Source organism: Diadema antillarum, unplaced genomic scaffold (genome assembly GCF_040938485.1).
Source record: "Diadema antillarum isolate AM-2024a unplaced genomic scaffold, OU_Dant_1.0 scf00000068, whole genome shotgun sequence".
Lineage (NCBI taxonomy): Eukaryota > Metazoa > Echinodermata > Echinoidea > Diadematoida > Diadematidae > Diadema > Diadema antillarum.
Genome location: NW_027270957.1, coordinates 67,833 through 356,190, shown reverse-complemented (window position 1 = coordinate 356,190; position 288,358 = coordinate 67,833). Strand labels below are relative to the sequence as shown.

Sequence of the window (288,358 nt, the reverse complement as noted above, 5' to 3'; positions counted from 1 at the left end):
CTAAATTCTGTCTGCACCCATACCTGGACACGCGCAACTGTCAGGTTTTTGTCGTTGTTTTCTTGTCATTGCTATTGGTAACATAGTCGATATGATATCAGAATTATTGATAAACTCAGGTAAATCTTGGAGTGTTGACAGATAATGAAAACACTAATGAGGGGATGGTAGCAATCTTGGATGCGATTGTAACAAGGAAACTTTAGGTGAGGCTAGTCGCATGGCTCTAGTACAATCAAAATGGCTAATATTATAAGTTAAATCCATCCTGATACCTGCTATTAGGGTGACCTCATTTCACATGATGTGATCACATGATGTGAAATCTGTTAATGTGGGTGTTTTCGTCTTCCTTGTCGTGATTTTAGTTCTCATTTTATGCAAATCAATATCGACCTGAAGAGACCCCGTTCGACAACTTTCACAGTCCGTCTGACAAGTGCAACGAGTAAAGATCTTCAATCTGCTTTTGCCTCTTCTGTTACAGACTCCATCCATTCACAACACAGTTTTCGTAACCACCGCATATCTTTACACTAAAGAGGGGTTACACAATGAGCAAGTATAGTATTATACCGGAGGCAGCAAGTGGGAGATAAATACCGATAATCAGTGGAGGAGATCTGCTAACATGCGAGAGTCAAATGAATGCCAAATCAGACAGACAGGACAGCCAAACAGCGGCACTGGTTACTGGCAAGTGGGAATGGATGGCCATGACTGACAAAAAATTACCTTCACAACACATGGGGATTTAAGAATTCAATAATATGCCATTTGGCCTCTGTAGTGGTCTAGCCATGTTCCACGGCTGATGTAGTGCTGCCTGGGGATCAGAATTATGAGACATTGCTTTATAAATATCTGAATGATATTGTGACCCTTTCCCGTGATTTTGACACTAACCTACCAAGCCTGGGCAGAGTACTGACAGGGGGGGGGGGGGGGGGGGGGGATCTCGACTGAAGATGAAACCCTCCAAGCTGAAGCACCACCTTTTTCATCAGGAGGTAAAATACCTACATGTAGGTCATGTCACATACAAGGTCACATACAAAGTTTGAAAAAAAAAAACCTTATCAATATCGAACGCTGAATAGTGGTGCCGAATTTTGTTGTGGCGTCGCTCAATAGAGTGGTATTCTCTTCTTCCTGCAAATCCCTTGCGACTTTAATTTGAGAAAGTTTTCTCCCTTCATAAAACATTTCCGTTGCGGTAGTTCTCTTAGGAAGGTTAGCGTTCTCAACGTCTACTTTTGCATTCTCTTTCTCCCTTCCTTCAGCACTTTGATTCTACGCTCAAAGTTTGATCTTTCTCACTCAACTTTCTCTCTTTCTGCCTGGTGCATTTCCCTTTCAACTGCAAGTTTTGTTTTTCCATACTTTCTAGCGTCACCCTAGCATCTCGTAATTCCGCTCTGCATTGTTCTAACGCCTCCCCGCGCACGTGCACGCAGCCATCGTGCGATGTTGCTGCGTTACTAGCCTGGATTGCTTGCCTACATTCCTCAAGCTTTTGTTTGAGTGCACCCGTTTCATTTTCCCTCGCTCTCTTCGACTTCAAATACATATTCGCATTCCTCGCCACAATACCAATGTATGCAGAGGACACATAAACGAGCATTATACATACATAAAGCCTAGATCTACTTTTAATTGCAGGCTTCAAAAGCAGCTTCTTTGTTATGTTCATCATAACCCCATTCTAAGTTGGGGAGAGGCCCTTAAAAAGCCCCTGGCATACAATGCCTGAGGATTTTTACGATCTTTGTGCTCATTTAACCTCATACTCACTATGAATCATGTAAGTTGGTACTGGTGGAAGTTATGCGTAGAGTTTCTGGTAGGGACTTGAATAACTTTTGACACAGAAGTCTGATGGTCATTCTTTATCACTCTCCCTTTGGGCCAGTGGTTTCCTTCTTCTCCTGCACTATCCCAGCGACTGAAATTGACCAAAAGAACATCTGGACCTCTGTCTGGAACAAACTTGGCCCCCACTATGCTTGTACTGGGAAGACATGAGCCTACATTCCTCAAGCTTTTGTTTGAGTACACCTATTTTGTTTTCCCTCACTCTCTTTGAATTCAAATACATATTCGCATTCCTCGCCAACAGAAATCTTAGGGCGAGGGGGGGGGGGGATCTCGACTGAAGATGAAACCCTCCAAGCTGAAGCATCACCTTTTTCATCAGGAGGAAAATACCTACATGTAGGTCATGTCATCTCTGTCATTAAGGGTATCTCCATGGATCCAGAGAAATGAAGCGCTCTGCAAGACTGGCCCCCCAACCTCGAAATGCTATAAAAGAAGTCTGCATGTTGCAAGGCTTCTAACACTGGCTTTTACAGGAGATTTATGAAAGACATCGCAAAGATAGCAAAGCCTTTCTTTGCTCTGACTGGTCAGCCAAAGAAGGGGAAGAATCAGACATCTGCACCACCCAAACAGTTCATCAAGACTTATGAATAGCAAGCAGTGCTTGGCACCCTTTGAGGTGTCACTGTCCTCCCAGTGCTAGCATAGTGGGGCTAAGTTTGTTCCAGACAGCAGTCCAGATGTTCTTTTGGTCAATTTCAGTCGCTGGGATAGTGCAGGAGAAGAAGGAAACCACTGGCCCAAAGGGAGAGTGATAAAGAATGACCATCAGACTTCTGTGTCAAAAGTTATTCAAGTCCCTACCAGAAACTCTACGCATAACTTCCACCAGTACCAACTTACATGATTCATAGTGAGTATGAGGTTAAATGAGCACAAAGATCGTAAAAATCCTCAGGCATTGTATGCCAGGGGCTTTTTAAGGGCCTTTCCCCAACTTAGAATGGGGTTATGATGAACATAACAAAGAAGCTGCTTTTGAAGCCTGCAATTAAAAGTAGATCTAGGCTTTATGTATGTATAATGCTCGTTTATGTGTCCTCTGCATACATTGGTATTGTGGCGAGGAATGCGAATATGTATTTGAAGTCGAAGAGAGCGAGGGAAAACGAAATAGGTGCACTCGAACAAAAGCTTGAGGAATGTAGGCAAGCAATCCAGGCTAGTAATGCAGCAACATCGCACGATGGCAGCGTGCACGTGCCTGAGGAGGTGTTAGAACAATTAATGCATAGCAGAATTACGAGATGCTAGGGTGACGTTAGAAAGTATGGAAAAAAAACTTGCAGTTGACAGGGAAATACACCTGGCAGAAAGAAAGTTGAGCAAGAAACTTTGAGCGTAGAATCAAAGTGCTGAAGGAAGGGAGAAAGAGAATGCAAACCTAGACGTTGGGAACATTAACCTTCCTAAGAGAACTACCGCAACGGAAATGTTTCATGAAGGGAGAAAACTTTCTCAAATTCATGTCGCAAGGGCTTTGCAGAAAGAAGAGAATACCACTCTATCGAGCGACGCCACAACAAAATTCGGCACCACTATTCAGCGTTCGATATTTATAAGGTTTTTTTTTTTACTTTCTATGTGATACTTTAACGAGACTTAGAGAAAAGACTACGTAGGAGTTCATTTATACTGCTCTAGATCGTGTACATAGAACCTACATGTATAAACCGATTCGGGATCATTGAGGGCAGCAGACAATTTGCGGTTAAAGGGTGCAGCCATTAGCTCTAGTGGTATGATATAGCAACTGATGGACACGGCGACGTTCCCCTTGACTGATCCTAGCCTGGCAGAGGATTGTATTCAGTCGTTCGTCAGGTATGCAGAGGAGCTTGACCCCCTGGACTCACAGACGAGTCAGGAAGATCTGGCCCCTGATGCAAAGGATCCAGTCAACACTGGGGACCCCGCTGCAGAGTAGGAAGACAATTTGCGGTTAAAGGGGGCAGCCATTAGCTCTAGCCAGTGTCCCTGCCCTTCCCCCCCCCCCCTCATGCATATGATATAGATTGATTCGGGTTCGTTGAGGGCAGCAGACAATCTACAAGCACTCCCTGGCACCGTCAGCGGGTTGGTATGCAATGCAAACTATTGATCCATGCATGGACATTTAGATTATCAATGGTGGAACAACATTACAATACAACTGAGTAGTATGGGGTGTCGTTGGGGCAGCCCAAATTGCGCAATTGATTGCACCATCAGTTGAATTATGTAACAGTCTATATTAGGCAAATGATGACATCATTTCTTGCGTAACAGATGACCTCATCGATTGCACCATAGGGTGACATCATGGCCGCGTTTATATCATGAGTCATCAATTGCAACACATGGCGCAAGATAATATAAATGATAGATATCCGCACATGTCGCAACATGTTGTGACATAGTATGAGATCATAATGATAAATTACGAGGTTGTTTTGGGGGGATGAGATAATCGATTGCAACACGTAAGGTCGGATGAAATGACGCTGCATCACCACATGGCGCAACATAGCGTGACGGTCGTGGCCATACATAGTGACAACATGAGGTCCTATTATTCGGCGTGATATGGTAGCTCGCAGCAGTGATGATATGATGAGGATATCGCAGCATGCCTATAGCCGATGCATTGAAGAGAGTGAGCAATAATGTAAGTGAGAGTGAGGGAGAGAGATGTCAAAAGTCATTAACAAGGTCGGCTGGGTCTGCTTCGGTCTCGGTGCCAGGGGAGAGGGAGAGAGAGGGAGAGAGGATTGGTAAGGAGGTCAGCTGTGCCTGCTGTGGTGGCGGAGAGAGAGGGGGAGAGAACTGGGACAGTCGCGTGCCGTCTGTGTCAAGAGGTCAATCGCTGCAGCGGACGCGTGTATTAGGATGACTAAGTGGTTAAGAGCACGAACACACCTGCATTTATACAATACCTGCCTAAGAATTACTTACAGCATAATGAAAACATTAAAGAAATCACCATCGACCCTTACACATAATTATAGCCTGCTAAGAGAGTATAAATATCTTTGGCGATTCTTTCTTGAAAGTGTGGTGGCTCTTAAAAGAGCCTTTTTCTTTTTGCACGTTCAACTCTACGAATTGAACGTGATTGAGACGGGGGTGCTCATGGTGAGCGTCACCCCTTCAGCCATCGTTAATTCCGCCACTCCACGGTGGACCGTGACGAGGAATGGCCGTCTTTCTTCCTCGGGTGGCGGGTGGCGGTGGTGGTGTCGGCATCTCCCGTCCCGGCGCCAGGGGAGGAGGCGATCCTCATGTAGGGTGTTCCTCCTTTATGGCCACGTTCATTTTGTAGGGGATGGAATTATGTATGTACCTGCCAGTGACCCTCTATTTATAACCCTTCTCGAACATGGAAATAAGTCCAGACGAGAAAAAGAGCGGTAAAGGCAGTTGTAGTGGCTCGATTAGCCGCTCATTACTTTGTATTGTTTCCCCTGTTGATGTATCGTTAGTTTTTCCCCCAAGCCTCAGATAGTGAAAATGGAAAATTCCATGTTAGCTTGCCGACCTTGTTAATTGCTGACCTCTCATTCCGGTTTAGACCAGTTCACGGTCAGGTCTAGATTGCGTAGATTCATTTGGTAGATCCAATCACAGTTATGGTTTATGCGTATAGTTTCTTAGTATCTATTTGCATATTTCACTTTTAACCAATGGCGACCCAAGGTTCGCACCTCAACACGCGCATGTTTGGAACATGTTCTCGACCACACGCAACACGCTTATTCAAATCACTCGCACCTCGATCCTGCTTGAGTCAAGACATCATCACTACACTCCCGCTTCAACTTTCGTCGAGCACATCAAGCTCTCACACTTCTTACCTTCACTGCGGTTGAGCCATGTCTTCGTGCATTCTGCACTTGCCAGCAGCCAGCTAGCTGAGGTTTTTTCTACCGGCAGAAGTAAACTCTGCATTACTGCTTATCAGAGTTCCGGTCCTGAGACACTGAAGTTTTTAGCTCTGCTGTTTATCATCAGGGACATCCTTCCCTTCGTCTCCGTTCGGCGAGTTTCATTTCACGAACGTCGAGATATTTGTTTGCTTTATTCAACGTTAACGTTAACGTGAACGTTAACCTTCCTGAGAGAACTACTGCAACAGAAATGTTTTATGAAGGGAGAAAACTTTCTCAAATTCATGTCGCAAGGGCTTTGCAGAAAGAAGAGAATACCACTCTATCGAGCGACGCCACAACAAAATTTGGCACCACTATTCAGCGTTCGATATTTATAAGGGTTTTTTTTAAACTTTGTATGTGATACTTTAACAAGACTTAGAGAAAAGACTACCTACAAGTGTAGGAGTTCATTTATACTGCTCTAGATCGTGTACATAGAACCTACATGTATAAACCGATTCGGGATCATTGAGGGCAGCAGACAATTTGTGGTTAAAGGGTGCAGCCATTAGCTCTAGTGGTATGACACAGACCGATTCGGGTTCATTGAGGGTAGTCGCCAATGCGAATATGTATTTGAAGTCAAAGAGAGCGAGGGAAAACGAAACAGGTTCACTCAAACAAAAGCTTGAGGAATGCAGGCAAGCAATCCAAGCTAGTAATGCAGCAACATCGCACGATGGCAGCGTGCACGTGCGCAAGGAGGCGTTAGAACGATGCAGAGTGGAATTACGAGATGCTAGGGTGACGCTAAAAAGTTTGGAAAAAAAGCTTGCACTTCAAAGGGAAATGCACCTGGCAGAAAGAGAGAAAGTTGAGCGAGAAAGATCAAACTTTGAGCATAGAATCAAAGTGCTGAAGGAAGGGAGAAAGAGAATGCAAACCTAGACGTCGAGAACGTTAACCTTCCTAAGAGAACTACCGCAATAGAAATGTTTTATGAAGGGAGAAAACTTTCTCAAATTCACGTCGCAAGGGCTTTGCAGGAAGAAGAGAATACCACTCTATCGAGCGACGCCACAACAAAATTCGGCACCACTATTCAGCGTTCGATATTTATAAAGGTTTTTTTTTTTAACTTTGTATGTGATACTTTAACAAGACTTAGAGAAAAGACTACCTACGAGTTCATTCATACTGCTCTAGATCGTGTACGTAGAACCTAAATGTATAAACCGATTTGGGATCATTGAGGGCAGTAGGCAATTTGCGGTTACAGGGCGCAGCCATTAGCTCTAGCCACAGTGTCCCTGCCCTTCTCCCCCCCCCCCCCCATGCAAATGATATAGACCGATTCAGGTTCGTTGAGGGCAGCAGACAATCTACAAGCACTCCCTGGCACCGTCAGCTGGTTGGTATGCAATGTAAACCATTGATCCATGCATGGACATTTAGATTATCAATGGTGGAACAACATTGCAATACAACTGAGTAGTATGGGGTGTCGTTATGGCAGCCCAAATTGCGCAATTGATTGCACCATCAGGTGTATTACGTAACAGTCTATATTAGGCAAATGATGACATCATTTCTTGCGTAACAGATGACCTCATCGATTGCATCATAGGGTGACATCATGGCCGCGTTTATATCATGAGTCATCAATTGCAACACATGGCGCAAGATAATATAAATGATAGATATTCGCACATGTCGCAACATGTCGTGACATAGTACGAGAGCATAATGATAAATTACGTAGGTGTTTTGGGGGGATGAGATAATCGATTGCAACGTGGATGGAATGACGCTGCATCACCACATGGCGCAACATAGCGTGACGGTCGTGGCCATACATATAGTGACAACATGAGGCCCTATTATTCGGCGTGATATGGTAGCTCGCAGCAGTGCCGTTTGATGATATGATGAGGATATCGCAGCATGCCTATAGCCGGTGCATTGAAGAGAGTGAGCAATAATGTAAGTGAGAGTGAGGGAGAGAGAGGTCAAAAGTCATTAACAAGGTCGGCTGGGTCTGCTTCGGTCTCGGTGCGAGGGGAGAGGGAGAGAGGATTGGTAAGGAGGTCAGCTGTGCCTGCTGTGGTGGCGGAGAGAGAGGGGGAGAGAACTGGGACAGTCGCGTGCCGTCTGTGTCAAGAGGTCAATCGCTGCAGCGGACGCGTGTATTAGGATGACTAAGTGGTTAAGAGCACGAACACACTGCATTTATACAATACCTGCCTAAGAATTACTTACAGCATAATGAAAACATTAAAGAAATCACCATCGACCCTTACACGTAATTATAGCCTGCTAAGAGAGTATAAATATCTTTGGCGATTCTTTCTTAAAAGAGCCTTTTTCTTTTTGCACGTTCAACTCTACGAATTGAACATGATTGAGACGGGGGTGCTCATGGTGAGCGTCACCCCTTCAGCCATCATTAATTCCGCCACTCCACGGTGGACCGTGACGAGGAATGTCCGTCTTTCTTCCTCGGGTGGCGGTGGCGGTGGTGGTGTCAGCATCTCCCGTCCCGGCGCCAGGGGAGGAGGCGATCCTCATGTAGGGTGTTCCTCCTTTATGGCCATGTTCATTTTGTAGGGGATGGAATTATGTATGAACCTGCCAGTGACCCTCTATTTATAACCCTTCTCGAACATGGAAATAAGTCCGGACGAGAAAAAGAGCGTGAAAGGCAGTTGTAGTGGCTCGATTAGCCGCTCATTACTTTGTATTGTTTCCCCTGTTGATGTATCGTTAGTTTTCACTGAAATTTTCCCCCAAGCCTCAGATAGTGAAAATGGAAAATTCCATGTTAGCTTGCCGACCTTGTTAATTGCTGACCTCTCATTCCGGTTTAGACCAGTTCACGGTCAGGTCTAGATTGCGTAGATTCATTTGGTAGATCCAATCACAGTTATGGTTTATGCGTATAGTTTCTTAGTATCTATTTGCATATTTCACTTTTAACCAATGGCGACCCGAGGTTCGCACCTCAACACGCGCATATTTGGAACATGTTCTCGACCACACGCAACATGCTAATTCAAATCACTCGCACCTCGATCCTGCTTGACTCAAGACATCATCACTACGCTCCCGCTTCAACTTTCGTCGAGCACATCAAGCTCTCACACTTCTTAGCTTCACTGCGGTTGAGCCATGTCTTCGTGCATTCTGCACTTGCCAGCAGCCAGCTAGCTGAGGTTTTTTCTACCGGCAGAAGTAAACTCTGCATTACTGCTTATCAGAGTTCCGGTCCTGAGACACTGAAGTTTTTAGCTCTGCTGTTTATAATCAGGGACATCCTTCCCTTCGTCTCCGTTCGGCGAGTTTCATTTCACGAACGTCGAGATATTTGTTTGCTTTATTCAACGTTAACGTTAACGTGAACGTTAACCTTCCTAAGAGAACTACTGCAACAGAAATGTTTTATGAAGGGAGAAAACTTTCTCAAATTCAAGTCGCAAGGGCTTTGCAGGAAGAAGAGAATACCACTCTATTGAGCGACGCCACAACAAAATTCGGCACCACTATTCAGCCTTCGATATTTATAAGGTTTTTTTTTAAACTTTGTATGTGATACTTTAACAAGACTTAGAGAAAAGACTACCTACAAGTGTAGGAGTTCATTTATACTGCTCTAGATTGTGTACATGGAACCCACATGTATAAACCGATTCGGGATCATTGAGGGCAGCAGACAATTTGCAGTTAAAGGGTGCAGCCATTAGCTCTAGTGGTATGATATAGATCGATTCGGGTTAGTTGAGGGCAGTCGCCAATGCGAATATGTATTTGAAGTCGAAGAGAGCGAGGGAAAACAAAATAGGTTCACTCAAACAAAAGCTTGAGGAATGCAGGCAAGCAATCCAGGCTAGTAACGCAGCAACATCGCACGCTGGCAGCGTGCACATGCGCAAGGAGGCGTTAGAACGATGCAGAGCGGAATTACGAGACGCTAGGGTGATGCTAGAAAGTTTGGAAAAAAAGCTTGCACTTCAAAGGGAAATGCACCTGGCAGAAAGAGAGAAAGTTGAGCGAGAAAGATCAAACTTTGAGCATAGAATCAAAGTGCTGAAGGAAGGGAGAAAGAGAATGCAAACCTAGACGTTGGGAACGTTAACCTTCCTAAGAGAACTACCGCAACAGAAATGTTTTATGAAGGGAGAAAACTTTCTCAAATTCAAGTCGCAAGGGCTTTGCAGAAAGAAGAGAATACCACTCTATCGAGTGACGCCACAACAAAATTCGGCACCACTAAGCGTTCGATATTGTTGCGAAATCGATCAATTCCGCTGTATGGCTTGTATACAATAAGCTGGTATTGATTATTCACTATTGATTGTATTAAGGTGTAATCGATCGTTGTTGGTAGCAACGTTGCTATAGGCAAGGTCCAAAAGTCACTGTTTTGGTCAGTTTTATGGTTATTACATAAGATAAGGGCATTAGGGGGGTAAGATGACTGAAGATTCATAGAGAGGTAATAGATACCAGTAATTTGAGGCCAAATTTGTAGGGTTTTGATTAGACTCGCTCCCCCAAATTGGTGTTTTAGTGGTGGAAATATTGATTAACTACTAGTACGCTAACAATTATTGAGTGAAAATATAATACGGCAATTTAGGTTAGGTTTCGATGTCGAGTTGGGATGGATAAGGTAGACACGTCTAGTACGTGTTGAGTTGGATCGAGCTGTCGAAGCACGAGTTGTGTACAAACAGTTCTAGTAAAGGCGATGGTCAGGATAATGTATTCCTGATTGCTAGCTAGCCTAGATCTGTGTAACGTACATAGCGGTCGAGTTGGGACGGAGAAGGCCGGGACGTGACTGAAAGTTCGGGACTTGGATGTAACGGGACCGGGTGTGCATGGTGAACTGTGTACATGTATTACGGAGACGAGTTGGACTGTTGTTTGTGCAGAAGTATTCGCGAATTAAATACTACCTGTTGAAAGTTATACCAAGGAGTGACTGGAAGAGTAATCTTTCCTACCAAAGAATCCTAAGCGAGTGCAGGTGAGAGGACCTTGGTGGTGACTGGTGGTAAAGATATTGGTAGATGTAATTTAGTACACTGTAGATAATGAGCGAAGCTGGTATGTTGGACTGTTGATGGAGAACTGGTAGATAACTGGTAGAGATGAAATGGTAGCAATAATTAACTGGTATCTTGGGCCGTATATTACGGCCAAACGAACTTACGCCTAGCTTGGCCATCCTGATCGAAGTTCGTCATAGGGCCTCATTTTGATACCGATCAATCATCAACACACATCTACCACCAAAACAAGTTCTTCGCTACACACATTTGGTGTCAGGACCAGAGGGATTTACCCCTTTCTACGATGTGGTGTCAGGACTGAGGGATATGCTTGCGAGCGATCCGCCACAATATTTATATGGGTTTTTTTTTTAACTTTGTATGTGATACTTAACAAGACTTAGAGAAAAGACTACCTACAAGTGTAGGAGTTCATTTATAGTGCTCTAGATCGTGTACGTACAACCTACATGTATAAACCGATTCGGGATCATTGAGGGCAGCAGACAATTTGCGGTTAAAGGGTGCAGCCATTAGCTCTAGTGGTATGATATAGACCGATTCGGGTTCGTTGAGGGCAGCAGACAATCCACAAGCACTCCCTGTATCCGTCAGCTGGTTGTTATGCAATGCAAATTATTGATCCATGCATGGACATTTAGATTACCAACAGTGGAACAACATTATAATACAGCTGTACTCCGCCAGCCTTGACAAAGTTCATATATTTAGCTTTGTTATATTCTGTTATATTTAGCTCTCGTGATCACAATGAAACCAACCCCACAGCTAGGACATTTGGGAAGATGTTGTGTCGTTTTTAATTGCAGCAACAACAGCAAAAAACTTCAAATGTGGAAAGAAATGAAATGCGTCGTTCACTCGCTTCTCACTCAGGAACAGTGCCCCTGCAGGAAACAGCATTCACTGCACCAGTTTCCTAGTCAAAAGGCACATAAAGCTACACGACGAAGATGGGTAGTGAATTTGGAAATTTGGAACTTGGAAAATCATTCATGCTTGATCCTACAGAAGCCTTTTACCAGCAACCTTAGCAGCCCTAGAGGCTGCAGGGTGATGATATTCCAGTGAGATTAGTTTGCACCAAGTCATTTATACAGTACTACTCTGCACTATGCTATTTAGAGTCTGGATTTTTGAACTATAAACCTATCTAGCACACAGAAACAGCAAATTGTATGGCCTATTACTGTCCTTAGTAGTGAAGGACGAGGGCCCACTACCAAAGAAGACATACTGTTCATCCAAATATATGATACATGTAATGTATGCACAGTTGGCACTTCATACATTGTACTTTCTTGATATCAACCTACTACTGTATGAGCTGTTATTTTCGCGAAGGTTTGATTTTCGTGAATTTCACAAATCAAAGTTAGAATGCAAATTTAACAATATGCGGAATTGTCTCCATGCACTTTGTTAATAGAGCATTAACGTAAGCATCGGCATCAATTTGCAAAAATGTCTATGACCTCGTCATTTGCAAATATATCTTTACACGAAAATAACAGCGTATACAGTACAGTTCTCGTATCCGGACAAGTCGGGACCGGGGCTCATCCGGATAAGGGATTTGGCCGGATAAGGGAGACTCAATACTTTATACATGTACATATACATACACATGTACTGATGTAGCCCATTATAGTATCACATGTAGTAATGTGTATACTGCAACCTTTTCATTGTTACATTTGGGGATGTTTGGGGATGTTAAAATGTCTGAAGGTAAGCAATTTGGAAGGAAATTTGATGTAATGTATGTTAATCATGTTGGAAGTAATATGTCATTCATGAGTATTTATGTATGAGTTCTCAAGGAGTTGGGAATCCCCCTTTCCTCCCATAATTATTTTTTAAAAATCATGGCGAGATTGTGTCCGTATAACAGAGAGTTCCGGATAAAGGGAGGCCGGATAAGAGAGGTTCAACTGTATTCACTATCCTCTCAATGTGCATTCTCTACATGCATACCTTTAATGTGTACCAGACACTGAAAGCCACACAATACTAATTGTGCACTTTACACAGGACACCCAAATGAACAGCTTCTTTCCATCTTGTTTATTGTGTTCTCTATAAAAGCAAACACCACATTACATGGTGGCAGCAGTGGGATGCATGCCCCCTTCAACAAACAAGTCCCAACCATGCAAACTCTCAGGCATGATCACCAACCCGAGTCTCTTCAATTTCCTGCTGTAGAGAAGCTTTGACAGTGTAGAAGGTACCAAGTACTAAATGATCATGGCGATCCGCTTAATACAGGACAATGATGACCAGCCTAACAAGGTAGAAGAGATCCTTCAACCATTGTCTCAGCAGAGCAAGAGTGGGAATGGACTTACTGCTGTCACCAACAAAAAGAAACGATTACGCCGAGCGACCCCATCTGGAGACCAAGCTCCGCAGACGCAGAATCAAGGGAAAATGGTGCATCTTGCTACAGAGTAATGACATTCATATCAACTATCAAGGACTCTTGGCAAGTAAGAAGAAAATTAGTACATGCATAAGTAAGTTCTACAAAATTTTACTTTGAGTTCAGAAGTCATCACTACAATAGGAGAGACTTTTATTCCATGGTTATTCAGAGACCCATACACTATAGGTACCACTTTATGAACACTAATTTTGGTTACCCAGGTAGTGTCCATGATGCTAGAGTCTTCGCCAACTCCAGAGTGTACAGGCTTGGGTATAATGGTGTCCTCTGCCCATCATAACAATGGGACATTGAAGGAGTGCAAGTACCAGTCGTGATCCTACCAGACAATGCTTACCCACTTCTTCCTTGGCTGATGAAGTCCTTTTAGGACAATGACCAGCTGAGAAGTGGTCCTTTAATCATCATCTAAGCAGAGCAAGAATGGTAGTAGAGAATGCCTTTGGCAGATTGAAGGGAAGGTGACCCACCTTACTCAAAAGAAATGGCACTCTCATCAAGTACTTGGGATACTTGGTACACACATGTTGTGTGGTGAGAGAGTGTTGCATGCAAGAGGTCGATGTATAAAACTGTTACACATACACTGTATACAAGGATGAGAGCAGTCAAAGTTTCATTTCTCTGTACGGCATGGTACATACTTTGCATGTAGCAAACCAAGCAATGCTGAAGGTGATAAGAATCAGTTTTTCCACAACACTTCTACTGTGAAACTGACAGCCTTGACTGGTCTCATATATGCATGAAGACTGTTCAGCCAAAATCACCTGAAGGTCACCACCTCTTTGATGACGGCACAGGACACCAAATCTTGGAGTGGCCAAGACGAGAGACAGAATCAGGTTCCTCTTGTCGAGAAAAGCATTTGATGATTCAGATGCGCGACAAGAGATGTAATGGAAACATGATCGTTACACTGCCTCCTGTGAAATACATAACATGTTGAACAGAATCTGTGCCACCATTATCACACCAGATCCGACTTCATGACCAATAATGAAGGTCTCTACCAGGTACCCCATGAGGACTGAAGTGCCAATAAAGCAGTACAATCATAAGAAGCCAGAATGGTACAGTCCCTTGTTCAGGTCTGTTGATGCGGCCCGTTAACTATACACATTCTTCTCTGCACCGTACAGTGGAAAGCCACAAAGTGACCCAACAGAGCATTATGCTATGGGCACAGATGCTCTTGTGCAGTATCTTATTAATCAACCGATCAAAAGATGAATTTTTCTTCTCTGCCCTTTACGTTGATATCCCTTTAAATCCAAGTTAGCAGCATTTATGACCCTGGCCAAGACCCAGACAAGTATTATGGTATTTGAGTCCTGCCTGAAATGCTTGATATCATAATCCTGTGTACGCCACATTTATATACTTTTTTCTTGCTCTGTAGTTGACCAAGAAAATGTCACATTCACATTGGACCGAAGAATATATTATGCTTCTCACTGGCGTTTGTGGAGAAGAGAAAATTTTTGAGCAGGTTGCCAGAACAACAACCAGGAGAAAATGAGTGTACAACATCTCTAAGCATATGACAAGTTTGGTGTTTGAGGAGGACTGTATTTTCTTTATGATTTTTTTCTTTTTTTTTTAAATTCTTTAAATGCACGCTTATCAATATTTTTTTTTTTCATTTCAGCGTAAATGATTAGTGAGGTTATTAGTAATGAAATGGGTACATCTTGAGCAGTCATTCATAAGATGTTGCATGTATACATTCAAAATATACCTACTTATTTTTGTAATTGTACACACAAAATACAGACACCATGCAGCAAATGGGGGAAGAAGAGGGCCAACAGGGACGACGGTGCACTGGACCAGTGACGAGTCGCAGTGGACTAGGTACACACACATATAACAGCGGCTGAAGGCGAGAACAGCTAGTTCTTCCTAATCATGAAGAGGAAACTTGAAGCGCTGGAAGCACAAGCCAGACAAGTGTCAAGTGTGTGGAGATTTTGTGTGGAGATTTTCTCACTGCATCAGCATCCTCGAACATCAGCCTGATAGGATCACTAAGCTCAAACCTCATACTTTTTAAAATTTGTCTTATCCAGTTTAGACAGTTCAAAGCCTTTAATTGTATTCTATTGTGGCTGCCTCACTTTATGTGATTCGCTATTAGTGAGGAGCTTCTGTCGAGTTCGAATAAAGACAAAACACTCCAAAACAAATTCATTCTACTGTCTTGCTGTCCTACTGTTCATCTTCTGTTCGTCTAATGTACTTCGACTGATGTATGCAGTGGACTTCCTCCTAGTGGAGAAAGGTAAGGGAGGTTGTGAGAACATATTGGTCATGACAGATGTGTACATCAAGTATGCACAGGCAGTTGCGTGCAAAGACCAATGTGCGGTAACTGTAGAAAGGGCCCTAAGATACTTGTGGTTCTCCCACTATGGAATTCCAATACATATTCATTAGGACCAAGGTAGGGATTTTGAAGGGCAGTTAATCAAGGAGTTATGTAGACTGTACAAGATCGATAAGATAACTACGCCCTACCATCCTGAGGGAAACGGGCAGGTTGAGAGGTTTAAGACTGTGAGGAGCAAGCGTGGCCTCAGCTTGAAACTGATATTGTGGACTTTTCATTCTCAAGTGGATGTGGAAGTTTTACAGGGTTTCAGCGAAAAGAGCGGCTAGTCACAGCTCTCATTCAGCACCATGCACTGGACAAGCACAATCAGACTCTCTGTGCTATGATTCAGTCCCTGGAACCTAGTGAGAGGAGAAAGTGGCCTGAGATGCTGTTCCACCTAGTGTACTTTTATAATAGCACACCCTATAGAGCCACTGGATACACTCCCTTTTGTCTCATGCATGGAAGAGACCCATGTATACCTGTGGACTAGTTACTTTGCAGGGTAGCAGGTAACTGGAATCAAGACTTTGTTCAGTCGCAGGCTGATGCAATGGCAACAGCGAGTGAATTAGTAACAGAGAATCTAAAGACAGCTGCAGCTGCTAAGAGGAGACATGATGTAGGCATAAATGAGGAGAAGAATGTGGTGAGATTAGGCCAGAATGTTCTACTCAAGCAGACGGCCTTCAAGGGTAGACACAAACTAGAAGACCGATACCATCGTGACAAGTATGTTGTCATGTGGGTAAACCCAGAGGGAGATGTGTGTACAATACAGCCCGTACATGGTGGCACAACTAAAACTGTAAACCGAAAGTATGATGATCCTGGGGATGGCGGTCATGTTATAGGTAGAGAGAAGTCAAGTCAAGATTGCACTGAGACTATAGACAATGTATGGGCGTGTAGTGACGAAGAAGAAGATCAGGATGGAAACTTCATTGATTTCAGAGAGTTAACCTATGATCAAGACCGCTCAAAGCAAGAGGGTGTGAGAAATCACAGAGAAACAATAAAGGAGTACACCCTAACCCTGGCCATTGGCCAAGGCCAATCATTCGATAGACTTATGATGTATGTATAGACACATATAAGCTTCTGACAGGAACATAAAATCTGCATTCTTTTATCAGGCCTGCGACTCTAGTCACTGCACCTCCTGGTGTAGCCCAAAAACAGTAAATGGAACGCATGTTGGAGACATTAGGTTCGCATCTGCCATTATTTTCTCTGGCAACAACTTTGATAAAATAAAATTAATGTCAGTTCTTTCCACTCAAGATAACAGCCAAAAGCACCTTTTACGCCCTCCAACATAAATACATCACCCCAGCAATCGAGGAACACTGGCAACAGGTCCAGAGTGAGACGGGGAAAAAACACCAAGGAGGACCCTTTGTTGTCTGTGGTGAGCACCCTCTTGTTGTTTTTAACAGTTACAAGTGACAACACCCACAACACAACCGAATTATAGTAAATTCAATTTCACGGCATAAAAGTTTTTCAAATTATCCTGTTAAAATATAATCAGAAGTTCAGTACTCTAATCAGGTTGCTGTAAAAGTTAGTGTTGCTAATTAATATTATTATTACTAATCATAGTAATAGTATCATAATTTTTTCACAGTCATTATCATTAGTATCATTACTATCTTATTATTTCACATTCATTATCATTAGTATTATTATTATCATCTTATTATTTTTATCATCATTAGTATTATCATCATTGACACAATTTTTGATATTAGTGTGACAATATGTTTCTGAAATGAAAGTAAAAATCTGCATTATAACAAACTCGTGACGCCACACATTCCATGTCCTAGTGTAGTGAGGAAACATAGTACGCGATTTGTACAGGTGAAATCACACTTTCCTCTGTCATCATTGTCTTCAACAACTTTGACAAAATCAAGTTCATTTCAAAGTTCTTTCCAATCAAGATAATGGCAAGCACCACATTTCACACACTCCAGCGGAGGTACATTGCGCCGGCCATTGAGGACCACTGGCAGTGGGTCTAGAGCGAGAACTGAAAGAAGCACAGAGGAGGACCTGTTGTTGTCTGTGGTGAGCAATATTTCAAAGGGATATACAATTGTACCGAAATTCTACACTGATGAATTAGCCATAAAAAAATAGAATTAAATGGACAACACTGCTCCCTTGTGGCGCAACTCTCTCCTAATGGACGTAACACCTCCTGGTGTACTCAAGAAACTGTGCACAGAACCCAAATTGGAGGCATTAGGCTCGCCTCTGCCATCATTTTCTCAGGCAACAACTTTGATAAAATGAAGGTAATGTCAAAGTTCTTTCCAATCAAGATAATGGTCAAAACCACATTTCATGCCAGCGGAGGTACATTGCGCCGGCCATTGAGGACCACTGGCAGCGGGTCCAGAGTGCGAATAGAGAGAAGCACAGAGGAGGACCCATTGTTGTCTGTGGTGAGCAGAATGGAATAGCTGAATAGAATTGAATGGACAACATTGCTCTCTTGTGGCACAACTCTCTCCTAATGGACACTACACCTCCTGGTGTACCGAAGAAATGGTACGCGGGACTCACGTTGGAGACATTAGGTTGGCCTCTGCCATTATTTTCTCTGGCAACAACTTTGATGAAATCAAGTTAATGTCAAAGTTCTTTCCAATCAAGATAATGGCCAAAAGCACCTTTCATGCCCTCCAGCATAAATACATCGCCCCAGCAATCGAGGAACACTGGCAACAGGTCCAGAGTGAGACGAGGAAAAAATGCTGAGGAGGACCCTTTGTTGTCTGTGGGTAGCACCCTCTCTTTGATTTGAATAGTTTCAAGTGAAAACACCCACATCGCAACCAAATGAAAGTAAATTCAATTTTGAGACTTAAAAATCTTTAAATTATCCAGTTAAAATATAATATGAAATTCAGTATTCTATTCAGATTGCTGTAAAAGTGCACAATAGAAAAGTAAGTGTTGCTACTATTATTATTACTAGTAATAGTGATAGTAATAGTATCATGATTTTATCACATTCATTATCATTAGTATTATTATTATCATTAGTATTATTATTATCATTCATATTATTATCATCATTATTATTATTTTTATCATCATCAGTATCATTAATCAATTTTTGACATAAGTGTGACAATATGTTTCTGATATGAAAGTACAAATCTGCATTCTTTTAACAGACTCGTGACACCACACATTCCATGTCCTAGTGTAGTGACGAAACATAGTACGGGATTTGTACAGGAGAAATCATGCTTTCCTCTGTCATCATTGTCTTCAACAACTTTGACAAAATCAAGTTTATTTCAAAGTTCTTTCCAATCAAGATAATGGCAAGCACCACATTTCACACACTCCAGCGGAGGTACATTGCGCCGGCCATTGAGGACCACTGGCAGCGGGTCCAGAGCGAGACCTGAAAGAAGCACAGAGGAGGACCTGTTGTTGTCTGTGGTGAGCGATATTTCAATTGTACCGAAATTCCACGCTGACAAATTAGTCATTTAAAAAAAAAATAGAATTGAATGGACAACATTGCTCTCTTGTGGCACAACTGAGCTCTCTCCTAATGGACACTACACCTCCTGGTGTACCCAAGAAACTGTGCACGGGACTCACGTTGGAGACATTAGGTTGGCCTCTGCCATTATTTTCTCTGGCAACAACTTTGGCAAAATAAAATTAATGTAAGGTTCTTGCCAATCAAGATAACGGCCAAAAGCACCTCTCACGCCCTCCAGCGTAAAATACATCGCCCAAGCAATCACAACGCACTGGGAACGGGTCCAGAGTGACGCAATGGGAAACAATCGAGGAGGATCTTTTGTCATCTATGGTAAGCAATTGACTTGCATCCTCTTGTTGTTTACTTGCTTTCAATTTTGTTTTTAACAGTTACAACTGCCTAAACTCACATGGAACCATAAGAAAGAGAATTCAGTCTTGCAATATGAAAAGTTTCAAAATATCCCGTTAAAATTGAATGAAAAGTTAAAAAGAACTGATGTTCGTCCTGACAAGTGGACATCTTGTACATACTTACTATTCCACACAAGGGACTAAAATGTAATGATGCCATTCCTAAGAAGTGGAAGCTATCAAAGATATCTGGATGCTGCAATCAAATTGCTCTGTTGTGCCATAATTCCCTGCTACTCAAGGACGTTGATAAGTGAAGATGTTTATTCACAGCAAATTAAACACAAACACTTATAATAATCATGATAACTAATTTATTTGATGTTTCTTTAAAGAGTTATATTCATTTTCTACCTTTATAAAGTTTTTGAAGGCAGCTAGGAATCATTGAAATGTACACTCCTAGGACCGTTATACGAGTACACACTCTTTCTCTCTTCACTGATCAACTTTTACAGTTAATTATTTTCAATATTTTTCAAATAGCATTGTCGCTATTCAAGGTGATGCCCGCAATGATTCATCCATCCACTGTGCTCAATACAGCACATACACCTTTATTGAGCATGACAGCCAGGACGTCCTCCAAGTTGGTTTTCTGGATAAATGGAGCGTTCAAACGAAGAGTCCCAGCCTTTGGTGTCATAAAATATTGCACCAGACAGTATAGGTCTTTATTTCTCACTTTCTGCCGAGAAATGTCAGTGGGTGGTGGTCAGCTGCTGGATATGGCTCTTTGGACTAGATTTTCTGGTCCAGACATAATTGCCAATTTAGAAGGAGATGTCAACTATAGTATGTGGTCAAAATGCCAGATAGAAGATTAATCACCATTGCCAATGCTCAAGCCATGTGTTTGGAAAGAGAAAATGACACAAGTCTGAAATCAGAACTCTGTGTCATTACGTGGGTCTTCATCAGCTCGAGCTTGAAAAAAAGTGCGCTAATGGGGGATCAGAGAAATAAGCCCGGAGTGAGTTGAAAAGTGCAATCGCGTCTTCACAAGCTCGAGCTTCAAGCATGGTTGACAAGGTCGGGTTTTAGCCCGATGCCGCGCATGCGCACTTTAGACGAACAAGAGCGCGGTTTTATAAACTTACCCGCGCGAACACACTCCGACCAGACTTCCTACGTTCGTTCCTACGTGGGTTCGCAACGCATGCAGTGCAGTTGATTGTGGCCGTCCGGACGCCGGAGCTAGTCGGTGTGCCCTATGCACCTGATCGTGTACATGCAATTGTGAGGCTCAATCAAACGACGAGAGATCTCGATTGTAGACGTAAATGTAGGCTGGCCAGGAAGCGTACACCACGCACGAGTTTTCACCAATTCCTGCATCTATCAATCTCTTCAAGACAACTCCTTGCTTCCTGCACGAACAATGCGAATTGGAGAATGCGATGTTCCACTTTTCATGCTTGGAGATCCTGCCTATCCTCAGTTGCCAAATTTGCTGAAAACATTCAGTGACAATGGCCGCACCTCACTCCTGAGCAAATAGTCTTTAACAATCGGTTAAGTAGCTGTCGGATTGTTGCAGAGCATGCGTCTGGCCGCCTTAAAGGCCGATGGCGCATTGTGTACAAAACGTGTGAAAGTAACCTGGACAGTATGTCGAAGATTGTAACCACATGCTGCATCCTACATAATGTTGTAGAGAAACAAGATAACCCCTACCTCGACCACTGGAACATTGAAACCCCAAATCAGATTCATCGCCAACCACGTAGTAACAATCAGAGACAAGCACAAGGTACTGCAGTAAGAAATGCTATCATGCAGAAACTCGAGGAATGAATTGATGCAGGCAGCAGAAAAGATCAAACAAAAACATTTAAGTAAGGTGAAGAGGCGTGGAGACACATCAATGGTGAAAGGAACTGGAAAAGCATTAAAGGTGAAGGGGGCTGGAAAAAGAAAGTAATAGACATGTAAGTATGTCATCTAATAACTACAGAACTGTATTATTTTTTTTTTTTGGTACAGTTTGCCAACTCAAAAAGTACCTAGAAAATGTCATCAAAAGTATGCTTCAAATTGCACCATTTGACATACAAAATTCAAAAAGTGTCACGCCGTGGGAGGGGGGACACCCCCCTCCCACATCCACCCCCCGCTCGGTCGCTCCGCTCCCTCGATTGTTGCAGCAAAATATTTTCCTCTTCTTTTTTTCTACCCCACTCACATGCCTGTTGGAAGTACCAAAATATTCAAATATATTCATTTTAACAACTTTCTTAATGTTTTCCTTGATAAAATGCTAATTATCTCAAAAGTCTAAAATTTTCGACAAAAAGTACTAAAACTTGAAAAGTAATGATAAGATTTACCTCAAACTTAACAGGAAAATTTGTTTCTACACAACAAACAATCCTATGTGGGATTATTTGTATAGGTACGGTACCCCACAAGCAAAGTTATTAACACAGATTAAGTCAATATCTTGTTTTTCTTTAAAATATCATAATCATATGTAAATTTAATGTAAAATTATGCCAATGGTCTCATACGATTGTTAAATATACCATGTGGTATCAAATTCAGTTTATACTATTGAGATAGTTAGTGCAGTTTGAGAAGTAGTGTGAAGACTATGCACTACAATTTGTTATGAATATGAATGACCTTCAGAAATTTGCATGGAATTTGCATATAGTGATATAATTACAAATCTCAAGAAGATTCAGATTCCCCAATGTCTAATCTGTCTAAATATATATAGTTTGCAAGAGTTTACTTCTTCAGGTAAAGACATATTCCTAATTCTTTAATGCCATGAGAGTCACACCATTTTACCAGACTGGCCCCCTTAAAGACGTAACAACGTTATTGGCCAGAAAGAAAAGAAAAGCAAATATCCTTTCAATTCAAAACATGTTGATTTGTGGATTGCAGTAATCTAGCCCTACCATTCTAGGCCCACATAATGGCTGTAGTGCATGTATCATCTGTAACACATTTACATGGAGTTTCTACAGCCTACTATTCTCAGGCAATACTTGTTGATGTGCGAGATAACCCACTCACAGGTACTACATCTGACCAACTTTCTCCTACTAGTCACCGTTTGTTATTTTGTAAAACGAGGTTTTCTTTATCAGATGGACTGCGTTACGATATATTAAACTAATTTCACTGCTTTATTTAAATATAAAGAAAATTGTTTATTGTAATTCAAACAGCATTGCTCGATTCTCTTTGCTAATCACACTACAACAAAGTCTCAAGTTTATCATTCTAATGTAATCGCATCCACATAGGTAAACAATGTGAATCGGTGCATTCTCGCTGCACTGTCCATGCACAGCATAGCATACAGTAAGCACAGCCATATATTACTAGCATACATTCAGTGCTTTTAGCAGGAGTAACCCGAGGCACGTGAATCGAGTAGAGACTTGTGTGTCATGTTACCTCACCTATAATTCTTAACTCTTCTTTGACGACAGCATCCAGGGATTAAAGTGTTCTTTAACCATGAAAACAATGCTCCTACTCCTAGATAGCTAACTTTGGTGGTTCTAGCCCTCTCCTGATCTCACCTCCCTGGTTGAGTAGCTCACTGTCATAGTGTTTTCCTTTTTGATTTTTAAGATACTGGGATATGGCCAGCGTAGACGTTATATAATATAGTACCTAGATGGTAGAACTTGTGCTGTACACATTCAATTCTTGACTCGACCAGTAACAGCCAATCACATACTTGCCCTGCCGCTTGTCTCATGTCTGCAGACAATAAACGAACATCATCATTGCACGAAAAAAGAGGAACTAAAAAAAAAAGCACAATAAACCTCACAAGAAAACGCATTCGAATCAGCAATATAGTTGGCTCATTTGTACATTGTAGAACACGTATGCAATAGTTAAAGGACAACTTTACTTTCAGATAAATGCGAGTTGTGCGAATGTTGCAATATTAGTAGAACACATCAGTGAAAACTTACGGAAAATCGGACATTCCTTTAAAATTGTACCTTCTTCTAGGTGGGAGTTGCGTTTTGGTTTAAGTAGCAGCCCACACTATTGATCGCGACTGATCACAACCTCGTTCACTGCTAGTGAAGCAGTCAAACTCTATAAAATATCATTCCCAGTTGAAGAAAGATTTAGTAAAACAGGTCACAAGACTTGTTCCCAGGAAGGAATCGATATCCCAAGTTAGTGAAACAGGCCCCTGGGCATTTTGAGCTATTATCGCCAAGTTTGTCACAACTTTGTGGACATGGTAGCCCCATTCAATTTGGCCAACCTTATCCAGAAGGATGTGCGGTTCATCATGTAAAAGCAATTATTCAAAATACTAACATAGGTAATATCATTATAAGCCTATTTAGTAAACAATGCTTGAACAAGAGTAGAATTACTGTCTATATGATCAGAGTTAAGGGAACTGTTGATATTGCAAGACAGGGCATTTTCACAGATAAGAGAACATTGAAAAACAAAGCACATAAAGATGCTACATGTACCTGCTTATGTTTGCAGTTGTGAAAATGGATGTATACTGTACAATATAACAATGTTAACGACGTTTCACATAAAACTACATGACAATTGTTGTATACAATACCCTGCTTTGTCAATTCGCTCAATCAGGCCTCTTGTATCTTAGAAAAGACAAAATATATCTTTTTTCGTAGACATGTGGAACATGGATTTTGAATATGCTGATTTAGAATTTGAAATGGCAAACTTGTTACACTTCTACACATGAGAATTGTGCATAAAAATGAAGCATATAACATATTCACTGTAGCTGTCATGCACTAACTACTGTAGAGTGAAGCCATACTTGAGGATGCTTAGCAGCTAGCCTGTACTGGTCTTCACAAGGTGTTGACTACCCTTCACCTCACTACAACCCAAATCCATCAAGTGGGATTCTCCATGAATGCCTCACTCCTTGGCTCACAAGCCATGCATCACCCTTCCCTGGCTTTGGGATGAATCACCATGGCAACCCATCTTTCAGCCGCTATCGGTCTGCTCGGGCAGAAGATGCGGGGGGAGGAGTGGCTCTGTCTGCTTCCTCTCCAAGTTCCTCTCACCTGAAGAACCCCTTCATGCCACCCAGATTTCGGCCTCCCATCCGTCTCCCAGGCATTCCCAGCAGATCCTGGGAGGGCTGGGGAGCATATGGGTGGGGCCGTCCGGTATCCATGTCCCGCATCCCACCACCGTGGCCAGGTCGAAGGTCAGAGTCGGGGTTGGGGAAAATGGGATCATGGCGTGGCCCCGGAACAAGTGGGCCTGGCATGGGAATAAAACCTGTAAAAAAGATGATGTAATATATCAACAAAGCATGAAAAGAATTATAAAGATAATGTCTAACCATAAGAAATAATTTAAATTACTCAAAAATTACCAGTACCAGTGTATACAAAATTTGAATCCCAACACACACTCTGCAGTCTTAAAAAATTGTACATACTAGTAGATGACCACAGCACTCCTACTCTAGAAAATCAAGGCATTATCATTCTGTTCTTGCAAAACTGTTAGAATGACTACTGTAAATGTCGATATTTTCACGTGATTAATTTTTCGTGCTGAGCAGCTCAAAGACATATTCGCAGGCTGCTAAATTTGTGCTGCGCAATTGTCAACCCATTCACAATGTGCACAGAAAATTGTGAAGATATTTTCACGGGTTTTAGAATTTGCGACAGCCAGAAGTACCGCGAAAAACACAAAAACTAATGTACACCGAAAATTTATGCTTTTTCGGTAGTTTTTCATTCTGTCACAAAAAAGGCAGAATTCACGTTCTTCACGCGATAACCCCCTATTCCCAATGGGGGAAAAAAAAGATGTTGTGATACAAGCACATAGAGCAAATGATGGTTATGAATTACCAGCTTCAAAGCACTGCACAGCAAAACAGTACAACATAATTGGGCTAGGAATCCTGTCTACATACACTCACCGACGAAAAAACAAATCAACTTCTCAAAAAAATTGGCATATTCCTTTGTATTCACATACATAATTGTATTTGGGAAGTACACAATACATACCTGGAGCAGGGAAACCTGGCAGAGCTGCTCTGGAGTTGAAAGGGTCGAGGTCATAGTCACCTCCCCTGTAGCATGTTTGAAATCATAAAATATAATTGAAATAATTGAAGCTAGTTTTCTTCTTATGGCTAATTACACACAGATACGATACACTACCTGTAACACGAATTCATTGTAGTGTGACATTCCTCCTAAGCAGTACTGTCCCAAGCCTTCATTGGGGACATCCGTGCCATTCTAACATTTTATCTCTAGCCACATTCTGCGTATACTCTTCCTGTATTTTAAAGAGCAAATGAAAATGAAACTGTGACCATTGAGCCCTACCCCAATTCGTTACCTCTGTGGCTGCCCATTCAAGACAACACTGACACAATGTCATAAACTACAAAATTTGAACATCGATTTAGATGTAACAAAGAAGGTGAATATATGCAATAACTTAAATACCAGTACTTCTTTCTTTTTTACAAAGAAAAGACTGCAGACATTAATTACTTGGGAGGGAAAGAATTAATGAAAGTCTCTGTAAAATGGGAACAGCTAACTAAAACAAGTTCTGCAGAATAAGCAAATTAATAATAGCTCTGAAGATGGGTGTCAAAGGCTCTGAGATCAAAAGGCTTAAGTAGAAGACTCTATACATTAGATGAGGTAACATAGGCCTTGCAAATATGCACTTATAATCATAACTGATTTGATTACTTCAGCGCCAGATTTATTAGAACACCTTACCATGTCCTGGTCTAATACAACGTTAACACGGTATGATTCTTGTTTTGCTATAATAAACAACAGCAAGACTACAATTATATTGTCCCTACATTTTTATCTTACTCAAAAGATCTTCACACAATGTGCACAATATGCATATAAATAGTCATAGCTAACTGCTTGTAGATTACTTTTGTGCCACATCTACTATTGCCTCTTAATGTGATGATCTCATATTTGTTAGAATTGTATCTATGTCATCAATAAAGTATCCATTATAATCATAATCATCATCATCATGCTTTAAATTCAAAACCTAACTGTTCTAACTATGAAATTACCTGAATCCCGGTGGGTAAACACCTGGTACAGGGCTGGGGTAGGATGGTACAAAGGCAAAGGGCCGTCTGCCTGGTGGGTAGAAAGAGGACTGGATGCGACTTCTCAGCTGTTCCCTAAGTTTCTTCAAGCGGTACTTCTCCCTGTACGCCTGCAGAACAGGTTAATGGGGGAGGGGATAACATATTTATTACCGACATACAGCGTAGCTGCACTCTGCTCAGTTAGAGGACAATAAAATCATGAGGATGTACACGGGGACCTTCCTTTTTCTTCTACACTAAAACTCATTTCTTTTGCATCGTAACTGCATCTTCTATTGGCTTCTGGGTGTCGCAGCAATCAACAGAGATGCTGATTCTCTACACAGTCTACTTTTAGGTTCCATGACATCTGCTCCTGCGACAATTGCTCCCATGACATATCTGCGCGCTAAGCCAAACAAAAATTCTACCCACCAAACATTGCCCTCACCTCAATCCTAATCCTCACATCAAACTAAACCTAAAACAACCTGACCCTCACCCTAAGTCCTTAGAGATAAAAAGACCAGAGCAATTGTCCAGGAACAAATGTCGCGCCACCCCTTTCAGAAGCTCTTCAAATTTTGCTGATGGTGTTAAGCCCCTGTTCCACTATCACGATTTGGACCCCGATCTGTCCCGTGATCTAGCAGATCGGGAGAGAGCGGCAAAAGTGTACGGGGATCGGAAGCATCGTAGCAGCGTGTGGAGGTCGGGGTTAGAGCGGGCATTTTTTCAGATCGGGAAGAAATTTTGAACCGGTTCAAATTTTCTTCCCGATCTCCCCATTCAAAATTGACCTATTTTTAATCGTATGGCAAGCGGGGAGAGCGTAGTGACAGCGTAAACACAGCGGGGAGAGCGTAGTGACGGCGTAAACGCAGCGGGATGAGCGTAACAAGGTCTTTCTGAGCGTAGTAACATCGGCACAAGAACGGGAATTAATTTTAGCTGTAATTTTCGAAGAAGAAGAAGAGATGAAGAAAAAGAAGAGAAGAAAGCAGCGAAGCAGCTACCCAAAAGGCGAAGAAAGAGAGACTGCACGTGATGCTTAAAGAGGAGGAAGAGGACATAGCAGAATTTTGAAGAATATGAAATCATCTACAACTGGAGGAAGACGGACTATAAAAGCAAGGATATCAAGAAAAAGCCTTGGAAAAATCAGCACGTCTTTGTTTATACAATGCATTGCTGCAAAAGAATCGTGAGTTGAGGAGCCTCTTCGAGGTCCACAGTATATTTCTTCGGTTCTGCATGCTAATAAGTTGACTGACTGCAGATCAACAGTCGAATCGGGGTACATCGGGGCACATCGGGCACTTTTCAGCTCTCTGAACGGGGTAACAGCGTGATAAGATCGTATAGATCGTTCAGAGCGTAGAGACAGCGTGCATCGATCAGATAACATCGGCAACATCGCACTGACAGCGTAGCTACATCGTTCTAAAACGTACTGGCAGCGGCAGAGATCGTAATGTCTCATTCCCGATCATCGTAGTAAGAGCGTAGCAAGCACTTGGTAGTCGTAACTGCAGCTTACTTAGAGCGTTCTAACATCGTACTGTGTCCAGATCGGCTCAGGTTTTACCCGATCCTTCCCGATCTGAGAAAATTGTCAAATCGTAGCGAGAACGGCATAGTGGAATGGGGGCTTTAATAACATAACCAGTTAATTCTGGGCAATGCATATTACCAGTATCTCATTCCTAACTCCTCTCATAGCGTTTAGGGTGATTCTGCAACCTAACTACACCAGACAACAACTAGCAATCAACTCCTGCAGCTGGAGCTTAAACATCACTATGTTTTTAAAAGAAGGACTCACTGCATTGCCAGAAAGTCCAGAGACATGTGATGGTATTTTAACACATGTGTCGGTACACATTAGGAATTGGCTGTTTAACGCTCACAGTGCTTTGTTTGTTTATTGGCAAGTACACTGGAGTTCTTTCTTCACCAATTGATACAGATTGTCTGGACTGATTTCTCAATAAACAGAGATTATCTAACCCCCTATACCCTACTGTGCCAACATGGCCTTCCTCTTGGACTGAAGCACATTATCACACCTGGGGGGGGGGGGGGGGGGGGTTTCATAAAGCTGTTCTTAAAGTTACAAACAACTTCAGGACGACTGGTGATCTGTCTTTGTGCTAAATTATTGAAATTCTGATACACATAGCACACCAGAACTGATCACCAGTTGTTCTTAAGTCATTCGTAACTTTAAGAACAGCTTTATGAAACACCCCCCTGAGTGGGCTTGCTAACTTCACAACTAGGTCAAATTTAAATGGATTACTGAATGCTGATGAAAAAGCTTGGCAATTAAAGCTACATGTATTAAAGGTGCATGGTACCGGTGTTTTAGTCAAATGCGTACGCGGGCGCACGGCGCAAGTTGTTTCCTATAGAGACCTACGCTATCGACTCCTCTTTAGCGCTTACGCTTTGGCCCACTTTCCCCGAGTCCGAAGAAGTCCGATCCACTGTAGTCAGTGGTCCGATCACAGTTCGGCTCATGATTTGGCTGAGGGGGATGACAGCTTTAGCAAACTTCTTTTGTGATGTCATAATAACAAACACATATGCACGCACCCTGGCATTACTACAGACTGCGCGATGCGCAGAGAAGACAAGAAGGCAACGTTACTTAGCAACACCTACGCACTTTACTCTTGATGACGGCTCAACTTCGGTTATCTTCGTATCAATGCTAACGGTGATCGGCAGTATCATCAACAGCGCCCTCTACACTACCGGGACTATGCCCCTTTAAGTGCTTCGGCACACACAGGGTGAAGTTATACTAACATTTTTCCAATTGCTCTGCCTGTCCGTCGCTTTCCCACCAAAATCCCTGAGAACAAGTTGCCGCCATAGGGTCATGTCATTGGCCAGGGTGTGGAAATGTTTGCACACTGTCGTCATGGTCACGAGACTGGCGACATTCAGGTAACTCAGGATCTTCAGCTGAAATGATAAAATGGGAGGTCTTCAATGCAATGTTCATATAATCTGATGTACTGTTCTTTTTTCTGCACACCGTTGTAAGATATCATCTCCCATTCAAAACAAACACCAACAAAATATTCAAATAAATGTTTGATTCTTTTGAAATGATGATTCTCTGGTGAAAGTCTATCGCTCCCATTCTATAAAGACAGTCTTTCATTGTCTGAATTTAGGCTGTCAATTTGAGGATAATGCTCCACTGTTTTCATCAAATTCAGAATTTTGTGAGTGTAGTTAAACATAGACTAATTTATGCTATCTCAACTTGGAGACTCATGTGATAAAACTTTGCTGACTTTTCCTCAATAAAGTAAATTCATATGAAATATGAAGTACCAGTAGAGAAAGCTGACTGTAACATATCTTACAAACTTCTCAGTAAATACCTGCATTTCAGGTAACATGGCCATCAGTCCATTCAAAGCAGGTAGACCAAGTTCTGAAAGTGTATAAAATTGCATGCATTTTTCATAGAGAACATACACACGGAGTGATTTACATAATGAATTATGCATTTGCTTCTTCTCATAGATTTTAATAAGGCAGAAAGACACATAATGAGACAAATTCACAGCCCCAACACAAGAATATGCAAGAAAGGTCTATAAAATGTTTGCACAGAAAGCCCTCGTTCCAACGATAAAATCATGAGGGCTTACAAACTTCCAATACAAGATTTACTAGTGCAGCAACTCACAAATCACCATCTTCAATACCTTGTAGACAGTGTGCTCCTAGCAAGTTTTCTCTAAATTGTTAACACCAAAACAGTTAAAAAGAGCAAGCTGAATAAAAACAAAAAAAATCATGATGCCTATTTTTCAATACCTGGTATCTACTCACCTGTCCTCATTCCTGCTAGAAGGCGATATGTCACAGCATCCTTGAATATTCTTGAAAGGTGTGGAAGACCAGTGTAGGTTGCATCTCCTTCAGGAAGAGACCAAGATATGTGCATTATGTACAAACATTACGGAGAATAATGTCGATGGATCAGGTGTCAAGCGACAAGACCTACTAGATATACCAACGATTATGCATGAAACTCACAAGGAGTCATAAATTCATCACTAGTATGTGAGCTCATATGCTGAATAAGCAGCAGCAATCACATGATTTGATTTGATTTGATTTAATTTTATTCTCCGTATGGCATCATTTACAATTGTTTTTTAATAAATATATTCAAACATAATATATACAAATGATACTCATTATACAAATGTAGCTAGTTTCTACAATTTCAACAATGTTGATTACACATACATCTGTGACTATTCAGATTGATTATTCAGACATGATTATTTAGAGTATTAGTACAATACGAGGCATCAGCATTTCATGTCCTAAGACTTCATACATAAATTCTTTTTAAAACTATAAAAGTACATCACCTCGCCCCAATTTTTCACACTTCCTTTCACAAGCTTTTATTGTAGGATATGGGTAATATAATTGCAGGAAAAGAGGTGAATAAATAATTTGGTTGGACCTTGCAACATACAAAAAGGCAGTATAAATACAATTCTCAGCTAAAGAAAGATTAGGCAAAATGTAATAATATCATGTAAGGATACAGACCAATAAAACAATCACATCGGTATAGAAGATGTATTGTTACTCCTCTGCACTCACCATCACTGACGGAGGTCACAAAGGCTTGCGGAGTCAGCTGGATCCGCCCAAGAACATCCTTTTTTAGCACACCTGAGTTAAACGTACAAATGTAGGGGGGAATTTACAGGTAACCAAAAGCAGATATGTCTATTACATACTCGGTCTAGGGCACTAACTAGGCATGCACACTGTTCTATACCAGTACCATTATTTTTGGCAAATTTGACAACTGTCTCATACTCCAATGATAATGACTCAGAATGCTCAATCCTAAATAATTCTCAGTGAGTGAGGTTGCCATTAGGTGATATGACGACCACACTCTTATCTCATATATGAATGGTTTTTTCTCATGAGTATCTAATTGTGAACCTACAACTATTTATTCCCAGCTTTTCACGTGTGAATAATGCTTCCACTTTACCCTACTTCTTTCTCCTTCTTCTTTTTCTTTTTAATTACAGCTAGAGGTTAGTGGGGAAGAGAAAAACTGCACTAAAATCACAATTTCCTGGGGATACTCCTCCAAGCCTTTGAAGCCATATACTGTACAGTAGATGGGATTCGTGACACCACAAACTTAATACAAATTTCACTGCTAAATTTCATCTTTTAAGATAACATTTCTAAACCTTCCTTACACATAATATCAGTGATATGATTACCAGAAAGTGAGGTGACATTTATCATCATAAATCAAAATTAAGCATATCTATGAAGATGTACACGTCATGAAATGATTATGGATTTCCACTGCAGATGAAGGTATCATTAGGGAAGGATATTGACAATACCGACAGGATCTTGGTTTTCACAGTCTAATTGCCGTTTGCAAAGACCTTTGAAAATTTATCATAGAAGCACTGGTTGAGGTGGGAGGGAGTTACCTTGCACAACCAATTTGGTTCCCATGGCGATGCAAACAAGAACACATGAGAGATCCATGCATTCTGGATGCTGATAGCGCAGTGTGTATGATGACCCTTTCTTCCAATCAGCTGGAAGGGATGATGAAATGGAATAACGTTCCTCCTCCTGGCTACTCTGGTCAGCACTGGACAAGCCACTTTTATCATCAGCTGTAGCTTCCTGCAAGATCAACATGCATACCTTTAAACATGGACCTTAAGATGCCCATTTTAAAGGGGAAGTCCAGGCAATTTTCATGATTTAACATCATGTAGTAAATACAATGTAAATTGCCAGCTCCATGTTTAGATTTGTGGAATTAATTGTGGTCCCTGAGCACGGAAACCAATAGTATTAATGAACAGCCAAAGCAAATTACACTGAACAAGGTATTATAGCAGTTTCACCATGAGAATGCATGAGTGGGAGCTCAACATAAGAATGCATGAGTAGGAGGCTCACATATTTCAGAAATGTAGCAATACAATTCCATTGCAATGCCGCTTGCTTACCAACAAGGTCACCTGTGTAGAATTCATGCATGCTTTCTTCTTTAGTCTTGCTTCCTTGAACCCCACCCCCACCCCCACTCATGCATTCTTATGGTGAAGCTGCCATGTCATCATCCTTGTTCATTGTGATTTGTTATAAATTTTGAAAACATTCTTATTCCTAAAATTCCAATCACTATACAGTGCGTATCACAAAAATAAAAAAAACGCAAAAAGATTTGATTTCAAAAAAGTGACAATTGTGTTAACTTTACACCAAAGTGAGTAGCAACATCATAAAACCACATATCTCCTCTTTCCAATGATATCTAATCTATTCATACACGGTCATGGATGGTTGAGTAATCATTCTTTTTGGACAATAGGTCAAAGTGAACTTGGGACCAAGTTTAGACACTGCAAGAATCAATGCACCTTATTAGAAATTAACTTAACAAATGGAATAATGAAATAAATAATCGCAACTTACCATTGTCTTCTTTCGGATATCTATTTTTAATATTACATCCCATGCCCCTCAACATGGCCACCATTCCTTTCCACACAGAGATTAGCTCTTTTCTCCATCTCACGCACAGCCCTGCGAATCATTGGGGCTTGGTGGCATAGAGCTTCAAACTCATCAGTGATTCTTTGTCTCAGAGTTGCAATGTCAGGTGGAGGGGTAATGAACACTTTGCTCTTGAGATAACCCCAAAGAAAAAAGTCACAAAAAGTCAGATCCGGAGATCGTGGTGGCCACTCCACATCATGATACAAGGCAATCACCCAATTTCCAAATACCTCAGCAAAGTTAACACAATCTTCACAAATTCGAAATTAAATCTTGTTGCTTTTTTTTATTTTATACGCACTGTATATTCTGAAACTTTGTATCCAGGAAAACCAATTTATAGTTGTTCAAAGGTAAAAGTTTGAGAATCATGTGGGATTCTCCTTTTTGCAAACCATCTCACAAAGCACAACTGATGGTGGGCTAATCTAAAGTCTGGTATCTGATATGCAAACAATTCAACATGTATACTATTCAAACTATGATATGTTATATATATAAATCATCTTTACGCAATCATTTGGACATTCTACAAGACCAATACAGGGCACTCACAGAAACGAAGAAACCTGTTTCCAACATGAGAACATGCAGCGCTATACAGAGGGCATCAGACTTGTTTTCTGGCTGGGCCATCGCACACAGCTGCTTCAAGCGCAGTGGAATCTTTCCATCTTCCGCATCCCTGTTACAAACACAGAAAGGAAGACAAACACATACCAGCGATAAAATTCACACAAAAATACATTTTGTATCATAGCAGTGTCACAGGGATTCGTAAGATATATCCTTTTACTTCAACTCTTCTAATTAACTCTTCTAATCAATCAATTGGAAATACCCCCCCCCCCCCCCCCCCGTTATTTGACATTTACCTACGATTGGAAAACATATAAAAGTGACCGCTTGCTGATGGGTGATTTTCTGTAAATCAGTAAACATTATAGATGAGAATTTTTTGTGTGTGTGCTCATTTCTGAATGTGCTACAAAAGATATCAGTACCATGATACTACACCACTGTGCCCATCAAACAATTACTGTTAACATTGAGTTGGACAACAGTCTTTTTTTTTTTTTACTTGAGGTGAAAGAAGCAACGATCAAAATTGGGTAGAACATACATGTGCCCAAAGCAGAGCGTCATTACATTTTAATCTTGCCAAGGAGTGACAAGTGGGGGTTGAAAATGAAAATACAAAAAAAAAAAGTCTGCACTACAGACAGGTCGTCTTTAAGTAATCAGAGCGACTCTGCCATTTCAAGGAACTGACTTACACAATGGCCAACATAAATAGGGATTGTATGACTTCATTTGTAAACATGCCACAGGCATGTACAAATGCTGATTTTCACTTACTCTATTCGTCTTAGTTGTATTCATGAAGATCGCATCACTACACACAAAACATTAAGTTCTTCACCAAAACAAGAAAAGAAGCCAAGAACGGACTTATTGTGTATGATATTCAGGATTTTACCTGCAAAGCATTGGCTCAGATATTTTCTCGCCTTCTTGGACCGCTTCGTCCAGCTGGGCGAGGCGTTCTCGTAACGCTCTCTCCTCCTCATCCATTTCAACCTCTCCTTCCGCTTCCTGGGAATTTTCAGCGGAATTGCTTCCCCCTGGAGAATCTGATACGTGATGGTCATACGGGCCAGGTACCTCCCTCTCCTCTGCTTGCCGTTCATCTTCCCATGGGGCTCTGATGCTTCCATTTATGGTGGTGTCTGGCCGGAAACTTGCTGCAGCAGCGCCACCAGGCCGAGAGCTAGAGCTGGAACTGCCGCATCCATTCTGCCGGAGATGGCCAGGAGGGACATCACTCTCGGGGATGAGCACTTTGACGAGATCACCGGAGACGATGTCAAATGACGTCAGCAGTTCCCCTGGATCTCCTTTGATTGGGTCCCTACCATTCAAGCTCAGTGCAAATTGTCCAAGCTCTAACCTGAAGGGCAGAAGCAACCACATTTCATAATGTAAAGTAATGAAATAGTAAAGTACCACACTACTATGTAGTAATTACTTGCACAATTTGTACATGTATGCACCCCATTTGATTCTAAATGATTTGTGATTTCAAGACTTTATCATGCCACTGCATTAACTTGCCCAGATTCTTCATAGAAAAGAAAAAACGGAACCATGCCAGAGGTATGTTGTATGTGTGTTTACTAGACATACACTGTATGTATGGGTAACCGCACCAGCGACCCAAACATTTACAGTTGTACGTGTCGGGTTAATGTGTATGGTTTATACGTATGGTTGACAGGATAACATTTTTTATAGAGCTATATACAAGAACTGCTGTGACCAGTTGAAATTTACTAAAGAAATGAAATATCAGGATGCAAACCCTACGTGTACAATTGTATTATAAGTGTGACTGTAACACGTGTTAGATTCTACAGCTGTATTTGTATGGACACTCTTTGACGGATCCCCTCTTTGATAATTAACTCAACCTCTCTTTTCTCTTCCCATGCTGCAACTGACAGTGACACTTGATTAATAGTCTACATTTGTAGGTGCAGTAAATTACTTGTATACTCCAAGGCAGTAAGCATGTAGGCTACTGTAGGACACCTACTAACCGCAGCAGCAACCCCAACATGTAGTATGATGTATGGTAGCCCTACTACATACATATCGACCACCTTCTTTTAAACCGACCGCGTATAATTCGCGCACTAAACACTTAGTACACACTTCTCTGCGCGCAAAGCACATAAAAATGGATTGGCTTTGAATGTAGATGAGGATGGTGTGGGAAAACGCGATAATTCACTGTTGAATGGTTTTACTCAAGGACAAAATTTCGAATGAATATTTTCACCGAATCGTAATGACAGCACAATGTAATGTCTATGGAAGTTTCTTAAAGGGATTGTACAGTATTGGTGGAGATGAGAATTGGGCTTTTAACTTTTTGCGAGATACCAAGAAAACACTTATGATATAGTACAGAACATACCATTTTAAGATGAATTCAAAGTTTATTTGATTAAAATCGGGTTTGGAACGACTGAAACATCCAAAAACAAAGTAAAACAAAGCGATCGTAATAAAGTGTGGGTCCCACACTTTATTAGAATCGCTCTTTTTTTGATATCTCAGCCATTTCAAAACCAATTTTCATCAAATAAACATTGAATTCCTCATAGAATTACATGCTCTTTCATATTTTATGAGAGGTTTCTCATTATCTCACCAAAAAATGTTAGAAACCTGAAATTAGGTCTCAACCAAAACTGTACGATCCCTTTAAAGGCTTCTAAAAAGCTTCATACAACACGGTGTTCAATACAACTCGGTTTGCGTGCATTGTCAATGCAAAAACAGCGGTCGATCCTAATAACGCGATTTACTGCGGGGAGCTGAAACGAGGCCACGCAAGTTCGTCGGCGATATTTTTGCACTGAAACTTCGAATCGAAAAGGGAACAACGGCATTTGATAGAGCTGGATTTTCTCAATCACGTAGGTCAAGTTTTTTACGTGAATTTCAGTGTTAAATATTCTTATCAAGCAAATAAACATTAGGCGGTCGATGAGTAGTAGTACATGTCACTGCACCAGCGACCCCCAACACGTACGTGGTTACACATTACAGCGCCCCGGGGTTAGGACACTTTGTTAAAAGGCATTTAAAACTCTTTCAGCTCACAACGAACAATGCACACACAGCAGCTCTGTAGCGAAGTATCTCACATGTATCTTTCAGCGGTAAAATTTAGATCTAACATTACGTTAGGGCCTAGTCTATAAATATTACGGATTTCTACAGCGCAATTTGAGTGGGTATGTAAGGCCTAGCGTTAAAGGGCTTAATAAGGCCCTATGGCCCTACGCTACTTGCAACAGTACGTCATACAGTACTCAGTCTCAGTAGGCCTACTGTTAGCCCCGGAGACCGCGCCGCGAGGCGCGGTCCTGGCGGCTTCCCCGCAGTTTCGCTTATGTTAGTTCTGTGCGCTTGTGCAAGTGATTGTGAATTCTGTGAACATCGGTGAGCTGCTTATAAGACATCATTTTGTGCATCACAAGCAATGAAATGCATCAAACAGTCGCCGATGATAGTCATTTAGGTTTCATCGACCCATGTAAGTATTCCTAGTAGTTTCTGTTGAAAAATTAAGGAAATATAGCGCCGCAAAGGCACCCGTTTGTTCAACATGAAGATCTTTTATGGGAGCACGGCGCAGCCGCCACACGCACACACTGCGTGTGGCGGCTGTCGCAGTTCAGTTCGGGAAACCCACTCACAAGGGGGGCCCCTCCTTATAAGTAACCCGTCCCCCTTATAAGTAACCCCGTCCCCCTTATAAGTAACCCCCGGGGCACCCCTTATAAGGAGTCTCCACGCTTTTTTGCAATGCAACGCGAAAATGAAAGGACTGCGGCAATTCGCTTGATTATGTCCATAAAGCTTCACAAGTTTCCTAGTTACTCACGAAATTTGAGCAAAATCGGTTTGAGGCATCATATCTAAAATCATGGATTTAAATGCGATGTCAAACGACCCATGCGAATGCTGACATGCGAGCGATTACTGGCGCGAGTGTCGCCAGGCGCGGCGGCGCGGCAATGCTTGAGTGCAGACGTGGCGACTTCAGTCGCCACGTCTGCACTCAAGCATTGCCGCGCCGCCGCGCCTGGCGACACTCGCGCCAGTAATCGCTCGCATGTCAGCATTCGCATGGGTCGTTTGACATCGCATTTAAATCCATGATTTTAGATATGATGCCTCAAACCGATTTTGCTCAAATTTCGTGAGTAACTAGGAAACTTGTGAAGCTTTATGGACATAATCAAGCGAATTGCCGCAGTCCTTTCATTTTCGCGTTGCATTGCAAAAAAGCGTGGAGACTCCTTATAAGGGGTGCCCCGGGGGTTACTTATAAGGGGGACGGGGTTACTTATAAGGGGGACGGGTTACTTATAAGGAGGGGCCCCCCTTGTGAGTGGGTTTCCCGAACTGAGTTAGCCTACTGTGAGCTGTGTAAGCAAAATATGGTGTTAAATGCATAAGCTGCGAATACTTGTAATGTAGGCCTACGTCTACGTCGTTCTGTCCTAGAAAGAGGGGGATCTAGGGGACTCCAGTTCGACAACGCCACGACGCTTGCTTGGCATGGCATGGATCATATCGGGGTCAGTCGCCCCTTGGCTTTACTAGTCTACTTTGCCGAGTAAAAACGGTCCTCACCCAAAAAGCCGACACACACATGCTGATAAATCTCCTAGGGTTTGGCCAGCTAAACTTCCGTCCTGGAGATCAACTTTCTCTGTCCTTTTTCCAAGTCTAACTCGCAGTTTCATAGTGAAATGATGTTCTGTCAACGTAACACAACTGGTAGAGGATTCAGTCACGTTCATGCATGGCCAGAATCCAGATACATAGACCTATATTTGTACCTATGATCAATGACGATACGTACTGCATGCGATACTGTACTGCGATACATATGATTGGTAAACAACTAGCCCGACCAGACACTGTTACGCTATGCGAGCGAGGTACCATGTACAGCGACTGGGCTGTGTATAGTTAGTAAACAACGTGCATGCAATCAAACACAAGCTTGAAAGTTACGAAATGCCCCTGGATGATTCCGATGCTGCGATGGGTGGAAAGTAGAGCACATTCTTCCAGCCAGTGCACACTGCCAATTTGAAGAGGGCACAACAATGATAATGATTCATGATGTGCAGTGTGTATACCCACCGTTTTTGCAGGTTGTACAGTACCTGTATACGAATTATATATATATATATATGTATACAAAAACGTGATTGATTGATTGATTGATTGATTGATTGATTGATTGATTGATTGATTGATTGATTGATTGATTGATTGATTGATCTTATTGTTCAACAAGGAAATTCGTCGCATATTGGATATTACAACACATGATATAAAATACATAAAAGTGCACCCAAATACAAGTATATAGGTCAAATGATATGTTCGGAAAGCTGAAGTTATACTGTTTTATACTGAGATTACGAGATTATTGTTTGTATTTCAGAAATATTTTTGCTTCAACTTGGCATTGTATTGGTATAATAGTGATTTTTTTTATTTACATGCATTCTATGCTAAACATTTATAGATTCATGCATGATGTTGGTATGTGAGACTGTGTGCTACAAGGTACATGCCTCGTGACAGTGAACGAAGGGTATAGCAATACAAAGTAGGCAGGTGGCATCAAAAAATACAGTATTAATAGTGAAGAGTATACATCATCGTTCCTGGACACAGCAACACAGAATAAACGCTAAAGAGGCGCTACTCATGTTGTTCACCGAATATCTCGCCTGACATTGTTAAAGGAGGCCTCCGGTTAATTTTCAGATTTTAACATTTGAATTACTATAAATCAGCTACACTGAGGACAGAGTTTCAGAATATATTATAATTGGGATGAAGAGTAAGAATATTTTCAAAATTTATAACAAATTGCAATGAACAAGGGTGATGACATGGCAGAGTCACCACAAGAATGCATGAGTTGGGGCTCAAGGAAGCAGAACAAAAGAAGAAGGCATGCATATCATAGATTATAAACAGGTGAACTCGCAAGCAAGTGGTATTGTAATGGAATTACACTGCTACATTTCTGAAATATGTGAGCCTACTATGTAGTCTGGTAGGAATGGGGGGTCCCCATGCACCCCCCGAACACATTTTTTTAACTTACTTTTTTGTAACCCTTAGGGTGTCTAGTTAGTGAATTTTTTTGTTCCCAAGAAAAAATCGTGTCCCATGGGGGTCATTGGCGGCCATCTTGGCAGCCATCTTGGATTTTCAGGGAAAATCATTATTTTCCATAACTTTTGAACTACACAGCATGAAATTATAAATAAAGCATTTCTTCAGGGTAAACGTGACACGAGGAATCGATTGCAATGATTATTTACATGATAAAAGCAAGTTTGAAACAAGAAAAGCCTATAATATGCAAATTTTGGTGTCATTTTCACCGAAAAATACCCAAATATTTTAACTTTTGAATTACACAACAAACAGGGACAAATAAAACAGTGCTTCAGAGTTGATACGGCATGAGGAATAGTTTGACATAGTTATTTACATGATTAAAGCAAGTTCCATAGAAGACAAGTCCAAAAAATGCGAGGAAAACCAGTGTCGTTTACTCTAGAAATATTCCAAAGTTGTCCATATACATGTACATGACAATCTCATATCTTCTAAGAGTAACTAACCACTTTTTCTTCACAGTCTGGTAGAAATATGGGGAGGGGGTCCCATGCACCTTCTTTCTCTATCCCTTAGGGTGTCTATTTCATGATTTTTTATTTGTTTCCAAGTAAAATCGTGTCACATGGGAGTCATTGGCGGCCATCTTGGATTTGCAAGGAAAATCATTAATTTCTATAACTTTTAAACTTTCAAACATACAATGAAAAATTAAACATTTCTTCAGGGTAAATGTGACATGAGGAATCGATTGAGATGGTTATTTACACCATTAAAAAACGTCTGATACAAGGAAAGTCCAAAATATGAAAAATTCTGTATCGGTTACACCAAAAAGTACCCAAATAGTTCAACTTTTGAACTATACACAACATGCAGGGACAAATAAAACATTTCTTCAGACGAAACACAGCATGAGGAATCAATTGAGATTGTCATTTACATGATGAAAGCAAGTTTGATACAAGAAATGTCAAAAAAATGAAAAATTAAGTGCTGTTACTCTGGAAATGGCCCAAATATTTCATGCTATAAAAATGGCAAATTGCATACCTCACAAAAGTGACTAACGACTTTGTCTTTAGATCATTGCCCAAATAGGCCTTTTTTGTTTGGTATCAAAAATAGAATCTGAAGAGAAAATTAATTTCAAGCATTGTCACCCCTCACTTGGTGAAATCGAATACGAATGTAAGCACTATGGTAATTCATATGCAAATGCCCTTAAAATAAGTGGTCAAAGGAGGTGACACATGATAATAATGTTGATCACAACATGTGAAAGTGACTAATGGACAAAGATAAAACTTGAACTGAAATTTAACACTCTTTGCGCGTTCAATTTCGTTTCATTTTGTATCTAAAAAGAGTTTGAGTTGGGATATTTTTAAGGAAACAATCACTGTGCCAAAATGTTGAGCCGATTTGAAAAATGTAGATGCCAAAATGTTTCCACTTACACTCAGGTTAAAAAAAAGCAATTCATTCAAATGTATTTGTTTAAAGATTATTGTCCGAAAACAAAGTTAAAAATTTCATGTGATAGCCGGAAATCTACCCTGTGAATAGGGACTGTATATCAATGTGGATTGCTGGTACTTTAATTTAGAAATATTTACAAATGAATCGCTTTTGTGATTACATCCTGTATGCATTCAATTCAAGTTCACATTGATTGGAATGAAGTTTTCTTTCGAATTTTGTTAAAAGTTGTCTAATACAAGACACAATATCCAAGCTGTTATCAAAAGACAAAATGATATTTTAAATGGGTTAGTCAAATACCGATTAGTGTTTTCCTGAACACAGTCACGTGATGGAGGTACATTCGTTATGTTTGCCCATGGGCGAACATTCTTGTAATGTTCTCCCATGGGAAAACATGTTCACGTAACAAATGACAGAATTAAGGCCTAGGACCGCACCGCACTTATAACCTCCCTCAACAGCATTTCAAGTATGTTCCCTCCATCGCCAGTCATCATCTATTATATCTTAACATCTCTGACGTGTGTATATGCTTTTCATGAAGTATACGGAATTAACGTATATTGAAATAATGCCTCCGGCACCACTTCGTGGCGGAGGCATAAAAATAAAGTAACACAATATGACTTCACTTTTCTAAAAGTATTCTCAATTGTCATCCTGTGTAACTGTACAAACACAGAAGCGCCTATGCGATATATCAGCTTTCCATTTCACACTTCTTTAATGTCTAGTCATCATCAAAACGATCATTGTAATCAATGTCTGGCTCCTCTTCTTCATCCTCCTTCATCTCCTTAGTAATTTTCTGAAGCAAGTCAATGAGGGAAGTCGGAAAGATAGGGCCACTTGACCACACTGGCTCCATCATAACAAAGGCTATCTTCTGCCATCCTTGTCCAGGTTCAAATGGGTCATATACAGAGCATCAGAAGATTGGTTGGTCAGCTCTCTTTAAGATGGCAAGGCGATGGGTCACACATTTAATGTGTGGGATAAGGTTGTCTCTGCAAGGTGGGAGCATGAAGAAATCCACATTGGAGTTTGTCGTCATTTGTTCGCCCTCTCCCATCATCTACCTTGGATGATGCTGCTGTAAATAGACTTCTCCGGCTCTTATGGTCATACATTAGGCATGTGAATGCTCCATCATGGGCAATGTCTTCTGTCACCTCTTACTGGCTCTACAGACCATCCATCACCAAGATTTATGTGGGGGACATAAAACATTGGCACATTTTAAAGTCATGTTCTAAGATTTCAAGAGTGTTCTTTGGTATGTAATATTGAACAATTTACCACATTTCAGTAAAATATTGCTGAAATTATAATATCAGAATACTCTCACTTGAATGCTGTTTGATACATGGGGTGGCTTTGTAGATTCTTTAGGGGTCCGACTTTGCCCCTACTCTTGAAGGCACTTGTTACATCTTCCCCTGTAAACACATGTAGTCCAAGTATTGTGGTACAGTAGCCAGCTCCCTTTGATTCTGTATGCCAGTTCACCAACATTCACAATATGGCAATGCTCGACAGTCCATTTATCAAGGAAGATAGTGAGGGTGACGGAGTATAAAGCATGGTGCAAGAAGATCAAGAAACTAATGTCTGTGTCTGGTACCCAACCTTAATAGTGGAATACTCGAGGCAGAGAGCTACCCTGGTGTCCTTCTCCTGGTTACAGCAGCTCATGGATAAAGCTTATTGTCTCGTGGGATGAATAATTGAGTGAACAAAAAGAATGTAACAGGAATCACTTAAGCTTCAGAGAATGTGATTTCTGTTACATTCCTTTTGTTTACACAATGATGTGTTCTAGGAGACAATGGTGCGATATCCATGAGTGACTGTCTAACCAGTGTAAGGAGACGGACACCACCGTGACGGTCGTGCTCTACCTCAAGTGCGCTGCTAAGCTTGGGTATAAACAAGGTAGCTTTGGTGAGGAATCCAGACACACATTTTCTTGATCCCCTTGGTCCATGCTTAATCCATTCTACAATGTAGTATTTTACTTAATAAATGGACTGTCGCGTATTGCCAGGTTGTGAATGTCAATTATCTTGCATATAGAGTTAACGGGAGCTCATTACTGTACCAAAATACTTGGACTGTATGTGTTTACCGGGGAAGATGTAACAATTAAAGTGCCTTCATAGGTAGGGAAAAGTTGGACCCCTAAAGAATCTACAAAGCCACCCCACATGCCACATAGCATTTAGGTTGGGAAAAGTTGGACCCCTAAAGAATCTACAAAGCCACCCCACATGCCACATAGCATTCAGGTGAGAGTTGTTTGATATCATGATTTTTAACAAGTATACTGAAATCTGATAAGTTGCTCAGTATTGATTATCATAATAAACACTGCTGAAATCGTAGAATATGACTTTACAGTATGCCAAGTTGAGTGTTTTTTCCTCATAAATCTTGGTGGTGGGTGGTCTGTGGAGCCAGAGGTGACAGATGACATTGAAGCATTCACATGCCCAAAATGTACAGCAAGGCCAGGGAGAAGTCTTTTATAATGGCGTTCGCAGCATCATGCTGAAACAGATGACCAAACCAAGGTGGATTTCTCCTTGCTCCCACCTGGCAGAGGCAACCTTATTTCACACTTTCAATATCTGAACCACGTGTACCACCTTGCCATCTTCAAGCGATCTGACTAGCCAATCTTCTGGTGCGCTACCTCTTTGATCCTGGACAAAGGTGGCAGAAGACAGCCTTCGGTATCATGGATCCGATGTGATCAAGCGGCCCTATCCTTGCACTTCCCTCATTGACTTGCTTCACAAAGTTACTGCGTAGATGGAGGAGGATGAAGAGGAGGAGCCAGACATCGATTACAATGATCGTTTTGATGATGACTGGAAATTACAGAAGTGTAAAACCAAAAGCTAACATATCACTTACCACATCTGTGGTTTGTATGATTGCACAGGATGAGAATTCAGAATACTTTAGACAAAGTAAAGTCATATTGTGTAACTTTTTTCGATATACGTTAATTCCATACTTTATATATAAATATAAACATATATATATATATATATATATATATAGAGAGAGAGAGAGAGAGAGAGAGAGAGAGAGAGGGGGGAGTGGATTTCTGGCTGTCAAGTGAAATTCATATGTTTATTTTCAAACAGGAAGGCTTTAAACAAATACGTTTGAATGAACCATTTTAACTTAATCAGAATTAATCTTAAATACGTTTTAATGATAACATTCTGGCACCTAAATTGGTGACATCGACAGAGCATTTTGAGCATAGTGATTTCTTTTATGAAAATACCATTACTAAAACTCTTCAAATATAAAATTAAATGAAATAGAAGATGCATGGCACAAAAAGTGTTCAATTACATTTTAGGTTTGAATTTTGTCGATTAGTCACTTTCACATGTTGTGATCAAAATTTGTTTGTTCACCTCTTTTGATCTGCTTTTTTAGGGGTATCTTTTAATTTCTTTTCGAAGAATTCCGATTCCCAATAATACACTGTCAAGCATTTTTCTCGTCCTTGTTGTCCCGTGACACGTACAGAGTAAATTCGATTCTATTTGTATTACTTCCGCATCTTATCTTTCTACTTTTCCATATTTCCGTATCCTTTCCACGCATCTCGTTATTTTTTCGATATAGTTCTGTCGAGGATCGCTGGAATTGTTTTGCCTTTCTGTCCGTTGTATTGTCTTTCTATTATGTCAGCCTTGTCTCGTTCTGCCTTGTATTTTAGTCCTCCTTTATAAGTGTTGTCGTCCCAGTCTCGTTTAATGTTCATTCGCCTGTGTATGTGTGTGTGTCTGTTACTCTGTCTGTTTATTGTTCTTCGAGACTTTTTTATCTGACTTTATTCTCAAAATTTTCCCCTCTTTGCATCAGTTCATTTCTATTGACATTCTGTACCTGAGGGGCTCACATTCTACAAGCATTGCCTTTTTAGTGGGTCCCTCATTTTTCGATATTTTGTGTAATGTTATATCGTTTATATCACTTCAGTCAATTTTCATTGCAACATATTTGTTATCTCACGGTTTGACAATTATGTTTTCTCAATTTTCCTTTGTTTTGATTATATGTAACCTTATTCTCTGTTACCAAAGAAAGTGAAATGTTTATGTCCTTCTTTTCGAAAAAATGAAATAAAGTTTGAATTGAATTGAATTGAATCTGCATATGAATTGCCATCTTGCTTACATTTTTCATTTCATTTCAACAAGTGAGGCGTCAAAATGCTTGGAGTTGCATGTTGCATGCTTTTGAGCTATGGTCTAAAGACAAAGTGCTAAGTCACTTTTGTAAAGTAGTTTGTCATGTATGTATACGGATTTTGGGTACTCTACAGTGTAAATGACACTTAATTTTTGTATTTTAACCATCTCAATCGATTTCTCATGACACAGTTACCCTGAAGAAATTTTATATATATCCCTGTATGTTGTGAAGTTCAAAAGTTACAGAATTTACTGATTTTTCTCTCAAATCAAAAATGGCCGCCAATGTCTCCCCCCCCCCGATACGATTTTCACTTGGAAACAAAAAAAAAAAATCATCAAATAGACACCCTAAGGGATACAAAAAATGAGGGTGCATGAGGATCCCCCATTCCTACAAGACTATTAAGACTTTAGTGGTTAGTCAATCAATGAGGTATATAATTGTCATGTATGTATATGGACTATTTGGGCAATTTCCAGAGTAAACGACACTTTTTTTTCGCATGTTTGGATTTTTCATGTATCATACTTGTTTTAATCATGTAAATAACCAGCTAAATCGATTCCTCATGCCACATTTACCTTGGAGAAATGATTTATTTGTCCTTGTATGTTGGAAAGTTCAAAAGTCATAGAAATTAATGATTTCCCTTGCAAATCCAAGATGGCTGCCAATGACCCCCATGTGACTCGATTTTTACTTGGAAACAAAAAAAAATCAAATAGACACCCTAAGGGATACAAAAAGGAGGGTGTATGTGACCCCCCCCCCCCCCCCATCCTACCAGACTGTTAAGAAAAAGTGGTGAGTTCACTCTAAAGAGGTATGAGATTTTCATGTATATGTATATGGACTACTGGGGAATATTTCTAAAGTAATCAACACTGGTTTTCCTCGCATTTTTTGACTTTTCTTGTATGGAACTTGCTTTAATCATGTAATTAACTATCTCAAACGATTCCTCATGCCGTATTAATTCTGAAGTACTGTTTTATTTGTCCCTGTATGTTGTGTAATTTAAAAGTTAAACTATTTGGGTATTTTTCGGTGAAAATGACACCGATATTTGCATTTTTTTAGGCTTTTCTTGTTTCAAAATTGCTTTAATCATGTAAATACTCGTTGCAATCGATTCCTCGTGTCACGTTTACCCTGAAGAAATGCTTTATTTATAGTTTTATGCTGTGTAGTTCAAAAGTCATGGAAAATAATGATTTTCCCTGAAAATCCAAGATGGCTGCCAAGATGGCCGCCAATGACCCCCATGGGACACGATTTTTTCTTGGGAACAAAAAAATTCACTAACTAGACACCCTAAGGGTTACAAAAAAGTAAGTTAAAAAAATGTGTTCGTGGGGTGCATGGGGACCCCTCATTCCTACCAGACTAATGTCATCATCCTTGTTCACTGTAATTTGTTTAAGATTTTTCAAAGTATTGTTTCTCTGCTCAAGAACCACAATGAATTCCACAAATCTACACATGGAGATGTCGATTTGTATATCACATGATGTAAAATTATGAAAATTGTCTGGAATGCCCCTTTGATAAAAGTAGGCACAGAGATTTTGCGTGCGGTTTGTGTGAACTTTGCTATCGCATCAACTTTTAGAAGATTCACTTGTTTGCAACAAAATAGAGACAGGGAGTTTTGTCATAAGGGAAAGGAGTGTACTTTTTGTTCTACTTGCTGGCCCAACATGGACATAGCTACACACGCCGAGAGTCTCAGTGGATATGCATGAAAATCATTTTTTTAATAACTTGAAATGATACCGCTGACATTGTGGGTCACGTGATAGATAAGGGGAAAACCTTTGATTTTGTTGGCATCGGTGAAGGCGAAGATTTTGTCATGAGGACAGGTTGTATAACAGACCTGCATTTTCGTCTCTTAGGTTTGGTTTGCCCAGGGAGGTGAGACAAGCTTGCCTCCAAAGGCAACTGGCACCGAAAATTGTTTGCGTAATCATCGACCTTATACTACACGCATGGATGGACTAGTAACTAAGGTCTTTCTAAGAGATCCCATCAATCCCGCAGCCGTGGCGGCCACCTGATTATGTGTATATTCAGGTGCTTGGATAATGACGATTGTGACATCGTGCATCGCACTAGGCGTTTTCACATCAGCCCGATGTTTCGAAATAGCGCGCTATTTTCTGACTTGGGAAATAGGAAAATATCTCGAGCTTGCACGGATTTTTATCGGGCTGATGTGAAAACGCCTGCTGACAAAAGAACCATTTCCCTCATTGCGGCCTTATTTTGCTGTGGTGCCTTTTCAGACTCAACTGCCTTTAAATAAACACCGATGAAAGGGGGCAGCAAACCCGATAGCATGACAGTTTTCCTATCACAAAATTGAAGATCACTGAAGTGGACACTTCTGGACAAGCATGCAACATGGCCTGATTATAGGACATATCTGTTGTCTGTACGGTAATGTCCATGTTAACTCTGGAACAATGTGCGAAAAATGGTAAAAATTAGATTACAAATCACAACCAACCTGCCAAAATAATTGCTTTCTCTTGTAAAGCACGCGCATTTCGCAAATGAAATTACTTGAGCGATGATTTCCCAATGTACACTACAACTGCACGTGCATTTTTCTTGATTTAAGAGAGTAATTGGGTTCTGCGCATGTAGTTTTTAGATTTCTCAAAGCTCTGTCTTGTTTTTATCCAGGCTGGCTGTCGGCGGTAATGATAAGATCAAAGCAGGAAAGCCTGTTTAAAATGTTTTTGTGCCACTTTTGACAGAAACAGGTGCATGAATTAATATTAACGAGCGATGAACGTCCATGTGCAGTAGGTCCATGGCGTAATCATGGGTGCGTTTATAAACTCTTTTTCTCGGCAGAAACGGGTTTTCCAAACAGCTTTCAAGAAATTTTTACGAGTTGATAACGCAAAGCTGTTTTGAAAGCCCTTTCGGAAAGCCTTTTCGAAAGACGCAAATTTGTGGCTTTCCAAACGGGCTTCCTAGACAGGTTTTCAGAAACCTGTTTGTAAAAGCCTTTTGAAGTTGTTAAACGCAAAGCTGTTTTGAAACGGCTTTGTAGTATTGTACTGCAGTTACGAACAATGCACGCCTTATGACCTCTTCTCCTCGGGTCGAATTGCGCAATGCAGCTGTGCAGTGACAGGCCAGTTATCGTGTTCGCGAAGAGTTGATAAACGCGACATTGGGTGCGTTTATCGGTTACAGCTCGTTATTCCGAAGGTTCGTTATTCCGAAGGCTCTTTATTCCGAAGATTCGTTATTCCGAAGGTTCATTGTTCTGAATTTCATTTACGGATTAACCAATCTTCGGAATAACGAACCTTCGGAATAATGCCACAAATTTTCGGATTAACGAATCCTTTTTCATTTTCGGATTAACGAACCTCTAGGTATAGGGAATTTGCGTGTTTCGGATTAACGACCCTTCGGAATAACGAACCTTCGGAATAGCGAACCTTCGGAATAACGAACAGCACCCGCGTTTATCAATTCCTTTTCTCGGCATAAACAGGTTATCCAAACAGCTTTCAAGGAATTTTTACGAGTTGATAAACGCAAAGCTGTTTTGAAAGCCCTTTCGGAAAGCCTTTACGAAAGGGTGCGTTTATCAACTCTCCTTTCTCGGCAGAAACAGGTTATCCAAACAGCTTTCAAGGAATTTTTACGAGTTGATAAACGCAAAGCTGTTTTGAAAGCCCTGTCGGAAAGCCTTTTCGAAAGCCGCAAATTTGTGGCTTTCCAAACAGGTTTCGTAAACAGGTTTTCAGACACCTATTTGTAAAAGCCTTTTGAAGTTGATAAACGCGAAGCTGTTTTGAAACGGCTTTGTAGTATTGTACTGCAGTTACGAACAATGCACGCCTTATGACCTCTTCTCCTCGGGTCGAATTGCGCAATGCAGCTGTGCAGTGACAGGCCAGTTATCGTGTTCGCGAAGAGTTGATAAACGCGACATTGGGTGCGTTTATCAACTCCTTATCTCGGCAGAAACAGGATATCCAAACAGCTTTCAAGGAATTTTTACGAGTTGATAAACGCAAAGCTGTTTTGAAAGCCCTTTCGGAAAGCCTTTACGAAAGGGTGCGTTTAATATCAACTCTCCTTTCTCGGCAGAAACAGGTTATCCAAACAGCTTTCAAGGAATTTTTACGAGTTGATAAACGCAAAGCTGTTTTGAAAGCCCTGTCGGAAAGCCTTTTCGAAAGCCGCAAATTTGTGGCTCTCCAAACAGGTTTCGTAAACAGGTTTTCAGACACCAGTCCTGTTTGTAAAAGCCTTTTGAAGTTGATAAACGCAAAGCTGTTTTGAAACGGCTTTGTAGGTCGCCCTATAGGCCTACTGCGGTTATGCAACCATGCGTTTCCGGTTTCTTTAAAGACGCGCGCCCCGTAAAGTGGCTCAAGACTGAACTGTTTCAATTGTAATTATGTTGATCTTATACTGTGTGAATATTGGTTGTTGCTGTATGTACAGCGCTTTGATCAGGTCCTGTAAAAGCGCTCAATGAGAAATAGTTATTGTCCCCGCCGAACGAGTTCGAGCAGGGGACTATGAAACGGGCTCCGTACGTGTGTGTGTCCGTGTGTCCGTGTGTCCGTGTGTCCGTCCGTCCGTCCGTGTGTCCGTCCGTGTGTGCGTCCGTGTGTGATCAAAATGTTCAAAATGCTACTCCTTCGCCATTTCTAACCCGATTTTGATTCTGTTTGCTTTATATGATAGCACTACATGGGAGCTTTGAAACTTCTATACAGAATTTCAGTTGTGACCTTTGACCTTGACCTTTGACCTATATTGTACATTTTGCTTCAAAATGCTACTCCTTCGCCATTTCTAACCCGATTTTGATTCCGTTTGCTTTATATGATGGCACTAGGTGAGGGCTTCAAAACTTCTACACAGATTTTTGACCTTTGACTTCTTTGACCTTTGACCTTGATTTTTGACCTACATTGTACATTGCCTACAAAATGCTACTCCTTCGCCATTTCTTACCCGATTTTGATTCCGTTTGCTTAATGTGATGGCACTAGGTGAGGGCTTCAAAACTTCTACACAGAATTTTGACCTTTGACTTCTTTGACCTTTGACCTTGATTTTTGACCTATATTGTACTTTTTGCTACAAAATGCTACTCCTTCGCCATTTGTAACCCGATTTCAATTCCGTTTGCTTTAAGTGATGGCACTAGGTGAGGGCTTCAAAACTTCTACACAGAATTTTGACCTTTGACTTCTTTGACCTTTGACCTTGATTTTTGACCTGTATTGTACATTTTGCTACCAAATGCTACTCCTTCGCCATTTCTAACCCGATTTCGATTCCGTTTGCTTTATGTGATGGCACTAGGTGAGGGCTTCAAAACTTCTACACAGAATTTTGATCCTTTGACTTCTTTGACCTTTGACCTTGATTTTTTTACCTATATTGTACATTGGCTACAAAATGCTACTCCTTCGCCATTTCTAACCCGATTTCGATTCCGTTTGCTTTATGTGATGGCACTAGGTGAGGGCTTCAAAACTTCTACATAGAATTTTGACCTTTGACTTCTTTGACCTTTGACCTTCATCTTTTTACCTATATTGTACATTTTGCTACTAAATGCTACTTCCGGCGGGGACATATATTACGCACCGCGTAATTTCTACTTTTCCTTGTTATTATTACCATCATTAAAGTGCACACGATTACGTGTACACACGTGTAGGTCCTATACATACAGCTGTGCGTACTCTCTAAAAAAAAAAATCGAGTGAAAATATTCACTCCTAAAAGAGTGAATACAAAAACGAGTGAATTTAGAGTGAAATTGGAGTGAATTTTGAGTGAAAATGTTCATCTTCACTCGTTTTAGAGTGACCTCAGGGATCACTCCAAAATCTTCGAGTGATCCCTGAGGTCACTCCAAAATGAGTGAAAATGAACATTTTCTCTCAAAATTCACTCCAATTTCACTCTAAATTCACTCTTTTTTGTATTCACTCTTTTAAGAGTGAATATTTTCACTCGATTTTTTTTAGAGAGTAAGACAGCGTTCACATAGAAGTATTCGCTATTCGCTATTCGGGCACCGAGTACACCATCACCCGCACCGTCAACTCACCATCCCATGCAGTGAGGATTTCTTCCTCCTACATCCCAGCAAATCGTATTTAATTAACAATTTCTAAACTGCATCAGAATGTCAGTCTACATGCTTATTTTTGCTAAAGGGCAAATCCAGACTAAAATTGTCATTATTTCATAAACGAGAGACGGTATACGCTGCAAGAAAATCGAACAAACTCGATTCCAACTTTGCTATACTATTCGCAGCTATTCGGTATACTTTCGAATAGTGCCCTCTTGATATGTGAACCGGTGTGAGGAAATCCTATCGTTCGATTCAAGCTATTCGCGTGCCCTCGAAAACGAGCCCCGAATACCCGAATAGTATACATCTATGTGAACGCAGCCTAATGCACGCATATGCTAGGGACAGGGAGGTGTACCTCTCACCAAGGAGGTTTGAGAAATGGAGTAACAGCAGTCTCATATTCCCTTTGATCCCATGTCTCATGCCGCCGCTCAGAAATATCTAAAGTATGTGCTAAACTGGCGCTGCCTCACAGATAGGAAGACAATTGATTCATGTGGCATTGCATCATGACTCGTCACTCTCAGAGGAAGATGTGTCTTTATGATGGTAATTGCTTTTCGCCGTCCCTTCTTAGAAAACAAGGGGCACATGAATAGTACAGGCACGGGGATGTGCGAATAAAAATTGTTCGCGATGAGTTGATAAACGCAACTGTTTTGAAAGCCGTTTCTAAAGGACTTTAGAAAGGGCTTTCGAAAGCCGTTTAAACAGGGGAAAGTTGATAAACGCAGCCTATTTCGGAAGCCGTTTCTAGCTTTGGAAACGGCTTTCGAAAGGGCTCTGGAAACGGCTTTTGAAAGCCGTTTAAACAGAGGAAAGTTGATAAACGCAGCCCATGACATTCGATTTTTCACAAGATTCATTTGACAGGCCCCATGTCTCACACAAGCTGTTTGGTTGCGTAACATAACGAATCTCTGGTTTTCATAGCATGAAAGAAAACGAGAAATTTTGTCTCGAAGGCAGAGACTTGATGTTTTACCTCTTTGTAGTGTTCGCCGTAGCTTGTCTCACATAGCAGCAGGCGTTCAGAGTTTGGATATATTTGAATAAAATTCAACTGTTGAAAGGAGTGTAGAAAATGTCTAGTCTAAAATGTTAACCGCTCTCAGTCGGGTAGCGCGGGGAGGTCTCAGAGAAGGAGTGGTATCTCTTCGCAATTTGTGCAAATTTAGACGTAGGCTCTAAATGCGTAGTGTTTCTCCTGGCATTTATGTTCCATTGTGCTCCAAGCCGCTCTTCCATTATAGAGTTTGGATATAGAGGCCAAAGAAGAGGTTCTTGAGTTTGACATTTTAAGCTGTATGTTAGAAAAAATGTTACAATTGTATGGAACTTGATGGTAGTAGGGTATACGGAATAAATCCTTCCATCTTTTCACATCTTCTCACTAATTCACCGGGACTGAAAAAAAAAAAGATTATTACAATGTCATACAAAATAACATTTAACCATCTATAGCGCACATTTTGTGCATAATTTTATTCGCCAGGTTTAGCCCTTGAATGTCAAATCGTTCTGATTAAGTAATTGGCTGGTGCGTGTTTCTGCGTGTTTAGTTTATTCTGCACTGCACATTTCTGCTTTTAATGATTTTTGCTCGCGTGCTCTGTTCTCTGCACACTGAATAATTGCGGACGAAAACATTAAAAGGGACGACAACCTGCTGCTCGCCGGGTTTGTTGTGCTTGAGGAATGATGTATACTTCGACGGAAGTAATGTCTTTTGTCAAAGCAATACATTCACACCTGTATGTGAAAGAGGGCATAACTTCTCCGCGGCAAGGAGCATATAGGTATTAAAAAAAAAAAGGAGAGATTCTTCTTTCTCCTTCTGTAACATCTGCGTGATGGGTGGCGTGATAGGCTACTTCGAGAAACTACTGATTTCGATGGCAGGCATACCAATTGAAGACACGGGGTTTTGTCAATAGGCGTTTTCACATCAGCCCGATAAAAATCCAAGCTCGAGATATTTTTTAATTTCCCAAGTCAGAAAATAGCGCGCTATTTCGAAAACGCCTAATAAGGCATCTCATGCCCCTTTTGTATAGTTTGTAGTGGCTTTCCTCACATAACATCAGGTGGCGGGAGTTTGCATGCATTTGAAGATTTAGGTTTTGAAAAGAATCATTTGACAAGAAATGTCACCGCGCCCAGTTTGGATCAGTAGGGGTTTTCACATCAGCCCGATAAAAATCCAAGCTCGTGATGCTTTTCACGATTGCGAATTAGCGCGCTATTTCATTTCTTATTCACATCAGCCCGAAGAGAATTAGCCCGAAATTTTTTCGAGCTAATTCGACAGCTGAGCATGTGCAAACAGCATCAGTAATGACCTGTGTGCGCTTTCAAAAATTTTTCATGCTTTGTGTGCAGTTTGCCTCGATCGATCAGGTCACACGCGCTAGGCATGATGGGATGCATCGCGCTAATTTCTTTAGGCGTTTTCACATTATCAAATAGCGCGCTAGTTCGCCAATTATCCCGCTGTTTCAGAAATTTCCCGAGTTGGACTCTTTTCTCGACAAGAGCGATACAATAGGCGTTTTCACATCAGCCCGATGTTTCGAAATAGCGCGCTATTTTCTGACTTGGGAAATTATCCCGACAGGGAAATAGCGCGCTATTTGATAATGTGAACACAAATTAGCGCGCTAATTGTATCGCTCTGATCGAGAAAATTTCTCGAGTCCAACTCGGGAAGTTTCTGAAATAGCGGGATAGTTAGTCCATGGGCCAAGGCTTGAAAAATGGGTTGTTGGTACCACCTGAGGTGGCAAAACCTTTTTGGTGTCATTTTGTTTGTCGAGCATAGATATGCTTATCAAGCTATGATAGCATTTGCAAATGAGTAGCTTAGTCATAATAAATGATTTTTTAACCAATTTGGTCTCGTTTTTATATCCCTATACTTCTGAATCGAAACTAACCGCTATACAAAGAAGAGCACTGTATTCTGTATGTTCACAGGTGTTCTGTTGTAAACGCGTTGCGCTTAGTCTTTATTGAAGGCAGCGAAGGGAATATCCAAAGGGTTATGATGTCCACAGCTGTCACGCGGTGCACTTAGTCTTTATCTAGACCAATGTACCGTTATCATATCTAAAGTTCCTCATAAAGGGATTATCTATACTGTTTTTATACTACCCTCTAAACAAATACATCAGTTTTAAACAAAAATCACCCTGTTCATTTACAGTATTATTCATTATAATGTATTGTAGTGTACCGGTACATTGTTTTTGCATTATCTTTTATTGTTGTATGGAAATAAAGCGACATTGGCGTGGTGTTAGCGTTTCCACCGTAGCGTTTCCACCGGAAAATGATAGATAATTGAAAAATACGGTAAAATTCACGAGGAATTGCTTTTGTTGTTGTTGTTGCTTTTAGATAAAAGGATATATGCTGTATCATAAGCTTTGGCTATTCCCTTCGCCGTCTTGAATAAAGACTAAGCGCTGTGGACATCATAACCTTTGGATATTCCCTTCGCTGCCTTGAATAAAGACTAAGCGCACCGCATTTACAACAGAACACCTGTGAACATACAGAAGACAGTGCTCTTCTTTGTATAGCGGTTAGTTTCGATTCAGAAGTATAGGGATATAACAACGAGACCAAATTGGTTAAAAATTCATTTATTATGACTAAGCTACTCATTTGGAAATGCTATCATAGCTTGATAAGCATATCTATGATCGACAAACAAAATGACACCAAAAAGGTTTTGCCACCTCAGGTGGTACCTATATCTGGCCTGGCCCATGGACTAAGTAGCGCGCTATTTGATAATGTGAAAACGACTCGAGAAATTAGCGCGATGCATCCCATCATGCCTAGCGTCTGTGACCCGATCGTTCGAGGCAAACTGCACACAAATCATGAGGAATTTTTGAGAGGGCACACACATTACTGATGCTGTTTTCGGTTACAGCTCGTTATTCCGAAGGGTCGTTATTCCGAAGGCTCTTTATTCCTAAGATTCGTTATTCCGAAGGTTCATTGTTCCGAATTTCATTTTCGGATTAACTGATCTTCGGAATAAGGAACCTTCGGAATAACGCCACAAATTTTCGGATTAACGAACCCTTTTTCATTTTCGGATTAACGAACCTCTAGGTATAGGAAATTTGCGTGTTTCGGATTAACGAACCTTCGGAATAGCGAACCTTCGGAAGAACGAACAGCACCCGCTGTTTTCACATACTCAGCTGTCGAATCAGCTCGGAAAAAAAAAATCGGGCTAATTCTCTTCGGGCTGATGTGAATAAGAAATGAAATAGCGCGCTAATTTGCAATCGCGAAAAATATCTCGAGCTTGGATTTTTATCGGGCTGATATGAAAACACCTAATTAGCGAGCTAATTTGTGTTCACATTATCAAATAGCGCGCTATTTCGTGATCGGGTTAATTTCCCAAGTTAGAAAATAGCGCGCTATTTCGAAACATCGGGCTGATGTGAAAACGCCTATTGGGCGACTTTGAATAACTGCTGATTTTGTTAGCATCGATGAAGATGCAGTAATTTGTTAATAGCCATAAGGGCAGTCAAATGGTCAGGTTGCCCCTATTGAAAATTCGTAGGAGCCTCATACTAATCGAGGCGGCGGTAGTTTGCATGTATTTGAATACAATTCAGGTTTTGAAAAGAGCCACTGGACTAGAATTGTTAACTTCACCCAGTCTTAATGCTTTGGCTACTTTGAAAAATTGCCGATTTCGTTAGCACCAATGAAGACACGCACGGTATTTTGTCAATAGGGCAGCTAGTCGAGATCTTGCCCTTTTTGTATTGTTTATAGCATAGCTTGCCTCACATAGCATCAGTTGGCGGTAATTTGCATGCAGTTGAATAAATGTAGACTAATGAAAAGAAACACTTCCTTAGAAATGCAGATTTAGTTAGCACCGATGAAGATACAGTATTTTCGCAATAGCCATAAGGGCAGTCAAGTGGACAGGTTGCCCCTATTGTAATATTCGTAGGAGTTTCTCAGAGCAGCATGCGGCAGCAGTTTGCGTGCATTTTGAATATGATTCCACTTTTGAAATGATTTACTTTACTAGAAATGTTAACAGCACCCAGTTCGGATCCTTGGGCGACTCTGAAAAATACCTGATTTCTTTGGCACCAATGAAGATATGGTATTTTGTCAATAGGACAGGGAGTGGTCAGGTTGCCCCTATGTAATGTTCGTAGGAGCTTGCCTCACAAAGGATTAGGCGGTGGGAGTTAACATGCATTTGAATGCGATTCAGGTTTTGAAAAGAACAAAATATTTTAACCTCACCCAGATTGAATTCTTGGACTACTTTGAGTAAGTACTGTTTTCGTTACCACCAATGAAGACACGGAATTTTGTCAGTAGGGCAGGGAGTAGTCAGGTTGCCCCTTTGTAATATTCGCAGGAGCTTGCCTCACTATTAGGCGTTTTCACATCAGCCCGATAAAAATCCAAGCTCGAGATATTTTTCGCAATTGCGAACTAGCGCGCTATTTCATTTCTTATTCACATCAGCCCGAAGAGAATTAGCCCGATTTTTTTTTCGAGCTAATTCGACAGCTGAGTATGTGCAAACAGCATCAGCAATGTGTGTGTCCTCTCAAAAAATCCTCATGGTTTGTGTGCAGTTTGCCTCGATCGATCGGGTCACACACGCTAGGCATGTTATGATGGGATGCATCGCGCTAATTTCTCGAGTCGTTTTCACATTAGGCGTTTTCACATCAGCCGGATAAAAATCCAAGCTCGAGATATTTTCCAATTTCCCAAGTCAGAAAATAGCGCGCTATTTCGAAACATCGGGCTGATGTCAAAACGCCTATTATCAAATAGCGCGCTACTATCCCGCTATTTCAGAAATTTCCCGAGTTGGACTCGAGAAATTTTCTCGATCAGAGCAATACAATAAGCGCGCTAATTTGTATTCACATAAGGCGTTTTCACATCAGCCCGATGTTTCGAAATAGCGCGCTATTTTCTGACTTGGGAAGTTAAAAAATATCTCGAGCTTGGGTTTTTTTTTTTCTGGCTGCTGTGAAAACGCCTATAGTCAAATAGCGCGCTATTTCGCTATCGGGATAATTTCCCAAGTCAGAAAATAGCGCGCTATTTCGAAACATGGGGCTGATGTAAAAACGCTCACTTAGCATCAGTCGGCAGGAGTTATTATGCATTTGAATGCAATTCAGGTTTTGAAAAGAATCACTAGGCGTTTTCACATCAGCCCGATGTTTGGAAATAGCGCGCTATTTTCTGACTTGGGGGAATTGGAAAATATCTCGAGCTTGGATTTTTATCGGGCTGATGTGAAAACGCCTAGTGGACTTGAAATGTTAACCGCACCCAATTTCAATTCTTGGGCTTTTTTTGAGAAACGGCTGGTTTCGTTGGCACCAATGGAGAAACGCCAGCAAGAGTGTGCCAGACCCAGGGGGTGTACAAGTGGTGTGATATAAGAGTGTGCCAGAAAAAACAAATGTGAAAAAAAAAAATGACGAAAATTCAACGTTTTTGTCATTGAAGTCTGAAACATGATGTTATTTCCTATTGAATAAGTTCAGAATTGTGGTTCAGTTGGATATACCAGGATATGAGCCTCGGGCATAATTGCGTTTGGATGAAAAACTGGAAATTTCAAAATTGTATGTACAAATTATATGGCAAGTTCTGAGGGCATGACATGCTCACTTTGCCATTTGAATATTCACATTGACCGTTCAAGAACTGTTTCCTGAAAAATTAGCGAAACTTCAAAATGTCATAACTCCCTTATTTTTCACCCGATTTCGATCAAAATTTTGCCGTTGAACTCGTGATATTTTACTCTTTCTTATCAGACTAACTTGTATTTGGACTGGATTTTCCCCTTTAAATGATTTGATAACCGCTTGACTTTCTCAGGCTGCGTTTATCAACTTTCCCCTGTTTAAAAGGCTTTCGAAAGCCCTTTCGATAGCCCTTTCGAAAGCCCTTTCCATACCCATTTCCCGTATCCGGGCACTTACCCCCTGGGCAACTACCCTCCGGATAACTACCACCCGGATAATTACCCCCCAGGTCTATTCCCCCCTAGGACAACTACCCCCCGGACAATTACCCTCCTAGGGCAATCACCCTCCAGGGCCATTACCCCCTAGGACAACTACCACCCTGTCATCTACCCTCCTAGGGCAACTACCCCCAAGGGCAATTACCCCTATAGGACATCTACCCCCTGGATAACTACCCCCTGGGTAACTACCCCCTGGATGACTACCCCCCGGATAACTACCCCCCAGATAACTACCCCCCGGATAACTACCCCCTGGATAACTACCACCCGGAGAACTACCCCCTGGGTAACTACCCCCCGGATAACTACCCCCAGGATAACTACCACCCGGATAACTACCCCCCGGATAACTACCCCCCGGATAACTACCCCCCGGATAACTACCCCCGGATAACTACCCCTAGGATAACTACCACCCGGATTACCACCCCGAGATACCCCCCCCCCCCCCCGTAACCATACCCCGAACCCCCCCCCCCCCCCCCCGCCCCCTCCTGATACTTACCCACTGGACAACTCCCCCCCCCCCCCTCGAAAGTTACCATACACCCGTTGCAATTTTTCCATAAGTTCATACACCATATCAGAAGACTAAGCTCATGTAGGCCCTACATTAATGCACCTTTCTCTTACACTGTCATCATTTACTCTTTTTGCTTGTCATTTTCTACCATTATAACACATTAGACGATAAACATAAGAAAAGGAGAGTTGATTTCACTGTAATTCATATTCCCTTAACATTAGCGAGGGACCCTTCGATATAAAGCCATAGTTTCTGATAGGATCCAGGCACGGTTTTATTAAAGTTATCAGTCCTGACAAGCTGTCAGTTCCACACAATTACCAATCGTTGTAGGTCGATCAAAGCAGGTCCATGGTAACAAGTCAGTGACTCGAGCTTATTAATCAAGCAGAACCCATGGTTTTATCGAAATTATTAGAGACTAACAAGATGTCATAACTGGCAACTTTAGTCAAACGGTGCCCTAATCTGTCATTTGAATAAAATTACCGCTTATTTTACATACAAGTAGAATTATGCTAGTTTCCAAACTAAATGTTCTCGACACTTTATAAGGAGAAATCCAGTTCAACTGTAAGCTAGTCTGATTAGAAAGAGTAAAATATCACCAGTATAACGGTATTTCTCTTTCTTTTCTTTTCTTTTCTTTTTTTTTTTTTACAAAACACCTCTAGTTGTTAACGAAGTCTTTTGTCCTGCACCCTCTTTTTGAATAGATCTAGAGAGTTGTAGTTGACAGAATCCTTTTTACATTAGGGCTGCTCTGTTTTATCCCGGCCATTTTAAGACTACATGTATTTTCTTTTTCACAAAAACTTGAATCCTTCTTGGACTAACATGCTCTTTAATATTTCGTAAGGGTTTTTAATTATCTCACCCAAAAGATGTTAAAAATCTGAAGTTAGGTGTCGACCAAAACCAGACGATATGAAAAAATGTTGTGTTTTTTTGTTTTTTTTTCAATTCAAATAGCAAACGTTGTTCGAAAATGACAATGAGAGACGTAATTTTCTGGGGGGGGGGGGGGAGGGAGTTATTGCAAGAGGGGTGATTGTTTGGAGCCTAATTCTAATAAGGAGTAATTGTCAAGGGAGGTAATGCTCTGCGGTGATCATACCAAGGATGTGACAATCTCTTCCCGCATCCTTGATATACTAGTTGTTAATGCCCAATGATGCAGTAGGGCAATTCTGAAATGAGCGTTAACGGAATAATAGTAAAACAGTTACAAAATTGATGAAACAATGTAAAGAAAGCAAATTAAGACAGAGACGAAGTACACAAATAAAGATACAGTGTACTCCCGTTACAATTTCGTTAAATCTTTTCGCAAAACTTCTGGTCCCAAAATTATCGCCATTAAAGTCCATGGTACAAAATTCGCTTATAACGAAGACGGTTATAACAAAATTTTCGTTATCGCGAAGTCTTTTCTGAGCGCCACTGACAAAGAAAAACAAAAGAAATGTGCTCCGTTACAACGAAATGCGAATCGCATTCGAAAATGCGTAGCAGAACAAGCACTTTTATAGCGTCTCTGCATGCATGAGCGACCGCTTCACATCATTGTATGTTCACTCCATATTGATCAGGCACAGTTTCCGAGGGGAACTTGCGTTATTGTAATACAATAATCTGAATTCAGATAAGGTTTGCTTCATTATTCCGAAGCCCTTTAATACAAAACACACAGATTCTGATACAACTAAATGTCCGCAATAGTTCTGAAATGAAATATTAAGCACATTTTGGCGTTATTCCAAAGGTTCGTTAATCCGATGATAAAATATGGTTCTTATTCTTATTCTTATACGGTTCGTTAGTCCGAAAATGATAGGAATTCAAAACGTTCGTTAATCGGAACATTACAAAAAGAATCGTTAATCCATGGTGGAAAAAGGTGAGTAGACTAACAAAACTTAAGAATTGCAATCCTTATAATCGTCTAAAGATAAGAAATCTTCGAAATAACTAACCTTTCTCATTTTTTTTCATTAACAAACTTTCTTCGGAATAACGAACCTTATTTCATTTTCGGATGAAAAAGCCTTCGGAACAACGGACTTTTTGAATAGTGAACCTTTCTATTTTTTTTTTTTGATTTATAATTAACCTTCAGAATGACAAACCTCATTTCATTTTCAGATCAACGAACCTTCGGAAAATGAACAATATATTATTTCAATCTAAATTATGAACTTTCGGAATAATGATTTTTCGGAAATGCGAACCTTCAGATAAACCATCGGAATCCCGGAAATGGCGAGACTTCGGAATAAGGAGCCTTCGGAGTAACGTACTTAAGTAAGAAAAGAACCTTTAGAATAGCGAATTGTAACCAAATCCTATACACCGTCATTTTCTACACATGTGTGACACCACAAACAACTTTATGCTCTTTTTAAAATGTAATATTTAAACGAAATTAAAAAGGTACTCTCCCATTTCACATAGCTTTCCAGCGTATGATGATGATTCAACAAACAATTTTTTTTTTTGCACGGTTTCCTTCTTTTCGTTATACATTGCATATCATATTTGTTCGGTTATAACGAAATTTCGTTAAAACGAAAAAAAAAAAACTGCCGGTCCTGAGCATTTCGTCATAACGGGAGTGCACTGCACATGAACACACACGAGATAAATCCCTTGTAATGAGAGAAAGAGGAAAGGTGAGTAATGAATGACAGGAATAGACTACCTTCACGGTATACATGGACAAGGAAAAGCGAGAGGGAAGAGGAAGGTGATGGGTCAAAACCAGGGCACGTGAGACATGAGATATAAGCTCCTCAAAATAAAGAAGTGTTACATGGAGTTGTGGTAAACGATAGACGATTGTGGTTGAAAAAATATATTGCAAAAAGTGAAGTGTAACATTTCTTCAAAATGTCTTTAGTTCAATGGCAAAGGCATTCAAACTTAAAACTTCTTTTATACTACTATCAAGAGAAATCCGAAATTTCGGAACAGTAAGAGAAAATACAGATTTAGCGAAAATAGTTTTGGTTATGTAAAAAGGCATTGACATTTACTGGATTACCGGGTAGGATATGCAGGGACAGTTTCGTTTTTGATGAACATAGAGTCAAAATACAGAAGGGAGAAATTAAGCTTGTACATAAATCGTCCTAAATGCAAACGATACAAATCGTAAATCCTTAAGATGTTGTTTCCATATGATGAAGTATCAGTATATCAATGGCATCTCCGTGTTTCCTGGCAAATGATACAAAGTACTTCGTTTACTGTAGTAATAATATTCTTTTTATTAAAAGTAAGAGTTGGGGGGGGGGGGGGGGGCAATGACCCGGGAGGTAGTTATCCGGGGGGTAATTGACGTGGTGCACTGTCCTGGGGGTAATTTTCCTTCTGATAGTTATATAGGGGAGGGGGAGTTTTAGGCCTACTTATCCGGGGTAATCATCCATGGGAAGTTATAGGAGGGGGTAGTTATCGGGTGGAAGTTATCTGGGGTCTAGTTATCGGAGGAGGAGGTAGTTAACCGGGGGATAATTATCCTGGTGGTAATTATCTGGGGGGTAGTTATCCGGAGGGTAATTATCCGGGGGTAATTATCCGGGGAGTAATTATCCCGGGGTAATTATCCGGGGGTAATTATCCGGGGGTAGTTATCCGGGGGGTAGTTACCCGGGGGGTAGTTACCCAGGGGGGTAGTTACCCAGGGGGTAGTTCTCCGGGGGGTAGTTATCCACAGGGTAGTTCTCCGGGGGGTAGTTACCCAGGGGTAGTTCTCCGGGGGGTAGTTATCCAGGGGGTAGTTATCCGAGGGGGTAGTTATCCAGGGGTAGTTATCCGAGGGTAGTTATCCAGGGGGTAGTTTTCCTAGGGGGGAATTGCCCTGGGGGGGGGGGGGGTGATTGCCCTAGGAGGGTAGTTGTCCGGGGGGGCAGTTGTCCTAGGGGGGGAATTGCCCTGGGGGGGGGGGGGTGATTGCCCTAGGAGGGTAGTTGTCCGGGGGGTAGTTGTCCTAGGGGGTAATTACCCTGGAGGGTAATTGCCCTTGGAGGGTTGTTGTCCGGGGGGGTAGTTGCCCTAGGGGGGAATTTTCCTGGGGGGTAATAATCCGGGTGGTAGTTATCCGGGGGGTGGTTTTCCAGGGGGTACTGTTCCTAGACCCCCCTTTCCATAGCCCTTTCCATAGCCCTGTACTATTAATGTGCCGATTGTTTTCTAAGAAGGGACGGCGAAAAGCAATTACCATCATAAAGACATATCTTCTTTTGAGAGTGACGAGTCATGATGCAATGCCACATGAATCAATATTGTCTTCCTATCTGTGAGGCTGCTCCAGTTTAGCTTACTCTCTGAAAAAAATCGAGTGAAAATATTCACTCTTGAATTGAAGAAGTGAATTCAAACAAGAGTGAAATTAGAGTGAATATTGAGTGAAAATGCATATTTTCACTCGTTTTAGAGTGACCTCAGGGATCACTCCAAAATCTTCGAGTGATCCCTGAGGTCACTCCAAAATGAGTGAAAATGAACACTTTCACCCAAAATTCACTCCAATCTCACTCTAATTGCACTCTTTTTTAATATCCACTCCTTCAAGAGTGAATATTTTCACTCGATTTTTTTTTTAGAGAGTATACTTCAAATATTTCTGAGTGGCGGCATGAGACTTTGGCTGCGTTTATCAACTTTCCCCTGTTTAAACGGCTTTCAAAAGCCCTTTCGATAGCCCTTTCCAAAGCCCTTTAGAAACGGCTTCCAAAATAGTTTATCAACTCTCTTCGCGAACACGATAACCGGCCTGTCACTGCACAGCTGCATTGCGCATTTCGACCCGAGGAGAAGAGGTCATATAAGGCGTGCATTATTCGTAACTGCAGTACAATACTACAAAGCCGTTTTAAAACAGCTTTGCGTTATCAACTTCAAAAGGCTTTTACAAACAGGTTTCTGAAAACCTGTTTACGAAACCTGTTTGGAGAGCCACAAATTTGCGGCTTTCGAAAAGGCTTTCCGAAAGGGCTTTCAAAACAGCTTTGCGTTTATTAACTTGCAAAATTCCTTGAAAGCTGTTTGGAAAACCTGTTTCTGCCGAGAAAAGGAGAGTTGATAAACCCACCCTCTCGAAAAGTCTTTCCGAAAGGGCTTTCAAAACAGCTTTGTGTTTATCAATTCGTAAAAATTCCTTGAAAGCTGTTTGGAAAACCTGTTTCTGCCGAGAAAAGGAGTTGATAAACGCACCCTTAGTCCCTATGTATGGCCTATAGTACTCAAATTGTTTGAAGATCGAATGTATAGCCTTTCCGCATGAACAAAACAACAAGCTTTTGCATTTCTAGAATTGATTTTTATTTATCTAGTTTTCAATTCAATTCAATTCAATTCATTTATTTTTCATTCTTCTTTTTCCAACAAAACATAACGCATAATATATTTGGAATTACATCATAAACATAAACATTCGACTTTGTAAAAGATAAATGATACAAATAAACAAAAGAATGCATACTAGCAGAAAAGTACAAAGTTATGCTTCAGTTGAGAAAAAAAGAAATGAGAGGTCCACTAAAAAGCAAGCTTGTATGTTGTGAACCACTCAAAAAATGAACAAACTTATGACTTACTTATTTACAAATACTTATCACAGATATAATTTACGACAGAACGGAACAAGACAGGAGAAATACAAAAGACATGACACGACTTGACAAAAAAGACGGAAAGAATGGGGAGAGAGAAAGGAAAAGAAAAAAAAAGAGAAAGAGAATAAGAGAATGCCTACACGCTGAACTAGGGAAATGGAACAGGGGGTGATTGAGAATGTGCTTCAGAGGGCTGGTACTGCACGCAGCTGTGCAGGGATTTAATGGCTATTGCATAATAATCCATGTAATCCATTACGTATATAATAATGAAGTCAGTAATCGAAAGATTGGTGGATGGATGATGAACCCTGAGGTTGATGAGATCTAATTAATAACGAAATATATCAAAGAGGATTTAACAGAAATGATTTCAACTTGTGCTTAAAAGAATGCAAAGAAGGGGAATTTTTTATTTCACAGCTTAATGAATTCCAAAATCTAGGACCGGTGTATATAAATGTACTCTGAGCTAATAAAGTTCTCAGGAGGGGCAAATGAAACTCATTAGATTGTCTAGTCGGATAATTATGAAAAAACTGATTCCGTGGAAACATTGAATTGAAAATACTGGGAAGTGCATTTGCATTGTAATTAAACATAAACTGACCAAGCTGAAAAAAATACAAATCTTTGATTTTCAAAATCTTATATTTAGTAAACAATGGCTCTGAATGGGAACGTGGCGGGACCCCGCATATGATACGAAGTACCTTTTTTTTTGCAGTAATAGTAATTTATCTAACAAAGTTTGATGGGCACTACCCCATGCTAGGAGTCCGTAATTAAGATACGGTAAAATCAGAGAAAAATACAAGGTCAACAAAGAGGACATTGGAATATGAGACTTGAGTCTATCTATGATACCAATATGATTGTACTAATGTTAATAATGTGCGGTCTCCATGAAAGTTTATCATCCACTGCGATACCAAGGAATTTTATATGAGATACACGTTCTAACAGAGTGTCATCAAAAATGATGTGTGCAAAGCTTCTACAGAATTGCTAAAAAGCATATACTTAGTTTTCTGGAGATTAAGTGATAATTTATTAGCTCTTATCCACTGAGTAACTTTTTTTCAATTCAGAATTAACAATGCTTACGAGAGTATCTGGATTTCAGTGAGAAAAGAAAACATTGGAATCATCCGCAAAAAGTATAAATGAGAGTATATCAGATGATCTACAAAAGTCATTAATATAAATAATAAAAAGTAAAGGTCCTAATAAGCTACCCTGTGGGACGCCACATTTAATAAATTCTAGATTTGAGTCATTCTCGTTCAGAGACACATATTGTTTTCGATTTTGTAGGTAACTCCTGAACCACTCCAAGGCCTTCCCCCGTATTCCATAATGAGACAATTTATATAACAAAATGTCATGATTTATCGTATCGAAGGCCTTGGAGAAGTCCAGGAAGATACCAATAAGATGAGAATGATTATCAATAGTATGCGCGGCGTGGTCAATAAACTTCAAAAGGGCATGAATGGTACTGTGTTTCTGACGAATACCAAATTGAGAATTTGTAAAAACATTATGAAAATTAAGAAAATTAATTGTTCTTACAAACACCAATTTTTCCAAAATTTTAGATAAGGATGAAAGCAAAGAAATGGGTCTCTAATTACTTACATCAAGTTCATCTCCTTTTTTAAATAAAGGAAAAACCTTAACTATTTTCATAATTTCAGGAAAAACACCACTTAGTGTAGATTTATTGAAAATATATGAAAGTGGGTCAGCAATTGATGATATATTTCCCTTTAAAATAAAATTACTTATATCATCATAACCGGCACTTCGTTTATTATTCATTGCAGTAACAATATCTATTATTTCATATTTGGTAGTTTGGATGCACACTTCGGATTAAATGCTTGCGAAAATTTTTATTAAAAAAAAGTAAGGCGATACCTTGGTTATTTATTCAAGTTGCAGAAACATACACCACTAGATTGTTTTATAGGTGCTTGATTTAAAAAAAAAAAAAAAAAATCTTCTTTTCAAGCAGGTTTGCTCACCAGGAGGAGGGGTAGGGGTAGTTCAAGCCTCCTGATATGGATTTAGAGGTCACTATACTTACGAAGTGTATAAGCATAATGCGCGCAGTGCACATGATGAACAACACAATCATTACTGTCCCCTTCAAATTGGCAACAAGTGTACACCATATTCAGTGTCTTGCGCCAACCGCTTCTGATGGGATGTTTTCACGGATGTTTTTTGACATCTGTTCAGTGTACGTTATCTGGTCAGTAGATGGCGCATTACTCAGTCAGGAGCCAGGATCGTGGATCTCGACAACACTGATCTCTACCGAATTGGCCGTGCAGTTATTATGTAAAATGGGCTGGAAAAAATGTTTCAAATGTACACACAAAATCGCACATGAATTATAAAAGTGATACATTGTTTGTTTGTCTTCAAGAAAAATGACTGTAGGGGGAGAATCCGCTGAAAGTCACCAATTCCTCAAAATGTGTTTGAGAAATTGTATCAAAGACGGTCCTTCCTTTTATATTTGAACTAAATTTAGAAAGCATGATCGATCCCAAGTTTGGATGGATTGCAGCAACAAACTTTATCCTTACCGGCAATTATCTAATGCTTACGACACTAGAATGTTTCATTTAGTTTTATAATTTCTTTCCAAAATAAGCAGAACTCACACTTTTATTTTAACCACGGGAAGAAGACCTGTCAGTACTCAGACTATGACTACTGAACACAGGGGCGGATCCAGGAATTCAGTAAAGGGGGGGGGGGCGTGAATAATATTTCTGGTCCCACTTCCGGGTTTCATTTCATTTTTTTCTTTTTATTTCTTTTGTTTTTAACGAAAAATAAAGGGGGGGGGGGCGTGCGCCGGTTGCGCCCCCCTCTGGATCCGCCACTGGAACATGTACTCTTTACTGCATTATACACTTTGATTACCAGCATTGCAATTTGGGTTCTTGTTGTTATCATCATCATCATCATCATCATCACTTGTTTTTGTTATTATTATTGTTATTATCATTATCATTATTATTATTATTGTCATGCACATATATATGTAATCCAGTGGCATAGTGAAATAATTGTTCAATTTGCCTAAAAAGCCCAAAAGCATCAACTTTGAAACACATTTAAACTAGTCTAAACAAATCTAGATATTTAGCCCTCCTGCAGTTTGTGAAAGAAAGCCATGACAGCCATTTTTTTCAAAATGATCACCATTTAGTATTAAGGCTATAGCAATTAGTGAAAGAAATACGCATCATTAGCAACATATTGTCTAACCAAGGCTGACGAAATACTGGTTACAGTTCATTATTCCGTATAGGTTCATTATTCCAATGTTTTATTAATCCGAACATGAAATAATGTTCATTATTCTAAAGGTCTATCACTCCGAAGGATCGTAATTCCTTCGTTATTCTGACGGTTTGTTGATACAAAAAAAAATGAATAAGATTCATCATTTAAAATGTTTGTTAATCCAAAAATTGTATTCCGTATAGGTTCATTATTCCAATGTTTTATTAATCCGAACATGAAATAATGTTCATTATTCTAAAGGTCTATCACTCCGAAGGATCGTAATTCCTTCGTTATTCTGACGGTTTGTTGATACAAAAAAAAAAATGAATAAGATTCATCATTTAAAATGTTTGTTAATCCAAAAATGAAATGAGGTCTATTATTTTGCAAGATTTGTTTATGTGAAGATGATATAAGATATGTTAGTCTGAAATTAAAATAAGGTTGGTAATTCCAAACATTAAACAAAATTCTGTCAGTAACCTGCAGTGTCGTAATAAAAAAATTGGTACGATAACTTGAAAGAAGCGCACAGAGAGAGAGAGAGAGAGACACACACGCATGGACACACAGAGACATGATTTAAATATACACAAACATACACGATACACACACTTATTGGTGAACTGCAGGAATACAATCATAATCTATATGATTGCATTATTGATGAAAAAAAATTCTTCTCCTCCTCCGTATGCCCTCCCTTCCTCCACATCATCAGGATTATCTAGCATGATGGGTGAATTTTAAAAAAAAATGCATTTAAAGAATCTTATTATGGTTTTAGAAATGTGTATAAATGCTTTAAGTTACCTAAACCGCATACCAATATTAAAAAACGGAGTTTTTCATTTCCTTGAATTAAAGAAAGGAACCAACTGCCCAGGAATCTGAATGCAGTGTCCTTCACCATATTTAAAATGAATATTCTTAACGATATTTAACGAGATTGTTTTCAGTTGCAGATTTATCAAATTTATATGCTTTGTGTATATTTGTTTGTTTATGTTTACGTGAAAGTTCAAACACGAATTGATCTTGCGTAGAGTTATTCGTGTGTTCGTGGGGGGGGGGGGTTATAGGGGAATGTGATTTGAAGCCTGTAAGTCAACTGGTGATGTTGTCTTTTTTTATGTTGTTTTGTGTTTTTTCTTGATTTTATATTTATTTTTTTCTGTGTGATTTGTGTATTATGTTGTGTTCGTGTATCATGTATTGTGATGTAACTGTTTTTGTAACTGTTTTTACTATTCACGGACTTATGGAAGAACAGCCTGTGGCTGAAGCAAATGACCACGTGGAAAAGATAAATGAAATGAATTGAAAAAAAAAATGAAGGAACTATTATAAGAGGCAACTCAAAGGCAAAAAAAAAAGAAGAGAGAAATATTACACGTGCTTGTATTGATCATCCTTTTGAAAAGAATCGTGAACATTGAAAGAGCATGCAATTCTAAGGGGTATCAAAAGTTTATTTGATGAAAATCGGTTTTGAAATGGCTGAGATATCCAAAAACAAGGTTAAACAAAGAGATCCTAATAAAAGGCGTGACCTTTATGTAGCCTTTTATTATTATCACTTTTTTGGATATCTCAGCCAATTTAAAAACCAATTTTCATCAAATAAACGTTGAATCCTTCTTAGAATTACATGCTCTTTCATATTTCATAAGAGGTTTCTCATTATCTCACTTAGGAATGTTAAAAACATGATTCCCCATCTCAACCAGTTAGTACTGTACAGTCCTTTTAATTTGTTTACGGATAAACAAACCTGTGGAATAAGGACCTTATTTCATTTTTGGAACGACGAACCTTCAGAATGAGAATATGAACCTTCTGAATAACGCCACAAATGTTCAGATTAATAAATCTTCAGGTTAATAAATCTGTCGGATATATAAACCACTAGGAATAGGAATTTTGTGTGTTTCAAAATAATTAACCTTATTTATTTTCAGATAAACAAACATTCCAACTAACAAACAGCAGTATATAGTATTTGTTGTAAATCGATGATGATGGGTCACACTACACACATTAGACACACACACAGCTTCTTTGATGGATGCAGTCATGTAATTGCAGATAAATCCAGATAAATTTCAAACAGGTTGGTATAGTCTTGTCACCACCCATGGACCCTGGTTCTCACCTGAACTCTCTTCTCATTCCATTCAAACTAAGCTTTTATTATTTTCGATTGTTTTTGCGCAACATAACGCTTCACGCAACACAAGTCATGAGCTGCATTCACACGTACACAGTGTACAAAATAGCGGGATGACGATCGCGCTCCAAATCTCGAGAATTGTATCTCGATAATTGGTGTACGTGTGAATCCTCCTATATATGCCGCAAAGCTGAATACGCAACAACACAAAACAGGCGCGTCTACGTCACAATCCAATATACAACATATTCAATAATAATTGAACATTGCATCATTTTTAGAGCAAAATTTTAAAAAATCTCAAAAATGAAACAAGAAAACATAAATATCCTATTTAAAATGTTACAAGCAAAATACGCTGATATTGCCAATACTTATCGATATACATGAATGTACACAGATTCTGTATGTTTTTGACTCACAATCATTCATTTCCATTGCTTATATCATATTAGGTGTTACAAAAAACATTTTCCACTTTTGATCCTTAATAGTTCAAAAACTGTTTATCAGATAGCAGTGACAATGAGCAACAGCTGAATAGTGTACAATTTTGTTAGAGGCAATTTTAAAATGACAGCATAATTCAGTTTCATTGAATTAAACATTAATTTTTTCAGTTAGGTTTCAGATTTTGCTCTATTTTCAACCCTCTGTACAAAACTTTAACTTTGCACAGAAGTCAATTGATGTGTATGGGAGTGTGTAGTTGACACCCAGACAATGGTCCTGGACAATGGCCAGGATTTGAATGCTCTATTATTTATTCATGAGGAATTCCACTATCACAGCTAGTCTTTATTCATTCTGAAATGTGGTGTATGCAAGCACATGGAAACATGTGCTTACTTTTTTATGTGTATGTATTTCATCCTTTGCTAGGAATTCAGACTAGCAGTGCCCAAGGCAATCCATCATGAATAATTAATAAAGCATTCATGTGCCCTGGAGCAGAGCTCCCATCCGGGTTCAAGGTCATTGTAAGTACACACTCACATACACATCATTAGTTCCTGTGTAAAGTTCAGGTTTTGTACAGAGGGTTAAAATTTGACCAAAATCTTGAACCTAACTTTGAAATTAATCATGGATTTCATGAAACTCATATCAGTTTTCATATTTATTCAATTCACCTCCAACTAAATTGTACACTATTCAGCTATTACTCATATCAATGACAGTTTTATAGTTTTTGAGCTATTAAGCATCAAAAGTGGGAAATGTTTTTTGTAACACCTAGTACATCCTCGTTTGATATTTTGACCGTGAAGTTCTCGATAAATCTGGAAAAATCTTCCTGTAGTTTGTGCCCAATTTTCATTTCCAGACTAAATGACAGTTTTATAACTCTAATATATGATGTTAGGCATTTATATGATTTTGGTTTAACAGATATTTAAACATTGGCACATAACACTAAACCAAATATCACTACTAGACTACTGAATAGTAGCCATTTTGAAAAATAGAAGCTGTGGCACTCCCGGTTAGAATTCCATTGGGTTCAATATCTGAATTTACTAAGGATATACTAGTATCTGTCTACATGTGTGATAAAAAAAAAATCTGGTACTTTTAGATAAAACTGAACAATTGGTTTGAAATATTTGCTATGCCACTGGAGTAATAGTGTCGTAATAACAATGATGATGATGAATATGATAATTATTTTCACCCCTTATTCCTTGCTGCAAGAAGGCGACGTCGTTTAGGGCTTTGGAGGGTTTTAGTTTTATCATCAATGATTGATGTGTTGTTGACTTTGCCATATACATTTCTCTCCCCATATTTGGTTAGGTACCTACATTTTGTTTTGTACCTCATTGATAATGGTTTTGAGGGGAATACATATAACAAGTTCCACTTTTATGCTGCACCTCCCGGCAGTTTCAACATTTTTAACATTAAACAGTAAATAGCATACATCCATAGCCTCCTCAATTTATTGTGTTTATATCACATTTCGATGTATGTAGGATATGTATATTGCTTTTCTTCATGCTACATGTATGTTCTGTATAGGACCTACTGGTATTCTTTGTTGAAATGAAAATGAATGAATGAATGAATGAATGAATGAATGAATGAATTATAATGATTATAGCTATAGTGAGATTAATACATGTAATTGTATCCATCATCATCATCCCTATAATTTTATTGTCATTACAATCAAAATAATGATTCATAGCATTCTATTTAACTGTATGTTCAATCTTTGACCCCTGTGCAAAAAGAAAGAAAGGAAAAGAAATAGTGGGAAGAAAAAAAAAAAACATTTTGTTGTCTTGTCTTGAAAGAAACTTCTCCCTCGTTAAAGATGCCATGGGGTGATTAAATCATTCCCCACATGACTCCGTCAAACCAGTATACTTTGAATAGTACAGTCCACCGTAGCCCGACCAGACGAAACTTTTATTGCCTCAGTCCAGTCCTGATTGGCCAAAAACTTTCCGACGTACTGAAGGTAATAATCTGATTGGTTAGGGTTGGGACAACAAGTTGTTCGTCTGGCCTTATTACAGTCGTCTGATCTGTTTTCTTCCCTGCGGACGATCCGAAGGACCGAACTTGTGTAGGCGAAGTGCGTGCCTGGATCGGACTCCTGCTGCTGGCCTTGGTGAACACTGAACAGTCCAGCGCAGGCGCTAGGCACGCGCATGTACAGCTAGCTAGCTGTACAGCGTTGCCAGGTCCCAACAGAGCAAAATCACCAAAAGGTATGTGAAAAATCACCAAAAGCCATAAAAAATCACCAAATTTGGAAAAGCGTAGGTAAGGCTTAAATTCAAGACAAAATTATGTCAATAAACCTTTATCAAACACTCTGCGCGAGTCTCAGTGCAATTTACGGCGCGCCGTTGTCACACAGACTAAATGCAAAATGTTTACGATGTGTTGGGATATATGAGTGTTTGTGTGTGTTGAGTGACAAAAAAAAAGGGCACATGTTATGATTCTAAGGAAATAAGGGGAAAACTTTGGGCAAAATGCACTTTCGTTTTCAATTAGGCCTAGTGTGATTATTTTTCATTTGTCTCATAACCACCAAAAAATAACCAAAAATCACCAAATTTTGATTTGGTTACCAGGCTAAAATTTTGTCACCAAACAATTTCAAAAATCACCAAATTTCACCCTTTTTGGTTACCGAAATCACCATCTGGCATCTGGCTGTACACAGGTAAGCTAAGGTGTGCAGCACCAAGCAGGCAGCAGATGGGCTATACGGATCGAGGACAACGGTTTTGCTCCCTGGCAGTACTAAAAAAAGCCCACAACGTAAACTAGTAATCCGCAATGTAGATGGAGCAGTGGTCATGAAAGGTAAATGAAGAAACCAACCCCAGAATGTAAGAAACTGTGCAGTAATATCAGTATAATCACACTCACAGACTTGTCCCAATCCGCGCCCCGCGGGGCGCTGGAACCAGTAACAGTAAAACACGAATGTGTTGGGATCGGTGTAATGCATGTACTTTAATCGGCTGCAGAGATTTCATGCTAGCTCACGAGCTACCGGCCTTGACTTGGGTCTACCACTATTAGTCTAGCGGATATAGGGCACATATAGGGTGAATCATGCACATTATGGTAATTTATAAGCACCATATTTGGTACACATGTATATGATGCCAATACAAGTCATTTCTGATATGGAAGCCACTCTGATTCTGCCTGTGGCGGCCGTGGCGGCCATTTTTCAAAAAAATGGCCGCCATGTGATATAGCAATGCTGTGTATTTTGGAAACTATAAGTCCGATTGTCGTGATTCTTGTACCAAAGTATAGGTTTTTAGGGTCAAGGATTCCAATAAAATGATTTTTGAGAGGATAAAACCATGGCAACCTACTTATTGGCGGCCATTTTGAAAAAATATGGCCACCATGCTAGATATAACATATCCTTAAAACGTATGGACAAAGGGTCATGACTCTGATACCAACTTACATGTTTTTGGCGTCAAGGACTCCGATAAATTCAACTGTAAGTGAATATGAATCGTTTCATCCTACGTTTTGGCGGCCATTTTGATAAATATGGCTGCCATACAACGGATAATGAATATTGTATATCTTCGAACTCAATGAATATAAAATCACGATTCAAGTGTAAAAGTATAGATTTGGGGTGAAGGTTTTCAATATAATGATGTTTTAGCAAAGTGAATAGGTTCATCACATCCTTTGTTTTGGCGGCCATTTAATAAATATGGCCTCACTCCAGTTAAACATGGCTGCCGCTCTGCATTAGTATTCATATATCTTTAAAACCAATGGATGCATCTTCATGATTCTGGTACAAAAACATGTTTTTGAGGTTCAATTATTTAAATGGATACATCTTTTCGTGTATATACAACCATCACATCCTATGTTTTGGCTGCCATTTTAAAATATGGCCACCGCAATATATACTATACTGTACGTCTTTGAAACTAATTGGGGTCAATGATTTTAAACAAGCATTTGTTGATGAATAGAACTAACACATTTCGTTTTCATGTCCATTTTGATAAATACGACTGCCGCACTACATAGAGTATGCACACACACACACACACACACACACACACACACACATTATATACAGTGTGGCCTAGAGTTAACGGAAACGCGAGTTTTCACAAATATCTGCACATTTGCATTACTTTGATGCCAAAATGAATGACAGAGTTGTAGAGAATTTATCTAGAAGAAGAATGACACCAAAATCATCCGATTTGGTTGAGTAGTTTTCATTCTACAGATGTTTAAGACGGGTCGAGCGTAAATTTCTTAGCTCAATTCAACAAATTTCAGCATCGAACAAAAGCCACTTGGGAGACTTAACAAAGAATTGAGGCCGCACATCACAATGTGGAATGCTTGAATAGGATTATTGTCGAAAATTGACCTTCAATTGTTGGGTAGTCTCCGTTGCTGAGCTTTGATAAAATAAAGTAAGAAATTAATGATTAACAAAAACATGTCTAGAAAGAAAAGTATTCAACAAAATTGGACAATTTCGTTTTGGTTTTGGAAAAATATGCGTTTCCATTTTCTGAGGGGCCACCCTGTATGTATTATATATACACCCTTACTTGCCATATGTATTGTCCCATTGACAAGAATCGTTCACCTATCATTGGTAAATGAACCTCCTATGTCGTTGCGGCGTTTAGTTCTTTATTGTTCATTGATTGTTGTTGATTGACCATACCTCTATCACATTCACTATTCAAGTAGGTATTGAACATCACATAAGTACAATTGTTGCATACGTGGAATACTAAAGATAATTATGTTGAATATCAAAGGTAGAATAAAATGGTGAGAATGGAATAGAAGACTTTTCCCCAAATTTGGATGCATAGACAGGAGAGTACAATTAGTGTACTGTCATAGTTTCCAGCCACAAAGACGTGATTAGTATTGCAGTCTTATAAGACCTACTGATTTCTCAAGTTTGTTTTCAGTTCTTGTTCATTACATTTGTATTTCATAGTATGACCTTGTCAAAACTGTTACACAAAATTATAAGGAATCATATGAAGGAATCGAATTGGCTCTGACAATCCGAAGCAATTATTGTTCCTGATCATCCATTGCCAAGCGGTGATGAACGTGAATGCATATATAGATGCAGGTGCGCTTTAGAGAACGTCTTCAGTATTTCTACTGGTGCCGGTAAGTAAGATCGATTTACTGAATATTTTATTCTGCAGTTTTATCTTCCAATAATTATGAACCTAAAAATTTGTATTTCTTTGAGGTTTTCCTTAAATTCATAAATTAGCATAATTTTTCTTGTAGTTTATATTTTGATAGTAGACTCATGTGGACCTGCAAATGACAATTAGATGTAAACCTATAAAGATGTATTGTATAATACCTATTATATTTACCGGAGAGATGATAAACTACAACACCTTACAGCCTTAGGGGTTCCGTTCCGGATTTGGATAAGGTTTACTCCCTATCCTTTGATTAACCAAAAAAAAAAAATGCCCGCAAGGAAGCGGGAGACTCGTGGAGGGCGGGGACGTCTTTCTACCCGTACAGGACCAGAAGGACCTGCCCACTGCCACTATTTACTTTATCGTTTGATGTATAAGATTCAGTGTAGTTATAAGTATCAGAACAGCCTGGTCAATCATGGATTTTATAGACATGCATATAGTGTGTTTACATTTGATGTAAGTGACCCAAGAAGTTTTAGAAGTTTTCTCACACTTAGTGTCATTTTTCCAAAGAAAACAGATGTATTAATTGGTTGGAAAGTATGATTTTCATTCCATAGTCCAGGGACCAGAGAAAGCGAGAGTCTATATTTCTAAAAAATATATAATCTTGATTAATATGTACTTCAGACATGAAATTGTGAAGATCATGTTTTTCACATACACTGTACACAAAGAAATCCTATAAAGGAAGTTGAGCATATTTTCCAAAATGCTTACAAAGTTAACTATGCCCAGATGTCCCACATTAGAATACTAAAAATGAGTGAACAAGTAATTGTTGACCCCTAAAACAAATGATTTTCATTCCATAGTCAAGGGACCAGAGAAAGCGAGAGTCTATATTTCTAGAAAATGTATAATCTTGATTAATATGTACTTCAGACATGAAATTGTGAAGATCATGTTTTTGACATACACTGTACACAAAGAAATCCTATAAAGGAAGTTGAGCATATTTTCCAAAATGCTTACAAAGTTAACTACGCCCAGATGTCCCACATTAGAATACTAAAAATGAGTGAACAAGTAATTGTTGACCCCTAAAACAAACGTTTACACCAGAATCAATCCACAATGGGCATCCCGCTTTCATAACACTCGTACGCTATTTATTAAATGGCCACCAAAACAAAGGATGTGATGAACCTATTCACTTTGCTAAAACATCATTATATTGAAAACCTTCACCCAAAAGCTATACTTTTACACTTGAATCGTGATTTTATATTCATTGAGTTCGAAGATATACAATATTCATTATCCGTTGTATGGCAGCCATATTTATCAAAATGGCCGCCAAAACGTAGGATGAAACGATTCATATTCACTTACAGTTGAATTTATCAGAATCCTTGACCCAAAAACATATAAGTTGGTACCAGAGTCATGACCCTTTGTCCATACGTTTTAAGGATATGTTATATCTAGCATGGTGGCCATATTTTTTCAAAATGGCCGCCAATAAGTAGGTTGCCATGGTTTTATCCTCTCAAAAAATAATTTATTGGAATCCTTGACCCTCAAAACCTATACTGTGGTACAAAAATCACGACAATCGGACTTATAGTTTCCAAAATACACAGCATTGCTACATCACATGGCGGCCATTTTGAAAAATGGCCGCCACTGCCGCCAAAGGGAGAATCAGAGTGGCTTCCATATCAGAAATGACTTGTATTGGCATCATGTACATGTGTACCAAATATGGTGCTTTTACCATTAAGTGCATGATTTTTTCTATATCCGCTGGACTATAGATCTAGTAAATGTGTACAGGTCCATGGTACAAGTTCCAGTATAAACGTTGTAATAGGATACAAGACATGAACACGTGGAAAAGTGTGTGTATAGTACCAGTACCAGTACCAAAGTACAAAAGTTGAATGAAGAGACCTCGAATTTGGTGCAATATTCCGACTCTTTTTGTGTGTGAATCACGGGGCCGGGTGTGTGTGTATTATTTATGTGATGCTACGCAGATCTGTCTCCAGATTATCTGTTCACAGTATTGGTATGTGGTCCCCTGTGTCATACAGTCCCCACTAGATCTGCTTTGCTGGGGATGTGTAAGGGCAAACTCTCTTTCTCAAATGGCTTATGGTACTCAGATCCACACAGATAAGCAGAGATGAAGGGTTTCACACTGTACAGTAACCGCACTGGCAACCCCGTCTGAACAACGCCCCAATGTTCACTGCACAGATGAATATAGAGTCTTTATTGTGAATGGCAAGATTTTTGTTTTATTTTTATTTTTTTATCTGTGTTAGTTGAGATAGCAAACATGTACTATACAGTGTGTCTCAGAAAAAATGAAACCAAGATTTATTGTATTTTTTGTGTGTGATTATAATCATAGATTTGCTTTATGAGATGTACATGAATGGAAAGATACACTTCTCTTCTTTCATTGGGTGTACAACTCAAAGTTTATAATCCATGCATGACTGAGAACAATACTGTAAAAGTAGATATTTTCGGGCGACTAATTTTTCGCGCTTGGCCGGGCATGAAGAGTTTCGCGTGTTTTTAATTTCGCGGAATCAAGACATCACGCACAGGAACATATGGCAAGCAAAAATATTCGCGTGCTTTTATTTTCACGCTGGTTTTAATATTTATTATTTTTCCTTTCATAAGACAGCTCATGCGTAAAAAATAGTTCACATCTGCTAGAGAAATTTTGATTTGAAAATTATATGCTTTCATTTTACCCTGATAGGGGGATAATTAAAGAAGGAGCCTTTGAGATTTCCCGACATCGCACATAACAATTCAATTCAATTCAATTCAATGTAGGTTTATTGACAATAAAAAAGAACTTGCGCAGCTCAATAGCTGAAATTGTTCATTTTACAATTAAAACAGAAATACAACATTGTAATATATATATATTTGTTGAAATTGGCTATCGATATGAATATAAATATGACGGAAACACTGTACAAACTGATAAAACATTAAATTTCAACCCGGTTTCAAATCCTTGACCTTTGACCCGCAGACCCCCAAATTCCCAAAGAAATTATCAACAAACAGTACATGCATAAATATTTTTTTCACTAATTAAAAGTCTTTGTCACTCCTCCTCATGACCTTTGGGATCTGACAGGCAGAATCGTCGAAGCGGTGGACGCTCTCCGACAGGACAGAAGAATGATTTGCAGCACAGTGAGAACCATGAGGTCGAGGGTGCAGAAATGCCTCGAAAGAGACGGCGGTCATGTTGCATGAACTTGAACTCTCATTGACAAGCTTGATCAGTTTATTTTTTGTGTTATGATCATGAAATGATAAAAAGCGTAATGAAACTCAATTCATTTCAAATGATTTCATTCTTTTAAGTCCAAATATAATTCATGCTTGATCAGCGAATTGTTTGAAAAATTCTTAGTGAAATCTTCCGGTTGGCTTGATTTCATTGAATGTGTTATGATTGATTACTTGTACGAGATGTTGGTTGAAGTGAGTGCATGAAGCAGGGGCAGCGGAATGATTGAAGGGGGAGTGACACACCAAAAAAAAAAAAAAAACCAACAACAACAACAAAACCTTGCATACAAGAAAATAAACAAACAAACAAACACCAAATCACACAAAAAGCACTTTCTGCACTGCACTTGTACTTTTGAATTATTGGGAGTGCAAGTTTAGTGATAAAAAGTGGTCACATTCTGCATTTCTGCTTTTCCTCCCCTTTAAAAAAAATTCTGCCTTCCCTTTCAGTGATGAAGGAAGAACCTTGCTTGTCTGTGAAATGTAGCAAGGAAAGAAAAGACTGAAAGAAGTTTTAAATTAACAAGAATATTATCAAAATGTGTCGATCAGTGTAACATTGATTTTCCATAGTCATTAGATTCCATGCAGCCTGAGAATACTCACAATATTAGTCTTTAATTATTAGTTAAATCTCAGTTTATTCCTAATACTTAACAACAACAGGCATTCTGTCCCCATACAGCATTCTCTGTAATAACCCGCCCCCAAACAACATTCACTGTAGCACAGGCACTGCAGTTGTTTTGTGTGAATTCAATTGCGCAGAGAGCCCATTGTCTAGTGCGAAGTCGGGAAAGCTGAATGCTTGTTTTTCGACTGTCCGTGGAATCGGTAGAAGTGAAACATATTTTCATGCATCTGTTTTTCGAGCATGCGTTGTTCATATTTGAAGCATAAGGTCTCATATGAAAGAAGAAATTATGGATGTTTGGGTTATTAACTTTGTTTTTCGAAAACAATTGTAAAAGTCTGAAAGATTAACTTAAAGTTACCTTTTCTGTGTGCAAATGAAAATTTGGTAGCACCACTGTCCATTGTTATAACTCCATCATGCGTGAATTGTGAACATTGAGTTGTGCATCAAATGAAAGTGGAGAAGTGTATCTTTCCATTCATGTAAATTTCATAAAGCAAATTTATGATTTTGATACTAAAGAATTGAGAGGAAACTCGGTTTTGTTTTTTCTGGAACACACTGTAGGGGAGAGCGGGGAGAAGTGGGACATTATTTCAAGTTCGCCGATTTTCTTCTGATATCTTTTTATAAAAGAGATGATTACATTTCCTTGCGGGCTTGCATGAAGGTTCATATGGTAGGTTACATAAAGAGCTATAAACTGGGGGTGGCACTGTTCTCAATTTTCTGCAGTTAATGAAAAGAAAAAACCTTATTTTGGGGGAGAAGTTGACCCACCCGTGGGTAAAGTGGGACAACGGCAAGGGAGAAATGGGACGGTGTTGGTAAAGTGGGGTAAAGTGTGACATCCTTAAACATGTCGGAAAAGTCAAAGTTTGAAGGCGTAATGAAACATTGGTAATGAAAACAGTCAAACATGCTTTAAAATGATCTTTATTTCAACAAAACAAGTTTGAACAACATGTTTGAAAATCTGAACTGTTTTACATGTAATGCTATTATGAGGGACAAATGGGACACGTTGTCCCAACTGTCCCTCACATGGCATATACATAGATATGTACGACTGCTCAGTAACCATGCAGGCATTTGTCAAAAACAAGTTATATTAGTTGCATATCAATAAGGCTCACCACCAGCTTCAATTGTGCCCTTGAAATCATGAATACAAAGACAACAGGTTAATTAACCTGATTTAAAAAAAAAAATCATATTGGGGGAAAATTTTCAATAGCAATTTATGCACACTTAGAATTTGCCGAACTGCATGGCTTTCTTAATGTGATGTATGGTTGCTAGGGACTTATTGTAGATATTAGCCAATCGCTGATTGGTTGAACAGTTTTTGATTCAGAGGACGTGTCCCACTTGACCCGCGTCCCAACTCACCCCGCTCTCCCCTACTATTGGCTAACTACTGCATGGTAGCCTCTACTCTTGAGATGTCAAGCAAAATTACTGTTATACACAACTACCGTTATATACATAAGTCCTCGGGATTGATTTGATAACTTAAAAATAGTGATCAGTCAGATATATCAGGATTTTTGGACTGGGAGGGCATAATTGTGTTTGATAAAAAACTGAAATTTCATGATTTTGTGCATATATACTGAATGGCAAACTGTGAGGGCATGACATCATTTCACTATTTGCATACTGTTCGAGAATTGTTTCCTGAAAATTAGCACAACATCACAATATCATAACTTCCTTAATTTTCATGCATCCAATTTTGATCAAACTTTCATCATTGTGCCTGTATGAAATAGCACCTAAATAATTGTATTGCAACTGATTGACATATTGCCCTTCATCGATATAAATCCACACACTGGATATGCCATGTATTTAGCGAGTCTAATTTTTTGCGAATCTGGACTTCCTGACAATTTCGCGAGTGGTTGAATTCGTGATTGTGGAGCACAGAACTGAACAGAGAAGTGTATGCGTCTGTGTCACAATCATGTTGTAATCAGAGTTAATATATTCGGGTGGTTTTAGATCTGTGAATAGCACCCGACTCACAAAATTCGCGAAAATAAAAACCTCTCAAAATATCAGCCGTATTCAGTAATCAGTTGCAATAAAAACCACTCGAAGCAAGAATTCATTAATTAGGAAATACAAATGTATACGTGCATATCACCCATAATTGTTGCAGTTTGGTAAAATGTTGACTTGATGCAACTGTGATGCATGAGTGTTGAATCTATGGATTACCACTTGTGAGAAACCTAGGAGATTGCAGCTAACCTTTTTGTTGGTTGGTTGGTTTATTCAATTTTCATTATCAAAAGACATGTCAAGTTTCAAGTCAACATTGAGCAAAATCAGATGTGTGTACATGCTATGTCTGTAAAAGGGAATGTAAGGGATATTTCTATGTAATCTCTCTGATAAATAGTAATGCAGTGCATTATACTTGACTTAATTTGATGTAAGTGTGTGTGTAAATGCAAGTTCATACCATAGAAAATTCCTGTGAAAACAGCATTATGTGTTTATGGAGGTATAGTTTTTATCACTTGTGCTAATCATTACACAAAGAAATCATGGAGGGAAGTAGATATATACAGTGTATATTATACATACAGCTAAATATCAATGTGGTTAGATTAACAGTACAAGGTACTCCCTTTATAACAAACGTGGTTATAACGGAACACTTGTTACAAGTGAAAATTTACTTTATTGTTTAGCTGTAATGAAATTCCGATATAGCAAAAGAAAACTGCCGGTCCAGCGGACTTCATTTTAACAGGAGTCGCCAGTACATGAATTGCATAATTCACAAACTCTAGTCAAACCATCTATTCACCTCAACCAAGGAGTGCAAAGTACAATTTTAAAATGAGTCACACCAGTGGCTCACAATGGTATCAATTTAAGAGAAATCATTAAGTCTCTGTTAAAAAAACAAAACAGATATGAAGAAATAATTGATTATTAACTCCGCCATGGGAGGTTGTGTTTTCATAGGCATTTGTTTGTTTGTTTGTTTGTTTGTTTGTTTGTCCGTGTGCAAAATAACTCAAAAAGTTGTGAACGGATTTAGATGAAACTTACAGGAAAGGTTGAGAATGATACTTGAAACAAGAAAATTAAATTTTGGTCATTAGTGATCCAAGAATTTTTATGGATTATTTTCAATATTTTGGCAGGTAGGGTCAATGAACTTTGAGTTCAAGCTGTGCATTTATTGAGGTTTGCATACGCGCACTAAAGTGCATACTCTAGTTTCTGTCAGGGTGAGGCGCGCTGTGCAGCTGGAAGTTGATGACGTAACAAAAGGTTTCTATATTGGGAAATCGGGCAATTTCAGCATGCATATGTATGGGTGAAAATCACTGATCTCTATGGAAGAGCAAGATCAGTGGTGGAAATGGGCTATTTGGCGAGGTCTGCGCTCTAAGAGTGCTTCTCTAGTTTAATTTGCTATGAAATTATTCAGTTACAACATGCAATGTTGAACAAGGAAAATGTACAGGTGGATATCAATTAGGCTGAATCGATACTGCTTCCTGTACCTACCTCCTGGTAATAGAAAATGTTTGCTGTTCCTATCAGGCATTTACTAGATGAGATTAGACAGAAGAGGAGAAATGTTACAGGTATACAGTGAATTAAAAAAATAAAGAATTGTAAGAGTTTGATTACATTGTAAATAAGGCGTGAAATAAAGTTATTGAATTTTATAGTTTTACATAGTTTTAGTTACAGAGGCAACAGCGACATCAGTTGAAATGAATTTTGAAAAATTGAATTTAGCTCTTTTCATTTTGTTTGTTTTTTTGCACTAAAATATAATGTGAAAGTTTACTCCTCCCGCTATCACAATTGATACATCTCTATAATGTTTTATGTTAAGGATACAATTCTCTTTGCTTGATTTGATTAAAAGATAAGGAAATGTAGAAAAGATTTTTATGTAAGTCAAGACTGGTAAAGCAATTGCACTAACTCATTGATTTTACATATGGTTGTGATAAAAAACAAATCTCTTATGAAAATGAGAAACTTTGAAAGTCCTTCCTATATAACGTCTTTAATATTTGAATGAAACTTCTACCGTTTTTGAATAGCTGTGTAATTTTACTCCATTCATTAACCTTTACTTTGCCAGATATTTTGGACACTGTGTACAATGCCATGGGGTCTTCTCTGCCAATCTTCATTCAAACCACACAGAGGTGTAAGGTCAACTTCTAGAAGTCCTGTTTAACCTCAAGTTAGCCATAATCATCAGGCCGCAAAAGATTTGATGGTAGGTATTTATGAAACAGCCTGCTTGCAGGTGTTGTCACTCGGTTAAACATGGTTGTGGGCTGCAGCACATGTAGCCAGTCACATTGGAACAGCAATCCGAATTTAGCAGTTTCCATTACGTAATGTTGTGACAGCCAAAATTGATAATTTCCCCCAGTTGCCGACAACGGAGCTTGGGTGATGACTTCACACTTTCAGGGTGGAACAAATAGTATTCCTGACAAATGCAGACTCTTTGGAGCCTGGATCTGGCTTACAGGTAGTCTGAGCTTATTAACCCATTGAGGATGAGCTGATTTTACTGCAACATGCATTTCCCATAGACACTTGGCCGAGCATATTTGGGACTCGTCCTCAATGGGTTAAATATATACCATAGCTGAACATGCAGCCGTAGCAGTACTGCATTGTCCAAAATGACAGGCACCAACACGTTTTACAGCCATAGATAAAAAAACAAATTTGAATGCAGCAATACACTATTGATGAATTCTTGTCTCACAATGTATAGCTGCTGCACACACATGCAACACATTGTTTTGATGATTTTTAAACATGCCACATATACAGTGCACTCCCGTTATAACGAACACGGTTATAACGAAATTTCGTTATAACGAAATTTCGTTATAACGAAGTAAATCTTCTGGTCCCCAAATTATCACCATTAAAGTCTATGGTAAAAAATTCGCTTATAATGAACACGGTTATCGCGAAATTTCCGTCATAACGAAGTCTTTTCCGAGTGCCACAGACAAAGAAAAACAAAAGAAATGTGCTCCATTATAACGAAATGCGAATTGCTTTCGAAAATACGTAGCGGAACATACTGCATGGGTGAACACTTCACACCACTGTGTGTTCGCTCCAAAGTTTCTGAGGGGAACTTGCGTTTATTATTGTGATACAGTTATCCCATCACATTTCACATAGCTTTCCAGTGTATGATGAGTATTCAGCAAACAGAATATGATATATATATGTGGTTTCCTTGTTTTTGTTATGTATTGTATTTGTTCGGTTATAACGAAATTTCGTTATAACGAAAGAAAACTGCCGGTCCCGAGCATTTCGTTATAACGGGAGTGCACTGTAGCACCAGCATTCAGTGCAGCAGTATAGTCACATTTTATAGTACCTCATTTGTTGAATCCTCCATTCTGATTGGTCAATAGTGCAGTCACTAGTTTTTGCTATTCCCTGGCAGTCAGCTAGCTGTTTTTCAAGATGCACGGGAGTATATCTTTTATGTGTATCTATATTTATGCAATGTGAAATCATACTTGATATAATTTCTCTGACCACCAGCACAACTTCAATTCAGTGCCGTAATTATCTAGCACACATATCTTAAATTAAGTGGAGTGTGGTATATAAAACAAGTACTGACTGCTTCTTTTACAGGTCAAGGTGAAAACTGTTTGCCCTTAGTGATTTCTCAAAAGTGCTATGCCCCCGATACGAAGTCGAAGTCGTTGAGAAATCACCTCTGGGCAAATAATTTCGACCCTGCCCCTTGAAGCAGTCGATATTGTATTTATGAAAGGGACAGAAGTTTTGCGCTGTAGATAGGATATCAAATGTAAGCTCAATGGGAGATTTTTATCAGATGCAAAAGCAAGGGCAGTAGAGAGGCCAAATGCCACACATCTTGGCAAAGTGAAACTTAATTCAGCATCACATAGAAAATTTCATAGCCCCGAATGCGAAGGGGGATAAAATATGGGAAATACAAAGGTTAGCCCATGTAAGCAGTACTTGTCCAGTTCCACACACACAACACGATGTAAGCCTACTGATTATTGATCAGTAAGAAATAATGTCTCTGTTACTAAATACCTTTTATCACACCAGCTCAAAGTCTAGACTTTTGTGAGCTCAAAATGTTTCTCTCTTCCATGTTGAGTTTACATTTGTAAAGCCTTTGATAGAGTTTATGTCAAAAGCAGTGAAAATTTCATCAAGAGTTAAAAAGAAACAGACACATTGAATTTGTAATAATTTATACATGTATTCTTACACTGTGATTCTGGTCTTGAATGCGTAAAAAGACAGTGAGGTGACGATGTCATTTCCTTACAAGTCTTTCCTAACATTCTCTTTTATTTTCTACAGGGAATTGAAAAGAGAGAGAGAGAGAAGAAATTAAGCGCTCCAGAGAAATTCCTTAGTGACGATTCTCTTAGAAGGGGGCTGCTATACACATGATTTGTTATTGTAAAAAACAAATTCTTCAGACAAATTTATGTGTGAACCCGCATCTTTTGAATCTTTTAGCTCTCCCACTGCTCCCTCTGCTGCTGTTAATCTGTTGCTGTTATTGACATATTAACTCTATTTTGCCCATTATCAAACTTCTTTTCCTGTTTTTCTCCTCAGGATTCATGTCAAGAGATGAAAGATATGAATATCAGGGAGTCAAAGCTGATGGTAAGTGCAATGTCCATATCTTGTTCAACCATTTAGAAGTCATACTCTGAAAAAAAAAACAACTAACAAACTAACAAACAAAAGAAAAAAACACAAATGAATTTATGTGACAAGAATTTAAGGAAAGGAAGGTAGGTGTAAAAATGCAAAAAAGAGAGAAAAAGGTTCATTTATATTATATATATAGTGCATGACGCTGAATGCACTATAACAATATAAGCACCGACAAATTCTGAATTTGCCCCGAAGGCCAGTTATATTCAATGAGGCCGCAGGCCGAATTGAATATAATTGCCTGAGGGCAAATTCAGAATTTGGAGGTGCTTGGTACTTGTTATAGTGCAATAAGATGTCATGCACTATGTGATATATAAAATAGCATACATACCCAGGCAAGATAAGCCTAGATCATTTCTAACAGTTACACGTGTCTCCACAAGCAATAATACCAGTTTCTTTGAACCTGTGTAGACAAAATCCTGAAGATCCTAATTCAACTATAGGGTCTAGGGTCTACGTGGTTATATCTAACGTTTTCTAGGCCCTACGATAGGTTAGGTCTAGGGCCCTAGGGGCCCTGGCCTAACGTTTTTATACTAGATCTACGTACACTGTACTGTACGTCACTTACGAGCGACAGAGCTAGTTACACTTGATCCTAGGTTTACCATGGATCTAACAGTAAACACTAACAGTAACACGTTAGACGCCCTACTTACTGCACTGTGGGTCCAGGACCAGGACTAGAAGATGTTTTGTAGGATTAGGGATCTACTGGATTTAAACACAAGGCGGCAAGGCTCGTGCCAGGCCGCATTGCTGCACATGCGGATTCCGAGAGTGTGTTGTGAATGTCGTAGTAAAGTTCATAGCGTAGCGTGATCAAAGAGCGCTTAGCGTATACTGTACACACCACACGCTGCCCATTTCCACGGCGCACTTCCGCGTAGAATGTACGGAGAAAGCGGCACAAATCTTGGGTTGACTTGCTCAGTAATATCCGTCGGATTGATTCCTTTTTCAGAACAGTAGGAGTCCAAAATTCGTAGGGCGTATTTGATGGCATCCTTTGTGTCCTTATTGTCTAAGATACTGTTTATATAGATCAGTCTCTCTAAAAGTAGCGAACCTGTTCATTTCAGCTTCCATGTTTAAATCTACCGCTGAAAGTCTAGTCCCACACAGATAAGTTGCTGGCATAGCCAGCCTGCGAGAATTGAGAATAACGATAATATCGAGCAAAGCATATCGCGGTTGTGGCGCAATCGCATTGATAAGGTGAGGGATTCAAGTACTCGATGATTAAAATGAGGGAGCAAAAACCGATATCAAATCGATAGTGGGTTATCGTTTGCAATCGTTATATTTTGCGTGCACTATAACTTTTGTCGTGCACTGCCGGCCTGTATCATAAGTATGTATGCTATTTTATATAAAAAGATAGTGTGTGTAGTGTTTGATATAGGCCTTCTTTAATGCAAGATCTCTGTGAACATCAATGTAATGAATCATTCCTTTCAAGAATACCAGCATTCAGTCATCCATTCATATCTTGTCATTTGTGTGCATGCAGTTTGCTTACTCTTCTGTGGAACAGATGTTAGGAAATATCTTTTGGTTGTTAAATGTTGTGTAGTGCCACATTGCATTCAACATTGCATATAGATTTGACAATGCAAGGTATTGCCAAGTAACTTGCAACAGCTTTTGTGTAAGTGTTTGATTACTTAATTTCCAAATTTCCATGATCTTGTAAACTAGGAAGATGTATAAACCACATTTGTTTCTTTTCTTTATGATCAAAACATTGTCAAGAAACAGGAATAGTATGGAGTAATTAAACCAAACCATACCAAAACAAAGTGAATTAGCTAACAAACTGATGGTCACATTATAGTCAACATGTATACAATACCAGCATGAAATTTGTAGAACCAGCAATTATGTATGTATTTATTTATTTATTTGTTTGTTGATATGCTTGTGTATTAATTTGTTAGAGCATACATTGGCTTCAATTTCATTTACAATACAATAAACATATTAAGAGTCAAAAGGTAAACATCAGATCTAGTAGGGGACCAATAAAAGCCTTTCAAACTTGTGAGAAAAGGGCCTCAAACTTTGCAACTTGTCTCAAGCTTACAAAATATAAAGATAATATGTATGGATCATGAACATAAATACAGGGAGAGAGAGAGACGGGGGGGGGGGGGGGGGGGAGCAAGATGTGGAAGGAATCAGCAAATGTATGTGACTCAATTGCTATTTCAAGAAAGTGCACTTGGAACTGTTTCATAATTTCTTTGAGGACTTGGGAGTTTTTGAGTTCCCTGGATTCATTGTTGACTAGGGTATAGGACCTTGAAAGAAGATTGTCTGATTCTCCTAATTCAGTGCAGCAAAGCAGTGGGCGAATGAATACAAAAACTCTGTAGATTGCTTGGTGTTTGGGTGAGTGTTTCTTTTTAGAAGGATGTTCAAACTGTTTGAGTGAGTGTTACTTTTTAGATGACAACATCTATGGACAGAGACTCTAATGTGTCTTTTTCTTCTTTTATCTACTTTCTCTCAAATAAAATTTTGCTCTAATTTCAGTTATGGTGACATTTAGTTTTATTTTTTTTTAGATATCATGAAGATTTTTGTTATGAATCCTTTGCACTCTGCCATAAAGCTTGGTGTAACAGATCTTAAATCCATGCTTCGCAGGTACGAGTGTGTAACTCCTGATAATTTTCTTCACTGCGGATCATGATTAAAGCTGTTTGAACCCAGCCGGAAATAACCTCACCATTTTATTTAAGGGGCTAGAAAGCGAAATGAAGCTCAGTCTTTGAAACATGGGAATATAGGCCATCTTTGAGACCCGGGATTTTATCCCTTGCCTCTCTTGTGTCAGCGACAGGTGTTCAGCTCCTGATCACTTAGTCACAGGGGCAGCGGGCGGAGGCTTTGCCAGCTTGTAAGGGACAAAGTTAGAGTTTCTGGGTCATTTTAGACTCCTAGCTCTTTTGAGATTAATTTTTAAACCCATATGCACAGGTAGTCAGCACAAGTAGTTCTGACTGGAATTCTATATACCGTATGAAGATTATTGATTTCAACTATTATTGCTTTCTAACAATTACTGATAAGTCATTTTCATGCTTCATCAACATTTTTTATTATAAAGTTTGAATGCACATTGCATTGCGTGGAAGAACGATATATAGCAAAGCACTATAGGGATTTATTTCAAACTGAGAATTTCAAGATAACATTCAAATTCTATTGAAGATTCAAGCCAAACTATTTGCAAGACTTTCGATTTAAATTTGGATCAGTTGGTTTCAAGGATATTTGTTTCATATATCGTACCTGCACTCATCAAGTTATGATGGATGAAATCTTATATTCTAAGTGTTGGTGGCATCATGTTCATTAGTAGTGTGAACAAAAAATTGTCTCCTTATAAAATTTAAATCATGATTGTTATTTATATATCGTTGTCATCGGTGAAAATATTCAAATCATTATCATCACAATCATCATGATCATTAATATCATCATGACTGTTATTACGACCAATATTACATGTTATATTATGAATATATACTTAGTGGTAAAAGAGTCATTTCCTTGAGTGTGAACATGAGAATCGTATAGTACTGTGGTCTGTAGACCAGGGACAATCCAATCGATGCATGGTCAAATAAGACCAAGTGCACCATAGGATAATATTAAATGGGTTAGTCAAATACCGGTTAGTGATCGGCTAAACACAGTCATGTGATGGAGGCACATTGGTTATGTTCGCCCATGGGCAGAACATTTTTGTGATGTTCTCCCATGGGAAAACATTTTCACGTAACAAATGACAAACGATACGAAACGATTGAACGATCATATTTTTCACTAATTTGACTAACCCATATGATATAAGAGATGATGACTTTTGTTGTCGGGAACATGTACAAAACGTTCCACCCTCAGGGTTTGAAATGCTATTGAGGGAGGCTATAAGTCCCTCGGTATGTTCCTCCCCCGCCAGTAGTATTCTATATAATATATTGACCCTCTTCAGTGTATTGTGTGATTGTGCTTCAGCTAAAGGTGTATACACCCAGGGCTCAACATTAGCAGTGGCCGGGGCCACTAAAAGTTGATATCGGGCCACTAAATTTCCAAAAAGGCTTTCGTTTGGTGGCCTGATTGGGCACTTATAATTCAAAGTGGATTGTTATGTTTCCTTTCATTTTGGGCCACCAAAACTTCAGATTCAAGGATTTTTGTGGCCCAGAGAGGCTGCCAGAGAAAAAAGTCAGTGTTGAGCCCTGACACCGTGGTATATATTTTTCTCTTCGCTTCATAGAAATGTGATCACGTATGTTCTTGCAACTCTCCAAGACCAAGAGCTTTTCACGTCAGGCCAGTGTTGAATGTTTGTTTCTGGTGTCACACCAAGTATACAATTACGTATTGACTATGAATATGTGCTGTAATATAAAAAAAAAGAAGATAATATCAAAATGAACTGAAAGCTCAAACTGCATACCTTGCTAACTTAAAATCTGTAATCGTTTTCATATGCTACATCATAGGGCATATGCACCTTCTTACTTTGTGATTGTTTCCTTTTGCAGGAGTTTTCAATAGCCTCCTTCTCCTTTACTCACTTTGTTCCATCACCCCCTCCCCCTTTCCCTCAATCCACCCTTTCAGAGCCAAGCCTCTTTCCACTCTGAGCCTGCTCACTCCTTTTCTCTCTCTTTCTCACTCTCGTCAAGGAAGTGTAAACGCGCTGACAGCTCTGGAGTGTTTTACATGAGTCATCCTGCCTCTGCATCAGGAAATACGTCTCAACGCAGCGCTGCCAGCAGCACGCACTGGGACAGGCTATAACCACAGCCGGCCTGACTGTTTTTTTGCCGAAGCCCTCCTACGCTCAAAAAATCCCTGCGAGGAAGGGGGCAGAATTCCGTATTGTTTCGTTTTTGGCTTTCCCCCCATCTCTTCACTGCTCAAGCCCTGTCGAGTTCTCGTAGCTGCGGACCTGCTCCAATGCAACTAGTTTTGTGTGATTCTATGTTCTTTTCTGAGGTGCGAGGACGGTACAGACATTTGCATAGCTGTAAATGACTCTGCGCTTTTCTGTGTATGGGTTTTGAAAAGTTGTTGTTTGCTTCATTCATGTGTCAAAACAACAGATATCAGCAGCATCTTGGTATGTAGATGAAGGAAAGCTGTAATATGCAACCTGCGACGTGAACAAAACTCTGTGGACTAACCAAGGGTACTTTATCGAAGGATTAACCTTCCCACTCATCACAGTTGGACCTTGCAAGGATTGCTCCGTGGAGGAACAGAAAAAGGTGAGAGAGCAATGTTCCTGTGCTCCAAACAAATAATGAGCTATTAAGACACTGCTTAGATGATGCGTTTTAGCAGTGTGTGTTCAGTGTGCATGTGTGTGTGTACACTCTGTAAACTACAGTTTCCTGATTATGTAATCAATGAATTTTGAAGATGTTTTGAGTTGATTGATTTGATTTTGTTCAATGTGTTTGCATGACCCCCCAAAAAGAGAGAGAGAGAGAGAGAGAAAGAAGTACGGCTATATTCAGTATCTTTATAATGGCAGGTTGTGTGAAGGGATCATAAACAAATATGTTTACTTGAAGAGGAACATCAGATCTTGTTGGCAAAATACCTTGCATGGTGGATTCTGAATGAACAGCAAAGTTTGAATGAAATCAGAAATAAGATTTATGTGATACACCCCTCTTTGCAGGCCATAAGAATAATCAATGACAATTACACAGTGAATGTAAGTTGTGCTCATATCTAACCCTAAGTATTCTTGCCTGTATAGCAGAAAGATTAGTCACAAAGTCCAATAAGATGCTATCATATGTTGTGCACTTTTCATCATGAAAAAGAAACAGTCAACCATCTGGAAAAAAAAAAGCGAGCAGCATGTTCATGAACATATACATGTCGTGGTTATAATGCTCACACAGAGAGATGTTATCACTTTTGCTGAAATAACTCCTTTTTTTTAATACATGAATGCAACTTCTCTAATGATTAGTTGAGTGATCTGTTTGTATAATGATCTTGGGATTGTATATTGTCTAGAATAAGACTGTAAGAGATGTGTTTTGTCTCATGTGCAGATGACATATTTTGCTTTTTTGTTTTCATGTAATTTCTTTTTGTTGTTGGTTCAAATGCCTCGATAGTGCAAAAAGAGCTTGAACACTAGACGTAATGACAGAGGAGTTACAATGAGCAAAAGAATGGGATTTGGTTTCTATCAACACCATTATGTAGTCTAAGACATACATGAAGCAGCCATTTCCTTAGTACTCAATTAAAAATGGCACTGCTGAGTGTTTCCATGCTGAAAAATCTGAGCTAATTTACCAAAATTATCGTACTCAATTTCCCATAGTCAGTAGTGCTAGAATATATCACTCAGTAAACCCTTTATTTATAGCATGGTGATATTTCTTCATAATCACCTTGATAGAAGCAGAGTGATCCTCAGTTTTTTGTATGCTTTTTTTCTTCATGCATTTAGATATCATCAGTTAGGAAAGTGTGGCATTTTTTTTTTAATTGAGCCACCACATTGTCCAACAGTGTCTAAAGTTTAAACTTAAGTCCGTATTGTGAACACTTTTACACTTGTCCTATTTGAACCCCCTCTCTAAACTCTACACACAATTCACAGTCCAAAGCTTCAACCCTAGATTCCTGATTTCATTGTTATACACTAATCTGGGAGAGTGTCCAGTTGGTATTTGGCCAATAAGTAGCAGTTTACTGAGAATTTACAAAGGAGGAAATGAAACAGACATTCCCATCAGGGAAACCTGTAAACAAAGCTCTTATCGAGGGGTTACAAAATCATTTATTGTTTGTGTAGGTTTTACAAATCAGCTGGTAATAAAAATCTGTAATGATGATTCATACAATCAATAAATACTCCCTTGTTTAACTGGAATGAATAAACATCAATTATCAACTTTTCAACTTGCCCATTTAGTTGTGCTTTTTGTCAATTGGATGCAGCTTATTCACTTAGGAAAGATTAAAACAAAACCTTCAACTAATAGAGCACAGCTATCTTTCAAAGTTAGTAGTAAACAAAGTACTCACATTTTGAGCTGTCAATTTTACAAACCATATGGCTGGAGACCCCTCTTTTTTCATTTTTCATCAAAATATGAAATATCAATCTACTTTTGTATCCATCCATTTCAAAGAGGAAAGACTATGTCATATTTCTTAGAGCTCATCAGGCAAATTATTATTAATCTGTATCTTGTCAACCTGACTAAAATCAATCACATTACAGGACTTGTATTCACAGCAGAATGCTATACATAGACCTGTTTCAGTCTCCTGTCATGTGCAGAAATTCATGATCAAAGGGAAGGTACACAGGATGCTCTGGCTGTTGCTAAGTCGACTGATCCCATAGTAAGCCTCGGTTACCACATGGACTCTATAGTGATGGGCCATCATCAATGAGTGATATATTCCTTTTTTCCCTTCAATACTTGGCTTAACTTTCCAAAGTTGGTGAATCACAATGGATTATTTTGTATAGTGTACCCTAGTACCCTATTTCCCATTTTATCCCAGTCATAGTCACTGTCACAGCAGTCGGGGGCAGCTCCAAGCCTGAAAAATCTTGGCAGAAGTGGAGATTTGCAAATGGCCCTAAAGATAAAGTATGATAGAAAGGCAAAAGGGCATTAAAGGGAACTCTACTCTAATTTCAACCCTGAATTGACCATATATTAAAGATAAAGATTATTGATTCAAGCAAACAGAACAGTATGAAACTTTATAATGGTGATGATAATGATAAAACAGCATTTATATAGTGCCATTTCTCTGTAGAAATATTCAAAGGTATACCCAGCTTGCACAATGTGTCACACATCATTCACAATGTTTACTAAAATCTGACAAAAAGAAGAAAATTACAGAATTTTTAAGTTTAAAATGTTTTGTTTTGGATCATTGGTGTTAGTCACAATCACTCATGCACATTAAGTAAGGTGATGATTGTCATCAAATTCAATTAAATTTAATCAAAGAACATCATAAATCATTCTGTTGTCAAGAATTCAGCTACTTTGACCCTTTTCTCTCTCAAGTCATCTTTCCAAAATCATCAAAATGCAAGAATAATTAGATTTGGAGGAAACAAGTTCGGAGATCATGTCAAAAGAAATAGAATTGTGTTGTTTGTGCAAGGAAATGGGAAACTTGTGATGCCACTACAACATCAGTTAATCTAATTTGCATACACAATACGACTAACATCACTGTTTCATGAAAGCAGGCTAGGTTTAAAAATGTGTTAACAAATACAGGTTTGTGAAAGTTAAAAGTTTCAATGTTTTGAAGCATGAAGGAAATTTGAAGGCATCTAAAGATAATGGGTCAAAACAAAAGACCCTAGAAATCTGCCTCATGAGAACCAAATGTACTAAATTTCTTTACATTGTCAGGCATTGAAATCTGAACAAAAGTTACATAATATATCAAAATGTTCAAGTTTGGAACCAATATCAGGTGTTCTAGCTGTGTTTCAGGGAGATAATTTATTTTACAATTTTGTAGACTTCAGTGTCTGTAGCTTTAACAGAGTAAACTTGTGACAGAAAATATTTATAGATATCAATTTTTAGACCATAATTTGTAGTGTGTGTATGTGTGTAAGGAAATTTAGGAGAATCGCCACTGGATTTTGTGGGCCTAAGCAAGTTTGCATCCAGAAAAAAACTATAAGCACTAAAACTCTCATGAGATCTCGTCTCATGGTGATTGTAAGTATTGTGACATGTTTTTGGTGATGGCATTCATCACCCCCCCCCCCCCCCCCCCCCCCTTGGACCACCTTCCGTGTGGGATCTTTTTAATAAGTCTAATTTACAAATAGAGGACTGCTATATTACACAAGAAGGAGATTTTCTCTCTGATTCAGCAACAAAGAGTGACCCACATCTCTTCAGAGAGATGGATGTGGTTGTGAGCCTGCCGGCCCCAGTGTTAGGAAATAGATTAATCCTGTGTGCGTGCCTTCCAAGAACTCTCATCAATAAGAGAACAGAGATGGGATCAGATGAAATGGCAAAACACTAAATACAGCTGACAGCACCTTGATCTACAAGGCCTATTCATACAGATGCAATAGTCATGATTATTTGCATCCCAATTCATATCACAATGCAAAAAAAAAAAACTCACAGAAAAACAAACAAACAAACACTAATGTGTGTAGACATAAATGATCATGAATATTTGTGAGATTCAAATTGCATTCTGTGCACCACTGTAAGTGCAATGTTTCTGAAATAGTCACAATTATATGTGCTGTGAAGTGTGTGTGAAGGGTAATAATTCTCCTTGGAGACATGCCCAATGTATTTGTTTCCAGGTAACAATAGTTTTGCAAGTTGCTAATTTCATGAATATCTCTTGACTCACGAAATTCAGGAAACCAAAATCAAGGGGAAATATATGACATACAAGTATATATACAGTATTATGAAGTTGAGGTGTAAATGTAGGGTTGCAACCAGAGAAAAAATCTTTGCGTCAAGCACTGGTATGATATGTATTGCAAGTGCATTGTAATTTTAAGTCATTATATACTTTGCGTTATTCATAATTTGCTTATGAAAATGTAAAGCACATTGAAATTGTTTACAGTTTAGAAATGTGCTATATAAAAACTTGATATTATTATCATTGTTATTGTAATATGAGGGTGACAGTGTTTCAGTATGTGTCAGATGTCTATTGTATGGTTTATATTCTCTGCCATACTAACTTGTTTTTTCTTTTTTCTGGGTGCCAGTGAAAGTGAAGTTTGAAGATACTCTTTAAAGCTGGGAAAAGATTAGATGCTTCCTCTTTGAACTTTGCTACTCATTCCTTGTTCAGTGTTTTTGAGTTGCAACACACACTGTGCTGTACTTGAAAGACAAGACATCATTTTTCTTAGTAGTGAGTGGGAGGAAATGCAGTCGACTTCTTGTTTTTGTAAGAAATTAGAGACAATTCACACTGCTGTCCCAAAAGTGTTGAGGAGTAATGCAGACTACTCTTGGTGAGTTCAAGGGGATAATGTGAAACTACATAACAACCTTAAAGTGGTTGGTAATGTCTAGCCAAAAATAAATATTGAAAACTTTCGCCCTAATTCACACAGAAAATCCGAGGTAGCAGACGCTGGCGAAAGTGAGTGCGTGTGGGGCGCGTGGCTAGTCGACACGTTAATGGGGGTGGCCTGCAGCACCGTGCGTGGAGGGCCATCATGTTCACATAATTTCACTCGTAGTGTGTTGTGTGTGTAGGCGACAGAAATCGGGTTAAATCTACAGTTGAGATATATAGTCTAGGACCTTATCATTCCTGTACAACATTATTTCAGTTGATTACCTGTGTACAGCACGTGTATATAAGCACCTGATTGCAGACAGCAGGTGGCAAGCGACCGTTGCAACTACTTACATTATTACCACCTCCGAAGGAAATGCACCAGTCCGACTAGAGCCATCATCGAAAAATGAGACGGAATGTGGAATATATTTGATTGTTTTTGCTCCCAAACGTAACAGTTATGTTGTTCATAAGGCTGCTACGTATCTAGATAAAGTCTTTCATACAAAGCTCTGTATCTGGATATTGCGTTGAAAATAATATTTAGCGAGAAACAAAAGCTTGAAATCACAGGAATTCACACTGCTGACGACGGCAGACAGTGAAGGTCAACGGTTCAAATTTTCGTTGGTAGTCTCGTCACGTGATAGTTCTGCATGGATTGTACACGTTCCCTATGACAGCAATTGTTACTAGGTAGTCTAGCTTTACTGCAAATTTGCGTCAGGACTGCTCAACCAATAAACAAGATTCTTATATCATAAAAATGGGCAGAATCTCTACTTTCTGAAACCGTCCGCCCCAAGTTTGTGCGACCTTCCGTTCTTGAGATATCCCGTCTGGAAGAATTGAAAGACAGCAAAATATCAAATTTTCAAAATTATCACATTTGGAATGTTCGCCATAGACAATTCAACTCATAAGGTACTTTTCTGATCAAATTTGCGTCACTGCTACAAATGTTACAGTAATGATATATATACACATAAATAATCCCTAAAGTGTCCACTCTCAGAATCCGGGCGCCCCAAGTTTGCTTCTTAAATTATTTAAAAGTTATGGCAGATATTGTGGAAAAATGTGTCGATTTTTGACCCGTTCTACGTGTTGTAGCGTTCGTGCAGAAATGCGGCTTCGCAGATGACCGAAAGTTTTCAATATGAACCCAAACAAACAAACAAAAAGCATGAAAGAAAAGAAGAAACCTGGCCGTCTTTGTGGCTTGACATCTTTAACTCTCCTTCAAAACATAAATATGCTCTGAAATTCAAAACTACATTTTTCATATTAAAGGTATGTGGCACTGGTGTACTCTGAATGTTCTCTCACATCCTTGAATTCCTCTTAACTTCAGAGCCTGTTTTTCGTAACATTTTTGTTTGCATTGCCCATATATTTTGTTGGTTGGTTGTGGAATAAGAAATTGATATAGCATTTGTGATTGAAAAGCTTGAAGTTGTCTGAATGGCGAGACTGCCAATATCAGAAAAAATCATGTTGCACATCTTTACCAGGCTTACTTGATGACGGGTCAGACGTGTGAGGCTTTCCATTTGGGGTTAATCAGTAGCAGAGGACGAGGGTGAATATGAAACTAAACCAGACTAGCTTGATGACCAAGTGCTAGTCAAGGTTTACATGCTTTAGAATATGACCAGTGCACAAGATTGTGGGGTTTTTGTTGTTCTTAATTTTCCAGTGTGAATTGGGTATGAGGGGGATATGGACATTTCTTCAGACTGAAGCAGAGTTCCAGTCCTATTTGATGGAAGCTCCATTGTGTCTCGTCGCAGAGGCATCTTTTCCCCCAAGTGTTCCTTTTTGCTTGACAGTAGTCCACTATATGAGACATATGAACCTTATTTTGCTTGGATTTTCCTCCCCCATCTCTGCCCCCTCCCCTTCAATTCTGTACCTCCCCTTTCCCATCATCACCGAAACTTAAACTCAACCCTGCTGCTGAGAGGAGAAGCTCTAAATGACGGTTCTTGTCTATCCACAAAAAGACAAGGGGGCCCTCAGATATCAGGAAGAACCGTGTTCACACAGCTAGGCAAGTCCTCTAGGAATCGAGGGGGTCGACCAGAGCGGACCGGGGAAACTTTTTATTTCGTGTTTCCTCGTGCGTGCTCGCAGGAGGATGTCGTTTGGATTCTGGTGATGCACACTGTTTTGTCGTCTTCTATTGTTTCTTGCCAGGTCATCAGCTGTCACACTTGATATGGCTTCTACCATGACCAATAGCAGCTGTGCATGTTAAGGGGAATGTCAAATATGTTTACTGGTTTACTTTGATTTCAAGAATGAAGTCATGAAATGAACAGAACAGTGAACGTTTCGCTGAAATCAAACAAGTGAAAGATGAGTTGGGGAGTTCACTAGTTTAGACTAACTTTGCAGACAGTGCTATTGGTTGCAATCTAAAATGCAACTAGAACGCAATGATAATGTAATTTCTTCCCGACTTTACCCAATTGGTTAATCCAATTCAATGATACTCTTCTTTTAAATTCATTCATACTTCATCAACAAAAGTACCAGTAATCATTGCTGAACTATTACAATGGTAATTGCATATTTTCGGATCTAATTTTCCTTTCATGAATGTGTGAAAAAAACTCACAGACATTTAGTTGAGTATTATGAAACATGTTGAACATTAATAAAGTGTAAGATAACACAATTTTTACATTTTTTTTTGGTCTAAATCTGACGAAACTGATACTTTACTTTATCTTCATTGAGTCATCTTAATGTACTCAAGACATTGTGCAAATTTATAGATTTGGTTCATTGTGCATTGGATGATATAAATATTTGCAATTGTTTTCTGTAAAATTCTTATTATATGTTTCTGCTGGAGATGGAAATATAAATAAATGAATGAATGAATGGAGTATTAAAAAAAAAGGTCTATGGTGGTGGGGAGCCGGAATTGGTCATGCTCAGCAAAGGAGACCCACTAACTATTAGAGAACAAAGTTGTGACTTCATGATATGATTGAAAGTATACATAATCTGTATAGTTGTGCAAAACAAAATGCACAAGAATCAAGCATATGTAAACCTAGTTCAGTTTTTTGTGTGTGTGCTAAATATTGAGTAAAAGGATAGAACTAACTGATGACAGAACTACCAGTTTTGCCAACAGAAATACTTTCCTTTGAACTAAGTACCTGAGGCTTCCCACCAGTAGTGTACACAATGTTTTGAGCTGCCTAAACATATGACTGACTTTGATTTGATCCAATGATACTCCAGCAGCTTTGGCAGCAGATTGTGTCAAAATGCTTCAAATTATGCTACTTAATCTTAAGGAATTTAAGATTAAACATATCCCATTTGCTCTCCTGGATTTGTCTCATAAAGTTGTATATTGGTTCATATGTTTATGTATGTGTGTGGGTAGGGGTGTGTGTGTGTGGGGGGGGGTGGGTGTACCTATAATGAAGAGAAAATAGAAAGTGACAGTGTATCAAGTATCAAGTGCATATGATTAGGGGAAGTCACACACAGGACCCATCAAGCAGTGCAGTGAGAATCAACCTGCAAGGCAAGACTGCGGCATTCACCGCACCTGCCAAGAGTTACATCATGTGATATTTCTGGGGCAGATGTGGTTCCCTCGTTGCCGCAACTTGTGGCATCAGGGGTGGTTAGCCCCCCCCCCCCCCCCCCCCCCCTGCTGCCAGCTTTTGCAATAATCCACAAACTTTCACATGCACGTGGCTTGTAGAATAGGAAGTGTGGATCATTAAAGGGATGGTTACACTCCATATTCAAATTGACTCAGATGCAGAGAGCAAAGTCACACAAACAGAGCAGTGAAAATTTTGAAGAAATTGGAACAAAATATCAAAATGTCATGTCATGTAAACTCTTCTCATTCGCATGTGAAATAATATCAGTTGCAACCACACATAAGAAAATCTGATTTTATTGTCACATAAACCTACAACAGGTCTGCACATAAAAATGAATATGAATTTTTTAGCAGTAGTTCACCAACCCCGCCCTTAAAAGCTATCTTTGCTGCATTATCTCAATTCGATTAATATGATGCAATATGTGATATAATGATATTTATTTGTTAGTATGTCATTTCAAATGGAGGAAACCTAGTAAATGTTTGTATGAAGTTCAAATGGAAACTTCTGAAGGTAGTATATGACATCATCACCTCATCTAATTTGCATAATTAGTTAAAGCACATATTTCTGTTTCAGGAAAATATTTGCTATTATTAAATTCCATTATTTCAATTCTATGTCTATTTTAAGTGGAACAACTACATTCTGACTGTTTGATTTTACTTTTTTTCAGCTAAAATTTTCACAGCTAAAACTTTGAGTGACATTTCAATTAAAAGCTTATACTTTTAAATTGGGGAAGGAATCTAGTATCGGAGAAAGATATTGTCTTTCACAGCCTTGCTTGTAGGTAAATGCCATTTAATGTAAATACCACTGAATTAGTGCTGCCATTGCTGGAAGAAAAGACTACAACAGTTTGTGATGTCACATGCAAAAAAAAAAGAGAAAATATGAAGAGATTTCCGCTAAATTCCATTTTTTATGAAAATTCACATTCTCTCGACTGGTTACTTACATACAATATGCAACATGTTCAGGGTAATATTATTCCCCCTGCCTTCTGAAAGAGGCAAGTCAATTCCTGTTATTATGCAAACAAGTTAGAATATGTTGAATTTTCTTTGTGTTTTCTTTATATCATTCTACACATAGTATGTGACATCACAAACTATAGTAGTCTTCCCATCTAGTGATGGCGGCACTGAAACTTCAAAAATTCATAACTTTTTTACAGGTTGTCTTATTTTCCTCAAACTTCCACTTACGTGTTCTACTATTTTATATTGCTGCATTCACTCAATCCACACATGTATGAAAGTGAACTTGTACATATGTTGGATTTTACATTTTGTTTCCAGATTTCTTTTTGTTTGCTGTTGCAGATCTATTTATGCTGCAAGTAATTATTTATGTAATTCCTTTTCTTGAAGTATCTCCGATGTTGAGTCGGCAGGCAGCATTTTGTTTGAGATATTGCCCAGACAACATACTGTATACGCTATATATATCGCGGGGGTTTTATTTTTGCGAATTTCGCAAGTCGGGAGCTATTCGCGAAATTAACAACACGCGAAAATATTACCTTCCAAAATGAATCCCTTGCCTTGATGATACGAACATTTCAGTACTAGAATACCATGTCACGGCTTACCGAACAGACCATACTGGCTAAGCTTGTTTACGCACGTCCACGTCTACTTACGAATACTGTAGAGAGCCAATCCATTATCGCAAGGGGACCACTCGTCAGAAATCTAGCGCGATGGACTTAACCACTTCAAAAATGTTGAATTCTAACTTACTAGTTCGCAGAGTTTGGCAAGTCTTTTTCATGCAGTGTATAACTAGTATCATTCTTATATGCTAGTAAGTTGAAAATTCACACTTTCTTTGCCACTTCATATTTTCTCTGGTCCCCCAATCGCGAATTTAACCACTCCCGAAAATGTGTGACAGCGGCAATTCGCGAAAATTTATATACGCGAAAATTATAGCGTATACAGTATTTTAACAAGGAATGAGAGATGTCTTATAACATATTTTCATCCACTGCTGAGTATTAAATTTTTTGTGCTATTTAGAAAAACGTGTCAGTGTATTGTATAAATCATAAATGTTACAGCCAATAGAATTCTATCTGAAATGAAGATGCACAGACTTTAATTTTTTTCTTCTTCAGGTAGACTGTTTATATAGAAATGAATTTTGTATTGTGTAACGTATCAGTACGTAAATATGATTTATGCCTCTATCAGATGCGAGTTTTAATACTCTTTGTCAACATTGAAACTTTTGCACCAAGTCAACTGGCAGAAGAAAATTTCCTCTTTCACAACTAATTATAGCTAATGTGTTGAAAGTCTTAATTAAATTCTTCCGCGGAGCTTGTTTAGTGTTCCTTTTTCACACCATTGTGTAATTCAGATAATTAAAATGAAGTTAGTTGGTGTGCCCACAGTGTGTGTATATATATATGTTTGTGTCTATTTGTATAGGTCTGTGCTGTGTAGGCCTATATGTTGTATGTCGGTCATGTATTTTGTAGTATAGATTGTGCGTGCGTGTGTGTATGTATGTGTTTGCTCATATCGTGTGTATATGATTTGTGTGGGATACATTGTATATTGCAGGTCTCATTTTGAGTGTATGTCCGTATGTGTGTAGGGAAGAGATCATATGTAGGCCCTACCTACAAGTAATTGGGGAAGGGTTATTGACGGAGCGTTGTTACGAACTCCGTAGTCGTCGTCAAGACTGACAAGGGAGGAAGTTAAGTTTCCGTATCCTCTTAATGTTTAGCGGGGGATTTCCGAATAACCCCGCAAGGGAAACGAACTTCCGCACCAGTAATTCATGCCGTAGTACCCTTCAAGAGAATCAAGAACACATGCTAGCAAGTTTGCCACTATGATTCACTTTAAGGGTTGGCCTCGATCAGTCTGCAGGCTTGCCATGATTGCAGCATGCACTGAAGTCAACAAACTGCATAAAATGTTAAAAGATGTTTGTCAGATATGCTTGCTGAATTGAATCAGCAAATGTGCATTTTGAGAAAAATAGCATCCATTTTTCCATCTTTTTTTAAAATTTTTGTCTTGTTTAATAAAATGTAGAATACCTGTGGTTATAACCATTGAAGAGGTCTGCTAATTTTTTATATCATTTGGAGATCATGTTCTCTAAGGTACTCTTTGCTCAGTGTGCATGAAAGTTCACATAACCTATCAGAAGGCCTCCCATGGAACACACTCATTCACTGTCAGCAAAACTTAAAGTTGTTAGAGATTGCACAGGTTCACAGGTTTATAATCAGAGGCAAGGTTCAAGCTTTCTACGTATGTATCCTACCTCTGCATGATTATGAGATTCACTGGGTTACCAGGAACTGTTGAGATCCCATACAGTTCTATAGCACTGTTGCATTTCTGTGATGCAAAACTGACTTCTTTACTCAGTTACCTCAATGACATTGTTTGCAGATGTATTTTCTTCATGATTGTACTTGAATACAGCTGTATGTCACAGGTTTCCTGACTTTACATTCTTAGGATCAAGAGAAATACATTTATAGTTCCTCAAGACAAAGTACACATGTTTTTAAGTATTAAATGTATGGGATAATGTGCAAATATTATTTCACATAATCATGACACATGTCTGTGAAATACCTCCTCTAGTTGTCATGCTTACAACTTGCCAGAAAACATCAACAGTTAAGGCCTGGTTCTTGACTCAGATTGCTATATAGATACATTGTTCTGTACACCTGAAAGCTGCTATTAAATTGCTTGTAGATTTAGGCATTGTTCTGGGCATCTCCCTGGCTGCCTATTATTAAGCATTAGAAATACCTGCACCGTTTTAACTGACAGTAATCATGAACTATCCCAAAGAGTGCTTTTTGGATGTATCAGTGTACTGATCAGGGTGTTCACGCAGGGAAGTAAACTTTGCTATAGCATAGCCTTGGGTAGAGCCCCAGACTGGATTCGGGGGTAATGAATGTTGACTTTGTGGGTCGTAAATGTCAGGTGAAATTTCTGCTTCCAAGGTTTTACAGCTCTGTTAATTGATTTTAGAGATTGAGTGATATAGAGGGAGCAAAGCCAACCAAAAGTTCACTGTAATTCATAGTTAAAGTGCAATTCCATTCAAAATATGAGTTGGCTTAAGTCAGAGTCCTCTGGTGAATTATGTAATATCACATAAGAAGAATGTTTACCTATGAAATGCACATTTATGAATAATCAAATCACTTATTCAGAACAAAATGTATGAAAAATATGAATAGTCCTTGTATGTAAGGACAAGCATATTTCTTTTTAATCTTCGTGATGTACTCAGCTAAACTTTCAAACAATATAAATTTGTGTAACTCATAATGTATAATGCTTGAAAATATGAAGAAATATTGAATGGAAACTGATAGCTGCTATGGACTAGTGAGTTCTAAATCATAACCCTATGGATGGGACTACAGTAAAAATGTCCAGGTATGGCATTGTTGTCCCCGCCGAACGAGTTCGAGCAGGGGACTATGAAACGGGCTCCGTACGTGTGTGTGTCCGTGTGTCCGTGTGTCCGTCTGTCCGTCTGTCCGTCCGTCTGTGCGTCCGTGTGTGATCAAAATGTTCAAAATGCTACTCCTTCGCCATTTCTAACCCGATTTTGATTCTGTTTGCTTTATATGATAGCACTACATGGGAACTTTGAAACTTCTATACAGAATTTCAGTTGTGACCTTTGACCTTGACCTTTGACCTATATTGTACATTTTGCTTCAAAATGCTACTCCTTCGCCATTTCTAACCCGATTTTGATTCCGTGTGCTTTATATGATGGCACTAGGTGAGGGCTTCAAAACTTCTACACAGAATTTTGACCTTTGACTTTGACCTTTGACCTTGATTTTTGACCTATATTGTAAATTGCCTACAAAATGCTACTCCTTCGCCATTTCTAACCCGATTTTGATTCCGTTTGCTTTATGTGATGGCACTAGGTGAGGGCTTCAAAACTTCTACACAGAATTTTGACCTTTGACTTCTTTGACCTTTGACCTTGATTTTTGACCTATATTGTACATTTTGCTACAAAATGCTACTCCTTCGCCAATTCTAACCCGAGTTCGATTCCGTTTGCTTTAAGTGATGGCACTAGGTGAGGGCTTCAAAACTTCTACACAGAATTTTGACCTTTGACTTCTTTGACCTTTGACCTTGATTTTTGACCTATATTGTACATTGCCTACAAAATGCTACTCCTTCGCCAATTCTAACCCGATTTCGATTCCGTTTGCTTTAAGTGATGGCACTAGGTGAGGGCTTCAAAACTTCTACACAGAATTTTGACCTTTGACTTCTTTGACCTTTGACCTTGATTTTTGACCTATATTGTACATTGGCTACAAAATGCTACTCCTTCGCCATTTCTAACCCGATTTTGATTCCGTTTGCTTTATGTGATGGCACTAGGTGAGGGCTTCAAAACTTCTACATAGAATTTTGACCTTTGACTTCTTTGACCTTTGACCTTGATCTTTTGACCTATATTGTACATTTTGCTACTAAATGCTACTTCCGGCGGGGACATATTACGCATCGCGTAATTTCTACTTTTCCTTGTTCAATCTCGCCTAGATGTACACGTAGCCATTAGCTGTAAATTTCAGAAGTGAATGCCAGTCCAAACAATAGTAAAAAGAAGCTCATGGGATGTGGGATGCTGTAGTGGCATGTTTGGTTACAGTTCAAAGGATATTAAAGAGATCTATTATGAATTATATAATTGTCCAAGATATTTCTGATGTGGATTATCCTGTAGATCAGTGATTTCAGCACTTCCGCAAACTATGGGATGTCCCATAGATCAGCAGATGTGTGTTAAATATGCAGAATGATATCAAATGAATGAATTGGTACAAGTTTAGCCTCATATATTGGCCTTAATAAGATAAAGCTAAAGAATGTTATAAATGTTTTCATAAGTTTCTCCTAAAAAGTGGCCACAACCACAGAAACAAATTAGCTGTCTGCAAGACTGTCAACAACTCAGTATTTTAAAGCCAGAACTTTATCAGTTTTTATGAAGCATGTTTCTATAGTTGGGATCAGCCAAGTGTATACATTAAGTAATGCCTCTTTTCATGCATGCTTGACTGCATCTAGACTTCAAAGCCAGTTTTCTCAATACTCTGTGTATCTGGTTGTAAATTCTTTTACCTTCCTTTCGAACATAGATTTTTATGATAAAGCTGAACAGATCATTTATTATTGGAAATCTGAAAGTCTGGGATGCCAAGTATAGGAAATTTAAGTGACCTTTTTTAGGCTCTCAAAGTCATTGGTCGTATATCTTGCAAAGCATTGTTGTTCTCGCTCTCATTCATTTTGAAGAGGACATGACAGTTATTAAAGTAAGGAGGAATAGAACAGAGAATCCGTTCTTTGAGACCATACTTTTGACAAATATATCAGACATGTTATTTACTTTCCCCCTACAAATAATGTTAAGCTAAATTCAAATATTCATATGTGTGTTTTGTTACTCCAGCATTTATACCTTTGGCAGATGTTTCCATTTTTATGTTTTCATTTCTCATAGTCAACATGGTTACCGATGTATACTCATAAGAAGTTTATGTTCTCTAATATTCTGTACGAAATTCTGAATCAATACATTTTAAATCAAACTGTCCTGGAACTCATTTGGCAGTCACAAGACCCTCATTACCATGTGAACAAGAATGGCTGTTTTCATATTTGTATGAAGAGATCAATATAGAAAGCTGTATATCGTCGACTGAGAACAAGAAGGGCTTTTTTGCGGTTTTAGGCATATTGAGTCATTGGTACCGTGTTGTAGAGCTCAATCTCCTCTACGTCGTGTTGTCAACTTAAAATTATTTTCATTTCAGTAAAATATTACAAATTTAGATGGCAGGGACAATACTTTACCCTATATTTCGAACAATTTGTATAAATCTACCCACTTTTGATTAAACAAACTTGATATTTCATGAAAATTGATTGTTCCGTTTTTATGTAAGCTCAAATCTTTAGAATGCGATAGTGCCCTTCTGGCTCTCAGCTGACGATATACCAATGGTAAGCATATTTCTTCTACCTACACTAGATGAAACATATCATGGTTAAATAACGCTATGGTGTGATAGTAATTTTTCTTTTCCAACCTTATAAAAGCATGAAATGCATGAAAAGTTGTCGGTTGGCCAATACGAGGGGATCTCAGCTGGTACCCTTCTGGTTGATTCTCGGTTGACGATATCAGCGTATGTGACCCTGCACCTCAAAACAAACAAAAAGTCGCCAGACATGAATCTTTAGTTAAGACCATATTCTGAAAGAGCAGACTTTAAGCTTTAAAATGATGTATAACTCAAATCAAATGGACTCTCCTAACCTATCTAAATATTGGAAAGAAAGCGCAAACTCAGGAAAAGTGTGAACTGAGGAAAGAGGCTCTGAAGTACAGTGTCTATTCAAGCGCTTAATCTTTACCATACCGTGCTGGCTGTGCGATGAATGGAACAAAAAACAGGAAGTAAACCACCAGAGTAACAACAATGAAGGGATTATCAGATTAAACTGAAATTAAACATGCCTCATTAACACATTCTGTCTATAATTAATGCCAACTTTCAAAGCAGTAGCACTATCCTTTCAAAAGTTATTAGAGTTGAAAGTGAAGAGTGTGGACAAGGTTTTTCAGAAATGAAAAAGGGATTCTAAAGACACACCTAATCACACTATTCTACCAAACATGTTCGAGATAAACCGCTAAAAAAACACACTTTCCTGTCCGTTCTATGATACCAAATTTTAGCATAATGTAAAAGAAGACTCGCTCTTTCAGAAAATATGAAAAAGTCAAGTTCGGCTAGGTTGACCCATTTCACTTATTTTCAGTCCTCATGCAAAATTAGTGTGTGCGACTTTATGTTCATTTTGAGGTGCATGGTCACATATTTCTTCTACGTACACTAGATGAAACATATCATGGTTAAATAATGCTATGGTGCGATAGTGATTTCTCTTTTCCAACCTTATAAGGACATGAAATGCCCAAAACTTGTCGGTAGGGCGATATGAGAGAATCTTAGCTGATATGGTGCCTCTCGCACTGACAGAAGGAAATGGTCATACCGCTGCTTCCTCCCTCCTATCTGGAGAGTCGGTCCAAAAATATGCGCTATCTACGTCAAGACGGGACACTTGACCTTCGCATTTCTTTGAGACAGAAAATGGCTGCCATGTGTTTCGACAGCCTGACAGAGGCAATTTTGTTTTGCAGAATCACCCTCCCAGATATGTTTTACTCACTCTCACTGCATGTACTACCCCTTTGGTAGCCTTTTCACCTTGAAGGGTGTACCTTTCATCAACAGTCAATGCCAGATTTCCAAAACTTTATCTCTACATGCAGTGCCTTGTTAACATTTCCTACACTTGTATATCTCATTTTATCTTAACTAATCTGTTGGAGAAATAGCTTTAAAAGATTCTGTTCTAAGTTTTTTCCTATGGATTGTAAGTGAGCTGCCTTATGTGTCTTTGGTTCATATGATGATACTGTATACGCCATATATTTAACAAGTCCAATTTTTCGCGAATTGGGACTGCCGACCATTTCATGAACGGTTAAATTCACGATCGTGAAGCACAGTACTGAATGGAGAAATGTATGCGTGCACATCACATTCACGTCGAGATAGGAGTCAATATTTTTTGCATGTCTTTAAATTCACGAATAGCACCTGACTCGCGAAGTTCTCAAAAATAAAAACCTCACAAAATATTTGGCATATACAGTACTTTGACTTAGTACCATGATGGTTATAGTCTCATGATGAGAGTTCAAGTTTCAAATAGCTCACCTCATGTATCTGAATCTGCATTAATAGGTCAGTTAAATTCGTTTTACTCAATATCTATAAGGATATCTGTTCATAGAGGACACGGTACAAAGCTATTCAAGCTATCTGCTTGTATGAATCCCATAGTATTTCTGAATGCTTGAAATACATTTGCATGTGAAAATTGTTGATATGTCAGGCTAGCTATCTAGGTTTGCAGGGGCAAACTATCATATAGACATAGACAGAAGATTTGAGTATGTCCATGCACACGTCTCCTCACAGCTTCTACTTCTAGCATGTTGTACAGCATCAAGAGGCAGGGCACATCATTGTACACGTACATTAAGACACTTTTCCCTCGGCAAGTAAATGTGATTCTAGGACTGAAATTTGTTGGGTGCAATTCTGATGTACATATGATTAATTTCATTTTATTTCCACTGTGATGAGAACATGGATGGGGGAACAGTCAACATAAAATATAGAAACATTGCAGAAGAAAAAGGATTTCCTATACTGACAAAGCATGATGACATGTCAGTTTGTGGGGGATCAGCCTACACCAGTCTTGAGATTTACATCGAGAGGTAACAACATTTGCAAAGTACAGAAACTAGAAAGGACCCCCCAAAAAAACAAAAACAAAAAAACAACAACAAATAGAGAACAAAATATGGAGGCAAAATTAAGTCAGGTGAGGTACAATGTACCCCATATGACTACATATATTGAATGCAGCTAAAAATATATACATTACGATGTATCTCTATGTTGTACATTACATGGTATATGCATTTTTATAAAATGGGTTCAAGAATGTAGCCAATAGGAAGCGCTGAAATGAGTCACGTGGGCTTTGATTACTTTAGTACCATTGCACTGTAGTACCAGTGCGCACTCAATCAGTTGTTACAAGTGCGTCGCGCGCTACTATACGCGCTGTCAATTCTGTGAACAACTTCTAGTTCGGGCTGCCGGCCGGCCTTTCTTGTGTGCATAACATATTATGTGGCGTACGTATACAGTACTCTTATATGTACAGTACTTACATGTGCACGATTTCTGAGTGCGACGTGCTTGACTCGACTCTTGAGCGAGTGCTACACGTAGCTGACTGGTATTAACCCACAAAGGTACGTGAAAAATGCTGTTAGTTTTCGACCCATTTTATAAAACAAATGATGCACAGGATTATTTCGTGGCGTTAGTGGATGCAGCTCACTCTCGGGTATTTACAATGTAGTGCAACATGCACTCGGCTTCGCCTTGTGCATGTTTCACAATTGTAAATACCCTCGAGTGCGCTACGCCTCCACTAACGCACTCTATCCTGTGCATCATTTGTATAACACGACACAACCCAGCCACGGTATTTCCAGCTTCAATTTTCTTTGCACACATTGATAATTTACACCAATCATTTCAAAAAACGATAGTGGTGTTGAATTTTTAATCATTTAATGGAAAGAAAGTCTATTTAGTTCAGAAGTCTAAAAGATATAAAAAGGTGATAGCATAAAAGTATCTACCAATCTGCATGGATTTGTGCATTATCCTAAACTTGATTAAAGTCAGTAGATATACATGCATTTGCTTCTGAATTGGAACACTGCCGCTAGCTGTGGCTATAACCTTTTCAAAAAAGAACACTTCTAGAACAAAACAAGAAATATGAGATTCAAATGCAGCTTCAGTTATTACTGAAATATAAGTTGTACTTCAGATGCGCCGGATGAGAGGTGAACATGCACAATACAGATGGCACGTTTTGAGTGCCACATTGGGTTGTTGATGACACTTGGCAGGATCTAATCCAATTATGGTGTCATCCTGTCAACCCGTTGCAGTTTATTTGTAACTACACTTGTAGATCTGAGCCACAGATGTATATGTCCTCTTCTAACTGTTGCTGGAGTCTCTTTCGTTATTTCATATAGAGTAGAGACCTGCGGGTCAAGGTAGGATGTGGTTGGTTAATCAGGAATGAAAAGCTAGATCAGTGTGGAATATGATTTTTAATGATACATGGAGATTATATCTGTTCGTAGTTCTGTTCAAGATCATGAAGTAAAGTGCATCTCATACGTGTGGTTTAGAATACCATTGTGCATCATTACAGATTATATTTTTGTATCCTTGTACTTACATTTTTAAAGTTCCACAGATCTGTAAATAATGCTGCACAGTCATTTTCTAGTCTCCCTGATGAGATTGGCATCACTGTTCACCATTTTTCCATGTGTGTGCTGCAGACTGTAATGCAACAGGTTTGCATTCTGCTTTTTTCTAGGAGTGAAATGAAATCTCTAACATGTTTAAATTGTAACTCTTTCACCACATAGGACCTATAATCTATATAAGTAATGTTTAAGAGGGATTGAGTGTTTATTTTTGTCTTATGAATTTCAAAACAATATGGATTTACAAATTGATACTTTGTATTATATATAAGTTTTTGTTGGGTTGAAATAAAGTGTGATGAATTGAATTGAATTGAATTGAATTGAATTAAATTGAATTGAATTGAACTTTGTGAATCATGCAGTTTTATATCGATTGAAATAATCACATTTTCTACCTCTACAAAGCATGCTTTATGGGAATAAGAAATAATGTGTCATCTGCATCTAACCTGAGTCTTATGTTTCTATTCTTGGTATGTGCAATCAATCCCCCAAAAGTAATGACAATAATACTATTGATGAGGATATTGAAAGGGAAGGACAAGATGAAGTGGATATCATTGTTTATAATCATCGATTATAGATACTTTGAAGGAGTGACAGGCTAGTTGATAAGGAGGCATTTTGAAGCCACATTCTTGTCTTTTTGACAGGGTATAAGTCATAAGATAACAAAAAAGAATGTTTCACCCATGAATCTTAGCACAGGAAACTGTGAAGCTGGGTAATAAGCAATATCCCTCTTTAATATGGGTGCAGTGTGGGGCCCCTGATGTACATGGCACATCAAGATCCTCTTTTGTATGTAGCTTGGCACCAAGAGGTTGGAAATTAGTTGCATCCATGAAAAATAACCATTCCCATGGTTCCTTTACGAACAGTATCATCCCCGAGTATGAATCTCTGGCACTTATAGCCCCAGTAGATTCATTTATGACGGCACAGGAACATCGTTACCTGAGCCAATGGCTTCGGAATAAAATGGGATCAGGGACTATTTATGTCATAGGGGGCAGAATTAGTCTGAACGAAAGAGAACTCGGTTTAATAGGAATTTGTCACTTGTCAATAGGTGGTACAAATTGTGTTTGTGGGTGAGGCCAATTGTAGGCACCCAGGCTAAATGCAATTTTAAGGTACACACTCTTACTACTATGAAACGAGGAATGTTCGCGTGTATTTAATTTTGCGAATTTTGCGACAGCCAAGATTCGTGAAATTAAAATGCATGTGAAGTTCTTGTTTACACTGTATGCATTGAATGTTAGCAGCAACTTGCAAAAATTTCATGTCACGAAAAAGACCTTTGGCTCAAATTGGCAAAAATTTCGTACTGCGAAAATATTATGTTCTCCAGTATCTCGGATGCAAGAAAGATTTAATATCAAAGAAGCACTCTCAAACATTCTGAAATTTCTAACAGTTGAATTGTCGAGATTGTTAACCTTGAGTTTGATTCTGATTATTTGCTAGTATTAATGAATTATGATAATATGAACATTTATAGTGTGGCAACTCTACCTCATGGGCTGCTTTAAAGAAAAGGAGAATTATCCGCAAATGGCAGAAATGCTAGATGAAAAATGTGTCGGGTACCTCAATCATTATGATTATCAATATGTTTGCACTAGTTGGAACTCAAATGGATGTCTAGAAGTCTGTAATTGTGATGAAAATTGATAAAGATTCCTGTAGTAATCATGTCATGGGAAGAAAATTGCAAATTCATAATGGCAATGAGTAGATATTTTCACTTGCCACATATTCTTGCGATTCTGGATATTTCATCGGATGGAGATGGCTGTAGCATGATTATGTTTAAATAAAGTTTCAAATGTTGTGTGAATGATTTAAAGCTCTGTTGAAGTTGATTGATCCAGTAAATGCCAACTACAACTAATTTTATGTTTATGACTAAGTGTATTGTAAAAGAGATGACAACAACCATAACAATGTTCAGCCTATATCTTTGACTAAGGCAATAAACCTGACATACTCAGACTTTCCCATCCAGTATATGCTACTATCTTTCACTCGTTCATTCAAGACAGCAAAGTGTAACTGTACGAGTAGTATGCAGTCACCTTTAAACACTCCATTTTCCCACTTTTTCCCCCTCTTTTATTGGGGGATTGCTTCCCTGCCATTGAAGTTTTATTTTTGTGGCAGGCAGGAAACTCTCTGGAAATCAGAGGTTCCCCCCTTGCCGGGGCACTGCCTGAATTCAGCGTTCGGCCGCAGCCAGGTGATGTCCCACTTGGTTTTGACCCTCCTCGAGCAGTCTGCGTCTCCAACATTCACTGCTTTGTCAAACAAGCCACTTCCTAGAATTTCTCTGCCACAATCAATTTATCTCCGTCCTTCCAGACAGGCAGACACAGTTATGAAAAGTCTTGAGTGGTCTTGAGCAGTTTTCAAGTTGTCTTGAGCAGCCTAGAGACATACTTGCATTAAAGTGAATATATTTCTTTATATCTATCTTATCTTTCTTATATCTTATATATCTTTAGAACATTCATGATGATAAATAACACGATTGAAAAGTTTTTTTTTTCGTTGTGATTGGCCACATATACACCTTGCAAAGCATTGTACATTTCCCACTTATTCACTTTGACGAGTTATTATTTTTTTATTGTATGTTTTATTGAATCATATCACGAACATAATCAAATTATTTACAAATGATTTGCAATGATTGGAAAAACAAATGAATAAAACACACAAAAAAAAAGAAAAAAAGGTGACAAGACATTGAAAATAACGATATCGAATAAGCAATACTAAGCCACCGAGATAATAAAAATTATATTCCACGTACTAAGAATCTTGCTATAGGAGTCAAGAGCTGATCACGTGATAAAGCATAGTTTTGCCCATCACATCACCTGAGAAGAAATTTTTGTTACACTATGTTGATAGTTCCTTTTGTTTCGCTGATCTCTTTAGTCCATAGAGTCCTAATGTGAGATGAGTACATGCAAAATAAAAGTACGTTGCACTGTGGACTATCACATTAACTAGGTCAAATGATAGTCCACAGTGCAACACACTTTTATTTCGGTGCCGCAGTGCACGGAGCAAATTCGTTGTTTTGTCATCTACGCGCATATGTCTAAAGTAAACTACGCAGTATGTAGCCTAAGCCCTAAGGATACCTAAAGACAGCTAAAACGGTTTCAGATGTGGAATAAAGTGGGAATATCTAGGACCCTAGCTGTCGAATATAAAGCAAATATTAAATCAACTTTTAGTTTCTGGTAATGAAACAAAATATCACTTCCTTGGCGATCTGGATGTAGCTATCTTTTCCCAGCTGCGCTTCGGAAAGATAGCTACATCCAGGTCGCCTCAGAAGTGATAGTTTGTCCCATCACTTTCACCAACGTTGATTATTTGCTTACTACATGCATGAACTTGAACAGCTATGTTATTGCAGGAAGGGATTCTTTGAACTGACATTGTTATTATTTTTTATACCGAGGCATAGAACAGAGAATCAGTTTTTGAGACCAAACTTTTGACAAAAATTTCATACATGTTATTTACTTTTCCCCTACAAATATGTTTATGCAAATTCCAGATATTCATTTGTATATTGTTACTCCAATGTTACTACCTCTGGCAGATTTCTGTGCTAGACATGTTTTCATTGTTGAAAAAAAAAAATGTTGTCATTTCTGATAGTCAACATGGGTACCTATGTACTTATAAGAAGTTTATGTTCTCAAATATTCTGCACAAAATGTTGAATCAGTGCATTTAAAATCAAACTGTACTAGAACTGATCTGGCAACCACAAGTCCCTCCTCACCATGTGAACAAGATTTGCTTTATTTGTATGGAAAGATCAATATAGGGAGTTGTACGTTTACCACAATCAATTTATCTCCATCCTTCGAGACAGGCAAACAAAGTTATGAAAAGTCTTGAGTGGTTTTGAGCAGTTTTTGAGTAGTCCTTTAATAGCAACTGAGAGATCATTTGTAAGCCCTATGCATTGGAGTGATATACAAAACTTTAGAACATTCATCAAGATAATTTTTTTTTCTGGTGTAGAACTTGTAAAGTGAACATAAAGGGAGTTGTAATTACCCACGCCGATGAAAATCGGCAGGGGGTTATGTAAAGGGTTCCGTATGTTTGTTTGTTTGTTTGTTTGTTTGTTTGTTTTTTTGTTTTTTTTTTTGTTTGTTTGTTTGTTTGTTTGTTTGTTTGTATGTTTGTTTGTTTGTTTGTTTGTTTGTTTGTTTGTTTGTGTACAAGATAACAAGAGAACGGGAAAACGGATTTGCACGAAATGTTCAGGGAATGTTTGGATAATGACAGGAAAGAATCGATTAGATTTTGGTGATAATCGGTTGACCCTTGCAAATTCTGTGTGACCTTGAAGTTTTGACCCCATGGTATAGTGACCATTCCGAAAATTTCCCGTTTCTCACTTTGCGATTTTCCGCTACCATACGAAGACATAAACTCCCCAACGATCCGACTTCGCTGCTCAAATGTTCGTAAGAATTCCGAAATTTACGTTTAGGCCTATTTGAGGGACTATGTCCTTCTAGATTTATGAAAGTTCGTTCTCCGTCATCACAAACTGGCCCGTATTTTGATGATTTTTCAAATCAACATTGATTGTTTTTTTCGTTGGAGGAGCATTTTGCTCGGTCGCAGTCACACTGCACGATATGCGCGCTCAATGTCAATGCGTGTGCAAGGCCGCTGAAAATGCATCGCGCTCTACACTGTTGGTGCAAAATTGCACCGGGGACGTTGCGGCGCTCGTTGGTGGGCTAATACTGGTGCAGTAGACATTTGCATTCAACCCTTGCATTGAATAATTCCCGTAGACACTAATCATAGGGGTAATTGCCTAGGGGGTACGTAAATTTTGTTTTTCTTTTTTGCTTTTGTGGATACCATCAAAGATCGTACACTCATACGACCTTTGATATTTGATGATTTTTCAAATTAACATTGATTGTTTTTTTCGTTGGAGGAGCATTTTGCTCGGTCGCAGTCACACTGCACGATATGCGTGCTCAATGTCAATGCGTGTGCAAGGCCGCTGAAAATGCATCGCGCTCTACACTGTTGGTGCAAAATTGCACCGGGGACGTTGCGGCGCTCGTTGGTGGCCGAATACTGGTGCAGTAGACATTTGCATTCAACCCTTGCATTGAATAATTCCCGTAGACACTAATCATAGGGGTAATTGCCTAGGGGGTACGTAAATTTTGTTTTTCTTTTTTGCTTTTGTGGATACCATCAAAGATCGTACACTCATACGACCTTTGATATCATCACACTCTCGGCTTGCTATAATCAAAATATCCCGCAAGAAAACGGCGTATTTCTCGATTTTTAGCGCTTTTTCCGCGACCCGTCGCGTAGACAATACTCTTAAAACTGGACTTAATTCGCGCGCGCTTGGAAAAGTTCCGATTCTGCACTTTTGACGGTGGAATTTGGGATTTTCGATGGATTTTTGGAGGAGACTTAAGGACTTTCCTGTACGTGAATGAGTGTTAATACCGTATGTGTAATTATGTGATTTGCGTGTGATGTGACTGTAGAACCAAAGATCGTACACTTCAGTGTACGATCTTTGGTAGAACTCACTGGCTGGTGATAAAGCACACTGGCAATTAAGTGGCCGAATTCTGGTAGATGACCGAATGCACATTATGTTTACCCCGACTTTGTACTTAGGCGTGGGTCTGCCGCCTTTGACGGCCCCTCTCTAGTTTGTTTGTTTGTTTGTTTCCATTCATTCATTTATTTTTCCATTTCCAACAGAAATATTAAGGTAGGGATTTTTTTTTAAGTGAAAAATGAGTGCTTTTCATTGCACATCATTGTCATACTTCCTAGTCCCACTCTTCAATTTATGTGTCACAGTACTTCATATCTTGTGATGAAACTTTGCTCATTCCTGATATTTAGATTCTGTAGAATGTCTGCCTGAATGCAGCTTGTGATAGTGAAGACTAGTGGAGGAGATCTGATTTAGTACACTTTGCAAAAATATGCCTTGTGCATTAAACTGCGTAAAGATAAAGAGAGAAGTTTGGTAATTGTCAAGCTGTGGTCACCTATATGCGATGTACAGTGTATGACATGCTTTTAAGTGTTTCAAATTGTTTGATGCATGGTACCATTTCAGCAATAGATCAATCATTTTGTCTGTTTGACCATTATCATCAATCCATGAGAGTGATTATGGAATTATTGTTTCAGCATCCATCAGACTATTGGACTATCCTCATTCATTGTGACAGAGTGATTGATATGAAACAGTTTTTGAAATTACAGGAAACATGCAAAAATCTGTATGTCTGTCTGTCCATCTCTCTCTTTCTCTCTCTCTCTTTCTCTCTCCCTCTCTCTTTCATCAGTCAAGGTGTTATGTTCCATTGTTCTTCATAGCATACTGCACTTTATTGATAATCTGACAGATTTTTTTTTTATTCTGTCTTTTTTTTTATAGATAAGTCATTCTTCTTTCTCATTTCTTCCTCAGATATATGGGTAGTTTTATTTCCAGTATCTATTATGTTTAAATAGGTTATTATATACCATGGTCATGAAGAATTACCAATGTCTTGTTGTTGCTACAATAAGATATATCATGAAGCAGTCTGTAATGCACACCCAGATGGTAAATACTTCAGCCTGTTTTCTTATCTGATGCATTATTATACAAATGATGCACAGGATAGAGTGCGTTAGTGTAGGCGTAGTGCACTCGAGGGTATTTACAATTGTGAAACATGCACGAGGCGAAGCCGAGTGCATGTTGCACTACATTGTAAATACCCGAGAGTGAGCTACGCCTACACTAACGCCACGAAATAATCCTGTGCATCATTTGTTTTATAAAATGGGTCGAAAATTCGAAAACTAACATCATTTTTCAGCGTTTTTCACGTACCTTTGTGGGTCAAGACGTCCGAAGATGTTCGTCCCAAACTTTTACGCACGTCGCACTCGCGGAGGTCCCGCACATACAGTATAAGTATAATGGGGGGTTGGGTTTCCGGACACCCGCATGAAAACTTACTTATTTTACATAGAATATGCACCCTTTACCTTAAAGACTTGATATAGACTCCTCATATAGGCCTACTAGACAACATACTCTGAAAACGGCGTGAGAATTAACCTGCTAAATCGTTGGATTTGCTCTTCAAAGTGACTCCATGTACGCGTCCGGTCCCATAACGCTTGGTCTACTGTACTGTACAAAGTGTACGTATAGCTAGTACAGTATACGTACGTACGCCACATATGTTATGCACAAGGGAAGACAGGCCGGCCGGCCGGCAGCCCGAACTAGAAGTTGTTTACAGGATTGACAGCGCGTACGCGTATGCATGCAATTCATCGAAGGAGCCGCCGCGCGCACAGACGATCGGCAAATCTACCATAGGATTACAGGCAGTGCAGTTGTACTGAAGTAAAGGAAGGAGGTGTGTCTCATTTCAGCGCTTCCTATTGGCTACATTCTTGAACCCATTTTATAATGCATTATATTGCCTGTTTGTAAAACTGTTGGATAATTTCAAAGGTGCAACAGGTATTCAGGTTGACAACAAGTGTAACAGGAACACATCTAGATGATCTGATGTAAAGTTGTTCAGAATGATCGTAAGCAAGTAACTATCTTGCACTTTACTTTCACATTGCTTCCAGCATTTGCTTTTACTTTTACCAGTATATATTGACAGGGTCCATTGTCATGAAGTTGTTTCCAGGTAAAATTGCAAGTATTACAATTGCTACAGCAAAAGGGTTCAAATTTGACCAAAATCTGGAACCTAACTTTAAAATTAATCATAGATTTAATGACACTGATTTATGCTTTCATATTCAAATCACCTTCAACTAAATTGTACACTATTCAGCTATTACTCATATCACTGTCAGTGTTATCTAATATATGGTTTTTGAACTATTAAGGATCAGAAGTGGGAAATGTTTTTGTAACACCTAGTACCTCTTTAGACAATGGACATCTAATTTATACAGTTTCAAAGACAGCAAGTGTATTCCGTGTCACACTTGGGATGCAACATGAATGTCAGTTGAAGGCATAATTTACCATTTGCAGATGAAACAAACACCCAGCTTTAGTGCTTCAAAATATTTTTAGAATGTGAGTTAGGGATAGAAATAATCACTGTAAAAATTTGAATCAGTATGATTAATGTTAAGTATTGTTAAATATACCAAATGTGAACAATAGTTATAATAAAATGTTTCTCAACTAAACCGTCTGCAGTTACGGTTTTTGAGAAAAATAGTGATGTCTCCTTATGTTCTAGGCTTTATTGCAAAATTTTTACATGGTAGGGTGTTTTGTGATACATCTGACCTACACATATGCATCAACTGCGATATCTCAACATTTTTTTAATCACTGCTCCCAAAGGAACTGTACCTTTAATTTTAGTAAAACTTTTGAACTGAGGTCCCATCCTGTCTGATGCTTGCAGTCTGACAAGTAAACTACCTTTACCGATAATTGGTTCCAGCTTCCTTTTGTATCTTCTTTATTTATCTTCTGAAGTCCCTTGTATTCCTTCTGAGCTGGTTCCTTGAGAACACTAACATCTAGTATCAGTATTAGTCATGAATCAAATGTGAAACTACATCTCATATTTCATACATGCGCTGGGTCTTCCAGCAATCTATACAATAGCAATTAGTTGTAGTTGCTTTCATTAGCAGTCTGTGAAACTCCCCCCCCCCCCCTAGACTAGATAAGAGTGGAGGGAAAGATTGTCCTTATCAGTGAACGTGAGGAGCCAAGATCAAAAAGATTTGGTTATAACCATTTTATCCGTTGGCTTTAGAAGGGATAATGTTGTCATTATGTTTCGTGTAAAGATCAGTTTCAGTGTGTGTGTGTGTGTGTGTGTGCATGTGTATCTAGTGTATGCAGTTCCTTTACTAGGTTCATGTTGCCCCAGTTGCACATGATCTTGGCAAATTCCCTCAACATTTGAGCTCAGAAAACATTAAGCTTGGGGGAAGAGGTAATAATGCACATCAGATTATGTTATCATCTGATTAATTTCATGCGTGAGCCATTGTTTCATTAAGATGACCCCCTTTCAGGGTAGTGTGGACGGTTATATTACAATATGACTCTGTAAATTGATTTGCAATGGACATCCATGTACATGTGTCCATACAAATATATTTCCTTTTGAATCATGAGTAATTATTGGATACAGTATGGCTTTATGTTCCTGGTCTAAACTGAAATGTAAAAGATCAATCAATCAAATACAGCAAACCCCAGATGCTAGTATATCTAGTATTTATTGTGATGCCATGTAAATCATATTATTTATCATAGACTCTGCCAGTCAACTGATACACGGCTTGCATTTGTGAGGTTTACGACCAATCTTTAGTGGTTCATTATTTGGAGTCATTAGAAATTAGGATTCATTTTTGTTCTTGAGCTGTCTAGAAATGCTCAAACTGCAGCTTGAGTTGCTCACAACATCCATTGGATATAGGACACATTAATGTGATAATTTCTTAACATGAAAAACAACATATCTAGGCTTTAAACTATTTTCAACTTTATTTCCCCAATTAACATGTTGCTTCATATAACAAATAATACATAATGAGTATTTAGTATAAAAAGAAATTAACATATAAAACTATGGTATAAGAGCTTACAATTTGTTCACATGAAAATCTAAGCAATTCTTTTTTATAGCTATGATACGTTCTGTATTTCCAAAATGCTTCGTAAAAAACAGAAACATATTTAGAGTGGGAATGATATCTTTGACTTTACATGAAAATGTAAGGTATTTTGCATATAGATAATTCCATTCATTAAATGTCCTCTTTCAACATGTAAAGTTCCAAAACATATTTCCTCATCTATGAACTTAACATGGCAGACATTTTTAGCTTTGAGCCAAATATTTCATACCAGAAAGATGACACATGGGTACATTTCAGGAATAAATTTATAAGTGTTTGCAGATAAAATTCACAAAAATTACAAATTGAAGAATTACTTATACCCATTTTGCATAGATAATGTTGAGTAGCGATTTTTCTGTGTACGAACTTAAATTGAAAATTACGAATTCTATTCTCCATGATGATCTATAGATCAAAGAAAAATGAGACTTCCATAGCAAAGAATCTTGCAAGATCAACAGTAAGTCAGTTTTTCATTTTACTTGATGTTCTGTCTCTGAGAGCTGAACTTGAAACTTGCCACCTTCTGCCTGGAGAGTTTCAGATGCTCCACACCACTGCTTGACTACTGGTTTGACCACAGTATCAAAAGTGTCTAATTGTCTGTTAATGCTGTAGAATTTATGAGCTATCAGGAATTAAATAGCCAGAGGACACTTCAAAAGTTTAGTCAATTACTTTTGAGTATCACACTTGGCTGCCACATATCATATCATCTGAAGTCATTACTGCCTATGACGTGCTTGTCACAGCTTCTCACCACTGTCTACTTCATGACTTCCTTCCCTTGCTTGTAACTGAGAGTGATGACCTCAGCCTGATGAAATTTGTTTTTAAAAAGATCACTGGTTTCTTTTGTCTGCCCTCATCCTGATTGCTTACAGCAAGCTGCTCATTCTTTGCATCCTCTAGGACCACCCTGCTTCAAGCTTGGCCTGTGTGACCTCATTTACCCTTCCCCTTCATTCACCCAAGTGATATATACCTATAAATGAGACAATAAGAATGAAGATAAAGAAAGTGGAAAAAGATTAAGTGATAACATTACACTCAGTAAGACATCTTGTGAGGATTCAAAATGTGTTTTCTGTTTAGATATACTGTATGTCATTATAAAAAATACACTGGGACCCTCTGCAATGATAACTTAAAAATAGTGAATCAGTCCAAATACAATTTCAGGGTATGAAACTCTAACTTATTGTCCATATCTTGCGGAAAACCCCATCTCATTTTCTTCAGTGGTCAAAGAGAAATGAGAATCTTTGTAGAGCATGTCAGAAATCCCTTCCCTCCAAGTCCTGTCCATAATTGTGTTCTCACATGAATATGCAGTTCCAAGAGCATCCAAGTGCTAAACTTGGAAGAAACAGACCCATGACATGTCTTACAATGATCCACATTTCTCTGTGACCTTATGAAACTGAATGGAGTTTTTCCTGCAAAATATCGGTAAGATGTTATATTGTTTGACCCTGAAATAGCATTCAGACGGTTTCATCATATTGAAAGTTATCAATGTGGAAATCTGATTGTATTTTAGGGGGAACATACCGTATATTGTGCTGCCAACATTCACACATAAAAATCAGAGATTCCACCAGCAATCGGGAAGATACTTGCATACTGGGAGTATTACAATTATATGCAACTCGATGAACAGATCAAAATGATACCTGAATCAGAGAGGCTTTTGTATTCTATTGGTATGACTTAGGAAGAATTTTCCCACGTACTACAAATAGGTCGTAAACCTACAAATTTTGCAGATTGACATTCTTTATACCTTTGTGCAGTTCTGTCACACGATATTAGAGCCAAAATTTGTTTAATTTGTACAGGAGCTGTGAATTCCAACTGGGAAGTATAAACAAAACACAAGTACATGTACTGGTATTTGTGTCTCTTTAAACTGTAAAGCAAGAAATTGATTAAGAATACCAGGTAGATACTACATAATGATTTACTCATATAACTCAATCTTCAGATGAGTTATAAAGATCTACTGACTGGCTAACTCTCTCTCTCAAGACAATTTGCAAGCTGTAACAGCCTAATGTAAATATAAGTTTATGTTTTCTAATTGCATACTTGGCTTCCTACTTGTTTCTTTGGTAACAGATACCAAAAGCTGGGCAAAAAAAAAAAAAAATGGTTATCTCAGATATCAAACTGTCACTCGGGCAGTTGCTACTACGAACAACTAGACAAGTCCTCCTACCTATGACATGTATGAGATTAGGCTTGTCTGCAGTCTTCCAATAATATGTTTTTATGATGACAAGCTTTCACATGTTTTATGAAACATAAATTTGTCCCCAGTGACAGTTTGCCACCAGTGTCAGTGAAATGTTAGTCATAGGCAAGATATGTCACAACGGCAAATGATTTCCATATGAAATGCCCCCCTGATCATCTCCACAGGTGGATTACCCTTTGGACAGAGAAGCAAAGTCAGGCATACATGTGCATGTTCAGTTTATCATAGGTTGAGAAAGATAAGGGCTTTAAGGTGTAACTAATGCCATAGGGTATGTGAACCTTTACACCCTTATCTTACTCAACCGAATGATATCGTCGTCTCATACATCCACAAGTATTATTTGTGTATACGTATCCACATGTTTTGTGCATAACAAATTCATTGTTGAGCGATTCATTGCACACTACAGTATGTATTCATACAGTAAGGAAGCTTTTCATGAGTTCATTAGTGTGTCTGAATGGCGGGAGAATGCAGCAGTGGTGACCACAGAATTGTTCTTAGGGGGATTTTCCAGTAGCCGCATAGGACAGGTGACTGTTATCGACAGGTAGCCATTAAGACAGGTTTGACTGTACCGGTGTACTGGAGGGTGGAGTGTACAAACGACCAAATAATATATTGAATGGCTTATCAAAAAGTTAGTACATAAATCCCTAATGCAATGATTTTGCATGGTTATGTCTGTTAAGCAAGCAATTTGGGCCATTGTCACAATTTAATTTCTTTGCCCTTTTCTATTTGAAGAAATTGATTACTGAGGGTTGTTTGCAATGCTGTCATTACAAAACCATTGTATTCTTTAGTGTGTAGTACTTTCCTTGAATGATTTTAATATTCTGATAAAATTCATGAACCACTGAAAAAAGAAAATACTTCATTTTTGGATATTGAAATTCTTTAAAGCTTTATTCAAGACTCACAAGATTCTCATGATTATATGCAATGGATTTGTTGAGGAAACCTTGCTTTCTCAATATGATTTTCCAAAAGTTTGTAATTTTGACAGTGGAAGTAACATGTCCCTAAAACAATTACCCAGGAATGAGTAACAATGAAACTCTTCCCAATGTGGACAAGTTTCCCTTGACATTGACTGTTTGGATTTTTTTTTCTCTAGCAGTGACCTAAAAGGGCATATAATCAGAATCTTGTCCCCCCTTGCCCCGCGGCCCATGTCGTTTTGCGATCGCGTGAGCGTGTATTGTGTTCCGCCGGACACGCCCGTCTGCCGTTATATCAGCTCTGTTGCCAAACTGACTGGTGAGGTAATTTGTGAGAGTATCAGCCGGTAATGAAGAGAGATGAAGTGTGGGATATGATGTGTCTCATTTGTCAGTCACAGCGCAGAGGCCCGGGCGATGCGTGTTACAAGCTATAGGGCAGTTTCTACAAGAGTGGAGAGCAATCAGCCGTTATCCTGTCGACATATAATATTTATGGCTGAAGGAATATATGCTCATTTATATTCATTTTGATTTGAATTGAGACATTGGCACAAGATATGAGGCTAACCACACAGGATCTTTGTCTTTGTGTGTGTGTGTGTGTGTGTGTGTGCAATGTGTTTCCTACTCTATGGATATTTTCACCGTGTGGTCGCTTTATATTTTTTTTCTCATGAGGCAGAAAAAAGGTCTTCCCACTCCAGTTGAGAGCAATGCAACATTGATATCAGTCCCAGCTTGTGACATGAGGACTTGAAATATCTTCAAGCAAGTATAGTGTACATGTTACAATCAATGTATTGAAACTTACATGATTTGATGGAAGAGATATTAGTACAGCTTACTTATTATAATTATTATTATTATCATTATTATTGATATAATCATTATCATCATCATCGTTGTAATTATTGTTGTTGTTACAATTATTATTATCATCATTATTATTATCGTTACTGTAATTATCACCATACATATGCTATTTACTGGAATGTTAGGTAATGTTACAGTTGTTCAATACGAGAATATGAGGAGTAGTATTTGTCCAACAAAGTTGTTTATGATTCTCTGCGGAGTAAAAATAGATGCTCAAAAACTTAGTTTGATGATGAACTTTATAAACTACCACAGTGTTGTTATCATGCATGATATATTATTACTATTTGCCATTATATTATTACAGTCATTAGATATGGTAGTTGAAAAGTTGCAAAATATGGAGTAGAATTTTGCTGTAAGAAATTGGAGATGAATCACTGTTCTATTTGAAATGAATCTCAGTTTTATGTGCAAATCTATTTCTGAAAAGATTTGGCAAAGCTGTGCCAAGTACTCAATGAATGAAAATGAGAGCCCACTTAGTAAATGCTGGCAGATAATCAAATCATAATGAATCACACTGTGAAATTGGCAGCAGCTAATTTTGCATGGTAGATGTTCTTTGAACTTACCCCCTTCCCTCCCTCCGCATCCTGATGGGCAAGTTTCGCCTCGTTGCAAATATTTCCCATTGAAGATGACAGTGGCCTTGGTTGACAACATTTGTAGCATGGATTTATGCATTCCTTCCCTAGTCAGCACTGGCATTTTCCTGTAAAAGAAGAAGTAAATGAATAGAAATAGCAGGGTGTTCTCCTAATCCCATTGACCCTGTTACACATAGGTGACCTGTCCACCATGTTGAAGTTGAACTGCTGTCAAGAAAATTGCAAAATTAGGTGATCTGGCTTAGAAATAAAAAACACGCCATGTTTTGAAATTTAGAACCTTTTTTTTTTCTTCTTTTTTAATCAAAGCATGTCATTACATCATTTTGCTTGGCACAATATACTGCATACTTGGCTGCAGCTAAATTTCAAAACAAATCTGTTGATATTGTGCTCTTCTGGTGACCAGTATTTTTATCGTTTCTGTATCAGAGAGGCTTTTGGACATAAATTGAAACCAATTACATATTTAAAGTTACATTTAGTCTGCCTTTTGTTATTGTGATGTAGGAAAGGAAGGAGAAAGTAGAACTGCAAATACCAACAGGCTTGGAATTTGAAGATTTTTTGTAATGCATTATTATGATCATTCAATAAATTTGAACTGCTTGGACTTATTGACGGACAAAGGAGAGCTGATGAGATAAATGTTTAGTAAATGATGTTGTATACCTTATCTGTCTTCATATGAAGATTGAATTAAAGGTTCTACTCTGTGAAATTAGAGAAATATGTGCATGCTTGAAAGTTATGAGACACTTTTTGTTTGTTTGTTTGTTTGTTAGTTTTGTGTGGACTTGTGGATAGCCTTCCAAACAATGAGGCTATACCAGCGGTAAAATTGTTTAAGAATGGACTTGCAAGTTGCTGGTTAAGTGAACGAAGTTTCTTATTTGAACTAGCATACATTAATGAAAGTTGTCTTCTCTTTGGATGCTTACACTATTATCATGTTATTCCCCTTTGCTGGGCAGTGTTTTTGTTTGTTTGTTTGTTTGTTTGTTTGCTTGTTTCCCTGGACCAACCAGTAATGAAATTTTAAGATTGATCAACAGGCACCACAACACAACTAGTGGGTTTAAGTAAAATAACCATGTTTCTTATATATTAATTAGAGTTTGTGAAAAAGATAAGCAGAAAATGATCAGATTAATTACTAATGGAAACTCTGACTCCAGGACAACCATTTATTGTCACAGCACAATGACATCCTGAACGATATTTTTGTGTAGATTCTCTTCGAATCGTGTCATTTCTGGCTTAGTTCAGTCTGAAAGGAATCCCTCGCTGTTTGCACTTTTATATAATATTTGATGCAGGCTGTGTGGCATGAAAACTTAACAACTGTCATTCTGATGTCATGTAGGAATAGCTAGGAAAAATTGGCACGTCTTAGTCATCGAACAAACGCTCAGACGGATGTGTGATGACTTATATCATGGGGATAAAAATAATTCGCAAATGTATTGTTAAGTTTCCATGGAAACCTAAAATCACCCTGGCACACTGATGACAGTGAACCCAATTGTTTCTGACCAAATGTTGCTATAAAAGTAATTTTTATAAAATCCAGATATAAATCCCTCACAACAAAGAAATTTCTGTAGCTGGGTGACATACCAAATTTATTCCTTTGCCTTTTTCTTCTGCTGGTCAGAACTCAAAGTAAATTCAAAATCGTATAAGAATTAAACACAGATTTTTTTTTTTTCTGATGTCACATTTCCTGAGATATTTAAGCTTGAATTAGAGATGTTCTTGAACATAAAGAATTTTAGATTTAAGTTTGACACTTTCCAAATGAACATTTTCAACTGTACGCAAGTGCCATCTACACACATTAATAGAAAATACTGTAGTTACTTACTCACCACACTTTTGCAGTTCCTGGCATTCAAATAGATGACATAATTTCCATTCAAACAATAGGGTTTCACTAAGTGTTGACAAAGGAGGACCTTTCAGGGTGAAGTAAACAAAGTCACTGATTGAGATTGTTGTTTGATATTGGAGCAAAGAATTGTGAGGCTATCATAGTATCTAAAAGTATTGTTTACCTTTGGGGGCAGTGATTTAAAAAATGTGGAGTTATCACATTTGACACATATGTGTAGGTCAGTTGTATTACAAAACATCTTACCATATAAAAATTTCACAATAAAGCCTAAGATATAAGGGGATATCACTATTTTTTTCAATAAACCATAACTGCAGATGGTTTAGTCTAGAAACAATTTTATTGTTCTCATTTTGTATATTTAACAATACTTAACATTGATTATACTGATAAACATTTTTACATTGGTTGTTTCTATCCCTAGCTCACTTTTTAGAACTATTTTGAAGCACTAAAGCTGAGTTTTTGTTTCATCTGCAAATGGTTAACAATCCCTTTAAAGTAACACCTACAAAGACAAAAAGAGAAGTTGAGGAAACCTTGACTGAGAAGGATTGGGTATTATATCAGACTGGCATTGTTTAGATTTGAGCATTGTAATGTTTCAGGAAAGGTCATGTGACTCAGTTTCAGACTACAGCAAACCCCTTTATTATTATTAATGTATAATAGTTTTAAGAATGGATTTGAGCCAAAGAATGACTGATGTCACAGGAAGCCAAGCAAGTGCCTAGGCTGATGCAACTTTTCTTTTTCCACATGAGCAAAGTGTTTTGACTTCCTCAGTACATATCTAGACCATTTTGGAAGTGCAGGAGTTTTACTAAGTTGTCCAAGGATCCGGTCAGTTCTAAGGAGTGAACAATGGTTGTTTACTCATCCTTGACTGGTCCTAGGGAGTTTTCTCCATTAAGTTCATGTTGCAAAATTTTGATGATTTGAATCGTCTTTGGGTTCTTTTTTTTAATTTCACTTTGGGAAGGTTGAAAATGAGGTTGAATTTTTCGTCATTGTGCATCTTGGCAATTATATTAATGATATCAATGATATATTAATATTGATGAATATCATATATGTGTGCATGTGTGTGTGTCTGTGTGTGTGTCTGTGTGTGTGTGTGTGTGTGTTTGTGTTGTGAATTACTAGTGGACATTTAGCAGAACTGTCAATTACATAAATGAATTTCTGTACATTTTGACGGCTTATCTATGTAAGATCTTAACATACTAAGCTACGTTATTCTCTGTAACCCACCTCAGTATGCATTGCCACATATTGCACACAGTGCATTTGAAGTAAGAAATCTTCAGCATGGATCTACATTTCAATGCCAACTTGATGTTACATCTATCCATATGGACTAACCTTTGTTTGGCTTTCTGAAAATATACAAATTTCAGAGGAATATTTTGTCTTAAGCAGAAAAACAATAAAGTTCACTCACTATGAGTGAGAGCAAATGAAAACAAGGAAATGGAACACAGAAATCATTTATTATTGAGACTAATATATCATTTGAAATTTAGCGTGTGCTATGATGTAAAAGATATTTTCGGATGAGGGATTTTTCAAGCTCAGCCGGGTAAGATAAATTTTGTGTGTTTTCAATTCCGCTGATTCAAAACATAGAATAGTGCTACTTATAAAATAGCTATATGATTATAAGCATGGTAATTGGTCAAAACGTGTCACGTGGCATTCAACTTTTTTCACGCACTGCACGGGAGTGCAGATGTCACGCAAAAAAAAAAAATGATATACCACACTCGAGATATCCCGTTGAGTTTGTATCGTGTATTTGATCTAACGTGACTGAACACTTGCGATGCTACATCCCATCATATCGCAAGAATCGCACATTGTGAGGCGGCCTTTAGACTGCTGTTACTGGCGTTATCGCGTTGAAATTTGTCTATCATCCATCGTGTATAATGCCGTTTCTATTTTATTTTTTTGGGGGGGTTATTCATCAAAACTCACTATTTCATAAAAGAAATAGCGCACTTGTTCTGTTGTGCGACAATGTAAGTGCAGTGGACACTCAGTATCTTTAGATGGTGCGCACTGCCTACTCGCCTAGCGGCTCATACGCAGAGGCGGCACCTATCTAAAGAAACCTCGCGTTCACTGCACTTACATTATCGCACTCCATACCGTGCGCTATTTCTACAATAATAGCAAGCAAAAGATTTGTGTGCTTTTATTTTTGTGGTAGATTTTAATCATGGAAATGCATGAAAATTTCCACAACGAATAAAATGACCACTTTTACAGTAACAGCAATTTATGTAATCAACCAAGAAAGTGTTATGAGAATGAAAGGGCCTGTAGGGAAGAGCTTCTAGCTTTAAGACTTTGACAACTTAATTAGCTCATTGGGCAGGAGGGTGTCATATTTCTCCAGTGCCTCTGTGGCGTGCATATTGCAGTTTCATGTGGCATTACTCATTCTGAACGAAAGAGATCATGTTTACTTCACAAAGCCGTCAAAATCTAGAGGTGCAAACCCCGCAGCACGTTTTTCTTCAGCGTCCAATCAGGTACAGCTTATTTTGAAATTGATATCATGATATACGTTTCTGAATATTGAGTTAAAGCTATGGGGTAAAGCATGTGAAAGAACCAATTTGCCTACATTGTGTTCAACATGTCTGTACATAGTGCCATCAATTTGTATATTGTGTGTAAATAGTCTTATCCAAGGAGACAGCTGTGTTGAGGATGCTTTGTACCATATATAATTTCTTGATTTGTTGGATGTCTTACTCTCTGCTTGGGCTGCACTTGTATTTTTATGGCAGTTTTGCTGTATAGCTGCCATTCTTTGTTACGCAGATTTTAAGGATAAACAATCAACCAAATCTTCACCGGTGTCTTTAATGGAACAATACTGAGAAGTTTGCAGTCTGTGGATTTCCCCAAAACAGATGACCAACTGTCTACAGGGATATACTGAAGAGTTTTGTTTGCTGCATTGTGCTCTTATAACAACCCTACTCCTGGCGCCCGAGAAGAAGAAAGGGAAGAAACAAGCAACAGTATCCTCAGTGAAAAATTATATCAAAGCAGATCACAACTGTGTAGACGCAGAGTTCTGCAGAGTTCTACAACAGCTGCTAAAGCAGGCGCTTTACAACACGTCGGTCCTACTGACGCACATACTCGACAGAATGCCACATTTTTTGGTTGTATACACTGTAAGTGCTAGGTGAAGAAGATATGTCTGAGATGGAAGTTCTACATGCTGGATACAAATCAGTGGATAGTTCTGAAAGTCAGAGTTTGTGTGCATTTGTGTGTGTGTGGGAGGGGGAACAATTTAAAAAAGATATGAGCATCAGTAAAGAAAACAGAACATTTTCAAAGCTAAAAACTAATAAATATATTGCCTCTTGTGTACAGAAATGCAGTGCCCATCATCGCTGAAGTTGGAAATCACAAACTTTTCTCCTTAAAGGGATAATGTTTGTTTCTCGTTTCTGTGATTGTGATTCTTGTAATACATTTAATTCATATAGTATTTCGTATTGAGTTTTTTCATATTGTATTTCATATTGAGTGATATTTTTGTTTAAAGAATTCCTTTTCTTTTCCCCATCTCTCTCACTCCCTCCGCATCCTCAAATAAAGATGTCCGCCCAGCTTGATGAATCCGTGGTCCTGGACATCTTCCAGGATGACTACATTCCAGCTCCGACCTTTGACATCTCGATGGGTGACGATGATTTCAACTCTGCTCTTGGTTGCCTTGGACCAGAGGTAATTACAAACTCTTCATATCAGCTCAATTGTCAAAAGATATCTACTCATGTAAGTTTACATATGACTAGATCATTGCTATGTTTGTCAAACCAGTTTTGAGAACAGAGCCAAAAACTTGCCTCGGATAAAGCACAGTTATGGAATATGAGACACGGTTTGAAGTAATGTTTGGGAATATGTTCATACAATATCCCATGTTCATACAATATCCTATGCCCATCCGTGTAATGAGTCATGTGCAAGGTATTCTGCACCCTGAGAAGATTAGATGATGATATGTGACCGTGCACCTCAAAACGAACATAAAGTCGCACACACTGATTTTGCGTGAGGACTGAAAATAAGTGAAATGGGTCAACCTAGCCGAACTTGACTTTTTCATATTTTCTGAAAGAGCGGGTCTTCTTTTACATTATGCTAAAATTTGATATCATAAAACGGGCAGGAAAGTGTGTGTTTTCAGCAGTTTATCTCGAACATTTTTGGTAGAATAGCGTGATTAGGTGTGTCTTTAGAATCCCTTTTTCATTTCTGAAAAACCGTGTTCTCACTCTTCACTTTCAACTCTAATAACTTTTGAAAGGATAGTGCTACTGATTTGAAAGTTGGCATTAATTATGGACAGAATGTGTTAATGAGGCATGCCTAATTTCAGTTTAATCTGGTAATCCCTTCATTGTTGGTACTCTGGTGTTTTACTTCCTGTTTTTTGTCCCATTCATCGCACAGCCAGCACGGTTTGGTAAAGATTAAGCGCTTGAATAGACACTGTACTTCAGAGCCTCTTTTCTCAGTTCACACATTTCCTGAGTTTGTGCTTTCTTTCCAATATTTAGATAGGTTAGGAGAGTCCATTTGATTTGAGTTATACATCATTTTAAAGCTTAAAGTCTGTTCTTTCAGAATATGGTCTTAACTAAAAATTCATGTCTGGCGACTTTTTGTTTGTTTTGAGGTGCAGAGTCACATATGATATGTTGAGCTACCCACCCATCTAATCAAATACTCACTTTACACATTTAAAGGTAAAGGCATCAAAGTGTAGCATTACATTGCATTGTTCATAATGAGATTGGAATATGAATGTCCTTTTTTGTGGTAACTTACATGTATTTGAGGAGATAGTTTAGTGGAGGTGTATCAATAGATCAGTGTGAAAAATGAATATTAAATATTGTTCAATATGAATACATAGTTTCATGTGACTGCATGTGGCAGAGACTTGATTAATAATGGTGATTTGTGCCATTATGCAGATAGGATAGATTCCCCATACTCTCAGGCTTATTTTTCTCAAATTGCATTAAATACTTGGGGTTGAATATGATTTTAAGATCCCCCCTTTCCTGATGAAATTGTAACGTACCCTTTCTGGCAAATTTTAAACGGTCTTGCATTTTAGTCTGTAGGTTAGTGTTGTGAGGGAAGACAGCATTGTTAAGATTACTAACCAAATAAAAGTGAAATTTAAAATCAACCAGATATAAACCCTCTTTTACAAATGAAATGTCAAATCTTTCAAAGACATTAATGAGAGAATTTGGGTGTTCCTGATCAATTTTCAAGAACATTTTTGACTGGAGCAAGAATTGAACCCTAATTAACTTTATAGTATTTCATTTTCATATATCAGTATTTTGTTCAGTTCAATATTTTCTTCCATTCAGTGCAGTGAAATATTAAAGGCATAATTTACCATTTGCAGATGAAACAAAAACCCAGCATTAGTGCTTTGATATAGTTCTAAAATGTGAGTTAGGGATAGAAACAACCACTGTAAAAATTTGAATCGGTAAAATCAATGTTAAGTATTGTATATAATTATAAAATGTTTCTGGATTAAACCGTCTACAGTTACGGTTTATTGAGAGAAATACAGATATCTTCTTATATTTTAGGCTTTATCGCAAAAATGTTATATGATTGGATGTTTTGTGGTGCAACAGACCTACACATATGCATTAAATGTCATATCTTGAATTTTTTTAAAAATCACTGTTCCCAAAGGTAAACAGGACCTTTAAATGATGATTGTAATAAGGCTATGGCTGAGTACCTTTAAAGATGATCTCATATTTGAAACAGGACAGTAGACGAGTAATCCGTGCAACCTCGAAAGATCTAAGCTTTTGGTGTTACTTTTCAAAGTCTAACCAACTCGCTCTCGCAAGAAGAGAAACCTGAGCTAGAAAATGAAATGTGATGCTGATCTTGTTTTAATCCATGCAGTACAGTCATGCCCACAGGTCTTGAATGAAAATGACAGCATTCTCAATTCATTTGATACTGTTCAGTCTGTCAGTCCAGATTTTAGTATTATTTTTTTACTTTCAAATGTAGAAAAAAAAAATGCAGTTTTCGGTGTGCAACTTATTTACATCAACAATAAAATGTGTTCCCATCTAAATGCACATGCTTTGCAAATATATTGCCCAAACATTTATTGCACTGCTTTAAAACATTTTTTTCATAAAGTAGACCAAAACATAGTACATTTCAGACAGAGCAAACAAACTGTTATGCTTGATAACTGATAACGAAGTTATAACGAAGTTATAACGAAGTTAGAATTGCCATATCCAAATCAGCCAAGCTACAAAAATGATCTTTTGTGTTAGAATTGTGATTCATTTTTGTTCACCCTCATTTTTCATAAAGTCGAACATGTGAACATTTCAAACAAATATGAATTTTTTTTTCTCCAGCACATATCTGGATATAACATATTAAGCTTATAGTTTACATTGATTTCCATTCTTTTGCTTTCATGATCCACTATATTTTATGACTTCATAAAATTGCTAGCAGAATTTTCCAAATCTGTGTGCAATTGATACAAAGCAGAAAAAGCCTAGGTCTAGTGTTTGTTAATTACGTATTGTGCTGCAGCTACATTATTGTGGCACCAGTATACTTGTAGAAAAAAAAAGAAAAGAAAAAGAAAAGGACCAGTGTAAATTTTTTAAAAGATATGTTCATTTTTAACTGTGTACATGGTGCTTAAATGTGACAAAAACAAGTATGATAAGCTATTGAAGATTGGTGTGGGCACCATGTTATTAACTGTTAACTGCATGGCAACTAATGAAGTGCCAATATGGTGTCAATGTGTATGAAAGTGATGGTTTTTATGTTACAGTCACTATGAAGAAAATGAGTCATGATGCTGTGGTAAAGTGATTGTTTTTATCCATTTCTGTCCCACTTATGATGCAATATGCTGTTAAAGGTTTTAGTAATCTGTCTGTTTTGCTATGTTACATAACATCATAATTGATGCTTGAATGGTACTCTGTTCTGGGACACACCCCTCCCCCTCCCGTCCCTTCTACCAGGTACAGTACGAGGTTGTTCCTCACTTTGATCCTCTGTCATCGACGGAGGACGAGTTTAATGCTACCATACAGTGCCTCGGTCCCCAGGTAATCTTGACTCCGGCTATCTTGGGAATGACTTCATCATCAGTCACAAAAAAAAGAAAGAAAAGGAATGAAAAAGACAAAATGCCAAATACCATACAGCTGCTGTTGTAGGCTAGAAAATTGCGTTCATCTGTAGAATAGCCGCGCTCCATTTTTTTCAAATAGCTTTTTGCGAGATCATGCATTTTTCCCTTTTTTTTTTTCTTTTTCAATTGGCTGGTCAGAATGGATGCTTCATTGCCCCTTTTAAGACATGCTCCTGTCATGGCCCCCATACTCGCTCTGCTTGTAAACCATGAACATTGCTTTATAGAAGGTAAAGTTGGAAGTGTGATATTAAATTACATTCTCCTTTTGTCCGTTAATCTTGTGAATAATTGCTCTGCCTGCAAATTAAGATTCTTGATCTTGTCTTGAATGACAGCTTCTCAGTTATGTACCTTGTTGCTATTACATTAAGTTGTGCTAGGACATGTGTTCTTACTGTATTCTGTTGATATACTTTCAAGAGTAAGTAGAAAAATTATCATGGCAATGCGACATCACATTACTTGCTTTACAAGTTCCTAATTTCAAAGAGAATTTGCCGTAATTTACAAGCAAGTGTCATACATGGGTAGTAATCTGACTTTTCAATACTCATCGACAAAATACTAAAAATGTGATTATGCCTTCTCTTTTAAAAATATACTTGTCTTTAATTTTATTCTTTTTGTCAAAGAATGGTTCAAAAGACCTGGTCCATTTGACATAATATTACTGTGAGAAATAACCATCTTATTGTTTGTCTTATATTTATTTGTGTGACTCTGTATATGTTTACCTTCACAAAGTGACATGTTCTCTTTATGATCAGCACTTAAAATTACTATGTAGTAATCAGAGAATAATCTGAAGAAGATTTGATCATAGAAGATACACCTGCTACTGGATTTGCATTCCAAGTAATTAGACAAATACAAAGGATAGACAAAAGAAAGATACATAGTGTATTTTTATATCATTATCATTATATTATTATCATTATCTTATAAATTTATATCATGTGTGTGTGTGTGTGTGTGTGTGTGTGTGTGTGCACTGCTGCATGTGTGTATTTGTAATATGTGTTTGTGTATTTGTATGTGTGTGATAAAGGATATACACTGTACTTCATTTTGCTTGAGTATGCCTATTTTGTATGAAAGTGTCAACTGGCAGTTTCGAAGCCACTATCGCAAGAACATCCTTCCAGCCACGTGACCTCTTACCCATAATGCATCTCTACATCCTTTGGCAAAAGGAGAACCAGGAATGGGTGTGGGAGAAAATCAAGTGTTGAGAGAATTTTTCCTACAAACCTGTCAGCTGGCATCTGGCCATTAACTCTGCTATTACTAATTATGATATACCACTGTCAATAGTATGCTGATAACTTGGGGCTGTGGGGGTTAATCCTAGATCCTTAGTGTTAGAAATTGGTTCGCAGAATATTAGCAACAGTGCAGGCTCAAGTATATAGATCGGGTGCTTTATGAGCCAAGAACTATGTGTCATTTCACAGTTGGGCAACCCATTACTATAAATGTATATTTCTAATTGCACACTATTCATTGTCAGGGGCATTGTATACAATCATGAATGAGTAATACAACAACAATAGCTATTAGCAAAACAATAATGATAACTGATGGTATTAATGATAAAACTATCATTACCAACATCATCAGTATGTAATATAAGCTTCAGTAGTTGAATTATTCAATTAATTGAATGAGTTAAATTATTCACTAGTTGATAATTCAATTTGTGAAGCTGACATTACAAATGCTAGTAGCACCGGGAATAATTCAAGTTGCTATCGTTGATATTTTTGTCTTTATTCTTGCCATTGGTTGTAATCTTAAAAGTAATGATAGTAGTGCATTGTAACATTGGAGACAGTCATTGACATTGTCAGTAATGATAGACAAAATGTAATTCATTATCTTATCATGTTTCTTTGAGAACCTACAGGGAGATCTATAAATTTCTGATTCTTACAGCAGATTTTTTCCCCTTAAGAACCTACCAAACGGTAGGATCTGTAGAGTTGTGATTGTTATAGCAAGGGCGTATATGTGACGGTCATCAGAAGTTACATATCACATATTGCAGACAATTGCATCTGACTGTATCTCTCCAAAAGGTTTATAAATAGCAATTCTTTGCTCAACTGTTCATGGTGCAATTGCGCTTACCCCCAACAAGTCTGAGATTGTTGCCAATTTCTGTAATTCTGCAATTTCCGTCACTGCCTGCAGAGTTAAGCCCCTGTATCAAATTGTTACAATGCTGTCAACATCTGATATGGTGGGTTAAGTTAGGTTGGGAAGAGCTCAAAAGGCTGCAGAGAAAAGAAAAGAAAAGAAAAAGAATAGGATAAAAAAGAGAGTTTGAAACACAGATTAAGCCATTGCAGGATCAGAGTTCATGATTTACAGCACTACTCTGCCTTTGTGTGTGTGTGTGGGGGGGGGGGGGGGGGAATCAAATCCCTGTAAAGTGAATTAAATGTTTTATCTTTGCTAGAGTAAGCATGTAAGAGTTTGCAAGAATGTCTTTGCAGGCATTGTTTTACTTTATTACCTTTACCCAGTTATAGCATCTTAAATTTCATGTTGATGTGCTTATTAGCCAAAATCTCAAAGGGGTATTTAACTTAGTCTTGTGTGTAAATCTGTTGTAATTACCTCTTCAGACCTGCGTGACATTTTCAGTTTTTGTTTTTTGCAGGTTCTCATTAGCTGGTGTAAGAATATTTTTCAGAAAATTTTGATAAGGATTATTCCATTCAGAGGGGCTTCACAGTCACATCAAAAAGCCATAAAAATGACATTAAAAAAGAAGTGTTCAAGTTTGTTAAAATTGTTCATATTTAGTCCTGTAATAAGGTGAAATTTCCATGCGAAAAATGTTGACTTTTAGCACATACTGTAAAAGCTGTAATCTTTGGAAGGGTTCAATTTTTGCAAAGTTTGCAAATCACTGTTGGGCAGCATATCTAACACCACACAAAAATATTGTCATGTACAGTAAAGTGGTGTATACCATGATAGCCTCATTGTCAAAATCTCTATGAAAATGTAAGTGACATCCTCATTCGCAAAAATGCCAGTACACGAAAATAACAGCTTTTACACTTAGTAACAACAGTATGATTTTAGATGTAAGGAGTAAAGTAGAATATGTGGATGCTTATTGCTTTGCATTGAAATTGCATTGTGCAAAATGCATGAAAGTTTCTCACTGAGAATATGATACGTATAATTTGATATGAGAAACTTGACACTCCAGTCTCAAGTCAAGTAGAATAGCTTGGTTTTCATTTGGCTCTTTTCAACATCCATTAGAAACATTGTGTTCATGATAGCTGATATGTTCGATGCAACTGTAAAATACTGGACAAAACGGATACTGTTAACACGTTGCAGCAGCAAGAAGGATGTGGCATATCTCACATATTTGCTGAGATGTGCGCTACTTCTTTGAGGAGTAACGTCATGCTGATGAATGATATATCTCACACTGAGGTTGTCTCCCGACCACTGGCTTACGTGAGCTGGGGATGAAGTGTCGCAGGTTCTTGGCGCTGTAACCCACACTGGCAGACGGATAATCTGTGGGTGAAGCCATTGAGTAAAGCCAAAGATTACTTCGGGATTATAAGAATGAGAGATATTGGTTACAGCAAACTTCGTGTGGGTGGGCATTCTGTTACCAAAAAAAGGGGGGGAGAGAAACATATGGAGATTGAAAGAGAAGAAAGAGTAAGAGGTAGGTAGAGAGAGAGAAAGAGAGAGAACGAAGGCATAGCTTCTTAAGGTCAGTAAGCCACAATCAGGTTTTTGATAAAATCATGTGGCCAAAAATTTAAGCACATGAATTCCTGATTCAGGAAACATGAACTTAGACTAGGGTTCAAGCCTTGTCAGCAACAGGGGCGTACACTTGATGCCTGTCATCGTTTGGTTTTGGGTTTTTATTCTGAATATAAATCTTGTCATGTATAGTTTTCTGCTAATTTTTTCCCTTTCCAATATATATTCTGTATCTCTGTTTCACAGTACTTCATATGGCAGGTATTCCTTGTGTTACAAAAGGATTCCCCTTAATAGCCTGCTTTACCTTTAACTTTTTCTAGCTGTAATCAAATCCATTCACCACTTTATTTCAAGTCAAAAATCATTGATCTACAGACTTTTTCTGATTAGAGGTGGTAAAACTGTCATTGCAGATCCTTAACCTAATATGATCCTACCAGTATATGTTTGAGGGTTCTAAATTCTTGAGACCTACACATTCATCAGGCTTAGCTCAATTTAGCATGACAGAATGATCAAATATTGGCAGAAATTGTGAATCAAACATTAGCTTATTCACTCATAACAAATGTTTGTCCAATATCACACAATTTTCTTGTATGGTTTTGCTCTTCATTTATACATTTTATGTGAAGCCAAGATTTTTTTCTTGTGCAAATTCTTCCTTAATGCACCTGCAGAGTGTTTTCATTCATCAAAAGACAACGATTTGCTTTAAAAAGACATAACAATCCACACATATAATTTCTCTGTAGCTACAAAAACCATGTTTCTAAAGTGATTGGACCCAGTTTAGTAATAAGAATGGCCACTCCCATGAGAAATGAACCAATCTCGATGAAAGGGGGTGTGTGATTCTCACGCCCCTCTCTCTTCTATTGCATCCGATCATTGTTTAACAGCATTACTCACGTTTAGACATAGACTCTGCCAAGAATGAAATTGTCAAAATGAGAGGGGAGAATGAGAAGTACATGTACATGAGAGGCCCATTTGTAATTCTTGTAGGTCGCAAATTTTCCAACATCTCTACCTAGCAAAGTCAGTCTTAGCTGATTCAATTGTTTTAACACAATGCCAGGAAAAGAAAGAAAACACAAAAGCCACTCAGTGAATGTATTGTTTGTGGAATTATATCACATACATGGTAGAAAGTATGTGTTTGGTGTGTTTGTATATCGTGAGCATATAAAGCATACTATTTACATCAACATATATGCTGGTGCTAACACTGATGTATGGCAGTTGGATTACGTCAGGCATTTCATGTCTAAGATGTAAAGATGTTGATTAATCCTTGTTTGCCCATACACTTCGATTCAAGTTCTCACATTAACATTAGTTAGCATTTACTTCCAAAATTCTAAGTTATCTGTTACTGTTCTTGTGTGCAGAAGTCATGCCTGGACAATATATTAGCTACTGGTCATTTGACAGAAAGATAATCATAGATTTGTCATGAAATTAACACCATAGCAAATCTTGGCATTTTCTCAACATTTTCACTTTCTTGCATGACCACCGTAACAAAAATCTATAAAAAGTTACATGGATCTGAAAAATAGAATGTTTTCCCAAAGCAAGCCTACATTGCAGTCTCAGAATAATGTGGCACACAGGGGGTTTATACCGTGGTGCATAAAAAGTTAAAAAAGGGAAGGAAAGCCTATACCAGTTTCATAGGAGGGGTCCTAGCTCTCCTCTCTCTCCCTCACACACACACACACACACATACACACACACACACTCTCTCTTTCTCCTTCCCTTCTCTGTCTCAACCATCATTACTGACCTTTCTCCCTCTCCCTTCCGGCTCGCCCGACCCGGGTCCTCTTTGACCTTCAAGGCGCGTCTGGACCGCATCCTGGGGTGGGCCTAATCTCGTCTCATCATCTTTGGAGTGCAGGAGATGCTGCTGTCAGTGGTGGTGGCATGGCACTCCGTTATCAGTAGCATAGTAGTGATCGCATGCAAAGTGGTAAATAGCTTGTCCATCTGCGCATTGCGAGGGGGTGTCATCCGCTTGTCGTGACAAAGTAGGAAGCGAGCAATCGATCTAGGTCAACTGCAGTGTTTGTGGGTACACAAAATATTTTTATCGCTTCAACCCTTCATTCTCTCTGCCCCCCCCCCCCCCACCATGCCACCAGCAATTAAAGAATAATTCATATTCTACAATGGAACAGATATTGCAATCTATTTCCTTATAAAGTGCCAAATTAATATTGGAAGGAATATTGTATATCATACTTGCTAGTGCTAGGAGAGCTACTCTTATATTTTTGTTCTCAATTCACATTTATAGATGTTTGGCAGGGATCTATAGAAGATCAGTCATTCTGGCTTAGTAACCCACAACAGTGGTGATCAACTAATTTTAAGATATGTGATAATGAACAGAATGGAACTAAAAAAAAGTAATCTAAATTGTAAGAAATAATATTTATATGCACTGCTGAAAACCATGTACACCTTGTAAATGAAGTGACATGAAACAGAATGTAATAGATATGAATGTTGTAAGTTGTCAAGTGATCTGAGCATATTGTTAGGTATTGTTTTAGTTGATGATTTCATCCCAGCATTCTTTGCAACTCTTCAGTCAATCAGAGCCTGGTTAAAGGGGATGGCTAGTAACTGATCAGTGGGAATCAATGGGAATGCTGGAGGATGATTGTTCCAATCCTTGTGGGATTCATTTAAGAGTACATTATATATCTATTGTTGTGTGAAAATTATTTGCTTCAGAATGGTCTCATATTCAAGTAATGTGCAGTTTAATGCAGAGACTCCAACCCCAAGCACCTTCTGATCTAGAGATTCTTCCGCCCGAAACCCCTAGCAAACGGGAGACTCCAAGTTGATGTGTGCGAAGCGCGAAGTTCCTAGGATTCTAGATGTTCTCTGGTGCTATCTAAGGCTTATTTTTTCAACATACAATAGAAATAAGTAAGAAATCCTTTCCACCGGGAGACACAGAGCCAGGGCGGGAGAAATCAAATCTCAAACGGGAGAACGGGAGATTGTGCAAAAATGGGTTTTCGGCGGGAGATCTCCCGTCGAAAACGGGAGAGTTGGAGTCTCTGTTAATGTTTCCAGGTTAGCGTGCCTGGTCAGTGACGGGGCATTAATCTGCACATTACTTGAATATGAGACCATTCTGAAGCAAATAATTTTCACACAACAGTAGATATATAATGTACTCTTAAATGAATCCCACAAGGATTGGAACAATCATCCCTCAGCATTCCTACTGATTCCCACTGATCGGTTACTAGCCATCCCCTTTAACCGTAGCAGAATGGGTATACTCAAAACTGTCATTGACTTGTAATACAGTGAAGTTGTCAGTGGTATGCACCGAGTTCAGTGTGCTGCAAACTTGCTGGATTGTCAGGACAGATCGACTTCTCACTCAATGCATATTGCGATAGTTTAGCTAGTGAGCCCTCTGTAGTCGTTTGTACATACACTACTGTATCACATTGATTCATACAATGTGCTAGTCTGCACTGCTTATTGGTTTGTGTGACAAAGAGGACGGACTGTTATGAAATGAATTAAATTTAGAGGTGGCATCACAACTTTGCAGATATTGCAAATTCAGAATCATTGTGCTCAGAGCTTTCTTTATTTTCAATATTAAATGTTCAGTCTTAATTTCAATGTTCATACATTATCAATAAAAATTATTGTATTTGTAAATATCAATTTAAACACATCTGTAATGCTTCAGTTCAGAATGCTGTGAAAAAGCAATCTGAAGGCCAATCACACTCTTTGTGCAGTGAAGATCAAGCAAGAAACTTGCAGTAAAGGGTACACATTTGTGATGATACATATTACCTGTAGAGGGCTTAGAATGTCGAAAAACATGGCATTTCAGTTATCTTCTTTACAGTCATGACAAATTAATAAGATACCTTTTGGAACAGTTTTTCAACCTCAATTTTTTTTTTCAGATGATGTGATTAGTGTAGCATGAAAAGAAATTTAGTTGACTCTATGATAATAATAATAATAGTGAAAATAATAGTAATAATAATGATAATAGTAATTAAGAAATGACATAAGATATTAAAAAAAAAGAAACATAAAATATGATAAATGAGGAATTGAAGGTAGAGTGAGTAGTCAAATAATAAATACTGAGCAGAATTGCAGTGAAACTACAAATTGTTGTAGTTACACCAACAGGAACAATAGAGAAAAAAAATATTCTTTCTTTGGCATAAATACTTTACCATTAAATAGCACAAAACATTGCTAGGATTGACTCAGTTTGAGATATATAATCCTGCGCCAGTGGTTGCATGAGTTACATTCTCAAAGTGTGCAGCTGACAACCCTTGAATAGTGCCATCTATTGACATGAATGTGTGAATCTCTCGTGATCCTTCATACGAGAGACCCGGTTAACTGCTAGTCCAGCACTCAGATTTGGCACATATCTTTATAACAGATGGTGTTCCTGACAGCCAAGCAGGAGCTTCCCTGATTTTTGCATTGCATGGCAACAATTATGTGTGCAAACTTAATTCCACAAATCAAAATTTATGAAATACAAACAGGTGGATGGAACAGCTTGTTACTACTATCTGTGCTCCTCCACAAATGATGAAGACACTTTTAAACTAATCCATTCAAGATATACAGTGGAATTTTCCCAGGCAGTGGCCTCAAATTTGCATCAAATACATGTACACTGTATGCCACACTAACTTAAAAAAGCAACAACTTTGCAAAGAATGTTCAGGTGATAACAATGTATTTCACTAAGGAGTTTGAACGACTTTAGTACATGTCATATTGTGGAATATCTGTGATAACAATGTATTTCCCTAAGGTGTTTAAACAAATTAAATGCGTAATTATGTAATTGTGAAATATCTCTAGATTGAAGACACCCCCCCCCCCCCCAAAAAAAAAAAAAAAAATCCAGTCAGGCATTGATATCAAGTAAAGAGTAGAATGATTGTTGCAACAGAAAAAAAAAATTAATGCTACTAGATTTTGTAACAAAGAGTAATCTAATTTTGTTCAAGCTATATATCATGGTTTAAAATTGCACCACTCATGAACAGAGACACTGAAAATTAGCAATATGATAATGTAGATTTCTCCCAAGCACCCTAGGAGCAATGATTCTTGTTCACCATAATCAGTATATCAAAGCATTCACTTTTTTAAAACAGATTTTCTCTTTTAAGAAATATCATCAAACAAAATTCAGATTATTTTATTTACAGTGTAGAGAGCAAAGATTTTGTTGCCCTTGTCCCCACTCCTCTTTATGACAAATAATGAACCAAGTAATAGCAGGTTAACCCATTCCATCCTGGAACCTGGTGGCCTGCGTATTAAGTCTATAGGCATTTCAGAATTCAGTATAAAAGGGATAAAGGGTGTCACTGGAGCAAAAGAAGAGAATCACTCTGATCAATCCATTATTAAGTCCATTTCATGTCCTTAATACTCTTAACCCCCCCCCCCCCCCCCCCCCGTATCAAAATCAAGCAAAACCAGTGGCCTAACTATGAGTGCCTTTCTGCCTCCCAGTTACTCATTGGAACAGGTGTTTCTCAGTGTCCACATGATAATACCCCCTCCTCTCAGCCTCCCCCCCCCCCCCCACCCCCCACCCCAATCCTACTTGACTGGACAGAATTGGTTTAGGGACAGCTCTACACCAGAGGTAGGGAAAGTGTGAAAGTGCTCTGGAAATCCTGTCATAGAGTAATGTGAACTTCGTTGTATATATAGGGCGACTGAAGTTTTCCCGAAACAGGCAATTTTCTAAAGGTTCAGCCTTCCAGAGACTGTGTGTGCTTGATTTATTTTTGAACTATTGTTGTGAGCTAAAAGAAGGATACCCTCTGATTTAGGATGGCTGTATAATGATCACTTCTTGGATCCATTCATGGTCATTTGCGCTCGTAAAAAACAACAGCTCAAAAATAACACATTGTTACAAAAAAAAACCGATATTGGCCAGTTCTCAATAACCCAGTGCCAAATCTAAACTTCCTTTCCCATCTTTTGCAACGGAACTGCTCTCTTTGTTCTTACTGAGGTCTTCATTTGCTGATATCTTGAAGATTGCTTACTTATAGAACTATTGTCATTATTGTGCTGTGGAAACATCTCAAAACTTCAAATTTTCTTCATTAAACTGTGATTATCCCTCTTACGGAATATTCAATGAATTGCAGTTGGATGTAATAGTATTGAAGATTTGCAAAGAAAGAAGCAAATTTCAAGATATAATCAGCCATGCCGCGGTTGCCCAGGAGAAAGGTATGTATTGTTATATCATTATTAACTGGTTGTCCACAGTACTGATTGGAAACTGATTTCTTATGTTTTCTGTAATGTACAAGTAATTCATGCATGAAGACGTCAGGGCATGCAGATTGTTTGCAAAATATGCTGCAGATACTAACTTAAAGGCTGTTGTGTGACTTTAGATGAGCAGTGGCTGTAGGTGACATACCATGCTGTGTGTCTGATGCAGAGAGGTGTGTGATTAGTATGTGGTATCTGCATTATGAATGAATCAATATGCTTTCCAGTTAATTAGGCACTCCGCTTAATGGGATAAGAAATGCTCTGCCAGACTCTACCCAATTAAAACGATGAGTATTGTACAACAACTTCCTTTAATATTGATAACATTATACGATATTTTTTGTTTTTGTTTTAGAAATTCTATTTCGCTGTAGGGTGGTCTCATATCTCAATTGAGGTAGATATCAATATTGTTGAAGTATGTGTGTCAAAAAATCATAATACAGGTGACTCCTGTCATTACAAAGTCCTCCAGGGCCCCATTTCATTAAAAAAAAAATAATAATCATGATAGCAACTCTTGCTGGAATGGCAATTGCCATGGAAAAGACAAGTATTCAGCTTCCTGATTGGCTGTTGCTATGGGAAGTTGTCATTCCAGCAAGAGTTGGTATCCTAACATTTTCTATGAAATGGGGCCCAGATCAGCATTTTTCTTTTGTTTTATCAAATTTTCATTACAGGTGAACAATTCAAGTATATAAAGATATGTAGATGATAATATTGGGAACCTGAATTTTTACTCCATTGTAACAAACTTTGTTATAATGGGACCGCACTGTATGGTATAGGGCAATTTCAAATGCCAAAAAATGTTGTTGATGTTCATATCAATATACATGTACATCAACATAGATTTTTTCTTTTCTTGATTATGTTCTAGGGTGGTCTCATGTCTCAGATTTTTGTTCTTTGCTATAGTAAGCACTAATTTAGGATGTATTCCTGTTATCAAATGATAGTAAGGCTATAGCTGTGTCTGCAAAACCATATGTGCACATTTTGCATCTCCTATCTGTAGATCATTCATACTTAGTCATTGGAGGATGTCGTCATGACAACTTTCATTAGACCTCAAAGCCAATGCTAGATTTCTTTGGTTTATCACTTAAAAGAAAGATTACTTAGTTCATTGATTCTTGATTGCTGTTTGTCTTTTTGTCTTTTTTGGCTGATGCCTTAACAGGTCCAAAAACATACTTAATAGCCTTCAGTAATTTTGACTACATAGAATGTTAGTTTTTACTTTGTAACAATACTTGAGAGATGCAACGCAGAGTTGGCATGTATTACAAAACAATTGTTTTGTCAGGGACGCGCAACTGCTGGATCGCCGTAGCAACAAGAGGCTGTCAGTCCTTCATGGGACGAGGTTACATCAAATACTGGATTGGGAAGCATTCGCCAAGGTTGTTTGCATCTTATTGAGTGACATGCTATATTGTAGAGGGATTTTTTTTCTTCTTCTTTTAGGCACTGAATGAGGGGGAAATGAAGTTGACAACCTGAAGTCTACCTGTGCTATTGTTCATGCTGAATGACCAGTAGTATAATAGTTATGTTTGCACTGTCTTATGCTTGAGTGCATCCTCACTCGTATGTGCATACACAAGCACCAGATGCATTGATTGATGTCATCGATGTTCACAATTTGCTCCAGTGTATATTTCATGCACTTACATGTATGCATATCATTACAATCATTCTCATCTTACACATATTTCCTATTTTCCCCCTTTTTGATTCTTCAGTGCCCTGCAAAATGAGTGAAAATAGTATGCACATATCTTTGCAGAAGACATTGTTGTATCGCATTTGGGGGAAAAGACAGCTTTTCAATTGTCAAAGCTTACTGTTAAGAACAATGAGACCTTGCTATCTGTAGAAAAGTTTGTAATCAATAAGCACATGTGTTCATAAAATCAGGGATTTAACAACAGTGGCATTGGTTTGTTGGCACTTAGAATACCAAACTTAGTAATGTATCGCTGAGTGGAGGTCTATTCTTGTCGCAACTTGACACCTGGCCAAAATGGAATTGATCAGGCAGTCTGTTTCTTTCTTCTTGTAAGCATCTTTTGAAAGTATCCCACATATATCTTATCACAATTAAAGGGTGTGTACAGTTCTGGTCGAGGTGAAGATTTAGCTTTTAACATTTTACGAGATGTTCAGAAACCACTCCATGAGATGTCAAAGAGCATGCAGTTCTAAAGGGTACCAAAGTTTATTCGATGAAAATTGGTTTTGAAATGGCTGAGATATCCAAAAACAATGTGAAACAAAGATCCTTATAAAGTTGAGGCATGTCGCCTTTTATAATTAGCACTTTTTTGGATATCTCGGCCATTTCAAAACCAATTTTCATCAAATAAACGTTGAATCCTTCTTAGAATTACATGCGCTGTCATATTTCATAGGAGGCTTTTCATTATCTCACTTAGGAATGTTCAAAACATGAATCCCTACCTCAACCAGTACTGTACAGTCCCTTTAATTGATTCAGGAGAAAATCTTTGGGAGCAATTTGTTTTGTTGCAGTATCCATCCATGGGTGCATGCACACATTTTCATCTTTTGCACAGGAGAAAATGGAGTTTGGTGTATTTACATAGCAATCATTTAAATGTACATTTTAATTGTTGGTTGCATACTTTGTTTCCCCCTTTGCTAAGCAGCAGGATGTGATCAATTTGGAAATAGGATGAGTTCACAAGGCAGGTGGGGGAGAGGGGGTAGTCAAGGGCTGAGATGATTTTAATTCCCGGCTTTAACCCGTTGAGGACGAGTCCCAAGTATACTCGGGCAGGTGTCTATGGGAAATGCGTGTTGTATGTGTACCTATGGGTGGAAATCACTGATCCCTATGGAGGAGCCCAAAGAGCTTTTCCCCAGTGGTGGAGAGGAGAAAAATCTCTTTGGGAAGAGCAAGATCATTGGTGGAAAGTAGCTTTATTGCTTGGCGGAGGTCTGCCCTCTCAGAGTGCTTTTCTAGTTTGTCTTTTTTTTTAATGTTATCATTTGGCATTTATATGCTGTATTGTTGGTTTGGCTCATTTGTGTGTGTTAATGTGCCTTTCTTGTTTGCCAAGTGAGGAAGTTTGAACATGCTTCAAATTGGTAACTCACTTAAACTATCCTCAGCACCACCTTAAGGATGGGAAGATGAGAAGGCAACCTCCTCCATCTCACTTAGTGGGTATTTTGTTAACCTGTTGAGGACGAGTCCTGAGTATATTCAGGCAGGCTTCTATGGGAAGTGCGTGTCGTAGCAAAATCAAACCATTCCCAACAGGTTAAGGGAAAGGTCAGATCAAAATCTTCTTGTATCATGAATCTATTTCTGACAACGCAGGTTATTATCCTTCCTCTATGTACCCATTTTATTCCCATATCCACCCATCCCATAATGCATGATATGTTTGAGCAATTCTTCTTTTTTTTCTGGATGACTGACAACTGTGCACATCAACTACCCAGCAGTGCACAGCACTTTGCTGATCTATGCTTGTCTTCAACTATAAAGGCAAATGCCAATTGTTTAAAGGGGCTGTTGGATTTGCAAACACATTTGACCTAGCATAATAAATGATTATATATATACTTATATCTAGTAGTACAGGTGTATATATTAGGCTATACAAATGGAATTTTTTATGTGTACATTAATCATATAGGACAGACAAAATTATCTATCATGACGGCTACTGCTTCGAACATGTCTACAACCACCACCTGTCTATGACTGCACTTCACATTTCCCATTCAATGGTCATAGTGTACAAGTTGAACTGCATGTGAATACACTCAACCTTGCCTAAATTGAATCTATTTGGACTGAAGAAATAGCTTCAACTTAGAGAAAATTCAGCTTATGAGGGATTAAAAGCAATAGAATATGAAGAGAAGAGGACTTGAAAAGACCTTCGACTTAGGCGATTGTTTTGACTTACGCAAGGTCGACTTAAGCAAAGTTCACTGTACTTACAGTATAGAACCTTCACAATACTCTTCCTCGTTCTCATACCCCACCCGTCCCAAGATACACATGTGTTCACACATGTAAAGGTAGATAACCTCAAAGACGTATTAGCACAGGCTGCTGCTCCATCCAATTCTTGACCTGGCATGAGAGCAATAAGGGAGCATGACGACCCAGGGTATCATGTCAGTGAACGGCAAACGGTAATCCCCTACCGGGATATTAATATGACCGTGATACATGCTGTGGTCAGTGGGTGAGTAGTGACCGGAAGTTCTCTAATCAAGAGACCAAGGGAGGATAAAACATAGGACTGAGTAATTATGCCTCATGAACAGAGCAGTCTTATACTATATTACATGTCCGCAGAGATTAAATTCTGATGACCTTCTGGGCCCTACACTGTTATCAAAAAAGAAGAAGAAAAAGAAGAAATGTTTTATAAGGGTTCACATAATGTATGGACTATGTAGTATTGTAGTAGTACCCTTTTGTCTTAATACAGTGCCCATTTTGTTGACGCACAAAGCAGCTGTGATGGCTCTCAGTGGGTTTTGGGTTATACATGTACATGTATCATATTTGTGTGGTGCAAATGACTGCTAAATTGAAATGCATTGATTAATGTTATCGGTGTAAAGAGTGCTAATATGCAGTGTTTGTAACTCTAACCTGTAATAAATTATTAGTCTGCCATATTATAGGCTCAAATACATTCTGTACTGATGGAAGTGCTATGTAAAGGCTGTAACTAGCCTGAAAATACTCCCAAGGTAGGTTTATGTTTGTGTTTCTTTTTTTTGTTGATGTTGAATTGAGCAATTTTTAACAATAAATGCACATTGCAGGATTCTAAACTGCTTTGGAAACTTCCAAGTATGACATGACAAACTATTTTGAGGACAATGTGTACAACGTTGTGGTGCTATTTTCATATCTAGTCTTGATAACATTGTACTACCGGTAATTGTGATAAAAATTGAGATTTGAATTGCATTTGACCTTTTAACTATTCAGTTATCCCCCCCCCCCATATATCACTGATGTCCAGTCTTCTCAGGTAGTCTCAGGTATTACACCAGATATAACAGTTAGGTTTAATAGCTGCATTCAAACAAGCCACATGAGACCTATTAGATTGTATTTAGATAATGTCATCGAAGTTCACCAGTTTTTACAAGGCTCCCTATTCTATGATGACATGATGTTCAGGCTATCCTGGCATGCACTTCTAGCATGTGCAGCATACTGATGTGATGGGAATTTCCACACTATACATATGTACACAAGAGAGATGGTGTGATTAAAAAAAAAAATGTGCGCGAAGGTCACGAGACATTTTGACTGGACTGGACTTACCAACACAAGTCGTGATATGGCAGGTGTTAAGTTTTCTCAAAAGAAGTCTGTATAGAACTTGCCCTGCTTCAGTCTTAACCACATAGCATTCATGCTATCCGCATCCATGATTATCTGAAGAGAGTATAAGTCTCATATTACTGCTCTTTACTGTAAAACATGATATATTCATGGCGTGAAATTTTCGCCAAGTGGAGCCGATAGCCTTTTTCGGGGCATGAAATTTTTGCAAATTGCCACTGGCATTCGATGCATGTAGTGTAGACAAGAACTTTCGTGTGCATATTGATTTCACAAATTTTGGCTCGCAAAATTCACAAAATTAAGATGCACGCAAACATTTCTCATTTTTTAGTATATCAGTGCAAAATGATGAAAGGGATCGTATAGCTTTGGTTGAGACCTAATTTCAGGTTTCTAACATTTTTTGGTGAGATAATGAGAAACCTCTTATGAAATTTGAAAGAGCATGTATTCCATGAGGAATTCAATGTTTACTTGATAGAAATTGGTTTTTAAATGGCTGATATATCCAGAACAGAGCAATTTTGATAAGTATGGGACCCACACTTTATTACGATTGCTTTGTTTTACTTTGTTTTTGGATGTTTCAGTCATTCCAAACCCAAATTTCATCAAATAAACTTTGAATTCCTCTTAAAATGGTATGCTCTGTACTATTTCATAAGTGTTTTCTTGGTATTTTGCTAAAAGTTAAAAGCCCAATTCTCATCTCCACCAATACTGTACCATCCCTTTAATAAATACTAAGACAAGTCATGCTGCAGGTGTGAACAGTCCCTTTCCCCACCCCCACCCCTCCCCTGCCTTCTTCCTTCAGCCAAATTTTGAAGGCATCATGCCTCAGGAGATGAGTATATGAAGCAAGTCTGTTCTACAGATGGACTGGAGAATCCTGCAATTTTTGTTGGTGCTATTGTCCTTCTGTATACCCCTGGGGCTGTAGTTAACTTTTTGCAAAGTTGTTTCCAAGTTGTTGCACTGTGCATTCCCTCCCTGACTAAAGCAGTATGAAATGACACATAGGCTGTACAGCTGTGGTCCATGCATTTTCTTTCCTTTTTTCTGTTTTGATTTGTTTTTGTTTCAGCTTTATTTAGCCATGTGTTTTGTCTTAGCCATATTTTGCACATATGGTTGGACCTGGGATCTAAATCCAGATATTTGTTTCTTTGTTTCTACTGCCGTGACTTGAAAATAAAATTAAAAATCCTTTACCTTCACAGTGACAAATTCCTGATCTAGCCCCCACCCCCAACATATACTGGTAGTACGTAGAGCAAGGGCTGTTTACCCCCAATGTTTTGGCTAATACAAGTGGACAGATTGAGAGGAACCTTATTGGAAGCAAAGGCATGGATGACCTCATGCTTTTGAGCTATTTCTTTTCTTTTATTATCAATGCTGTGAGTGAGAGAGTTCAATTTGTTAATAAATAATTGAAGGAGATTTTCTTTTTTTAAAACATCAGAATGAAGGATTTTTTTTTTTTTTTTTTTGGGGGGGGAGTGTTTCAACTCACTGATTAGAATATGAAAATGATTGTGTACAAAGACTTTCCCAGTAGTGTGAAGCAAAACACTGGTGAATTACCAGGTAGTATACTGTAAAGGTGGATATTTCCACATGAGTAGTTTTTCACGCTCGGCCGAGTAAGATGAGTTTTGCATGTTTTCAACTGCGGGAACTCAAGACATGAACTTCTGGAACATATTGCAAGGAAAAATTTGTGTGTGCTTTTATTTTCTCATGCTACTTTGGGGTTGCACAAAATGTGTGAAAATTTCAACAACAACAAAACATTTCCACTTTTACAGTATGTTGTACAGTTGACAGGAAAGATATCTTTCAGATTTATCAACCTGTGTGTGACCAAAAAATGGGGAAAATAAGTCTTTGTTTGAACTAGAGGTAAACTTCTCCTGATGGTATAGATTTAGTGTTGTTGTTATTCTTGATGTTTTTATTGCTGTTGGGATGTATGTCATGATCTTAACCTGTTGAGGACAAGTCCCAAGTATACTCAGGCAAGCGTCTATGGGAAATATGTGTTGTAGCAAAATCAAACCCTTCTCAACGGGTTAAGAGTACCTTCTAGAAATCTATGGCCGGAAATATCTTTTAGGTGTCTATAGTGTTTGTGCATGACCGTGAGATTTTATGCCAGTATATCACTGCCAGGGATCTGTATTGTTATGGCCACATTTCAGCATCATCATCTCCCAGTATGACAAACACAACAGGGCTGGCAGCTTGCCAAGATTGGTTCCCATACCTCCCTCCTCCCCACCCCCCCCCCCCCTCTTTCCCTTCAGCTCATATCTATACATTGATCAACTGTGATGCACACATGATGGTCTGATATCACTACTTAGAAGACACTGAAAGAAGTTTCAATTACAGCGCTCTCTCGATAATCAGGAGCCGCTTTAGCAGGAACCCGGCTTAATTCAGCGCAACATGATTTAGTGTAACTTTTTATGTGCTGTTTTCACAGTTTAATCAGAACCATAGACCACTTTACCGGGACATATTTTGACTGAAACACTTTTATTGCCCATCATTAATGTCTAAAAATGATTAGTACATCCTCAGATGTAATCACAAGGATTTAATTTCCTCTAGCAGTTGCAGTTAACATTAACCCTTAACGTTTTCAGTTGGGTAGTAGGAGATACAGCCATTTTCGTTCTCTGTGTCATGGTGGGTTTATACTTGTTGCCGTGGATATTGGTTGGTTTTAACACCTGTGTATGGTTTAGTGTGATGCCCACATACTGCACTTCATGTGTGTGATTTACATGGGTTATTACCAGCCCACCGCTTAACCGAGAGCTCAGCTTAAATGGGAGAAGACCCTCCTGATTAAGCGGGGACTACCGTATCATAATCATTCAATGGCTGCAGCCTGTCACGTCCATCTGTCATCTTCGGGGAATCTATGGTGACAGCTAAAGGAGCAAAGTCTTCTGAAATGTGCGAGCCCTGGAATTCAGGTGGTAACCCACATAAGCCCTTCATAGGTGTTCACTAATTGGAGGGGAAAGAGCATGTACGTTGCAGGAAATATTGGGAACAGATGATTTCTAAGTGTTAGTGAGACGAGCATCCCCGTCCATTGTGATCCGCTCTGTATGTGACTCTCCCATACTTTGTTAATAGTTTCACAAAGTTGTTGTTGTTTTTTTTTTTCATGTGACCATAGATATATCAAATGTGATGTACTGTATTTTAAAAAATTAAGTCAAAGTGTGCAAATTATACTGCTTGGCAAAGGGTACATAATCACAGTATATATCAATACTCTTGAAATATTATGGTTCTGTTAAAAAGGCATAAATTAAAGTAATGAAGTTTATGTATTGTAATTGATTCATACTGTAGCTTTGGTAATTGTGTTGGCATAGCATATGATTTTATACCAAATGGTTTAACATTTGGACAAAATTAAAGTGTTGCATTTTGAAAGAAAATACAATGTATCTTGTGCTACTTTATGGGATGAATACTTGAAGATTCTCAGCTTGCCTCCTTCTGACTTACATTATATCGTCGTCTTTCCTCGACCCAAAATAGAATTGCCTTGTTCATGAACAGCTCTCAATTGATGGGCTCAAAAGCCTAAATAATCATTATTGGGGAGTTCCTTGAAATTAATGGCACTTAATTAAGGTGCTATTTCCAGGATGGCTGAAGAGCTGTGCTAAAATTGGAGTGTTCTGTCACTAGGTGTTATAGTTTAACAGAGTGTCCCTTTATTTAGACAGGAATCAAAGCATTATTCTTTTCTTTTCTTTTCTTTTTTCAATTGAGCATGCTACATGGAAACCAAGTAATAAAGAACTCAGAGCTCATGATATTACAATGTAGTTTGGATTCACTGTAATTGATAATCTTAGCTTAAGAGTCTGTTCACCAATTCCTTGCATTGGTCTTACATTATTTGTGGTTTTCAGTGTTGCTGCTGTTACATTATCTATCAAAACATATATATAGTCAAAATCATACACAGAATTAGGGAAGAACCAAAAATTCCTCTGTCATGTGAGTTTTGGTTACATTTGTCTTTGTTTTTTGTTTTTATTTAAGGTAACCATGGAAGCATGTGAGTAAGAATGAGATTTCCTTTTCTAGCTTTAGATACTACATAGACACTGAGATATCAGAACTTTTTTCTTCTTCTTTTTTCAGTCCAGGGGTTAATTCTGCATTACTATGTGCACTGATGATGCAATTTTATTCTTGACTGATTGGTAACTGGGAGAAGCTGGTCAGTGAAGGGTAAAAGGTTGCCTGGGTGATGCAGGAGACCCATGATCATGATCTTTCCTCTAATCCTTTTTTGATCATGCCCTTTAATGATTTTACATTTTTAGTATTTTGTTAATCATATTTCTCTTTCTGTGATCTCTTTCTTCCCCCATATTGTTTGCATTATGTGTCTTTTTGCTTCCAGTTTTCTTCTAATTTTGCTATCTTATACTGTAAAAGTGGAAATTTTCGCGGTGTTGAAATTTTCGCGCATTTCGCGCAACCAGACAGTACCGTGAAAATAAAAGCACGTGAATATTTTTGCTTGCCATATGTTCCTGTGCGTGATGTATTGATTCCGCGGAATTATAAACACGCGAAACCCTTCTTACCCGGCCAAGCGCGAAAATATCCACTTTTACAGTATACCCCTTAACCCGTTGCGGACAGGTTGGTTTTGCTACAACATGCATTTCCCATGGACACTTGCCCGTGTATACTCGGGACTTGTCCTCAATTGGTTAATTCTTTATTTGCATCATCTCCTTACTCTGTTGGTCTAGATGTCTCTTTTGTTTTCATGTAATCCATTATTTCCTTTTTTTTTCTTCATCTGCTTCAGTCTACCTATTCCACATTCTATCTGTCTTCCTCCTGGCTTTCTCTTTCTATGTCAAAATCTTTTTTAGTCTATGTATTCATTTCACCTTCTGCTTGTATTCTTCTTTTTTTCTCCCTCACACTTCCTTTCTCTCGTTCATCTATCTTTATGCCTGTCACCTTCTTCCTCTTCTCCTGTACATCTGCCTTCTTACTCTATCTGTCTGTCTGTCTGTCTATCTATCTATACCCCCCTTTCCCTTCTCTTCACTTCCCTTTCCAATCATTTGCTTGGATTTGTTTGGTCTCCGTGCTCTCCTGTATAGCCTGTTTCCATCCAGCCATCTCCCAGTGGTTAACTATAGCAGAGCGCGCTTGAGTCATATCCTACAGTCGTCCTCATGCCGCCCATGCTAGCATGCGTCACAGCGCCCTCGTCAAGTACCCACAATGCCCCTGGTCCTTCCTCCTCGGCTCCCATCAGACACATGTTGACCCTTGTACTCTTCCATCAACTTGCCATCATTCCTAGACAGTCTGACTTGCATTGTGAGCTATTCATGTTACAATGAGTTTAAGTCCAGAAGAGCATTAGTATATGCTTCAAAGTTATGGAGAAATAAAAAGACAACAATGTATACACTCTTTTACATTTGTGTGAACAGATTATGACCTGGTGCCAGTACCCTGTTATTGAAACACGTCAGCGCAGGTTGATGATTAATGCAGGTAGTATGGTCATAATAATGAGAACCACATTTTCTGATTTTGTGTGAAACATATAGAGACCAACCGCTGTAATTTTTTCATTTCCAAACAAAGCACATAACATTTGATTGGATTAAGAGGGGTTAACACTAAATAGAACATAGTACAGTTACAAGGGCGGATTCAGGAATTCTGAAAAGGGGGGGGGGGGTGGCAAAAATATTTCTGGTGCCACTTCCGGGTTTCATCGGCTGACAAGCAAAAACAAAAACAAAACAAAATGAAACAAAAACGCTTCAGCATGCAATTTTTCCCGTTCCTCATGCCACTTCCAAGATTCAGCGGCTGACAAGCAAAAAAAAAAAAAAAAGGCTTCAGTGCAATTTTCTACTGCCACTACAATTCGGCTGACAAAGACGGTTTCTTCAAAAATTAAAATGGCGCCCAGTTCCCTTTCATTTTTTATTTTCATTTCTTTTGTTTAAAAAAAAAAAATAGGGGACACGTGCCCGGGGCGGCCCCCTCTAGGTCCTTATATGAGTTACATGCTTTTGCCATCCTGTCCTTTTTTTTTTTCAATGCGACGATATACCTCAATGAAAAACACAACATAATATACATTTATATTGACCAGGAAAATGAACGGAAGCAACAATTTGGTTTTATAAGCATTTGCGCAATAGGAATAGCAGTATGCTCCCAATAACAACTTGCATGTTATTCATAAATTGATGACTTAAGATTTTCTTTCCCTCATTCCCCATAGATTAGGAACAGGATCTTTGGCATATCTTTGATTATTGAGGAGAAAAAAAAAGACAATAAAACCAATACTGTGCCTTGTATTTTAAGGAGTGCAGTTTACAATACAGGATCCACAATTAAATTCTTGACTATCTATCCCATTGTATAAGCATGTGACCCCACCGTAAGACAGTTTCAACAAGTTGCCAGTTGTTTACTCTTTACATTTAGAAACTGAAGGAAATAAACAGAAGGAAAATTAAATCCGAGTCTCTGTTAAATGTGTCACATGTAACACCTGTAAAAAGTACTCTTTATATTTTTTTTTTGTTCATTATATAACATGTGACTTAAGTGCAAAATTTGGGTCAGAAGGAATACAGCCTGAATCCTCATTGAAAATGTCTTGTAATGCTCCAAAACTTTCGTAAACCCTTAAATAGCCCATTCTTCTCAAGCATCAAAGATGCCTGCCGAAGGGTGCAAAAGAAAGACACAGATCTGTGTCATTACACACCTGCCTGACACCTGTCTTATCCTTGCTTTGCTGCTGTTCTGTATCATCTATGACTGATGAGAGGTGCAAATAGGGTCATACACCACTCTTAATCCTCTCTTAGACCCTTGATTGAATGACAAAAAAAAGTTAAAGAGTCCTTTGTTCTGCTATAACTTCCCATAACTGACTAAGAATTTTCGCTAAACTATTTCCTGTGTTATGTTGTTCTGAATGGTCATGTTTCTCCATTGCTTGTCTTTGATATTATTGCTTTAGCTATGTATATGACAGGTTGAAACTGCACATATTTACTTATTCAGACATGAAAAACCAGGAATTAGTGATTATAGTACATGTATGTGCAAATGGGAAATTTTTGTTGTGTAGATGAGATCATAATCTATGCAAGCAGTCATTAATAGCAGCATAGGGCAACCTCTTCATGGGGCTGTATTTGATTTTTGATTCCTCAAGGAATGGAAGAATCCACATTGCATTTCAGCAGGGTAGAAAGGGAGCCCTCTGTTGGCATATGAAGTGAAGGCTACCGTGTCGACGAAGATTTCCTGCACTGTATAATGTTTCAGTCGTGCATGAACAGGGATTTCCTTCTATGTATCCTGTTGATATTTCGCATAGATCCTTGGATGTTATAAAAGTTGTACGTGTGAAACATATCTATTCCATACATACTTATCATGAAGTCAAGGGAAGTTCAGATATTATAGTGAAAATCTGTGACTAAACAGCCCCCATCACCATTCAGACATACATTATTGACTATGTGACAGTTGGTTTAAGGACTTAAAGATAATAAAAAGTTTTGGTACCTCAAAAGTGTCCTTGAATTTCCTTGTCTTAGTTTGTGTTTCAGGTTAAAGTACCTTTCATATAACTAACACTGTGAGACTTACTCGCCCCAAAGTGCTCTCATGTCTTAGTAATCATGCAATTAACTGCGACCAGGAGCCCCATACGCATAGCGACCAGCAGTCCCATACGCATAGCGTAATCGGGCTTCGCATTGTAGCATTTAGGATCATGACAGATTTAGTATCGCAGGGTAAATGTCAACTTAAAATCCCATAAATTCTTCAATTTGAAGACTTACCAATTAAGTTGAAGTATTGAAAACAGGCTTCGGGCAACGTTTGGTTCTGCCTATAGTCCCTTTCTGTTCGAATTGATGACTGAATGTGACTCGATCGACAGGACCTTATGAGAGCTACATACAGTACACTGAATACTACAGCCAGTGCATGCGAACACATCACATGCACACAAATTTCAAATCCATGAACGGATAAGAAGTTTGTGTGTGCATGCGCTGGCCATGGTATCCAGTGTATGTACTAGTAGCTCTCCCAAGGTCCTCTCGACCGAGTCACATTCAGTCATCAATTCGAACAGAAAGGGGCTATTGGCAGAACCAAACGTTGTTCGAAGCCTGTTTTCAATACTTCAACTTAATTGGTAAGTCTTCACATCGAAGAAATTTTTGGATTTTAAGTTGACATTTACCCGCGATACTAATTCTGTCATGATCCTGAATGCTACAATGCGAAGCCCCATTACGCTATGCGTATGGGGCTGCTGGTCGCAGTTAGCTATGCGTACAATGGGCTGCACGCTGCTGGTCGCAGTCAGTGGTTTCGTACAATATTTATCGACGCTGTACAGCGTTGGCTCTGGTACGAAACCATTATTGCATGATTACTAAGACATGAGAGCACTTTGGGGCGAGTAATTCTCACAGACAACGTACTTTAACCTGAAACACAAACCAAGACAAGGAAATTCAGGGAAGCTTTTGAGGTACCAAAACTTTTTATTATCTTTAAACCTGTTCTTTTCTAATAAAACAGTTCCTGCGAGGAGTCTTCTGCTTCAACATCCCCTCCCCCACCCCCCAAAAAAAAATGAGAAAAAAAAAATCATTCTGGAAACACACCATGTGTAAAACTTATGACAAAACCATATACATGTAACTTGATGTTGTGGAGGTGACCCAAATTGGTTTCTTATCCTTTTTCAATTTCTTTAACTGATTTAGTGGGTTTCCTGTGTGCAGTTCAATTTTGATTACCAGGTGCTATTCCATGGGAAGATTATCATGTACCTTAAAATCTTAATGTTACATAATGTGGCAGCTTGGCAGTAGTCATCAAGACCCAACAATCAACTCAGATTTTATTTCAGATAAACTCTTTTTTCTTCATTTCATTTTAGTGGATTCCTGCATTTTTCTTTTTTCCTTTTTTTGTGTCTTGAAGAACACTAATAAATTGAAAAATTGTGCAAGCATCATGTGTGACACATTTTACTTGAAGCCTGTTGATAAAGTCATATTAGTTCAATGAAGTAACAAACTCTGTTGAAAGGTGATAAATAGTTTGGTGTATTACGTGAGCATACCTGTCTACATGGAGGACAAATACAGGTGGCTGCCACATTGAGAATATTACATTAACTGGATATCAGCCTCAACAAATAGAAAAATGTAGAGAAGTATTGGTGTATCATCTAAAGTTGAAAATGCACAAATATTTCTGTATGAATTGATAAAGACAAACTGTGCAGGACTTTTCTTTTAAATTCCTTATGAGGGCAGTGTAATTTTTAAACCCATCCATGGCCACTATTTGTAAATGCCATTAGCTTTGTACACTTGCAGCCTGCTACAGGTAATTAATGGGTTAAGATGTCATACCCAACAGCTCTTGTTTCGATTCTTGAATTGTGACATAAGCCGGGGGTGTATGCTGATTGGATTGTAACAGAGGGTGTGGTCTGCTACTGTCATCATTGTTCGGTTGACCTGTTGTCAAATCATACCTGTCATCTTTCTAACCTAAGGCATACTAGAGATACCAAATAATTCTGACATTCTTTCTGTAGACAAGAAATGCAGGAGAATCAGATATAAATGGAAAACTGGATTAATGCTTGCCCATTGCAGTTAGTGTGTGTATGTGATAAATAACCCCAATGTTTGCTTTTGTTATCGTATACACAGAATATCTAGGCAATGCAGGGGATATAAAGCACTATGAAGCACTGTACATGCACATTTTCCATTCTGCCATTAAGCTTATTATTGTGTCGCTGTCTCTAAATATACAATTCTCCTTACTGCGACATCACAAAATGGTGCAGTCTTCCTTGTGAGTGATGATGGCACGTGGATTAAACCGAAGTATTAAAGATTCATAACTGTTGAAAGCATTGTCTTATCTTTCTCAAACTTTACTGATGTGTACTACTAATTGTATTTTTGTGCATTTACCAAATTCATGTAATGTTTGAGATAACTCCCTCTTTTATGAAATTACATTTATAGTGGCTCTTCCAGTCTATGATTTGATGGGAGTGGGAAGGTACATGAATGTGTATGATAAGAAATATAAAGGGGGGTTCTGATGTTCTGATTGATATGTATCTATGTTACTTGCATTTGGTTCCTTTTATAGTTGAGTGACTAGGGATGTCAAAGGGAGTGATGAAATTAACTCTGAATGGTTTTTATGTAATTCCTATTTTTTCTGTCCTTATTCTTCACTTTACTTTCTTGCTTTGAAATGTTTTGCTTGTATCGGCTAGTTGCTTCTTACTGTTATTTCACATCAAGATAAGATCTTGTAGATAGGTCAAATTGTTGTTTGTTCTTTTTTTTACCAAAATCAACATCTGCTTAATTCAGTGTGGGAAATTTGTCGGAAAGTGATACCAGCAATAATGTTAAATGTTAACTTTACAAATTCACCAACCTACAACAACACAAATACCGAGTAGGCCATGTGTTTGTGTGCCTGTGTGTTTGTTTGTGTGTACTGGGTGGGTGGATAGCACATGGCCATATAAGGAGGTAATGATGAAATTCTGTAAAGCTACTTTTATACCATCTCTTGATCTGTTCAGATGTTATCCAGTCATTAAATTGACACCTCTGAATTTCACTGCTTATTTTATGCTGAAGGTACATTAGATAGAACTGGACAAGTTCTTTAAATCTGTTGATCTAAAACTCGTAGAGAAAGTTCCAGGGATTTGCCAATTTCAGACAGCAACAAGATATTTAATCTTCTGAAATTTGTCATCAATTAAAGTATTGGTTGTATATTTGGGTATATTAGGAGGGTTTTAAAACTTCTGCAATTAACAAAAGCAATTATTTATGAACAACAAAGGGCTCAAATTATAGATCATTTTTCACTCTTCCTAATCAAACAATAACAGTCATATACATGTAGTAATGAAAATTTGGAAAGATACACCACCATACTACAGAAATGTAGTAGTGGGATTTAATAGGTTAAAGCAGGCACATTACAGATTTATGTAGGTTTGTGCCCTTTATACGGTACTGTTAAAGTGGAAATTTTCGCGGTATTGAAATTTTCTTGCATTTCGCGCAACCCGAAACTAGTGCAAAAATAAAAGCACACAAATATTTTTGCATGCCATATGTTCCACTAGTTGAAGTCTTGATTCTGCGGAATTAAAAACACGCGAAACTCTTCTTTCGCGAAATATTAGTCGCGCGAAAATATCCACTTTTACAGTATATTGGGATGTCTGTGTCTGCATGTGTGTACATTGTTGTAGTTGTTGTTTAGTCTGTATTATTCCTTTTATATTCTTTCTATCCTTTCTCTGTCTCTATTACTGGTGAGGAATTTGTTTGAACTGTGAGAATTAGGCTAAGTTTAACTCAATTAGAGACTCCAATGATAGATGCCCATAACAGATGTTAGTGGCAGTCCGCTATTAACCAACACTGGTATTTGCTGCACTCTGTTTCTCATGTGAGTGAATCATGTGTCTTCCAAGGGGAAATCAAATAATACCAGCTCCGATGATGTAAAGGATAGAGCTTCAAATCACGTGAAAATAGAGGCAGAAAGCAAGAGCATTGTCTTGATTGCTCATCACCAGAGGATGCTCTGACCCATTAAACTTGATCTCACTCAAATTGCATGGTGTGTATAGACAGTGTGTGCTGTGTACGACATTATTGTTTGACTACAAAGCTGTCCATAAAGGTCAATAATTTTAAATGTAATTCAGTGATGAGCAATCATAATATGTAAGGGCTCTGTACAAGAAGATCACCAATGGATATTTGTTTTCTAATTCCTTGCTACTGAGTGTCTAGAAGCTTAATATTATTTGGAAACTTTGCTCTTAAATCATAAGTCGTAAGGATCAAATGTATCTTTGCTTTCAACCAAATAGAAATTGGCATTCTGGACTTCCATTAAACTTAATTCTACTACCACTGATGTACAAAGTGCCGAGGCATTCTGTGTTTTCTAATTGTTTAGGACAAAGGATATTTTCTTAAAACTTTGTTACTGTGTAAAATACATCAAAACTTACCTCTTCAAAGGTCGAGGAAGAAAACCCCAAATTGAATCCATGATCTGAGAGTCTCCAAATTTCTTTATTAAATCTGTGACGTAAAGTTTGTTTTATAAGCTAATCACAATGATTGCTTGTCACATTACATACGTAAACTCCTATCACCTTTCTTAGTGGTAGCTATATAGAGACCAGGCATTACTACAGATCATGGTATGAGTGAAAGGAGGGGGCGAGGGTCTCACAAAAGTTCAAGCGATGGGTAGAGATATGTAGCGTTGACTGGTTGACGTCACCGTCGTGTTTTTTTACGTACAGACAGCTTGATTGGACTGGGCCAAGTAACTTCTTGTTTTCTTACTGTTTTTTTTTAATAAAGATTAGCAAAATATGTTTCTATTTTCTACTCAATGCCATGGTCTGACACTGTGTGTCGTCACAACTACAAAAATAAGGCAAATTAATTTTCCCATTGCGTGACAAGTGGCTATTCATACTCGAGGCCATTTCCATGTGATGTTTTTCACTAAGGTATTGATGAATCAGATCCTCCTGTTTGTTGTGTGTGCTAGAAGTCGAATGGACAGCTATTTTTGAAAGGTTGATGGACATTCTTGAGCTGAAAAAAAAGATATTTCAAATAAGTTTCCTGTTTTAGTCATAACCAATCATTGCTGTGATGGTTTGGTCAGCTGAGCTTGACTGAGCTTACCAATGTGAGGATACTGTATATTCATGGTGTTTTCATTATGCCTCCGCCACGAAGTGGTGCCGGAGGCATTACGTTTTCGGGTTGTCCGTCCGTCCTTCCGTCCGTCCGTCCATCCGTCCGTCCGTCCTTCCGCCCGTCCGTCCGTAATGAATTTTGTGGCAAGCGTAACTAAAAAACCTTTTGAGGTATCCTAATGAAACTTGGCATGTATGTGTATTAGGGGGTGAAGTTGTGCCTATCAACTTGTGCACATGCTCAAGGTCAAAGGTCAAAAGGTCAAGGTCAAATACATAACATTTTACTATTTCCTCCATATCTATGCAATGCCTGAAGATATTTTCTTGAAACTTAGTGTATACATGTATTACCCAATTAAGATTCTCTGATGAAAGTTTGGGGTCATGAGATCAACGGTCAAAGGTCAAAAGGTCAAGTAAAAATATTAAAATTTCACTTTTTTCTCTGTACCTTCGAAATTGTTCAAGATATCTTCATGGAACATAGTATATATACATGTACTGACTGGCAGTGATTATCTGGAGAATTTAGGGTTCATGGGGTCAAAGGTCAGGGGTCAAAGGTCAAGGGCAACACTTCAAAAATATACTATTTCCCTCATATTTATGCAATGCCAGCAGGATTATTTCTTTTTACACTTGGTGTATACATGTATAACTCAATAGAGATTATCTGTTAAGTTTTTTTTCTTTTTTTTTGCCTCAAAGGTCAAAAGGTCAAAGATCAAGTGAAAGTGCTGAACTAACTGTTTCCTCCATATCTACTGTAGGAAAGGGTTCAAGTTATCTTGAAACTTACTACATATTTTTGCATGTTCTGCCTGACAGTGATTATCTTAATATGAATTTTAGGGTCAAAGGCCAGATGAAAATGGCAACAATTTACTATTCAATACTGAAATTGCACTTTTTCTCCATACCTTGAAAATTACTCAGTGCATAAACTTATGAATGGATCAAAGTCAAGTTAAAGTTCTGATATCTCCAAATACATGCTCTCCTATTCATCCAAGTAAACCTAGGTCAAGGAAGGTGAACATTCAACACATTTGTGACAAACTTGTCATTTTAATATTTTGCCAATTTTGTGAAAATGTAATCACACATTGTACACATGTACTATGTATAGACCTATTAGGAGAATCATGCATTATGGCGGAGGCATACCAGTCGCCATAGCGACATTTCTAGTTTTTGTTTGTTGTCGTTGTTGTTGTTGTTGTTGTTGTTGTTTGTGAATTGGCAAGTCAATCAACAGCAATGCAACTAAAGACTTGTAGAAATATTGTGGAGTTGTATTGTGGAATTATGCACTGCATCATGTCCCAAAGCACTGATTTTTCTTCTAAAAATGAATAGTACTTATTTGTCATTCTATCACTCCAGATCTTGATCACAAATTCAGCCACTTTCAAAATTGTCTAGCAAGTCCAACCTCATTAGATATTATACTTTTGAAATATATGCATACAGTATGGTTGCTGCAACAAGCACAACTACTGCTGCCACTCTTACAGTTAGATACAACTATTGCGAACATCACTTGTACTATTCCTTCCGTGTGTCCCTGATATCTGTACTTTTACTACTACTACTACTACTACTACAACTACTACTACTAATAATAATAATACTAATACTTCTGCTACTACTACTGCTGCTGCTACTACTACAACTACTACTACTACCTACCTACCTCGTCTGTTGAGAATGAGAAGGGCATTAAGTTGTCTTGAACACTATGGGTTTAGTGGCAACTTAACGCCCTTATCATTCTCAACCGACGCTATGCGTACCTACTACTACTGCTATTGTTGCTACTACAGGGGAAACTCGGTATAACGAACACTGCTATAACGAGATATCGGTCATAACGAGGAAATTTTCTCGGTCCCAAATTTCCTTCCACACAAGTCTATGTAAAATGCTACTCTTATAGCGAGATCGGCTATAACGAAATAACTGCTATAACGAGATAAATTTTGTGACTTCCAAACAAAGAAAAACATAGTAAATCAAACCTGCTATAGCGAGGTAAAGCAAAATGCCTTCGGTAAAGCTTTACTTCGCCTGTGCTATCATCTTCCGAGATTGTAAAGCTTGATGCGCCAAAAACTGTCTTGTACACACAGCTAGCACTGCATGTTGTACGTGTGAAGTGTGTGTGTGCACGCACACTGATACATGCAGAAAATGTAGTGGGACGGCCATATGTATACATGACATCATCACGACGTTTAGCAGGTGTGAGGCAATCTGATGCTGTGATTGGCCTTCTACTTAGGGAATTCCCCATCTTCACACACACACGCAGTCATAATGTACAGAATGTGTCACATACACACACAGCATTGTGCAGACCATATTCAAGCTTTCAACACAACACACACCCATACGATAACCACATACCAATCCACAGACGATCTTGTATTGATACAATCGCAAGCTATATAAATTTACAAATTCAAACATCTACAATTAATAAGAAACACATTCTTGATATTGGATTTCCATGGCGAAAAACATCTTCTTACTCATAAAGGTGAGTAATTCCCTCACACACAATATCAAGTTATCAGTATTGATTGAAATATGATGGGTAGTCTCACATGTGCAAATTAATGTCTTTATTTTATGCCTTCTTTTATGCCTACTGATATAACGAGATATCGGCTATAACGAGGAAAATGACTCGGTCCCAACCATCTCGTTATATCGAGTTTCCACTGTACTACTACTATACTACTGCTTATACTACTAGTAATACTAATGCTACTTCATGCTTGCCAAAACCAAACAACAACAACTACTACTATTACTACTATTACTACTACTACTACTACTACTGCTACTGCTACTACTACTGCTACTACTGCTACTACTACTGCTACTACTGCTGCTACTACTACTACTACTACTGCTACTACTTCTACAAGAGCAGTTACAACCACCTTAACCCGTAGAGGTCGAGTTCCGAGTATACTCAGGCAGGGGCCTATGGGAAATGCGTGTTGTAGAAAATCAACCCATCCTCAAAGGGTTAATCAAATGTTGCTAATAGAACTAGTCCTCTCCTTGATATTATTTCTACTATCATTTCTACTGCTGACACTGTATTTATGGCTACTATAATCATGTGCAACTAATTCTAATACTCTTGATCCTTCTTATAGGGCCTTTTCAACCATGAATGACTGTATTGGTATAACATGATATTTTTCTTTCTTTCTTTGAAAGAAGTTTTTCAAGTTATGCAAACTTTAAGCTTTCCCCCAGTAATCCGTAATCCCCCATTGACGTAGATCCCGGTTTTTTCTTCATACCGTGCATCAGGCCCAAAGTTTCCTGGATGCCTTTTCGGAATTGGGTTGACAGACTAAATGGATTGTGTCGTGAATGGAAGATTCCCGAAATAGCAGCTCCGACAGGAAAGCCACATTTGACGAGAACGATGGCTCATAGAGGCAACATGAATTACACACTAGTGCGCTTACAACCCTTGTTTCAATAAACCCCTTGGTGTTTTTTTTGTCTTCACCTGTCATCAGCATGTAATCATGCTATGCTCTCTCTGTTGGGAAAGGGGTTAATACGGTATACTCCATCCATTTTTGGACCGGGGTGGAAGGGGGGGGGGAGGGAGGGGGGTTTAAAGATGTCAAATATTTGAACCCGGATAATGATTCATGACTCTTTTAATATTGAATGTCAAAACTGCTTGGTTAGATTGTCACAGTAGCTGGAAGTATTTTGCTTGAATTTGCAGAATGTTAGTTATGGAGCAGATTCAAGAGTAAAATGCTGCCTAAAACTAGTAATGTGTAGTGGATGATCAGTTATGATGGACCATAGTAAAGTCAAACTACCAGGTGAAAGGCCAACAACTTCATATTTATAAAGTACTGATAAGGATGTGTTAAGAGGGACAATATATTAGGGAGATGTGAGTAATTTGTATCAGTTGTGTATCAGTATTGACTACTGATACTATAGGTTTTAATCTGGAAAAAACTTTTGACTAAAACCTGGTTTTAATCTTATGAATTGAATTAACATCATGCATAAGAGAGAAACTGCAATATTTCTATTGCAGTTGTGCAACACTATTCACAGGCTTGTGTTCAACCTATATATACACTGAAGAATCATGCAAGTTTAGACAGTTTCAGCAGAATCTAAAAAGTTGTCAACCTTTATGGCTGTGGTCTGTACTGGTTGGTATGGGCCAATCAAGGATGAATTGAGGACAGTCCAAATTATGCAGATGTAATTGTCTCGTTCCCTAATCAGTAAACCAAACTGCTAAGGTTATTCAAAGATAGACCATGGCAAGAATTGGTTCTTTGGGAGGCAAGCAGAGCTGAGGATTTTCAGACAATCTGACTTCAAAGTATTACTATATAATATATAGCCTATATTATGCAGTTAAGCATGACATTTTACCATCTTTCTATTTGCCAGGCTTAGAAACTTAAAAAAAAAGAAAAAAAAAAGAGAGCTCATCTAAGTGATTATATCTGATGTGTGGATTGAATTTCATTTCCCTCGTACCTACTGTCTGATTATAAGGCTGTGGTCAAGGGAAATTGCTGCTACCAATTGTTTCCTTTCATCATAGTAGAGTGTAGAGCGCCATCTATTGTCGAAGGCTCACTCTACCTTGCCAAGGTAGTGCTAGTTGCAACATGGACAGCAAGGTGTAAGGTATATGTGCTTGCACATTGTTTAATTTTACATTTTATCAATCATGTGTTTGTGTAAATGGTATTACAAGCTTCATATTGCAAGTTATAATACATTAAATGAATTGTTTCATAGATCACAAACAGGATGAAATAAAACACAGAGTATTCAAAGGGAAGGTTTACCCAGGTAATCTTTTTTTTTTTAGATTAATTATGCATGGAACTTTTTGTATATTGTCCATCTTCCTTGTCACCAAGCTGTAATGACTAACATTGGCTACCCTGCAAGGAATCATTGCAAGAAATGGTATCTGAAGCTGTTCACTTTGGAACCTTAGTCCCGAAGAGGTCCAAGGTATAAGGCCCTTACTTGAAGAAGTTTGTAATTCTTTCTAGAACCAGTGCCTGAAATAGAATTGTTTGTATGTTATTCATCCAATATCTACATCGTTTATTCATTTATCAATCCACTCTTCAAATGAGTTATTCTTATATTCATAAATGGTTGTTATTTCTGTTTCATTCATTTCCTAATATGTCAAACAACCATATCAACACTTTGAAATTACACATGACAAGGCATAAAAACAACAACCATCACTCATGATTTCCCTATTAGCCCATTCAATACTGAATTCTGAAATGCCAATAGACTTAATATGCATGCCACCAGGTTCTCTTATGGAACAGGTTAAAAGGAAGGTGAAGGGCAGTGCAGGAATCCTCAGTCAAGACACAAGAGTCATAAATGTAGGGCAAAGCTAATCCCATGCAAAGCGCCCTCAGTGTTTGCAAAAAGGCTACCTGATGGAAAATACGTCCTCGCATGCGGATCATCCATTGACTTTCCTGAGATTAAGACAAACATGAAACTAGAGTCTGGGCCCGATCCAAACTTTTATCAGGGGAGACCCGGCAAGCGGAAACTGTAAACACTGTATAAACAAATTCTCAGACGCTTGCCATCATATAATGCAGAATTCTTTGGGCAGGGTTAAAATGGCAGTAATCCCTTTAGCATTGGAAAGCTGTGCTTTGGTTTTGGGCTGGATGAAATTGAAACCTCAATTGATTGACTTGGCATGAACCACCACACATCATATTATTCCCCATCATGCTCCCAAGCCATGCGAATTTCAACCCTTACGCTCAGTTATTGAACAACTGGTCATGGAAGAGCTACGACAGAGGGAATGTCTTCAATTAGACTTTCTTCATTTTTGGGTGTTTTTTTTTTTAAATTTTGAATATGATTATCTCCTGTAGGCAATATTTGCTTGTCATATATGACATATGGTAAACGGCCTGATTTTTAATTTTAGACAGTAAGCCCCTGTAATAGTCTAGCAATTGACTTAAGTCCATCATGCCTAAACTGTCTCACTCACTTTAAAGAAAATTGACAGGCAGATATCAGGCTTTCTTTTTTTTTTAAGGATCATGGTCATAAAAAGAGCATTTCTCTGTTTTTGTTCTTGTTCTGATTGAAGATGAAAATTACAGTTTTACCAATGTCGCTCTGGATTCATTCCATTATTGATCATGTGACAGGTGTCTGAAGTAAAAGGTCACAAAAGGTCATCTCAAGCCAACTTGAGAAGAATGAGGAAGATATAACCACTACCTAGTATACACATCTTATGTCACTGGTGTCATCCAAACTCATCACCTCACTGTCATCTCATGCAGTCCGTAGTTGTCAAAAAAAAAGTTGATAGCCTTTTGTGGCAGTGACTGGCATGTTAAAATGTCAAAGTGAACTAAGAGTAATTGTATAAAAACTTCATGCACATAATTTATTGCCTGCCCAGGAGAAGGGCCCTAAGGCTAGCAGGATGTAAACTTGCTAGGGCCCTTCTGCCGGGCGAGTGATAATATCAGAACTTTGCTGAAGAGCATTATGCACATTCATGTACCCACTGCAGAGATTAAACTATGCTGTGTGATTTTATATACATGGTCGTTTCAACAGAAAGGATTGAGGAATAACACTTTTATTAGTAAATATTGCCTCAAGTGTGTGTTTTTTTTTCCATTACTGTAATTACTAGGACAGTAATGATATGTATACTGCAGTTTGTTGGAATCGTCCCATATTTGCAGTATTTTTATTATCACTTGATCGTCCTCATATGCAATTGAAATGATTTTTGTGAACATGAAGAATATAAGTTCTTCTTCAGATTTCAGATTTCATTAAACATGGCAACATAGAAAATGAAAATGGTACGTTTCATACAGTATGTCCCCAAAAAAACTACAATCAGATTTTCGCATTGATAACTATCAATATGTTCTAACTGTCTAAATGCTAGTTCAGGGTCTTAGAATAAAACATCTTAGCTTTATTTTGCAGAAAACCCCATTCAATGTGGTTAAGACGTTACAGAGAAATGGGGATTGTTGTAAAGCATGTCACGGGTCTGATTCTTCCAGATTTAGCACTTGGATGCTCTTGGAACTGCATAATGTGTGAACACAATGGACAGAACTTGGATTGAAGGGATTCCTGACATGCTCTACAAAAGTCCTCATTTCTCTTTGACCATTGAAGTAAATGGGATGGGGTTTTCTGTAAGATGTGGATAATAAGTTATAGTTTCATACCCTGAAATTGTATTTGGATTGATTTTTATGCCTCCGCAACGAAGTGGCCGGAGGCATTATGTTTACGGGTCGTCCGTCCGTCCGTCCGTCCGTCCGTCCGTCCGTACGTCCGTACGTCCGTACGTCCGTCCGTCCCGTTTTGTTTTTGTCGATATCTCAAGAACCGTGTGGTGGTTTTACATCAAACTTGGTATGAGGGTATATCCTTGGGGGATAATACTTTGTGTGGATTTTAGGGTCACAGGGTCAAAGGTCAAAGGTCACAGGTTATTTTGTGAAAAAAAAAATTGAAATTTTTCATGTTTTTCTCCATATCTCGCAAATGGTTCAAGGTATCTTCATGGAACTTAGTATATATGCTTGTACCGATGGGCAGTGATTATCTAGGGAAGTTGGGGGTCATGAGTCAAAGGTCAGGGGGTCAAAGGTCAAGGTCAAATCTTCAAAATATCACTACTTTCCTTAAAATGCAATATGCCTAAGGTGTTGTTTTTTTTAACTTGATGTATGGCATGTATTATCCAATATATATTTTTGGGGAAGTTTCTTGCCAAAAGGTCAAAGGTCAAAGGTCAAGTGAAAGTGCTAAATTGCACTTTTTCCTCCATATCTCTAAAGTAACTCAAGGTATCATCTTGAAACTTACATATTTATGCATGTTCAACCTAACAGTGATTCTCTTTGGAACTGTGAGGTCAAAGGTCAAAGGCCAGGTTTAGATAATGCTATTTTCCCATTTGATACTGAAATTATACTTTTTCTCAATACCTTGAAAATTACTCAATGCATAAACTTATAAAAGGGTCAAAAGTCAAGTAAAAATCATCAGTTCCCCAAATACCTGCACTCTGACATTTTAATCATTCATCCAATTGAACCTAGTTCTAGGAAAGTGAACATTCAGCTCATTTGTGTCAAACCTGTCATTTTAATATTTTGCCAATTGTGTGAAACTGTCATCACACATTGTCAAGACATTGTACTATAGACCTATTAGTAGAACCATGCATTATGGCGGAGGCATATCAGTAGCCATAGCGATATATCTAGTTTTTTTTTTTAAAGTTATCATTGCAAAGGTTCCCATTGTAATTTTTTTGTTTTGTTGGACATATACGGTACAACACTGGCATGACCCCTTGGTAAAGGCCGAGTACTGTGTCTCAGCTTGTCGTTATGCCAGTATCTCTGGGTAAATGTTATGTCCCCTTGCAGGAAATTGCCCTAGGGTCAGTTAGAGGAGGGACCTCAATGTTCTTTTCCCCAGCCGGGCTGGGTGGGGTATGCAGTCATGTGCAGATAACCATGACTTTGGAGTAATCTGAGATCATTTTAGTGCCGGGAAGTTAGAGAATTAGGGAAAGAAAGAGAGAGAGAGAGAGATTTTGGATGAAAGTGATGAAAGCATGTTCCATTGGTGTTGAGTCATAATTTCACATAATTTTTAACATGTCAAGGGAAGTGGTTGGTCTGTACAGAGTATATAATGCCAACTTCAAAGACAGCATAAGATATTTCAGTGCTAACAGTATGATTATAGCTCTTATCATTTATGTGGCAATTCTATCGGATGTTGAGTCATAATTTCATATAATTTTTACATGTCAAGGGAAGTGGTTGGTCCGTGCAGTAACACCATACTTCCAAGTCAGTGTGAGATATTTTGGTGCTCACTGTAAAATTGATCATGGCTCTGATCATTTTTAATGTGGCAGTGCTAACTCACATCAGCTGATGCACTATTAATAAACACCTCTCCCATGGGGAAATACCCTTCGATGTACTTCGGGAAAACATTGTCATCTGACATATTTGAGAACTTGTGTAAGCAATCCTGCGATTGGTCGAGAAGCGATCGATCATGAGTTTGCGATTTTCACCTTTTTTTTTTCAGCAGGGTCATGTGCATTTTTTTGCGGCTTTTCTGTCTGCTGCTTCAGAGTGGTGATCCCTTTTCGGTGAACCGTTAGGCTAAGAGGTAATTATGTATGTTGAACAAAAGGAAGATGATTTTTAAATGACTGAAAACTTAGATGTTTTGATGGAAGGACTTTATGCATTATCAGACAGCAGTTGTAATTAGGAGAGAAAAAGATAGATGATAGTTATTGAGTGAATGGTGGTTAACGTAATGCTAGGGTAGGAAACATAAGACATTGAAACCTCACTCTGAGAAAGGGGTCTCCCCCTCATTGCACTCTCTCGCTGTTTTGCACAGAGAGCCTGCCCTCGTCAATGCCACCTGTCAATCTGTGGACAGTCTGAAAAACCACCGTTGTGCCCAACGCACGCTGCTACTGTGACATGACACAGTGGTGGCTGTATCGCCCCTCTGTGGCGCCTTGTTACATGTGCTGTTACCCCTCACTCGATCCGTTGCAGCACGATCGAGTTACACTACTGAAGAAGCACACTTTGAATGCCTACGGAAATACGCCTTGTGCTCATCTCTTCAATCGCTGACATTTTCCATGTGTTGGCTTATTTGGTCTTTTCTCTGTGATTATTCATTAAAAACCAAGGTCATTTATCTTCAGTCCGGCGGCTTCCTGAAAGCAGGGAATTCCTGTCTTATGTCTCATCAGCCAGCATCATCGACCTAGGGAGGCACAATCGTGGAAACCTGAATAGCTCCCCCTGTATATGGTGCGTTGCTTGCAAAGTAGTATGACTACCTCTCTGAAAGGAAAAACAAAAGAAAATCTACTTCTGAGAGACATCGTTGCCTAAGGCATGACTTCAGCACGGATTCTGACTGACTCCTGCATAGTGTCGTCATTGGAGATGGATTTTTAGGGGATATTCCCTATCTTTCTACAGTAATATTGCTCAGCTAATGTTTGTTTTCGGTCAGGTAGTATAACCCCCCCCCCCAAAAAAAAAAAAAAAAACTCTGTCTGACCTTCTTGCCAATACATAGGCCTACGTGTGTGCTCAGTAGTCGACTGCCCTCATCACCACGGTAATTCGGAGTTTCACAATGCGCACGTTGTTGCCAAAGTACCCATCTCTCTGACTCATGCTAGGGAAGAAGTCATTTTTTTCCCCTTCTCTCTCTCTCTCTTTCACTTGTGGAATGAAGTCTCTGTAAACTCCCTGTTCCATGTGAGGATCAATGTTACATGAACTATTTGCCCCGTTTCCCTGGAGTTGGGTATGCGTTGGAGGGAAGTGAGATATCTAGTGTGCAGGCGCATAGTTGGCACTGCTCTCACATTCAGGTGAATAACTTCATTTTCCGCCTCGCACACTTACGCTTTGCCATTGTGAAATGTTTTCGCTGTCGCAAGTTTCTTTCGAGGGATTCCCCACAAAAAAAAAAGCCGAGTAGACAATCATGACAAGATTATAAAGCAGGGAAACACCACGTTGTGATACGAGGAAATCGTATTCATGTTTTGTGGAACAGGTATATACTGTGTTTCTGTTGGTAACAGAGGATCTGAAGGATGCACAGGTGAACACACTTCACTGATTGGTTGATGGATTAATAACGGATTACCCCAAAAAACCTTCGTATGTATATCTCACAGAATCAGGTGAACGTTGTTAGAATGATCCCGAAACTGGGACTCATGATAGGGGTAAGTACAAACTATGTTTTTGTGCTGTGAACTTTTCACTGTCTGCCAGACTGCTAATATCAATTCAAGTGACTTTTCAAGAGACTCCATAAATATAAATTTTGCCATGTGCTACAGGTGTGATATTATAAGACCTTTCATATCAGTGAGATATGAACAGCAATATATGAATGTAAAGAGTTTGAATGAGTTTGAAACCTGACCCATAACTTATTGATACCTTTTTTTTTGGGGGGGGGGGGGATTCAAAGGTACCGTCCCCTGCTTGACAGAAGGAGCCCCAGCATGAAATTTCAACCTCAAACTTGAATTTGGTGCATGACATAATTTTACAGAATTTTGAAAAGTGTTTCATGAGGGTGTAACCATCTTCTTTTGTGTGATTTTTCACAAGCAGGCCTCATGGCCCTTCTGCTGGGCAGGTGACGAACTATGTTCTTTGTTGTAGTTATGTGTAGTCATCTGTGCAACCTTTGGAAATTTGCCAGGATTTGCAAATTGTTGAAATCTACAAAGATTTATGGTCATTGGTACCATGATATGATATTAATTAATGCGATATTTGTCTTGTTATGACATTTGTGGATGTATCTGACATGATACAATTGTATTTTCTGTGATATTTTTTTAAGAGAAAAATGATTACCAAAAATAAGACATAAAGTAAAGATCATTTTGGCTCTATCTTTCGCCCAATTATTGCCATCACAAGTCACATAAAGCACTCTCTGGATGTGCATTTTTGAAAGTTTTACTTGCAACCGTGGTTTTGTTATCACTAACTTTGTATACTTACTACTAAAATTAGGGAAGCTTTCTTCCCTATTTTTAGGTAGTAGTAAGTATACGAAGTTAGTGATAACAAAACCACAGTCTAAACCCAGATCCGAACCACACCTCCATGACGTAAGTGATGCTGTCTTTTTTTTTCACTTTTTTTTCTTCTGTTAGAGCTTTACTCATCTACTAGGTGGTGAAAATGGAAGGGAGGGCGGGGAAGACTTGACAGCATTGATCAGTCAAGAAATCTTTTTCTTTCTATTTCATTGGATTTTTGTGGGATTTCTCACATGAAGATTATCAATGCCTGCCATCAAATGCTGCTTACCCCCACTGAGGATATTCTCCCCCCCCCCCCCCCACCCCTTTACCAAAGCAAGTCAAACCTGAAGAGTGATTTCAATTTTTACAAAGTTTTCAAGGGAATTGGAAGTCTAGACTTAAAATCAAACATACCGAGGGTGTAGATGATCTGCTTGAGAGGATGTTTTTGCCGAATATCATACCGGTTTCATTCATTTTTCTGTGACTGTACCAGTGATCCCCCCTAAATGACAGATATCTTCAAGGATAAAAGGGAGGAGGCAAATTCTGTCAAGAGAGAGAGAAAAAACTCAAGGCTTTATGCTGGTTAAGCCCCTGCTTGCCAGAGTATCTCATAGGTAAAGCTTAGGGTGATGCTTGGGGTCGGGAGGGTTAATCTGTGGTCAAGTAGGTGGATCCATCGTAGAGGTGGATGACTGAGTCAAGGAGATCATCCCAGTCTGCCCACTTGGAAGGATCTCGGTGATGAAAGATGTCCACAAACACTTGCGGAGGAGTTAAAGCAAGCCATCATCTCTGTAATCAAATAGTGCAAGTGTTGTGGTTTTTCATTTCTCCAGATACAACAAGTGGAGTGATTGCTAATGGGCTCATTTTGTTTGTTTGTTTTTTGTTTTTTCCTCTCTCTTCATCATCTTTTCTGTTCATCTGCTGTGTTAATTTCTTCTCTTTTTTGGGGGGATGGGTCCTGTTTTCTGTCTTTTAGTCATGACCCTTTCTTTTTAATGACTTGATTCTTCCACACTTGTATACATATGTATTTAGTTGAGCTGATTTTATTTAATCGTCTATAAAAACAAATAAATACAGCGAAAACAACAATGCATAATCGTGATCATGATGAGTATATGGTCATGACTCCACAAGAAGAAAATCTGCTATGAAGTAAATGTCATGTTATATTTCAAAACTTCTATTTACTGGGACAATTTCATAAAAGATTGAATTTGTGATCGAAAACTACAGCGATCCCTTTTCAGGAGAAAAAGCAATATCTTCATTTAACAGTTCATTATTCCGAAGGTTTGTTAATCGAGAAGTAAAATGATATTCACAATTCTGAAGGTTTGAAAGTATGCCCCTTCTTTTCATTTTCAGATTTATGAACTTTATTTCACTTTGGCCCAAATTCATAAAGGTGGTACAATCTTGTCCATGGTTTAAACCATGGACAAAGACCATAGTTTTTTATGGGGCGCCAAGTGTCGCATGGCCATATTTCGTCACGAAATCAGTCATTTCGTCAACGAAATAATCATTAATGATCACTTTGTAACAAAATGACTGATTTTGTAACAAAATAGGCCATATGAAAATACAGTTTAGTTTTTGTCTTGCATACATGTATATCAACACCAACTTGTGACAATACAATCAAAAAGCCTTTACAGTACCATCAATTAATAGTCCACTTTGGAGTTCCACATTTGTACCAACAGGCATGTGAGTTTCTAGATTTAATGAGATAAGCATCTGTAATATGAATGATTATTCATGTACTTCTGATAAATAGTGCATGCCAGCACATCTGCAATGTACCTGACAACAAGTGTTGTATTTGACAATATCAGTAGTAAGAGTGTGTTTATGCATTCAATGCAAAATAATAAAATGAATGCAATGTCCCCAAGTGTTAATTGACTAACCATTCTGGTTACCTGTCCTGGCAGGTTCACTCTAATTTGTTTGAACGTTATTGATGAATTCCATAAATTGGTACATCAGGCAAGCTTGTGCATTATGTCTTTTTGGAAATGAATAAAGTGCCTAACCAACTGAGAAAAACAAAAAGGTAATTTTTACCACTGTGCACATGAGCTAACTCCAAACTGGCTTTTTAGGTGAATTAATCACAAGGAATTGGCAATGTACACACTTCAGAATGAAAGTGTGAAATATACAGCTGTGGTGAATTCAAACATAAAGACTATGGTGATACTTTCTTGTGGCTTTGAGAAGCCTAATGCATCATTTCCGCCTAGAGTCATTACATAATCTAATTGAAGCTGGCTTCAGTGAATGTAGTTTACATTTACATTGAATGGAAACAGGTTGTCAGGTGCACCAGGTTGTGAGTACATTGTTAACATTACCTTGCAATGTCAATAGTAGGTAGTATGCTCCAATTAAGGTTCTGGAATATGTGTACTTGGTTAAGTATCGTTGTAGAACATGTTCAAAATCATAACCACAAAGTGTAAAGTCTGCATAGAAGTTGTGTTGCACATGCTTAACCCATTGAGGACAGGCTGATTTTACTACAACAAGCATTTCCAATAGATACTCGCTCGAGTATACTCGGGACTCATCCCCAGTGGATTAAAGTGAGTGATGTTCGTTATCCTGAAGGTTCATTAATCTGAAAATGAAATAGTGATTGTTATTCCAAAGCACACAAATTCCATGTATTTAGATGTTCATTAAACTGGAAAAGAAAAAAGATTTCTTTAGTCCAAACATTTGTTGTGCCGTTCCAAAGGTAATTTCATAAATGAAATACGGTTCATTATTCCAAAGGGTCAAGATTCATTATTCTGAGGGTTCATTAATCCAAAAATGAAGACATATTTGTTATTCTGAAGGTTTGTCATTCTAAAAATGAAAAAAGGGCTTGTTATTCTGAAGGTTTGTTATTTTAAAAATGAAAAAAAGGGCTTGTTATTCTGAAGGTTTGTCATTCTAAAAATGAAAGAAGGGCTCGTTATTATGAAGGTTTGTCATTCTAAGAAAGAAAAGATGGTGCTTTCTAATGAACCTTTAAAATAATGAACCTTATTTCACTTTTGGATTAATCAGTAACCTTGAGAATAAAGAACTTTTTTTTCATTTTCAAATTAACGAACCTGCATTATAAAAAACTTTATTTCATTTTTGGAAAAATGAACCTTATTTAATTTTTGGAAGAATGAACATTTAGGAGGATACACCTTTGGAATAATGAACTTTAACTGCTGGAACTGCATCCAAATCTCCATGCCATGGAAGCTTCTTATAGCATGACCTGCACAGCTTTCTTGATGATACATTTTCATGAAGGTTTCCCATCAAAATAAACTTATTTTAAAGAGCTAAAAATCAAGAACTTCCTTTGGTGAAAAATTTTGTGCAAACTTCAGCAAACCACTGACTTCAAGTATTAGATGTTTCAAGTAAAAGGCACTGTGACGCTAGGCGAACAAGTACAGTCAGTGGTTACACCACAGACGACATGTACATTACAACTTGCTGCCACTGGTTACTGTGGTATAAGCTAGAATGTAATTATTAGGTACTTAGGTACTGTCCACATGTACATCATTATTATCCCCCTTTTATTCCATTCAGTGTAAGGATATCTTGAACAAAAAAGTGAACATATACCCCAGGCATATCATTACAAAATGGAGTCAGCAGTCAGTAAACTTTTTGTCCATAGCAGGTGAACTCTGTGACAAATTTTCTATTGGCAAGTAGCCAGTGAGTATGGAACAAAAAAGGGGCTCGGAATATATGTCACAAGGCTTGATTTCACTCTTGCGCTCGCTGATATTCATCAGAAAGTCCCCCATTCTGAAGGGAAAGGTGAACTCTTCAGCAAGAAAATTTTTTAGGGGAAATCTTGAAAGTTGCAAGGCAAAGACTAACAAAGCCTGGACATTATGAAATGCACAAGTAACCCTGAAAATTTGACCTACCAGAAATAAGATTGGAAGAGCCCATTAGGTTGTTGCCAAAATTAAAGAAGACTGTTTCATGTAATTCACACTTTTTTTTTTTTAATGAATTATAAACAGCTCATGAAAAAGAGTGACTGTGTAGAAAAATCAAAGCAATCTTTACATTCTGTGACAAGGAAAATTGCTCAGTGTGTATTAGGAATTTGAATTTAGTTGCTTGTGGTTCTGAAATATTGATTGAACTTTCTTATAAATTATGCTTGCTTTACTTTATGTGCCACAGTGCAAACCCCCTGTGTGCCACATTACCCTGAGACTGCAATGCATAAGCATTTTGGGAAAGCATTCTGATTTTCAAAGCCATGTATTTTTTTAAATAGAAGCATTTATGCTGGAAATGCAGTCAGCAAAATTGTAGGAAAAATTGTAAGCTTTGATGTGATGTAAACTATATGGTGAAGCAATGACTGTTTTTTTTTCTTATAAATGGAAAGTATTTCAAAACAAAATAGGTTTCTGCATAATTGTGCATTTGAGCCAAATATGTGAAGTTGGCAAGCCGTCGACTGAGTCTGGCATTTGATTGTGGCACACAAAGAATCATATATCTACTTGTTAATTTACTTAATCTGATTAATACTCAAAACAACTTGATTAGGCAAGCATTGCCTGTTTAGGATGGAGAAAGTTGCCTCCAGAAAAATTACATGCACCAGGGAGGGTGGTGATGAGCCTGTGTGTCTATGAGAGAAAAACAAAAGCAAAAAACAAACAACAAAACACATCTTTGGAAAGAAAAAGAAAGAAAGAAATTATCTCATTTGTTGTATGAATATGGAAAATGACCTTTCCTAGGAGTTTTTCCAAACAGTTAACTTTAATACAATGAGACACACATACTCTACAGGGTCTAAAATAGTGGCTGTAATATGATTTGAAAGGAATTGAAACTTGTGACTTCACATATTTAGACAGATTTGTCAACTTGAGTAAGCTGTATAATGTCATTTTGTCTCATCCTGCTTATCCTTTGTGATACTGTTTTTCCTCATCTCGTTTTGGCATATTTTGTTTTAGCAATGACGTATATTTAGCTACAATTGATAGGCAATAAAGAGAATTTGAAAAGTCTCCTTTCAAGAATGCGTGGGTGATTTTGGTCTCTAAATTAGTTGCCAATTTGCACACCACCCCCTGCATCCAGACAAGGAAGGGGGGACACTTTGTCACAAAACTTTATTTGGGTCTTCCCCGTCCATCAGCTAGACACCCCCCTAGACCAAATTACCGTGTCAGCCTCGACTTAGGGAAGCCGTTTCCTGCTCCTTCTCTCACCCCGTATGCCAACAGGATGCTACTGTCACATAAACTCACCCCCTGACCTTAAGGAAAAATTCAGTTACTGTCTCATCGAAGAAAGTTTTTGTAGAGGGTTTGCAAAGACCTCGGCCCCTGGCTCATCCCCCACCACCCCACCACTCCTTTCTGGTGCCAAAGAGGGTCCCAAGGAATATTCGTCAGAGTTTTTAAGACTGAAACATAACAAGCATGTGTTTTGTCCTTTATGTCACACTTGTAAATTTTGAAATAATTTGCAGAATGATAATTCTGAGACAACCAGATCCTTACGTGTCTGCATGTTGATGACAAACTTTATTTCTTATGTCATTTTTATGAATCCCAGCAGTGACAGAGAAGTACAGATGAATGTGGGGTGGGTATTTTTTTTTTTTGCTTGTTCTGTTTTGTTTTTGCTGGGGGTGTTCCCAAAAGGATGCAATATCGTGACAGCTAAAACATTGCTTTGACATCTGTGGTGCGTGTTGTTTTTTCCTGTGTTTTAATGGATTCCATACTGTATGTGATGGTTATAAATGTCATTAAAGGATTTATCCAGTGACAATAAAGTGCTATTTTCTGTCTCAAGATGTAGAAATGTTTTATTTTCTTTGTTCCATGCCGAGGAAATACAAATGGAAGCATGGTGATGCTATCAACCTTGCAAATATTGCTCTTCATTTGATATGCTCTAGTTCTACTTTTGGTGGATGATATATTCCTATTGTGACATAGAAACAATACTGTAGTTTTTTTGGTTTTTGTAGTTTTTGCTATGCTCTAATTATTTTATATGTGTTTTTTGTGGTTTAAAGATGTTGCTCAGACATATCTTTAGACCTTGTAACTTTGACTTTTGAAAATTCAACCGTTAGAGTTCTGCGAATACCAAAAAAGTGTGAGAGCACCATAGCAATGAATGGTTACTAATATTATTGTTATTGATGCTAGTATTATCATTATTACTAACTACTATTGAACTACTAGCAGTAATTGTGGTAGTGTTAGTAGTAGTAGCAGTAGTTGTAGTAGTTGTAGGAGTAGTAGTAGTAGTAGTAGTGGTAGTAGTAGTAGTAGTAGTAGTAGTAGTTGTTGTTGTTGTTGTTGTTGTTGCTGTTGTTATTGTTATTGTATAAGTAGAGAGGGAGGAAAGAAGGCAAGGAAAAGAATGTGGAAGGGTTATTTAGCAGGAAGACAGGCAGGAAAGGAAGAGAGATGAAAAATTGAAAAAGAGGAGGGATGGAAAGAAATACATCAAATCAATTTTTTTCATCAATTATATCCTTTTCCTCAAACATAATGAGAATAAAGATGTCATCATCCATTTATTTCCTCAAAGGTTATAGGGTGGGGCTCATGGCAGGTGGATTTGTGTTCAAACAACAAGGAAAACATCCCCAAATACCCTGAAATTTAATCTCTCTTTTTGCTGAATGAGGCAGGAACTTGAACCAAACCGGTTTTCTCTATCCGGTCACTATGTTATTAGTACCAGTATACTGTAATGACATACAAATGCATTAGGACATTCATCATCAAGCAAAGAGTTAATGTCTGATCTCCTTTCTTTTAAGAAAGGAAATCAGATATTTTCTGTTTAAAAAAAAAATCAGAAATCAATTGTATTGAATTATAAACAGCACATAAAAGAGATGGATTATGTAGAAAAATCAAAGCAATCTTTACATTGCTTTTCTCATCACACTATATCCTCATCACAACTCTTTTTTTTTTTTAGTCCCAGGAACATAGAAATCAACTACTTGTGATCATTCGTATTCTACTTTTGCCCCCAAACTCTGGAATCATCTCCCAGCAAAATTATTTCACCCAAATACATTTTTTTTTCACCCAAATATATTTCAAAATTTCAAGAATCTCCTGAAAAACCACCTGTTTCAGAAAGTGTAGCCATTGCAGTTCTGTGATTTTATGTCACTCCCCATCTTAGTGAGTTAGTAATGCAGTATGACATAAACTTTGAGCAGGTCTCTCATCCTGGAGAAGGATACGGTTAGGGTATAATCTGTGGCAAGAGATGGAAAACAATCACGTAGCACCTTCCCAGGGCAGGGGAAACCTGTAACTGTAATCCCCCTCTGGTTTTGTCAGCTCAGCGACTCATTATTTTCCTTCCTACTGGTATGCAAAATGGGCGGGGCTCGCCTCTCGAGTTGAGATTTCATGGCAGAGTTTCCTTTGGAAATTCTGGATTCCATGTGCATGACATGGACTGCAAAAACATGTCATTATGAGAGTGCATAAGAAGCTCAAAACGATCCATCATTTTTGTTTTGAAATCACTTTAAGGGATTTATTACAAAGAAAAAAAAATGAACAAGTCATGTGACCATTGCAATTGGGATTTAGTTAAATTTCCTACTCAAAACCAATAGCTTCCAATGCTATATGAATTTGAAGACTCAATTCAAAATGATGCAAGAGACATGGGAAGAATATTGACCAACAGTTATTATACACATATTTTACAAAATTCAGACCAGCATGCAAGTAATTACAGGTCATCAAGACAATGGGTAATAGTTTGGAGTGCCATAGTAATACACACTTCAAAAAAAAAAAATACACAAGCTGCAAGTTTCAAAACATTATCAATTTTAGAGCAAATATGACATTTGTGTATAAATGTCTTTTTTTTTTTGCAGGTACAATGGGAACAATATTGCCAATCGCTTTTCTCACCTATGTGATTATGAATAAGCTTTTGATGATTTTCATTTCAGTGAAGAATGTACCCAACAGTGTTTATCATGCTACCATCTTCTTTTATAGCAAAATTAAAGATTGTGGATGTAATAAAGAGGCAGTAAATTAATGCTAGTTTCTTTGCATTCCATATCTGACTACAAAAAAGCTGCAACCATCCTCCAAGTCTTGAAACCTAGGAAGTTTTAAAGAGATGAACAGGGAAAATTGTTCATCATTGTCAGCCATGCTTGCATTTTACAGTTGTTAGGTGATCCGAGTATCCTTCGGATCACCTTCTGTATCTGTACTGATTCTTTGTTATTTCTCCGCAAAAGTTGTGCAGAGGTTAGCTCAGAAAGTGCATTGCCTCTCAATGTCAAACTTATACCATTGATGTATCATGTCCCAAAGACGGCAAATCTAATGTATCATTGTGATCAGTCGACCGTGACGTCACTATGACGTCATTATATGAAAACACATTCTCAATCATATCTCATTAATGAAATAGAATTTTTCAATGAAATTTACGTCACATATATTTCAAGTCAAGCGGATTCTACTCATGTTCTCAAAATTCATATTTTCTCTTAAAACGTGCGCGTACGCGCGCGTTGAAATATTTGTATGCTCCAATCGAGCTCAAAATTTTTTTGCACACGTTTCAGACCATTTGGAGCATTTTTTGAAAAATTGAAAAAATCGGACGGACGCGTACGCGCGCGCGCATATACGCACGCACAGCTCATATGCAATTGAAATTTCCAGTTTTTTCACACGGATCGGATGTCTGAAATGTCAAGGAATATTTATACCACGTTTCAAGTCAATCCGACTCAATATGACGTCATACGGGGCCGTCAAAGTTGAAATTCCGCGCGCGCGTCAATGGGGATACACAGTGCAACTATGCCAAAAAACTGCCAATTTTAAATCCGATTTTACTCGTCAGGATGGACGGTGACCCCCCATTTTCTTTACGTATATTGAAAGCTGATGAGTTGTACATGTCATTTCATGGGTAGGCAATGCTGACAAAATGATTAAAAGATATCAAATTTCTTAATAAATTAAAAAAAGTAAATTTTCAAAATGACGTCATCAAATTACAAGTTTACTCGAGCGTATCTCACTTATCCTCTGCCAATTTTCTCCCATATTTCAGTATGTTGTAGCTTATGAAATGTTCTTTCATTAATGTAAAAACAACATTTTGATTGGATGACGTCATCGCCTCGTAAAAATGGATTGAATGTATCCTTGTAGAATTTGACCAGTTTACGTGTTATCTCTATGGGAGAGCAGTTTTTCTGGCAGTGAAAATTGACATGACTCTCTTTTTCGAGCACTAGCTCACTTTTGCTTCGGTGAATTTTTCCCAGATTTTAGTATGTTGTAGCTGAGACTTTGGGCTATCGTAAGTGTGCCCTTCATTTTTTCATACGACGTCGGCATCACGTCGAAAAACTTGGTTGAAAATGGCACGTGGCTTCGATACAGCGTCATTTTGCTTAATACACAGGGCCTATGGAGCATGAAATAGGTCATTGCATAGCGCATCCGACTCGTAATCCTAAGGTCCCTGGTTCGAGGCTCACCCCTGCCAATATTTTTTTTTTCATTTTTTTAAACACTTTTTTTTCTTCTTTTTCTTTAGTTATTCTTAATCTCCCTTCCTAACTTTATCTTTTTCTGATTTTTTCATGCTTCTCCTTCAAATTTCTATAAAATAACATATTTTTTTCTTTATTTTTCTTTCTTTCTACTACTTTCTGTGCAATAGATGAACAACAACAATGGCTATCAATCCCATATTTTGCACATGTTTAGTTCATGTCACGTACATTATTTCATAAAATAACAACTACTTGATCAGACACCATCTTGGGTATGTAAATTAGGGTCAAAGGTCATAAATGTTTCATCCTGTATCTTGGTGAATACATGTCCTATCTTTCCCATATTTTGCACACACAAAGACCATGTAACAAGGATCATTTCACAAAATAACCACTTTTTGCTCAGACGCCATCTTGGGTGTGCAAAGTGAGGTCAAAGGTCATATGTACTTCTTTCTGTATTTTCGTTATGACGTGTTATCTCTATGGGAGGGATTTTTTTTTTGATGTGAAAATCGACATGCTTTTCTTTATCGAGCACTAGCTCTCACTTACCCTTCGGTGAATTTCTCCCAGATTTTATGTTGTACCTAAGACTTTGCATTTTGCATCTTGGTGAATACCTGTCCTATCTTTGCCATATTTTGCACACGAATATAGACGATGTCGCAAGAATCATTTCACAAAATAACCACTTTTTCCTCAGATGCCATCTTGGGAGTGTAAAGGTGGGTCAAAGGTCATATGTATTCGTTGCTGTATCTTCGTTATTCAGTGTATACAGAATTGGTACCAAAGATGGCAGATGTGACTCCCTTTTCTAAATGAGAATCCAAACCTCACACGGCCAATGTCTCTAAACACAGATGAAACTTGTATTGTCATGCCTATTACGATCAGGACTCGAATCATTGATTAAAAAAAAAATCGGATCACCTTAATTTGTCAGTGATGACAAATTACAATCTCTAGTTGTTATTTGTATTTGTCTCTTGAAATCCCTCATGTTCACCTTCATGATCACGTTCACGGAAAGGACGTGAAGTCACCAAGTTGTGGCTTTGGGGACTTTGCATAACATTTAGGAGGTGTTAGACTAATGCTGTCAACGTAGAGTTGTGTTGATATCCAGAAAATCCTTAGATATTACTGCTACCCAGTCATTCACATGTGGTGTGTGTGTTTGGGGGGGGGGGGGTTAACTCGTGTGATTTTATTGGGTTTTTGATACTTGCAAGTTATGTCCCATGCTTACAGGAACTGCTGTACGGTAAGATGTCATGGTCGTTGGTGTTAACGGGACTCTCGTAGAATTTCATAAAAAACTCAAATGGCATGACTTTTGCAGCAACCTCTTTGTCTGAACAACTGGTGTGTCAGTGCACTTTAGAAACATTTTGGGCATGAAATCAAAGGGTGATTACAATCTCTAGATTATAATTACATATGGAAAAATTAGGAAGTTTACACTTTCATAGTTTTCTTTAATTAAGGTTCAATTTTTCATGAAACTTGTAGCTTGAAAATGATGTCAAGTGGCACTAATAGTTTCAAAAGTTGCATTAAAGGCAAGGAATGATGCAAATATCATGTGGATAGGTGGATATCTTGTTCACACAATGGTGTAATGTGGGTTTGATAAGCAGGTGTGTATTAATCCCACCTTTCCCTCTTCTTTTAACTGGCTAGCAGTGTCGAATAGAAGAATAGGGTGTAGCTCCAATATACAGCCTGGTTAAGGTTTGTCCTATTATGGGGATAATCTTCGGAAAGGTGTGCCACCAATTTGAGTTTGTACCTGTACGATGGATGACCAATGTATCCCCCCAAAGAAACAAGTAACAAAGATATCAAAGATTATTTTGGAGTATGACTGTCTGTCACAGGATATGGAGTATAAAATAATATCAACATCATTTCCTTTGGATTTACTTCGGGGTAGGAATCAGCCTTTGTGGTCAGATGGCTTGACAGTGCATGTCCACTGACGCTGGCCCTTGTCCAGGGTTCTCATTCATACCATTCTTATTGAGAATTAGGGGCCAGCCAAAGAGAAATTTCCTGTCAGGGTATCATATCAGATTCACTTAAAATATCTACATGTATGTATACAGAGAGTGATGAAGGGTATGCAGAAATTGTCACTACTTGTGGGCAAAGACAGTGTTTGATGCTAGAACTGCTTTCTACTGTAAACTCAGTTGTTAGACAATGCTATGATTACAGTTAAGTTGCATTCTGTGTCAGGCTTAATCATTTTCACACCAAATGATATGCAAGTTTTTTCTAGAAATGGTATTATGATGTGAAACAAATGAAGATCTTTTCAACAAGAATGATTACAGCAAATGAGAGTTACATAAGATATGCCTGTATGCTCACGTCAAGCCCACATGTTTCAATGCCTTTCTGCATTCAGCAAAAACTGTCATGTCTGTTTTCTTGCACAAAATGTTTATAGAGGAAAATTGTACCTTTTATCAAATGAATTATCAGAAGATCAGACACTACAATTGGCATTTGTAGCTCAATACTCCCAGAAATACTTCTTACATTCTCCAAAATACATACACACACTTTACTAGGTAATGAAGGGCCATACGAGTCATTTTTGTAAGTTTCTATGAATTTTCTGTCAAACTTTTTTTCTATAAACCTGAAACTCTGAAGATAGTGTTGTTACCTGTAGATTTTATTTAACCTGTTCCGTATGGGAAGCTGGTGGCCCGTGTATTAAGTCTATGGACATGGTTAAAAAGAAAATTCAAATGTGTCCTGTTGCTCTATGACAAGCCTGAGAAGTCGACATCTTTCTGTAACTTTCTTCTATTTTGTCATCCTTGTCCTGGTGGTGATGTAACAGGTCAGGAAGTTCTTGTAATTCAAATATCAATGACCGCAGACCAAGGACTACGTAGGAACTAAGGTCGGTAGGAGAGACAGAGGGATCGGCGGGCAGTGAGGACAGATGTATCAAGCAGTTGGCATAATAAGCTAGCTTCTGAAACTTGTAACTTGCGTTTATGGGAAGAAAAAGAATGATTCTGAGATCATTATCAATGAAGTGAACTAGAGAGAGAGAGACTGGGGGGGGGGGAGAAGGCTGGGAAAGGCGAGATTGGGTTTGGACAGAGGAAGGTGACTTTTGGATCGAGAGTGAGAGTGAAACGATGACTTTGAGGGAAGGAGACGAAGCCTAAACTTTGATGAGATGACCGCACGATGTAAGATGCAATCTTGACATGAATTTATACAGACAGGAGAAAATGATAAATTGTCACAAAGTGTTTTTTCTTTACTTAGATAAAGGCTTGCTGATGAATCAACACAACAGGGAGAGAGCTGAAGTGCTGAATGTTAGTTGCAAGGAGAGTAAAGAGTTTGATAGGTCTTTAGTTTCTCACTCATTCTGTGAATCATCATCATTACTTAGTATTCTCTGCCAAATCAAAAACCCTTCATAACTCTCTACAATAGGTTATCTTATCTTATCATTTAAATGCAAAACTTTTCTCTTTTGCTTGCTATGTGTATAACTTTCAATGTAGGCAGATATGAGAGTGATGTCATTGCTAATCTACGAAGTATCAAGGACCCAAAGGAGATATCAAGCAGAACCGTTCCAAGCCAATTTTGCTTGCATGGAACAAAGATGAGCTGATAATGAGGATGACACACTTCTGGGGCAAAAGTTGATGTTTTGTTTTTTTCTTGCTCTCTCTGTTTTTGTTTTGTTTTTGTTCTTTTTGTTTCATTTTGTGTTCTTTTTTTGAAGGGGGAGATTACAAGCTCCCCTTCTGTAGGCCAGGTACAGTGAGGAAAGGGGGAGAAGGAAGATAAGAGATGGGAGCAAGGATGTGGAGGAAGAGGGGCTAATTGATGGAACAGGGTTTGGTGAAGAGAGCGCAGGCAGTGCTGAATTGTGAACCTGTCAGGTGGTTTGCTGGGACCAAAGACAGTGCAGGGGAGAGGGAGTTTTATGGAATCAGAGAAAACATGTTCCAAATCTCGTTATTCCTCAAAATATCAGCATTGATGGGACAGTAAGAAGGGACATTAAAAGGAAAAAAACAAACATATCAACATCAGCAGTAACTCTACATTAGCACTGTTTGGCTGTGGTAATTTCTCACTAGCAATGTGTAAGTATACACAGGGCGCTCCATTACAGCAAACACGATTATAATGAAATTTCACCATGACAAAGAGCAAAAATTGGTCCCAACATTATTGTCACTAAGGATGGTGGTGCAAAATTCCCTTCATTTATGAGAGAGGGTAAGATAAAGATTGGATTTTTATTGATAGATAGACAGACGTTATATGAAATGCTTGAGTAATGGTGTAGTGTTTTGTACTACTGTAGGTGTGATGTAAAGCATCAGGCATAGTTAAGTGAGTGGCTATGTGCAGATCATGTGTAAGATTATACTGTAAAAGTTGAAATTTTCGCGGTGTTTAGATTTTCGCCTATTTCGCGCAACAAGAAATCAGCACAAAAATAAAAGCCTGTGAATATTTTTGCTTGCCATATGTACCTGTATTTGATGTCTAGATTTTGCGGAATGAAAAACACGCGAAACTCATCTTACCCGGCCTAGCGCGAAAAATTTGTCACGCAAAAATATCCACTTTTAAAGTAGAATGAATCAATTTGAGCATTGCAGTGACCTTCACATGCTAGCAGAAAAGTGTTTTACAAATTCTGAATGATTGCCTGTCTTTAAACAAACTTTTGTGTATGTAGTGACGCATGTCAATGTTACAGTTTGGAGTTACCATAACACATTCACATCTAGATGAGACGACTTCAAAATACCTTCCAAAAGTATTAAAACAAAAGCATTAAAAAGCATTAAAATCTAAATCGCCTTGTATGCCAGATGAAAAGGAAATTAGGAGGCTGTGAGTTTTATGTAGTCATGAAAGCATAATTTTCTTAATCTCCATAAATGAGTTTTCAACACTTGATTTTTTGATTTGATTACAAACACACACACACACACACACACACACACACACACACACATTTCATGACTCATAGGATGCCACTGATGACGTAAATATAATGGTCAGGAAAAATGATAATAAATGACTTGATTAAAGCAAAATAGGATGTTGCTGTACACTGTAGGTGTAGAAGTATGTTTTACATGCCACATTCACAAGTAAATTCTGGCTGGCCAAATTGTTTCCAAGGACAGGAATATCATTCATGGGTTTCCTTTTCCGCCATCTGACCCGGTTTCCAGCGAACTCTTCGTGGATTCCTCTTCCTCTATGCATTGAAATGTGCAGCATACTGTAGTCCTTTGCAGAAGGTGTAATGTATCAGGGCAATTACCCCCCCCCCCCCCTGCTAAATACTGGTTAATGATAAGGTTAGAGTAAAGATTAGGGTTAGAGTTTGGGTTAGGATTAGGATAAGGGTAAGGGTCTGGGGTAATTTTCCAGGGGGTAATTGCCCTAGAACTATGATGTATATGACCAGCACTGCAGATTTTGTCCGATATGGACAATCACTCTGATAAAGAGACTTCAAGAATGTCAGAATTTGCTTTAGTGTTAGAAATTCACACATGTGAATTGTGAGTTTTTTATACTCTCATCCATTTATGTGCCCATGCAAGCACGTAGCACTAACTTGTCATGCTCTTTCATGGGCATGATTTGATCCCTCCAACCTTGGCCTACTTGTAAAACAGAGGTTAGCCAGCCCACTGGGTAGGAACAGTTTGCTTCAGTCTATAGTTAAATTCACAGGCAGTTGCCAAACTTGGAAGTTTAGGTCGAAAACTTAACTTTCAATGATTAGCTCCACTCGTGAATTCACAACGCAGATTCACACGGGCACCCAAACTTTAAGTTACGAGTGAATCCTACTTGATGACAACACCAGATGCGGAGTCTTCACTAGATGGCCTTATATGCCCGTACAAAATAGCGCAGCTGGAGGTTGACTGGGATGCGAACGAGAAGTGAGATTCACGCTAACTCACAAGCTCGTTGATTATTGTGTCCACACGGAGCGAAACTACGAATGGGGACCCCCCGTGGCTTGTTGATGGAGCGTAAACCCTAAGATGTTTGATGGTTCTAATCATCGACTAAACTTCAAGATTGCTAACTTTTGAGTGCATCCACACGGTGCTAGACTACAAGCTAATCATCAAGAGTATAGTTTTTGACCTAAACTTAAAGTGTAGGAACAGCGTGTGAACCTAACATGTGAAACAGGAAGGCATTGGTGATATCATAGGGATTAAGAGATACAATGTTAGTTAGTTTCCAGACATATCTGCAAAGAAAGCATCCAAGGACATGCTAATTAGTGAACATAGCACTGTAAGGGTTAATGAGAAATGGAGATGGCATGGAAATGAACTAGAATAGTGTACAAGATATTTGACAGATGTGATTGGAACAAGACATTTTAATTACTGCAAATCCTTCTCTTGGCATGTTTACTTGTATGATGAATGAGGAAAGAAAAAAAAAGGAAGTGAAATAAATTGAATGAACAGAAATAGATGGAAGAAAAAGGAATAGAACTACTTTATTAACTCTTTACAGATTTTAGTGATAGGAGGCTCATTATAGAAACCCAGGACTGCCTAAATGCAAACTTGATTTGGAATGATTCCAAGCCCCCATCAGTTTATTCCATATAGCAGTGGAATACTACAGAATGAAACATTTAGGACTAAACTGGGCCTTAACCCTTTCCCTATGTGATTCTTCAATCTTGATAGAGCTTGCATAGGATTCATCAAGTTTCTATTGGAAATGGGCTGGATAATTTACATAATGAAGTGTCCAGCCTTCAAGGGGCTAAGTAAGGATTTTGCACTTCTATGGCTTCTTGTAAATATACTCTCCTTATTTTGGTGAGGTATAGGAGAACATTTGAGTTTATTTCTGCCCTTTTGTCCAAGTACATAATACACAAGAGTGAGTAGGACCTGTATAATGATTAGATACCGTAAAACCGGAAACATTTGCATAATTAAACTTTAAAGAATTGGAGGCAACAGCCTTTTTTAAGGCATTGAAACTGTCGCAAATTGCCACTGGAATTCAATGTAATGTGTGGACAAAAACTTTTTTATGTGCATTTTACTTCCACGAATCTTGACTCCTCGTGAAATTTGCTAGTTCCATGCACATGAAAATTTATGGTTTTGCAGTACAGGAGAGGCTGTAAAAATCATTGTTTTTGAAATTCAGGTGCTGTGTTTCAAGCTTGAAACCACTAGTGAAGCAATCTTGATGACATTGCCATTTACAGTCCATCACAGACATTTCCTATCAACCTTCACTGAGGATTAAGCAGTCTGTTTACGAGAGCTATCCTCTTTTGGTGTGGCTCTAAGATGGGTAGGAAATTGAAAAACTAGATCACAACACCCACCATGACATCAGCATGTATAAACTTTGTCAGACATGCCTGTTACACCTGTGTGAAGATGAGTTTAGGATGTCATGTTTGGCAATAATCCTGTCTGAGAGTGAGTCTCTGGCCAGAAACATTAATGAGGTCAGTCTCTCCATTTCTCTCTCTTTTTTCCCCTTTCTCTCTTCTTCTGTATCTCCTATTATCTCTCCCACCTTTCTCTCTCTGTCAATTTCTTCTGTTTACACAATGTTTATCTCTTGTTATTTTAAATTTTTTATTTCAATTTCAGTTCATTTTTGCAACTTTTTCTTCAAGAATACAATGTACAAACTATTATACAACAATGACATAGATATCTTTTGTATAAGATTGAGTTTTACAAACAATTTCAATGAATCATTTAAGTACAGAAAAATACAGTAAATTGTTGCAGTTTTCTCTGCCATGACATGTCCCGTGCTTGATGAGATGTCAGCTCGTTCCTCATGACAACACAACAAAACAATAAAACTGTTCTCGAGAATTTACACACAAAAGAAGTTATCTCTCCCTCTTTCTCCTCTCTATATCCATCTCTTCTCTCTCTTCCCTTTCTCCCTCATCTCTCTCTGTCCATCTCTTCTCTTCATTAAAGCAATATATACTGTTTAATCTTGCTCTCCTCTTTCTATAAAATCCACTATATATTTCTTCTCCCTTCCCCATATCTTTCCCTCCTCTCTCTCTCTCGGTCTATATGTTTTCTTTACACGACAGTATCATATCTCATGTTATCTTTCCCTTCCTCTCCATCTATATATCCATCCCTTATCTTTCTCTCTTACCTTTTGACCTCATCTTTCTTTTTGTCCATCTCTTTTCTTTGTCTATCATATATTAACTCTGTCTGTCTCTGTCTTTATTTACCATGTGTCTGTTATGGTGCCTTTTTCACACACCCTCATTGTATCCGATTACGTTTAGGCATGACTCAAGCGTGACTTCACAGCTGCCTTCAATGCCTGGTGGCTCCAAAAGGATAGAGGGCTCACTTTTGTGACTACTGAGCATTATCAATCAGATATGATATAGAGTGTAGTTCTCGAGGCCACATCCTCTGATGATCAGTGTCAACGGCAAGATGACGAACCACAACTAAACATCATCCTTCAAGGGCGAAAATACTATTTTAATCAAATATGTTTGAAACTGTTCACCTCCTTCTGACTGTAAGCATATGTCATTGTCATTTTTGTTCTTATTTTTCGTTATAATTGTCATCACCATATTTAGGACTATTATCTTCTGCCACATTTAATCTTTATTTTCATTGAGTTATGATAATCACAATATCTTCAACTTCATTATCTTCTTTATCAGCACGTTTGAAAGTGGGTAAAAAATAGAATAAACTATTGAGTGAGGGCTTCTCCTATTTCTTGTGATAAGTAATGTTGTGTGCCAGGAAACGGTGTGGGAAAAGAAAAGGAACATCTGGTCAGTGGCAGGCTTTCCCACTTCTCTGCGAGTAGAAATTAACCTGTCTTGTTTAGGTCAACTTGTGTTGAGGTATATAATTAGGCATGCAGGTTACGGAAGTGAAAGAGGTCATATCCATTTCCCCCCACCCCCCCCCCCCCCCCCCACCCTTATTTTTGTTTTTTTCTTTTACACATAATTTCAGTCAGTCACTCCAGAATGGGGTTAAGCGTGACTCAAGCGTGACATCACAATCCCGAAAATTGGCCGTTCGGTCTGCAAGGTCGACCTTCCACCCCACCCCACCCCTCCTGCATTGGTGATGGCAGTCACTAGAGTGCTGTGGGATACAGAGTTGAGCAAGAGGCAGAAGCATAGATTGATGCTGTCACATTTGAGATGATATTCGGCATGACGTTACCCGGGATACTGTCATACCCTTGGGTTACGGCTTTGTTGAGCACCAGATTGTATTCTTACAATGTAAAGTTACACACTGCTGTCACGGCATCCAAAATTTAGCAATTAGCCATGATGACCCCTTTTTTGACAATTTATCCTTGTTATGATGTGTTGAACATCACAGTGATGACAATACAGTTATGTTTTTTTCTATAAATTTCATTATACTCCAGACAGTAATTTAGAAAGAGACAGTTTTAAAGGACAAGTTCACCTTCATAGACATGTGGGTTTAGTTAATGCAGCATTATTAGTAGAACACATCAGTGAGAGTTCAAAAGTTATGAATTTTTTATGTTTCTGCTCAGTCATGGCTGGATGAGAAGACTACTAAAACTTGTGATGTCACATGTGTACAGCAATATAAAGAAAGAATAAAGATAATTCAACATATTTTTACTTTTCTCGCATAACAAAAGAACACTTGACTTCTCTCTTTCAGAAGGTAGGGGGAATAATATTACCCTTAACATACGTCAGTAACAAGTCGAAGAAACGTGCACTTTACTCAAAAAGTAAAGTTTTGTGAAATTCTCTTTTTATTTTCCTTATATCGTTGTACGCATGTGACATCATACACTGTAGCACTCTTCTCATCCAACAGTGACTTCGCCGATACTTTAAAAAATTATAACTTTTGAATGGATTGTCCGATTTTCCCCAAACTTTCACTAATGTGTTTTACTAATATTGTTGCCTTCACTCAATCCACATGTATATGAAGGTGGACTTGTCCTTTAAGGTTTAGTTTGATGTAAGAATTAGGATTAGGTTTAGGGTTATGTTTGTGGATAGAATTAATGTTTGGCTTAAGTAGCTTGCAGGTATTTCATGGGAGCCCCTTCTCACACAGCAAGCGTTGCTAACTTGCACTCATTGAAACACAAATCAGTTCTAGCAGTAGGCTGTAGGAAGTGCATGTTTGACAGACGGGATATTCGGTATTTTAGTAGTCGGTTATATGGCATGTTCTGTTGAGCACATCAAGGCCAAACCGGCACATTTGTCTGGAATGGAGAATCAGTTGTGTGACTTGTTTCCACTCTTTTACAACACTTCTTGCCAGACATAGGATTTAAAAAAGAAAAGAAAATACGGTCAACCTCAGGACTCAAGATTGTGTAGCACATTTGACCTCAGAATGCCCTCAGTTCATGTCTTTTGAGTGTATGTTGTAGTCAATAAGTATGATACCTCTCCATGATAATCTATCTATTCATGCTCTGTGTACTATATAGCTATAAGACTATTTTGGGTGTCAAATGCAAGCATCAGGTCTAATACCTTCAATAAGAGCTATAAGAGATGCATATGAGAAGTAAGAATATTTTTTTAACAGATTTCAAAGTAGAGGTTAAAGAATATATGCATTGTTTGATATTTCTTATGCAAGTTGCATCTTGTATGGTGCTGATAAGGCTTGTATATTGGCTGTTTCTCTCCTATGCTCAAAAAAGTGCCCCAAAACAAAAGAGTATAGACAAACAGAAAGTGAGGTAAAGCAAGTAATAAAGTTTTACAGAGATATATAATGAAGATAAGATACCTCTTCTCTTCTTTTTTTAATGCATGCAACTTCAAGGTCTATCGGGTGTTGAAATCTCTGAGTCTAGATTAGGATATCCATCTCCATTCAGAGAGGCATAACAATACAACTATTGCAGTTAACATTTTGTATAGAAAGGGTGGCATGCAGAGAGGGGCCTGTGTGAAGTGAGGTTAGTCGCGACACGGACACTAGAGGGACTCCTCACGATATCACACTCTGCCTCACATTGAGGGTAGTGGCATCTACACCCATGAGTCACAGGTATGAATATCAAAGTATTCAGAGATAGACTGAGTGGAGAATAGATGGATAGATTGGGAGATATATAGATAGGTAGATAGATGGATAGATATATAGATTGGGAACCAAATACTGTAGATGGATAGACAGGGGACAGATGGATTTAATAGATTGGGAAAAAGATAGAAAAATAGATTGGGGATTAAATGGATAGATAGATTGGGAAATAAATAGAAAAATAGATTGGGGATTAGATGGATAGATTTGGAGGTAGATGGATGGATAGACAGATTGGGAAATAGATGGATAAATATATTAGGGATGGATGGATAGATTGGGAAGTAAATAGATTGATGGATTGATCTGGGAATAGATGGATATATGGATTGGTAGATAGATAAATAGATAGATGGGGATTAGATGGATAGATTGAGAGATAGATGAATAGATAGATTGGGAGGTATATCATATTAGGAAACAGTGATAGATGTGCAAAGTAAGAGGAATCTGATCTTGATGTACTCATTTATAAAAATCATACTTAATGATAATATTCTGCTTGCTTACACAAATTTTATGTTTTTAGTTGATATACAGTGCAGTTCCATAGTCAAGTCCCTCAGATTGCATTGTGTCCAGCCTGGAGTACCTCCTTGAAGACTAGTTTAGAGTATACTGGGACAGGTGTCTATGGGAAATGTGTGTTACAGCAAAATCAGCTTGTCCTCAACAGGTTAAAATAGTGCTGTATTTGTTTTGTTTACTTTTTGTACTTCAGCACAGGTTACATGATATATATATAGAAGTTTAACCAAATACAACTTTATCATTTTCATAGGTAACTGTCAGCCAAAAAAAGTCACCCAGCTACTTGTTTGTGAGGCTAGATCTGTCTCCCATTTTGTAAAGGCACCTACAGCAACAGGTTTGTCACAATAGCTCGAGGAAATAAAGTGTGCAAAGCCAGCGTAATTGTCTAATTAGAGGCAATCTCCAGAATCAGCATCATGATCAAGTACAGTCTAGAAAGGGGAAGTATCTAGAGCAATGAATAAGTGAAAAGGGGGCTACATCATTTAGTCCTGTACCTGTATGCTATGAAGTATGTGCAGAAAATGCCAATAACCAACTCACAGCAGATGATGAGTTTGGGGAGGAGGGGGAGCCTCAATCTTGGAAAACCACAACTGAATCTGAGTAAAGGGATTATCGACGTATCCCATTGTGAAGAAAGCAATTCAACAACGTCACCCCTAGTTGCAATGTGCACCTGTTCCTATCCCAAGGGTCGAATGGTGCAAAGTCATTCCAAAGGCGCTGTTGCTACCAGTCATCTGCGAGCATCCAAGAGTGTACACTCGATCCCCAGGAACTACTAATGGTCACACTGGCCCATGTGGTGTTGCCGCTTCAAGAGATTACCCGGTACCCTAGACAACCACCGTCCTTGCTCTAGTTTTGCCCATTAATCCTTAAACTACCAGAGATCTTGAGGTTTTTAGTCTTATTTTATTTTATTTATTTATTTTTTTTTTGGTGTGTTTTTTTTATTGGGGGGGGGTGTGAAGGAGGGTTGTGCTTTTAGGAATCAATGTCCATACCGTTCATGAATAAAAAAAAAAAGAATGCTTCTTCTCAGGTACAAAGGGAAACAACTAGTAACCACTTCCATATGACCCAACAGCTGACTGTTGGGAGAATGGCATGATCTGTGGCTGTAACAAAAGCCATTGCTTTGTATTTGATAAACCCCTTCTGTACCAGTGACTTTGGACATTGTGTATGGTGCTATGGAGTTTTCTGTGTCAATCAGCACTAAAAGCACACAAAGGGTTAATCATAAGCAAGCAGATTTTAGGCCTTTATATCCTTCCTGGATATAGTGTTTTCCCCCAACTTTAAAGGGATGGTACAGTATTGGTGGAGATGAGAATTGGCTTTTGACTTTTTGTGAGATACCAAGAAAACACTTATGAAATAGTACAGAGCATACCATTTGGAGGGGAATTCAAAATTTATGTGATGAAAATTGGGTTTGGAATGACTGAAACATCCAAAAGCAAAGTAAAACAAAGCGATTGTAAAAAAGTGTGGGTCCTACACTGTATTAAAATTGCTCTGTTTTAGATAGCTCAGCCATTTCAAAACCAGTTTTCATCAATTAAACGTTGAATTCTCTTGGAATTACATGCTCTTTCATATTACATTAGAGGTTTCTCATTATCTCGCCAAAAATGTTAGAAACCTGAAATTTGGTCTCAACCAAAACTAAACAATCCCTTTAAAGCAGTAACTTTGGATGCATGCTTGATTTGTTTCGTGTTTTCATCATACCATGTAGGATATCATCTATAGCAAGAATTTAGAGGCACCATATCTTTCTACTCTTATCTTACCTCATTTAATTCTAATCATCCAGTCATACATTTGTTGAATTTTTTTTTACCCTGACAGTCCATGCAATTTTAGCTTTTGTTTGGTATTCTTTACTAAAGATATCAGGTGGTAACATGTTTGTTACAGTCATTGCAGATTTTTGTGAAGAAAATGTGAAAGTATGAAATATGGTGGAATATCATTGAAATCTCAACCACTATCGAATCATTTTAATATGGTCTACAATTTTTACACATGTATCAAACAAAATAGGTATATGCTACAGGCAGCCACAGAACTTTTTGTAGTAAGCATTCATGTTCTGTTGCAGAATGGGACACGAGAGACTGGTACTTGCCTTTGCCTGTAGTGTTTCAAACAAGAGAGGGCAGTATAAAGCTGGGCCGAGTTGGAAGCCAGCAGACTGTGTAACAGCTCAATAACTCATTACCGTTCCACGATTTCCTTCCTATGTCCAGTTAATTCTACAGTGCCGGTAATTTCCTCTTTGTAATTTAATTGGTACTGCCAACATCTACATCCATTGTGAGCAACAATCCCTCAGGGTAATTTTCACAGGATATTTCAATCATAACCCCATTGTAGTAATACCGGTCCCGCTAAAGGAAAGATATGCCACGGTGTACTGCATCTTTCCAATTTCAGCACCATGATTAATTTCTCTAATAATGTCTCCCAGCACGTTGCTGAAATATCTATTTAATGTATACCCTTGAGATGGGCTAGACAAATGTATTACTCATTTAACTTCAAATTATATTTTTGTAGGAGCATTAAATTTCTAAGTGAACACTTTTTATGGAGATGATGATCAGACTCCTGAGCATGATATCATTATTGATATATTTCAGTCCAGTCACTTACTTCCTTAATGCAGGTAATCCATACAAAACGAAATGATTCATGTAAGAATCGACCAGGGAATCATTTTATGATGACAGCAGAGAGATGCTTTCCTTTGCCACACCTTTTTTCACTTGTCTCATAGACGCTTGCACATCCTTTCTATTGTCTAATGATACTTTAATATCTGTATCTTGTCATCTTATACCTTATGTATATTACTTCTCATATGTAGTCTATGTCCAGTTGTTTAAATGATGTTGATTACACCTGAAATGGCCAGAGTACATGAATAGTAAGGTACTTCAAGTGATTTGTATGATACAAAAGTATTGTAACTATCTGATATAATTGCAAAATATATAAAAATGAAAGAAAGAAATGAGATGACATGAGTGTTAACTCCATCAGTGATGATAACAACCCCATCAAATGAAATAACTCCACTAATCAGGTGTTTGGTGATGATACCTTCAGCTGGTGCTTTGATGAAGAAACCAGAGACCCATCTGACCTGGTGGCAAAATCTGCCATTACCTTGGTGTCCCATGCGTGCACGCATACATGTGAATGCACGATTTACATTGCGACTGGCTCATATCCGTGGCAATATAAATTATATCATACATTCAGCAGTGGCGGATCCAGAGGGGGGCGCACCAGGCGCACGCCCCCTCCCCTTATTTTTCGTTAAAAACAAAAGAAATAAAAAGAAAAAAATGAAATGAAACCCGGAAGTGGCACCAGAAATATAAATCGCGCCCCGCCCCCTTTACAGAATTTTTGGATCCGCCCCTGCATTCAGTATACACATGCGCACTTGTGACACCATAGTATTGGCAAATTTTCTACAAGGACACATCGGTCTATACTCTCTGACAAACTTTGATGTGAAAAAACAACAACAGCAAATGCGACCTCAAAAACGTGCTGAAGAAATTGATTCCCACAGATGTAAGTATGAAGAAATGATCTGTAACTCTGTCTGTCTATCTATTTCTCTCTCTTTCTCTCGAGTAGTAGGTCTACTAGGTCTCTGTAAGTAGGTCTTTTATTAGGTCGCTGTCAATATGGGCCATGTGAAATCATTTAGAAATAATGAAAGCCCAGTTTTAAATGATGATGTTAACATGCAGATCGTCTCCTGGTCTAGACGTTCAGTATTTGCTTTGGCGAGGAGAAGGAAATGGTACTAATCAGCTGATATCACATTCCCATCAATGGGGACATGCCAGCACCAATTTCCTGAGGTGATGACGTGCCGCGTTAATCACAGCTAGGAAAGATTCTGTCAGTCGCTGTAGAATCTGGACAAAATCCGCAAAATGTGAGGAGAGAAGCATGAAGAGGCAGAGTTTGGGGAGGGGAGGGGTGGGGGTCGCAGCTTGGAAGAGAGAGGAAAAAGTGGAATTCGTTTTCAGAAACTATGAATGTCATTGCATGAATGAGTCAGAGATAAATTTTTCAAGGAGTACTTTGGTAGTCCTAGAGCCTTCAAACTGTGACATTCATAAATTCCATTACCTCTGAAGCAAGATATTTTTGCGGGCATGAAATTTTCATGAATTGCCACTAGTATTCAATGCATATAGTGTAGACAAGAACTTTCGTGTTTGCACTTTAATTTTGCAAATATTGGCTCTCATGAAATTCAGGAAATAAAAATGCTCGCAAACATTTCTGGTTTTACAGTGCTTTGAAGATGTTTAATTTCAGGGGGAAATTTTACATTCATTACCATATCTTTCTTTAATTGCCTTGTCTAGCTATGGTATTTGAAAGCAAGAGTGTGTACAAGAACAATACAATTATGTCTTTAATTCTTTTGAATGCTGGTGATAATTAGATAGATTATAGTCAGAGTAAGTAATGATCAGGATTGTTGTTGATAATACATTAAAAAATCCCTTTTTTTCATTAAGCTCAAAAGTGATATCAAATTTGATCAGACAGGTTGTGATTATGTTTATTTCATTTATCAAATTTGTAAGCAAAGGTTAATAGAAGAACAGTCCAATAACTTCTTTGAATGCCTGAAAATGCTGGCAATAGTCAGTCTCTTTGTGGAGAATGATACATTTTTCATTATAAGAGTGTGTGATAGCAAATTTGATTAGATTTATGAGATTTTGTTCATTTATCAGTATGACTTCTCTAATTTAGAAAGCCAATGTCATAATTTGCCGTTTGTTCCCTCTTGAAAATTAATGAACAATCACATTGGAAGTGGGCTGTGTGTTTGTACAAATTTCATTAACAGGGTTCACATAGCCTCTATCTGAATTCCAGCATTGTACACTACAGAATGATGCACACCTAATTAGGGTTTATTAAATGATATGTGAACATTTTTTTTTTTAGTGACCACCCTTTCAAGGATGCAATGGAATTATGCCACTATACCTTCACCAAGAACTATTTTTCAAACTAGATTCCTAGAGGAAACAGATCAATTTACTATGGAATAAAAGTGATGTGGTTTGTGTGATCCAGCAATGTAATGCATCATGTTCGAGAAGAAAAGGAATCACTATTCTTTACTTCTTCTAATTGAGGGTAAGAGGGATATGGGATCGGGGGAGCCCTCCGTCTCAGAGATCCCAAAAAAACTGGTTGGAATCATTGTCACATGTTGACACTGACACCCTTCCTCTCAATGCCCTCTGACGATGACAACGAGAAAGCGCTGAGCTCTCGCCGCTTTATTCCCGACACAGTAGCCACCCCCTTGCTTTCTATTTGTCACGTTCGCCTTCTTGCTATCTATAGTGGCTATAGGCCCACGGAGCCAGCATGACTCACGCGGAGATAACAGATAACATTTAGAGAGACCCAGGGAGAAGAAATTGGCATATCATTAGAAAAGAGAAGGAGAAAAAGAAAAGAAAAAAAATCAAACTTGGAACATACCCATGGACCTTCTTTTTAAATGCTTTGTATGATGCCTTCCTGCTCGGGCTAGCAACGGATGTTGAATGATGTACAAGGCTATTTTTGAGGTAGTGAGTAGTGCGCTGTGAGCTCATGTTCGCAGTGACATGCTCTCCTGGTCCACAGATTCGTGAAATGATTCGTAAATGAAAAGGAGACAAAACTGAACAGTTCATTTGACTATGCTTTATGCTGAAGTTACTTCAGATTACAGTCACCGATTACTCTCAAAGAACAATTACCAAACTGTTGAGAACATTTTGTAAAGGTATGGCATAAGTATATGTAAGACTTTTGTATAAGACTTTTGTATAAGACTTTTGTATAAGACTTTTGTATAAGGCAATGATGTAGAGATAAATTTTGTAAATATAGTTTCATGTACAAAGTAGAAGATCAATGATATAATATGTATAATTGTTTTACTATGTTTGGGGGGAATGCACCCTACAAGCATTGCTTCTTCAGCATTCCTCCCCATCTCCTGCATTTTCTAAACTTCAGAATGTTCCTTGTGCTTTTTTTTCACCTTATCATTTGTATATCCATAAATTTAATTTATCATATTTTGTAATGTTGACATATATATGTACTTATATTTCATGTGGAAAAAATGTATTTACAAGTTCTGTTGGAGATGGAAAAAATAAATGAATGAATGAATGAATTAAATAAATCCATTCATAATGTTTAGTATTATATCATAAAATGATTATAAGATGGATGGTAAAATATTTTGTGAGAGTGGTAAAGGGATACGTATCTTTCTGTCTGTGACTTTCACAATAAAGTTCAATATTCTCTCTCCCTTGCTTTTCCCCAGTGAAAGTCTTCAAATAAATCAAGTCCCATTGTTTCAAATAATGAGTCACTCCACAAGAAAACCTTTCTGAGACAGTTCCCCCTCCCCCACATCTACCCACCAGGGGCAATGGTCTCTGTAGGGAAAGAATGAAGAAAAGCTTGGGCAAGATTAGTGGTTCGAGATACCAAATCCAAGCTGTGATGGTTGTCAAGGTAACAAGGAGTCTTTGACTTACTGGCGTAATATAGAGCAGACTCGAATGTGTGGAGCACCTTGCCAATGCAATATTGGAGTGAATGTATGAGTATCAGTATATGGAAAGAGATGACAGAGCATTATTATAAAAGACTCCTTGTTACCCCCCCCCCCCACACACACACACACACACAGTCATACACTAAACCCATGTCTTTTGTTATCAAACTATAGTCATCATGGATAGCAATCTTTGATTGGCAGAGCTGAACAAGATATTTTGTTTAAACAGCTATATTGTATTTATTTGTGAGGAATTGAATTCTGTACAGGATCTTAGACTGCAATACTTAGTCCATTTCACACCACTCTTTTCTGATGTACTGCTGTAGATGATCACTGACATTTTCTCAAAATCATTTTCTCTGTGAGATTAATTTCCAGTGATGCTCGAGGCAATTATATCCTCCAATAACATCCAAAACAAGTCTAGGAGTATATATCGATATGTTGCAGTCGACATGTTACGGGACAGTACGACAGTTGATTAAATATTACACAAGACCATGCTGTCCGAGCTTTTGTTGTTATTTTTGTTCAGTGTTAGTAAGACAGAAATTGGCATCATTCAAGAATGCTGGTGATTTTTTTTTTCTTTTCATAGAGTGTTCCAGTAAGAGATTAAAAAAGTAAGTAATTGCCTAATATATTTGATACTGATAGTCAGCTGATAGTATTGAAGAAGATGTTTAGTGTGAATGACAACAGTATTTACTGTAAGATAGATGACTTTCATATTGCAGAGAAATAGCTTGCTCCTTTATATTATAATCTGCCTTGAAAGCTTTGGTCAAAAAATTCTCTCGACAATGTAAATGAATTTCTTGAAATATTTGTAATGTAAACAAAAAAGAGCAAAAGAATTAACCAACTTTGTTGGAAAGTTTGAAATCAAATGTGAGTTTCTTTCTTGTGATGTTTTGCATTAAACAGCACAGCGTGGAGGTGATTTGACAGACGGCGTCATTTGCCCTTCCTTTTTAACCTTGATCCAGACAACCTGGGTGAAAGGGGGATGTTACGATGGGGATAGAGAAAGATCATGCCCTTTTGAATATCACTGCGGTAGGCTATAATTAGAGTTGGGGCATATTCTCACCTTTCCATGCATTGCTAGCGAAGCTAAGGTCATCCTTACAGTGTGCCCTCCCCCCGATTTGTAACCACTAAGGGGATGTTACTGCTTGTGGTAGTTGTGCTGTGCTATTTGATACGCTCTGCATGTAATAAGTAATTCTTGATCTTGAGCATAAATTATAATTTCCTGTTGTATCCGTCATGAATGTTTAAAGGGGAAATATATTAATGAATCATGATGTGAAAAATAAATACATTCCTATGATTGTGGGGATGCAAGGGTGACGGGAAATCTGTCATAAGTTTGTACACTTGCATCTAATTGAGATCATGCTACTAGAAAGTGATCACTTATGTTTTCTTCATAAGCATTGTACATTATGAAAATATCATTTGACAGTTATCTGTGAAATCTTATATTTTGCTCACACACTAGTCTCTGAATATGAACAGTATACTTGCTACTATGAACTGTGTATTAAGCCTTTCAGTCTGACTATTAATCTCCCTGTCTGTAGAAGAGCTGGTCAAATGCCAGTTATGTTATCGTAATATTCCCCTGTACCTTCAAAATGTAGCCTCAGTACACAAATGTTAGATTGATCTGATAGTGTTTTCTTCTGCCTTATGTCATGCATTCTGTCCACTTGCATTCTGGTCATATTTCTGTGACTATTTTGGTATGTCTCGCAAGCCAATGTCACACTAAACACTGCATGTGGTTTCACTATTTTGGGCAATTTATGTGACCGCAAATTTCTCGAGAAGTTACCAGCGAAACCTCCCTCAAAACTTCCTGGATATACTTGGAAAGTTTCTCATTCTCATAAAAGTTTTGTGTAGTGTGACTGCACGGCTGAAACTTTGAGAAGTTTGTCATGTGATTAGATTCATTTCATGTTGTTTGTGGACATAGTGCATTCGTTTGCACACTGTTGCATATTTGCATCTTGTATATGTAATGAGGGCATGTGTTTGTTTTTTTTTGTCCCTGTGGAGAATACGTATTAGAAGCTAAAGCCACGGGCAGTTCCGCATCACTGAAACTATACATAGTTTCGTTTCGTTGGTAGTGTGACCACATGCTCAAACTCCTAGAAGTTATCAGGAAAAGGCTACCGTATGGCATCGTTTCTGTGTATTTCTTCCTTCAGTATCTCTCACTTTTTTCTCTTTATCTCTCCCCCGCTCTCTCTCTCTCCCCGAGCTATTTCTCCAATACATACATCAACAACATACTGTTTCTGGCCATATCGTCTGCTAATAATTGTTTAATGCGATTCTAAGCCAGCTCTTCGATGAGTTCGAAAGTGATGACCAACATATGCTACCAAGGTGCTTGCCAGAGGGTCAATGTTGGCAGACCTTGTAGTTTCTTGAGCCCGCTGCACCCTATACGACTCATGACTATATGACTGACAGACTTTGGATCTGAAATAAACAAGCGTGTTTATTCTGAGGCTATTGTGATTTATTTCGGATCCAAAGTCTGTCGGTCGTATAGTCGCGAGTTGTATAGTGTGCGGCGGGCTTTATGATAAATAGGGCTGATTGTCTTCTCCGATTCCTTATTACATAATGGGCTTACACTTTGAGATTGGAGAAGACAGGCTGTCAGGTAGAAAACAAAATGATGATGACTCACATTATGTTTGTTTAGGCAATCATCCAATGAAACCTTCACAGTAAGATGGTCAGCATCTGTTGTTAGCATATGAGGTGTGAAAGACTCTATAGCAACAATAACCTTACAACGATGGAAATTTCTAATCAAATGTGGGAATTTCTTATCAAATATTAAGTTGTGTGTAGCAGTGAGTCAAGATAAGGTGATTACACGTCTTGAAGAATGTCCTGTGTGTCAAGCGTTGTTAGGTACACGCTCCTAAGCTGCTGAGAGAAAAAAAAATGAGTAAATAAACATAATGATATGTTACAAAGGTGGAAACACCTGACTGTTCTTGGCAATGGGAGTGCTTTATTCACACAAAATTTGATGCATATTTCAGTGTGAATAGCTTAAAGTTTATTTCTTTTGCTATGATTGTATTTGAGCAGAATCTTCTGAACTCCCGAGTATTAATGTTCTTTTTTCCTTAGTTTGGTCTTAAGTTATACCTGTGCTCCTTATCTTGTTCTTCACACCAGGCCTCTGTTGGGACCTGCGCTTAACAAGCTAGCTTTAAAGCACGTTCCATCATATTTCTCTAAAGCACTTTTACTTTGATCAAAACTCTCACACATTGATGGCCATGTTCCATGATAAAAATCTTTTTATTGTACATACCAGCTGCTGGACATTATATATTATCATATTTTGTTATATTTCATGCATTTTTTTCATGGAGAAATACAAAAATGAATTGAAATTTGCTTGGATTTTAACAGGCTTTTGAATGCCTTTAGCTTTTGTATAGTGGCTGAATGTGATGTAAATATTGTGGCTGAGTGAAAAGTTTTTGTAAAAGATAAGGAAATAATGTTGAAAGTTTTGCTTGTATATGGGACATTAAATGTTGGTGTTATTATATATTTTTTTTTTGTTTTGTTTTCTCTGAATGATCCTTTGATATCTTAAAGATTTTGTGCAGTGCTCTCATTGATTTTGAAAACTTCTCCCTGTTCTTTAACTTTTGCATCGAGTACATACCAAATAGATGAGAGCTAATACTAAGATTTAGCAAATTGTCTTCAGGAAAAGATATAATGAAATGAGTTTACAATGTTTCCTGCCTATTGGAGGGGAGTTTGCCTCAGAACTCTCATATTGTTCCTCCACACAGCTAGCAGCTTATGTTTTGGTTACGGGGGAAAGGGGGGAGTGGGGCCGGGTGGAGCACAATGGGAACGGGATGGATCAGAACAATCAGGGGAAGACCTGGGGCTAGAATGTAGTAACTCCGGCAGCCGTCTCCTTTCCTGCGAACATCCTCTTATTTTAATAGATATGATGAAAAGCCCTTTATCCCGGGATGTGACACATCCTTAGTATGTAGAAAGGGTTTCCTCCTAGATCCCATCCATATACATCTGCCATAGCCTTTCTTTCTCTTCTCTCTGCTCACTCTTGTGCAACTTGTATAATGATATCTGTTATTCACATATTTGTTTTCAATTTACATTTCCAAGATCTAAGTTTCTTTCTGTTTGTATTTGTCTTTGATTACATTTAATTGTAATTTTTGCTGTAACGGACTCTGCATTTGATGTTTTTGAAGAAATTGATTTTTAGTCATGTTTTACACATATTACACATGTGTGTTCTATATATTGAAGTCAGCCTTATTGAAGTTTTACCAATTTTTCTCTCCTATATTTTTTCTCACTTTCTGTCATTTTTACCTGAGTGTGTCTTATTGTTTATCTCTGTCTCTCTACAAAAAAAAAAAAATTGTATATATATATATATATGTCATATCTTTCTTATATCTCACATAATGTATACATATATATATATCCAATATATATATCACTCTCTCTTCTCTCTCTTTTCTTCCCTGAAGAGATAGTTACACCCCAGTCCCAGCCTCCTTGACACTCTGCGTGGCATTAGGGAGAGCCCCACTTCTCACTCTCTGCAGAAGAGAGTCCTCACTATATTAGAAATCACGTCTCTCCCCCTTCCCCCCTCTCTCACTCTTCTCTCCCCTTCTCTCTCACTTCCCTTTCTCTCAGACCGAGCCCGTGGAGCATTGTTCCACACATGAGTAACCAATCAGGACTGGCTTTTCTCTTTCTCTATCTTCCCTATCCCCGTCTCTCACTCACACACACACACACACACACACACTCTCTCTCTCGATCTCTGTTCCTCTGTCGCCCTCTATATCTCCCTCCCTCGCTTCGATGCGTCGGTCGGGTTTTAGGGGACTAGATGTGTGGATGGATGCCTATTACTTAGCAGTTTGTGGTCTCACCTGCCGCTGATATGGAGCAAATGTGATTTACCATGTGGGAAAGGAGGAGTTTTATGTTTGCGTACGTGGAAAGTCGTTACTGCTGTGGCAATTGGCGCATTCTCATGTGACTGTATATGCATTTTTGCAACATTTGTGGGAGCCGCATGATTGAATCCTGTTGAGGAATTTCTCAAGTGTTCGCTTGGGTGCCGATGCGGCGACATGGTCCTTAGGACGCGTTTTTCGTGGGAGAGGCGGGAAAGGACCAGTAGACGATGCAAGGTATGGAGAAAGATGAGAGGGGTTCTCAAAGGCACAGGGGTGTTTTGTGTAAAGCAAGAAGAGATTACGTTTCAGGACAGCAAGGCCATTTGGGATTCTATATCGCAATCAGTCATCATCGGATTGTTATTGAGTACAGTACGATGTCTCACAGTAGCTGGAGTACTAGGCCGTAACAAAGAAATAATCTCTGCTACCCCACTGAACTGTACTATTGTTGTAGTGCATATATGAGGTCATGAGACTAAAATGTTGTCAACTTCTACTAGCCATTCAAACCATTTGGTAATATTTTCTAATCATTGTGTGTGTGTGTGTGTGTGTGTGTGTGTGTGTGTGTGTTTGTTTGTATTATAATCGAAGAAGCTTTGAAAGGACTGCTTCAGCAAATTCTTAGTATATTTACACATGAATACAGAAATTTAACATTTATGTATGCCTTTAATGTATGTAATTGCTTTAATAACAGGATTGTATGTGCAAAATGTGCCAGGTGTGAACATTTTCTGATTGCCTTTTAGAAAACAACAAATTTACCTGCATCTTAATACAATTGCCCCGAACAATATTACAATAAGTTATGTGTGTATGTACACTTCTTAGAAATATTGGAACACTGCAATGCGTACACATCAATACCAATTCAGCAGAATGTCATTACAGATTCACTGTCACACGAGAAGGCATAATGTGTGTTTGTCTTTAACCTCTACCACTGGGTACTAGTTCCTAGTCAATCCTAAATGATGAGACATTTTATGAGAACAGCCACTATGCTGTCAAACCCTGGGAAAGAAAAACAACAGCAAAAGTTTAGCAATGTAACATGTCACATTCTACCCCATTGACGCTCTGCATTGTGGGATTGCGAGTGGAATGACAGATACATTGTGGTTTTAACCCACCATCGTCTCAATAATTGAAAGTTAAGTGATGTCACCACCTTGGCAAAACCACACCTTTCCCTCACGACCACCTACCCTGGTGTATTGCTTGTAATAATTCACAACTCAAGTCTATGTGTATTAAAGTGCATCTCAGTGCATTTGTGTGTATGTGTGTGTGTATGTGTGTACTTGAAATCTCCATGCGTTACAGTGTGGACATTTTTTTAATGAATATCATGCTTGACTTACCATTCACAAAAATTATGATCACTGCGCAAATATTTGGTGACATATTCATTCTTTTGCAAAAATGTGTTCACAAGCGAAGTACTAAATGAGCAAGGTTTATTGAAAATTGGCTCAAGACACACACACAAATCATATAGTCAGAATTTTTACTCCCACAGATCTATAGAATTGAGTCTAGCTTATGTGGGTGTGTATTTGTGTGTGATTTAATGTACTACATATGTAAACACCTGCTAGCTTTTGGACACACACAAACTGGTGATGCACTTTTGGGTGCTTAACTCATTTCTTGTGAGGTAACGCCATTGGATTTAGACACTGATCACTACAGACTGCTGATTAACATGTCCAAGATGCTGTTAAAGGCATCATTTACCATTTGCAGATGAGTAAAAAAACCCAGCTTTCGTGCTTCAAAATAGCTCTAAAATGTGAGTTAGGGACAGAAACAACCAATGTAAAAATGTTGATCTATATAATCAATGTTAAGTATTGTTAGATATACAAAATGTTAGCAATAGTTATAATAAAATTGTTTCTAGACTAAACTATCTACAGTTATGGTTTATTGAGAAAAATGGTGATATCTCCTTGAATATATTTTAAGCTTTATTGCAAAATGTTTATATGGTAGGATGTTTTGTGATACAACTGACCTACACATGTGTATCAAATGTGATATCTCGAACATTTTTCAAATCACTGCTCCTAATGGTAAACTATACGTGTAAATGTTAAACCAGAAAGTCAAAATTAAAGCAAAAATCATCATAATTTGGAATTGGTGAAATTTAGTGAAGGTAAAAGTTCAGTAGTGAGTCCATGATATCAAGTGTCATATAGAGTATGTGACCTTTGCCTTTTGAGCTTCAAAATGTTGTGAAAACTTTACTATTATTGTGGAAAAGACCTTAAATTGGTTGTGTGTGCTTTTGTGCATGTTTGTGTATGTTTGATCGGTCTATACCCCAGACAGTATACAAGAAATTCATTGGAATTCAAGCAGAAGCATCTGTTTGAATGCATGTTCATGTGATGTGTATTCTTTTGTTGTTATTTTTTTCTGTTAATCATGAATAGTCATTGGCTATTGGTGTTCACAGATTCTTAACCATTTGCAGCAATCACTTGCTTCCAGTCATTAGAACCAAGTAGGCCATGATTAAATCTTTAGACAAGGCTTGACAGTAGTGGTGGCCAATTGCGACCACTATTATTTAAGAAATTGTGGGATAGCCAGATTGAACCACGTAAAAATCTATGAGAGTATACAATGCTTTTATGTGTTTTTCTCATCCAGAAAATTGGAAATTGATATGTTTTGGTAGCCAGATTGAACCACCTAAAAATCTATGGAGTGTACAATGCTTTCATAGTATGTTTTTCTCATCCAGAAAATGGGAAACTTAATTTGCGGCTCAGTGCTTGATAAAATTCTGCAACACATTTCAGCTATGCTGTAGCTGCCGCGACAAAGGTTACCAGATCAGCACTAGTCTTCATGGCCAAACTCAGTCTGTTCCAACAGACTGAGTCAAATTCATCCAGACTATTTTTATCATCAGCCAAATTTTAGGGCCAGATTTTATCTATCTAAAAATAGAAATAGGTATACCCCTATGTTAAAGGTCCTGTTTACCTTTGGGAGCAGTGATTTTAAAAATGTTCAAGATATCACATTTGATGCATATGCAGAGGTTAGTTGTAACAGAAAACATCCTACTATATAATATTTTTGCAATAAAGCACAAAATATAGGAGATATCAGTATTTTTCTCAATAAACCGTAACTGTAGACAGTTTAGTCTGGAAACATTTTTATTATAACTATTGTTCAAATTTTGTATATTTAACAATACTTAACATCAATTTTACTGATTCAAATTTTTACATTGGTTGTTTCTATCCCTAGCTCATATTTTAAAACTATTTTAAAGCACTAATGCTGGGGTTTTGTTTCATCTGCAACTGGTAAATTATGCCTTTAGATTTAACCACTCCATGAATATATGGTGTTATTAGAAATCATGTTTTTGCCTCGATTCAATATTGAATATGTTAGACATTTTTATTGTTGAAGTACATGGTATTTGAAGCCATCCACTATACCTTCCAATGTTTGCATAATTATTATGGGTTATAATTAGTTTAATGTTTTATTAGATTATTTGATTTTTAATGTCTTTCTTTATTACTTCTAAGTCACACTTCATGGTATTTGAAGCACTTTCTCATGCTTCCCAATTTTCCATATTCTACATGGTTTATTGTATCATTTTGATTTTATCAAATGATTTTTGGATGGTTTTCTTTACTTTTTTTCAGTCCACCCGATTTTACTGTCATGGCACCCAAAAAAAAAATTAAATAAATTTGATGATTTTAGTGAACTGGCAACTAAAAGAAGAAAAAAAGTTTAGTGTGGAGAAATGCTTTAGGTCAATACTAAATGATGGCAGCAAAGGGTTACTTTGTTTATTTAGCCATGACACTGTAATTTAACTATTTTGGTATTCTTAACTGATGACTTCTTGCTTTGGATTTCAAATGACTGTGAAGTATTAAAAACAAAAATGCTCCTCAGAACTCAGAGTGCAATGTAGTAAACCTATGGAGAATTGTAAGATCTTGAGCATTAAAGGGTTAAAGGTCTGACCTTGACTGTACCAGAGTGATATCTTTAGGCATCTGTCCTTGGCAGGTGCCTGCTATACACAGAAGGTTTATTTTCGACCATCTTTGCATATTAACACAACACACCCCAAACTATATGGTGAAGTTGAGACGCAAACCTAGACTATTTCTAGAAACCCAATTACCCGTTACTCAGCTATAGGACGATCAAACTTACTTAAACAGCTGTCTGCATTGGGATCAAAAATATAAAGAGTAAAATTAGACCTTTGTTTTCCCTTTTATTCAATAAAAACAGTATGCCTGCTTTACATGATATGCATTGCATGTCATCTGAACCCTGGTGTTCAGCAACAAAGATATAAATATTTACAAGGTGGTTCTGTTTATAGAAGGGCAATTTTCAGAGTCGCGATGATGCACTAGTTCATTGTACATTACCCAAAAGTGAAACAGAATGCTGCTCTAAGAGACAGTTTATTGATATCTTAATACAATATTACGCCACTCTTTTGGTTTCTTTTCAAACAAAAATGATACTTAATGAGATGATAATTTTTGGTTAGTGCTGAAAAAGAATTTCTGATGGAAGCACAATTGATTTTTTTTTAATTGCTTCAGTTTGATGAAGACTGGAAAATGCTGAATTACAATAGTGACTACCTATTCCTCTATAGGGCATGGATCATATTTTCATCCTTTAAATTTCTTCTGGAAAAGTATTTTGAAAGTTGAAAAGTTTAAACCTTGTATGTGCCATTGTACTTAGCTTAACTTGCCAAACTTTTTCATTGGCATCCAGTAACCACCCCAAACTTGACTTAAGTGTTAAGGTACATTGTAGAAGCCCACTCAGGCATAACAATGTGCCTCAGTCTATTCAGGAAGATGATTGTGACACATGTGGGATCAGGGGATTAGGTAATCTCTATTAATTTTTGACAATCATTTTTCAGACATCTGTGCCCATTAGCAAACAAAGCACATGAAGAATTTATGAAGAATCTCCCTTCATATATGGAGGGAGATGCATTTGATTACTGCCAAAGATATATTGACTGCATTTAATTACTGCCAAAGATATATTGGCATAAATGATTCACTGTATGACATTAATATAGAGTTAATTCTTTTATTTTAATTTTCATTGTATATCAGACCACCAATTCGTTCCGGTTGTGCTGAACAAATGTGTTTTGGTTCGAGGACCTCTGGTACTGTGGTAGAAAGTTACTATGTGTATACAGCGATTTGGGAATATGATAGTCAGCTCGCTTACAGCGCTATGTTGTTGAGTGTGTCTAGATAAAAATCTCTCATTCTCTCCTACTGACACATAGCATAGGGGAAATCATTGAGCCTAGCATGTACCTATCTAGGTGAGCTGGGGCCTGCTGGGGGACAGAGCACCTGAACCCCTAGGGGTAAATTTGCTGGTTGCTCCCCTACAGGGATTACCTGTGAGACCCAATTTCCACCGATGATGGGAGATTTAGGCATAATCATGTGTCCCCATTCTGGCAAATGGGAACAATATGACGAATCAAACACATCCAGAATTCATTTAATGGGGAAATCCGTAGTAGATGTCGCATACTACAACAGACAGTCAACCTAGGTCATGTTGTGGGCTAGGTTTATAGATGTGGCATTAGTCATATTGCTTTAGGGCAATACAAGTGTAGTCTTGACAGAATGGAATTCTATGTTTTGTTTTGGTTGAATTCTATGTTTTGTTTTGGTTTTGTTGTGTGTGTATTATTTGGGCGAGGACATGTCATGTGTGCAGACATCCAGTTACATAACAATTATATTCATAATTATGTTTGGTCAGGTTTCTTGTAATAAAAGTTATGTTTTCTTTCAGTATGTTGAGAGCTCTTGATAAAACAACAACAACAACAGTAACAAACCCAGTGTAAGCTTTTTGTCTGTGTATTACTCACATCTTCATCTTATTCAAAGTTAAGCTCACAGCAGTGTAACCTAAATCTTCATATTACCCAATTCAAAAATTGAAGTAAACCAATCCATTATGATAAAGAATGGGGTAGTGGGCTTTAAGTGTGATGCACCTAACTAGGCTAATCCTTATAAATACAGCTTCTCCAGCATAGTACTGCCTCGCATGAAATCCAGCAAAATCACAAGGAATTTGTTTCACTTCCATCCAGAATGCTAAGTTGAAGGATTGAATCTCTAATGGTATCTTACCCATTAATAAACCTCCCTTTTCTCAAATGTTACAAAACATGTCTTCAATTTACTCATGTGCAGTTAAAAAAAAAAAGGATCTTTGAATATTGAAAAAATAATAATTTCATACTTTTGTCAAAGAATATATTTTATGAGTACTGAGAGCCTCCAACTCAAACTTGTGTAAATGGTTTTAAAGGAGTCTTGTAATTAAACATAACAATTTTAAACAGAAAAAACTGCAGCATAGCCAGGTCAGAATAGAATCAACCACTTATAGGATTAAAGGCAAACAAAATGGAAAAATTAAAACCATCTGAAATATAAAAGTAAAAATTATGATTATAAATTGAGGATAGAGTGAAGATAATAAAGAAGCAAAGTGTATGAATTATGAATGAGCATTTACATGAAAAATTAAGAAAATAGCTGTAAACTAATTATCAACAATAATGTTCGCATAATCATACATTTATTCTAAATGAAAATCGCTTTTACTCAAGCAAAGCAACATCATTGTAGAAAGAAGAATCATATCAGGGGAAGAAATATAATCAAATTGCATAACTGTATGATTCACAAACAGCTGCAAATCGATAAACTGCAGTAACAATGGAAAGCATGTATATAATTTTTTTTAATTGAAAATGCAACAAATTTAACAAATGTCAAATTTTAGATCTTCACATTCCATATACACTTTTAAGCTAGGTTTCACATGATATACAACTTTGCCCCTGGTAGAGTAGAATCAAACCACTGCAGTATTGTCTATGGAGTGATGTCAACATTGATCATCACATAAGCAAAACCAAACTTTAATATTCAGTTTCTGATCATCAACACCAGGTCACGTTGAGTATGTCTGTGGAATGACAATACCCCCGGGCTAATGTTTTAGGATGAACAGGTGCAAAACCGGCTCAGTATGAGAAGTTTTTAAAGTGAAACTGTGCTCCATGTCCAGGACCTGGTTGACTTTAAGAAATAGAACAAAAATCAAACCAACAAAGTGGCAAAGGTCAATCAATATCACATAATATCAAATTATTACATCACATAATATCAAAGTTATTAAATCACATAATATCAAAATTACTAAATCACATAATATCAAAGTTATTAAATTTGGAGTCGGAGTAATAGTGACTGTGTCATGCATACTTGTGAGATTAGATTTTTGATGAGCACCAAAGTGAGGATATCAATAGTCCTCTGTTATACACGTGTAGCTTAGTGCTGGTTCTAAACAAGATGTTGGAACCAGACTCGTGCGTTGTTAGTAACCATTGTTCACACATATTCAGGCTACGTGAGATTGTGGGGAACCAGTTCCCATGGTAATGAATTGTTATGATGTCACGCTTTGGTACTCTAAATCATTGCCTTACAATTCTTCCTTTGGTTTTAGCAGCTACAACCCCCTCCCCCTGAAAAGTTATTGTGAACAATAATTTGAAGCAAAGTATGTAATTTAGTCATAATCGTTTACTTTACAGCAAAAAAAAAGAAAATATTTTTTTTTTTAAGTGATGCAAGAGGTCTGGGGGAATGACATCATCACCCTTTCTCAGTTTGTGCATGTGATTGCTACCAATGTTACTATGCTGGACATGTGTAAAATATGGATGAACCTAATAAATTATGACCATATTGATTATTTGATTTTACATTATATGTACAAAAAGTTTTACAAGCTTTTAAGCTTTTATGTAGGCCCCATCATATTTCTTATACTTACTAGTGACATTTTCATACGATGTGACCATGTACATTTGTGTCAAGTATATTTTCTTTTTCTTTTTCTTCTACAATCAAAAGACATGATTGTATATATTTTGTACTCTTGTTTTGTTGTCAATAATTTTGTAATGTCATCATTGAGAAAATGGAAATATGAAATAAATTTGAACCGAATTTGAACCGAAAAGCCAGCCTAAACAGCATCTACAGTTTAACTTTAAACATTAGAATGCAGCATACACTGCCACACTGTGTGACCACACACAAAATCTGTGGCCAAACTTTCATCTTCCCCTGTGGCACCCAACAACAGAGAAACTTCTGATAATAATTGATGGTTGTGCATGTGGCAAATGTGAGCTGTACCAAATTCCACGTATACGTTCTGTAGACTCGGCAACCATAAAAGCCATAAGTGCTCTCGGTAGATCCGAGGAGGACAGTCAACTTGATCTTATCAGCCCAATGGTCAGTTGCGGTCGCTTTTATGGTCTAGATGGAGACAAAAATGACATTCAACCACCCCACCCCCTCCCCAAACAGATTTGCTGCTATACCTGATTTCCTCCAGTCTCGCCTAATTTGGCCGGAGGTGTTGGGCGAAGACCAGGATGAGAGGAGGACGAGGGAAGCCAGACCCAGACCCAGACGCAGACGAATTTTATGGGTTTCCCGCGCACGGCTGGATTTACACCTCAGGTCCTGTTGTGACTCAGAATGATCCCATCCCTGCAGGACGACCTGCTCCATACGTTATGCTCTAAAGACTCACACGTAGGACTTTTCAAGATGGTCTTTATTTCTCAGGATTTCAAAGCGTCTCAGTCATTGTGTCCCCTCAGTCATTTTCTCTTGCTTCAAATGCTTTTGTCGTTTAGAGGAAGAATTCCACAGCACAGCCAGAAACATACCTCAACAGTACTATTATTCCACAATCAAAATATTCTTCTTCTTTTTTTCTCTCTCTTATTTGTGTAGGTTTGCTGCTGACTGAACATTGTGAGAGGAATATATTGCTCTCTTCCAGTGAATTTTCTCTCTCAAGTCAAAAGTGAAATTGTCATTCCCTTTTTCTTTTCTTTTTTCTCTAAACAAATTTACATGTGTGGTTATTTTGAAAGTATCAAAATCATGCGAAATGAGAAGAGCTTTGAAATATTGGGGGCTCATGCATGATCTGTTATCGACTTATTACATTAGTTGGGAGATGTCTCTAGAAACAACCAGAAAATGTATTTTGACAGTAGCATTGACAGGTTCTGACATTGATATCTACTGGCTACTTGTGAGATATTGCAATCCCCCTTCAGGTTTACACATGGTACACTCAGTTCTGATGAGCAATGGGTGTTAGGAAGAGTTTATGAAAGTCTAATTAAGAGCAGATAAATACCAAATTTAGCTCTGTTTATCTGAAATTACACATGCGATCATGATACCAAAGTTTTTTTAATAATAATTTTTGTTTTCTTTTAAGGATTTTATTTTTTTAGACAGTTTGAGATAAAATTATGAGCAGTGAGTGATTCAAACATCCCTTGGGTATAAATCGATGATTTGGTATTTATATCTTGTTTGTGTCAGTCTTTATAGATAGGTTTGACCTTTGCTAATTGTCTAGATTATTGGTAAACATTAGTGGCTGCTTCTCCTAAGATTAGCTTGCATATTTTCATCATTTCTGACAGATTTATCGTCATGGTCCTGCTCTAATTTCTCCTGGGTTGGCAGCAAAACTGCAATTATGTGGACATGGATGCAGTACATAGGGAAGTGTTGCTAACTGATAAATTAATTAGGAAGAATTAGGGAGGGGGATTTTTTTTCTCTATGTATTAGCAATTACTTCATTTCATTGTCTCGGTTGAGACACAGCTTAGCCAACAATGTTCCTGTGGTGTGGGAAAAGGGATTGTCAAGACGGGTACTCATGAGGTAATGGTTTTAAATGCTCCATTGTGTCATGTCTTGCTAGTTCTTCTCTTTTGACCAAAGAGCTTTGGACTGGGCTTGTAGCCAGACACAATGATGGAGGGGGAGGGTAGGGGGGAGAGGGAGGGATTGGTCGGCATGGCGATGAAATAGATGCATACACGCAAGATTCTTTCTCATCGATACCTTCCGCCCTGTCCGGAGGGGGCTTGGATTTCCTAAAAATAGGATCATAACTTGAATTTCCTGGGGAGTTAATTCTAATGAAGTGCGGAGAGATTTGGACAAGAGAGTAGTCACACAGTTTGCTGGGCAGCAGAATGTGTGTATGACCAAAAACAATGTGCTGTACATGTAGGCTAGCATTGTATGAATGCATCGCAAGAAGCTTCCGGGCAAATATACACGGGTGTGTTTATGTTTTGGGTGTGTGTATGTGTATATAGTCTGCAAAAAGTAGATAGTTGCTAGGGCCTGCCTGCGGCTCACTTGTGTGCATGCATGCATGCATGACATTTTAAATGATCCATATCTCAGACCATACTGTCTTGTCTCCATTCTTCAGTGAGGAAATTCAGGATCTCTACGTCACAATGGCTAAAATCTCTCCCCAAGGATCTATTACCGACATGCCAGTCCTTCCCTTACAAGTTCCTTCCCCCCTCCCTTTGTTCCCCCATATTAAAATAAGTTTTAAAGGTCAGGTTTCCAAATTTCCTTTCACTTTGCCACATGGTACTCTGTGTTGTGCTACAGAATGTCACCCCAACTCTGCTTATATTGCATCTATGGTTTGCTTCCTTATTTCAGGAAGGATTTTATTTCTACGCTTTCAATAAATCATGATTTATATTTCATTATATTTTATAATGCAAAGTTAATTAACTACGAAAGGAGACAGACATAGTAAGATACAGCAACAACAAACAATAACACAAAACAAAAATATATAAGTAGACTTGAGCTGATATTGCATTATGAAGAAACAGAGAAATTGGTAATAACAGCCATAGAAACAGCTTATTGCATCCCCTGTAGAATGATATGCACTGGTCACCATCATCACAGAAAAATACATCAGCTTGGTAAATGAATTCATGTGAATGTATCCTTAGATATGTTTGATCAATTTTGAACGAAAATAAGACATACGCATTAGCGGGAAGCATTAGCTGTTATCTGTATATGATGTGAAAATAGCTGCCTAACCCATTTGGGATGGGCTGATTTGGCTATAACACATATTTCCCATGTACACCTGCCCAAGTATACTCAGGACAAGTCTTCAGTGGGTGAAATCTTACATTCAGCAGACTTGACTTCTTGCAAGGGAGTGATTGAGATGCATTTTTTAACTTGACAAGATGACAGTGTATATATACTACTGCGCAAGACCATAATATATACTGTATAGTTCCTATATAACCATGAAAGACAACCCTATTTGTGACAAATTTTGCCAAACCTGCACTATGATACACTCATATGGGTCGAGCTTATATAATCTAGACTGTGTATTTAGCATGCAAAAAAAAAAGCAAAAAATTGCAAGACATCGGTATCGAATGGATGATGTCTCGATGCATAGCGAAGTTTCTCAAACAGCTTTATGTTAACATTTCTAGATTACTTTATGTTTTATTCAATTTTTTTCCTGGAATGAAAAAGCACTTAACATACCTCAGATGTATGACACAGGGGAAATTCTATTGTCCTGCCACATATATCATTGTGAAGTTGAGAGAATATATATTTTTTTATTGAAAAAAATGAGAATTTCACATCTTGAGATTGTTCCACTGCTGTGACATCACCCTTACCCTTTTGAACTAGCATGGATGACATGTGGATTTAGCCAAAAATTGCAGAGTTTAAAGCTTTTGGACGGATTCTTGTATTTTCCTGTAACTTCACTGATGCGTTCTTCTTGTATTCCTGCATTATGTGAAATTGGTTACTGTAAAACCAGATATTTCTTTGTGCATCTTAATTTCGCAAATTTCATGTGAGCCTAGATTTGGGAAATTAAAATGCAAGCAAAAGTTCTTATCTATGTTATATGCATTGAATGCCAGTGGTTATTCACGAAAATTTTGTGCCACGAAAATGTCTCGCTTTACAATGAAACTTCTCTTTGATACATATCATTTACAAGAATGTAAATCTTGATAGATTTGTTAACATGTCCCTCTCCCTCTACCTTCACCAGGAGCTGAAGGCTACAGCACAGGCCTTGCAGGAAGCTATCAACAAGCTCCAGCATGAATACAAACGTCTCAGCCAGATCACCATCGGGTCTGCTGATGATGAGGACCAGGACCCAAACAAGCTCTCCAACTCCGAGCAGAAGCTGGTCCGGCTCTGTTCCAGGAACAGACGCTGTCTCTCCAGAGTGAGTTGCCCAACTCTCTTTCTCAACTCTTTGAAATCCCCTCCCCCCCCCCTTTTTTTTTTTGACTTGGAGTGCCGATTGATACAGAAAACCCCCTAGCAATGTACATAATCCTTGGCTCAGGAAGGGTGTTGAAGTTTATGAATCTATCTATTCAGAAGAAGATTCAATGAAATGTATGTTTGTATTTTGTTTCCTTTCCAGCTATTTTTTTTTTCTTTTTGAGATTTCTTTTCTATCTATTTTCATCTCCCAGTTTGTCAGGAGATTTTGATATCATATCTCTTCATGGAGATGGATTGATGCAGAGAAACTGTTTGCCACTTTTGCTAATAAAATCATTATGGCAAATCAGCAACATTCTTATCTAAAAATAAATGAAAGTACTACTTGAGAAATAAATTTGTTTATGTCTACACACAAACTTCAATTATAAATAAATATCATATCTTTCAGATGGTGGAGACCATCATAAATAAGCAATTTGCTTAACTGGGATGATGGAATTTGGGCGATATGGTGTATTGCTGCTCTTTTCATGTAACTAAAGGAACAAAACACACAGACAAACACATGAATAATATTTTGAGTTCGTTCACTCAGTTCTAATCCAGTTGGAAATTTTCATCTCTTTAGGGATAAAGATTTACACACAGACACACATGCACAACACCTGGTATGTATATTACTTTGATCATCATTGCTAAGTGTTTCAGTAGGTTATGATATCATATCTCTTCAGGTAGAACTATGCTTTAGAAATGTCATTGTATAGATTTTTATTTGCATTATTTGAAATACGTACAAATGGTATGATGAATGAGGTCACATTCTGTTTGACATCAGATTTGATATTGCTATCACCTTGTTTCCATAAATACTAAAGTCTCTTCTACATGAGAAGAGTGTACCTTGCAAGGATATGTTTTTCTTTTAAGTTTATCATTTTTGCTACAATTATTGTTGCATTAATAAGGTGTAGGGAAATGACAGTGACAATTTTTTAATCTACTGGCATCATTTCTCTTGTCTTTATTACCATTATTTTATGGACACCATTTTAATTATTTACATTGTGATTACAGTCCATATTGTCACAGACAATGGCTATAGACTTTCCACATTGTGCGAGTTATTATTTCCTTACATTATGATATTCCTGATGTAAATGTAATTTAATTGATATTTGAAGATCATATAAAAGCGTCTCAATCTATGTAACTGTGCTTGTATGAAGCCTTTTATACAGTTGCTTGCTTTAAAATCTTATGTGCAGTTTTGTTGGGAACTAAGGAAAAGCTCCGTTACTAGGGATTAAAAGAGGAGGCAATTACTTATAGACGCACTGCATTTTACAGCTACAACTTAACCTGATTCCCCAATTTTGAAGTGTCCAATGACCGACAGGAGTGGAGAAAAAAAGTTTAAAAAGTATGCAGCAGATATTGGGTTAGAGTATGTGATCTGAGATGTGTCTGAGCCGGAAATACAGGGGAGAGGGGTTGCCATGGAAACCATGAATTACCCACTTCCTTTCCCTTTTTTTGAGTTCCATTTACAGCTTGCTAGGCCTGGAGATCGAGCAGCCCCTGTGAATCTGACAACAGCAAAAATATAAAAATCCAGCCTAAAAAGATAAAAGAATAGAATGTCAGGTTTAATGCTTGGAACACAAGATTCTATCAAGGAGTATTCACGTAAGATCTCTGGAATGAAAATGAATGGCTATTATCATGTTCTTCATAATTATGTGTGATGGAGACATTGATTTACAACTGTATAAGCTGTTATTTTTGCAAGGGTTTAATTTTCGAGAATTTCGCGAATCACAGTTGGACCACGAATTTAACAACAAGCGAAAATGTCGTCATGCGCTAGGCTAATAGCAAACTTACAATAGCCTTGGTGTCAATTCACAAAAACAACATCTCGTGAAAATGTCTGTCACCTCCTCATTCGCGAAAATATGTGTATGCGAAAATATCAGCTTATACGTACAGTAATGGCTTCGTTAGCATATTACATGTACATATCAAGCTATTGCATGCTATTCCAGGAATTAGGAGCTTTGTTAGTTTATGTTTGTTCTGTGAATTATGTGTATATTATGTGTTCTCAGAATTAATATTATAGCTGCATTGGTCATGAACTTATCAAGCTAACATTGCATACTTATATCCCAATGTCAAACAAATGTCAAAGTCTGATAGAAATAAGGACAAGCAAAAGCATGTCAACATGTTTAAGAATTGAGATGTTGTATTGTGGAAATGACCCTTTAGAGGATATTTGGGTAGCTCTATAAACTTTTAAGAAGTTTCCCAAAGATTATAGCTCATCAGATCTTCATTTGAATAATGTGATACAAACTTTAACTTGGTCTAATTTGCACAGTGTCATTTTCATTATCTTGTAATGTAGTGTAATTCAACTCATAGGCGCACATGTATTTACATCAATCTCAGCCTAAAAAAATCAAAATGAAAATCAGCAATTTTGCTGGCCAGAAGTTTAAAAGTTCATCCAGGGGTCTGTCACATTTTTGTTGTTACTTTTGTTTTCTTTTCTAATAAGGTGTTGTATTTCACACTCATATCCTTCAGGTGCATTATTGTAGCAACAACACGTAGGCTGATGTTCTTCAAAGCTCAAGAATCATGTAAAATAACAGGCGCATTTTAGGAGGGTATTTTGGGGTCTATAGACCAATGGATAAAATTCAGGCACTAAGGACTGGGATATTCTGACTTTAGTAAATTACCATAATCACACTTGGCATAGAGCTGTGTATCCAGCAATGCGTCACTGTTTGAACACCAGAGCCTCATCAGGGTCACATGTTTCATCATTATATATAGATAGCCGTGGTGACTAATAGGCCTATGTATAAGTTTTCACTCAAAAATATCTGCTCCAGCAACACTTATACTGCGTGTTAAAGATGAATTTCATGAGATGATTACAAGCAGATGTCAATTACACATGTTAGACAGTGTGATTCATCAGCTCTAAAAGAACTAAATCCTAAAAAAGAAAATATCAATTAACCACTAAAATTCCCAACTATTTTTTCCCATTTTTACCAATTAACCCTTTGAAGACAGGCTGATTTTGCTACAAGGTGCATTTCCCATAGACATCTGCCCATGTAAGGACTAGTCTTCAAGAGGTTAAATGAAATGAAAGGTTTGCATTTTGAGTGTTTTCTGAGTTCTTCATTCCTTCATTTTTTGGACAAGTTTGCTGTATTGTATACTGTGATGTTAAGGATTTAAGCATTTTCATGAACTCTTGTGCGCGTTGTATTTTTTTTTTTTTTTTTTGTGCAACCCTGCTTCGGTAAGCAGTAAATTGCCCATTTTATTTTTATAAGAAGATATTTACATTTAATCATTGTGTTCGTAGCATAGTATCAATGAATGTTGGTGCATACTGTAATAAGCATAATCGTAAAACACCTCAAGCTGGCTTTAGTCATGTTATCCCTGTAGCAGCAATATTGTAGAATGTATGAATGATGGTCCTCACTAGTGAATATACCCTGCTGTTTTTTCATCTGGAGGGAAAAGAGGGATACATGTATGTAAATTATATCAAATTAGTACTCCCTTGCTGTCGCTCTCTCTCTCTCTTCCCCTCTCTCTTCCTTTTTTTTCTCTCTCTTTGTTTCTACCTCTCTTTATCTCTTTCCCTTTTTCTTCTCCACTCCTACCTTCCCTCCCATCTGCTCCCATCCACTTAAAACCCTGGATAATTGATTAAATCACTTCCTGATTCAGATATAGATAGAGGGTACATTAATGTTTTCTTTGTCCCAAAAAGAACTTGTGTCATAGTTCACTGGATCCATGTATGATTAAGCATTATATACTATTTTTATGCCTCCGCCACGAAGTGGTGCCGGAGGCATTATGTTTTCGGGTTGTCCGTCCGTCCGTCCGTCCGTCCTTCCGTCCGTCTTTCCGTCCGTCCGTAATGAATTTTGTGGACAAGGTAACTATCAAAAGCTGTTGAGGTATCCTAATGAAACTTGGCATGTATGTGTATTAGGGGGTGAAGTTGTGCCTATCAACTTTTGGGTGCACGTGCTCAAGGTCAAAGGTCAAAAGGTCAAGGTCAAATACATAAAATTTCACTATTTCCACCATATCTATGCAATGCCGGAAGATATTTTCTTGAAACTTAGTGTATACATGTATTACCCAATTTAGATTCTCTAGTGAAAGTTTGGGTCATGAGGTCAAAGGTCAAAGGTCAAAAGGTCGAGTAAAAGTATTAAAACTTCTTTTTTTTTCTCTGTAAATTGGAAAATTGTTCAAGGTATCTTCATGGAACATAGTATATATACATGTACTGACTGGCAGTGATTATCTAGAGAATGTAGGGTTCATGGGGTCAAAGGTCAGGGGTCAAAGGTCAAGTGCAACACTTCAAGATTTTACTATTTCCCTAATGTTCATGCAATGCCAGCAGGATTAGTATTTTTTTTTACACTTGGTGTATGCATGTGTAACCTAATAGAAATTCTCTGGAGAGTTTTTTTTTCTTTTTCTTTTTTTATTGCCTCAAAGGTCAAAAGGTCAAAGATCAAGTGAAAGTGCGAACGAACTTTTTCCTCCATATCTCGGAAGTGGCTCAATTTATCGTGAAACTTACTGCATATCTATGCATGTTCTACCTGAAAGTGATTATCTTATGAATTTTAGGGTCTAAGGCCAGATGAACATGGTAACAATTTACTATTCAGTACAGAAATTGCACTTTTTCTCCATACCGGTACCATGAAAATTACTCAATGCATAAATGTATGAATGGGTCAAAGTCAAGTTAAAGTCCTTAAATCCCCAAATACATGCTCTCCTATTCATCCAATTAAACCAAGTTCAAGGAAGGTGAACATTCAACACATTTCTGACAAACTTGTCATTTTAATATTTTGCCAGTTTTGTGAAAATGTAATCACACATTGTCCACATGTACTATCTAGACCTATTAGGAGAATTATGCATTATGGCGGAGGCATACCAGTCGCCATAGCGACATTTCTAGTTATTTCTATTTTTTTATATTTTTCTTTTTTCACATTAGGGCACAAGGGCATATTATTTGTTCTCTCTTTGTTGTCCCAAAATACTGTGAAGCATAGTCAGAAATGGTACTATGCATCATCATATATGGTAGTGTGGTTAGTTAAAGATGGATTATTGATCTGCGTCGTAAAGTATAGAGTTTTTGGTGGCAACTACTATCTATTTTCATATTGAGTATGGGTTTGCTGGTTTTTTTTTACATTTTATAGCAAAAGAACATGACTGTCTTTTTTTTTTTTTTTTGGGGGGGGGGGGGAGTTAGAAAAGACATTGAGACAACCAGAATAAATGAATGATTGTAAAGTGTGGAAATAAAGTGTATTATGTTATTCTTTATGAAAGGACAGCTAAAGATGTCGTCTCCTTTGTAAAAGCTTATTAGATTTTCATCTTAATCCATGTCTGAAGACCAAAGCACACACACTCACACACATTATGAATATTGTTTTTACCTCATTGAGCAAACTTGTAAGTCAAAAGCATTAACAAAGAGTAAAGTGTGATTATTTTCAGCTATTTGAAACAGAAACATAGAAACACATACAGATATACACTGTATCTATTATTTTATCTATTCAAGAGATGAAGATTGTTGTTTGTTTTTATCAGGTGTTGTGCTTGTCAGCCCAGAAGCAAGAACCCCAAATATTCTTACAAATTGCTGTGAATAGGTCAAGACAGCCCTCATCTTGGCAATCCACTCTAATCAGGGGCAACAAAATGAGACATTACAATTCACACAAAAGTTGCAAAGTCAGCAGTTACGAAGTCTTTATCTTGCTTGGGCAGGTGTTTACACTGTCCCGTTCTTTCACATTTCAGCCAGAGCAATGCAGAAAGGGGTAAGAAAAAAAATGAAGAAAGTTCTCACGGCAGGTGAGAATTGGGGAAGATTTCTCGTGGGAATGATTGGAGTTTAATGTCAGAACAGCTGACTGGAAGTGAATTGCACCTTTTGAACAGGTAAGCCAGCGGTGATCATAATGATACGGCACGTGTCTACCCAAGAGAGCCATTTTATGGGGAGGGAAGGAGGGGATTCAAAGAGCTAAACTAAGTTAGCAGTATTGAAGACCACAGAGCAACTGACATTTTGAGTGTATGCCATATTATGATGCTGGGATGCTAGGAACTGTTCTTTGTATGGACTACAGATGGAGCAGTTCTGTACACTTTCATTGCAGCTAAGGCCTCACACCTGTGAATATATTCTCCATAGACACACATGTTAAGAATAAAAAAGCATTATATGAAAGGCACAAAAGATTCAATATACCGGTATTTTATGTTTCATATCTGCATAGACCATCTTATTTCACTCCAGTCATGAAATTTGCAAGAGGCTTTTTACTTCAGAAACTGCACGCAGAAGTCCATAAAGATAGACTACCGTTTTTCCACTCCCAAGATTTAATGCATTTTCTGAATCTATGCAGAAACCTATTCAGTCCCCTTAGCTTAAAAAGAAAGTGGACCCATAACTCAGCCTCAAAATTGAGAGCTGTATTATGTAGAAAGATTCAACCTCATGATTTTGTGTCAGTGATCATTTGTTCAGTCTGAATTTTTTCCAAACTTGTCAATCAAAATAAACCACATAAAAGACAGATTGATAAGGAAGATGGGAAATCATTGATCTACAATAAAGAAGTGGCCAATGTTGATTTTCACAAGTTTGCCCAATAAAGTTTAGATAATGAAAATGTATGGATCATTATAAAAAAAACCATCACTATTTTTAGATTACTGATATTGATCATGAAATGTTGTAAGTTTGAACTAGAAGGGACAATCAGTCAGAAAACAAAATTAGCCCTACATGAGGAATAAAGAAAGAGTATTGCATGCCTTACTGCTAAGAAGACTGTCAGCTTAAGCAAACGTGGTTGTTTTTTGTTTTTTTACATACCTTTTTAGCAGATTACAGACAACTAAAACACTTCATAGGCTGTTACCCATTATTACGAGTTTTCAAATCACACTTGTCAAATTAAGATTGGAAATACAATTTGTAGCACCTGAATATATTTGAATATTTGTGAAAGGATTGTGCCACAGATGATAAGGAGTTGCTAAGCCACAGATATAAATGCCTCCATTACCGATCTACAGTAAGAGGGGGGAAAAACCACTAAGTCTAAGGTGTATCATAAATTGTTACATGTCAGCGTATTAATTGTTTTATTTTTTTTACCTGTACAACAGACAGCTCATCACAGATAATCCACACAAAAATATACATTTTTGAAGACTAATCCATGACATCAGTGGTGAAATTGCAACCCTTTTTTTTATCGCCATGACAACAAGGACTTGTCTTTTCTGTTACGGTAGATGATGTGATTGCTTGCTCTGAAAGGCTCAAATCCAGGTCCATGTGAACACTCAATCACATAGGTAATTTCAAAGTTGAATAGCGCCACCATGTGGTGGCATATTGCCGTGTGCTATTAGTCATGCCGACAGCGAATGCAAAGGCAGCTGCTATGACTGAATTTGTTCAGCCTCATCTAGCAGTGTAATCAGCTTGTTTCATCTCATGTGCAGATTGGAATCAGACAAAAAACTTGAATTTGCCTGCCAATTACTATGACTTCGGAGTCTGAAGAGAGTCTGAAGTAGTTGTCATGTTTTGATCTTATCCTACAGATTATCTGTGAGTGAATGTTCAGGCAAAGGGAATTAAACTGGTATTGTGGCTTATATCCTCCAATTAGTAATTACTTGATGACTGCATGCACTCCTTTTAGAAAAACCTTTGGAATGATTGCAATAAATTGCTTAGATACAAATGCCATGAAATCAAGTTATCAGGTGACACATCAGGAGACTGAAAAGAATTTTAATCAAATTTATTGTACCAGTGTTTGAATAAAAGATTAAAACATATACTTATTAAAACAAGAAATAACATTCCTCTCAAACCCACAGACTCCAGTAGAAATAATGTAAAGTTTAATTTTCAAACCAGTGGTTCTGTCTACAAATCAGCCACTGTAACATTATACATTTTGTCTATGCAGTTCAAAAGTATTTTTCATAGTAGCTAAAATTAAAAGCATATCAACATGGCTTTTTAATTGTTTGCATATTTTTCACTAGTATGATATGGCATTTTTTTTAATTATTCAGTGTCCAACAATAAGATGTAGTTTCAGCAAAGAATTACTTTCAACAGAAAAGGTTTCTGTCATATTGGTAGCATTTTGCTGCTTTACTCTTAACCCTCTGCCTGCCACATTACTTTCTTGTCTGTAGGTATGTTTTTGAAATCTGTGCACATTTGACTCATTGACAGAGAAGGGGTTAAATAGAGTCACGTGCCTGCCGTCTCGGGGAGCATGGACCTGTAACTCGGGCAAGCACGTGCTTTCTCCTCACGTTCCGCTAGGTTAGGACTTTTTGATGATTTCCTTACCATAACCACCCTCCCCCTTCCATCTCTCCATCTTCCCCATCTTCCTATCCACCCATCCTTCCCACCCCACCCTCCTACCCACCCTACCCTCCTACCCACCCTACCCTCCCACCCATTCTACCATTCTTCCCCACCCCACCTCCCACAATACTAAACACACACTCAGATACTTCATCTATACCCTTCCTCACAGACTGTCAGACTCTAACCCAAACACTTCTGATTCAATTTCAGTCATTTCCTCCTTGTCTCTGTGGCTCTTCATCTTAAGACTTCTCTATACAGGTAGACAAGATGTTATAAAGACTGAAAATATGTCCATAGGGAATCTTTAAACCTTTAAATCCAGGAAGTGGTATTATTCATATTGATATGTTTTCTTCTTCATTTTTTTTCTTTTTATGAGGGGCAGGATCTCAATTGCAAAAAGCAAGTTCAGTTGTTATTTTGATTCAGCTGCTAGCATGTCTACTTTCTGTCTGGTCAAACGAGGGTGTTTATTTCCTCTATAACGATTTGAGAGGACGGGGGCACAAACTGTAGATATAGGTGTAATATGTCATGAGAGATATCCCAAGCGACACATGCAGAAGCTGTTTTCTCTCTTTTGGTAAGGCTTTATACTGCCTACCTTGCCTCAAGTTCTGTGTTTCTATTCCTATTATGTAATTGAGTAAGCTCTGTTCTATTCATTGAACTTCAAAGTCAAACCAGCCCAATTTGTAGCATTCACAGAGATAAGTGTTTCATTACAGATACATGTAAGTGTGTTTACTGAGGATGACTCCACTCTTTCTGGTTACATTAGGAAATAATGCCCACAAATACAATGGGTTTACATGAAGAAAAGACTTATCGTCGCTGGGGTGACAAGACTTTGTATCTGCAATTTTGGTGAAAATGACTTTTTTGGATTAATAGTCAAATAATGGGTTTAGTGATGTCCTGTCCAAATCCCAACTGTCTTACTCCAAAAATGAAGCCACCATGGCATGTCAAAGGAAAAGTGATCCCATTTGCTATAGTGCTTTGGCCGCAATGTTTTTTGGCTCTCCTGAACATTTGACATTTTGTAGATACGAGGTCTTGTCGCCCCAGCGACGTTATATTTCCTGTGTTACATGTAAATGTGTTTGCAAGAATATCATAACTCATTTCTGAAGGAAGCATATTTGGGAAATCTTAGAAATCACCTTAGATGATATCTATTTTGATCTAATTCGGAATATGATGGCATGTTTAACACTCCATGAAATACTATCGGAAACTGTCACTTTTTCATGATGACATTTTCCAAAGTTCACTGTTTGTTACATGATGTCACAAAGCAATTGTGACATCATCTCACGCTTTGTAAGATCACTGTAGGATCCCTCTACACAGCATTGCATCTACCACGTGACTTCTTGCCTCATTTTTTTCCCTTCTACTGTTTGTTTTTTTAATCCAAAAATATAAAAGAAGTATGCGCTGCCTAATTTAGTAGAGTTTTTGATTTCTTAAAACTATTTGCCTCAGTGCCTCCAATAGTCATATTATGGAGTCACCTCTGCCCATAGTTTTATCCAGAAAACTCCTGAGGCGAAGTACATTATTTCATTATTCTAAATAATTTCAGTCATAAGGAAAGGAATAACAGACTACAAGGAAAGATATTTGTGTATGTGAGCCAAGGACTCGGTGCTCATGTAAGAAACAATAATTAGTTTGGAATGTAATGGACTGGGGAAAATGAATTTGGATGTCTTAGTGTGTAAGATCAATTGTGCATTAAAGTGATTTTGTCTGTAAGAGGGTACATGTGAGCATTCTACATATCCTTTAAGATGATACCTAAGTAACCTTACTTTGATTTCTCCTCTGCGCTTTTCCGATGACCCTGGATTGTCTATGTGACATGATGTCACCGTTCTATGCCCGTAGCCACCCCAAGTGACGTGGGACTTCAAAATTCTGTCCTGCCCCCTCTTCTGGGGACCCATTTTCCTGTCACTCTCCCTCCCCCATCCCCCCCCCCCCCCACCCTCCTGCATACCTACTTCCTGACTCTTGTACACCCCTTCCGTGAGTCGGGGTATCTCTTTGTGACTCTGTGTAGGTGTAGTGCCCTATCTCTTTTGCTCATGGACAGAATTTGAGAAGAATTAAATGGAAAGCTGAGCATAGCTTGTGGATTTACTGTTCTTATTAGTATCTGAGTCATAACACACTTAATCTAGGTCATTCAAAAAGAAAATTCACCTCATATTTTCTTGTATGGTGTAATGTGGGGTTTTTTATTCTTGCTGTGGTCTTGCAGAAAATATAATAACATGTGTGTTTCGATCTCAAACATAAAAATCAAGTGTTCAATGTAAAGCACTCTTTATGAATATCCTGCACTAGCAATATGTAAATATAAAATTTGTGTCTGTCATGGCTCTGCCAATGGTTGCTGTTCAGCCATAAGAGTTTACCGATAGTAGTCTCCATCATTTACACACACACAAAAAAACTTCTATAACAAATTAAATAGGCATTGAATTTTTTGGCTAAATGAAATAAAAGACTATTTTTTACAAACTATCTCTAGTTGCATATTCTCTACAATGATCCAATAGATTTGATCATGAGTAATATTTGGGGTTTTTTAAGCATGACAGATTCAACCTGATGTATATTCTTGCACTATATACATCCCACTCCCCACTTGAAGGTGATACATTTTTTTTTAAGTGTAATATTTATATAAACCTTTTACCAGAATCTTGCATCTTTCTTTCACCTTTTGGATTTGTAAAATCAATGATGAAAGAGTCTACGTTCATTCTCTGTGGAGAACTGGACTTTTTAACTTTAGACCCTACTCCCAGTCAGATATAGTGCTGAATATTGAATAAATGTAGAGAGTCAAGTGTAATCGACTTGTTGCATGATGGAACAATAGCAAATAGTAGCGTGCATGCATGCATGTATCCAATGTGGGAGCACTATGGTATAGTGAATATGGCCCTGGATTTTTCACCCAGAGGGTCCTCAGTTCAAGTCCCACCAGGTGTGCGTATCTTTAGGTGTGGTATTTTACCCTGGATGTCCCTTGCATCTACACCCAGATGTAAAATTTGGTACCAGGCAACTGCTTGAATGTTAACAGTGGCACAGCCCTTTGATAGAGCAATGCTAAGACTGAAGAGGTTATACCCTCAGTATAAGGCTTTATCATATCATAAACCAAGAAAAAATGTTGAAAATGTTATTTTGTCATGAAATATACATCAAAAAAATGCTTCATATAAGTCTTAGACTGTTTTGCAACATGTAGATAAGTTTTAAATGAAAATTCAGGTATCTGTAGCTTGTTTTGCTTGTGACTTGTATTTTTCCATTAAAAAAAAATGCTGGCTATTGAGTTTCAAATTGGTAAGTGCTAGACCAAGAATATGAAAATTAGTCCTTGAACAATCCTTGAAAAGTCCTTGAATTTTAACCGTTTAGTCAGTATAGTTCTGGTATCATTATTAATTCTTCAAAGACAGAATAGATTCTACATGTAAAAGTGACACAAAGCCATATGGGTTCAGTTATCACATATCTGTCATTGCTGTGTTGTAATATATTCAGGTTTTTTTATATTTGTCAAGTGTCAGCATGTCTCCCATATTACCTTCCCATGTGTATAAAAGAAAAGAAGGACAAAAGTGCTCAATGATATGTGTCTTTGCATGCACGAAAGTGGAGATCAAAGTTCTGGCCCTTTCTTTTTTCATTAGTACTTTCTTCCTTTTTTTGGTCTATATTGTATGAAAGGAAGGACCCGTATACCACAATACTCCTGATGATTTGTCTGCAGTGTATAAGGAAGGGAAGAACAATCTTATCTCAGTGATTTTTTTTTTCTTTTGTTCTATCTATTAAACCGATCTGGCAGAACAAATTGTTGTGTCGGCGGGCTTTTGTCGGGGAGATCCCAGACTTGCGGTGCAGATGATGCTAAGTGAGAGTGGCAAGAAGAGGATGCAGGGGAGAGGGAAGAACAGGGGGGTCCATCATTACATGGGGGGCTAAGGAGATGGAGTAGGGGGATGGGTGGGGATAGGGAGAGGGGTGGGGGAGTGTCCTGTCCTGGCCTTGCATTTCTATTGTGCGCAGTTAACTGCACAGATGGACGTTTCATTCAAGTCATGTTCATTATCATGTTTTGCATTTAATACTTGCTGTGGAGGAAGATGATCTTTGAACTCATATCTGTAGTAAAAGAAAGTAACGTTTCCTCATTTTTTTGTGTTTTTTGTGTTTGTTTTTTTGTTCTGCTTACTGTAAATTTTAACTCCTTTCATTTTCTTGCAATTGTTTGGTTGGTCATTATGAACAAATGTGTATGCAGAAAAAGATGGTCATCTAGTAGTCTTGTAGTTTATTATGTGATACTAAAATTAAAAGGTGGTTCTTGCATATGCGGTAGATTCTCACCACAATTTTGTGCACCTCAAGTAATAATATGAAAGCTTACCATAAATTGGTAAGTAGTTCTTAGACTTTTTTCAATAGGGGAATGTATAAAAAATTAGAAAAATAAAGAGCAGTAATGCGAGTTGAGCTAAGCCAAGATATAGGACCAAGCTCATCAAAAAAGAAGAGAGAGAGAGAGAGAGAGAGAGAGAGAGAGAGAAGAAAATGTCATGATAGACAAAATAATGCTAACAGCTATAGTGTTTTATACCTGTTGCTGTGGACTTTTGGAATCATCCTTGCCTTAGTAATGTTTTATTTCATATCTAAGCTGGATATCATGTATCACTATATTTTGTTATATATCATACATTTTTCATTCAGAAATATGAAAAATGAAACTGAAACTGAACCTGCCAGCTTCTGAGTTCTGAGTTGCCCCCCCCCCCCTTCCTCCACCCTGGAACAAAATGCAAAAATATTGCAAATAATGTATTGCAAGACAATTGTACTTGTGTTCTTTTCATCTTCTGCACCAAGTGTCATTTTTCAATTTAAAAACTTTCCCTCTGTCTCCATGTACTTTATCCAAAAAGTGATGTAATGTATCGGTAAGGGGGAAATACGTCAGACATTTGTATGAAGTCAACACTGACTCACCCCATGACATCATACCGAGTCACAGTGAAACACCTCTTTGCGGTTTTCTGAGTCCTTTCACTCTTTTTAACATTGGGTAGTGCTATTCATTCATTTAGAGCAATGTGCTGACAAATTTGCAAGTAGATTGTCACTTTTCAGTGTACAAGAAGTTCATCATGTGTCACCACCATCATCATCTTTTATTAGTGTATCTTCCACATCTCTGCTCCCTTCTCGTTAATGAAAATATGAATTGTCATATGTTTGTCAACAGCAAGATATCTTAAAGTAAACAAAAACTATTTTCAATAAAGCAAATAGGAATTGATATTAGTTTATCAACAACCAAATATTTCAAAGAAAAACATTTTCAGTCTAATGGAGCTGTCAAGAACAGATTTCCTACAAACTGGTGATACGATCGCCATAAAGTAAACCAAATGCAGATCAGTCAAGTTTGAGCTGATTTGATGCTAAATGGCTCTTGATGGAAAGGGAAATGTTTTGATCCCGTAGCGCCGAGAACATCTCAAAATGAGGGCACTACTGCTGATGACAGGCATGATACAAATATTGTTGTGTCCTCCTGTATCTCAGATGGTGGATGTATATTATGGAGAAGAGGTACCCAGCGAGGGGGCTATTTGGGTTGTTTGTGCGGAGCGCTGTTGTTGCAACCACTCCTCCCAAACTCGGAGAGATTGCAATGACAGATGAGCGATGGTTCGGGAGGAAGTTTTCATGATAGCTGACAGAGGCCAGTTGGTCCAAAGGGGGAGAGGGCTAAAATTAGGGGGAGCGACATGAGAGGGGGGCAATTGCTGGCTCGCGCTTGATCCTCACGCCATCAAAACATCAAACTCTCCTTACGTGTCGTATCTCAAACAGTTTAGGTGTGTTATAGCGTATTCACCACCATGTTGTCTATTAGGCACCGACCTAATTGTCATTATGAAGTAAGCATGTGTTGTTAGCTTTAAACTTTGTCTCTTTGAAGATTTGAAGACTGTGAGGGGAAAGGGAGGGGTACAGTAGGGAAGTGGGTTAGAATTTGAAAGGGATGTGGTAGCTAGGCTAAAGGCTCTTATGAAATGTTTTCTAATGCACAAACTATGTATGGGCATTTTTAAAATTATGCATAATTTTGTCAGGCACAAAATCAGGTCATTCTGATCAGATATTTTATATACCTGAGTTCATTGTAGTTTGGTAGTAATTTATGACATTTACAGAATTGATTAAATTCCGTGTGCGACTATCATCTGTTTATGTATTTCAATGATATGTGTATGTTTAATGATTTTTGCTTCTAAATTTTTGTTTCCTCTATCAAACCTGCATAAGGGAGTGTATATATGCTTCAGGATGAAAATGCATAGATTGGCTAAACACTAGGTAAACATCTCCAATTGAAATGATGGTATATCTTTATGGTTGGATTGTTTGACATGAATGCCAATAACTTTTTCAAATGTCCTCTCTGAAGAACTTAGTAATGTGGAAAGAGTGCCTAGTGTGTGGGAACTTAAGGGACCACTGCCACCAAGAGATTTGAACCATAGGCCACAAGATTGAGAGACCCATTCACTTTTACACTAGGTATGTTCACACGCAGTTGCTAAACTTGAAGTTTAGGTCGAAAATTTAACTGTCGATGATTAGCTTCATGTGTGAATTCATGACGCGGGTTCACACGCACACCTAAACTTTAAGATACAACTTACGAGCGAATCCCGCTCGATGATTATTTCAGAAGTGCAGAGTCTTCGCTATGACCTTATGCCCATACAAAATAGCGCAGCTGCAGTTTGACCCGGAAGCAAATGAGAAGAGAGGTTCACACTAACTCACAAGCTCGTTGATTATTGTGTCCACACGGAGGGAAACTACGGGTGGGAATCCCCAGTGGCAGTTAAGTTTTCGACCTAGACTTAAAGTATACGAACAGCTAGTGAATGTAACGACTGATACCCGAACGGCTCCTCAACAAAGAGGATATAACCAGGTCACCTCTCAATCCTGAGGTCAGCTTGACCCGACTCGAGTTAATTTTCTGACAGACAGAAGTCATGGGGAGAAATGAAGAGGATGTGGAAGAGGGGCCCAAGATGTAGGCCTATTGGTAGGGGAGATGGGCCATGAAAAAAAAGAGCTGACTTTCACCACAGAGCCCACAAAGGGCCATAAACATCGTATCGGGTCATTGCCATCCAGACACTGTGGATCCCACCCCCCCCCCCCCCAGTGGAGATGAAAATTACGTGAGCACTCTATTGTTAAAATAGTTGTGTGTGGGCATATGTGCTGGGGTGTGTACGTATGTGTATGTGTGGGAGTATGGATGTCTCAGTGCACTTGCACACATATTTATTAGTGACTTCATCACCTGGGTTGAACTGTTATATTATCTGGTTGTAGTGAGTTTTGAAGTGCATATGTAGGTAAAAGAAAAAAATACTCATACACACATGTGAATAGATTCATGGAAAAAATTTTAAAATTCCGCGGTGACAATAGGACACTTGGTAAAGCTCTTATTATGTCATCATTAACACTCTCACTGATCAAAAGATGGAAAAGGGTGTGTCAACCACTCCTTGGCTAATCAAAGATTACCAGGGTGGTGTAATGTGAGATAATCGCATCCCGCATAGGGGGGCCAATGGATGTCACAGAGGGCGATTAGGGCAGCCCGGGTTCTAACGAAAAGAGGAAGTGATTTGCTGTGGCCAGGAAGAGCCCCTTCTCTGATTGGTCGATTCTCCTTCTTCCATCGGTTGGCCAGGCATCGCACTCCTGCGAACAGGGGAAGTGACTCCTTTAACGGACACTCCAACCTTCATTAATAGTATCCTGCTTGAAATGTAGTTCTTCATCGGACTTTCCCTTTTTTTTCCCTTGCTCCAGCCTGGACACTGCCATTGTTAGTACTAACAAGTGTATACTCAAGGGCAATTTGGCTGCACCCACAAAGCAGTGATTGTTCAGTTAAAATCTCATATTGTTGAGATTTAATCATTTGAATTTCTTTAGACTTTATTGCATTTTAATATAGGACAATTCTTGTGTTTCAGGTTTGGATCAGTAGAATATTTGTTATCATTAAAAAAGAATTTATCATATGGCTTCAGATCTTTTCCCACAAAAACCAGTAATTGTTTTGTACCGTAACTATGTATTAGGCAGTTTGGCAGGGCAAGAAGGCAAACAAAGAGAATGCCTTAGGCTGTGCCATCCTCGATAGGGTGCTGAAATTAGCAGGTGATGCTCGTTTTATTAATTGGACCAATTTGTTGAAGGCCACTCACATCGGGTCACAGAAACCTTTGACTGAATCTAATTTCCTTTGAAGTTCAAAGAATTGGCAAACATCCAGTGTTGTACATCTCCCTCCAAACCCCCTCAAATCTCTCATCCACTTCTGATGTTAACAGAGCAGCGGGTGTCAGTGGAACAAATGAAGGAGTAAACTCTGCTGTAGGATAGGTTTTAGGATCAGTATCATGAAAATGGTCTATGAGTGAAAATACTCTTGTGTTTTGATGGGGTTGATGGTAAAGGGGGTAATGAGTGAGGGGGAGAACCAGCTTTAGGGAGTTGGGAAGGGGGGGGGGGGGACAGACGGTCTATGTTTAGGAAGATGCAGCACAGTTTTCTGTGTCTGTTTGGTACTTCAGGAGTTTGGGGAAACACAAGGAGACATATGGAAGCGCAAGGAGAGGAAATTTTGTCTTTCTCAAAAATTGGATTAGGAGTGACAGGATGGGGAATTAGAGGGATTGGGGTGCCACTCTGTAAGGTGGAGTGTGTGAGGGGTGGGGTGAAATGTGCATAAATTAAGGAGGAAGAAAAATGGCTCAATAGCCAAACATCATCAGACACAATTCAAAGCTTAAAGAGATAGTAAAGTATTGGGTGAGATGAGGATTGGGCTTTTAACTTTTTTTGTGAAATACCAAGAAACCACTTATGGAATTTAACAGAGCATACCGTTCTAAGATGATTTCAAAGTTTATTTGATGAAAATCGGTTTTGGAATGGCTGAAACATCCAAAAACAAAGTGAGACAAAGCTTTCGTAATAAAAGATGGGTCCTACCTTTTATTAGGATCACTCTGTTTTGGATATCTCAGCCATTTCAAAAACCAATTTTCGTGAAATAAACGTTGAATTCCTCATAGAATTATACATGCTCTTTCATATTTCATGAGAGGTTTCTCATTATCTCACAAAAAAACAAACAAAAAAAACATTAAAAAATCTGAATCCCATCTCAACCAAAACTGTATCATCCCTTTAAACTTAAAAGGATCTCACATTATTGGGATGCTGGACAGGCAGACTTTCTTGATGGCAGCAGCACCACTGCAAGTCATGTTGTAGTCACTGTCAACCGTCCAAAGCTACTATTAGGGACCATGGGGACGACAGCAGATTATGCTGTACGTCTTTACATGCATGCCAGATGCGCAAAAAATTTGCCTGCAGGCCTTCGTCTTGTGGTTTGAGCACTGATGCCTGTCAGTTTATTATATTTCACAATCTTATGCACATGACTCAGGGGAATATCAAAGCTTACATGGACCAGAAAATTTGTCATGTCCACAACAGCTAGTCCCTTTCAGAGTTAAAAGAAAGTATGCATCTGGTTCCTCCAGAGTGAAACAGCTTTTCTGTTCCTCCGACTGTAGTTCGAGCTTGTGTCCACTAGAACTGTGCTACATTAACTAAAAAGAAACATACACCTGCTCTGTAGTTCCTGTGTTTGTCTTTCTGTAATACTGTGAAACCAGATACATGTGTGGCATAAAAATTGCTCGAACTGGAGCAGATGCCCTTTTTTGCGGTATGAAACTTTTGCAAATTGCTACTGGCATTCAATGCACTGTGTAGAAAGAAGAAGACACTGTCACGAATCTTTGCTTCTATCAAAATTTGCGAAAGTGTCATGCACACAAAAATATCTGGTTTACAGCACTGCTGGGCATGTGTGTATTTGTGTATTTTTAGCAAACTGGGCATGACTTTTGTCATAAGTCTCAAGAATGTTTTGAGAGACAGAAATTGCATCAAGTCTTAACATCTGAATTTTGTCTTATCGCACACATTCACACATATGCACAAAGTGTGTCGTCTTATACACTTTAAACTTTCTTTTTCCATTCTTATGTTAAATAATCTCCTCCTTTTTTCCATATCATCAACCAGTTCTATGTCAAACAAATAGGTACATTGACAAGATGAGTAGAATATAAAAATACTATATATAACATATTCTTAGTTTTTCTTTTATATGTCAGGTGCTCAGTGCTTAGTATGTTTATAACCATACTCACAAACACAAAAACACTCCAAAGAAATTCTTATTAGATGCCCCCCAGCCCACCCCAGTGTAGGGGTTCATGCAAGCACACAGCGGTTCACTATGTGGTTGGTTGCAGACGTCACTGTTGGCGCTGGCACGCAAGTTTACGCACACACTCTAACTCGCACGACTCACTTCCCCACAAACGCGAGGCATGAACTGCACACCACACGTATGAAGTCTTATCAGCACCCCCTGAGTGTACTCAAGCCGACTAGCTCATTTGCAAACGAGAGGTTGAAAGAGTCGATTCACGCGCGGGGCCTCTGAAAAGAGGATCAACACTTGCTGAAAGTTTTGACTCAAGAATTGTCATCGCCTGATTGAAATCAGTGGATTTAAGAGAGAGAATATCTTTTTCCCCAAGCTTTTGACAACACTTTTTTTTCAGGAGGGGGTCTATTGTTCTTTATGTTGTTATTGTGCCATTCATGGAAGTCTTGTGCACTACGGTCATATCGTCTCAGGATTTCTGCGATGAGACCATCTCCGCTCATTCTCACATGAGTGGATTCCGTTTCATTTGATCGCTGCCAATCATATCTTGGCATCTTGGCATCGGACCACCACCTCCCTGCCCCCCCCCCCCATACCAACCAGTCTTGTGACGCTGTGATTGGATCATTTGATATAATCTCGGAGCCCATCATGGTTTACCTGGATACTTACTTGCCACCATCTCAGGGATATGTCAAGGTATGCAGCACAATTCCTGCTTTTGAGCGGTAATCTGCCATTTTAATGTCAGAAGATTAGTTTAAAATCAATGCCATACTATGAGTACTTCATACTGCTAGTCAAAAGTTCAAATACTACACTGGATTTTCAATAAATATTTAATGAATGTATACAAATGAACTTTCGGTCAGACTTATATGTAGGATATCATCTGTGATCAGAAAGTAACAAACAAAAGAAGAAAGAGCAGATATATTTCATTCTCACATTATACTGCGTGTGAAGAAAACTTTTAAAAAGAATTTTTAAAGACATTACCTGTGGGGTATTGTGGTAGATCTTTCACAAGGTTTCGAGGGATTTTAGAAGCTCACTAGGAATAGGTTTACTCTTTGTGTGTTTTGACTACCAGTTAGCACAGAAAACCCCTAGTGTTGTACATACTGTCCAAAGTCCGTAGTGGCCATATTCATGTTGTTATTACTGAAAATGTTTGCTTCATCTATTCAATGAACTGATTTCATACCCAGCACTTCTTTTGTCTTTTTTGAATTGCAATTTTCTATTCTTTTCCTTGCCCTTGCATTACTCACGTCCTTTAATTCTACGTGTACATGTCTACGTCAGAGCTTTTGCAGTATTAGCAACTCACAAGAAACATGCTGAATGTGCTGAAAAGAAGCGCCAGTGTGTAGTATCATTTTTAATCCATGTTTACAGCAAGACAGATGTAGAGACTGTCAAATTACAAATTTTCCTGACATGCCTACTTTGAGATCAGGTTATCCTATACAGTCTCAAACCAGTACTTGATCCAGATTGTATTGGCAACGGCAACACGTCAAAAACCAGATGCAGGTTTTCTCTAACAATTCTACAGTTTGTATGTGAAATTATCACATGTGGGAGTTAATAGATTGAAAGAATATTATTTCCTGTGAGCTTTCCAATGTCTATCGCACCATTTGGATACAGCTAGATGAAGACAGGCCTCATTCACAAGGACTACGCAGGAACAGAGCTGTGTAACTTCTCTTGATGGGCTAATTATGAAATTGATGTTCATTGACTGTTTCCTTTCAAAAGTGGGGCATACACATGTGTTTCATATGACCCTTTGCAGATGTTTCGATTTATGAGGTCATACTGTGTACATTAAGTACCCTGGTAGTTCCCTCCCCCCCCCCTCATTTTTTCTTCTTTTTTTTTTGCCGTTGTTCGATAGGGTTTTTTTGTGTGTGTATGGGAGGAGTAATATGTAGAATACAAATACAAAATCAGACCAATAGAAACATTTGTTACTTTTTCATTTATTAATTGTATCCTGATCAAGTAGTAACTTGTGGAGTTCAGGAAAGTATTCATCAGCTAGTCCATTTGTTTTTGTTTTTATTTGTTAATGAATTAGATGAATAATTTCCTTCTGGCTGAAGGGAACTACTTTCTGTCATTCTCTCGTAAATACAATTATTGTATCATCTAATCATATTTATTTACGAGTTTGCTACGGTTGCCACGGAAACACCCCAATCTATTTTATGGCAAGCCTGTTTCCTCAAGTGAAATGAATGATTGACATGTGTGTCTCGGCGTCAAACAGTGACCTCCCAGCGAAGTGACGCACGCATCCATGGCTTTGACTCCACTTCCCGTCGGTGAAAGATGTTTATTATTCACCAAATTAAGGTTGGTGTAGGGAGCAGCCATAACCAAAAGAAAAAAAAAAGGAAGCAAGAGCTACCCTATAAAATGAGAGTATCGCAATGGGTCTTTTTTTTATTTCACAGAGGGTAAAGATAATTGTTTGATGATGGCTTGCTGATGTCTCCGCCCATCACTCGTCGTACAAGACTCGAACGGAACTAAGAACGAAAAGTGACAAATACCTACACCATTTTACCCTCCCCAACCTTATTCACAATAAATGAACAACAGCAGATGTGTACTGATGCAGTCAATTTACCGTCTGCATCTGGTTGAAATAAGGTGGGAAAAAAAAGAAGGGACATGTGTGGCAGAGCTCCCGGAAGATAGAGAGCAATAATGCAGTGACAGTTGGCGTATGACACATTACTTATTCATGATTTGTTGCCTCCAAATCTCAAGATTGTTGCTGGATTAGGGACCAAAGAGGCACAGATGTAATTGAAAATACTGTACCGAGTGTAGACATAAGTGACATCGTACAGTCACATATCTTTGTAAATACCGTTTAATTCTAACAATGGAAATTATTGTCAGTGTATTTTGATGCCACATATATCTTAATGCACAGATTTTTTAGTCTTAGAAGCCATTTGATTAATGTTCTTTATGATAGTTTAATCCAGTCAGGTATCATGCCATTCAGAAAAAAAAAGAAAAACCAGCAACTCAACGACATTACTTTTGACACCCCATTTGACAAACATGCATATATCTCTGGTCAGAGTATGTGGGTTTCAATACATTGTCCTGTGGATTTGTAGAAGTCAGTAAGATTAACCCATATCGGGCCAACGCACCTACATATGTAAGCTAACACCCAAGTGGCCCAGCACCGTTCGTGCACACAAGCCGACAAACAGACAACTCTCCAAACAATCACTCTTCATTAGCAAGCAATGAAAAAAACATAGACAAGTGGTTAATCATTTGAAAGAAGGAAAAAATCTCTTTAATATGGTATATAACATGTTGCCATTCAATGCATAGTACAGTCATAGTACTCAGCAGAAGTGAATATGACGTCATTCATATGGCATTTTATTCACTACGGGATATTCCATATATGGCCCCTGCGGCGTTCGAACGAACTACGGAATATCCAGTAGATGGCCCGATATGGGTTAATACGATATGAACCCACAACCCTTTGATTTAAAAGCGAAGTGCCTAAATGATTAACTGTTTTACCTGCCGAATGAAGCAGCAGTGCATGGTGTAGGCCTAAACTCTTAGTATTTTCCACTCAGAAGACCTGTTTGTATTGATTGTTCATGGCATTTCTATTGTGTGGCTCTAGGAAGAGTAATACAGAAATGAATTTGTGTCCTGACTGATAGGTACTGTAGATTGCCTAAAGAGCATTTTGTATCTACTGTTGATCGAAAAATCAAATACTGGAGAAGATTATCTTAACCACTGAATGTCTGGTACTTGAAAATGACTGTTTTGGGGATTTGTTTGTTTTGGGGATTTGTTTGTTTGTTTGTTTGTTTGTTTGTTTGTTTGTTTGTTTGTTTGTTTGGGGGAGGGGGTGTCGTAGCCTATTTAGTTCACCATCACTGTATGAATGAGAGGTAGTGTTACAATGAATGTAGGCCCCTATTTCTGAAGGTATGGTCTACAAAATGATACTGAAAAAAGACCAGTGCAAGAAGGTTGGAATCAGTCAATATGAGAGATATCTCAATGATGAATCCCCTTGATCCTTGTCCAACTAATTTCTCACCCATCATACCTCTCCCAGATATGTAAGAAATGTAAGGGGAACCCTTGAATTGTAGAGCACAAATCCCTGTTGATCGCTATGGCTGATACCCATCACAGATTCTAGCTATTTCCTACAAGGAGGTTCTTTCCATCGCCTGTATTCTCCTTATATCCTGGTTCCCATATCCTAAGCTTTCCCAGTATTCAAGTGAGGTGGAAAGCTAAATGACATATGGGATCACCATGGATCGAGACAGACAGCACTGTGGGGAAACGACTATGTAAGATGGCTTATCGAGTTTTAAGTTCTGTGTACGTCAAACCTTGCTCTTATATCCACCCCGGTTGAGTTAAAAATAGCTCCAGCAGGACTCCACCTATTGAGGCCAGGATGGGGGAGTCTTGCGGGACAAAATAGAAAAGAAACTACTCATATAACACTAGCTGAAGTAATTATTTTAAAGCTTTTAAAATTCTCTCCTGCATCATCAAAGGCTCTCCTCTTTTTTTTTTATTTTATGAAAAGCAAAAGAGGATGTTATCTCTTTCATTACTACTTAAGCTAATGAAATAGTCATGATCTTCAATAAATCTATATATATATATATATATATATATATATATATATATTTTGCACTTTGTTTTTTTAGAGTCAAGGGAAGTCATTAGCCATCTTTGCATTGCAGATTATGCACATCAATGTATAAGATCAAAACTACCTACCACCGGATTTTCAACTTTTGATCCGAATGTTTATCCATCCGTCAGTTCTTACAGCGTCCAAATTAAGTCCTGTCTTTGAACGAACAGCAGAAGAGTTGTCACGCAAGCATTATTTTTTGAAGCCATTATTTGCCCGGGGAGATATTGCTGACTCTTATTTAGGATATGCATTAAATTTTCTCTATGATTAGAAATTGATGTGACTTTTTAAGACTGTGACAATTGCTTAACAAAAATGTGGCTGTTACATTGTCACTTGGGAGCGCTAATAAAGTCACACTGCCGAACACTAATCTGTAATAGCTCAAAAGATGAGTAGGCCTACTTATATGTGGTCCTACAATAGATCATCTAAACAAATCAAAAAATTCCAGAAGTGGCAACAACAATCAGACAGTTGGATTAGCTTCACATTAGTTATACATCATTTTGATTTTTAGGAAACATACTACTTGTGTGAATACTGAAAGGATGTACTGGCAAAGCTTTAAAAGCATACTGATAGTGCCATCATGATACAATGTTCCTAGTTATGACAAGTGTGATCGACAGATTGAATCAAATCGCAATACAGATCATTCTAAACTAATTAGAATGGGCAAGAGAATATGACTTTAAAGGACAAGTTCACTTTCATAGACATGTGAGTTTTGTGAATGCAGCAATATTAGTAGAACACATCAGTGAGAGTTTGAGGAAAATCGGACAATCCATTCAAAAGTTATGAATTTTTGAAGTTTTTGATCAGTCAAGACTGAATGAGAAGACTACCATAGCTTGTGATGTCACATGTGTACAACGATATTAAAAAAGAATTAAAAAAATTCAACACATCTTCACTTTTCTTGTATAACAGAACAAGTGACTTCTCTTTTTCAGAAAGCAGGGGGAATAATATTGCCCTTAACATACACATAAGCAACAAGTCAAAAAAATGTGCACTTTTTTCAAAAAGTAAAGTTTTGTGAAGTTCTCTTTTTATTTTCCTTATATCGTTGTACGCATATGACATACACTGTAGTAGTTTTCTCTTCCAGCAGTGAATGCGCATATACTTTAAAAATTCATAACTTTTGAATGATTGTCAAATTTTCCCCGAACTGCCACTGATGTGTTCTTCTATTGTTACCTTCACTCAATCCACATGTATATGAAAGTGGACTCATCCTTTCACAATTTGCTTATCTATGTATGTTTGAAATTTTGTATTTTTTGCACAGTTCTATGAATGTATGTATGAATATTTTTGTTAAAGAGTTTATCTCAGCTTGAACACTAGCATAATACTCAAAGCTGTATTGATCTTAAATCACTGTGAATAGAACCGATATCCTTTCTCATGAAGGGGCCTCTACAGAAACCAAACTGTCCACATAGAATCCCAAAGTTTTTGAGCGGAAGATGACATGCCAACAAAAGCTTTGTTTTGTCGAGCAAAGTTGTGGCTCTGTTTATGGCCTGCTGTCACGAACAGGTCTCGATGACTCATTCTCTTTTTTTCGGCAAACTGGGTATGATTTAGTCTGAAATCTTGCAGACAACCATGATGGGGGGTTCATGCCCATGCCCAAGGTCAGTGGGAGAAAGTTTTAGTCATGTGACCTACTGTTCTTCCCTTGACCATGTCCTTGCCTGCAGCCGATGTTCCATTACATAAGGAGCCAGCATCCAGGCTTACCATTCCTTGTCTGGCCATGTCCTACTCATCTATCCACATCCCTGTCCTCCCAACCCCTGTGGAAGCGATGACTGCAGAGGTGGTGATGGGGGGGGGGGGGTGGTAGTCACACTGCGGACATAACAGGAAGTCCTCGGTATCAATTCGTGTCTGCTGCCATCCAATCAGGGTCCAGCGCTTCCCTGCTCAACCCTGTTCTTGTCATGTTCCTCCTCCTCCTCCTCCGAGGACCCTGGTGAGAGGAGGTGGGGGTCAAGAACCAGGGGATATGATGAGGGTGATGTTCATTGCCTGTCAGTACCTGGCCACCAGCCCCCCCCCCCCCCACCCCACCCCCCCCTCCTTTTACCCCCACCAGGACCCAGAAGCCACAGTCTTGTGGTTTAGTGCTGTATCTCTATATTTCCAATTTTCACTAATCTTTGTTAGTATTTCTTAACCTGTTGCAGCCTAATCCTAAGTATACTCAGTCAGGTTTCTATGGGAAACTTGCATTATAGGAAAACCAGCTCACCCTCAACAGTGTAAGGTACTGTATATGCTATGTATTTTGCATGGTTTTAATTTTTCTCAAATTTCGTAAGTCAGGTGCTGTACACACATTCAAAAACATGTAAAAATATTAACTTTCATCCCAATTTAAATGTGACGTGCATTCATGATTTCTCCGCTCAGTACTGTACTCCACAATCATGAATTTATCCATTGCAAAATTGTTAGGAGGTCCCAATTCGGGAAAAAAATACGCTTGCTGAATATATGGCATTTACAGTAGAATAAAAAAGAAATGATATTATGAAGCTTCTCACTTTTCAAATCAGCTTGATAAATCTGATTAACAACCAATAAAGTGCAAAATGATGAGATGCCTTCTATGTAGATAACATGATGTATCAGTTCATATATATTTGTATAGATTTCCACAAAATCAGAAAGAAATTTAACAAAATGTATCGAATGGAGAGAGAGTTTTTTATGATATCCATACTTACATACGAGACACTAAAACTAAATAGTGAAAGTTACAGTAAAAAGGTTCAGCACCAAAGAAATGCCACAGAAATATGTTTTTTCTGATGTAATGGGTCAAAGCATTGAAAATTCCCGCAGGCCCACAAAGCAAAGTTAGAATATGGATCAAGTTGCATTAGAAATATCCATGACTGTGTATTGTGACTTGTTTGCTGTATTTGTGGAAGAGGAGCTGGCCAATGTTTTGATAGGTGAATGTCTGTCAGTACAAAATAAAAATATGAGTATTCACACTCATGTGTGCATAGCGCCATCCCGCCCCTTCCCTCCCCTCCCCCTCTCTTTCCCTCATCCAAGCCCCTCAAGGAATTAAAAAGGTAGAGGAGACGGCTCACTGGAGAAAACATGTAGTGTCATTGGCCTCTTTGCTTCCTGATTCATCTTTCCTCCTGAAATATAATGTGTGTCGAGATGATAAAGTGTCCTAGGGGGCCTTCACGTAACTTCTTAGAATCCTCTATCAATGTTTACTCAGGGGCCATAGATTGTTGCCTGGGGGGATAAAAGAAGGAAGGAAGGAATACGGTGATGAACTTGCATGATATTTTCAACGGTATGTCTGAAGCTTGAGGGGTAAGAATCACAAATTTTGTTCATGATTTCATAATCAGTGTAGGCATTCTTAACAACCTCTGAGATCCTGTGTACGGTTTGCTTGAAGTAGGTAAGGAAACAAAAGCATCATGATTTCAAGTCAATGAGCATGTTACGTGTGAAATCTCATGTAGCTGATATCTAGCCTCTCAAACAGGTGGTTTCTATAAAACAGTTGACATAAAAACAATCCTACATTATGTTATTATGTGTAGAAAGCTGTGAAGAGACTAAAGTGTTCCTTGAGTCAGTTCCCCTTCCAGCCAATAAGACAGTTGTTATGGTGTTCATATGTGACATGACACGCGCGCCCACAACCTCTGCCGTTCATGGCTTGAATTATGTCTCGGTGTGTGTTTGATTTTCGCATGGCTGTTTTGACCTTCATCTTGGAGCAAGTGGTAGAAATTTCATGTCTGTCTGATCCGTCTCGAACTTATCAAAGTAAGATGTGGCCTTTAGGTGGCATTTTATTCTACTTTTTTTTTCTTTCTCTGTGAGGTGTGGGGGTGTGAGCTCTATATCACAGTTATTCTCTCACCTCCAAGATTGTGAAATGTCCATAAACTTTGCGTAGGACCCATGAGGTTTCCCCATGAGGAAGGGATTAACCCATTGTGTGCTTTGAATGTGAATTGACATAGGAAACCATATAGCATTGGACACACTGTCCAAAGTCCATGGAACAAAAGGGTTATAGACTCATGTTTATGGGGGCGGATAGTCTAATGTTCTCTTCAGTTCTCGATTCTCTCTGAGTGTTTGAGATATCTGGTAATTACACAAAAAAAAGGGAAATGTAGGCAGCCCTTTGGTGTGAATGTAAGTATACCTACAACACATTGTGGGTAATTCTAACCCGTTGAAGATGAGTCCCAAGAATACTCGGGCAGGTGTCTATGGGAAATGTGTGTTGTAGCAAAATCAGTCCATCCTCAACGGGTTAAAAGAGGAGACTTTTTATGTAAACTGTCTTCTTTTGTGGGGGGGGGGGCTAGACTGTGGTGATTGGTGAGGCGAGGCATTAGGAAGGATAAGGGAGAACGTGATCATGACTACTCATACATCGCGAGTTGTTGTCAGGCCTGTCTACCTCAGCGAGAGCATGGCAAGCTTTTTAACCTCCATCAAGAGTAGCGGGAAGCGAGGTGTCTGGCGGGCTTTCCTGCTCAAAGAAAGAAAAAAATGTCACTGCCTTGTACAAAGCATCTTAACCTTTCCCTCGGTCTAGTCCCCAGCACACCCAGGCTGGAGTTTGCAATCAGGGCATGTGATTATTTAAAAAAGAAAAAGTCACCCTGTCTCCGAGGGGTTAAAGAAACTTGCCAATGTCAAGGGTGTTAACGAGTCGAAACATGTGTTGGTTTTTTGACGTGCTAGAGGGCTGATTATCACCAATGTGAACATTCTGCATCTCTGTATCTGATTTGCATTCTGGAATACTGTTAAATATAAATGCATATGAAAAGAATCTGCATGAAAATAAGTGATTAAAGTCATTCTTGTTTATAATGACAGCATAGCATTTGTAGAAATTAAAGTGTTCACTTAGCGGGTGGAAGATGGTTTCAAGCTTTGACCCGTTGAAGACAGGCTGATTTTGCTACAACATGCATTTCCCATAGACACTAATTGCCAGAGTATACACTGGACTCATCCTCAACGGGTTAACTTTTGAGAGAGCTGTGACTGACATGGCATGAAGTGACAATTTGTAGTATCTAATCATTACTTTCAGGTTTTGTATTGACAGTTATGCCACATTCGTGTTCGTTCCTGGTGCATTGTGAAATGAAAATCCTGTGGTACTCTTGGAATTTGGTCCTGATACTTTAACCCAGTGAGGAACCCCTGTCTCTCTTTCACCAGGTCTTGCTTTCATCCAAAGCAACAAACTTTAAGAGAGATAAGATGGAAGATTGATGGAGGGCAGTGAGTCGGAACACGGCACGTTCTCCATATCTCTCATCGGCAGCCATTTTAGATCCTCTTCCAAGCAATTGACTTCCCCTGCCATGAGCAGTTGATCATGTTTTTGTGTCTGGATCGTGCACTGGCAAGGAAAGACCTAGAGGGAGAGAATACGAGATTGCGGGGTCAGAATGTGACCGATTCTCATGCAATACAGGAAATCAGTTGTGTCGCAAGTGCCTTCCATATAGCATTAGCTCTATTCCTGTATTGCATGCCTAATTCAGGGACACTTCTTGCTATGTGGTCACAGCCGACTCTTTGACTTTTGATATCTGACTTCACCCCTTGCAATTGACAATTTTTTTTCTCTCTTTCTATCACTTTGTTAAACAGTGAGATGCTGCCAATTTGCAGCTTAAGACCTTTCTAAAGAATAAAGCGATGACTTAAGTGATTTTGCACTTTGTGATATAATACTTGGTCTTTTGTCTTTGCATGGATTAATGAAAAAAAGAAAGATGGAGTATTTCCAGTTCTGAATATGATTGTTTATTGTCTACACTTGATCTTGTCCCGATGCAAGTCCTCGTTTTAGATCCAACCATTCAAAATAATTCCTAAAGTCTGTGTCATTAGATTAAGTTGTCATAGTTGTTGTAATGCTACATCCATCTATTTCCACACAGGGGTTTCATCATTAATCTGCAGACAGAAGTTGCCTTTCTTCAATCATAACATGTCTTAGGGTGCATTTGAGTGATATGTTCTCCTAAAGTGTACTGTACAGTACCATACCTATGCTAGAGGAGCCCTCAAATAGCTCCAAAAGTGTAGGCCTACCTTACAGTACTGTACAGTGCCAAAAATTGACCATTTCCCGATGTGCCGCAAAAAAAAATACTATACCCATACCATACCATGCCACAGAGTGCTCGACCACAAATTGGTCCAAAAGCATACTATACCAGAAACTGGTATGAGAAAAATGTGCATGATACATACTACATCATAAATCCAAAGAGTTGATTCTCTTTGTTCGGGACACCTGTATGTAGCATAGGCACGTTAGGTGCATGACCCTACTGCTGCAAAACATGTAACCCCTCTGACAAGTTAAAAAAAGAAGGAAAAAAAAAACTCATGAGGTATGCTTTCTCCACAGAGTGCTCGAATGCTCCCAATCTGGCATGGTATGATTGATTTGGTTCGGTTTACTTCTGGGCGATGGAACGCAACCCTATTGTCACTGATTTACAACTGAAATTGAGTATATTCATATCTACTTCTGATATCTATCATAGCTGTAACAAAGGAAAATAAGCATTGGAGACTTTTTCTACTGTTTCATTCACATGATGTCAAATGATAAGAAGACTAATATGGTGATTACACACAAAAGTACTCAAACTTTTGTTTTTGTTGCCTCATCTGGTGCAGTACGGGAAAATATAACAGTATTCATCTGGAGTCAGATACAGTGGTTTTCTAACTCTTATTTTTTTTCTCACCTTTCCTTTGCAGCTGATGGCTGTGGAATGGGATGCTGACAAGAAATCAGAGTCCAGTTCCATCGTGTCTTCGGAGCTGAGCTCAGAGGACATCTCACCCTCATCAGACCCACTGGATTCTGATGAGTCTGGAGACTCCACCGGCAATGGACACAGCAGGAGGGACTACTCCACTGCCAGGGACTTTAGCCTCCGGGACTCCGGTAATGGAGACTCCGGGGACTCGGGAATTTACCGACGAGACTCGGACAGGTCTCACAAATTGGACACCTCTAACTGTGGTGACTTGGACACCATCAACGAAGAGGACCTGTCAGCAATTGTGAGGCCAAAGACCATTGTCACTGACCTTGAGACTTGCAAGGACTTTGTGCAGAGCTTGGCCGAGCAAGTGCAGGCCATGCAGGAGGCCCTGAAAAAGAGCAAGGATGACTTGTTGGAAGAAGAGGAAGAGGATGAGGATGATGATATTATGGATAGGGAAGAGGAGGATGTTGTCAGGATGAAACAGAGCATTGAGGCACATGCCAATGAGGATGTGTTCAAGCGGGAGGAGTCCTCACCAAGGCCTGAAGTCAGGCTGAGCCACGATAAGAGAGATCTGCAGGAGATCACCGAAGGAGTCTGCGAGGGTGAGTCCATGTCTGTCAGAGAGCGTGTCATGCAGATTGACAGGGCTACGCTCGGACGGGAACACTCACTAGCATCCTACAGGGGGCGCTCCTCGCCCATTGAACGGGATTCCTACACCAGTCGGGAGTCACACTTTAGTCTGACCAGTCACGAGTCACACAGCAGCCATCTTTCGAGAGGTAGTCAGGAGTCACACCAAAGTCTGAAATCTTCCCTTGACTCTCATGCCTCCTTTGGTCACCATGAACTGCACGGAAACTTTGACCTGCCTGGCATGCGGGAGTCCTACAGTAGTCATGGGTCCAATAGAAGTTATGATTCCAAGGGCAGTCTCATGAACGGAGATTACAGTCCGCGCTTAAAACGAATTTCAAATGACAGTCAAGGTAGGGAAAGATCCCAGGGGAGTCCTAGTCCGCCACCATCAAAATTCACCAACGGGCCATTGAGGTTGAGCAATCCTGTAAATAATGTGCAAAAGATCCCCAATGGGCCGAGCCAGACCAGTACGAATGGTGCCCCGAGCAAGCCCCGACCCCCTGCCAGACAGAACATTCCCCCTGCCAAGCCTGTTCCCCCTGCCAGGCCCAACGGCACCGGTAAGCTCAATGGAGGGACCCTGCCCAATGGCATTGTCAAGTCCGCCATGCCTGCCACACCCGAGGGGCTGGCAAACCCCAGTGCACCTTGCAGTCCCAGCAACCACATAGTGGATGATGGGGGATACGAGACACCCATACAGTGCAAACCAACACCTCCAGCGAGGAGTGTCGTTCAAACCCCACGCTCCACCCACATCCAAGCGGATTATGAAGAGGTCATCCAGTTACCTGGAAATGTCTGTGACAGCCAGGGTCACGGACTCTGTGTGAGGACCACAAAAAAGGATGACTACATTCATGTGTCGTCGACGTACGAGGTCACCGATATCCAGGCATCGGGGAACCAGCCCAGTCGCAATGACAGCGACAAAAGCACGAGCAGCTTAGTGCAGAGGAACATTGCGGAGGAGGGGGCCATCTATGAGTTTCCTCCTGACAACGAAGATGACCTCTTGGAGACGGAGTCACCTGTGGAGGAAGAGCCTCCCAAGGAGTGTTCGTTTGAGGAGCACACTCCACCCGAGCCTGTCATATACAAGTATGATGGACCTGAGGTCTTTGGGGATAATATCAGGACGGAAATTGTGAGGTTTGAGGAGCGTGATGCCATCAAGAAATGGGATCCGGTGAGTTCACATGGATGTCTAGGAACATTTCCTTATTTCGTCACAAATTTCTGTGGCCTTTCTCACACTAACATTTTCTCTTACTAATCAGATTGGTCTTCTTTGATGAAGTTGATGTTATGGTATTTTTGGATATATTTAGTCCTTGATCCCCTCTCAATTTGAAGGAAAGTATCAATACATCTATGATATGCTTTATTCAAATCCTTGTTGAAGCTTTAGTGTTTTGTGAATGTCATGCAACAACTTCTGAAAATCTTATCCCTTCTTGGAACTTAATCACCTCTAGAGGCAGTATACCCATTTTCATTATATACATGGTTTAGTTGTGTATGCATGGTCATTTTTATCTCACACATCACCCCTCACAATGCAACTAGTCCATAATGCAATGAAACAGCAAGTGAAGGCAGGGCATAATGTTGGGTGAATTCCCATATTAAGTGAATGAAATTCGCTATGCATCCATTCAGTCCGTGTATATGAAAATCCACTACATTATGTGTAGTCTGGGTACGAAGCCAATACGCACCTCAGTTGAAGAGTTCATTTCAATGTTATGACGTCAAACACAAACCCAACTCTGGCAGCAATGGCGTATCTTTCATTTTCCAAGCATGAAAGCCACCCATATGTGAACCCCAGGTTGCCAGGGCCGATCATGGGGTGAGATAAAACGATGAGGTAGTGTTTACCCACAAGTACATTTTCAATTTATCTCTCTTTTCCATTTGGACATGCGGGACCTGGGATTTACCCACCCAAGGGACAACATGAAGTTGTCAGAGTTCTGGTACTCGTTATGGAGCTGGAATTTGCCCCACACTTAGACCCAGTCATGGAGGTTGTAGAGTTCATGTTCATGGGTTAAGATGTATCATATAAACTGTGTTCAGACTAACGTACTCCTACATGCCATAGCTTATTCCTGTGGATCAGAACATAAAGATGCCTCTTTGCACCAGTTCACTTCAAATTGTTTTTTTTTTTTTTTATGTTTATGGTCATGCACTTCCCAGGTATGTATTCCTACAAAGAGTAAAATGACAGTACTCTCCTGGTACTTCTGAGTAGACAAAGTTCAATTAAGAGAATGTAAATTCTTGTAATTGCCATGTATAGCTTGAATTCTTTGTATCAAGACTTAACTGTAAGAAAATTGGAAGAATGTAAATTTGGATGCTGTAAGGAGGGGGAGACTTGCATTCAAGACATTTTGATACTTTCGGCAGTAGAATATGTCAAACTTTTTTAGAGTTTTCATGAGGAGAAAGAATTCATCATTTCCATCAATCAGTTTTGAAACCTTGATGCTAAATCTGAATCTAACTCTGAAGGCAGCGCCGGCTCTACATTACAGTCCCTTTATAGAGGGCGGCATCAATCAGCAGTGCAATTTTCGGCTGCAGCGAACGCGTAATGAGGTAGCAAGGGGAGCACATGATGAAACCGGGACAGTTGAGGAGGTGCGACACACCCATAATGGGAATAAACAAAGTGGGGAAAAGATTCTTGAGCAGAGTCTGCTGCTCCTAGACTCACGCCTTGTAGATCTGCTTCAGTTACACAATCAATTTGTCCACATTTTAAGATCTTGCAGTGCAGTAATGTGCACTTTTTGCATTACTGTGCCATTTGTGAGGGGTTTTTTTTCTATTTGTTTATTATAGGGTTGTTCTTTGTTGTTAATTTTGTCTTCATAATTCATTATCATTTTGTAGACTGCACAAGGGAAAGAAATGCATGAATTTATGAAAACCTCACTTATATAAAGTTTATTAAGATATACTCCCTTGAGTTGGCAGAATACCATGTTTCAAACTTTTTTGCTAAACTACAACCAAGTAGCATTAAGAATGTGACGTGCCATCACCTGTAGTATTCCTTCTGTATTTGTTTGACACCAGGAACTTGATCACATCATTTTTGTTGTCAATGTTTTTTACCTTGGCAAGGTGTTCTGCTCTTCCCTTATTACCCAAAGATCAATCATACCTTAATCCGCACCACCTGGTGAGTTCTGTCTGGAAGAAGGAGGGTTGCTATGTCAGTCGCGGCGTGCCTTGCGTGCGTCAGTCGCGGGGGATTTGGGTGTACTTCCTCCTGACTCTTCACCCTTGGATGTTAATCCCGTTGCACGCATGGCATAAGGAATTTTGCACCTCACCCTCATATGTCCACGTCCTGGGTGCGAGGCTTCCAGGGGCCTCCTCGATATGATGAGGCATGGATTAGAATATTTGAGGAGTACTTGGTCTTATACACTCATTTAAAGGGAAATATTATACTTTTGCCTGTGATTACTATGCGATTTTAGTAAAACTGTTCTGTTTGTTTTACATTAATCTGTTAGAAAGAGTCAACTTTCCTATGGAATGGAGCTTCAAGAAGTCAGAGTTTTACACCAGTAAAAGTTAAATAATAATAATAATAACTGCATACATATAGAAATGTGACCTGAGGTCAAAATGACTCTTTTCACAGCACTTTCAAAAATTGATATGAATGACAAGTCATTTCATCATAAATTTAAACAATATCAGTCTTATCAAAAAGGGGGTATTGTGTCACCCCCTCCCCCCCCCCCCTTTTAATGATATGTATTACATGCAGATTTACTGTGATATTGGTGAAAATTCAAAGTGGTCCAGACATAGTGTCATGGTAACATTGTTTCTGCCGTTGTGTTGCATTGTGCAAATATGATAGGAATACTCAATATACTTGATAAGAAAGTAATGATGCGATGCATTTTGATGCCATGGCTGTAGTCTACATTTCTGTTAGAATATAATGTTGATATTTAGAGGGGTAGAAAAAGGGTGCAGCATTGATACATTTGACTAGAAGCAAATGCCTGCAGTTAAGAAATTGAATAAGATATTTACTGAGTTACTTCATTGACTTCCTGAACGTTTCCAATCATATTAACTCTGGGTGGCACAGAAATTTAGGTCCATCTATTGAAAAAAAAAAACAGCAACTTCATGTGATTTTTACTTGATGTTTAGGTGATTAAGGCATGATTGAAGAAAGGCAGCTGACATATGTAGAACATAGCTAGAAACTTATCTTTGAGTCAGTCATCAAAGTGGGCTCTCTTTCTGCCGCAAACACACAAGAAAAAGATGAAGAAGGAAGAAACACAAGTGGTGCCAGCTGTCGATCTATAGTCAAGAAAAGCAAAGCTTTGTCTCACCACCACAGGCATGCTACGTACCTAGATACTCAGATATTAGTTTAACCATTTGATTGTCTAAGCAACTGTTATAAGTCTGTCAGAAATATGGTATGGTTTTCCTGTGCAAATTTGCTCCTTCCTCCATCCATTTCTGGTTGGAGGGGGATTGTGGGAATATCTTGATGATTTCAGTGCTTCAGATTCTTACTCTTTCAGAGCTGAGGCATGTAGGGAAGGACCTTTACTCTGACATTAACACATTTTGACCTTGATTTAAGTAATGGGCAATGGGGGTCTACTTTTTTGGAGGGGGGAGGATATTACACCTTTTGTGCTTGTTCCATAGCTAAGTAGATAGATAGATAGATAAATTGTTAGATAGATTGTTAGATAGATAGATAGATAGATAGATAGATAGATAGATAGATAGATAGATAGATAATAGATGAAATAGGAAAAAATAGATAGATAGATAGATAGATAGATATGTACTTAGATGTATATGAAATAATTCATATACAGTTTGACTGTAAAGATGCCATTGATATGATAATGATTATTCATTTTTTAACCTTTTGAAAATGTGATTTTGTGCAGTTTTCAAAAATAAATTTACAAAATAAAAAGTTTTATAGATATGAAAAAGATATAACAGCTGTCTGTCAAGTGTGCAGCCATTTGCAGGAATCATTCTACACTGCATGTCTGTGCCAAGTTGTGAGTAAGCTCCCAATTATATATGAGGTGAATTAAGCGATATTTTTTTTCTTTTCAAAGCTATACTTGTTTACCACAAACACTGACTCTGTCCTTAATCACTTGATTCACAGTTAGGGTTTAGGAACAAGATTAGGAAGTTTGGGCACCTCCCATTGACGTATGTGATTTGTAGTTGATGATGAAGCAGAAATGTTGTGGGCACACCACTAATTATCTGCAATCGGGTCCCGATTGCTCACTTGGTAATTACAGGCACCATATGTTGAGTTGCATATGTTATCACAAATTACAGAACAGAACTTCTGGTGTGGGCCATCTTGGCAACTGCTCAAAATTATCAAACTACTGATTTGAAGAACAAGTGTTTTGGAAAAAAAAAATGTACAGGTTTTGGACAAGACTTTATCCTATCCTTTCTCGACACAAATACCTCATGGTTGTCAATCTGTTAAATTGTTTGTTTGGTTTTTTTTTTCTGTTTTATAAATTACTGATGAATCGCTTATGGGAAATACAAATTGGCAACCGATATGAAAATGCAAAGACTTAAGTACTCATAGTATACTTTGTACTCATGAGTATCCCTGAAACATGTTTGTTCTATTTTTTCACACAATTACTGTATACTGTTATATGGCGTTTAGTGAGTCTAATTTTTCATGAATCAGGGCCACGTTTTATCAAAAGATATAATCAATTATAAATTTCCTTACCACACAGACTGCCATAGACTTATGATAGAAATCAACTATATGATCAATTACAACTCTTCATAATTTACCAGGGCCCTGGACTGCCCGACAATTTTGTGAGTGGTTAAATCTATGATCTTGGAGTACTATAAAGGACGGAGAGATGCATGGGTGCGCCCCATATTCATGTTGGGATCACAGTTAATATTTTCGCATGATTTTAAATTTGTGAATAGCCGAGTTTGCAAAGTTCATGAAATTATACACTTCACAAAATATACAGTGTACTTTGTATACAGTAGATTATTTATCAATGTTGTGTGGACAAATGCACTGCATTTTCTTTATATTGTAAACCAGAGGAATTAAGAATAGGGGAGTTGCCACAACAAGAACAGAAATGCTTACTGCTGACTGGCTTTTGCTTTGCTGCTTGCTACCACTGCTGCAGTTGCAGTTATATAGAAAATAGAAACTTTTGACGGTCGTGTTGCACTAATGGGGCTCTTACATACTGTTCTTTCCAGGAATTAAGACAACTTACCAACCCTGCCCATGGTAGGAAACACATAATTACGTCGTGTGACGTGCCGTCCCGACGAGTGTGTCAAAATTGCGCAACATTCTGTTATTAATGTCCATCCCAATGTCAGCCTTACTGAAGAGGGCCGCTGTCTCAATTACTTGCAATTGCTCTTGAGTTCTGGTGGTTGCCTTAGGGGACTGAAGAACAGTCACACACATCATCAATTTGTTTAACCCTTTTCCTTCTCTTTTGTTATACTTTTCAATACTACATAAATCTTACGCAGTTAGCACAGAAGGGAATATATCACTCATTTATAGGGCCACGAATGCATGAAGGTAATAATAATGATGACAATGATATATAAAATGTAATGCTAATCATATTGATAACTATAGTATTAAATATTATGATGAATATGATGATAATGATAATAATGATGATAATGATAATAATGATGATAACAATAATAAATCTTAAGAGCTTAAGATATTTTGTGTGAATGGTTAGTGCCATCTAAACTCACACATTAGAAAGTTCTGTCCAATTTCAGTTCTTTATCTATCCATTATTTTGTGTTATTTTTGGCAGTTCCTCAAAGGATGAGTGTTGAATGAAATTGAATGAGTTTGAATTCCTGTCAACTAATAAGATGTCATACTTGTAATGTTACATCTGCTGTGGATGAATTTGGGCACAAACTGAATGTTAGAACTGCACTATGTATATGGTAGCCTTCAATCACACAAGATTGTTTAGTGTTTGGCTTTCAAACATTCAGAACAGCACACACAAAGTTTACCCATACAATTCCAACAGTTATGCCAACCTCAAGTTTAAATTTCACAATTTGGGGGCATATATTTGTAGGCTTGAAAACCATTTAAAGTCAGGATTAAATGATACACAGTGTTGTTGTCTATTATTAATCAGCAGGAAGGAAGAAGCTGTTAGGAGTGCACATGTTGGTCCACGCTGTTGGATAGTGGCCAGTTTTATCTCTGATTAAAAAGCTCGATATTGGTGCAATATTGAAATTTTGCCAGCAGGGGCGGCGCTATTAGATTGCCATTTGCGGAAAACTCGTCACAAATGACGATAGTACAGACAAAGGATTGGATATTAGATGAATACTCACCTACAACGAAGCAACACACAGAAGTGGTAGGGGGCAGAGATATTAAAGGGAACGAATGCAAAAATGAGAAAAACAATAACAATAAAGTGACAGTCGTCAAGCATAACACCTGTAATTACTCCCATGTGTCAGAGTGTCAGAGTATTTGTTTGTCTTAACTTACATCATAACAGATGTGTCAAGGGTGCTAGCCATTGCAATTTCCTTTCAATGAAGTTGTTTATTGTCAGGTTTATCCTAGGGACAGGATCGGTCAGAAGCCGACTTTTGCACTCCATGATCCCCAACATCTAACGATCGCAGACACAATATCAAAAATGTTTTGTTGCAAATACATTTACAATATTCAAAACTTGTTGTTAAGGGAAGCAAATTGTGGAAGGCACAAAAAGTGTAATATCATATTTCTGGTAACAGTAGCAAAAAACACTGTGTATATTGTCTTGTTTTACATACTCTTTAGGGTAATTTGCAGTTTGTAGGTTGTGAAATATCATATGTGATTGTGGGTTATATTTTGTTCATCTGCATTCATTCATCAGAATTCTACATGGAAAGGGTGGTTCATATTATGTTGCTTTATCAATGATTCAAGAACACATTCTTCATAAAGACATGTTACTCTGGCTTAATATACTATTGTTTGAACACATTAGAGATTATTATACCAAATGTAATCAAGCCACAGTCAGTATCCTGGACACCAGGGCACCGTTGCATGAAAGTTGTCAGCCCTGACAAGTTGTCTGTCTCTGACAATCACCATAGTAACGGTCATTTACCAGAGCTTCTCAGCCAATCAAAACCATGGATTTTACTGGAAGATGACAACTTGTCAGGGCCGACAACTTTCATGAAATGATGCCCTGTTCATTCCTTTCCCAAAAGCATCCTGTAACCACTCATTGAAAAACAAAAACAAAAAAGGGGAGGGACAAGGGAAGGGGAAGGATTTTAGTGGTTGCCATAGCTACCAAGGAGAGAAAGCAGGTGCCGGCACAGTTGGCCAGACACCACCAATTTCAATGTCTGCATCGGTAGGCAGAGGAGCAATTCGTCCCGGTGGGGGAAGTGGGTAGTTTGATCCAATTACCATGTCAGAGCGAGTTCTGGTCAATGGACATGAGACACTGTAGGCAGAGTTCTGCTTCATGTATCAGGAACAGGGTCGAATTGGATCATTTCCACATTTTTTTTCTCCCTTTTCCTTTGTTCAATATACCTCCTATATCAGTTCCATTTTCTTTTTTCTTTGTTCAATGTGCCTCCTACACATGTAGATATGAAAGCATAAACTATGTTCCCCTGAAATTGAAGTCATGAGGAACATGTTGTTACTTTTAGGCTCATGTCTGCAGTTTATGAGCCAAGAAGAAATCATTATGGGTGTTTGAGAAGAATATGAAACTTTGACATACCAGCATTTAAGTTCATAATGCATCTGTCCTATTCTTTTAATCTCTCCTTCTCTCTCTATCTCTCTATCTTAAATATATATATATCTGTCTGTCTGTCTATCTATCTATCCTCCTATCTATCTATCTATTTATCTATCTACAATTGTGATATATGCTTTGTTGATTTAAAACAGCATATTAGAATGAGATTCAAAGAAAGAATGCAGCAAGTCCATAGATTGTCTTTAAAGGATAAATGAAATGGGGGTATCTCATTTTTACCCAATTCTAGGTAGCAACTGGGAATTTTATCCCATGCTCCTGCTAACCCTGTGGGTGAAAATGTTATTTTCAAGTTGCATTAAATACACAAGGGTATGTTGGCTAAACTGTACAAACAACACTGCAGAAGTGTTAGAAGTTATTTGCTCAGATTTACTCTGCGGGGTGTCTTCACTTTCTAGATTCATAAGGTGACTGGCAGGATGAGAGTTATTAATTGTGGAGGCTGTTGAAGGTGAGGAAGGCCCGTTCACACTGTCTGGCAATCACGATACTGACTGAAGCATCAGACAGGCAGTCAAATCGTACTTATTGGCTATTAAAAGAGGGGGGAACTCCATTCTGTATCCACGGTGACACCTAATGAAGGAGGATTTGTGTCAAACAAAGTGACAGTTAAAAGTTTAATCAAAACTGGACATGAGAGAAGGAGATGGGATTACAACTTTCCCCCATATTGTGTAAAACACGATCACAAAATAATTTAAAAGAGATGATGATGTCACTGCCTCCAAAACAGTCCCATTTAATAGTCTGTACGTAAGAAATGTCATAAACATCATATTATAGCCACCAACTTGCATAGTTTTTTGCCATTTTAATTGATATACTATGAAACTGGAGCATTTTTTTGTGCAAGAAATTTTTCAAAAGTGGTGGAGTAATATGAATTTGGCATGATCATAATCCTGTGGAATCAGAATATAACATAGCATTACATAGAACAAGCAGCAAAAACAAATTGTGCTTTTACTTCATGCTAGTTTCATCTTGTGCGAAATGTGTAAAAATGTTGACTTTCACTGTAAATTTGTCATGAATACATATGGAACTTTAAAATGTCATACCTGTCTTTTGTTTTGGTCAATCTTGCTCTTTGAACATGATGCCACAACCAATTTGCTTATGTCCTGCATCACTGTTTTGCTTAATTTTGTATATTTTTTTAAAAATGTAGTTGTCCTTTAGAATAGTACCACTTTATGCATGTGCTTCTCCAGCCCAGGAAAAGATTCTGATTGAACAAGGTGGAAGAGACTTACGTTGTATGTGTGGTTTTTCTTCACTGTGCACTCCCTTGTCTCAGCAGTCAGTCCAAGAATGACTGAAGCACTTTATAAGAGTGAATCATTTATTTAAAAAAAGCCCCTTCCTTTCCAAAGCCCCCCCCCCAAAAAAAAAAAGTGTGGGTAATGTCACAAACCACGAGCACTTCCTAATTAAGAATAATTTTGGAGTGTCACTGTGTGTGGTTTGCATACCCGCAATGTTGTCATACACAAGTGATGCGTGTATACACGCATGCCACAGCTGAAAATCACTCTGTATGTAAGAAGTCGGTGACATTTTGTACACTGATGTCAGATTTTACTTTACGGAAAAGTCATATGTTCTCGGAGAACTACATAAAAATGTTGACATTGTGTGATGAAATGTATCAAGTACGGCTGCACTGTTGCATTGTGGGAAATTATCATTGCTTGGAATGATCTACAAGAAGGAGTGATTTAATATCATTCATATATCATTCTAAATCTTTTTAAAAAAGTGTCAATGTGGCAAGTAATTCCAATCCAAATGATGAACAGCCAGGTGAAATTTAGGTAACACTTTAAGATAAACCTCCTCTGTGTTGAAAGTTTCTGTACTGTCCATTGTGCTTTCAATAGCTGTTGACAATTTGATCTTGTCAATAGCCATTTATTCTGTACAGACTGTAATTGGCCAGTAGGCATGCTGTGTAGCCCTGAACAAACAATTGAAATTAGGACACAGAATATCACAAATCACTTATTTGGTATCAAGAGAGACTTTAAAAAGACCTGCATGTGCAGTGAACAAGCTTGCTATTAGTTGCAACTCCATTGAGTACAGGGCCCCATAGTCACACAGTTCCTGTTGTAGTGTTCAAAGGGTTATGATGTCATGGAACATTAATAGGTGTGACATCAGTCTATGGGGTCTACTCACAGGTGTGACATGGTGCAGTGTATATCGACCCTGTGGGCGTACCGTCCCCAACATATGCCCCATTTTTGCACTGCTACCTGTTACATAAACCTTGTCGGGTTTACCACAATCTCTATTATTAGGCTGTGAGTTAATATTCTTACGAGTACACCTAATGAAAGTTTCCATTTTTTATATTTTTAGTTGGCAAGTTCTTGGTAACAGGTGGAAAATAACTAGCATAACCTGTGCTGTGAATAAGAGTTTTAATGAGGTTTTGCTGCCATGTCTGTTCCGATGGCGTAGATTGATTTCTGTTTTCTTTTTTGTTTTCCCTTTTGAATGGAGAAAAGATGAAATACAAGTTGTAGATATCCCAGAAACATATATGAAAAATATTCACTTTGTAATTATATTCATTACCTCTATCATACTGATTATTATTCGATAAGTAGCTAGGGCCTATGGGCCTATCATTGATCTGTTGTGAGATATATTTTGTTATGTTGCTTGTTGTAGAATAATGGTTAATTATAATTGATACATACAGTTAACAACAAAATTATTCATACCCCTAGGAGATTTTTAGTTTTGAGCAGATTTCTCACAAGAATAGGATGGAGTGATGGTGATTGGGTGTTGTATCTCAACATTTCTATTGTTATTCAAATGAGGTGAAACTGAAATTAATGTCAATTTATAAAGGACAAACAAGAGTAAAAAGTTAGCACCCAATCACCATCACTCCATCCTTCACTTGTAAGAAATCTGCTCAAAATTGATAGTTTCTCAGGGGTATGAATAATTTTGTTGTTAACTGTATATATATATATATTACATATTACTTTTTTCTTTGATTCTAATTTATTATTTTGGACTCCAAAATAAAAGTTAGTATCAAAGCATGGTACCATCAGACATGTGATTGGCATGGTAGTGAATGACCATTTGTACACTTTATACTTATGATGTAATGCATATTATAGTTTGTTCTGAAGTAGCTATACTCTACACTGCTGCTACCAATAGAAGTTTTTCAACAATAGTAAGATGATATTTAGTTTCAAAATTAAAATTGTCCCTTTTTTTTAGTTTTGATTTTTTTTTACAACCAAAATATTTTTTTCTTCACAATTTTATTTTTCCAGTGCATTACTTTGTTTTGTTTTGTTTTTAAACCTGAAAAACGTCGGCACACATGAAAAAAGAAGGCAGCTCTATAAATTGGTTCCTACAAAGCAAGAATTCCAAGCCCCCACATATCACATCACAAAATACAAAAGTTATAAATGTTGTTTCTGTTCCTGTTTTATCTTACTCTCTGTGCACAGGTTCCCCTCTTGAGGGAGCTCTACTCCAACGTGCAGAGGCACAAAGACCAGACGACGGGCAACCGGTACTCCAGGAACGAGTCGAGTCCACGGTCCAACCGGGCGGGTGAGATCAGCATGGAGGGGTACATGGAGAAGCTGCCCATGGGGCGGAGGAGGGCATCCCTCATCAAGAAGTGGAAGAAGCGGTACTTCAGGGCCAAGGCGGGCAACCTTTTCTACTACGAGGTGGGTGCCCCCCAAACCCACTAATTTTCTCATTCACATAGCTGGCACACTTTACTTTGTTTCTACCCCTGTGAAGAATATGTAGCCATCTTCAGGATATCAGCCATTAGATTATAGTGATTTTCTATCTATAAAAACAAAACAAAAAACAAAACTAAAACACAGCAGATTCTCATCTTAGTATCAGAGGTTACATTGCTTGCACATTACAGTTTGGTTCATTTGATGGCTTACTTTTGAATCCCTGCTAGATGAAATTTTGCTCATCTCAATAACAACCTACAGATGATAGTGTAGGTATTGAGAAGCGTCTGAGGTAGAAAAATGAACAGATACAGAGATTGATAAAAATGTTTATCATGAGATGGACAAAGATGCATGGACACATTTATAAATGATAGAGAAACCCCACAGACAGATAAACAGAAAGTGAACATGCAACAGAGAACATCAGAGAACACCAGACAAATAGAAAGAAGAGCTTCGACATCCCATTCAGGTGGTATCCTTTAACCAAACTCAACTGTCATCACAGAATGATTTGTTTAGAACTTGAAAGATTTAGAGCCTCGGCAAATCTTGAGAGCCTATCTCTCTCATGTCCTTGAGAGGAGCCTACATGTGTATAATTTCTCAAATGGTGTCCTTCAAACCAGATATCCCTGGTTCAAAGATGATCATGGTTAATACTGCAGTGACTTTTGTACTGTCTTAACCGAGAGGTGTATGAGCATTTATCCTGATGCAAAAGTTTATCATCATGTGCAGTATGTGTTTGTATTCAATTTATTGTTACCATGGAAATGACATATCGCTATGAGTCCCCACCAGCATCTGATAGTGTGTGATAATTATGTTCCTCATCTGTCTGTAATGTGTGTGTGCATGTGTGCATGTGTGTGTGTCTTGCCTTTCTCTCTCTCTGTCTCACACACACACACACTCTCACACAGTAGGTTACCGTGGAAACATGTTATTAACCACCTCTACAGCCCCCTGATGGTGTGGGGTGTATTAGTGTATGTGCGTGTGTGTGTGTTATAGCATTGTTGTGTGCCTTCTTGGCTTAATGGATGCTTTCCTCCAAGTATGAGTCATGGAAGCTAGTTCAGACAACAACAAAAAAAAAGATTGTTTGTCTTTGTTTTAAAATGTTGTTTATCATATTGTTTCTTGAATTCCTCTTGATGTGTTAGGATCACAAGGCCAAGAAATCATTGGGATACATCCATCTGATCGGTGGCAAAGTCACAGAGATTAGTAATAAAGTCTTGGAAGTCACAGATATGGTGAGTAGAATCATCAAGAGTGATGAAATTCCCCATTGTATTCACACTCTGTAGGTCATTACACTTAAATGTGAAGGATCAACACAATGATGAACCTATGACCTTTGTAAGCATCTTGACAGTCTTGCACTTTATTAATTGCATGGGAATTTGGCCCATCATAAAAAAAAAGAATAGCTAATGCTCACATGTGCATGATAGAGATGGTAGCCACATTCATTCGACATTTAGGACAAAAGTTATTGGTCAGTTTAACCTTGAGATTAACCATGAGTGCTTAAAGCATAAGAAGGTTGATATATTCAGATATCAGATATATAATCTCTATTTAGCAAACATGGACAAATTTGCTCGAAGGGTTCACCAAAATTTCAATCACGATTATAAGACACTTACCATGCTAACACCTAGTAACAAGCCAGTCAGTAGTGGTCAGTGTTGCAGTCACTGCTTTTGGTTGCTTGAAATATTGAGATATATGGGACATTGATTTCAGTAGGTAGAACATTCTAATGGTTGGACACCGTTTTTGAGCAGTTGGTGGGACATTCTCGTCAGTTGGTGGGATATTTTTTTTTTTCAGTTAGTGGGGTATACTTCTTAATTGTTAGGATACTCTTTCAAATAGGGGCTAAGAGAGTCATCTGTAATGGGATCAGAAAGTTTTGTAAGTTCTGACATGATTCACAGTCTCTGACGCTTTGAGTATTTGGAGCACTCTGATGCATTACCAGTAGCAACTGGGTTTCTGTCACCATTGGTGCACCTGCCCCACTAAAAGATGGCTGCCCTGGACCTTGAGTTGAGGTATGACATAACTATTAAAGGCCCCTATCCATTGGGAAATGATTGCAAGAAGGCAAAACAGCAGCCAAAGGAAAAAAAAAATCTTGTTTAGATTGCACTGCAAGGTTCAGTATGAATGTGGTTATGACTGGTTTGTAAGTTTTTGTCGATAATTGAAATGTTATGGGCAAATACTCATGTCGTTTTAACGTGCACACGACAGATAGATAGGTGCCAGTGACCTCTGAATTGGCTTAAAAAACAACAGCAACAACAACTGACCACATTTGAGTGTATGGCAATGTAATGAATGCTGCTATTCAGCAATTCTTCAGAAGGTGAACAACATTTGCTTTTAATCGACACTCGCTCTGGTCTTATTTTCTCGAAGAATTTAGGGTTAGGGTTGCGGTTGGGTTTTAGGATTAGTTTTACATGAGAATAACGATTAGGGTTAGGGTTAGTGTATGTGTGTGGGTAGAATTGATGTGTGGCTTACAGTGCAGATATTTCATGAGAGCAATTGTCGCAGGAGCAAATGTCATGGAACCTCTTCAGAAATACTCAATACGAGATACATTACACACATTTAAACTCCATATGATCATCACACAGCATTCCATACATCAGTGCTAAATTCACCTTGACTCTCAGAGAGATAAGTGTTTGTTTGTTCTCTTGAGTAAAGATTTATGCTTGTGTATCATAGAGTGCTTCAGCACGTGTATGAGGTTCTTTTTTATGTTTGTTTGTTTTCTAGATCTTGTGCCTTACATAAGATGAACATATAGCTCATACATACATCCACCTGTCGCAACACCAATTCACAAATGCTGCTTCATATCTAGCCAAGATGTTTGTCTTCCATTTCGAATCAAAGGTCATGTTATCACACATGCACACACACACACACACACACACACACACACACACACACAAATGAACAAACAGACAGACAAGCATACTAAGAGTGACACATAACTGAAAATTCATCCCCCTCTACACTCTGCCAACTCACCCCAAATGTTACCCACTCATGTCTCAACACCCCTCTGGTCCACACCTGCCACATTAATAACTCTTAGTCAGTGGTTGGGGGCTACATCTCGGCCTAACTGGGACTTCCTTGCACCCACTATAAGTCACACTGGGGGAACATCCTTACCCCTCCTTGACCACACTCCTCCTGTAACCTGTTCCCGACCAGATGTTGACAACCCCCCATCAACATTGTACAGGACCAAGCAGGTATATCTAGGCACTGGGTTGTTATTCTGGATCAATCCACTCTTTGCTCAGTCACCTTAAACCACCATTAAGTGGTTAGTGAATGAAAAAAATAGAAATAAGGCCTGCTCTTGGATGACACTATACTTGTTCATGCTTGTGACCAAAAATAAGAATAAATAATCAAAAAAGTACTAGGGCTATATTCAAGCCAGTGACTACAAACATGACATATCTGAAACGTGATCTCACCAGATACACAATGAAATGAAGCTTCGTTTCATAGCTGTGGTTTCGGAAAGTCATTTCAGAATAAGCCTTTCCTGATGGCTGGGCTGTGAACATTGAATGCTGACTTACTAATACAAAATACTTGAAATGCATTAATTGGTCAGGATTTCAAAGCCTTCATATGAATTCTGTATGTTCAGCTGAAGTCACAAATTCCCATTTTAATGAATTGGCTGGATTTGACTGACACAACATGAACCCCAAAGTAATTATTTGGTGTGCTAAGAAATGGTGCATTTGCTGGTATATGCTGTGTGTATCGAAATTAACATTTTATTTGTGTATGATTATTGAGAATGAACAAATCAACATCATGATGATTCAAAATGTGTTGAAAGTTTGCTGAATCTGTATTTTGATTTGCCACTCTAAAAGAAGGTCTGTTTGTGATTCCTGTTTTCTAGAGAGGGAGAGTACTGCTTCTGAGGTGTAGCAGCAAAATGGAGTTTGAGGACTGGAAGAACATCTTGACAGCCGAGACAGGGGCATTCGTTCCCAAGTCGACCATGGCCCCGCCCATTTCCAAGGTATACCATCTTGAGTAGATAGGAACACACAAACGAACACACAAACAAACACACACAGACACACACATACTGTGTGAGCTGTTCTTGTTTTACTTTCTTTTTTCTCTTTGTCCTCTCCATAGTGTTGATGCTGTACCATACTCCAGCTATCCCATCTATTCCTGGTGTTATCTCTGTCTTTTCTCTCTTTTTTTTCTCTCCACATCATTGTCTTGGTGTGAACAAACTCTCGATAGTTTCATTTTGTGAATACTTTGAGAAAACATGACAAAGTTCATTTAGTTCGTATATGATATATCTGTAAATGTCTGGCAGGTTCAGTGTATGTGTGTATTAGTGAATCATCTGCCAAAATTTTTTAGCAGTCCTTTCTTTCAAAAGTCATGAATTATATTACAACATTGTATATGAATGTCCTCATTAGTTGAAGACTTGTAACCTGGGCAGATTTACATCGTATCCTGCAATGCAGTAAATGCTATACCGTAAACACTCATGTATAAGGTGCACCGTCTTTGCCCTGAAAAAAAAAAAAGTTGGTGGTGCACCTTATACACAAATGCAAGCATCTGTGTCCATGTTTATTTGTTGTTTTTTTCTGTCCAATGTCCAATACTGGGATGCACCTTATACATGAATGTTTACATTAGTCAATGTTTTATTATCTATGTGACACAGCTACAGTGTATTTGAACATAATTAGGAGTGTACTGGGAAGATTTTTTAACAACGCTCAGCCATAATGAAATGTGTTTCTGTGATTGAATTCCTGTCCTCAGAGAGTGATTGTGGTGGACCTGGGTGGATCGTCCATCAGGGCGGGGGTGCTGTCCGAGTCAGAGACCCCCTACCCCCAGGTCTTCTTCCCCTGTGTGGCCGCCACCCAGGGCAGGAGTAAGGATAAGATGGCCTATGGGTTCGACGCCCTGGCTCCTGACTGTCGGTCGAGCTCCAAGATGCACTTCCCCTTCAGAAAACAGGCAAAGTTAGAACAGGTGAGTGAAGACATAAAACTCATAATACAGTGGACTCTCATTATATCGAAGTCCTCGGGACCGGCAGTTTTCTTTCGTTACATCGAAATTTCGTTATAACCGAACAAATAAACAATAAGAATACGTAGGCCGGGTAATGTTGCGGCCTGATTTTTTACTTTGTTGTAACCGGAATTTTGTTATAACCGTGTTCGTTATTACGGGAGTGTACTGTACTCATTCATGATACACACCACTCAAGTGCAGTGTAGGCTACATGACGTGTATTTTCTAAAGTGACCAAACAACAGCAGAGACTAAAAACTCAAGTCAGTGGAAACTATGAAGAGCTTTTAAAGTCCGTCTTGTTAAGATTATTTGATGCTTTTACTTTTGAGATCTTACCCAACTCTTTAAACCAGTAGACTACATAACAAAGAAAGCAATGATTTTTTTTCCTATTATGTGGGATTTTCAATCTTCTTCTATATCCTTTGCTTCTTTGCATAGTCATTATTTCTGGGGTTTGTTTGTCCAAAGATACCACAGCAATTAAAAGCAGTAGGTTGTGTAGCCTGAATGATGAGAGAGGGTGTTAATGACACAAAGCATTCAGACTGTGACCTTTCATATGGGCCTAGCATTGCTGGCAATGAGACCTTGACTCGGATGCCAAGCAATAAATTAATGTCTATACCCAAGACTTCCTCCCTTCCTCCGCCCTTGATTAAGAGGTGTGCAAATACCATGACAGGTGAGTAAGGGGGGAAAGTCTGGCACATTGAACCCCCAGAGTTTGCACTTTGGGTGCTGAGGGACCAGAGGGGCGGAGTGCTGGTACACCGTTAGGGTCAGCAGAGGAATTTAATAGGGTCAAGGGACTCTTGGCAGAAGAGCCACTGGTTATTTTTGGTCTGGACGGGTGGGGAGAGGGCAGAAAGAGGGACAGTTTCGTAGAAAGTTGGACGGTTTCAGAGAGGCTCGTTATGACACACCCACCTCCTTATGAAGCCGTGTTCATATTTGAGTGTGTGTGTGTGTGGGGGGGGGGGGGTTTAAAAACAATATAGAAAGGATAAAGAGTCTTGCTGTTGTTGTTGTGTTTGAACATATCAATGCCACTGTTAACAGGTAGAACTGATGTTTGAGTTTGTATGTGAGGTGAGAAGAGGGGAGGGGAGGGGAGTGGAGGGGAGGGGAGAAGAGGGGAGAAAAAAAGGGGCACACACTTTAAAGGCCAACAGCCTTTATACAGCCTATGTCTTTTGATGTGCAGCAAGGGGGATGGTGGGGGGATGGTGTATATATTACACATTATTACACATTATTATTGTCTTACAAGCAGATTCCAAACCTACATCTAGACTTCATACCTGTATGTAGCATTCAAGGCATCTGAAAGACATCTTCATCTTGCATTTCCTTTCAGAATTACCTCCAAGTAGTAAGTCTTGTTAACATGAGGTACGATCCAAGTGAAACAGATTGTTCCAGCCAATTATTTGTGTAAAAGTGTTAAACTTTTATGTGGATAATAGTTTTGATTAACTTTAATAATCCACTTTACCCATGATCCAAGCTCTTGACATGCGATTGCTGGAAATTGTAGACAAATTGTGAGGAAGGTTTAAGTTTCAACCAATATTGTTTAGATTGGAAAGTGTAAATCTTTAATTTTATCTTATTTCATTACACATATTTGTCAGATGTGAGTGTATATATTTCAAAGCAAAAGGCAAAATATTTTGATTCACCCTGTGTCATCCCCAAGATGTTCAAGATGACACTTTAAAGATAGTGCTGATAATATTTGTTAAAATTACACTTTTTTTTTCTTTATCAGTATGTCTTTACACTCTGCCCTTATAAAATCAATCTACACTTGAGCCCAGGCAAGCATTTTCCATCATAGAACATCCACATTGCCCGATTAGTGTTCCTACAGTACATTGGATGTGTATGCAGAGATCAAGTCTCAAATAGAAAAGCATGTGTTCATGATGGTGAGGATTTGCAGAGCCTCGGCTTGTTCAGGCTCGGTCGTCAGTCTCTCTCTCTCTCTCCAGGGCTACGACATGAGGATGGATCACATTTGATGGAATCCTTTAATCGTGGGGTGGAGGGGCTTAATCGACCAGACAGGATATGAATCAAGTACCCGGAGTTGGGTTTGTGGTCTTGTGGGGCTTAATAGATTTCTTATCCTGGAAAAGAAGACCAAAGAAGAAAAAAAATGCAGAATGCGCTAGCTTGCCCTGTGGGAAATTCCAAAATAGACACCTCATCTCCGTTCATGTTGAGGAAAAAAAAGTAGTTACTGTAAGAAGACTGTTTAAGCACCCAACAGGTTATATTACATGTTAGGCACAAATGACTTAATTCCATCTGAAATATTTTGCCAAAATCTCATGAGATACATTTTCTGCTCTTAGCAAAAGCTTATTAGTTATGTAATTTGCAGTCATTATTTTTTTTAATATAGATGTGTAATAATAATAATAATAATAACAAGTTCTTATATAGCGCATTTCAGACTTGAAAAGAATTTCAATGCGCTTTACAAACAAACAAACAAATTATACCATAATACAAAATATAGCAACTAAAATTACAATTTACCAAGCACGATATATTACTCTACAATCAGTATTTCTTAAATATACATACATTGATGTGTAGTGATGGTAAGAGTAAGTACCCAGTTTACTTGAAGCTTTTGGTAAGAGATTTTGTCACCATAGTGCTGTCTGGATTTTCAAGGAGCCAGTCAGCAAATTGGCCACTACAGACTACTGTACCTACTATGACTGGATTTCTACATTCCGAGTTTATACTCCTCTGGTATTCTGTGGTTTCAAGTAGCAAACAATGATGGATAATCTGGAATTGATGCGCAAACAGAAATGCCTTTACAATTTCAGGCTTTGCTTTGCTCTATTAGATTGTGATGGCAGATAGCGACAAAACAGGAAAAGTCCCCATAAAAGCAAATTTCTCACATGATTCTTTAATATGTCACACTCAAGTTTTGTCTGTGGCTTGTGTGTATTAGAAGTCAGATCACTCTCTGTACTTTGATAAAATGGCTGGAATTTGTACAATTCCTGTAATCACAAAAGTTATGAGATGATACCATGAAACATTACGAAATCAATTATTTCCATAGATCTCGATACAGGGAGTAAAACACAACCAAGAAGATGAATATCAGGAATATTGAGGAAGATATAGACCTACATATTTGTATATGTACCACTGTCTACTCTTTTATAGTAGTTGTATACTGACTGTTAATTAAAATATAACATATCGTCCATACTCTGATGAAAATGTATCTGTGCACTTCCAAATACACTCAAATGACAGCGTATGAAATAGTAGAAATTTACCCACTATGATATCTAGAAAATTCAAGGATGAGTATTCCTTTTATCATGTGACGAAGAAGTATTCACTCTTAGTCAGATATCTGTTGAGCATAGATATTGTTGCGTTATCCCATTCAAGCTTTAAGGCATATAAAATTCTGCATTAATCAGGGGGGAAAAAAAGGTCTCAAGCCCTCTCCCTGGGCTCGGGGCTTCATGGGTGTGTCACATGACAATGGGGATGGTGGCAGTTGGTTTATTTTTTGTTTTCATTTGTTATGTTTTTGAAGGATTCAACAGTGAATGTGAAAGTTATCATTCCCAGCTGTAGGTGGAATTTGACATGATTGTAGGCAGTATGCGTCATGGTAGTGACATGTCACAGACAAGGAGATATATTGCACAACTCCTGAACATATGTAAATGTCATTTTCAATATATCCATCTCATTCCTGCGTTGTTAAAAAACAAACATACAATACAATAGCTTGGTTTCTAGTAGGATTTAGTTCTCATATGTGGATCCCATCAAAAAATGAGGAAAAATATTTTCTTTCACCATTTCTTATATAATTCACCAATATATAAGTCACCATTTCTTATATAATTGTACATGGTGTCTGTGTTTGTTGTATTAAACAGGACTGAGCAAGAAAAATGGCCAATCATGCACACTTGAACACACACATCCTCACAACAGAAAGAAAGAAAATGACCAAAAATCTAGAAGTAGCCACAATTTGAAATTGAAAATGTTGATAGCACTCAGTATCAAAAACATGTTTTCGTTAAGTGAGGCAGTTTTGTGCAACAAACTAGTGCACTGGAGTGCACTATGCTGCTTTTGATGAACATAATTCTTTTCTTGTCTGATATGTTTGACAACATTTGAGAATATTATCTGCAAGATGAATACATTCCTGGTTTATGCAATATATTTTTATACTACCTTCCAGGCAACATTGTGAAAGTGCTGCATATTGCTGGCTATGTCTATCATTAGTCTTTATGTCGCCTTGGGATTACAATTTTAATCAGTAATGTGTCATTGTCATTTTAAGACTGTAAAAACAAAACTTGGAATGTGATTAGTTGGTCAGCTAATCACATTGTCTGCTACAATATGCCATATGATTCTGCTGAACCATAATACCATTGAAAACTGTCGCCTTCTTTATTTTGATGACTTACCATTAATATCATCAACATTCCACAAATAAATATCTGTATGAACATTTTGCCTTCCTTGCACAGTTCAAGCTGAATATGGCAGTCACAGAAGGACTACTTGAGACGGCTTTTTCAGAGCTTTGCGTGGATCCAATCGCCTACACTCTGCTGGTCATCGTCCCATTCAACATGGCTCCCAAGATGACGGTGAGTGGCAGACCTCCTTGTCCCGTCAAATGTCACTCGTCATACTTATCAGCCATTATGTTGTTAATTTGATATTTTTAAGAAATTTCTACTCTGCTGTAGTTTGATTTTTAAAATCAAAATTTTGAAAATTGCAGGTGATCATGATTAATAAGTGCATCCCGGAACCTCTATATGTTTCTGATAGACTAATAGCCCAAAGATATATCATTTTTATTTTGTTGCAGATGGCCATGTTCATTTGTGGGAATAAACAGTTCAGCCACTTTGTGTGTGCCATTTTCTTGTTTGTTTCTCTGTTCTTTGTTTTTTATTTTACGTTTGTTTCTTTGTTTCTTTTCTTTGAACCTTCTTGGTAACACTAACTAAAATCTGTATCTGAAAGGCTTCGGGTGTAAGGTAAAAATAATGTTTAAAAATATCAAACCATGCTGATTCCCCTACTGTCGCAAGAGCATCACAGAAAATTAGATCATCCATGTTTTGGCAGCTACTTTTTATTAATACCTATCATTCTTGAGCAGTCTTCTTAAAAAATTCCACATCTAATATGTCATTTCATAGAGGCAGACAGAGAGAAAAAAAAAGATGAAAGTACGGGATCAGATTTTGCCTAATATCAACTCCTCTCCTTGAGTCTGAAATATAATGAAATAAGAGCCATCAAGGCAATGCATGAGTTTGAAACTCAATCCCAGAATTCCAAGGGAGGAGGTCGAGACAAACTCCCTGAGTGAAACCAAAAAATCAAGAGAGGCAAGCAGAATTTTTGCCCAAACCATTCTTGTCAGGAATGATTATCCGAGTCATCAGCTCCGAATCCAACAATTCTCTCTTTGTGTGCGGACACTCGTCAGCGGCAGAAGCCGACGGGGTCCCCAACATGTGGGCCTGGTTATATCATTATCGTCATTTCCTGTTATGCGTTTTCTCTGCGATTGCCGGGGATAACAGGTATCATCATCTCTTCGCGAAAGCAGAAGAGTGATGCAATCAATACCGATGTTTTGTGCCGACGTCTGTTTCAGGGGGGTAATCCACCATGCAAAAAAGGGGGGAAAACTAAAACCAAAAATGAAATATTTCATCATGAATGTTGTTGTCTGTTAGCAATATGCTCGTTCCCAAGTAAGAAACCTTGGTTTCCCTTTACATATAAGTGACTTCCCATTGCTGGACATTGATACTTGATTAAGTGTTTTAACCCATTGAGGGTGGACTGATTTTGCTACAACACACATGTCCCATAGACACCTGCCCGAGTATTCTCGGGACTCGTCTTCAACAGGTTATGGATGTTTTTCGTTTTCCCTTCATTTGCTTTTGATGTTGTTTATCTATTGCCCTATATGTTCTGTCTCCTCTCCCCAAACTTGATATGTAATTTGGTGCACAATGAAAGAAAATCATGGTCAGGCTGAAGAATACTGCTACTGAGTGAGAGTAAACACAATATCTTAAGCCTTTGCATCTTGTCAACATTTTAGTACTTTCTTTTACGTGATTGCCATCCTCTATTTCTTTATGTTTTACATCTCTGTTTGTGTTTATGTGCTTCTATATGTAATGTATCTTCTCAGCTGATGCATAAATAATATATACATAGGTGTGACGGAGGAATGACTGCTCGCAGACGTTGCAGTATGTACACTAATAGCCTTTAATTCTCAAGGCCGAGCCCACTTCACCTTATATATATATACATGTATGTATATATATATTTTTTTTTTCTTCTTCTTCTTCTTCTTCTTCTTCTTCTTTTTTTCTTTTTTTTTTTGCTTTAGAATGAAATGCCTGTAGAAACTTGCAGCCATCATTTGCTCTAAACTTATGCACTGAACTATTTGCCGGTAATAATCATCCCTGAAGGATTGAACCAAACAGAGGTATTTCTTCTTTCTTTCTTTTTTCTGATACCTGACCCATTTCTGTTTCCCCTTTGTAATCCCCTCCAGGAGAAGCTGGTAGAGATGATCTTTGACAGGTTCAACGTGGAGGGCATCCTGGTCCAGGAGCAGGCCCTGATGGCGCTCTACTCATACAAGGCTACCTCAGGCATTGTGGGTAAGGTCACGTACATGGTGTCATCTTGACAGACTTAACCATTAGTGTATTTCCATGGGTCTCAGTGGGATTGGTATTGGTCCAGTTGGATATGTTGGTTATTCTGTGTTTCTTGTCTCCTGGATCTGTTGGCCTAAACTGGGTGCGATATCTTTTGGTTTCTGGTTTATGTTTTGCTTGGTATTCAATGCTGAGGGTTCTTGTATGCTGTAATATAAGTATGGAAGCTAGCCACTGAAAGTGGTGTATTGAGGGAAAAAGTAAAGTGTTCAAAAATATCAGGAAATAATTTTCTTGGTATCCCATCGCAATTTGCTATGCAATTTCATATGACTGCTATATAAAATGTCTTGTGTGTAGGAGGTTTTTTACACATTTTTTTTACAGAACTTTGCTTAAAGTGTTTTCCCAGAGATAAAAACTGCTACTCAAATTTGAGAAATAAAATTATTCCCAGAATATGTATGAAAATGTAAAATGTTACTTGTTTTGCTTTGTTTCTTGATGCAGTGAACATCGGAGAGAGGGTGGACATCGTCCCGATTGTGGATGGCTACATTGTAGAAAAGGGGGTGTGCAGGTTACCGTTTGGAGGGAGGCAGATCACTGAACACCTCACACGGCTTCTCACAGAGACTGGACACAGGTAGGTGGAAAAGATGTCTTGTATTTCATCATTCAAATGAACTGAAGGTAAAAGTTCAGGCTCATTTGTCATTCAAAATTATGTATAAAAAATTGATGCTGAATGTGTAGCTCAATAGATCTTATCATCTATAGCTCGTGGAAAAAGAAACTAATGATAGAAAAAAACTTTCTATCGATGAAAGCTAGTGTCATGTTCACTGAAATCACTTCTTTTTTTTAAGATGACTATAACCAAAGGCAGTAAAATCCAGCTGTCATATGTGTTGCACATTGTCGCAGCCAACAAGACCATTGATTTTATTATTGCACAGCGCCACACCTGACCACTGCTGTTACATTAGTAGCGACAGCATGCCAGCAACAAGGGATACATACAACCTCTCAAAGCCGAAATGCGCGGGTCATAAATGTTTCCTCAGCAGATGTCTGGGGATGGAGATAGGTTTCTTTGTGAAAACTTGTTGCCACGGCAACAAACCCGCAACACTGCGACCCTATGAGGCCTGTTATCACTCGAGTGTGCCAGGGTCTATTGTCTGCCGGTACAGATGGAGGATTTTTGGCAGACGACGAGTTAAGGTGTGAGCAAAGGAGGATGTGCAATTACTTTTTCTGAGTACAACTCTTCCTTTCTCTCTCGTCTCTAAAACTGCTTTCTCCCCGCATCAGATGAAGAAACGAGAAATTAGAGCAGATGTGACTAACCAATCACTCTCGCTTCGATAGGAATCTGCGATACGGGGCTCGAACTTGAGCGAGGGGAAGTGGAATTTTCCTCCTGATGTCGAGGCGTCTAGAAAAACCGTTTCACGTGAAGCCTCGAGTTTACATGTCCTTTTATTGCCCTGCTACTGTATATCTAGCTGCCTGGGTAGGACTTGCCTCCTTGCTTCCCTGGGAGCATAATCTCCTGAAAACAGACTTACGTGCACCTGGGGCTGATATTTGTGTTGGAGGAGGAGGCAGTTCTTGTTCTTGATAAGTTAATGTCTGTCTGATCAATCGGCAGGATTTGAATGTTCAAGACTTACAGAATGTGATGTTCCTCTCTACATTGCAGTTCTAAAGCCTTGATTTCCGACATGTTTCCTTGCAGCAGGTCTGATGTAAAGCTAAATTTGTGCTCTCACCGCACCTCCATGTGAGGGCAGTTTTGTGATGAAAGCTGAAGGCTGCTTTTCAAAAATACTCAGGACTTTTTCAGCGCTTGATAATGGGAGTAACAATTGCCTTTTATTTCATGACTTTCTGATGTAAGTAATAACAACTCTTCATTATAGCTGAAGATTAAGAAACTTGTACGAGCAATAGTTTCCTTGGTAAATCTCATCTGTATCGCAGATAGAGTATTGACTTGTACCTTTCTTAGAGAACCCATCTTAGCAGTTTGTTACAGACAAGACAAATACGGGGGAACAAGTAAATAAGCAGGGCGCAGCTTGCAGAGCGAGTTTTCTATTTTGAGCCTAAATCAGAGTCAAGTGCTCATTGGGCTGATGGAGTAATCATAATTGAATTTCATGAGGGCATGAGTCTTGTCTGATCTTGGTAAGGTTTCTGCTGGAGGCTAGCGATTGCAACATTTCCTCCCCGCCCCTCGATATTCCATCGCCCCCCCCCCCCCCCACACACACACACACACATCTAGACTCCTCTCACAGTAGGGCTCAACATTCAACAATCCCACAGGACCTAGAGAGGAGCTCTGAAGATGAATGATGTGATTGGGAAAAAACAAACAAAAAACAAAAACAAAAACGATTGAGTCTTAAAAAAAAAAAAAAGAGGGTGGGGTCATGATAGAGCGCCCTCATGGGTCACATTCAATTCATTCCTGGATCTGATGCACCATGTATCAAATGTGTCAGTCTTTGCCATGATGGATCGGATCTCGGAGTCAATCGTTTCACAGAGTCGATGTGAAAGTTTTCCTCTGTTCATCCAGTCAAGGACATCTCTATTGGAACGCCACCAAAGATGATCAACAGAGAAAGAGAATGAAAACAAAAAACTAGTCAATCATAAGTCAAACCATGTGGTATATAGGAAAAGGTTTGGGCCCATAGCTGTCAGAGAAACTGTAGAATACGGCAAGAGAATATGTTACTAATTGCAACACATGGATTGCACATGATGCTTGGAGGTCGGATAAGATCGGGGGCACAAATGCGACCTCGATATCAAATGTCAGGAGTACGCAGGGCTCAATCATTTCGTTGATAACCGAGGCCTGTCGCCCGCAGCTGGTTCGTAGATTCACCCTTTCCTGGAGAAAATTAGATGATTCTGAACACTTTCGCTCCATGTTTCATCACATTCTAATGTGTTGTAAGGTGTCTCGCCATATCCTGACGTCTGTTGCACTCAATCTAGTCATGCATCACTAAGTACACAGTATAAAGCAATTTCACATTTCCTGTCCATTTAAGATGCAATTGCTCTAATGCATGCCAGCATGAATTCTTCGAGCTGCAAAATCAAATTAGCTTAGTTTATTTCTTGCTGCACTGCATATAGTATGAGAGTGCTGGAAATTATCCGTCAAGGTTTATAGAGAATTTTTAAAAAATGAAAATAATGTGTGAATTGAAAATTGAACAGAATGATTTTAATCATCGTTTTGTCATAAATTTCCCATTTCTTGTTATTCTCCCCTTCCAGGTTATTTTCAGAAGTTGAAAAGTACATCGGCAGGTTGCTGAAAGAAAAGGTAAGATGTGGATTTTTGGCCTTTTTAATGTTTTCGTTTGTCTGTTTTGCTGTTAATCAATGTATCACCCATAGAATTTGAAAGTTGGATTATCTGAGCATGGTCATAAAATTGAATATTCTATAACAGACAGAGCTCTATGGCCAGCATGTCAAATAAAGGGTCATGATTAACAAAATGTATATCAGTTTCATCATACTAATCACTCTGTTTATATCATGATTTTCATTCACTGGCTTATATATCTCTCTCTCTATTTATCTCTCTGTATCTTTCCTTTCAATGGCAACATTTAATTATAAATAATAAGATATGTAACATACTTTTTAATATGCAGTGCATTTGCAACAGATATTTGAGTAATTTCAGGTCATATATTAACATTGCTTCCTCCCCCATCAAATATCATCCATATCATACTTTTGATATACGTGGTCTTGTTATAATGGCATTTTATCAATGTAAACTTTACAGTAGTTGTCATCATCTTTCTTTTTTTTTTCCAGGCCTGCTTCGTAGCACAGGACTACCACGCAGAGCTCAAGTTCTGTTCCTTGGACCCAGAGCTGTGCAGTACCTACATCGACCTTGAGAAATATGATGTACCAGATGGAACTGGGTGAGTTATCATATATGCACAGAAAAGTTGTGACTTATTTATTACATCTCCACTTTCATGGATGCTATAACCCGTTGAGGACGGTTTGATTTTGCTACAACACGCATGTTCCATAGACATCTGCCTGAGTATACTCGGGGCTCGTCCTCAATGGGTTGATGTAAAAGTAAGCATACATGTGTTGATATTTGCTCAGTGCATCTTATTGTGACACATAAAGTATTATTATTGTATCGTATGTCCCAAAAAAAATTACAACGGGACCCTCCGCAGTGATATCTTTAAAAATAGTGAATCAATCTAAATACAAATTCAGGGTATGAAACTATAACTCATTGCCCACATCTTACAGAAAACCCCATTCGATTTGCTTCAGTGGTCAAAGAGAAATGAGGAAATTTGTAGAGGATGTCAGGAATCTCTTCCCTCCAAGTTCTGTCTATTGTATTCACACACAAGAGCATCGAAGTGCTAAAATTGGAAGAATCAGACTCATGACATGCTTTACAACAATCTACATTTCTCTGTGACCACTTAACCAAATTGAATGGCGTTTTCTGCAAAATAGAGCCAAGATGTTACATTTTAAGACCCTGAAGTAGCATTTAGACAGGTTAATCATATTGGGTGTTATCAATTCGAAAATCTGATTGTATTTTTTGGGGGGACATACTGTAGAAACACTCATCTATGACTACTCGGGTTTAGTTTCTTATTGGGCCCATAATCAGTTATCATTCTTGTGTGGATTTGATTCTGCCATACAGACCCCATATATAGAGGTAGGTACAAATACACATACAGAAAAAAAAAATAGGAATGATGTAAGTACACGGAGCTTTCAAAAATTACAGGCACGCAGGTGAGAATAGGTTTATCATTATGATAACAATTAAAAAAATGCATGCAAAAGTTCTTGCATACACTATATGCATTGAATGCCAGTGGTAATTGGACAAAAAAATAATAATGTGCAAAAATATCTTGCTGTGCAGTATCCAGCTGAGAATAGGGTAATATGCAAAGGGTTTCCATGTTTTTCATAGGAACTTGCACATTTCACATATAGGATCTGCTATATGTTTAAACAAGAATACACTTGCTTGTCACAAGGGTAGACCGTGATCTCACAAAGTAGGTAGGAGGAATTCAAAATAGCTGCTGAACTGACTCAACAGTCCTTTTTCCTCCCCTCAAATAAAAACAAAACAAAAAGCACCTCTCTCATTAAGGGGCAATGATAGATTTCTCCATGATATCCTCCCATTAGTGGTTGGCAGCGATTCTTGGTGGTTAGGTTTAATTAGATCTAACTGATGCTGTTGAGTCAGAGTAAGCGGTCTGCCATCTTTTTTTTTCTTTTTTTTTTCAACCAGTCTCTGCAGTAAAATGTTTGGGAAATTTTTCGGCAAGTTTTGTGGTACAGAGTTCCTCCACTCCTCCCTGCAACCAGAAATTGGGACTATTGATATTGATACTAATATCATAAATGGTAGTGGTATATTTACATTGATATTAATTCAGTCAAAATATACAGTTTAATTCACCTGAATTGAAATGAATATACAACGTGTATTTCCACATTGTGGGATGGAACATCCTAATCAGCAAAGCTGGGTTACATAGGGGTCCACAATATCAGAGTTGTCATTACAACTTTTAGACTAGATTGAGTGTGTATGATTTAGACAAACCAAACCCTTTCCTAGAGATACAATATTTGGTTTGTAACATGACACTTGATATTTGAGAGGTATCTTAATTTGTGTTGTAAAAAAAGCCTGAATATCTTAGACTATCAGTTAGAAAACTGGAACTGCATGTGGTAAGACAAATTAAAGGCCACATTTTCTGTGCTGAATCATCTTGTGCCTTGTTGAAAATGACAATAACAAACTTCTTTGTTTCAAAGAATCCCCCCATTGTCGCAGTCAGAAATCATATCTATCTAACATGTTGATCCTCTGGCTTGATGCCATGTTCGTTTGTGATTTCTTGGAGAAGAGAAGAATAAGGGTGGTTAAACATTCTGGCAAGGGGGAGGGGGGAGGGAGGTGTTGACATACGTTTATAAGGGTGTCTCCAGAGAATTTTGGGGAGGAAGAGGATATTTTATTTGGGGGGGGGGGGACAGGAATGGGTATGTAACTTGATGAGGGACAGGAAGTGATTAAAGAATGCTGGAAGAGGAGAAACGACTGAGGTTAACAGACTGAATGATGGCTTTATTCCAATGACAAATGTGACATATTCAGTAAACACAGTGCTTCAAGTGCACCTGCAAAGTCTTGTTTAATGATTATACAGTGGTATCTTCAAGAGAATGAAAGTCAAGATAGCTTCTTACGTACAGTATTGTAAGTTAGAGTTATCAGTCTACTTATTGGCTGTTAATTATTACAATTTTACCTGAATGAGATTATCGGTCACGGCAGAAACTCCCATCTGTGCTCATCAAGTTGACATGAGTGAAAATTGGTGAGATAGCAGGTCAAATTCCAGTTTGTTTGTCTGTTTGTTTGTTTTAAATGTTAACAAGTCAAATAACATTTGGCACTGTTTCAGTGATTGCAGTGTAACAAGTGCAGTTTTCTAAGATCTTTCCTATTGTTTGTACACAACTCTGTGTCTCCACAGCACCATCAAGTTGGACTACTCCCGTTTCCGATGCACGGAGGGCCTGTTCCACCCTGAAGTGTGGGGCAAAGATCACCCTGGTCTCCATACACTGGTCTACAATGCCATCCAGGCATGCAACATTGAGCAGAGGAAAGCCATGGCAAAGTGAGATAAAGAACACACTCTCTCTCAATATATATATGTTTCTCTCACAATCTCTCCCTTTCCTTCAATACTTCTATCTATCTGTCCATCTATCTAACTATCTATCTATCCATCTATCTATCCATCTATCTATCCATCTATCTATCTATCGATCTATCTATCTATCTATCTATCTATCTATCTATCTATCTATCTATCTATTTATCAATCGTCCTCCCTCTATCAATCTATCTATCTATGTATATGTTTATTATATGTTTATTTGTCTGTCTATCTTTTATTTATATCTTTCCAGCCATCTATTTATCTTTCTGTCTTAAAATACATTCATGTCAATCTTTGTTTTCAATGCCTGCACGCCCACCATGCTGTACTGCTCACACAATTGTGCAGCATACACTACCTTGGTCATGTGAAGCAGGCCTTATTTTACTACTGGATGAGCTAGCCCTTGTGCTAGGCAACCTCCATCTGGGTAACACCTGCTATTGATGTCCAAGCACAGTAGCATTTAATTTGACACTACATCAGAGTTTTCACAGTATTGCATGTGGTTCGGACTTTCTTTATGTGACCTCAAAAGAAGTACTTAATGCTTATGAGCAAACTACAAGATGGCTGTAAGTTCCCGTAGAAGGAGGTGTTAGGGTTTTTGTGAGATTCATTACAAACATACGAATATACTGATCAAAACTTGTACTGCATTTGTCCTCTTAGGAGCATCTACCTGTGTGGAGGTACTACCCTGTTGCCAGGCATCGCTGAAAGGCTGAGAACAGAACTGACAAAGATGCTACCAAAGAGTACAGTTGTCAAGGTAACAAAGATGAATAGGAAAGGTTTTAGCCTTCTCAAACTTATAGACATTTCTTTTCTTCTTCTTTTTTCAAGCTTTTTATTTTGTTGTTGTTGCTGAATTTTGTTTTTTTTAGTTGTATCATCAAATGTTAGTAGTTACAATTGTTTGCTTTTCTCTTCAGCAGTGAAATCTCTTATGTCCTTTTATGCTAATATTGAAATTTGTATTTCTGGTTCCTTGCAAGAATACATAATAACTGTAATACATAGGTAGCTGATGATTGGACTGTAATTTTGTCAGCTCATTTGATAGCAGAGAAATCAGTCATTTTACGTTCATTTCCAAATACATGCGTGCAAATATTTTTGGTTGCTCTATGTTCCAGAAGTTCATGTTTTGATTCCGTGGAATTAAGAACAGGCAAAACTCATCTTGCCCGGCCGAGGACAAAAAATTACTCATGCGAAAAATATCCACTTTTACAGTACTTTCTCGGACTTTCTCGGTCTGTGCGTGTGTGTCTCTCTCTCTTTCTATGTATCTATTTATATCTATCTATCTATCCACCTACCTATTCTTTAATCTCTTATACTCTCTGCAATGCTGATTCCCCCAATCCAGGTGCATGCGGCACCAGAACGCTACCACGCGGCCTACAATGGAGCCAACGTGCTGGCCCCACTGACGGCCTTCGACAACATGTGCATTACTAAGGAGGAGTGGAGGCAACTGGGGCCCACCAGTCTCACCAAGTGGACCACGTCGTAGAGACAGGTGCGGGCCTGGACCCCGCCCCTCTCACTGACCCCTCCACCACCACCACAAAAATGGGCACTGCTGTTCCCCCGTTCCCTGGCCCCACCACCATCATGAAATGGGCACTGCTGTTGGACATCTGAAGCCAAACCAGATTCCTTCCTACCTACTGCTCAAAGATGCCCAAAACGCCCAAAAGCCTGGATGAGAGCCTGGATGGATAGAAGACAGAGGAACAGTCCAGCCTCGGTCGGTGGACTGTTTGAACTGTGACAGTGAACTTTACATTTCAAACTTGAAAGACTGTATGTATGCCTGGACAATTTGTGGCGCATACCGAGTTGTAGTTTGTAGTGAGTCCTTCAGGGTTGCTGTGGAGGGCCATGATGTTTGTAAAATGAAGCTGACATTATATAAGCATTCAGTCTTCCTGCTAACATCGTGCATCTACTAGCTATTGCCATGGCACTGACAAGCCGGAGGTGTGATCAGCTCTTTCACATGGATGGAATGGCTGTTTTTGTAACATGGTGTCTCCTTATCACATATACTTTGATACCATACTTTATATCATAAATTTATTTCAAGCAGGAATGATGGATTCAACAACTAAAACAAATGATTGTGGATGTTAATTTTTCCATCCTGCAATCACAACTGACTGATATTGATAAAAAAAGAATAACACAGGTATTGAATGGCAATTAATGAGTTGAAGAAAAAAAAATAGCAATAAAAAAACAACAATGAAAACAGAGCGCAAAACCCAAAGACTACATAAACACTATCTATAACTAAACACTGAAGATATTGTAATATATTCTTTAATGGCTTTCAAGAATCTCTCACATTAAAGATATGAAATTTTACATGCCGTATTTGACAAGAAAAATGTTGCCAAAGCCTACTGCACATGTACACGATTGCATAGTATGTTACCGGATGAAGTATTAGGGTAGCCCCCGCCCCCCTCCCATTATTTGTTTGATGTGGAGGTGACAGGAGATAACTGAACTAATATGTGGACATGCACAGACACTTATTACAAATATAGTTTAATTTCATATTAGCTGCTTAAATAGTATCTATAGTGGCTTGAAAACTGTACATCAATATCTCAGTCTTCTAAAAGATATAGAGTGTGGGTTTATGTTGTTTGTTCTATTGTGACTTCACAATTTGTAAGTGATAACTTTTAGAGATTCTTCTTTTTTCTATTAAGATGTGACTTTCTCCTGGAATGTTGAAATATACTTAACACCTTTGCATAGATAGCATTTATGAGCCTTACACATTTGAATGAGTTAAAGATCATGTAATTCAGGTCTGAAATTCAGTTGTCCTGAAAAACGCACACACACATATGTTCCATTTCTTTAGCTATTAGATAGATTGAGGGCATAATTGATAGAAATGAGATGCGTAGTATGGCTTTGCGTAGAAAGAGTCAATGAAAACTTCAGCTGCAAAAAGATGCGAAGATTTGAGACAACGGTGTATGGATGAGGTTGATGGCCTAGAAAGCCATTAAAAAGAATAAGAGAAGCTTTAATGTCTGTGTTGAATAAAGCCATGTGGAGATGCAACACGTAGAGTGGGTATGTGTCATATTTCTTCCCAGTCTTTAGGTGTTATTATTTTATAGGATATATCTGTAGAGCATTGTATTCATTTTATGAAAGAACGAAGAGAAAATAGTGCATTCCACACTAAGGAAAAAAGTTGACTATATGTCTCTTCTTGTATAGCTAATAATGGATTGCATCATACTTTGTCAACACGGCCACATTTTGAGAGCGCGTTTGATTAATTTTACTCTTTTTTATATGCTGTATATTTCTGTACAAAACAGGCACAAGAAAAACTGCAAGCTGTATAGGGAGAAAATTATATGGTGCATATTCTATTTTGTATACAAATTTGTTGCATTGTACATATTTGTGTAAATATATTATGAATTTGCAGGTTATATAGCTTCTTTACAGAGCAGCATAGAACTGGATAGATTTCTAGCAAAGTTTTTTAACTGGGAGACTAATTTCAAGAGAGTTTTTGTCTCCTTTGATGCTTTACAAATTTATATGAAGACATTTTCCCCAACAATTATTTAAATTTGTGTACCTTTCAAGGGCAAAGCCAGTGCCTAATTCTGTCATCGATAATAACTTAAATCTTTTACACTCACTGTGATGTGTTCTATACATAAATAGTCTTTGTTTCAAGCAAAATGGCATCAGTTTTTCCCAAATTTCAACCCCTTTTTAAGGGTGTCACAAAACTCCATTCAAGAATTTATACATAAAAACAGTGGTGGAAAATGGAATCTGTGATCTTAAGTTTTCCTGTAGTGGGTATCTCTTGAATGAAAGTGTTCAACACAAATTAGTCTGTAATTGATATACAGCTGATGACCTTTAGCTTTAATGATATATTATCTCTCTATATATATATATATTTGCTGTCAGAATGAGTGATATCATTGAAATTTCATGTTTGAAAAAAAAGAGATACTTCTAAACTCTCTTGGTTAAGATGAAAGAGCAAATGACTGATTTGTTGAAGTGGGTGTACTTTGTAGTGGAGTAATAGCAGATTTCAAATGTACTTTATTTGTTCAAATTGTAATCTATGTGCATTGAAAATGCTTGATGGTTGTCCCTGTGTATGAGCACCATTGTAAGCTGTAAATGGGAATTGTTTATTTTAAATGTTCTAGTCTTTTTTCTTGAAGTTCAGAATAGTCACTTTGACATGTAGTATCAGTGGTGTGTAGTCTTATGTGCGAAGGTATTAAGTTTTGTAATGAAACACGTCATGTAATGCAAGGCGACCACTTCAGTAGAGCTGTGATGCTGTGTGTGTTCATTTCCTATGAACTAAAAATTGGCTTACAATATCATAGTTCTGTTTCATATTTTTTAATTCACTTCAGCCTATATGCATTGTAGTATTCATCTTTCTTTTGTTTCTCTTTCTTTTGTCACAAACACATGTATTTTATCGCATCTTTTGTTTGTTTATGTTTGATTGTTTTACCTTTGGCAAGCTGCATTGTATTCAAAGCGAGATCTGAGATAATAATCTTGCCAAGTGTTTGAAAATATCTCGCTTCATTGCTGATTCATTCACATTTATATTTCAGCATGTCTTTGATTTTGCAACACTACAGTAGGTCTTTTCAAAGACGGAAATGTATCATTGTATGTTTATTATCATTATAGCCATATATGCAAGTATCTAATCAACCTATTCACAGCTTTACATTCTTCATTTTCCTGTATGATTTGAGACAAGTAGAATCATTCATCTTTTTTTAGTGCATTTTACTTGACTGACATTAATTTTTCCACTTTCAAAACTGTAATTAACAATGGAATACATCTTTTAGCTTTTTGAATACCTACATTTGTAAAACCAAATTTGCCTTAAAGCTGGACTTTTGTGTATCTATTTCATATAGTCACCTGTAATATATTTGTAATTCATCAAACTGGATTCTCCTACCTGAGAAAAAGCGATACAAAGACCCTGTAATCAAGAATATGAGATGTGTTTGATATAACATGACATTACACCATGCCATTGTCACAAACTGTATTGGTATTTATAGTAAAAAGAACAAAAATACATGATTGGTAAATGATAAGAAAGGGTTGACATTTTGTGTGTTTTGGCGTCTTGTTTTCACAAAATACATAATAATATAAACCTGTACCATTTGTTTCTTGCTCCCAGGC

The 288,358-nt window shown here is 38.3% G+C and overlaps 2 protein-coding genes across 2 annotated transcripts; one reads left to right on the top strand and one right to left on the bottom strand.

Annotated features, from left to right (window-relative positions):
* Nucleotides 1–24,528: 24,528 nt before the first annotated feature.
* LOC139716636 (F-box only protein 7-like) lies at nt 24,529–38,604 on the bottom strand. The gene is made up of 11 exons (XM_071628164.1): nt 38,483–38,604; nt 34,749–35,219; nt 33,824–33,953; nt 32,182–32,383; nt 31,313–31,384; nt 30,521–30,607; nt 30,064–30,116; nt 29,477–29,635; nt 26,642–26,790; nt 25,587–25,651; nt 24,529–24,837 (listed from the first exon to the last, which is right to left on the bottom strand). The coding sequence occupies exons 1-11, from the start codon at nt 38,593–38,595 to the stop codon at nt 24,614–24,616; spliced, it is 1,725 nt and encodes a 574-aa protein (XP_071484265.1). The 5' UTR covers nt 38,596–38,604; the 3' UTR covers nt 24,529–24,613.
* A 53,334-nt stretch (nt 38,605–91,938) lies between these two features.
* On the top strand, nt 91,939–284,691 carry LOC139716615 (uncharacterized). The gene is made up of 16 exons (XM_071628142.1): nt 91,939–92,253; nt 131,686–131,814; nt 220,430–220,612; nt 251,110–252,957; nt 264,175–264,402; nt 265,599–265,691; nt 268,400–268,522; nt 269,302–269,517; nt 274,119–274,241; nt 276,197–276,305; nt 276,816–276,951; nt 279,615–279,663; nt 280,170–280,282; nt 282,920–283,066; nt 283,784–283,883; nt 284,487–284,691. Exons 2-16 carry the CDS (start codon nt 131,686–131,688, stop codon nt 284,631–284,633), a joined length of 3,744 nt encoding a protein of 1,247 aa, XP_071484243.1. The 5' UTR covers nt 91,939–92,253; the 3' UTR covers nt 284,634–284,691.
* Nucleotides 284,692–288,358: the final 3,667 nt, after the last annotated feature.

Excerpts from the sequence above, each read along its gene's own strand:
- LOC139716636 (XM_071628164.1), bottom strand. The coding sequence starts at position 38,595 with ATGAAACTGCGAGTTAGACTTGGAAAAAGGACAGAGAAAGTTGATCTC. Across the intron at positions 33,954-34,748 it reads TCTGAGCCAATGCTTTGCAG|GGATGCGGAAGATGGAAAGA; the intron begins GTAAAATCCTGA and ends TGTTTGTAACAG. Across the intron at positions 32,384-33,823 it reads AAACAGGTTTCTTCGTTTCT|GAAGCTACAGCTGATGATAA; the intron begins GTGAGTGCCCTG and ends TTGATCTTGCAG.
- LOC139716615 (XM_071628142.1), top strand. The coding sequence starts at position 131,686 with ATGTCCGCCCAGCTTGATGAATCCGTGGTCCTGGACATCTTCCAGGAT. Across the intron at positions 264,403-265,598 it reads GCAACCTTTTCTACTACGAG|GATCACAAGGCCAAGAAATC; the intron begins GTGGGTGCCCCC and ends TTGATGTGTTAG. Across the intron at positions 265,692-268,399 it reads TCTTGGAAGTCACAGATATG|AGAGGGAGAGTACTGCTTCT; the intron begins GTGAGTAGAATC and ends CCTGTTTTCTAG.